Source organism: Ambystoma mexicanum, chromosome 4p (assembly GCF_040938575.1).
Source record: "Ambystoma mexicanum isolate Mex_15411 chromosome 4p, UKY_AmexF1_1, whole genome shotgun sequence".
NCBI classification, from domain to species: Eukaryota; Metazoa; Chordata; class Amphibia; order Caudata; family Ambystomatidae; genus Ambystoma; species Ambystoma mexicanum.
This window is the reverse complement of record NC_090927.1, coordinates 25,209,548-25,497,905: the sequence shown is the minus strand read 5'-3', so window position 1 is coordinate 25,497,905 and position 288,358 is coordinate 25,209,548. Positions and strand designations below refer to the sequence as shown.

The 288,358-nt window shown below is 46.2% G+C and overlaps 1 protein-coding gene across 1 annotated transcript; it reads left to right on the top strand.

Moving 5' to 3' along the window:
• Nucleotides 1-120,690: 120,690 nt before the first annotated feature.
• Nucleotides 120,691-224,398, top strand: LOC138452700 (olfactory receptor 2G3-like). The gene is made up of 3 exons (XM_069605047.1): nt 120,691-120,766; nt 144,665-144,906; nt 223,448-224,398. Exons 1-3 carry the CDS (start codon nt 120,691-120,693, stop codon nt 224,396-224,398), a joined length of 1,269 nt encoding a protein of 422 aa, XP_069461148.1.
• The last annotated feature ends 63,960 nt before the right edge of the window (nt 224,399-288,358 follow it).

The following is a 288,358-nucleotide window of genomic DNA, read 5'->3' as shown; positions in this document are numbered from 1 at the left end:
TTCATTCTTGTGACTCTGATCGATACTCGTCTTCACTCACCGATGTACTTTTTTCTGTGTAACCTGTCAGTTTTGGATCTCTGCTATTCATCGGTTAGTGGCCCTACCTCATTGCGGGGACTGTTGGTAAATAGCATTACAATTTCCTATTCTCAATGCATTGCACAAATGTACTTGGCCCTATCCTTGGGTCAAACGGAATGTTTCCTTCTGGCAGTGATTGCGTTGGATCGCTATGTTGCTATCTGCCACCCTTTACGTTATCACGAGATTCTGAACACTAGAGTCTGTATCAAGCTTGCCATCGCCACTTGGATGTTTGGATTCGTTTACTCTTTATCCTCTCTGATTGTCCTTCCACTGGTGGATTTCTGTGGACATAACGTCATTGACCACACATACTGTGAAGCAGAAGCTGTGGCACAATTATTCTGCTTAAAATTCCATTTCATTGACATCATGACACCTGTTTTGGCTTTTGTCAGTCTTGTGTCCCCAATTTCTTTGATCCTTTTCACCTATTTTCAGATCATTGCCACCATCCTGAGAATGCCAACGGCTGAAAGCAGGCACAGGGCTTTCGCTACCTGTGGGTCTCACCTCGTGGTTGTTACTCTGTTCTACGGAACACTCATGGGGAATTACTTTATGCCTAAGTCAAGGGACCCATCAGAGGAGCACAAAGCAATATCAATATTTTACTCCCTGGGGGTTCCAGCTCTAAACCCCCTCATTTATACCCTGAGGAACAAGGAGGTGCACAGGTCTATAAAGAAACTTTATAAGCTGACAAAGTCCTAGGAAATGTTCAATTGATCTCTATCACACCTTTTCTGGGCAACCGCCTGGAAAGTCGGGCCATCTACCAGCTTACTAAACACACTGAATCTATTGGTTGCCTCCATGACCATCAGTTTGGCTTCAGAGCAGCCAGAGGCACGGAAACTGCTCTCCTGAACACACATGAAGACCTGCTCTCTAATTTTGACTCCAACCTTCCTTCTGTCCTCATCCTCCTTGACCTTTCCTCTGCTTTCGACACAGTCAAACACACCATCCTGATCAAGCGTCTCTGTGAGAATGTGGGCATCATGGATCAGGCTTTGGCCTGGAAGACCTCCTTCCTCATGGATTGGCCCTCCCAGGTCCATCTTCGTTCCTTTCTCTCCATCACCACTCTCTCCACGTGTGGTGTTCCCCAAGCCTCAAACCTTGCACACTGGCTCTTCAATGTCTACTTGGCCCCTTTGGCTCACCAAATCTCCACCTTCTACCCTAACTTTCAGTTTATGCAGATGACACTCAGCTCTCTTTGAGGGACCCTTCAGCTTCCTCTACTCCCTCGCTCATTCCTGAGAACCTATCCAAGATTCAGGATTGGGGCTCATCCAATGATCTCTGCTTCAATGCCTGTAAGACGGAGATCCTTCTCATTGAGACCCCTGCTCCCACTTTCCCTCTTTCTCTGGCTGCCCTCCTTTGGCCCTCTTCCCTCACCTTTCACTGAGGCAAAAAAAACTGTCATTTTCAACTCCACTCTCTCATCTTCTCTCCTCACATCACAGACATTGCCGAGAAGTCCCACCACCAGCTGTACCTCCTCAGAGGTATTCTTCCTTTTCTAACTTTCCCCCAGAAACTAACTGTCTCCAGAGCCCTGGTTCTCTCTAGGCTGGACTACTGCAACAGCCTCTTCCTCAGTCTTCCCTCCTCTTCTCTCCACTTGTCCATAAAGCCCACAGATATTAGCTCTCCAGTACTGACAACCTCTCCACTGGCTCCCGGTGGATGCAAGGATCAAGTTCAAGACCCTCTGCATTGTCCACAAGGCTTTCTGGTGCCGGGGACTGCACTAAATCCAACTCTATGTTCCAAAATAATTTTCTTCTCGAACCCTTTGCTCAGTTACCTCCAACTGAATGAGGGTCAGATGCTTCTCCAGGCAGATAGTGGGGGGGTAGATCTCTCTGCTCTGCAGGTGCCTCCCTCTGGAGCAGCCTCCCTGCATCTCTCAAACCTGAGCCAGATCACCTGAAGTTCTGGATGCAGCTCAAGACCTTACTTTTCTCCTCTGCTTTATCTCTCTCCCTCCCCTGCTGACCAACCTGCCTGCTGCAACGAGAAACCAAAGGGTGCTTCACTTGCTAATCCCGGGAATCTCCCTCTGAGGTGGCCAGGACATGGCCATCGCCTTTGGATCCAGACACTGGGGGTGGACCAATGCAGGAGGATCACCTGGGTGAAGGATCCTTGGGGAGTGGGGGTGAGGCAAATGATGGTATCCCCCACTTTTCTTTGCCCATACACCGTCTGATATCATAAGATTCTCTGACTTTCCAGTACCCCCCTTTGTACACAAACATTAAGCTGAGATAGAGGAGACCTGAGAGGAAAAAGGCTAACACTCAAATACCTCATTGGACATGTCCTGTTAATAAGGTCAGGCAATATCAGGCACTTGACTTTAATTACATACATCTGATACCCATTAGCTCCCCCCACACGGATAAAAGGCAGAACATTGAGACACACCCTGAGCAAGGTGAGATATGAGAATGAGCAGATCTTCCAGGGAGAAGGCAAACCCAATAGAGCAAGAAGACCGATGGAGTGACCAGAGAGAGCGGTAGAAAAACCCTAAAGATCTCTGCAGGAGGTTGTTGCCTGCAAGCAACTGTGAAGGATATGCAACGAAAGCCTGTTCCCAGAGGAAGGCTGCATTGTGTTTCAAGGAAGACAACAACCCTCCCAGGTTAAAGGCAGAGTTGGGGAGGCGAGGCCAAGCCTGTTTTGTCAACTTTGACTCCTAAAGCAAAGCTGCAAGGAAAGGAAAACGAATATGAGATGGCGAAAGACATGAAAGGGCGGGTTGTGTCAAGGAAAGATTGAAGCCGTAACAGTGGATCTCACTCTTGAAGGTTGCGCGTTTGCTGATTAGACACGAAAAAAAGTGAAACAATAGCACATTTTAAACTAGCTGATAACTTTGAAGCCAGTGATACAGAGTAACAGAGTTGTCCGGCGGAAAGAAACAGCAAATTCGAACGTCTCTGCGAAATGCTTGTTGTCACATTAGAAAGCAACAAAGTGAATGAACTCTGAAATGCGCCATGGCCAAGATTAATTCCAGTGAAAGGGGAAGTTAAAAGGTGAATGCTTTAAAGAGAAAGATTTCTTTGAACTTTCCTAATTGTGTTGTGAACCTACCAAGAGCAAGAGACACTGGTCTAGACAACAAAAGGGAGAGCTGAAGTGAAAGTCGAAGTGGTCCTGCAGAGGTCTGTGAAAAAACCTTGCACACTCGAAAGTCTTCGACATAAGTGAAAGGTCAGAGCCTAACTGAGGGAGGGAGACTTGGAATGTGAAATAAGTTAGGGGAAGGAAACCCCTGACAAACGTGAATTAAGCTTGGGGAAGTAAACCCTACGAACTGTGAATTGAAAGGTCAGAGCCTGATTGAGACTATGTTGAACCAAAAACAAGTGACTTTAACATGGAAGGCCAGGCTGGTCCCGACTCAAATTTTTAACTGCCTTTTGAAAAACTGAGCCAGAGTGTGTCTTCCATTCTATGTGTGCCGACTTACTCTTTGCTGTCCAACATTGGGAGCAGAGCTGACTCAGCCACCTTGATCATTTCGCAGTTCGTGTGGATTCCGAAGCACTTGACACTAACCCCAAAATGTCACTGCTTACATCAGTTAAGACTGTCGAATGCATGTTCGCAGTAGGCTGATTAGTTTGACTTCTCAGGACACAAACCATAAAATTAGACGCGTCATCGGTCGTGGAAACAAAAAGTTAATATCTGTTGGTATCAGGCCTACCGTAATGGGGTCTGTGCCACATCCTTACTTTTGAGGATACTGACCACACTCTGCTTTCTTCATACACATAACAGAGCCAATGGCTCAGGCGCTACTCCCACCGACTCCCTGTGCACCACAGCTGACCACTTAATACTCCACTTGAATCTGCGCTGTGCTATGCACTGAAATGGCTGTTTTATGCAGTTCCTCAGTAGTGGGTGAAGTAAGGACCACCTCCAGTAATAGAAAGTGTAGAATTTTAACCAAAGTAACCACAGTTGACCACTTAGTACTCCACTTGACTACGCAATTGTCTATAGGTATACTGTTCACAAGTCCAAAATGCATCAAGAAGTGCAGCTGTACCTCTAGCATGATCAGCAATGTGAAGCATTTGGTTGCAGTTCCCATTTGTGGCAACAGGCACCATGACATCCCTGTTATAACACAGAGAGAAATGAGTGAGTATCTTAACAGGTTTTCTGGCTCCCTGAGCCATGTTAGCTACTTTAAATATCTCTGCAACACATTTCCACATTTTGTGTTTACACATTACACCCCTTCTTCTAACAATCTACTCATCCTTCCATCTCTGCAACTCTTCACCTCTTGCCATTGGTTGTTGATGATAATGGCCCCTTTTAAACTGAACTGGGCTGTGAGTACAGCAAACATTCTTCTTCTCTTTACAATCTGTAGGTGAACATTCTTCGTCAACAGGTAAAATAGATGCTGTGACTGATTGCCCTGAAAACTGCCCTCGGACCCTGCACAAAGCCTCTGCTAACTCGATTTCATCTGGGATAAAAACACTGTAGAGACACCGGATGCATGTGGAATGAGGGTGCAGGTGGAGCAAAATCCTTCAGCTCTCTCTCTCCCCACTCTCCTCATATGGCTATACCATACATTATCTGATGCAAAACCATATACATCTACCATCAGGTCTAAATTTACTCTGTCCTCATTATCCAGTAAATCAGCGTCAACATTCCTTTGCGACCTCAATAGTACGTCATCAAATTCTATAATGCTAGATACATTTAGACCATTGACACCCATGCTGTTTGCCATCTTTGAACATGATGACAAGAGAAACGAGAAAGACATATGAATGGTCATTCTAATATACATTGTAAATTCAGAAATTCTTTTTATTCTTGAAAAATAACAATTACTGGTATTCATTCACCTCCCCTTTTCTACCGTAATGAACTGTAAATCCTTAGGGCATACTTAACTTTGAGCCTGCTAAAGTGCCGGTGGAGAGTGGCTGGTATCCCTTCGTACATCACTGATGTGAACCCAGCTCTTGCTTCCCCCAACTTTCACAGCAGTTGGAGTTGCGAACATCATACGATTGGGCCCATGTAAATACTGTTCATTCCAGTTTTGCACAAAGGAGTGGATGAAAACCTACTCTCCAGGGATTAGTTGTTGCTAGTGCAAATCATTGGATTCTTTGCCGCTTCTTCCTGTAGACTGTTGATGAGAAGACACAACCTGTGCATATATAATTCTGACACTGTTGGTTAAGTCTTTACTGTACTCCCTAAACTCATAACCCAAGACTTATGCTGAGTAATGTGAATCTGATGCTGTGGGTGCTGGTGAGAGTGGTGTGTGTAACCTACGCCCTATCACAATCTCATGAGGGGTAAGATGGTCCTCTTTTCCTGGCCTATTTCTTTAATAAAACAGAACAATTTGGAGGCAATAGTGCCAATTTATATGCAAATCACTACATATTATCATTAATTGAGATTTAAGAACACCATTTAGCTTTTCAACTAGACTGTTGGCCTGAGGGTGGCTCACCGAACACAGCTTATTCTTAGTCCCTAAGAGTGAAGTAATCTCTGTGAATAGGGCCTTAAAGAAATGGGTCCCATTGAAGGAACTTTATGACCTTACACATTTCCCATTGGGGAAATACCTCCCTAACTAAAATTGTTGCTGCACACTTAGCATCATGGTTTATACCAAAAATTATTACACCTCTTGAGCATGTCCGCAAAATCTATGTAGAGCTCTTGGAATGGCCCAAAAGGGCCTAGGCAAAACTCCTCTTATTGTCCTCATGGTAGAAATTCCTTGCAAACTGTACAATTACCTACAAATCTACTAACCTGTTCTTGGAGTTTTGGTATGAACCATTCCTCCTGGAACTCTGCCACTGAGAAGTATGCAACGAGTAATGGAGTTTCTCTAGAGTTACAAGATGCAGCTCTATAGGCATTACTACCTTCCCCGTAAGATCCTGACTCCACAGCAAATCTGCTGGAAAGAGGGTACATCCTCTCTTTGCCCACAGTTCCTGTTGCTCCCGAGGTGCTTTTCCTTCTATTTCTATCATTTGAAGCAAAGGTACTGAAGTGTCTGGAACTGGCAACTGTACCTGCAGAGACACAGTTTCCATTTTCTGGGAATCTAGGAATGGCATATATGTGACTTCACACGCCTCCCTGCCTACGGCGTCATTTCCAAGTACTTTTGAGTTAGAACAATTGATATACGAAGCACATTTAACAATCCCTATCTCTTGGATAGTTTTAGCTCCACGATTAATCTGGACAACAGTGCAGCAGGCGGGATAGGGGTCCCGTCAGATCTTATAAACCTTCTTCTCTGCCACCTTGACAAGCCTGAATGCACAGTGGAGGTTACATACTCAGAGTCAGAATAAATAGTGACTGCCTTTCCCTTAATGCAAAGGCAACTGTTTCTTCAGTCTAACTTGGTATTCCTCATCCAGCAGGCCCTCAACAGCTGCACCTGTATCCCTCTCGCCAGTATCTTGATTGATTGTCGAGGACATGTCAATAAAAAGAACCTCACCTCCCTCCAAAGTACCCTCCTTAACACTCATCCTCTCTTCCTCTTCTTCCTCATACATTGCACAACTGTGGACTGTTAGGCAGAATCACTGCAGTACCCTTTGGGAACACTACAGGTAATTAGGACTACAAGTATAAGCACAATTCTTTGGTACAAGCCTGTACTACACAGTAAAGTGGTAGCGATGGCTGATCTCAAGAGTTTAAGTGAGCAGTAGAACAGCAGAACAAGTTACACAAATGACTAACCAATACAGTGATTCAAGTAAACACTTACTCAAGGTTTCTTAGTAAAAGAATATACATTCATTTACTCAATCATTTATAAAACATTACAATAGCACAAACATCTCACTATCACACACTAATATACCACAAACACCCAACCGGTAAGTAATTGAACAAGTTTAGCTCAAAAATGAAGTGTGAGCAAAACGGCACTTCAGATACTTAAGAAGGGAGGGAAAAGACAAGGTTATAAGTATAGACAGCCCAAATACATTCATAGGCAGGGCAAAGGGTTTCAGTTAAATACAACCAGCAATTCTTCTCAATAGGCCTGGGCCAAAGTCAATGGTTCAGAGTCTCTTGTCTAGGATAGCACATGTCTGGTATGTAAGTCTTTGCCACAGATTTTTAAAGGATTTGGCTAGGTGAAAAGTTTGACGAATGTTCAGGGAAAGACAAGACTTCGTTGTTTCACGCACTTTCTCGATGGCCGAAAAGATTTCCGGACTGCGTTTGCACAGTACCTTTTAAATGAAAAAAGCTGTAGCTGAGGCAGTTGTTCCTGGCAGTTCAAGCAGATCTCGCTGTTCCTGAGCTTCAGTCATGGGGACGAGAAGGAGGACGTCGGGAGCTTCCTGCACTGTCCAGGGAAGAGGCCAACAGCTGTAGCAAGATGTCGGTTTAAGGTGTGATTGCCTTAAAGTCCCCCTGGTTTGCTTCCCTCTTGCTATCCGGTTTTCAACAGCACACTGAAGAAAATTCGACCAGAATAGGACGGTGTCCAGGTGGCTTGCGAGTTGGTTGTTCCCACCAAACTCAAGGGAAGAAATTAACCTTGAAGGGCTTCTCTGTCGTCAGAGTTCCATGCAATTCGGACCTGCAGCAGGGCTTCACCAGTCATCCAGGAGTTGCAGCAGTCCTTTTCCTTACTCTCCTCTTCGTTTCTTTTGTGCCAGTAGTCGACTCTCCTTTCCAAGTCCCAGAGACCCTTTTAAACAGTTTTCCCCCCATTCATTCAGCCTGGCTGTCACTCACCCAGCAGGGTGGCTGTCCTTGCCGGACAGCCAGCTGGCCAATCACACCCGAGTGCATTCAGGTCTTCTAGGAGACTAAGCACAGGGAGTTTCAGGTACCTCCCTCACATCCTGTCCACCCCAGACAGTCTGGCACCAGAGGGGGGCTTAAGTACAGAAGCCCACCAAAGGGCAAGGAACAAAGGGACCAAACCAGGTTTGGTGCACAGAGACAAACACAAGAGGGACTTTCCCTAAAAGAAATTGTGAAAAAAGATGACCTGAGTCTGTATTTACAGATAGGTCTGGGGCGCCATATTGAAAAACATGGCTACCCCTGATTTTGAGCTACCGTTGTTAGCATTCACGAAAAATCATGGTAGTTGATCTAAACCACTGCCACCAGTCGTTTAAAATAGGAAAAGGTAACATGTTACTGTTACATGAGTGCTTTGACTTAGGGGAAGCTAAGCAACCCATCCAGCACTCTATAGTAAGATAGGGTTTGCTGGGTCAGTACATTTAAAGAGACAAGGAAAGTCTATTTAACTTTACATGCCCTGGGAGACAGTAGTCAGTTTCAGGGAAGGTATTTAAACATTGGGGAGTCTGAAAGACATGTCTGTGCCACTGCACTGAAGGTTCTGTGTGACAAACAGAAAAAGATGATGCCATGGAGTTTGCTTCAAATTCTCCATTACCAAAGAACACAAACGTAAAACACACACAAAATACATGGAAGAGTGGGAAAAAAAGGCTCACACACTTCCCAGGTAAAAAAAATCAAGTCCTAGAAATCCAGCAAAGTTCCTGGGGGTCTCAAAAGGTAAGGGACATTAGCACATTTGGAGAATTCTTCCTAACATGGACAATATAATCAGGTTTCACTGGCTTGGCTACAAATATCGCAGGATTGACTAGGTGACATTATATGGGGTGGATGGATGCATTCAATAGAATAACCTCATACCCTGCAAATCTTTGCGAGGGAAACTGGACATGCAGGAGCCTGGGATTGAGTTCAGGATTGGCCAGGTGACTAGTGTGCAGAGCGATATGGGAAATTAGCAGAGGGGAGCAAGAGAGAAAGCAGAAGCAAAAAGGAGGGCCTTGAGGTGCTTCCGGAACCAGAGGTGGTGTCATATCCTCTGTCATGTCCAATCGCTCACCTGCTACTGTTCCCAGTTCCCACATGCACTCCCAACGGCAGCGACAGCAGCAGCGGCACAGCCGCAGAGGTCTCCCGGCTGGTGGATCAGTGTCCTTATGCCCCTTTCCACGCTGGCAGTTGCCATGGTGACTTCTTCATGCTCCCCGCGTGAAACAAGGGCGTAGGGAAACCCACGCGTCACATGCCCGGAAAACGCCCGCAACACCAACACCAATCCCTGCTGTGTTGCGTTCCACGTGACATGTAGCTGTGGTCGCGTGACCGCGTCACATGACCATGCTCGTATTGAAAAAGGGCGAGCAAACGCAGAAACATTGCTTCACAGCTTCTTCACGGAGAACTGCTTGGCGTTTGGATTACTCTTGTTATTTACGTACTACCTTGATCACGGAACATTTGCTTGGACTGTCTTTGGATTTCCCTACCTGGATTTTGGCATGCTCTCTGATCATCTGGACTTTTGACCATTGGCTTGGATATTGGACTTGGTACGTGGATTTCCCTGCATACACTTCTGTCTTTTGGCTCCTGACCTCGGATTGTGTTTTGGATTGATCACAGATTATGTTCTTGTTCCATACCTAACTCGGGTGTCTCCCAGAGTGCCATCAAAACACCTCAGCCTGCTGCTGCTGTCACCATACTACCTGCCTATGCCTAAAACTTCCCACCTGCCCACTATAGGTAAGCCACTGTTACATTGTCACTACTGTCCTTCCCATTGTTGTCAATTATCATTGCTTAAACTTAACCCTTCATTGCCTTACAGTGGTCAGGGGGTTCTTCCGGCGTTCCTGGTTCCAGGCTGACGACACTCTACACCTGTGGCCTCAAAGATTGCCTGAGTAGTGTTTTTACTCTTACTCGTGCGGTACTTGGGGACTGAGGTATTATTTATCTACACGACCATCAAGTCAGAACAGGTGGTTCTGCTCAAGTTTGAGAGAGGCAAGATACTGCTCCAGAGGGAGAACCCAGCCAAGGAAAGAGATATACCCCACATTCTCTACTTGGAAAAGCGTCTGACCCTCAGAGAATTGAAGGTGAATGAGCGGAGTGCTCAAGAAGGGAGATGTTTAAGAAGAGAATTTTTGAGGTAGTATAGTCCCTGTGCCAGAAAGCCTAATGGTTGAAGACTTTTGAATTGTAAAAGCTGCTACCGCTAAAGCTTGCTCACAAGGGAACTGTCCCTGTATCATTGGGTCGAAGAGTCCACTATAGTGTGCTAAATGTTTAAGCTCTAGTGATGTTCACTGGGCAGGACCACTGTCATCACCTGCCCATATGAGTGAGAAAACAGATCATATGGTTTCTTGTAATACGGGCTCACTAAGACTTGAGCATTTGCTGATCATGGCCTTGAGTTCCCGAAAGCAACTCACCATCTCCTCAGGCCATTCTAGTGGACCCTTTGCCTTTTGCGCTCCATTAAGCTCCTGCAGTAAGGGCCTTGTGTAATTAGAGTAGTCCAAAAATCTTCTGCATTTATTTTACCTTGACTGACTGGGGCGTATTCTCAACTGCAGTGTCTCTCTTTGGCATTACCTTCCTTCCTGCGGGCAACTTCACGTTCCCCAAATATACTACCTCTGTCTTGCAATATTGCAATTATTCTTTGTGCACTTTGTATCCTTTCTCTGCCAGCAGGGTGATGAGCGTTATTGAGTCTCCTCGGCAATGCTCTTCTTAAGTGCTGCAGACTAGTAAGTCGTCCACGTACTGAATTACTGTACTGGACACATGTAACCTCCCCAAATCCATTTGAACCACCCTGTTGAAAACACTTGGAGATTCACAGTACCCCCGGGGCAACCATGTGTGCTTGTATCTCTGACCACGATATGTAAACACAGTGAGGTACTGAGAATTGGGCTGTAAGGGGACACAGAAAAATGAATTGTTCTAATCAATCACCATGAAGTGGGTCGACCCAGTAGGGATATTACAGAGAATGGTAGCAGGATTCGGTAACGCCGGGATCTTTGCCTCAACAATATTACTGTGAGGGCTCAAAACCTGGGACATCCTCCAAATGGACCCCTTTGCTTTCTTTACACGGTAGATGGCCATGATACATGGGGACACAGAAGGTGGAGTTATGCCTTGCTTCATCAAAACCATGATGGCCTCATAAATCTCTTCATCTGCTTCTCTAGACATGGGATACGGCTTAACCTGTGCTAATATCGCATCAAGGTTCAATTTTATCCGCACCGCTCCAACACTATTTAACAGCCCCACATCTGGAGGATTGCTAGTCCATAAATGGTCCGGCACTTTCGCCAAATTCTCCTTCCAATATGGTGATGTATTTCTAAAAATGAGGATCGTCTGTGGGGATCTATGTGATTACTGCACTGAGTTTACGTTGCCATCCGAAAATATAAACCCTTTCTCATAATTCCCTATAGCTCTTAGATATTTAACCGCTTCTCTAACTTCCAACGCTTGTGCCTAGAAACTAAGATACTATACAGATTTTCCAATATCTCCTTATCGTAGGTCCCCTCATTAGGCCAAGTATTTAGAATTTTACCCATGCTATCCGCATCCATTCCTGATGGTACTTTCAAATCTTCAAATTATAGCCAGGAAATACCTGACACAAATGATTCAGTGGAGTTTCCATAATCCAACCAAATTTAACCTAAACAATTCCATTACAAATTTAATGATTTAAAAACCTGTGCCACACAATTTCAATCCAAGAAACCCCCTTTATTTTCCCCTTCCCAGTTTCATAGTCCCCCCTCAATCACTCACCTTGCTCACTTTTACCACAATTACCTCACTTAGCTATTCACTTAAATTACATTTCTCACTCATACACAAAAGACAGCATCTTTATCCAAAAAACACAGACCAGCTAATATCTCTGACATATCTCTTTCACGCAAGCATAGAAGGAATGCAACACACTGCCTACAGGAAGATTCCCTTCACTACTTTGACTAACCAAGAAAAGCGAGGTGAGGGCTCTGTCTTCACAGTCAATACAAAATGAAGGGTGCCAAGGGTGTACTTCAGGAAGGAATCTATGGCTGGACTTACCATAAGATGCCACCTCACCCTTAGGTCAGGGCTCCAGCCAACCAGACAAGCAAACTGAAGGGTATCAGGACAAACCTCACAATGGACGTGCTGGTGAGGATACCACCTTGCACCTCTAAAATGCCAAACTCGGAAAACAATATATACAAAGGACTTCTAACATAAGACAGTTCACTCACTCCTTCAAAGTATTCACCCTTTCAAACCCTGTAACCTTCTCTAACACCACACACACACTGCGATTCTACCCTTGCCAGACCAAAGAAAATACCCTCTTTTCACCTTATTTCCCTCTTCCTTTACCTGCCAAAAGTGCACTCATGTGAACCTGAAGCGCTCCGAAAGCGCCCGAAGTGGTGCTCCTTCAATTCTCACTGCACAGCTGGACCACTTTACCCCACCTCTGGGGTACAGACATGCCTCTAGCCGATGCGGTGCCTGTGGACCATTCCTTTCATTGTGCACAAAGGATTGGTCCCCACAGGGAAGCGCTACACCCAAGTTGTGTGGACAGGAGACCCCCAATATCTCAGAAGGCCTGGGTCCCACCCAGGGATGCCAAATATGTGGATGGGCCTGTAATCGCCTTAACCCACAGCAGGCCCACCACTTAAGTATCAAGTGCACATTTGTAAGGAAAGCAAGTTTATTGGACAATCAGCTGGGATGGGCTAGATGATGCCATAGAGTCAAACTAACCTGAGTCTCCCTGAACCACAAACACACTTCACATTATATCATCCCCCAAAACATGATTGGACAAACCTATACATAAGAAATCAATTCTTCTCTGATTCCCATGTTCTCAGTCGTCACATTTATCTACCATAATCTGCTCATGTTTGTAGCACACTCCTTTTGTGGATTTGCCTGTGTTGGTCATGACATCATAACGAAGTTTTACATTTAAACACAAACATAACAGATTACAAGTTCTAGCTGGCCTGTGACCGACCTTCTAACTCCAGACTTGATTGCACATGTTTTGTAAGGCCACTGCAAACAATATGGTTAGTGGGTGAATGAATACATTTCCTTTGAACTGGTGATAACTATCTCTTCAACCCAGACTTGCAGGCATCCTTGTTTCACTATAATCTAAATGACTACCAATTCAACACGCATGACCTCCGGACACAATCTGAGAAAACAATCAAAACCCATAAAGTAGCGTCACCTCTGCCCTTAGGTGTGTCTTCACCCCAGGGTTATTACTCAGTATCTAAGGTTGGAAATGGGTTTAACATCACTGAAAGGCATGGCCTTGCGAGCACGAGGTGGTTCTATTTGAAAGCTATTTCCACTTTATCATGTAAATTGCTTAGCTTGGCTGGTACTAACTTTGATAGCGAAAAGTCACTTCAGGGTAATAGCTACAAACAATTAAATGAGTCCCTTTTTGCCGATATAAACTGGTATCATGACAAGAAGCGATCAATGCCATTTATAAACTTAATAAAATCATTCATACAAAAAATGAACAGATGGGACTGGACCCAGAATTACATCCATTTGTCCACCCTGAAGGGGTATGAAGCTGTATCCCATGTAATCCATAGATACAGAAAGCCCCAACACTATTTTTTGCTATGCCCAGACCAGGAGGTGCGTCAATTTATGCTAAGGCTACGGATTAATCAGCTTGAGGTACTGGCAGTCGTTCGACCACGGCTGGGCATTTTACCAAAGGATAGGTGCTGTCGTATCTGTGAGATGCGGGAACACCCAGAAACTACTAGACACGTTTTAACAATGTGCCCCCGATTGGGCCCACTGTACATGTGTATATTGGGAAAGTTGGTAAGCAATTACGACACCATCAAGGGGGAGTCCTTTTGGGATTATTGTCTAAATTGGGACTCAATTGGGACTCAGTTGGCACTATATAGGGTCTGGATTAGAGTTAAAAGTTTATTACCAAACCAGCCAGCTGCAGCGGAACTTAGAGTGGCCCCTTAGAAATTGGCCCTTATGCTTGGTGCTTAGTGTTTAGTGCTTAGTGTTTAGCGCTACGTGTCAGGTACTCCGTGTTTATGGCTTGTATATGATGTATATGAAGCGAGGCACACATTATTTATTTATGTATTGTACCTGGATTTCTATGTTTAAATGTATTACTCAGCCATGAAAACAGATGGCTAAATTCCCCTGGATTTTTTTATTTTTATTTAAAATGATTTAGTTTATTACAAACTTTTAATTTAGTTATTTACAGTTTAAGAATAGAGAAAGAAAAAAAGAGAAAAAACGAAAGAACAGAAAAAAATAAAAATAAAAAAATAAAAAACAGTTCCTTGGTTTCACTCTGCAAGTAACTAAAATAGATAGACAATCATTTTTCATGTTTACTATTTACGTCATCTAATATCCAGATTTAGAACGTGTTCTAAAAATTTCACAATTGTGAAAATTAGTTTTTTTTCGCGGCCATTCAGTATTAATGACCAACGGGAATCTTCATCCAGCTGCTGGGCTTATATATTGAAATGATTGCCAAAGATGTGTCTCTGTTCCATGAGGTCTGGGCAGACCATTACTAAATCGTGAATTGTCTCTGGAACCTCGCTGTTTTTGCAGAAGCGGCAGTATCTTTTGCTATTCAGTATTTTACGTATCATCGCTAGTTTGTCTCTTGTGGGTAGATTGTTTAGTCGTATCTTCATGTAAATGGCTCGGACCATAGAGTCAGGAAATAGATCCAAGTATTTTGGGATTTCATTAAGTGCTCATATATCCGAGTGGCATTGGAGGTTTCTGGAGTATAGAGTTTTAGTATGACAAGTTCTAATCCAGTCATTCTTTGCCAGTTTGAGTTTTGCATGCTGTGGTCTATACATGAGTGTGTCAACTGAAATGTCCTCAGCTTTTAGCTGTTGAAGTAGATGGTCTTGTCATGCCTGTAAGACTGTATTGTGCATGGCACAATGATTGAATTTCAAGATTGCTATGGCTGGTATATCGTCATTTATCAGCAGTTTTCTTAGCAGATCAAATTGTTTCCATCATACTATTGACGCGATTGCGTCGCGATTTCATATAGGATTCTGTCCATTGGAAATGCATCTGGCAATCTTAATAACTTCCTCCAGAAGGTTCTCTCGAGTTTAGTCCAGTTCTTTGGTTGGGAATGTATCATTGCATCACTGCCATATGTTATTACCGGGACAACCCTCTGCCTGTAGAAGGTTATAATAGGCTTAAATGAAAATGTGCCATATTTTCGATGGAGGATACAACCTTGTCTGGCTAGTAGTTCAGTTTTTCTTTCAAGAGTGTCAAACCAAGATTTTTCTAGTTTCGTCTGGTTCAGCATGATGCCTAGGTATTTAAAGTTTGATATTTCTTCGAGGCAAGTTTCATCAATGATCAGATTCAGCTATCTTTTCTTCTTAAATGGAAGATTAACTAAAGCCATGACTTTGGTCTTTGTAGTATTTATACGCAGGTCGTTGGGCTTCATGTAGTTACCCATGAGATGTAGGCTTTGCTGTAGGCCTGATATGGTTTAATCAAAAGGATAATGTCATCGGCATAGCATAGTGCTGGAATTGGAACAGAGTTCAATTTTGGAGGATTCAGTGTCTGGTCATGTAGGTATACTTCGCAATCCGCTGTGTATAAGTTGTATAAAGTGGCTGCAAGGGGGCAGCCTTCTTTCAAGCCTTTGGTTGTACTTATCACAGGGGTGGTAATACCAGCTTTTGATAATCTCACAGTAATTGTGGTATTGGAATAAAGCAGTTTTATTGGCTCTAGAATCTCTGTAGGACATTTCCACGTTGTTAATTTTTGCCATAATCTTGTTCTCGATATTGAATCGAAGGCCATGTGTAGATCTAAAAATGCCACATAGATCGGTGTTTTTTTGTTGATGGCTTCGTTCTTAATCAGATTCATGATAAGGAGATTTACGTTGGTACCAACGTTAGACATAAAGCCAGTCTGTCTTGGGGAAAATCGTTTAGTTTTCGTGGCCCATTGCTTTAGATGTTTCAGAAGTATTGTTGCAAAGATCTTACCTAACAGGTCTAACAATGCAATTGGTCTGAAATTTTGAGGAATATCACGAGCACCTTGCTTATAGATTGGAGCGATAATCGCTGTTCTCCAGGATGGTGGGATTTTGTTCAACTTATTAATGATTTCTAGCAGCTATATCATGAAGAGAACCCATAAGTCAGCATTTTGTTTTAAAGCTGCGTTTGACAGGCCGTCTGGTCCCGGGGCTCGTGAGGTGTTTAATTTATGGAATATGGAAGGTAGGTCTTCTTTCTCATAACAGATCTTCCAATTTTTAGTCGAAGGCTGTTGGAGCTCTGACGTAGAAGGGACAGAAGTATTATATATACTTGAAAAGTGAACTATCCAAGCTTGTTCAGTCACGTTTGCTGTCATAAGTTGTCCATTGTTACAGTTATTATTTAGAAGATTCCAGAGCTGTCTTGGATTGTTGTTCCTGTGGGCCTTCATGATAAGTTCTGCATCATTTTGCAACAAAATTGCCTGATGTGATTTCTTCCAGTTTACATAGGCTTGTTTGATTTTTTTCTTCTGTACACTGAATGATATACCACTTGTTGGTTTTAGATTGCGGATATTCTTTCGCATTCCTTTTTTTTTCTCAGCAAGTGCAGAGTCGTATTGATGAGTATGATTCTTCACAACATTCTTTGTTGGATGAAAATTCACCTGGATAATAAATAGCAAGCTCACATGCACTTAAAAAGATTGCATCTCCTGTCTGCAATACTGCCAAGTCGAAACAACCCAGCCTGGCTGCATTGGACCATCTCATAATGTTGCAGCTACACTTTGCCTTCCACCAGCCTCCAAACCTGGAAAATCGATTTTCCCAGTCACACAGAGTTCACCTTGCAACCCCTGACTGCAGAACGTGCCCAAACTATGAAAAATACACACCATACAGAAAAAAGCACACAGCATACAGATTTGTACATTCCCCATGTACCACAAACTGTCATCAACATATATCCCTTGGCACTCCTGTATGTATTTCAGTGAATGCATTTTTTTTTTAACTATTGCATCCTCTTCACTGTGGTTTGTTCATGACCAATCTCCTTTCTCAGTGGTAGAGCTCTCGCCCTCACTGAGAACCAAATGAACACTGGATCTATCATGGTGTTAAACCCCCACATCCCCACAAATGAGCAGCTCGTTTTTTAAGTGTTTAAGAAGGAAACTACTTCTGAGCACAACGAGAATTGATATTGGTTAGGGGCAGTTTCTGAGCATATTGTCACATCGATCTAGCCTATTCTACCATTGTCTGCCTGCAGACGCCATTCCATTCCTCTATGCACGTGTCATATTTTAAGGGCTATTGATGCTCGATATAGCATCCCCACACCTGCTTTTTTCGTGGGACCCGAGGATCACAGGATGCCTGGAATTCTCTACATCTAATAGTGTGTTCGTCACCCATTTTATATTTGGTTTTCTGTATGAAAAGAATATCAAGCCATGATATCTTGAACTCCCTTAGTGCCATCGACCTTTTATGTGGGGAATTAGGGCCTTTCATGTTCAGAGACCAAATTAGCATTCCATTAATATATAGGTCATGTTGTGTAGCATTTTGTCCCCTGGACTACTCATTTGCTTGGTATACATTTCTGTGCCACCCAGAGTTCTACCCCCAATCCCAACCTCTCCAATGTGTCCCAATGTCCCTTCTGGTGTACATATATCGAGTACTACATCCTCCATTGAATACCACCAATCACTTTGTTCCAACTTTCCCCCTGGCCAGATCCCCCCCAAAATCTCCCTCAGGAGAATTTCCTCCCCAATATAGAGATGGACTATTAAACTTAAAGCCAACAAGAGGAAACTCCTTGAACACCGATTCCACAACATTTTTCTATCAGTGTAGATTCTGAATCCTCTATCCTTTCATGACAGTAGTCTTACTTAGGAGGGAAGGATGAATTAACAGATCACTTCCTCAACCCCACATTATACTGGAACCAATAACTCAAAGAGAACCAACATGTTACTACATATTATAACTGCCTGGGAACTCAGCTAACGTTAACTTAACATATGGAGGAGGTCCAATCAATCCTGATGGAATGTTAAACCTGCAGAATGTTCTCGAACCTGTGGAGTGTCCTCTTCTCGGTTGTGTCTTCAAAGTCTTTCCTTCCTCATCTGATTTCTGATTTCTGAAACTCTTCTCCCAAGTCTGAGCCACAATCACCTGCAGATATGTTTCTCAGGATTGTGACCTGATATTACTCACCTTTGGATTCAAGATTCAACAAAAAGGGGAAGCTCCATTGATATCTGACATCCCTCTCTTGTAACCATTGTGTCAGAGGGTATCAATCTTTTCTTTAGGTTAGGGTCATAGCTGACAGGTCCTGGTAAATACAAATCCTCGAATCCTTGAATTCTATTTGCCCTCTTTCTCTGGATTTCTCGACAATGTCCATTTTTTGTTATGGAGTTGACATTAGGCCATTTGGGCACCCCCCCCCCATCTCAATGGATTCCATCAAATGAGATTGCTGGTGGAAGGGTTCATCAAAAAGACCATTGGTGAGTTCTTGTACATGCTTTTCCAGTGCCACAGTGGATTCTCCCTTTGTCTCTTTTAGGCCCATGATGAGTATATTCAAACACCTCTCTCGATTCTCCAGGGCATCGATTTTAGTAGTTTGACCCATTTCTCTCTGTTCCAGTTCTAGAAAGTGGCCTTCATATTTCCGGTCTCTGAGGTCAACAGATTGGTGGTTATTTTCTAGGGCTTCCTACAGACAGTGCTGTGGTGATAACGCTCTTCATTGACCTAATGTCACCCAACAGCAAGCAAATGTCCGCTTTAGTAGATGATTCCTGGTCTGCACCCAGGAGGTCCATGATTTCCGCTTCTTGGTGCATTGCAGCAGTATTTGGCACCTAGTGGTAAGTCTGCAATAAAGACACTGTATGAGGGCCCAGCGTGCTCACATCGTCTGGGGTTCTCAGTGAGTTAATGTGATTTAACTTGCGCTCCTGAGACAATCCTAAACTGTTTCAACCCAGATACAGGCTTGTCAGGTTTGGTGACACTTCTTTCAATGTCCATGCTCCCCTGCCGTGGAATGCTCTACCAGGTTCCATATGATCAGCGGCACTCTCAGCATCTTTAAAAACCTGTTTAACCACCACCTTTTCAATGTGAAGCCTGACTGAATTGGCAGCTTACCCCGCACCTTCCTCCCTCTGCTTTGACCCTCTTCATCATGTCTCTGTTTTTATGTTTCATTTTGTGCGCCTTCGGGCCTATGGGCAAGTGGTGCTGTCTGAAAATAAAATAATAATAATAATAATAATAATAATAATAATAATAATAATAATAATAACCAACCAGCCGGTATTTGTCTGATCTCTCCAATCTCTGCTTCGTTATCGCTGGTTTTCGCCTATTTTCCTCCCAGGCCATTCTCTGAGTGTGACCGGATAGCTGTACATCTATCTCTGTAATTTGGCCAGAAGGCCCCACCTCTACTACTTTCAAAAGCCCTTTGGATTGCCCTTACCCTTGCCCTTACCCGGTTGCATCAGACTCTTCTGTTATTGCGGTGCTTGTTTTGTGATGTCTCTTTGGGTGTAAGATGTCTCTCTGCTGCTGAGTCTGCGTCTATGATTACACTGCCAGGTTAACAGTGGATTTCTTGTTCTTTTGCCTATGCAAGATCGTCCAGCAGGAGGGACAGAGAACACGCTTACTTTTTCACAGACAACTAATCCACCAAATGACACACGAGCCACGAGACACTGAGTTGCAGTCTGTACAAACAGTTGTAGAGAGCTAGAGAGCTAGCAACAATGTTTCAAAGTGCACCCTGCTTCCTAATGAAGTTTACCCACTTCTCCTCTGTATGCGCTTCACCCATGGGTACCTGACAGTGTCTCTGTGAGTTCAAGTGCAGGTATTGTAGGGCCTGTGTCTTTGACTACAATACGTATATCCGACCATTGTTACGAGGAATTAGGGAAGCACAGACAGGCAAAAATACAATAACGTGGACAGATAAAATGGCAGGCTTTGAATAAATAAAACAGGTGGTTTGCATAGCACCTGTATTAGTGATTCCTGTTTATAATGAGGAGGTTTTTTTATTCTTGCATTCAAATGGGGAAGTTCTTGCACAGAAGACGACTTTAGGGCACAAACCATTGGCATATTATACTGGGATTTTAGACCCAGTAATGAGAGGACGTTATCCTTGCAAACGATTTGCTGGCGGCTGCTGCTGCTTTTGTGAGTGAAAAAGTTTCAAGTATTTCCATGGGCTGTTCAATGACTCTATACATCGAGCATGCCCTGTTTGCCATCTTAGAGAAACCCAAAAGCACGTTGACCACGCAAAGAGCGTCTGGATACAAAGTGATTATTTCAAATCCAATGATCAAAATAGTTAGGTGAGGGATAGTGAACACTGCCACATGCATAGCGGAACCAGTAGAAGAAGGTGAACTTTGCATGACTGCACAGAATATTCTCAATTTTATGACAATATTCCCTGTTTTACAGAAAACGTTCTTTGACAGGTTTTCAGAAATTGGTCAGGTAACTGGCATCTGGGATCGTCAGTGATACGATTGAATGCTGAATTCGAGGTAGTGGCAAGTGCAAGATTTCCTTCGCATCTCAGCACAGGCTGCAGAATTAGTGGGTTTTATTGCTGCACTTGAGAAAAATAAGGATCAGGAAGCAATGGTGTCCAGTGACTCCACCTATGTGACGTCAACCATACACACAGGATTGTCACGTTGGAAGAGAAGGGGCTACCTCCATGCAGATGGCACTCCAGTGCAACATGCATCTCCATTGGACAGACTTATTAAGGCACTATAACTCCCAGTGGCTATCGCAATAGTTAAGTGCGCAGCCTAAACAAAAAGGGCAGACTTGATTTCTCACAGAAATGAAGCCGCAGACTTAGAGGCCAAAAGAGTTGCCTATTCTCCTGAAATTTCAAGTTTTGAAATGAAATATGTTAATAGAGTGTCAGATATTAGTATGCTAGGGAGAGAAGGTTTTAACATGTTGTCTTTTGCTCAGTTGATTTAACTGCAAGGCGGAGCCCTACTGGAAGAACAAGATTTGTGGAAATAGAGGGGTGTTCTTTATCCCCCACCAAAGCCATATGGAGGCAAGGTAGTTCCGAAAGACAGTGATGCATCTAGCATTAATGAAAATTACGTTAGATCACTACCCTGTGCATATGACAAGAGAGAGTCTTGCTGCCATGATTGCAGACGATTCGTTCTCATCAAACCTGTTAGAGCACTTTGCAAAATTTATTGTGTGCTGCAGTGTGTGCCAGTAATTCACAGAAAGGCAAAACCTGCAAACAGTGGGAGGAGCAATACCACATGCACACGGTCCCTTTTACATAGATTATGTGGCTATGTTAGAGACATGCAATGGATATAGGTATCTATTAGTGATACTGGTCCATGCACACACTCCGATGCTACATGCACAGCAAAATTGATACTGCAGAGTGAAGCTTGTGGGTAGTGGTACGATCCGATAATGGGCCACACTTTGTAAATGAGTTCTTCAAACAGGTAAGTATTTTTTCGGGCAGTAAGCATATGTTTTTATCTGCCTATCATTCACAGGTGAACGGGTTTTGTGAGATGCACAATGGGCATCTAAAGGCGAGAATAGATTAAATCAGAATGTCATTGAAATAGGGATGACTATATTGCCTATCACTTGCATTGTTGCCTTGAAAAATCATCCTGGCTCAGATCACCATTTGACTCAACATGAGTTGGTGACTTGAAGCCATATGAAAGTACCCCTTGCTCTCCCCACTACATTAAAGAGCAATGCACATAGTGTAGCAATGACACTAGGCGATGACAAGTATAACCGCTCGCGTTTCTTTTTTTCTCAACAGATCAAACATCGAGGGCGGGGTCGAAGAAGAACGAAGACAGCAAAATCACTGATCCAAGTATGTTGTTAATGCAGCCTAGTTCTTACCCAGGGGACCAGGTGCTTGTTAAGAGTTTCGTTCATACCTGGCATAAGCCCCATTTTGATGGACCACATTTAGTAGAGGAGGTTTCTCCCACTTCCAATAGGGTACCAGGGAAAAGAGCATGGCTGCACCTAAGTGATGTGAAGATCTACAAAGGTGAGACAGTGGCACCTCCAACACCCGCTGACAGTAAAGCAAGAGAGGAATGTTCAGCAACTGCTGACAGTGAAGCAAGAGAAGAAAGTTCTGCAATCACAAACGGTGAAAGAAGAGAAATGGTTCCACATATGATGACCATATCGGCTACTAAGAGCCAACAGGAGCAACTAAAATAAGGACAAATATCGAACTGTGTGCATAAGACATAACCAAGCAAAAAGGGAACTGAGAACAGTTTTTCCTGGTCTTTAAAGGACTGTTTTCTGATTTAAAATTGAAGCACAAAGTATTTTGAAAAATTAACCTTGGCATAAAGCACCTTATTAATGACCCCTGAAGTAATTCATATGTTATATCGCTCTATTTTCATGTACATACTTTGTTCTTACCCAGCCTTGATAAGAAGAGATATATTGTAACCTTCTTCGGAAATCCCCAGTATAGTGAAATTATTTGACGCATCATCATTGCCATATTATTGCTGTTTTTTCAATAAGAGTGATGATAAACGTAAAAGGTGAATTATTAAAAGGAATGGGACTATTCCAATACATTAGGGCACTACTAAAGAGAAGGACAACCACTCAACAAGAGGTAGGGGGGCCTCCTAACATGATGGTGATACTTGTTAAAAACACAATATTTTAATGTGCTGCCTTTATTTCTTAATGCTCATTATGTTTCATGGCATATTGTTTTATTATGCAAATGAGGAATCCCAAAATGAGCCAGATATTATCCCCATGAAAAGCAGAAGTGCTATTTTGTCTGATGTTGCAGGGGGTATGTTTCATCTTAAAAGGGCTTCTGGAGAAGATCACGAAAGTATAAATACATACCTTGATTAAAGAATAACATGTGGTACCAGCACATGAAGGAGGTGGGAGGAGAACGTCAGATGAGAACTGTTCTGTATGTTCTCTCATCCCTTGTGCCATGAGCACAGACTGAACATTCATAGCAAGAGAAATATCTTCACATGATGCAAAGTGTCTCGGCGACCTGACAAGAGCAAAATTCAAATGAAAATGGTCGACCCTGTGGTGGAAGTCAAAGAACGCATTTCCATTTGAAGATGCATACATAAAGACACACAACATGGAAAAGGGTCCAGAATTGAAGAGCAATATGCTTTTATACTCACTTAATGGGTTGACTGGATAAATAGTAGTTAGGCAGAATCACATGCAGTACCCTTTGGGAACACTATACACAATTAAGACTAGAAGTGTAAGTACAATTTCACCTTTGGTACAAGCCTGTACTACACAGTAATGTGGTAGCAGTGGCTGAGCAGCCAGACTTATCTCAAGAGTAAAGTGAGCAGTACAAGAGGTTACACAAAGGACTAGCAATCACAGTGTTTCAAACAAACAGTTACTGAAGGTTTCTTGGTAAAATAAATATACATTTATTTACACAGTCAGTTGGAAAACATTCCACTAGCAAGAGCAGTTCAATATCACAAACTAATATACTAAAATACACAACCAATCCGTTCCTGAACAAGTATTGAAGTATTTTAAAAAGGGCTAAAAAGACAAGGTTAAGAAGAATCAAAGCACACATTATTTCAGAGGTAGGGCAACTATTTCAGTTCACTACAACCAGCAATTCAATTCAATAGGCCTGGTCCAAAGTCAATTGTTCAGAGTCTTGGATGAGAGAGAGAACCGTTCTGGTGGTAAACGGTTAAGTCTTTGCCATGGTTTTTAGAAGTAGTTGGTCAGATGAAAAGTTATATGTCAGTTTAGGGAAGGACAAGCCTTCACATTTGGGAAAGTTTCACAAACTTTCACCGCCACTGAACAGAGTTCTTGACCGCACTTGCACAGTATCTTTTAAATGAAGAAGAGATGTAGCTGAGGCAGTTGTTCCTGGCAGTTACTGCAGATCTCGCTGTTCCTGAGCTTCAGTCGTGGGGACAAGAAGGAGGACGTCAGGTGGTTCCTGCACTGCCCAGGGAAGAGGCCACAAGCTTGGCAAAACATCGGTTTAAGGTGTGAGTGCCTTAAAGTCCCCAAACTGGTATCCTTCTCACTGGCTATATAGTTTTCAACAGTACTATGAAGAAAATTCAACCAGTATAGGGACGATGTCCAGGTGGCTTGCAAGTTGGTTGTTGCCACCAAACTCAAGGGAAGAAGTTAACCTTGAAGGGCTTCTCTGTCGATGGAGTTTCAGGCAATTCGACCTGCAGCAGGGCTTCACCGGTGGACCAGGAGTTGCAGCAGTCATCTTTTGTTCCAGTGACCGACTCTGCTTTCCAAGCCCCAGAGGCCTGCTTTTAAAGAGTTTTCCCCCATTCATTACAGCCTGGCTGTCATTCACACAGCAGGGTGGCTGTTCTTCCCGGACAGCCTGCCAGTGTGCATTCAGGCCTCCTAAGAGACTAAGCACAGGGAGTTTCGGGCACCTCCCTCACATCCTGTCCATCCCAGACACTCAGGCGCCAGAGGAGGGCTTCAGCACTGAAGCCCGCCAAAGGCCAATGATCAAAAGGACCAAACCAGGTTTGGTGCAAAGGGATAAACACAAGAAGGACCTTTCCTAAAAGAGCGGCAAAAAAAGTCGACCGGAGTCTGCTTTTACAGATAGGTCTTGGGCGCCATATTGGAAAACATGGCTGACCCGATTTTTTGCTACCGGTGTTCGTGGTCGGGAAAAATCATGGTAGTTTGTTGAAAACCACTGCCACCAGCCATTTCAAGTAGAAAAGGATAACATTTGACTGTTAAATGAGTGTTTAGAATCAGGGGATGCTAGGCAACCCCTCCTGCACTCTATGGGAAGGTAGTGTGCGCTGGGTCTGTAAATTTAAAGAGACTAGTAAAGTCAATTTAATTTTGCATGCTCTGGGAGACAGTAGTCAGTCCCAGAGAAGGTATTTAAACCTTAGGGAGTCTGAAAGACACCCCTGTGCCACTGCACTAAAGGTGCTGTGGGACACACAAGAAAATGATGATGCCCACGGAGTTGATTTAAAACTCCATATCCAAAGAACACAAAAGTAAAACACACATCAAAATACATGAAAAAGTTGGGAAAAAGGCTCACACTCTTTCCAGGTAAAAATTAAAATCCTAGAAATACAGCAAAGTTGCTGGGGGTCTCAAAAGCTAAGGGCAATTAGAACATTTTTGGGAATTCTCCCTAACACAAGTGAGGGTCATTGAACAGAAAAGATTTTAGTGTGCAGACATGTGAGAAATACCAGGATTGCCAAGGTGCTGGGAAAGACCTCAGGTATTGGTGATGGACAAGTCGCTACTGGAACGGGATGGGAAGCAGGAATGCTGGCATGCAATGCACACTTATTGATGATGGTACCAGTGTAGTACAAGTTGTAAAAGAACAATGCCTTAAGTCATGGGCCAAGTATTCAAAGAGGTTAACATGGGTTGAGGATGAAGCAGGACCTGTGTCCATATTGCCCATGAAGAATGCAACAGTGTTCTTCAGAACAGAGGCAAGGTCAAGGTTGGAGAAAATGTGGGATTGTTCACATAATTAATGTCCCAGGGATGAGAGATGGAACATCAGTCCTGATAGACCTTCTCTGGGCTTGCAGATCCAAAGCGTACATGAAGCTTCAGAAAAATTGGGAGGAACATGTTCTTTGTTGTTAATACATGTTCTTGCATTGGTGGTCCCATAAAGCGACCTACAGATCACAGAGTTTCTGAAAATGGATGCACACCCGAGAAAGAAGAAGTTGTTTAGCTTCACATGACAAAAAAGAGAGAACTACTGTTTGGCAAAATCAGAAGACGCATTTGAGAGTATTCCAGACAAACACAGGCTGTCAGCAAAACAGCAGTGGTACTAACTGCCATATTCATGCCAGAACTCCAAACTGCATTGAAGGCCAAAATGTTACAGATAACCAGATGGGAGCTGTTACTGACAAGCAATGCAACTGTAAAGGGATTCAAATGCGATTAGAGAAGAAGTGAGGGCCATAAATCTGATGACTCTCCAGAACACGTAAATCCTGAACTTAATTAAAGCAATGGAAGGAGGCGTATGTGCCAAAATTGGGCCGTCTTGCAGTACATACCTACTTGCCGGTACATAAGCAATAACTCTGTTGATGACATTGCATGTCAAGATGGAAGAGGAAGCAGGCGATGCTAAAGATGAAGGTTGAGTCACAGCTATGTTCTCATGGATCCCAATATGGCTGGCAGATGCATTCAAGATACTGGGAGCAATATTAGTGTTGCTATTGCTAAGAATTTGCGTCATGAAGATAATAATTGGACAATGTAAGAAGACAGCAAATAAGGCTGTTGGGATGAAGATAATGATCAGATGGGAAGGTACATACGCATGAGCATCTGAGAGAGAAGCCCGTGGCACCACCAGGAATGAAGTTCTACTATCCAAGAGACCATGAGAACTATGCAGGATGTTGGGTGTTTTGTACACTGACTGGGAGATACAGCCACATGTCTTGCAGTGTGGATGAACATATAAGGAAAGCTGGTAACCTGAGGGGGTGACAAAGATATTGATACCAAAGAAACCGCTCTTTGGAGACAAAGTAAAGAAGGATGAGAAGATTGAGAAGATGGAAACATTTGAGGAGGAGGTGGTTGAGGTCTCAACTAGAGGTGGGAATATAGAGGAGGTGCCATTTACATAATCAGTAAGCCCTGCCCTTTCACCGCTGCAACATTGGGACAAGACCAACACCATGTCATGTCTGACACCTGCTATAATGCCACAGCAAATGTTTGTGAGACATTTTCCGCTGAGATAACCATATCGAATGTATCCCTGAATCGATGAAAGAGACATAGGCCTGCAAGAACCACTACATGATGATTTAACAGTAGCCAGGCCAAGTGACGTCATGAAAATCCACCACAAGGATGCACTGGCAGAAGTAGATGATGACATACTGACTTAAAGAAGATAAAGGGACAAAAGGTTTAACTGGTGTACATATGCTGAAACACAAGTAGAAAAGAAGACACATAGGTTTGCTGAAGTAGAAAATAGGATGCAGGCAAAGCTGCCATTTTTAGAGGATGGAAGTCAGCTTGCGTAACTTGTAAGCATGACATTTGGAGGAGAAAGGTTGGAAGCTTCAGGACTGACGAGGCACAGGAATACTTATTTGTTCAAGGCACAGGAAGGACTGTTTGGCTTGGAATCAAAGAAGTCACAGTGAGGACAACTGTGCATCTTCAAAGTGCAGAAGATAGCTCATGTACATACGGCACATTCTTCTTTGATTAGGTATAAGAGAGAACATTGTGAAGGCCAAGTATTGGACAGTTTGAAGATGCAAAAAAGGCATATGAAGATGGAGTGAGCAAGTCTCCAGAGGCTCAAAAGGGTAATGACACCTGAAGTAATTAAGATCAAATAGTGCCAAATTAGGGACAGAGGGCTCGTTTCTCATCAAGGTGTTAAGTAGCTAACAGGTTGCATGATATGATATGGCATTTATAAAGCACCTATACACAAGTGTTTCAAGGCGCGAGATGAGGCAAGGGAAGGGGAATGGAAGCGAAAAGGTTGTATAAAACTTTTCGCTACTTAACACCTATTCTGAAGGTGGTGCATTCTTCCGTAGTCAGAATGAATGTGCCACTTTTGGTGTATGGATGCCGGTTGCTAGGAAGGGCTAAAAACTGACCTAGCAACCAGCACTTTCATTATGTGACATTTTGGCTGAAATTGGTGCCGAAGTACTGCACCAAATTGGTGTTGTTCTTGTGGAGGAGTGTCACAAGAAGCACAGATGTTTGGGTGAACAGACTGTTCATTATGACAGGTTTGTATTTCAAAGCAGTGTGTTGTTTTATTTACAGTGCAACCAACCCATGAGGATAGGAAGGGAGGGAACGTGGCAGGTCCCAGAGTAGTGTGGAGGCTGTACACTTCAAGGAATCTTGCCATGCCATGTGAGAGTGCAATAGGAATTATGTAAGACAGCTGCAACCTTCTTCCTAGGATATGAAGGCCATCCAAAGCCATGTGTGATGTCATTGCGTGTAGTGTGTGCGCACAGTAGCTGTTTTCAATAATGTAGAGTGCCAAGTGGGCTGGATGAATTGGCTTTGTATGTGGCAATGACACGGTAGGACGGCTTTCGGTGCACTATATGTCTGTAGGAATGTGTAATTCTTGTCATTGAGTGGTAATCGGCAGAAGGTCTTGTGCAGCCTCATTTCCACATGCTGCAAGCACACCCTATGTTTCTTTTGCATAGTTCTAACGTGCACACTTGTAGTTCTATGTAGTTGCATCCAATAATGTGCCATGCAACCAAGCAACTGTTGGTTTGCACCCCTTTTGTATCCTGCCAAGGCATAGCACAAAGGGATAGACCACTTGGAAATCTGCCTTGGTTCCAGGTAGCACTTCTGCTGCATGTGTTGAGTTAGTGTTGCTTTTGTAAAAATGTGAGTAACCCCCCTTGAAATGCACCATCACACAAGTGTTATGTCTTATGTTTTATGTGTAGGTGCAAAGACCCCATTGCCTGCAAGTGGCAAGACACCCTACAGTGTTCATCATTGCAGTGATCACAGTGTAGTGGCTGGTGAGGACCGATGGCAGGTGCAGTGGCTGCCTATTTTTCAGTTCGACGTAGGCATGCCACCAATGAAGGGCAGCAAGCAGTAAATCCATCTATGGACAACATCCAACCTCATATTATTTGCCTGTACTGGCTGGATGCTGCTGCAATTTTATACTTGGTAGAACTGATGAAGGGGGACTTGGAAGCTGCCACTAATAAGACCACAGACATCCCACCTGTTGGGAAAGTGCTTGCACTTCTTCATGTCTGTGCAAGTGGGTCATACCAGGGCACTGTAACTGTCGCTACCAGCTGTTTGTAAAATATTGAATGTAGTCCTACCGGCACTATTGCAACATGTGTTCAAATGCATTGCTTTCCCACATACTGCAGCAGAGTTGGCCAGTGTGAAGTGTGGGTTCTTTGCAGTATTCGGCTTTCCAAATGTTGTTGGGGCAATTTTTTGCAAAGAAAAAGAAAATGTTCAGAAACAGGAAAATGCACTACAACCTCAACATTCAGATGACTTGCAGTGCAGACTTGTAAATTACTCATTGCTATGCCAATTTTCCTGGTACTCCTTTTTCTGTACATGTAGCAAGTCAGTGAGTGTTTCTAGGCATAATGTCTTTGCCTTTGCAGCAGCTGCACGGCCTCCTTTAAGGTGTTCATGATTTGGGCATTTTCCTTCAAAACTTCAGATTTTATTTCTGCTCTCTTGGCAACTGCGATTGCTACACGATCAACAGATGATACAGTCTACCCATATCACCCTGTATGTCATTCAAGGCCCCCGCCACAGTTATCATGTCGGCATGTGCTGCAGAATTCCCTTTCCTGGGAGTACCCAGTCCGCTTTTTAAGTAACCACACATTTGCTGCAGTGCAGAGGCCTGCTTTTCAGTGCAGGCGAGTAAACACCCATCATCGTGTAGGCCCTGGCCACTTGTTTAACCATTGGCCTCCTCCACTGGTGTATGGTTGGGGAGGATGTCTTCGGACACTGATTGCTCCATGGGTGATTCTGTGCATTGTTGTCATCCTCATAGTACTCATACAGTAGAATCTATGTATCCTCCTTTTGTTCCTGTGACAATGTCACATGTTTCTCTTCTGGAGGGATTCTTTTCACTGACTGTATCGACCTCCACTCACACGTTGCCTGCAAATGAGGCCACTACACAAATGAAGATAAGAAAACAGATCTTAGAGTCAGGCCTCATTGCACCATTGCCATCCCAAAGACACATTGTTAACAATTGTAATCAGCTGCAAATACTTGGATGTGAGGTGGACCTTGCAGGAATGAACTGGTATGCCTAAAGAAATGTATACTCACCAATCGGCTGCTTTTAATTATGCTATTGTTGTATCTCATACTATTTAGAGGTATTCTGAGGCGTGCCTATTATGTGGAAGGACAGGTCCAAATGTACTAATCCATATGTGAAATTATATGTAGACATGTCCCTTAAACAATCCCCCAGTCGAATAGGTTTTTTCATTTATTCGCAATGTAGGGTGACATCATAGCTGACGCACTGCAGGGTATACAGCCCTCAGTTGAGGTAAAGTTCTTCGAGAATGTGGGGTCTTTGTAGGATATTTGCCAGGTTTCCCTATTTCATTTGTAACTGATAATAAAAACAGTATCTCTTTGCCATCATCCCTGAGCATGACTGATTATTTGGGCCCAATGTTATTTCTGTGGTAATTCCATCTAGCTTCAAATTGCCCTCCATGTACTACAGGGTACACCATTGATGCTCATCAGCACTTTAGAAGTCAATCTCTGTCTATTGGGCCGCAGTTATTTCTGGGACTTCTGCACTTTGTTTCCTGTGCACATGGCGGCCTACAGATATTTTACTTTCGAAGTGCTCTTTGAAGTTGTGTTCGTGAGAATTCTCCAGAATGGCTAATTTCCCTTACCTGCTGAGTCCCTCAACAGCTTTGCTCGATGCCTACGATACATTTATTTCACCTGGTAAGAGTGAGAGCCCTTTTTCCCACTCTTACATGTGTTTTGCTGTGTGTGTTTAACAATTATGTGTCCGTAGACTATGGAGCTTCACCTACTCCATAGGCATCATCTTTTAACTGTGTGTTACACAGCACCTTTAGTGCAGTGACACAGGGTTGTTTTTTTCAGACTACCCACTTTAAACTCCATTTTCTGGGACTGACTACTGTCTCCCAGAACAAGTAAAGTTGCCATTGACTTTATTAGTCTTTTTAAAATCAAAGGCCCAGTACCAACTATCTTACATAGAGTTCTGGAAAGGGTTAATAGTTATCCCTTTTTGTCTGTTTCTCATAGAACATTATTTTGATCCACTTTCTTTAAGATGTGGCTGGTGGCAGTGGTATCTACCCTATTTCTTCTACTGCTGTCTATTTAAATAGCCTTGGTACTGTTTTAGGCTAAGTTAGTAGCCTCAAACTTAAATCCGCTGGACCCCATTTACTTTTATGTGGTTCCAGCTGGGTTTATTCACCATTTCTTTTTGTAAAGGTCTTTCTCCTGTTTTTCTCTGCGCGCCAAACCAGGTTTGATTCCTTTGTTTGCCGTCCTTTGGCGGGCTTCTGCACAGAATCCCTCCTTAAGCGCCTGAATATCTGAGAGGGACAGGATGTGAGGGAGGGGTTTGAGGCTCCCTGCACAGGGTCTCCTTAGAGACCCATGTTGCACCCTGTATGATTGGCTGTGGTGACTGTCCCGCCGGTACAGCCACCCTGCTGTGTGATTGACAGCCAGGTTGTGTGAATGGGGGAAAACTGCATAAAAAGCAGTTCTCTGGGACTGAGAAGGCAGAGTCGCCACTGGATCGTGAGATGCTGACAGAAGAGGACCTCTACCATGACTGGACCTCCCAGTGAAGCCCTGTTGCGGGTCTGAATCTCCAAACTTCGATGACAGGGCAGATCTGCAAGGAATCTTCTCCCCTTGAGCTGGTGGGACCAACCAGTTCGCCAAACTACATGCCAGGCCTCGCTCCTCTGTTCAAATTTGCTGTGCACATCTACAGTGAACCAGATAGCCAGGAGGACCGAACCCTGCTTGGGTTTAAAGGAGCGCACCTTTTATTCGTTGCTTTGCTCTGCTGCAGTGCAGGACCCTCCAGTCTTCCTACTTCATCTCAGACCGTCAGTCGCTTCAGGAATCATGAGCCTGCAGGACCTGCCAGGAACTTCTGCTCAGCTACAGCCTTCTTCTTCATTCAAGGTACTGTTCTAACCCGGCTGTTCGTTCTGTCTGACTGAAGTGAAAGTGTTTGAAATCTTTCACCAATCCGAGGGCTTGTCCTTCTCTATTCTTTTAAGTAACTTTTCTTCTGACCAACTTCGTTCCCAACTCTTGGCAAAGACTTAACGGCGAACTACCATGAACTGTGTGATCCTCTGCAAAGACTCTGGTCCATTGACTTTGGCTCAGGCCTCTTGATTTGATTTCCTCACTGTAGTAGTCTTCTCTAGATTGCCCTGCTTACTTACTTGTTGGTGCTGCTTATTTTTTGTCTAACCTTCTCTTTCCCTCCCTTTTAAATTGCTGGAGTACCATTTTGCTCACACTTCATTTTGAGCTTAACTTGTCCAGAATCTATTGGGTGGTGTGTAGTATATTAAGAGTGTGATTGTTCTACTGCTTTCCATAAGTGAATTGCTTTACAACTGATGTGTAAATAAATGTATATTCTTTTACTCAGAAACCTTGAGTCAGTGTTTGTTTGAACCATGGTAATTGCTGTCCTTTGTGTAACTATTGGTACTGCTCACTTTACTCTTGAGATAAGTCTGGCTGCTCAGCCATCACTACAACTTTACTGTGTAGTACGGGCTTGTACCAAAGGTGAATTTGTACTTGCACTTGTAGTCTTAATTGTGTGTGATATTATCAAATGGTACTACATATGATTCTGTCTAACACTGCTGTACAGCGGTGAGGATCATGTATAGTGATTACACTTACAGTGCTGCTATTACCTTGGATCAACTAACCACAAGGCTGTACATCACTAAAAAGCAATTTTAATCATGTCTGATATGGAAAGCTACAGTCGGGAGATCCTCCTTAGTTATACTGTGGATTATCTGACAGATCTGTGTAGAAATAGGAATCTCTCTGTCAAAGGCAAAAAGTCAGATTGATTGAAAGGTTGTTAGAGAAACAAAGTCTGGGGATTGGGTCTGAAATACCTAACCCCTCAGCAAATGTGGAAAATGATGAGGATGATATTGTGTCTGTTATTATGGATGAGGCAGATGTGTCTCACAATATAGGCATTACTGCTCCTATACCTGCTCAGCAACCTCAACCTTTATCCACTGGGACAACAGAAAAGATGAGGCTTGAATTGGAATTTAAACGTATTAATGCTCAAACTGAACAAAAACATCAAGAACTGAAACTGAGAGAAATGGATTTGAATCATGCCTTATAAATGAAAAAGTTGTTTTTGGAAAATGCTTCTCTCCCAGAGTCTTCTAGGTCTTTCAGTCCTAAGCGACCCGTATGCCTAAAGAAATTGTTGGAATGCATGAGGCTAAGCTTGATATTTTGGATTGGTTGGCAATGTTTGAATGTAACCATGGGATTCAAGACATTACAGGCAATCAGTTGCTTCCTTGGCTCTTATCTAGGCTACCCACTGTTGCATCTGATGTTGTGATGGAGTTGGGGGAGGTGGATAGGATGGATTATGAGTGTGTGAACCTAGCTTTAATTGCTAGATTTGGTGAGACCCCTTCCAGTACCTTAAGAGGTTTAGGACCCTCAAAAACATGATGGTACCTCTCCTGAGCTCAGACAGCACTTGGCTGATTCTAAGGAAATAGATCCAAAGAAGTTAGCTAAGGCTGCTGACTTGTGGGTTGCTAACAGGGCTACTCACAAGGATTCAAGGGGCAACTTAAAAGAAGGATGAGGGAAAGCAGCCAAAGCAAGATAACAAGGAGAATTCTAATACCTCCAATCCAAAAGAGGTCCTACAAACAGCAACATAAGGTTAAGCCACCTGGGAAACCAAATCAGGCTGGTGTACCATCTGGACCCAAACCAGATGGAGGTCAGAACAAACCCCCATTCATCAAAACATTTGGGAAATGTTATGTTTGTTGGTCAACTGACCATGTGAAATGGGATCCCAGATGTAAGGGTAAAACTTCAGGGTCCACTCTGTCTATTTAGATATCTATAATTTCATCTCAGATAATACTAAAGAGTTTTATAAAGCTAGTGTTCTTGTGAATGGTCAGGAGACCCCTGCCATCAGAGACACTGGAGCCAGCATAATTGTGGTTGATGAAAACATTTTCAAGGTGGAGGATGTTGCTAAGTCACCCAAATGCCTCACCAGGTTAGATGGAGGCCCTGTGCAAATGCTTCCCCAGTTACCAGCTCTCATCCAGTGTAATGACATGACTGTCAAGATGCCTGCTAGTGTGCAGAGTGAAGTGCCTGGGAGAGTCCTGTTGGGTAATGACCTAAGAACTCTTGGAGTTGTGTCTTGTACCCCCAGGCCTTCCAGTAAAAGGAGACAGGAGTTCACTATGCTTGCAAGGGTGAGGACCCTGAAAGGCTCTCCAGAGGATTTGTAGAGGAACCTATCACTGCCAGTCCACAGGAGTTGCTCACTGCTATTTCTTGAAACAAGAGGCAATGGGAAAACCCAAGACCTCCAAGAAAAAGACAGATAGCATCCCTGTGCTACCAACAAGGACATCCCCAAGATTGTCCAAAGTCACACCTGTAACTCCTCCACCTGCTGCGGCAGAGTGTGAGGTACAACCCTGTGTTGTTGATCCAGTTTCTGAAGAGTCAGATCTGGAATAAGACATTGAGATCTGGACCCTGATCTGCAGTCTTTACTGGCAGAAGACGGACCCAACGGGGCAGCCTTCAGAGGAGGACAAAGAGAGTGTCCTACTCTTCAAGGTCTTCGCCTACAGGCAGCTTCTCAGCTCAATGGGCAAGAGCCTGGGAAGCACAGGTTGCACTGGGAAGATGGCCTCTTCTACAGTGAACCGACTGAGTCTATCGTTGGGGACTGCAAAACACGTGTAGTGCCCCTAGCAAACAGACTCCAGTTCATACAGTTGGCCCATGAGATACCTTTGGCTGGTCATTTGAGTTTCAAAAAGACCAAGGAAAGGCTCTCCCTATACTTCTACTGGCCTAAAATGGGTTCAGAAGTTGACAAATTATGTAGGAGCTGTCACACTTGCCAAACCTCTGGCAAGAGTGGAGCCAAGAATGTGGCACCTCAGGTGCCTCTCGCAGTGGTGGGAGTTCATTTTAAGAGGGTGGGCATCGACATTGTTGGTCCCCTTGATCCTCCTACATCTTCAGGGAACAGCTTTATCCTGGTTGTAGTAGACCATGCTACTAGGTACCCTGAAGCAATACCTATGAGGACTGTTACGGCTCAGGCTCTGGCTAAGGCTCTACTTGGTATTTTTACCAGAGCAGGGTTTCCTAAGGAAGGACTACATGCAAGCCATGTGGAAAAACTGTGATGTCACTTACAAGTTCTCTACAAAACCTACCATCCACAAACAAATGGACTGAAAGTGGGACCTTCTACTGCCATGCCTTCTCTTTGCTTATAGAGAAGTCCCTTAGGAGCGAGTTGGTTACAGTCCATTTGAACTTCTCTATGACCATCTAGTCAGAGGTCCATTGGCCCTGATTAAGGATGGGTTGGAGTGTGCTCCTTCCCCAAGCCAGAGTGACTGACTATGTGATAGGTCTACGGAAGAGAATGTCACACATGATGGCAGAAGCTAGTGATAACTTAAAAGCAGGATAGGCTCTGGTCAAATATTGGCATGACCAGAAGGCCAGCATGGTTGAGTTTACTCAAGACCAGCTTGTACTAGTTATGGTGCCAACAAGGCAGAGGGCCTTGCAGGACAAATGGATAGGACCCTTCAAGGTTGTGGGCAAACTAGGAGAGGTGAACTATCTGGTGGACTCAGGCAAATCTAAGGAGGCTCCCAGAGTCTTTCACACCAACCATTTGAAGGCATATGTCTCGAGACAAGAAGTTGGAGCTTTTCTTTTAGCTTCAGCTCAAGAGGAGGAGGAGAGTGAACCTCTACCTGACCTCCTCAGAGGCCCACATTTGTATGAGAACATAGAATGAGTCAATCTCTGTTCTAATCTGACAACTGAACACCAGGAGTAGTGCAAGGTTCTGCTAGCTCAGTTTGCCTCCCTGTTTTCACTTTCACCCGGTTTGACCCCTTGGGGCCAGCATGATATTCTCACTGGTGACTGTTTACCTGCAGAAAGCAGAGGTTACAGAATGTCAGAACATGTGAGATCCCACATTAAAGAAGATGTCAACAAGATGCTTGATCTCGAGGTTATAGAGCCCTCTAAAAGTCAATAAAGTCAATGGTCTAGTCCAGTCGTTCTAGTACCAAAGGAAGAATCCAAGGAGTTGAGATTCTGTGTGGACTATAGAGCTCTAAATGCAGTCACTAAGACTGATGTACATCTCTTGCCAAGAACAGATGAACTGGTGGATAAACTTGGTGCAGCCAAGTACCTCAGTACATTTCATCTGACGTCAGGCTATTGTTAAATAGCCCTGACAGACCATGACAAGGAGAAAACTGCATTCTCAACCCCTGCAGGCCTCTACCAATTTAAGGTCATGCCTTTTGGATTAAAGAATGCACCTGCTACATTCCAAAGGATGGTCAATCAAGTTCTGAATGGGATGGAGGACTTCTGCATGGCATACTTTAATGATATTGCAGTCCTACTTAGAAAGAACATGTTGATCACTTAGGACAGTGGTCTTCAAACTTTTTGACCCCGAGCCCCCCTAAGAAAAATTTCTCCGGCCCAGGCCCCCCCTATAAACATGGACTCCAAAATTGTACTTGGTTGCAAATGGTTATCGCGCGCTGGAGTAGAATGGTGCCCCTAACGAAGCAGTGAATGCCAAACATCACGTTGTTTCAAAATCATTGCTTGCAATGATTCAAATCAGATTAGAGGACAAATATTTGTGAACAAAGCATTCTGATTTTACTATAATACAGAGGACTCGACTAAAAATAGTGTTGGATATTTATTTCACACAAACGAAAACACCCAATATTGCTGTCCTGTAGTAACATTTGCTATGCAAGTGCTGTAACAATTTGTTTCTCAAGTACAACAACGTACTGTTAATGCTGTCACTTGCAAGTTGGGCAGTGGCATACTGGAGAACTAGTGTGAAGGGTGGGCCTGCCTTTCACCAGCCAGCCTGTCAATATTGGGTTCAATTTTTCCAATAGCCAACCGCAGGCTTTCTTCCACCTCCAGCTTTGACCGATATTTTGTCTTTAGGGCTGGAAGTGCAGAGAACCCAATTTCGCACAGGTATGAGGTGCTGAAAGGTAACAGTACATTGACTGCACATTTCGATAAAGTTGGAAACTCTGCAGACACATGTTGCCAAAATGCACTCAAAGACAATTTTCTGAATTGGCTCTCTAGTAGGCGGTCACTTTGGAGCTCCATTAGTTCCTCCTGGAGTTGTATTGGGAGATGGGCTCCTACGTCAGCTAGGAAAGGCTGAACCACCCAGTCATTCATGTTGCAATTGTCGTCAGGAAAGTACTTTTCGAGAGTGGTTCTGAGAGCATTTAAATGGTTTCCAATTACTTCAGAAACACATGAAATATCATACTCCGTCTCCTCAAGAGCATCTTCTAATAATGGGAACGCATCAGCTAGGCCAATATCAACCCTCCTCCTCCAAAGCTCCAGCTTCTTCTTGAATGCCGATATTTTTGCATTCATGGCAAATGATGTGGTTTCTGTGCCTTGCAGGGAGAGGTTTATAAAAGTTAGCTTTTCAAAGATGTCGCCAAGGTAAGCCAAGAGTATAAGCCAGCGTGGATCACACAGAGGCTCTGCTTTTGTGTGGTCTAACTCCAGGAGAAAGTGTCTCACTTCGTTTCTGAGTTCATAGATGCGATTTAAAACCTTTCCCCTGGATAGCCACCTGAGCTCTGTGTGAAACCGCAAAGCATCATGGTCAGCTCCCATTTCTGCACATAAGGTGGCAAACAGACGGGCTCTTGTGGGGTGCATCTTAATAAAATTTACGATATTTACAACAGAAGTCAAAACCTGTGTCAGTTCATGCCCCATATTGTGCACAGCCAAAGCTTCTCGGTGTATCATGCAGTGTGTCCACACAATATGTGAAACTACTGACAATACTTTTGCTTTTAGCCCAGCTCTAGCACCACACATTGAAGGAGCACCATCCGTACAAATACCAACACACGCCCCCCACTTTAGGCAGTTGGAACCTAGGAAGTTGTTTAAAATTTCAAAGAGTTCAGGTGCAGTTGCTCTGCCCTTAATTTGCTAACAAAACAAGAAGTCCTCCAACATCTCCTTTCCGTGGCAGTACACGTGAGAATCAAGTGAGCTTCTTTTGTCAGTGGCCTCATCCAACTGTACGGCGAACTGGCTGTCTTTCAAGCACGATATCAATTCTGTGCTGATATCAGAGGACAGGTCAGCAACACGGCGGGAAATTGTTGTGTCTGACATAGGGATACTTTTGCATTTCTCTGCTGCACTTTCACCAAGCATTACCCGGTTGACAGCGAGAATGGTTGGGAGAATCACTTTCTCAGCATCTGTAAAAGGCTTCTTGTTTCTGTCAAGAAAGTACGCAATGTGGTAAAATGCTTTCAAAGCATTTGCAGGTACAGATGCCACACTTTTAACAGTCTCCTTTTGCTTTTTCATGCCTTGCAGCTGCCGTACAAAGAAATCCCTGGTCTTTTTTGCTAAATCGGCATGTTTGGTTTCCAAATGCCGCCTTAATTTTGTTGGCTTCAGGCTGTCATTTGCTAATGTAGCACCACAAATCACACACTGCGGCTTCACTTCCCCAGCGACTGTGATGCATGTGAACCCAAATTCCAAATAAGAGTAATCATATTTCCGTGTTTTTGCATTTCTTTTGTCTGTTCCCACCTCTCCTTATGCTTTACGTTTCAGATCCCTACCATCTTTGGGCACTAGAAAACGATCCATTGAGAAAAGGAGCCTGAACCTGTCGAAACATTGCAAACGGTTTCAAAAAAGTAAAAATGCGCCCCAAAAAAAGCATAAACATGGCAAACACCACACGCAAAGAGTTAAACTGAGCCATGTGAAAAGGTTGGGGTTGGTGGGAAACACCCCATGCAAAAAAGGGTAAGAACTATGGGGCGGGGAAAAAAGGAGAGGAGATTTAAAAAAAGCAAAAATTCAACAAAAAACGGTCTAAAAAGCTTGGGAGTAGGAGAGGGAAGCCCCACACAAAAATGAGTCAGAAACACTGGTTGGATTAAAATACATTGGTACAAGCCTCAGAAGAATTACTATTCAGATCATGCAGGCCTAGCTCTAATTCCTTTTTGTAGTCTGGCCCCGGACTAGGTTGCAGGTGTAACCTTGCACAGGGTGGATATAAAACATCAGCATATGTACTCATCCAATGGCACACAGGGAAAATAAATCCTTAACTCCGTGACTGGGGCAAGAGCTTCACTGGGTTTTTCTTGCCGGAACACAGATGGTTTGGTTGATAGACTGACGCCTGGAGCAATGCTGCTGCAATGAAAACAGAACAAGGATAAATGGGTCTTCCTGAGACTTCAAATTAGGATTAGATGAGCAGGAGCTAAACCCAGCTCTTGGGTAAAATGCATCAGAGATAGGTACAGCCCCAGAAATATATAGGGTTTAAATCCCTGATTCAAATACATGACCCGCATGGCGTTCCCACCCCTACCTACTCTCAAATGGCACTGGCACCTACCAGGGAAATACGAAGATCGGATGACGGGCAGGAAGGATCTGTCAAAGTATGGGAAGGCGAAGGTCTTCTGGCGCAAGTGCTGCAGGTCTCGGGGGAGGACAGAAGGTGTTAGAGCAGAGGTGGGGAGGCATCACTGTTAAAGACAGGCTTTCAACATGCAACCACAACACCGGCAGATCCGAGGAGTGACTAGTAAACAGTATATGTTGGTAGCAAGACAATGAAGGTGCTTCTGTGAGAAGCAGATCTAGCACTGTGCTGCTTCCATTGACAGCTGTGCAGAGAGGGGCAATGGCCAGTTGGGAATAGCATTGCAGCTCAGAGCAATACATGAAAAGGTCCCTGTGTATAGCGTAGGCTCCTGCCATCGACATATTAAAAATTAAATGACTGTCACATACAGCATGTAACCGATTGAGAGGCGAGGGTAACACAGGCAGAGGCGAGGATAACACAGGCAGAGGCGAGAGCAGAGCAGTTCCAGTCCCCCGCTTTCCTCCATGGGAGTAATTTTAGGGGGGACAGGGGTGTATGTTCCCCCCAACTTTCATGGCACACTATTTTAACCCCTTTAATTTAGCTGGGGAAACTTTTCAGCAGATGTCATGTCCCCCCCAACATTTTCAGCAAAGTTACTCCACTGCTTGCCTCCTCTCCTCAATGCCCCCTAATGTGGGGGCCGCAGAGGGAGAGGGGTGCAGGGAGGACCGGTGCTGTATTAATAACGCAGCTCCCCCATGGCAGATTGCTGGGCACAACACCGGCAGAGCAGTTCCAGTCCCCCGCTTGCCTCCATGGGCGTAATTTTAGGGGGGACAGGGGTGTTTGTCCCCCCCAACTTTCATGGCACACCATTTTATCCCTATTCATTTGCCTGGGGAAACTTTTCAGCAGATGTCATGTCCCCTCCCCAACATTTAATAGTGACTACTAGATCATGCAAGCTGAATCTAATGTGAAATGTGTACGCACCTCCAGTGAAACCAGCTGCCACTGACCTTCAAATCATATTGCTGCAGTTTAATTGCTGTGCGCAACTTGCATACGCTTGAGAAGATCCTCTGGAACCCTGTGTTTGCACAACGTGTCCCATGTAGTGCCTCAGTACATTATTTGACTACTCCTTGACCGGCCACCACACCCCCCCCTCTCCCTCTCCCTCTCCCCAAACCCCCTCTGTGCAATGGCCCAGGACTAGCTCGCCCACTGCTAGTGGTATTAAACATTTTTTTCTACCATGTCTATTCCGTCCTTTTATAATGAGGGCCTGAACAATTGAACAGGAGAGGTAAGTGACCCCTTTTTTTACAACGCGGCTCCCCTGTGGCAATCTGCCACGGGGGAGCTGCGTTAACAACACAGTACCGGTCCCCCTTTGCCCCTCTCCCTCTGCGAGCCCCACATTAGGGGGCATGAAGGAGAGGAGGCTGCCCTGCCGTTTTTTTTTTACAACACGGCTCCCCCTTGGCAGATTGCTGGAGCCCAGCAATCAGCCATGGGGGAGCCACGTTATTAATACAGCGCCGGCAGAGCAGTTTTGGTCCCCCGCTCGCCTCCTATCCTCCATGCCCCCTATGTGGAGGTCGCAGAGGGAGAGGGGCAAAGGGGGGACCGGTACTGTATTAATAATGCGGCTCCTCCGTGGCAGATTGCCACGGGGGAGCCGCGTTGTGAAAAAAAGGGGTCACTTACCTAACACGGGCGGCGGCAGCAGGAGCAAGGAATACAGGACACCACAACACAGCCTGGACGCGCGATCCAAATGCAGGAAAGGGTGCGTCCAGGCTGCGTTTATTTCCTGTTTCATGGTCACTCCCCCACCACATCGCACTGGCTGAGCATGTGCATGGGAGCCAGTGGCTCCCCATTACGCATGCTCAGTTCAGAGCAGCTGGAAAAAAAAAGAAAAAAAAAAGAAAAGCGTTACTCTTTCTTCTTCTGCCAGGCATCACGCGCCCCTGAAGGGGGACGCGCCCCACAGATTGAAGACCTCTGACTTAGGATATGTTTTGCAGGCTCTTGAGCAGGCCCATCTGACCATAAAGGCAAGCAAGTGTCAAATTGGTCAGAGAAAAGTGGTCTACCTTGGTCATTAAGTAGGAGGAGGTGAAATAAGGCCATTTCCTAGCAAAGTACAAGCTGTACAAAACTGGGCCACCCCTACTACTCAAACCCAGGTGAGAGCCTTCGTAGGTCTCACTGGGTACTACAGGAATTTTGTTGAGAACTATGGGTCCATAGCTTCTCCTTTGCCTCTCCAAAATTCCCTAAAAAGGTTAGATGGAATGAGGAGTGCACTCAAGCCTTTGAAAACCTGAAGAAAGTCCTTTATCAAGCTCCAGTCTTAAGAGCTCCTGATTGCCACCAACCCTTCATTGTGCAGACAGATGCATCCAATACAGGTATAGGTGCAGTCCTTAGTCAACTGGATAAGAAAGGTAGTGAGCACCCCATTTGCTTCATCAGTAAGAAACTGAAGAAACCAGAAACAAGGTGGGCAACCATTGAGCATGAGTGTTTTGCCATTGTGTGCTCTCTGAGGAAGTTTAGAACATACTTGTATGGATCCACTTTTGTGATTGAGACTGACCACCAACCCTTGAGATGGTTAATGCAAATGAAAGGGGAGAACCCAACACTTTTAAAATGGTGAATTTTACCATTGAGCACAGGTCAGGATGTCACCACCAAAATGCTGATGGTCTCTCTAGGATGTTTATAACCGACTAGAGTGAAAATATTCATCCAGGAGTGGATTAAATTCTCCTGTCCCCTAGTCTGGGTGGGGGGGGGGTGGCGAGTCTTAGGGAGAATTCTCCAGAATTGCTAATTTCCCTTACCTACTCTTTGCTGGATTTCTAGGATTTTTCTTTTTTTCACCTGGTAAGGGTGTGAGCCTTTTTTCCCACTCTTACATGTGTTTTGCTGTGTCTGTTTAACATGTTTGTGTTTATAGACTATGGAGTCTCACCTACTCCATAGGCATCATCTTGTTACTGTGTGTTACACAGCACCTTCAGTGCAGTGACACAGGGTTGTCTTTGTTAGGGAGAGTTCTCTGTTTAGGCTGAATTTCCTAACCTAGTGAGTCCCCCAGCAGCTTTGCTGGATTTTTGGGGTTTAATGTTTTCTCCTGCCAAGAGTGAGACTATTTTACCCTCACTCTTGGACATGATTTGAGTGTGTTCCTTTGACTCTAGATGTGTTTAATGGGCTATGGGGTCTTTTACTCCATAGGGCTTCATGTGTTTTTGTGATGTGTGTTACACAGCACCCTCAGTGCATTAACACAGGGGTGTCATAGTCAGCCCCAGTATAGACTCCATACCCTGGGGCTGACTACTGTCTCCCAGGGCATGTAAAGTCACCATTGACTTTACTAGTCTTGAATTCTGAACAGAACCAGTACAAACCATCATATTGTGGACGTACTGGCTGGGGCAATTCGATTGCCCCGGGGTCTGTTAGTCGAGGGGGCACGTCTCCGTCCCTCCTGATCGAGTTTTGGCTGGTGGCAGTGGATACTACTTTTTATATTCAACCGCAAATATTTCTCTATGGGATTTTCCCATTGTTCGAGGCTACTATCTTTATTTATTTCATTACGATAGCCTCGAACATACCGCCGGTTTATTTAATTAATATTAATTCTCCGGTTGGTATTTTTTGCCAAAACTTGATTCTAAAATGGCGTTTGTGTTCTCTTCTGTGACTCCAACCCAAGTTGAGCCCTTTGTTCCACTTTTTTGGTGGGCTTCTCCTCAGAAGCCCTCCAAAGTTGTGCCACTCTGTCTGAGGTACTTAGGAGGGGTGGAGGGGGATTAAGGCACCCTGGACTGAGTTGCCTAGGCAACTCAAGTCGCACTCCATCCTGATTGGCCCAAGTGGTGAGCCGGCCGGCTCACCACTTAGCATGATTGAGTGACAGCTAGGCTGAGTGAATGGGGGTTTTCTGCATAAAAGCAGGGCTTTGGGGACTGGAACTTCAGAAGTCACCACAGGACCTAAGAATCTGACGAGGGAGAAGCTGAGCCGACCTGCTACGACGACACCACCGGTGGAGCCCTGCTGAACCGTCTCACCACTTTTCCCAACGACAGAGGAGATCTCCCGCCGGAGAGTCTTCTTCCTTTGACTGGTGGGGATAACCAGTTTCACCGTTTTTTCATCTTCCCGATGCATCTCGTGGCCGCCTTGCCTGTGCCAAGCACCCCGGCAACCGGAATACCACGTTTTACCACGACCGCGAAATAAAGGGTAATACCTTTAACCAGAAAACTCCGCGGCTGGTTTCTCCCCTGGCAGTGCAACGACCTTCATCTTTCCTCCAAGTCGAGATCTTCTCTTCCTCTGGACGACGCCGAGACTTGCACCCGCTGCCAGGAACAACTGCCACCGCTGGAGGATCCTTCCCACTTAAGGTACTGTGTTCCGCCTGGCTTCCCTTGCCACCGACTGTACGGGGTAGATTTAGCCTCCAGCTTTCGAACCTGGGTTAGCCTGGGACACCCTGGCTAAACTTTTCTGAGCCTCTCTAAACTCTTTTCGAACTCTCTGCAAGACTTTCAAAGCCTAGTGTAACTGTGTGATCTTGGGCGCATTTGTGCTCTGCTTTCTCTAAGAGTGGACCCAGCCTATGGACTTTGGCTCACCAGTGACTTTTGCTCTTCTGCCTTGTTAAAAGTGTTCCTAAATCTTAGAGTGGTGTGTCTTCACATATTCTTCCTTTTCCCCCCCTTTTTCATGAACTTATTGGAGTGCCATCTATAGTTAAGCGCTCACCTCTGTCTGGAAATAAGTGGTGTTAACTAAGACTTGTCTGATAAGGAATAAGGGTTGTATATATCATAATAGTAACTGTGTTTAGAGTGTTTTACAAATAAGAGTGCTGGAGTGTTTCAAACAGTGTGTGTTTAAATAAAGAATTATATACTTTGATACCAAAGCTCTGGTCAGTGTTTGCTTGTGCTATTGTATCTGAGTGCCTATTGTGTATACTTTGCATACTGCCTAACTCTTCTTGAGAGAAGTCTGACTGCTCAGCCACAGCTACCAGGTAAATCTGGGTGGTACAGACTGCTACCAAGTGGGTTTACTGCTAACACCTGTAGTCCTAAATCTTTTGCAGTGTTCCCAAAGGGAACTGCACAGGTTTCTGCCTAACAGTCTTTTTCAGACTTCCCACTTTAAACTCCATTTTCTGGGACTGACTACTGTCTCCCAGAACATGCAAAGTTGCCATTGACTTTATTAGTCTTTTTAAATTCACAGACCCAGTGCAAACTATCTTACATAGAGTTCTGGAAAGGGTTAATAGTTATCCCTCCTTGTCTGTTTCTCATGGAACATTATTTCATTGCCCTTTCTTTAAGATTTGGCTGGTGGCAGTGGTATTTACCCTAATTTTTCTACCACGGTCTATTTAAATAGCCTTGGTACTGTTTTAGGCTAAGTTAGTAGCCTCAAACTTAAATCCGCTGGACCCCATTTACTTTTATTTGGTTCTGGCTGGGTTTATTTGCCATTTCTTTTTGTGAAGGTCTTTCTCATGTTTTACTCTGCGCGCCAAACCAGGTTTGGTTCCTTTGTTCACCGTGCTTTGGCGGGCTTCTGCACAGAAGGCCTCCTTAGGCACCTGAATGTCTGAGAGGGACAGGATGTGAGGGAGGGGTTTGAGGCTCCCTGCACGTATGATTTGCTGTGGTGATCATCCTGCCGGGACAGCCACCCTGCTGTGTGATTGACAGCCAGGCTGTGTGAATGGGGGAAAACTGCATAAAAAGCAGGTCTCTGGGACTGAGAAGGCAGAGTCGCCACTGGATGGAGAGAACCGAAGAGAAGCTGACAGAAGAGGTCCTCGATCACGACTGAACCTCTCGGTGAAACCCTTCTGCGGGTCCGAATCTCCAAACTTCAATGACAGGGAAGATCTGCAAGGAATCTACTCCCCTTGAGCTGGTGGGACCAACCAGTTTACCAAACTGCAAGCCAGGCCTCCCTCCTCTGATTGAATTTGCTGTGCACAGCTACGGTGAGGACCGGACCCTGCTTGGGTTTTAAGGAGCGCACCTTTTATTTGCTGCTTTGCTCTGCTGCTGGTTTCTTCCCAGGGCAGTGCAGGACCCTCCAGTCTTCCTACTTCGTGTCAGTCCGACAGTCTCTTCAGGAACCGTGAGCCTGCATGACCTGCCAGGAAGTTCTGCCTCAGCTACAGCCATCTTCTTCAATCTAAGCTACTGTTCTAACCCGGTTGTTCGTTGGTTAGAATGGCTTACATTGGTGGCTCAAGTTTGGTCATACAGACTTTGTGTGTCTTAGCATTTTTGATATTTGCGTCGAGGGTAGAACCAAAAATAAGTGCGATTACTTGGTACATTGGCCTACCTTGGTAGAGCCAGTGTGGATATGATTTATTTCTGTGGCATGTCATTGTCTATGAGATCCTGGTCCTTATATGGTAATACTGGCATATATTGGATTCAGAATGCATAGACAAAGTTTCTACAATGGCATATGTTATGGGGTACTGCATAAAGAAAATGGGTTCAAAAATGGTCCTGTGCACTTTTTTTTCATGTGCTACCATACAAAATCGATTGAAAACTGTGTGGCTGTTTCCCACAATATTCGTATGAAGTGCTGTAAAATGCACCCTTTTCACACACTATTTAAAATAATGTTATCATCCCATCGCTCCTGCATATTAGACAAATACATTTACACCCCTCCAGCTCAAAAACTCTCCACCTGCTTCTGGCCACAGGTACGGCGAGTAATCCATGACTAGTCACCTGTGTAGCCGTGCCATACTGCCTGGGAATCGCATGGACACTAGAGATTTGATGAAGGCGGTGGTCTGTATCACCTAGGTAGGCTGAACACAATTGTGCATGCCTTGAAGTGGTGCTGTGAAACACCTGCCCCCTACCTTTGCTACTTTGGGTTACTGGGTGACTGGATTCCAGAGTTCCACACACGCTCACACACATCGGCATACACTCGACTAGGGCAACATTCTGTGCATAGTTTCTCCTAGAGCTCCACACCACGGAGAGAGTAGAGAGGTAAAACTATTGTATGTATTTGCATTTTTTAACTTTCTGATAGGCAATTTAAATCAGTTATTCCCAGACTGATTAATACATGTGCTTGAAAAATTGCCTATTTGTGCACTTATAAATACTTACTATAGTGTAACTGTGTGTGTGCCCCTCCCTAGGCCCTCATATTTCAGCTTTGCTTTTTCATCATCGTGTGGCAGGCGCTGTCCTTGTAGGGAACAGTCGACTCCAATTATCTGTTGTTGAAAAATGCAAACTGCACATAACAAAGCAGCTTAGACACCAATGAGGTGAGTCTCAAGGGAACTTCTGGGCGCAATCTCAGGAGCTTTTCATTTCTGATTATGTCCCAACACTCAGCCTACATTTTGAGACTTGGAGATTAGATCTCAGAGGTTCCCCAATCCCACCTCAGGGTGTGACGGAGGGGGCACCATGGAGAGTTGTGTCACAAAGTAGGTCTCTTGAGGGAATCCTATTGTATTGAAAAGCAGAAGTTTGTCAGTGTTGGGAGCAGAAAGGCATTTATCCCAGACATGGAGGGCTGTGTGGTTTTGTGCCACACAGTGTAGATCACGAGAGATTTACAGCATCCCACCCTGGTAAGGAGCACTGCATGGGTGCCTGCCACAGAGTGTAAATACTGAGAGCAATTGGGCATCCCTCCCTGGCATGGAGTGCTGCATGGGTGCCTGCCACAGAGTGTAAATCCTGAGGGCAATAGGGCAGTCTGCCCCGGCATGGAGTGCTGCATGGGTGCCTGCTACAGAGTGTAAATACTGAGAGCAATAGGGAATCCCTGCCTGGCATGGAGTGCTGCAAGGGTGCCTGTCACAGAGTGTAAATCCTGAGAGCAATACGGCAGTCTTCACTGGCATGGAGTGCTGTTTGTGTGCCTGCCACAGAGTGTAAATACTGAGAGCAATAGGGAACCCTGCCTCGCATGGAGTGCTGCATTGTGTATGCCACAGAGTGTAAATCCTGAGAGAAATAGTGCATCTCTCCCCGGCATGCAGTGCTGCTTGTGTGCCTGCCACAGAGTTTAAATACTGAGAGCAATGGGGAATCCCTGCCTGGCATGGAGTGCTGTGTTGTGTATGCCACAGAGTGTAAATCCTGAGAGCAATAGGGTATCCCTCCCTGTCTTGAAGTGCTTTGTGGGTGTCTGCACAGAGTGTCAGTGTTGAGAGCAGAAGGACATTTCTCGCTGACATGGAGTGTTGTGTGGTTTTCTGCCACAGAGTGTGGATCCTGAGAGCAACACCGCATCCCGCCCTGTTAAGGAGTGCTGCATGGGCACGTGCCACAGAGTGTAAATACCAAGAGCAATACAGCATCCCACCCTGGCATGGAATGCTGCATTTGTCTGCCAGAGAGCGTAAATCCTGAGAGCAATAGTGCATCCCTCCTTGGCATGGAGTGATGCATGGGTTCCTGCCACAGAGTGTAAATACCGGGAGCAATAGGGAATCCCTGCCTGGCATGGAGTGCTGCTTGTGGGCTTGCCACAGAGTCTAAATACTGAGAGCAATTGGGAATCCCACCCTGGCATGGAGTGCTGCATGGGTGCCTGCACAGAGTGTAAATACAGAGAGCAATAGGGCATCCCTCCCTGGCATGGAGTGCAGCGTGTGTCTGCCAGAGAGTGTAAGTACTGCATGCAGAAGTGTCCACAGTAGAGTGTGTTTACTAAGTGTTGAAGTGCATCCCTCCATGGCATAAGGCACTGCCTGGGTGGCTGTGCTGGAGAGCTGGTGCTGAGAGCAGATCAGCACAACACCTTCCTTTTGACCTTGCATGGTGCCAGAAGAGGTGGCTTGAAGATCTTTACCCTGACCCCGGGCAGACTGGCAGAGTCTGTGAGAGAGGAGGTTAGTGTGGTGTGCTTATACAGATAAGGTACGTGTGACCTATGGCATCCGGCAGAAGGTGGACTGCTCCATTTAGAGGAGGTGTAGCCAGAGGGTCAATGTCACCAGCAATAGGTCTTCTACAGGGGGATACACCCCTGCTACTCTTGGTCATTACTCCCCCTCCTTATTGGCCTTGTATGGGGGATACGCCTACCCATCATTCCCTCATGACATAAACTCTTTCACCTTAACCCCCTTCTTTGCGGCAGAAAGGGAGTTCTAACACTGTGATTTTACCAACAGCATTTACATGTTAGAAGTTTGATCCAATGGGAACAAGCTGGACAGAGTACCACTTAATCAATGACTGACGTGTATGTATTTTAATCTTTGCACATTGATGTTATAAATGTATTTTACAGGGTGTTGTGTTTTTAATTGCTTTACCCTTCACTCACCTTGGAGACAACCTGCATCCACTAAGGAGCCTTTTATCTGTTTCCTGTTAAGCTTCAATGACCTCTTCTCTCATTACCCTGCCTTGTCCTTGGTGTGTTTTACTCATGTGCACTATGCATTTCAGTCTCCACTTGCCTTCTTTGGATCTATCCCTGTCACAGTGGATGCCCCCTGTTGCACTGGGTGCAGATCCTGCTCCCTCTGGGTCTCTTGCCTGTCATGCTGACCACAATGCCTGGCCTACCCTCTCTGGATCTGTCTCTTTCTGCCAGCTTGTCCTCACTAGATCCCTACCTCCCACACTGGGTCCAGTGCCTGGCCTCATTGGATCTGTCTCTTTCACACTCTGTGCAGAATTTCACCTCTCTAGATTCCTACCTGTCACTCTGGGTCCAGGGCCTGGTCTAACTGGATCAGTCTGTGTCCCACTCCATGCAGAGCGGGACCCCTCTAGATCTCTACCTGTCACTCTGGGTCTGGATCTGTCTCTTTCAAACTCCATGCAGAGATTGACCTCTCTAGATCTCTATCTGCCACTCTGGGTCCAGGGCCTGGCCTCACTGGATCTGTCTCTTTCACACTCCATGCAGAATTCAACCTCTCTAGATCTCTACCTGTCACTCTGGGTCTAGAGCCTGGCCTCTCTGGATCTGCATTGTTCACACTTCATGCAGAGCTTCACCTCTCTAGATCCCTATCTGTCCTCTGGGTCCAGGGTCTGGCCTCACTGGATCAGTCTCTGTCCGACTCCATGCAGAGCTTGACCTCTCTAGGTCTCTATCTGCCACTCTTGGTCCAGGTCCTGGCCTCAAAGGGCTGTTTTGTTTTTCTGGGTGTGCTGTGGGTCCTTTCAGACACAAAGTCACCTACAGGACTGCAGCACCTGTCTCCCCAGGTGTGCTGTGGTTTCCTTTGAACTGAGGTCATCGACAGGGGTGTATCTTCTATTTGGCTGGGTCTGGTGCAGTGCATGTTAGAGTTGGAGGAGAGGCCATGTAACAAAACTTAGAAGAGCTCTTCATTGGTTACCTATCAAAGCAAGGACTACGTTTTGCTGGCTGGTTATAGTGCATAAATGCCTCCAGGACACGGGTCCTACTTATCTGAGCAAAGTACTGCCTATTAAAGCTAATGCCAGAACACTCAGATCCAATAATACACAGCAGCTCACGGAGCCGCGATGCTTGCTCTCTCAAGTAAAGAAGGGAGCTTTCTCTGCTGCTGCCCCTATGGCTGGAATGCTCTCCCAGAGGTTATTTTTAAGTGCCACCTTTCATCAGGCAAAGAAGCGAAGGGGCAGGTGGACAGAGGAGGATGTTCAGTAGGCCTTTAATTTAAGGTGTGTCACAGTGTTTCTCATGCTCCTTGACCGCACCATTGAAAGCACTTCAAAATTGCTCACGCCTGCCGATTGTTTCATTGCTGTACAAACATAGTACTGTGACCCTCGAAAGGTAAGGGTCAATAGCGTTCCGTATGGCCTGTGAGGCAGCTGCTGGTATCCTATGCCCCACAGGAGTAGCCTGTGTGGTGGCAAGAGCAGTCTAGTAAGATGGGGTAGATGCCATCAGAACAGCCGTTCTCAGAGCACCCGAGTGGATGGATCTGGTGTGACGGCGCGTAGGAGTACAAGCCAGGTTTTCTGCGACTGAGTATGAACCCACACTCAGTGCATCTCACCCTGGCAGCCAAGCCTTTGGTACACCTCCAACAGTGGTAAAAAACAGCCACACCAAGGACTCACTAAGGGCGCTGGAGGTAGGCACTCGTCTACCTCATCTTGCTCTTCCTCTTCATCGTCTTCTGCACCTCCACACCTGTTCCCCTCTCCAGGCCCCCCAGATGGTGATAGAGGTAGTGGTGGCTGGGGAGGAGGAGGAAAGGCCATGACAGATACCATTTGAGCAAGTTTTGCTAAGCAGCTGCTCTGATGTCCGCTCTCCTGGATTCCAAGATTTTGAATGACTGAAAGTAATTGATGGGTCTGCAGACTGCCGAGACGAAAATAGGCCTGTTGTTTTATGTATATGTGTTTGTTAATTGAAGGGTACCATATTTTCTGTTGTCCCCTGTGCTTCTGGGCTTTGTGAATGCTACCTGCTGTCCGTGGACTTTCGTATTGTCCACGGACTGTAGGGCTGCTACATTGGGGGTTAGTATAATATAAGGAACTTGTAGCAAATTGAGAGTGCACTGGAGAGAACCTACGATATTCACTGAAAAAACTTTGTTAAAGGGACATTATGGTAAAGTTACACCAATAAAAACCTATCATATTGAATGAAAAAACATTAAAGGTACGTTATGGTTACAAGTACAACCAAAAAACACAGAAAAACATCAGAAATTCACCAGTTATGGTAAGCCAAGCAACCATAACTTGCGCCACCACCCCTGAAAGAATCCTCACAAAATGTTGAAGAAAATGTATATGGCCCTGTCAGATTGATTCTGCACAGTTTGGTGAGGTTTTCTGCAGGGGGGGCAAAGTTATAGGGTGGGGACCCAAAATGTGTGGTTTTTCTCATAGACCCAATGGAAAGAAATGTTGCTCACGCCTACAACCCCTACCACTGGCTGGATTTTCACCAAATTTGCAGCAGGAGCAGTGGCTTGGTCCCGAAGGCATGCTTTTGTAAATTTGGTGTAAATCTGTCCAGTATTTATCTTTAAAAACAGCCAAAAAGTAGGTAACAAAGAATTAGTGATATCTGGGTTTGGTCCGCAGACTCATTTCCCTGTTTGGTCAGTGGATTTGCTTGGAGGGTGATGTGATGTCTGCAGACATCTAATGAGCCCACCGATTGGATGGTGAAAAGCGTAAAATGCGTCATATTTTCCGAAACGCCCACCACGTTAGATCAGCTGACATCGGCCTGTGATCACGGATATGGCGGTGGGGAAAAAGACTGGAAAACACATTTGTGGTTATTCAGTGGTGGAAAGAGGGTCTGGGAAGTGGTGGGGCAGTGGAAAAATGATGATATGGAGCTATTTTTATAAGTGGGAAAAGGGTTTGCAGATGCTGCTGAGTTCACTGACAATTTCGCTGTCCACAGACATCATTTGAATTGGGAGGGGGTTCTGGGCGAGTTTTGTTATTTGTAGATGTATTGTATGTACTTGATATATGGTTTAATTATGTTGTGGGGGTTGTGGCCAGTGGGTGGATTATAGGGGGCATGGTGTCTATAGTAATTAGAGGTACTGTAGGGGGCGTATATATTATTTGTAATATGGTTGTTGTGGCCAGATTCTTGGGGGCATGGCAGTATGGGAGTATACATTATTTGTAATATGGTGGTTGCCCTGAGGCGGAAAGGGCTGATCACTTGGTGATGTTTTGCTGTGGCGAGTGCTAAGGAACAAGGAGGAGAAACACGGAAAAACAACCTACAGAATTTACAGAAAGGGAACAGAGGTGCGTGTGCCTTTAACCACCATCCAGCCAGCTGGGTCAGCTGACTAGTGACTACTGTCAGTTGACTATTTTAGGCTGCCTCTGTTGCCCTTGTAGTGTGGAGCCCTGAGGTGGAAAGGGCTGAGGACTTGGTGCTGTTTTGCTGTTTGGCGAGTGGGCGAGCCGTGCCGATGTCGGCAGTACCATCTCCAGCACTGAGGACGCGTGCTCAGAAGCGACGAGACTGTACAGGTGGAACGCTTGACGCTGTAGCCCTACAGCGTCCTCAAACTACACATACAGTAAGCCGCTACTTTTCATGTACTTCAGCTGTGGAGGATTCCGACCTAGAGTCTGTTTCACACCTAAATAGTGATGTTGTAACTGAGGCTCCCATTGATGGTGCCTTTAAAGGCCATGTGTATTTGTCGGAGGCTCTCTGTCCGGCCCGCGGCGTTGCCATGGTGAACGGCGGTGAGGCAGCCACTGCCGCCGAACGTGTCATTGCAGAGCCTGACGAGACCTCGGCATTGCCCAACTCCTTAGAAGCAATCCCGATTGATAATCGTGAAACAAACCCTCAGAACCCACCCCCGCTAATTGTTCAAATAACATTCTCCCACTTCCCGACTCTGCAGCCAGTGTCTTGAGAGTCTCGGTCGAGGGCGGGGGGCGGAGCCCATCGCAGGATGACGGGAGAGGCATGGTTGCTTCTCTGAGAGCGACAGTCAGCGGCCCCGTAATTGAGGAGGTGGCCCCTTGCGGTGTGCATGCGCTGTTCTTGGGAAGCGTGATCACGCATGGTGAGGGTGGTAAACCCCCAGAGATGCACTGTGTGGCCGCGTCTGCGGACTCTCACCTGATTGAACCTATGCAACACTTGTGTGCTTGTGGGCCACCCACATGTAGCATAACAGACACTGAGGACCCGATCAGCGCGAGTTTGCCGATGAGTGTGGTAAGCAAAGCGCCTATTTAGGCTCTCAATGTCAATGACAACGTGCTCTGTCCGCCCAGCCTTAGCCTAGAGGCAAAATGTTGCGAGCCTACATTTGGAGGCGATGAGGCATTTTGTTTTCAGGATGTCAACATAACGGAACCGCACTTAGGCGAAACAAGAAACCCGGCAAGAAGGGACTCTCTGGACGTTGTTAACAATGTATTATAGAACCTAGTGCTTATGAATAAAGCATGTTCGAACGAACAGCCTAAAGGACATAGGCCACCTGTTGAGTCCCAGGTCAAAACATCTTTAAAACGAAAAAACCCCCAATTAATGTCAGCCAATGAGGATATATGGCCAAAATCTGCTATAAACGTGCAAAAACACACAAACACTCGCCCAATGGGGAGTCTTGGCACAACTTATCTGGCATCCACCTGACCTCCCAAAAAAGGCTCACATTTGCAAAGAGATAAGAGACGGATGATGCAGATGAGTTGTCCTACAACGCGGCTTTATTGTACAAGGACACCTCGGACTCATCCCTGATGGAACGCCCATTTCCTAAAATTCGGCGTGACAAGGATCGTTTTCAGAGTAAGGCGCCCAAGCAACAAGCGCAAGCTTTTAGAGCAGAAGCGCCTTCTATGTTGCCCTCGACTGAGCTCCAAGCCCTCCTAATGTCATCCTCGGTGATCTCTCTAGCCCCATTCATGAAATTGTATGAGAACATACATGAAGCGACTAAAGATTTGACGACCGTTGTGGCTATGATGAACTCTAAATTGATTCAGCTCGAAAAAACATGCAATCGCTCTTATACTGAGCAACATGAGGGAATCAAAAGATTGGACACAGCTTTCAACCTACTAAGTGAGGACAGAAAAAGCGCTGAGGTCGCCCGTGAGGCACTTGCATTATTTAAACATGACGTAATACAATCGTCCTTGTCAAGACAACGAGGCAACACCAAAACTGACAGAGCCTCAGCAACCGGCAACACAAGAGCTCAAGGCGAGCATGAGCAAAATAAGTCACAACAACGCCAGCAAGCCCAAGTTGGTGTATCTAGTCCACTGGAAATTCAACATTTTGAGACGACAACTCCGATCTGTCCTCCGCTAGAGGACACCATGGCCCTACCTGACGTGAGGAGGGAAAACGCTGCTCCATTGGTTCCAGCAAGCAAGGACATGCAGCCACCGACCAAGACCGGACCTGGAACACCTGTAATTTCTGTCAGCTCAAACATCGCGGACATGTCATTTCATACGGCTTTTGAACATGCCAGAGGTAACGCTAATCAAGCCCATCATGACATTCAAACAGCATCGACCTCAGGAGCCAGCTAACAATCAGAAGTGGTCTCAAGAGAAGAGCCACTACCTCCTATAGCGGGGCAGCCAAATGTATATTCAATTTTCATCGGTGGGTCCCAAAACCCAAGTATTTCAGAGAAAGTGTAACTTAAAGCACAACAAGCTGTTAGGAAAAATATTAAGAAATTAAAGAACCAAAAGGCGAGGAAAAATAACACACTAAATGGAGCTCGGAAGTTCTTGTGGAACATTAAAATTGTCCAATAGTGTCTACTGACACTAACAAACCAACCACGGATCCTGCACCGATTAACAACAAAAATCAAACGCAAGGTGACCTCTTAAATTCAACATACTTAAAGTATCCTCAAGCTAAGGTAACAACACCATTGAATGATCTACCGGCTGAGCTCCTAGACCTGTCAACATATGATGCTCCGGCATATGTGGATCTCGATGAATCAACACATTTTTGTAAAAGCACAAAAAACTTGGGGAAGCAGACAACTTTGGTGCCCAACCAAAGCAAGGATTTGAACGTACAGCTGGAAGCCAAAATAGTTTTAGATAAGCCTGACTCAAGCCAACCCCAAATTGACAAGGAGTCCCACAGAAACCCCACAACAGAATACGAGTCATATGAAAGAACTTGTTACATCATCGAAGAAGCGAACTCTAACCAAGCACAGCCATCCACTCTCACTTAGCCTGGCGTTTATGACAATGCATGAGAAGATAACGCAGTGTATAGCTAACCTTCAAGCAACCAGACCGGAGAGGCCATGGTCTAACTCCTGTAAAACTGCTAAATTTGTAAACATAAATGGCCCACACGGGCAGTTGATTACATCCGCCAGTACTGAGTTATCTGACAACAAACGAACGAAGGTGCAAGGACTTGATGCGGAAAGACGCTTTCAAAAACCTAAAGTAACCTTGTTGAAGCCAGTCCCTAACAAGAGCATTGTCCATAAGCTAAAAATCGAGAGTTTGGAGTCTAACGATAACTTGACTTTAAATCGAGAAAACCTAATCAAAGTACTCCATTTTGTACCAAGCCTATGGGACATAACCTCAAACGACTTAAAAATCGTGGAGTTTCCCGAAAAAGGGAAGAACGACAAGGTGGTGCTCCACTTAACCTCATCGTTAATTGCAGCAACTATACTGGAGGCCAAGGTAGTGTTGTTTTCATTGGGGTTTTATGTCTACAATTTTACAGCGCCCGAGCTGTCACACACTGCTAACAATGGAATCTTGGCTTTCCAAAGGGCTGTGACCATGAAACCATCACTGGCGCTGGAACCATATTGAGGTCCTATGGGGATGGACTCACAAGTTGACCGAAATTGTGAAAAACTACAGTCTCCCCCCAACGTCGCCTCAATCACCTATGAGTGATTATGTAGGTGTACTCTATGGTCAAAACGCTCAAATAAGAATCACAATAAAAAGGAATGGAATCTCTGTTGGCAGCAATGAGGCGGGGATAAAAACCTCAACTCCCCCCCGACAATCAATGAGTGGCAATGGTTGGCAGGGGCTTTAAATACGATATCCAAGCAATAACGCAGGGAAGTCGAGGCCTCACAAGTGTGCAGCTTAGCCTCTTGGAACAAACGAGGCTTCACAGACTTGTTTAATTCAAATTGGTTAGACGGTCTCCACATCACGTGCCTGCAAGAAACATGGTTAAGTGACATGCCGGTAACATCTTTGAGGTCGCACTAAATCCGGCAATAAAATCACAAAAAGGGCTCCCAATAGCGGGTATGATAACAATGGTTAGAAGATCCTCGGGCTGGCAGATCCTAAACTCTGTCAATCATTCTCCTTACATCCAAGAGACTTCCATTGAAAGGTCGGCCCCACTTGAGCACAGGCCTGATCAGATTACAATACTGAACTTCTATTGGAACCATCTAAGAGCGGGAAAGCTAGATTACATTGACCAGATATCAGCTCTACTTGACTGTCGGTTGGAAGCCCTAGGGTGGGCAAAGATAATCCTCTGTGGTGATTTAAACATCAACCTTTTCAAGCCTTCAAAATCAGAGCAAAATACATTGGCACAGGCTTGGTCAAATGAAATGAGTCTATGAAACTTCCAAATGCTGAACGGAAGCACTCGGGATGATATACCACCCACACCCACATGGCACCGTGCTGATTCATCTTCAACCGTAGACTACATGTTTGTGTCTGAAGCTCTACACCCAAGGATAAACTTGTTGAAAGTCTGTAAAACACCAAACAGCGATCATGATATGTTGCTTATGAAACTTGCAATGACAGCACATGCTCAACTTCCAACGTGGGCTCATAGAATCCTGGTCGAATCTAACAGAGTACGCTTAAGATTAGATAAGAGTGAAGTTAACATCTTGACTAACCAGTACTGTCAACTCAGTACAAATCTCGAATATGACCAGCTATTGACGCAATTCAAAACAATAATAAAGGTCGGCCTAAAACATTTGAACATGGTTCGGGCACGCTACTTTGATCACTACTTTGATCTCGAGATCCTCAAACAAAAACGCAGGATGCGGGCTGCACTTAGGAGAACCCAGCTTTTAGATGTCGACGCTCGTAAACTGGCAAAAAAGGCGGTGAAGCAAAGATATAAGAACTGGCTAAAGCTGCACAAGCATGCCTTGCTACAAAACGACGCAGAACAAATGTTAGCAACACTAAAGAACAAAAACACAAGGGATTTTTTGAGCCTTATTAACAACTCACAAGCTCCTCAAACAGCTCTGCAGTCATGCATGGTTTCAGAATCACCCAAGTGACCCAGTAGAAGTATATCCCAAACCGTGGACCTTGACCTTCCTGAAAGATGACATTGTATCAATAATCAAGAACGCAAAAAGTTTGCGAGCCCCAGGCCCGGACGGCCTCACTCATTTTACCATCAAACAGCATCCAGACTCAGGGGCAGTTTTATGTGTAGCCTTATTCGACAGAATAACCAAATGCTGCCGAACTCCAAAATCCTGGAAGTCTGCAATTATCGTCCCACTATTTAAGAAGGGGGACCGAACATGCCCAGTAGCATTGTTGGACGTATTAGGGAAAATCTACGCCACAATGTTGCAACAAAAACTGGTGGCCTGGGCAGTCAAATCAAATCATGTAGACAAAAGGCAATCTGGGTTTGTAAAACAGGTGGGATGCTCGCTAAACTTGCTACTATTGAATTTGATCAAAATAGAGGCTATACAATCAAATACGAAGATCTATCTGGCCTTCATTGACTTTTCGTATGCGTTCAACACCTTCGACAGGTCACTCTTGTGGTTCAAGCTCCAAAGCTGGGGATGCCCAGCGGATCTAATAGCCGCTATTCGAGAACTTCACACTGAAACTTCAATAAAAATTTGGCTAGATCGATCAGGAACATTGTTTGCACCAATTAAAACCTTTAAAGGTGTAAAACAAGGCTGTCCCTTAGCTGTTGCAATATTCAGCTTGTTCATATCGGGTATAGGTCTATCAATCAACTAAGTAAACTCATTCCCACCAAAAGTAGCTAACTCACACCTAAGCTGGCTTTTGTATGCCAACGACTTGGTCCTGATGGACGTAACCCCTGTCGGCCTACAAAGAAAACTGAATGCTGTCTGCCAATGTGTTGCATCCAACCAACTCTTGACAAACACAAAAAAATGCACAATTCTTGTGCTCAAGAACTTGAAGGATCAAAGTGTGAAAAAAACAAGAAAACTGAAATGGTTTCTGGGTCAGGACCTAATCCAGACATCCCAGAGTGTAAAATACCTTGGAATGTTAATAAACTCATCCATCAATGATGGTCCATGGATTGCTGAAACCCAAAGGAAATGCAGACAACTGGCGAGTCAAGCCGTTTATGCAAAAGAAATTCGGGAAATTTTCAATAAAACCATTGTTGGCTTTTTATCAACAAAAAGTAATCCCAGTTTTGCTATACGGCGCTGAAAACGCATTGGGCTGCTCCCATGAAATATGGTCGTCACTAGAGAACTGTTTCTGGTCTAAGGCACTGGGTCTCCCAAAGGGAATCATGACAGAGTGTGTGAGGTATAAACTGTTGCTCATATCGCTCCACGCTAGAATATGATGGAGCTTGTTGGGTTTGTTTCGCAAAACTCGACACCGCGAGCAAATACCACAATTTGTCATTTTTCATTGTCCGACAGCGGCGAACAGGAGCATGGTGTCATTGTGGATCAAGAGATGCAAAGGGATCCTGAAAGAACACAGAATCAGCCTGGATATACTTCACGACAATCCAAATGCTGCTAAACTAACAATCTGGCGTGCTGACTGGGATTAAACCTGTACACAACGAGCCGCCGCAAAAATGATGAGTGAGGTGCCTCTTGAAACTCGGGCATTTAATATGCCACAACGCTATATTGAGCTGTTTCCAGATCCTCAAGCATGAAGGTTGTTTATGATGTTGGGTCTTAACACATTCAAAACTAAGGAACGGCTGTGCGCATGGAAATGTAACAAAATTTTAAACCCAACGTGCAGGTTTTGTACTCAAGACAAGGAAACCCTTAAGCATTTAGTGCTATTTTGCACTAAGCTCCGATCAGAAAGAACAATCCACTTGAGACCTTGGAGCTTAAATCACCCCTCCCTCTGTGCAGATGACTGGTGGGCCTACAAGTTTCAGGGTTCTGACATGAAACTGTTACTGCCACTGACCCGCTTTTTAATGATAATAGAAAATCGTTTAAACTTGCCTTTAGTTGACGGGCAATGAAGGTAGTGATTGGGTCATAAAAAATTCAGACGGAGGGGCTTCTTAGGAGAGTGTATACAGCAAAACTGTTTTGTTATGTATATTGTCTGTAACATTTTAAAGGTTTGTGATAAACCGATAAAATAAAATAAAAAATATGGTGGTTGTGGTCAGTGGCCAGATTGTTGGGGCTACGGCCACTAGCCATAACCATTATAGTAATATGTGTATAATAATTAGAGGTACTGTAGGGGGAGTATATAGTATTTGTAATATGGTGGTTTTGAACAGTGGCCAGATTATAGTAATATGTGTATAGTAATTATAAGTACTGTAGGGGGAGTATACAGTATTTGTAATATGGTGGTTTTGAACAGTGGCCAGATTATAGTAATATGTGTATAGTAATTATAAGTACTGTAGGGGGAGTATACAGTATTTGTAATATGGTGGTTTTGAACAGTGGCCAGATTATAGTAATATGTGTATAGTAATTATAAGTACTGTAGGGGGAGTATACAGTATTTGTAATATGGTGGTTTTGAACAGTGGCCAGATTATAGTAATATGTGTATAGTAATTATAAGTACTGTAGGGGAAGTATACAGTATTTGTAATATGGTGGTTTTGAACAGTGGCCAGATTATAGTGATATGTGTATAGTAATTATAAGTACTGTAGGGGGAGTATACAGTATTTATAATATGGTGGTTTTGAACAGTGGCCAGATTATAGTAATATGTGTATAGTAATTATAAGTACTGTAGGGGGAGTATACAGTATTTGTAATATGGTGGTTTTGAACAGTGGCCAGATTATAGTAATATGTGTATAGTAATTATAAGTACTGTAGGGGGAGTATACAGTATTTGTAATATGGTGGTTTTGAACAGTGGCCAGATTATAGTAATATGTGTATAGTAATTATAAGTACTGTAGGGGGAGTATACAGTATTTGTAATATGGTGGTTTTGAACAGTGGCCAGATTATAGTAATATGTGTATAGTAATTATAAGTACTGTAGGGGGAGTATACAGTATTTGTAATATGGTGGTTTTGAACAGTGGCCAGATTATAGTAATATGTGTATAGTAATTATAAGTACTGTAGGGGGAATATACAGTATTTTGAACAGTGGCCAGATTATAGTAATATGTGTATAGTAATTATAAGTACTGTAGGGGGAATATACAGTATTTGTAATATGGTGGAATAATACAATTGAAGCAGATATGATTGCAGTACAATTGAGGGTAGAGCTTATCAAATGTGTATTTGTATCATTGTAAAGATAACAAATACAATTACATTTGGTAGTGTTACTGAAGTATTGGCCACACCAGAAGTGGATTTTTTAAGTATAATTTATTTAAGTACAATCAAAGGCCCACTGGCTCTCTACATGACACAACTATAACTGTCCACCAAAACAATTCTAAATCTGCATCTTACACTAACATTCTGTATTCCATGTTATGGGATACATGTTCCATCCACTCCCACATAAAGCAGCGGTGAATAGAACAATACAGTGGAGCTTTACATACATGAAGATATTACACACCTCCCTTCTTTCCGTGAACACTAAAATTTAAATAAATGAAGGAACTAAACTAAATAACACTTAGGTACACATTTTGAAAACTGCAGAACAAACCTATGTACAATGAAACACAATTGAAAACATCCCAAATGAGCGCACATAACAAACCAAATCAGCTGATTAAGACATTTTTATAAACAGTAATCAATTAACGTAGTCCTTCAGATATGAAGGCCTCTTACAAACCCATTTGATTCTATTCTCTGGCTGACTTCCATTGTTCACATTGTCACTTGCACCAATCCTATCATTTCTATGCACTTTGTCCTTTGTGGAGCTGCTCTTTGAACATTTGCACACTCTATTCACGTTCCATACTCTTCCATCAGATACTCTCACAGCACCATGAAACCTCTCCACTACCTGTGTGACCGCTGACCATTTTGCGCCACCTGTGGTGGACACAGGGTGCTTTACTCTAACCCAATCACCTGGTTTTATCTCACACACTTTCACTGCCTTCCTTATGTCAAAACACTTCTTAATGGTCAATTGCCTATGCATAATCTTCTTCTCAACTTCCTTAAAATCAGTCTCCTTTTTGCAGGCTCTTCCTAACCTGGAGGGACACACTCTCGTGTTCGGTTTCTCCCTCTGAGTATCTCAAACTGAGAAATCCCTGTAGAGGAATGCAGCATAAATCTATGCACTACAATAGTATCTTCAACAGCCTTCTTCCATTCAGATTCACTCTCTAATGCACCCCTACTGCTGTTCTTAATTAATGACTTTGTTGAATCTTTCCAATGTTCCATTGGTTTGAGGATGATATATAGAACTGGTTTTGTGTTCTGCACCATTTTCTCTGAGAAACTCTTGCATTTCCTGTGATACTAATTGCACACCATTGTCAGTTATGATTACAGTAGGATAACCTTCTCTTTTGTAGCCCTTATCTAAAAACAGAATAATATCTTTAGAACAAATGTTTTGTACCTATTTAACTTGCACCCATCTTGACAACATGTCAATTAGTACCATACAATATTTTAATACACCATTGCTTCTCACAGGCCCCACAATGTCCAAACCTACCCTTTCCCATGGTATGAATGGTATAGATATCACTGTCATGGGCTCCTGTCTGGCAATGTAACCTTTTGCCGAATCATCACAATTACAGAATCCCCTTATCAATCTTTCTACTTCCAAATCCATGCCAGGCCACCAATAATCCTGCCTAACCAGCTGTTTAGTTTTCGTCATCCCTTGATGTCCCTCATGTGCTATTTCCAATATCTTGCCTCTTACAGCCGTGGGTGGGTACAACTTGTCACCCCTCAATGCTAAATTGTTGTTCAAACAAAATTCATCATACACTTGTCTGACTGCCTCTGCCAAAACATCTTTCCTAATCTCATTACTTTTCTGCCTGTATCAATTCCTCCTCAGAAACCACTTCCTGGCTGACATTCAATACCTCCTCACCATCATCATCATTTTCATAATCATCCACACAAATTGTCAACCTTGATAAATAATCAGCACATGTATTCTTTACTCCAGGAACATATTCCATATCCCATTTGTATTCCTGTAAACTTGCCACCCATTTTCTGATTCTTGCCGACACCTTATCCAAACCCTTGGTGGTTAAAATATCCCTGAGAGGTTTGTGATCAGTTCTCACCACAAATTTTGTCCCCCACAGGAATGACCAGAACTTCTCAATAGCCCATTTCACTGCTAACAACTCCTTTTCAATAGTAGAATAATTTTACTCTGCCACTTTTAGCACTCTGGATGCAAAAGCAATGGGGTATTCAATTCCCTTTTCAATTTGAGATAAAACAGCACCCAACCCGTGATTGCTTGCATGAGTGGTGAGGATACTCCTTTTGTTAGGATCGAATGACCTCAAAACCGGTACACAATTGAGATCCTTCTTTATCACATTAAATTCATTTTCACATTCATCATCCCAAACAAATTCCTGATGTGAAAACTCTTATTTGCCAGATCTGGAATGAATGTTGCAAAATATTCTGCCATGCCCAAAAATGATATAACCTTATCCTTGGTGTCAGGGCTGGGGAAACTTACAATGGTGTTAACCAAATCTACCTTGGGTTTTATGCCCTTGTCAGAAATGTCATGTTCCAAATACTGTATATTTGATCTGTTGAATTTACATTTCTCCTTTTTGAGAGTTAGACCAGCATTTAGAAAAACATCCAAAACTTTACACATTCTACTATCATGCTCACTTTGATCTTTTCCATATACTAAAACATCATCCTGTGCTCATTATTTTAGCATTTTTTACAGTTGCTAACATTTCCGTTATATCTGGTAGAGGGTGTCTATCTGGAATGATGCACTTATTCACCGATCTGAGATCAATGCACAACCTGAGATTTCCATTGGGTTTGTGTACAATTACCAAATTACACAATTCTGAAGACTCTACTCTCTCAATAACACCTTGTTTTTCGATTTTTTTCCACTTCCTCCTTCACCTTATTTTGTATTGCCAATGGAACAGGTCTGACTTTGTGCACTACAGGAACAGATTCACTTTTCATGCAAATTTTATGCCAAAAATCCTTCAAACTGGGGAGTTAAGCGATCACTTGGGTCGAGGAGTCTGACGCCCCTGGCGGTGCCCAATGGAGACATATTTGTTGTGGGGAACAAGAGAAGGGACAAGTCGCTGTGAGTTGGAGGGCGGGCAGTGTGGGTGGGGGAGGGTGGAGAGGGGAAGTTTGGAGCTGAGGGGGAAGGTGACAGAAGCCAGTGGGGGAATGTTGGGCGTTTAAAATTGAAAATGATTCACATCTCATGGTAGCGGCACATTTAATGCCAAACTCAAGACACATAAATATAATGACAATCAAGGTAATTAGCTAGAACATGCGGGGCCTGAATAAACTGCGCACGGCCCACAAGTTAATTCAATTCTGTGAACGACACGTAGCCAAGGTGTTCCTACTGCAAGAAATGCAACTAGTGAGTGGTGCGAATGAGGGTGTCGCCAGGTCATAGGGAGCATGCAGACACTACACCTCATACTCTACGTACTCTGCTGGGGTTAAGACACTGGTGCACAAGTCACTGGATTTTCCACATGTCCAAGGCAATAGTTTGATCCAAATAGTAGATTTGTTATTGAGTCTGGTTGTCTGGGCACCATGATAGTCACATTTGTTAACGTCTACGGACCCAATGTGGACTATCCCAGATTTTTTGAGTTGCTGGTGAGCAAATGCCAAGGGTTCATTCACACTTGCCTTGTCTGGGCTGGAGATTTCAATATAGTGCTGTTCCCGATAAAATATAGATCAGCAGAGGAGGACCGCCCATGATCCAAGGCAGCAGTGGAAGTACTGGGGGTATGCAGGACCTTCAGTTAGGAGATGTGTGGAGGTTGATGCACCTAGAGGAAAGGGAGTACTCATTCCACTCGTCAGTCCATGGCACTCATTATTGGACAAATTAACAAGGGGGTCCTGTGAGTCCCTCTGCCAGACATTAGTCCTGGTTACGAGAGACTTATCCAGAGTCTTTAGCTCACTATCTTTCACAGAGTAGAAATATCCCAAACATAACAGTCTTTGTCCTGCCCTGGGGCAGTCCAGCACCGAAATGCTAGGCAATTCTCCCCTGAACAAGAGTACCAACAGCAACCCCCGACATGTGTTTCGGTCTGGTTGGACCTCATCAGTAGGGTGGAGCTGTGCCTCTCTAAGAATAGTGAGCAAGGGGTCCACGTCTGGATTCCCTTAGTAATTTAGGGTAAGACCCAAAGTTACTTAAATATGGAAATTAACAAGGGGGGACCTGAGAGTCCCTCTGCCAGACATTAGTCCTGGTTACGAGAGACTTAACCAGAGTCTTTAGCTCACTATCTTTCACAGAGAAGAAATATCCCAAACATATCAGTCTTTGTCCTGCCCTGGGGCAGTCTGGCACTGAAATGCTAAGCAATTCTCCTCTGACCAAGAATACCAACAGCAACCCCAGACATGTGTTTCGGTCTGGTTGGACCTCATCAGTAGGGTGGAGCTGTGCCTCTCTAAGAATAGTGAGCAAGGGGTCCACGTCTGGATTCCCTTAGTAACTTAGGGTAAGACCCAAAGTTACTTAAATATGCAAATTAGCAAGGGGGGTCCTGGGAGTCCCTCGGTCAGACATTAGTCCTTGTTATGAGAGACTTACCCAGAGTCTTTAGTTCACTATCTTTCACTGAGAAGAAATATCCCAAACACTCATGACTGGACTCCATATGGTCCGGTACAATGTTGGTTCATAGGATGTCCGAATGCATACTTCTCCCCAGAACATTATTGGATCACTCCTCGGTCCTCTGGTCGGTGAGCCCGGATGGGGAAAGGGCGCAGCAGCCAAGATGGTCATGATCCTTAAACTATTATATATGTTCCATAATATCCCTGCAAGGTCGGGGGTGTGGTTCGTTGTTCTTGGCATCCCAGCTGTACTTTGCCTCTAAATGGATGTCAGGAGCCCAGGCCTCTTCTCATGTTCACATTGAAAAATGCTCAGCTCGCCCGTTCTCTCTCCAGGGGGTCCTGATGTCCTGCAGGGTAGAAGATAAATGCAAATTTGACCCTGTGGCATGCACGCTCCATGCATGGGAGAGGGCCCTAAAAAGACTGAGAGTAGATGTTCCCTTTGACTCAGGCATTCAGTTCCTGAATGTGGAAATTATAGCACTAACCTGTGACAAAGCCATTATCCGTGAGTCGCGGGGTGCAGGGATAAACGGTATGGAGGATACGCATCTAAATGATTCCTTTGTTAGCCAGGAACTCTTTATGGAAAGGATGGGGGTCCTCAACATAGCTTACAGAATCTAAGAATGAGAGTAGCCTTCATGGAGTAGTTCCCAGTGTTCCCGGATTGGCCACCCACTACCGCACTCCTGAGATACATCATGAACTCGCCGGGCTGTAGAGAGGTGGTCTCTGCACTATACACGCAAATTCAACATGATAGACCACAAGTACAATTAAAGTGCAGACAGCAATGGGAGGAGGATGCTGGGACCCCATTCTCAGATAAGCACTAGGCGGTGATGTTCAAAAATATGCTTAAGGGGGCTTTCAACACACGTTTACAGTTGATTCAACTAAAAACTCTACACCGTGCATATATGTCACTGGACCGTATTCACCGGTTCGACAGAATGAGGATAGCCCGCTGCCAGTGCTGTGGCCACGACCCTGCTGAATTCGTACATATGATGTGGGCATTCACCAAGCTGCAACCATTGTGGGAGGGAGTGGTGGAGTGTTGCTCTGCAATTCTGGGACAGGCCATTGCCTGTGAATTTCTACACTGTATGCATAGGAGGGCCCCGGATCTCCCTAGGCGGAACCAAAAATTGATTATGACCTGCATGATACTCGCCAGGTGATGTATCCTATTGCAATGGACCAGTTCATCCCCTCCCGGGGATAAAGTTGTGGCTTAGGGTCTTAACGTGGCATAGTGACAAAGATAAGGAAATGGGAGCCTATGTTGGCAGCAAAACAGACCGAAAAAAATGTGGGGCCTCCTCATTGCCTACTTATTATCCCGAAACCCTGATTCAGCAGAGTGAACAGAATGTGCCTGAGGAGCACCTGCGCTTGAAGTAAACCTTATACACGTGCACATTTTGGTGAACTGCCCCCTTGAGTCAACAGAACAATGTGTCATCACTGGGCCAATCACACAAGAGTGCAACTTGAGTTGCTGAGGCAGCTCAGTCCAGGGTGCCTAAACCCCCCTCCCACACATCATGTAGACCCAGACAGAGTGGCACCACTTTTGGTGGCTTCTGTGCAGAAGCCCGCCAAAAGTGGAACAAAGGCTCGACTTGGTTTGGAGTTACAGAGGCGAACACAAACGCCATTTTAAAACCGAGTCCTGGCAAAAAGACCCAACCGGGGAATAAATATTAAATAAATAACCCAGCGGTATCTTTAACATTGCACCAAAAAAAGTGGTGCATTTAAAATGAATGGGAAAATCCCATAGGAAATATTTTTTTTTATTTATTTATTTATTTTTTTATTATTTTTATTGGGTTATGTTGCAACCCTTTAAAAAAGAACAAACACAAGCCAAGCCTTAACATTCATCTCGAACCAGTGCCAGCCCTCATCTCACCATCTATTTCCCATAACATGGGCTCGGGTATGGATCTCAGAGCGACCCAACGATCGAATCCACCGAGACATCGTGTAGATGATCTTTTATAATACGAAGGAAAGAAACCAGTGCATATAGCATTGCTCTGTTTGATCCATCAAACAGGGCTCTCCACCAATCATCTCGGGTGAGGAACTGAAAGTTCATTGTTATTGGGCTAAAGATGTTAACTCTTTTAGACTCAAACTCGGGGCACATTAGGATTAGATGTTTCAGAGTTTCTTTGGAGTTGGCGCAGAAACGACAAGTAAGGTCCAAGTCCGGGGATTGTGACCAGTAGCAGAGGCGTTCTTTAGTTGTCATAGCATTCAGTCTAAAGTGGAGATAAAAGGCCCGAGCCCACTGGTCCGGAAAACAAGCCAAATACGGAGGTACACATCCATATGCCCTTGCCTCGGCCGGCGCTTCGCGCATGGACCTCGATTTGGCTCGTTTATCACAGGTCTGAATCCAGTCGTTTCTTCAGATCTTTAGTTTTGCAGCATCTGGATTTTCGAGCAGCAGTTGTATCGTGGTATCGTACGTGTTAAGCATATCATGGCATAGCTTGTTCCATTGAAATGCAATTGTAGGGGCCTTGGCAGACTGTAAGTTGTGTAAAATGTCCATCTGGGGCAATGTGCTCTTCATGTTTAATTTCCTGAAACCCCTTAGAAGGTTCCAAGCAACTCTCGCTTGCATAGATATGTATCCAAGATCATATCTAATGCACACTGTGGCGGTGCCTTTGGGAAGATGGAGAACCCTAGACCAAAAGATGTTTTCTAAGGAATTCCACAAATATTAAATAAATAACCCAGTGGTATCTTTAACATTGCACCAAAAAAAGTGGTGCATTTAAAATGAATGGGAAAATCCCATAGGAAATATTCCGGGGGAATATTTCACGTGGCAACCACTGCCACCAGCCAGAAACTCGATGAGGGGGGACTGCACAGTGCACAGTGTAACACACTTACCAAAAACACATGAAACCCTATGGTGTAAAAGACCCCATAGCCCATACAACACATTACAAAGTCAAAGGATATCTCAAATCATGTCTAAGAGTGGGAGAAAAAGAGTCTCACTCTTAGCAGGAGAAAAAAATAAACCCCAAAAATCCAGCAAAGCTGCTGGGGGACCAACTAGGTTTGGGAAATTAGCCTTAACAGAGAATTCTCCCTAACAGTCAACTGAAGAAGTTGATGAGCAGAGTGATGTGGATTTTCCCCACTGCCAAGGTGGTTTTCTCATGCATACCACCAAGAGGAGTATGGTACCATGCCAGTTTAAATTGTCCGCAGCCAGACTTGGGAAGGCATCTAATAAACAGAAGCATGTGTGAATTTATGTCTGCTAACAGGATGTTCTCCACCCAGTATGAGATCATAACTTTGCCAACTATTCAATAGTTCCTTGGAAATGGCATTTCTTTGACCATCATTGTCAATGCTGTTTTGTTTTACACTGTGTAGGAAGCGTTGACCAGAATTCTTTAAAAATGTAAGTAGGAGAAGGCAACAGAAACTGATATAATGAACAAAAATAAAGAAGGTTGTTTGAAAGTATGTTAAAAAGAATAAACAACATTTTAAAAAGGAAATGTTTTCACAGCCACTAACGAAGAAATCCCCCAGGCTGTGTCAAATGTGTTTCCACTCCTCCTGTTCCTAGCACGGTAATTGAGCACAGTGCGCTGTAGTTTCAAGATTACACGTGTCACATCCGGGCCTTTTCAGGATGGCAGGCATGAAAATGGGACTGTGGAGGATAAGGCACTGCTGAATAAGGGCTCTGGTTGTGGTTTATACGTAAAAACTGTGGCAGAAGGTCTATGAGTACAGAGGAATGGTGAAGCTTATGGTTGAAGTGTGCACGGTAAGTGGCAGGCATCCTGGTTGTATGTATGACCTGTATTTGCATCATTAACGTTATAAACATATGTTCAGTGCTGTTTGTGTGCAATATATATGTGAAGTTTGAAGGAAATGGGTTACTGCAGGAAGAAAGTGTGTGAAGTGTGAAAGGTAAGCGGCAGGTGTGTTGTTTCTGTGCATTCAATCAGTGTACTTGGTTTACGTTCGTAAAACACAAACAGTGTTGCGTTTGTGGCGTATTTTAATGAAAGGTCTATATGGGTAAATGAGAATTTTGAAAACATGTACTATTGCTTTGGCACTTGATGGTAGGTGATGGGAGAGAAAACAGTATGTTTTCCAAGAACCTTATGGAGCGTCAGTGGCAGACACTGTGCTCAGAGGCACTTATAACGGACTTGTAAAAGTACTGCACAAAATGTACTCATACCTGTAGTTTGCAGTGATGGGTGCTCATGTGGACGAATATGGATGCAGAAATGGTGGATAGTTTTACTGATTTTTGTACTGGAGGTGCTTTGGAAGCACACAACACTTCAAGTCTGAATGTGTAAAGGTACATATGAAGTGTTGTACTCAACTGACAGTGTAAGATGCGGTCGTCGTGGATGTGATAGGTGGGTGCATGTGTGACTATTGAACAGTAGCTAATGAGGTAGTGCTGCATACAAAGTACTAGAAAGGAAAGATGGACTCCTCTTGCTTCACTGGGGTGCGGCCCTCAAAGTAGTGGGGGAAGCACACGTGCCACATCCTGCCCTTCTCTGCATGCTGGGAATGGGTCTGTGGGAATTATGCAATCAGATGCAGAGGGTGTGGTTTACAGGAATAGGCGGTAACATTTTGTTTATTACTCTGTGCAGTGAGCCTGGCAGAAAGGGAGAAACGTACAGTGTTGCTGGTCGGTGATGGCTTTGTGCTACATCTGCCCAAATATGCCATGTGAAGAGGCTTTCATGGCAATGTCGATGTGGAGGGAGTGGAGGCTTTGTGGTGCAGTGTCAACATGTCTAATTTCGGAATTTTGCTTGCACATTGCAGACACGTCACCACTTCCGCTAGTGCTCATGTTGTGGTTGTGCACTACGCAGCCTTGCACATGTGCTCTGTCAACTGAAGAAGTGAATGAAAGCAGTGGAGCACAGTTTTGCCATTGCCAAGGTGCTTTTCTCATGTATACCCCCAAGAAAAGTATGGGACTCTTCCAATGTGTGCTGTCCCTAGACAGAGGTCGGGAGGTGTCTTATGTAAATGTGTAATTTTATGAGCGTTGCTATGATGTTCTCCTGTGACAATGACATGATTGGTTCTCGAAATGTGCACATTTCCCAATCAAATAGCATTTCTTTCTCCCCCACTGGCAATGCTATTTTATTTTACATTCATTCAGTCATTGTACGAATGTGAGGTGGACAAGCAAACAGAAACTACCAATGAAACGGAAATAATGTTTTGTTTTTTTCAAGCACCTACCAAAAAAAAAAAAAAAAAAAAAAACAGAGGATCTTTTCAGAGCTAACACTACCAAATAAATGCACCATTACAAAATGAATCCACTACTGGTCGAATCTGGTGGGACGCATAGTTTCACGAGATTTAGGGCGGCATCCAGAAGAGGTTGGAAAGAGTGTGAGAGCGGCATTAAGACGGCACAGAGGACACAGAGCAAGTCGTGCTCTGACCGCTCCTTATAGGGGAGATATAAAGAGACTTGTGGGACATTATAAAGTAAACAACCCTGTCCTGTTAATGGCCTGCAGCGTGCAGCGTATGCACTGAAGATGCACCAGTTGCATAGTTTGTACTGTTCATGTTATTGGAGTTAGAAATCCAGAAGGCATGTCAGATTTTATTTACAACACCTACTGTGGTTCACATTTAATTCCCCTCTTCCCCACACAGTACGCAAAGTCTGCGGAGACCACAGTAGTTGCAGGTTTACACGTGGCACATCTGGGAATTTTCTGGATAGTGGCCATGTAAATAGGACTGTGCAGACTAAGGGATTGTGTGATAAGGTTTCTGGGTGTGGTGTGTACGCAATTAATGGTAGGTGTATTTGTGGAGACAAACGTAGAGGCGTACAGATATGAGTGTGTCTTTCAGGAGTCAGACAGTGTGGATATTCGGGGACTTTTAGGTACATACATTGGCCCTCATTACGACCCTGGCGGAAAGTGACTGACCTGACCGCCATAGCGTAAATAGCGTTTCCGCCATCGCACGACGGAGCAAAGTGCGGCCAATTCCGACCCATCGGGCACGAGCACTACGCCATGGCGGAAGTGCAAAGTCCGCGATGGCGGAAATGTCCCCAAAACGCGCCTCACCGCCGTCGTACGGCGCCCTAGGTGCAATTCCGCCACCCATCTTAGCGGTCACCGTAATGAGCGGCAACCGGAAAGTACAGTGACCGTAAACATACGGAAACGGAAGCAAAAACATGGGCCCGGAACGGGAAACAGCACGCCGTACACCTATAAAATCAGAATTCCCACACAACCATTAAAAATACTACCCTGAGACACATCCCAACCCGTCATCCACCCCAGTGAAAGCAAAAGAAATGGGAAAAGTAGCGAAAAAAGCGTGCGACCGCAAGCGGCAGGTCCACTTCTCCCGTGAGGAACTCACCGTGCTAACAGAGACCCTCCAGGAGAATGCTGCCGTCGTCTTCTCCACGCAAATGACCAGGACGGCACTTGCGAACAAGAAGGCCATATGGGCCCTGGTGGCACAGCGGGTAAGTGCGGTGGGGACCGCACCCCGCAACCCACTGCAATGCAGAAAGCGATGGGACGACCTGCGGATACGCGTACGGAGCATACTATCCGCCAATCGCAACATTGCCACAGCTACCGGGGGAGGATCGGAATCACCCATCAAGTTGACCCCCTGGGAAGAAATCTGTGCCTCCACCATTGGAATGGAGAGTATAGAGGGAGTCGGAGGGATGGAGAAAGGAGTGCAGACAACCGAAGAATCCGGTAGGTGGGCCAACTGATACTATGCCAAATCCACAATGTCCAATCATGTGAAGTACCATGTGTCCACATAGTGCAACAGTAACACATGTCCAGGAGAACGTCCACATACATTGGCCTGACAGCGCACTTTAAAACTCACATTAAATACATAAATAATTAAAAACCCTAAAAACACCCCCTACACGTGCAGCAGGCACACCCTAACTGCAGGCTGCAAAACAACTGCATCCTCAATCCACACAAAAATGAAACCACCTCCAAGGCCCCGACCCAAATCACCCTCAGGTACCACCCCAATGCATGTGATACATTGCCATTCCAATTTCCACAGACCCATAAATAACGCTCGCCCTCCTTTACTCCACCACAGGGTCCGATTCAAACGACAAGCTCCAGGACACCCCTACCAGCACACCTGCAAAGAGGGCCAAGACCAACGGCCAAAGACCCTCCACCTCAGCTGCACGCATCAAGACACGGCAGCAGCACAAATCAAGTGGCAGCACACAGGAGGGAACATCAACAGGCACCCCAGCAGCCAGCATGCCCACAACAGCACCACCACAGGTCCCCCCAATGGATGCCACAGAAGGCACTGCCTCTGGTGGCAGCAGCACCATAGGTGACACCCCATTAATGGCAGCATGCTCCGACACAGAAGACGGGGATGTCGAAGTAAGATCCATCCATGACCTGTCTCAATCCCCCTGTTTGTTTCATCCCGTACACCATGAGGATACCACGCAGGGGCACCCACAAGACGACGACTGGCCATCCCCCACAAGCCCTGTGGCAAGGCAACATGAGGTGACCAGCCCCTCTGTGACACCACCGCAAATGGCCATGGCACAGCAGAGGCAACAGTCCCTCGACCAGGTGATCGTGCAACAGCAGCAACTGGCCACGTTCCTCAAGGACCATGCTGATGAATGTGGGGGTACTAAGGCAGCCATAGAAACATCAACTGAGACACTTAGGGCAGAAATGGAGAGAAGCACCGAGAGCCTGAGAGTACAAATGGAGAGAAGCACCGAGAGCCTGAGGGGGGAACTGCATGCGACGTCCAAAGACGTATGTGCTGAACTTGCCGCTGTGCACCGTGTGCTCACTGAGCTCTCACAAACCCTTAGGGACATGCATGGACGTGAGCAGGCAGAGACATCATCCGTTGCAAGTTCCGTCCAGGGCAGCCCCTAACGTAGATCTGGGAGGAACCTGCGCTCCACAGGCAGGGGTGCCCCTGATACCCAGAGAGGGGGCTTGCAATAGCGTCTGCCCACTGACAATGAGCATCTGCGGACACTGGTGTTCGGGGGGGAGGTAGGAGGGTGGAGGGGGTGTGTTGGGCTTACTTGGGTGGCGGGTCGATGGGGTGTGTAACATAATTTCACATATGCTATAAACATTTCACATTCATCCAATGAGATGTGTGGACATTGATCTTTGTGTACGAGGCCTTTTTAGGCGTACAGTCCATATTGTGCATGTTCCAGACACACACAGTGCCACAAGTCCCGTGTCCATGTATCAGCCACCAGGCGTGAGTGCTAGAAGCATGAATCTATGATATTCTGACGAATTTCACGGGCCTCCTGTGCCTCGCGGACTCCTTGAGGTGCTGCCACATCCCCAGCCTCATCATGACCATCTTCAGGTGCTTGCAGTTCTGCGTCAGGGGGCATGGGCACATTTCTACGTACGCACATGTTGTGTAGCATGACACATGCCATGACTATCTTTGCAACCTTCTCATGGCGGTACAGGAGTGCCCCGCCAGACCTGCTGAGGCAGCGGAAACGAGCCTTCAGTAGGCCGAATGCCTGATCTATGACTACACGGGTACGTGAGTGGGCATGGTTGTAGTCCTCCTCAGGCTGGTTCTGTGGGTTCCGGAGTGGTGTAAGGAGCCATCTCTTCAGTGGATACCCGGTATCACCTGTATGTGGACAATAAAGGACGTTTGTGGAATGACATTGCTACGTACGCACCCCCCCCCCTTCCTGCCAGGTCATTGCCGCATCACATACCCCACATTATCATGCATGAAATGAGACTCACCGAGTAGCCAGGATCTGTTCCCTGCTTGTCGCTCCATGTAGCGTGGTATTGTAGAGTTCCTCAAGACCATGGAATCATGGGTTGATCCAGGAAATCGGGCACAACAATGTGTAATGATCCTGTTGGAGTCAGACACCATTTGTACATTAAGAGAATGAAAATGTTTTCGGTTGCGGTACTGGGCCTCCATGGCATGTGGGACGACCAATTCCACATGGGTGCAGTCGATGGCACCAATGCAACCCGGTATGCCGGCAAGTGCATGGAATCCCACTTTTGTGTTCGTAATTTCCTGCTCCGAGCGTGGTAGAGAGATGTAGTCGTCTGCGTGCTTCAGGAGGGCATCGAGCACTTGCAATAGTGTCCGTGAGAACAGTGGCTGTGAAATGCCATGCAACTGTCCGACTGTGTGCTGGTAGGTGCCTGTGGCCAGGAAGTGGAGTACAGACACCACCTTCAGTAGGGGTGGGATGGCGGTAGGGCTATCTATCATGCTGACAAGGTCAGCCTGTGTCATGTCCACAATGGCGGTTATGGTGTCCCGGTCCAAACGGTAGAGGGTGTGGATCTGCTCAGCAGTGAGGTTGAACGGATGAGCTCGGAGGCGTGGGATTGTGGGCTGCCTGCGTGGTGGTAGTGGCTGTGCTGGTGGGCCTTGCTGGCCCTGCCTTGCCCTCCTCCTCCTCCTGCGTCTCCTCTGTGCGGCCGGTTGTTGTAGTAGTTGGTGTTCGTCTTCTTCTTGAAGTTGGAGTACTTGCAGTGCTATCAGGTCCCCCAGGGCCAACATCGCTAGTCCTGCCGGTAGCATTTTGGAGCGGGTGTGGTTGTGGGAGGGGGTTGGGTGTGCAATTTATGTGTTTTCAGGCTGTATAGCCTCCACCTGTGGTGATTCATTCCACCTGTGCCAGCTGCAATCCCCTTTGGGCGAGCACCGTACCGAGGTTCACCGACGGGCGGGCCGTCCCATTTGTGAGTGAAGCCAGTTGCCATTTACACACACTGCCGCACTACATGGATGGATTTGTGATTTCATGCGGTCACAGATGCCTTTTCGACGTGATGTTGCGAATGAGGAATTCGAAGGACAGCGCTTTCGGTTTTCAGCTAGCGGCGAGGAGACGCCCACAGGTCTGACTGCAAGTATAACGTTCTATTGTTTAATGTCCTTGGGACAGGGGCCATGGCGAGTATGCTATGATTGATATGAATAGTATGGGATGCGCAATAGCGTAGTGGACAAAAAGGCAGGACGTTCCCAAATACATGTTACTTCACAACACTAGAATTCCGGGCTGGAGAATAGTGGATTTTGCAGACTGCATTACGCACAGACTCAATGGAAGTTTCAAATGTGATGTGAGTAAATAATCAGGCGTTTTCATACCGGGATGAGGGAATGATGTATGGATGCATGGACAGATGATTTGTTGGAGAGTTTGCCATGTACAGCGCTTTTTGGAATCTATCCGCCTCCCCTGCGCTATGTCATGCAGAGCTGCCATAGTGGGACCATCGTCTTTCTGCCCTTGTTGAACCCTCCCTGTCTAGACGCGCCTTCAGGCACTTGTGTCTATGCACGTTACTAATCCCATCTGATGGATTCTGTCTTCACAGACGCATGCACACAAACACTCGTTTGTAATGCTGTTTTCACCTCGATTTTTATGGTTGTGATTCGCAAGTGATTTTTGGGTGGGTATATTCCTTTTGAGTGGGCTAGCATGCATATGGCTGTAGATTTAGTGTGATCATTGAAGTGAGTTATACAATTGTAGTTCTGATGCCCATACTATTCTTTTTCATTTCATTTGGGTGACAGGTATCTCCTCCCCTTTTGCCGCTGCCATCTGTACGCCACTCCTGCAGATGGCTTTTACTCCCGACACCTGCTGCTTCGTGTCAATCAGTGGAGCACCATTACGATCTTATGGGACGATCGCCAATGGGCCACATGCCCTTACGCAGTGCTAGTGGCTAGGAGCAACATATCGTCCTTTCTGCTGGACTAGTGCCTACCTGATGGGACGGCCCTGCGGTTCTAGGCGCTTCCGTGTTGCCTTTTTGGACGTGAGTGTAGCCCCTGTGTACCATGAAGGAACAGGGCGTCACACAAGGAGTAGCTGGTCATTTCTTGCGGGTGCAGCCCACAATACTGGAATGTATTTAGGAGTTCATGATCTAATGGCTGTATGGCCCTTGGTGGTTTTGTGGTGCATTAAATGTCTATTCTGTTTTTGTTTGTCTCATTTTTCTGGTCATGTTGCTGTACTTGGACCTTCAAATGCCTGTGCTGCATCAGTGCGGCAATGGTGCCATGGCAGATATGGATGCCCACTCACAAGGCACTTGGAGCCCCTGGATTCATTTGTTTGTTGGCATGCATGGGTGACTTGTTCATTTCACTGGTTGCATAGTGTGACTTCATTGCACCTACGAGGAGTTGTGCAATGTGGCCAGGGAGTGGTGTACGGGCACTCAGTAGGGCCGTTTACGGTTGATTCGCGATGCCGTACTTCTCACCATGGCGGAATGGTACTTTCCGCCATGCTTGATGGCGTTAGGTACATGTCCCCTAGGGTCGGAATTCGCGTACCGTTGCGCCATGGTGGTAATTACGGTTTGGCATGGCGCGCGTGCGCGTACTTGGTGCAGTTAGCGTTGGCGTTCGCTACGGTGTCGCTAATGGCATCGTACTTTACGGTGACGGGTCGTAATCGCACCGAGCGCTATTCGATGGCGGTATTGCATTTCCACCATCGTTTTTCGATTTCCGCCAGGGTCGTAATGAGGGCCATTGAAAGTGAATGGAAAACACTGTGTATAGGCAGCTGCTTTTGGAATGCAGTTGTGCAGTGGTATGTGGAGTAAGTGGAATAAAGTGGCTGAGTGTGGTTCCTCTTTCTGACACTTTGGTGACAAAGGAATATCCAGCCATTACTATTTGTCATTGTGGAGTGAAACGTTTAGGACATGTTAACACATTTTCTCTGCAGTTAGCAATGAAGGAGACACTTGGCCAGGTTATGCGTATGTTTGTAAAGTGCTGTATACTTTTTTGAAGCTGTACGTAGACATGGATGTGGCTGCGTTCTTCTTGATTTGGTCTGCAGATATAGAAAGCGAGAAATAATCTCACGAAGGCTATTAGTGCCTTTTTTGGACATGTGACCATGTCCTACTGGCACAATGGAAATATTACCTTTCATAGCACGAGGATTTTTTGCACCAATGACGTTTTTGAGACTAATCCTAGAAATTAGGTTTGTTTGCTACCTATCCAAAATGCATTGGTGCTGTTCGAGAAAGTATAGCACCCATTTTTCCAGTAGGTTATGCGCCCTTCAACTCTTATAAACACACACAAACACAAGAAGAAGCCTCTTGATACAGCCAGCTCTTTATATCCAACCTGACTGCAATGTTTTTCACAGAGCCACACCTCCCATTATGTGCTGCACAATGTGCACGGCACGGCAGCCTGCATCCTTTCTTTGGCAATTCCATTTTTTACCTGTAAAAGCATGTTTTTTATAATTTTGTCTTTTTGTCCATTATTTTGTATGTGTCTTGGTCTTGTAACACAGGACAGAGAATTACACGAAAGAAAGGGAGGGTACGGAAGGGCCACCACCTACAAGGTTAACATAGGGTAATTGCAGAGAGAGGAAGATGTTGGATGGCCTTCCCTTAAGTAGGCGGCAGTAATTGTCATGCTCCCAGACTGATCATTTCCCAAGCACTTCCAGGTTGGTCCCTCGTGCACAGAAGCGCATCGCAGCACATGCACAATACAGTGCCCTTTCACAGGTAATCGTCTGATGCGCAGGATATGGCCTGTGCTTAAGGGCTGTGCTTCCTTACAGGAGTGTCCCTGGTGTTGGTAGTACCACATGCAGAGAATTGTTGTGAGGAAAGTAACATGCTGCATTGTTGGAAGATTAGTAACGTTCGCCGTACTGCCTTCTGTTTCGCTTTTTGTTGCAGTCGCATAGAATCTGGTCACTTGATGGTACGCCATTGGCCGAAGCACCAGCATGTACGGACATGAGTAAATTCTGCACTCCAAGGAGAAATGCAGCTCCATTACATCGACAAAAACATAATCATTGAGGCAGACCCACGCAGCCACAGTGCGTTTGCCAACACTGATGATATTGATTGAGATCCGAAGGTTCTGCTGTTTAGTTACTTGTCCTTACATTTAGTTGTATGGGAGTAACCAACCAGCAACAGCGATGCCCTTTTGCAACTTGACTACACACTGTGCCACTTGTACTGAAATCCACTCTCTAACTGCATACATGGCAGACGAGAACTTGAAAGTTTACCTGATGGTGCTTGGTGTGGAGACTCTTTGTCTGTTTCACGGGTCATGGAAGGGCCAGCAGCACATTACTCAAAGTAATGGGCCATTTAACATGCCGACCGTACATTGCAGGATGCTCTTCCTTCCTCACACTGTGTCTCAGGTAGCCAGTCGTGCTGCAGACATAATTTGGTAGGTTTGTTCAAGAAAATACGTAGGCGTTATGACTGCTTTAAATGTGGCAGTGTACCACATGTATCGGTAGGGTTGCTGACAGGGCCGGTGTTAGCAGGAAACAGAGGCTGAAATTTGTATTCCCATAGCTGTGCAACGGACAGACATGCGCTCCCACCAATAATTAAAAGTGCAGTACAAGATGCAGACATGCAGCCAGTGCAGGAGCTCTATGCATATATGCATTGTGATTGGACATATGTCGGGCAGGTGCAGTCTGCATAGGAAACCTGTATTTTGCTTACATGCTGACATCACGGCCAGTATTGTGTGCTACGGGCTTACCATGCAATTTCAACACAAAAGGAGAGGCCACGGACACACTCCCCAACATTTTTCATGTACATTTGTAATGTGTACGATACTTACACCCTATTAGGAAAGGGAATGGGTAGGACAAATAAATACATACAGAAGGGAATTTTGGATTTTAACCACTTTGTCATCAGGGGAGGCAAGCATTGGGGTGTCATCATTACATCTCTGCTCACAGAGATATTGCTGGGGAGGGTGCACCAGAAAATGGGGAAGGGGTAGACGTGCAGGTAGGGCAGTGATATTGTATTTCTCCAATACTATGTCCTTGTACAACATCTTTTAAGGGGGTTACATTGTTTACCAATTGTTGTATTTTGACCTCCAGGCTCTATAAGTTGCCTTTCAAAACCAGACTCTTTGTTTAACCTGAACCTGTATCTTCCACTGCATATATGCCTGCCAATCTGTAACTAAGAGCCCTCCTGGCACCTGTCTGTAATCCTAAGTTTGCGTATCCTCTGTAACAGCGCCTCGATGCCTTATGGGCTGCAAGCGCGCTTACCAAATGCAAATAAATAAATAAAAAGCGTTTCCTTCTTGTCCTGTGGCCTTGTGCTGTTGTGGAAGAGGTGACACTTCTGCTGCATTGCTTTCATTAACACTCTGTTCTGTTATAGATAAAATGCTCTCTTAGGTGTACATGTAGCACTACATATTAACTCTTTTACTTTTTTGAGAGTGGTACGTAGCAATGGCGTTACTAACTTCACTGATTTCATCACCAGGGAAATTATTTTCCAGCCATTTTAGGGTGGTTTGCATTGCTGCATACAAAAAAAAATGTTCTTCACTGCTGTACACTGCACAAGCTGTGCAATTGTAGAATTGTCAGTGTATTTACCGCATTGCAGTGGCGTTATGCTCTCAATACTTTGCAGTCCTTACTCCATTTCCTTCTTCCTTTCCATCTGAAGCTGCTTTGTGTTAATATTGTTGGACGTAAATGTTACTTCACCGATAGGTTTTTACTAGCACAACTTAACCATAACATCCCTTTAACAACGTTTTTTCACTGATATTGAATACACTCAGTGTTATAAATATCTGGGTGTTGAAATGTCCGAATGTAAAGGCTATGGTGAACTGATCGCCTGTAGGAAATCAAAATCTAAGGACATCACACTGATGGTACGTATATTTCTATATCATCATGTGGGCTATTCATTAGTTGGTATACTATCTTTACCGGCAATGGTTTTGCCCAGCTGTCCTATATGGTCTTGAGATGCTTGAAATACAATATCTTCAATGGCTAAATGTTCTTGAAAGATACTTTTGGAGAGGCGTTCTCCGCCTCCCTCCATCAACCTTCGTAAAATATATCCACCTAGAATTGGGCCTTTTATCCCTGACAGCTATGGCCATAGAACGGAGAGGTGAGCTTTTCTTGAAAGCAAAAACTTCACCAATCTGTCCCATATTGAGTAGGTTGTGTGCCAATTATTGTCTTATTCATGGATCCACAAAAGAATGTGGGTTCATGAAGTTGATCCGCTAACTCTACCATGACTTGAATTGTGCTCCTAACTTCCAACGCTGCTCATAACAAAGCTGAAAGGTGCCTTTTGTCTGGGCCTTAATAAGTGGGACTGGGTTAAAAACTATGACCATCTTCAATCTCTTCGTAGTCATGATCAAGCCACATTGGTTTGCCACAGATTCATGAAACCCCAACGACATCTTATCCGCTGTCCAGATCCCGAACTGCGAAGATTTAGATTGCTCATTCGCACCAACCAACTACCTATTAGATCTCTTCGAGGTGGCCAATGGAAAATCGCCAGAGAAGATAGGTTTTGTAGAATGTGAGAGATCCAGCCCCATTGTGAGACGGCGAGGCATGTGATGACTGAATGCCCAACCATGGGACACATTTATATGACACTTTTAGGACCATATATCCATGACCACAATTCAATGAAACAGTTCTGGTCTTATTGGCTGAACTCTGAATGTGAAAGACTCCAAATTGCAGTTTACAAAGTATGCTGTAATATCAGGATCAAACTCAGCGATGGTCATTGAATGGCTGCTGGGATTGTGCTTCTTCCAAAGATAACTCTATCCTCAACATATACTGTCTGAAAGCACTTTTCAATGTTGCTAGTTTGCTCAGGTTCTCGAGCCATCGCTCCAAATAGTTTGAATTTGTAAAATTCTGTTTTAATACAAAGTTTGTATGTACTAAGTATAATCGTATGTGTGATATGCATGTTTTTAATGTAATGTATGATTGAAAACATAATATGTTGACTCATCGTAATGCTTGTTTGAAATAGTTATGTATATTTATGAATTGATTTTAATTGATTTATTAAAGTTCATTTATGAACTAAATACAAATAATAATTAAATAAATACCTAAAATAAATACCTCGCTGTAGAAGACAGCTAGTGAGTATATATGGTAATGGTGAGGTACGTTTAGTTAGAGAGGTTGTTATTTATAAATGTTGGAGGAGTTGGGGAAAAAGAGTTAATAAAGTTGTGTTAACGATAGTCCAGTGAAGTATGTTAACAATGTTGTGAGAAAATGGGCACAAATTGGTGTAAGAAAAAGGTGCATGTGTAGGTTACTTTAGTGCTGTTGAGTGCTGTGTTTGGGAGCAATGTATTTGTAATTTGTTAAAGTATTTTCAAAGAATAGGGACGCTGTGGCCTAGTGGTAATGCAATGGCGTATTGTTGTTGCAGCAGTGTTTGGTGTCTTATAGTAGAGGTTGGGAAAGAAGAGAACTTTATATGTAAGGTAATAAATAAATAAACAAACAAACAAACAAACAAAGGTAAAGTGCTGAATACAGATACTTTGGCAGTGTACACATGTGTAAGCAGGTTGAGAATGGCGGGTTTGTAAGGGTTGTAATGAGTGACGTTGGAAAGTGTGACTTTCATATGGAATGGAAAATACTGACCGTTTAAAAAATCTTTTTAGGAACATTTTTATGAAAGTAAACAAAAAATGCATATGTGCATTTATAGCAGAACAGTGTTTAACTATTGTAAATGAAAGTAGATGTTAAGGATTTGTAGAACATGTTTAAGGAGCACTTGGTGTGTGGGAGTTTAATATGTTGGCATATTGATAACAATGAGACCAATGATTTCTCCATTACTCAATGGTTTTCCAGAGACTTTGCCCACCATGATATTAAGGAGGTGGATTCAAGTTCTTCTAAAAGCAAGAGTTTTTGAATGCCCAGAAGTAGTCCTCCCTTTGGTCGTCCCCGAACGCCATGTGTTGGCTTATTACAGAGACACTGCCATTCACCGATATAGACAAGGTTTGTGAGCCATGTCTCCTGCAAAGCCACCAGTAAATATTGGTTGATGTTGGACATCAAGCCCTCACCCTCGTAGGGATGTGAATTACCCCCAGTGTTTCAAACAAATCATCCGGGTCGTGGTCCCTGGGCTAGGAAGTCATTTTCCCGTGTTGGCCAACAAGGCTTGCCAACCAGGACCAACGTGCCTCTTCCCCCCCTAGGGCAACATCAGACTCTGTGCCTGGTGGCAAGCTAGGGTCACAGATCAGATCACAACTTGGATGATTTCACCACAAAGCAAAGGTTTCGGGTGGTTACTCAAGTGCATGGCTGTCTGACAGGATCTCTCTTTCCATATTCAACATCAAGAGCGAGACATTCCTAGCCCAGACGATTCAACCATTCAGCATTATGATATATTTTGAACTAAGGAAAAAAACAGAATTCGGAACTGTGGAATGTCTCCCGTCCATGTAGTAACCGGGACCACCCTGCTTAGTTTCAAAGTGAGGAAGCATCCTGTAGAGGAATGGCTGGGCTTCCCTATTAGTTGCCCAATTTGTACCAGCAGAAAACTAGTCCAGGAAGGATATATTTAGCCATGAAGCAAAGGGCACTGTTGTTTATTAACAAATAAACATAACAGGAATCACACTAGACAAACATGGTTTCATCCGGTGCTCTAAGTTTCTAAGCATGTGTCACCCGGTTTTATTCCAGTGTGATGTCATGACTCTAACAGTCCACCCAAAACCTATTAGACAATCAGATTCGGCAATTGTGTATGACTATTTATAGCAACTATAGGGGTTATAGATCTAATTAGCTTGCCATATGTGTGGGCTTTTCTTAGGATCACCTTGATTCCCCCATCTACAATGTTGCAGGTTTGTGCAAACACCATTGGCCTGTGCAACAAATTATACTCCCATGAAACTGTGAATTTTGATTGGACAGCATCTGTCCCCAAAGGCCTGGGACCCGGACAATTCTCAGGTCAAATGCACCTCTTCAAGGTAATGAGAATGCACATGGAGGCGCAATGTGCTCCCAAATGTCGCTATCCCCTGGTCACATAAGCCTAGGAGAGTGCGAGCAGTTACAACCTGTGTGCAACACTTGTAACTTCTTCTGTCTGGTTAATTTGGAACAGGTCTTCTTCTTCTGTGTTGAGACCACAAAATGGAGCACTCTACATGCAAATTCTGAGGATTTTAGTCTGAATTTCTGCTAATGGCTCGCTTATCTTGGCAGCTGGAATTTTTCTGCTTTCACCTTGTCCTTGGCTGGGTATCCTGTTTCTGCTTGAGCTGCGGCAATCATGTCAGCTTGTCTGTGTTTCTCGAATATTCTCTCTCCTCTCTTATCTGTCTCTGAGGCCTACAGTTTACATAGAGCCCCTTATGGTGTCCTTATTTTAGTGGCAGTCAGGCATGTGCAAGCTAAATACACAAATGATGTGCATCTTGCAGTTACGGATCAGCAAATATCATGAATATAGAAGTATATACGATACGTGCGTTCGTCCTGGTACCTAGATGAGTCATAAGCATGTACTTCGTGCTATATGCAATACACTAATGTATGTTGGTGTAGCTTCCTGAATGGATGATTATGTGCTTTGTGTATAAATGCGGCTATGTCATGATATTAGTGATGATGTCATCTGCTCTCTGATGTTCAAGTCAGTTGACCTGATCAATCAATGTCATTTTCATGTTATCCAAAACATTGATTGGACATGGTCTGAATGGTTGTCTAAGTGAGTACCATTTCTCACCCCTGCGATATTCGATGACAACAGTACAGAACTTGGAAAAAAGGTGCATCTATCTCTTCACTGTCTTCTCGTGGAAAGTCATTCCGAGGGCATGAGAGTCAGGTTTGATTCCATGGGCCTCATTACGACCCAGGTGGTAAGTTACCGCCTGGGTTGTACCCTTACCAACATGGTGTAAACTACGTTTACACCATGGTGGATGGCGGATTTAACGCCCCATTCCAAGGTGAGTGGGGCGTTAAATCCCCATTTCCCATTTTACCCTTCCCCATTCCCATTTTTGCCCCATAGGGCATAATGGGAGTGGGGAAGGCGCTAATTACGCCACCGTAAATTACGGTGGTGTAATTAGCACCATGGTCCCTTAGCGCCATGGATTTTAACGCTGCAAAAAGCAGGCGTTAAACTCACCATGGTGCAAAGGGACCTCAGAATCAGGCGTTAAGGGTCGGCACCGTTTACGGCGCCGTTAACCCCTTAACGCCTGATTCATAATGAGGCCCCATGTCTACAATCGGCCCCTCAAGCATTGTTGCTCTAAGTGGTCTTGTAACATAGGCACATTTATTAGGTAACATGGCCTGAGGGGACTGGACCCTTTCTCGCTTTGAAAGTAGGCAGAGTCGGTCCTGGTTACTGCATGGATGGAAAACTCACTGTAGCTGTAATAAAATATATATATTTTTTTAATTATGTCTAAAAGATTGCAGGCTTTGAGAACTCTCAATGTTTTAGGCATGAGCCATATTGGTAGAGAAACAGTCAAATATTTACAATCACCAGTAAACAAAACACAGAATAGAAGAAAAGACATAAATAAAACAATTTACAATTATCAGATTAAATTCCACAGGAAGCACGATTAAAACTCATCATAAATAACAAATCACATGTTATAGAAATACAGGTTACAAAATCATCTATTAAAACAGCCCATATGCTAGAGGAGTATATCATTTCCAGAGCTTACCCGGGAATCACGATAGCGCCTTGATCCTCCTTAGCCAGGCTCGGTGAAGGCTCTCATTCCAATACCCTCTTCCTAGTTCCTTTATCTTCCCTGTCTCCCAATGATCTCCATCCTCCCTCCTACTCCCACTACTCCCTTCGCTCTCTCCCCTTTTTCCGTCCCCTCCCCTCCATTCTTCTTCTTCCTCAAATGCAAATTGTTCCACGTGCTGTTTTTCTGGTTTGTCTCATATTCACTGTTATTGCTTCTATGTTATATGTTTAATGTTCCTCACATGTTGTTAAACTGTACTTTGGATTAAAAAGCTATAAAACAATAAAACACAAATACAAAATACAAATGTTGTAAGAACAATTGAAGTATGAGTAGTGGTGTTTGGGAGATTAGAAGGAAAAGGGCAAAAATGGGTGTAAGAAAAGGTGCACATGTAGGTTACTTTAGTGCTGTTGATTTTAAAGAAAGAAGTGCTGTGTTTGGAAGCAATGTATTTATAAGTGTTTACAAAGAATAGGGACGCTGTGGCCTAGTGGTAATGCGATGGTGGATTGTTGTTACAGCAGTGTTTGGTGTCTTATAGTAGAGGTTGGGAAAGAAGAGTACTCTATATGTAAGATAATAAATAAATAAACAAACAAACAAACAAACAAAGGTTGGAGTTCTTCGATGGAGTCTTCTTTCGCACACTTCGGGTCTTGTATAACCCTGTGCGTAGATCCTCGGGTTCCAGCGTGCGTTCAGCGTCCCGTCTCCTGGGAACGTTCAGATGTCCGGGGAAAGTCAAGGAAACGGCGAAGAGTGCACTAGGGGAACGAGTGCACAGAGATCCGGGATGCAATAGAGGGCACAAAAGAGGAGGACTGAAGGAGGAGGAATTTAGGGGGACCGGGAACCAGGAATCAAAGGATATGCAAAAGCGAACTACGGCAGCACACGTCTAGCCACGGCATTTGGTAGTGTTGAGACGTGCAGGGCCGCGGGGGGGTGTCCGTTTTATAGACCATAGTGCGTACGGCGTGGAACTGGTAAACAGCGCTCCGCATTTGGCGGCCATTTTGGGAGTACTGCTGAGTGCAAGCCCCTATGGGTCAGGGACCACGAAGTCCAGAAAGGACGCGTCCGATGGTTCTGACATAATAGACAATCAGATTGGGCAATTGTGTAAGACTACATATAGCAACTATAGTGGTTCATGATCTAATTAGTTTGCCGTATCTGGGGGCTTTTCCTAGGATCACCTTGTTTCCCCCATCTACAATGTTGCAGGTTTATCGAAACACCATTGACCCGTGCAAAAAATGATACTCCCCAGAAAATGTAAATTTTGATTGCACGGCACCTGTCACCAGAGAACTCTCAGGCCAAATGCACCTCTTCAAGGTAATGAGAAAGCACACAGAGGCACAATGTGCTCCCAATGTGCTCCCAAATGTTGCTATACCCTAGTCACCTAAGCCTATGAGAGTGTGGCCAGTTACAACCTGTCGGCAAGACTTGTAACTTCTTCTGTCTGGTTACTTGGGAACAAGTCTTCTTCTTCTGGGTCTTGTGTGTTGAGCTTTCTCCATCCGAATGATGATGATTTTAGTCTCAATTTCTGCTAATGGCTCGCTTATCTTGGCAGCTGGAATTTCCCTGCTTTCACCTTGTCCTTGGCTTGGTGTCCCGTTTTCGCTCAACCTTCGGCAATCATGTCAGCTTTTCTGTGTTTCTAGAATATTCCCTCTCCTCTCTTCCTTATGTCATTAGCAGTCAGGCATGTGCAAGCTAAATACACAAGTTTCAAATATCAATATAGAAATATATATGTGTGCTCGTCCTGAGTCATAAGCATGTGCTTAGTGCCTATATACAATAAACTAGTGTATGTTCATGTAGATTCATGAATGGACGACTATGTGCTTTCTACATAAGTGAGGCTATGTCATGATATTAGTGATGATGTCATCTGCTCTCTGATGTTCTAGTTAGTCGACCTGATCGATCAATGTCATTTCCATGTCATCCAAACCATTGATGGGGTATGGTCTGTATGGTTGTCTGAGTGAATACCACTTCTTGCCCCTGCGATACATTTATGACAATGGTACAGGGCTTTGTGTGGAAAGTCATGCAGAGGGCATGAGGGTCAGGTTTAATCCCATGTCTATAATCCGGCCTCCTCAGGCCTTGTTGCTCTAAGTTGTCTTGTAAAGTGGGCTCATTTATTAGGCAACATGGCCTGAGGGGGCTGGCCCCTTCCTCGCTTTGAAACTACGCAGTGTCGGTCCTGGTTACTGCATGGATGGGAAACGCACTGTAGCTGTAAAAATATATATATTTTTATTATGTATAAAAGATTGCAGGCTTTGAGAACTCACAATGTTTTTAGGCAATGCACATTGAAATTAAATGATTTGCTGAGGATCACACACTTTGGTTAAGAAGTGTGCTACAAGCCCATTGTTTTATGGCTGGTCTCATGGTGACTGTTGTTATCCATCGCACAACCCCAACTAACCGCATTTAAGCAGCACAGAAAAGGGAAAAGAATGACCAGCTGCAGGAATAACATATGGCCAGGTGCTTTTACCCCTTAGAGCTGCTACTCTTGAATATACGTACAGTAAGTGAACATATATGTACAAATGTAGTTCAATTGACCTTTTCCTTAGAAGAAAGTGCACAAAAAAGTAATGAACAGCATAACGATAACCTGAGAGATGAAATGTTAAATGAAATAGCATTCACTGAAAAAACGTTGTTAAAGGAACAATATGGTAAAGGTGAAGCTGTGCTACTAAAAACCTATTAAATTCAGTGAATGAATGTTGTTAAAGGGACATCATGGTTCAGTTGCCACAAGAAAAACCTCCCAAATTCAGTGCAAAAACTTTTTTGAAGGGACATTATAGTTACTTTGCACTAACAACAACCTATCCTTACAATGGTTAGAAGTAAAACCAAATAAACGCAGAAATTCGCCAGTTATGGAAAGCTAAGCAACCATAACTCGCGCCACCACTGTGCACTTCAAAAACTAACACTCATGACATCAAAGAGCAAACTTGCAGCAGTGATGTGACCCAAATGCAGTGCTCCGCAATGCACTGCTAGGACGTCAACAGTACCCCAAGTGGCCACATCTCTGCACACTACAATCACAGCTTGCAAACTGGGCTGGCAAACGGGCATAGGCACACTGCGCCACAAAGCATTCACTCCTTTGAGACCAAAATTGTCATCAACACCTCTACCCTGGGCATATCTCTGCAGATCACCAAAAAAGGAATCACTCACGATCAACACTTTGACTATCTGCATCTCTGCCATCATCACGGTACACAGCAATGAAAAAAAAGTATTACAGCCCCTTCCTGTTATGCACACCCTCAACAGCTGATTGGATAATCCCCACTGTCCCATTTCCATGCCAAGCATACTGAGAAGGGAAGGATGTGGCACGTGCGATTCCCCAACTACTGCAGTATCTTCTGCCCCCGTAAAGCTGGGGCAGTCCTTCTTCCCTTTCCACCACTCTCTTGCAGAACTCCCTCATTGATACTGTGAAGCAGTCACACGCAGATCCACCAATCACATCCAAGACCTCTGCATCTGTTCAACACTCCATATTTACCGTTAAACACTCAGAGTACAAGTCTCCTCTGATTCAAAAGCACCTCCAGTAAAAAGTACTGTAAAACTCTCCAAGATTTCTACATCCAGATTCATCCACATCTCCATCCATCAACACAAACTACAGGTATCAATATTTGTATACAGTACATTTGCTACTCTGGTATGAGTGCCTCTCAACAGAGTACCTGCCAATGAACCTCCATAACGTACTCAAAAAGCACACTGTCATTTCTCCCATCACCTACCATCAAATGCCACCTACAATGGTTTGTGCTTTCAAAGTTTTCATGTACCCATATCAGCCATTGTAATGTCCAAACGGGTACTCTCTTTTATACTGGTGTCAATGTTATGACCTTTTCCCCCACTAACACATCTCCTATGGAATTCGAAGTAATTCTCACAGAGAAGGATCACTGAATGTATCCTACCAAAGAAAACAAAGTATATACATTGCATGCATAACATCAGGGTGCCTGCTACTTATCATGTACACTTCACAGAATGCACCATTACTTAAAAACCAAACGAATGTATGTGTGCCTTGAGAACAGTACCATTTATAAATGTGGATAAATAAATCAAACAAATGAAATGATTGCTCCACTCAATGTAGCAAGCATATATTTGCAGAAAAGTTAATGCATTGCACACACAAAAACATTCTCCTTTCTAATGTGTACATCTTTTCAAACCTTTTTCTCACACTTCAACAACTAGGACCAATCCATTTGCAAACTAAATAGTCCTACTCCAATACAGACACTTGCTAAAGTGCACATCATACGGCACACTTACAAATAAACCACTTACCCCTTACCAACAATGCTGATGCTCCCAAGTCACCATTCATATACAAAGCCATCAAATTACACGTACACACTAAGGGCCTCATTACACGGAAGGCGGTAATGGTTAACGGCCACCGTTAATGGTAACGGTGACCGTTAACCATTACCGCCTTACTACGAGGTCCCTTAGCGGGTAGGTGCTTTAACGCCTGCTTTTTGCAGGCGTTAAAAACCAACCCGCTAAGGGACCTCGGAGCTAATTACGGCACCGCAAAATTGCGGTGCCGTAATTAGCGCCTTCCCCATTCCCATAGAGCCCTATGGGGCAGAAATGGGAATGGGGAAGGGCAATGGCGGAAGGGGGATTTACCGCCCCACCAACCTTGGAATGGGGCGGTAAATCCCCTTTCCGCCAAGGCGGTGCCGGTAATTTACCGGCATGGTCCAGGGTGCTAATAGCACCCTGGATCACCGCCTTCCGTGTAATGAGGCCCTAAGTCTTCCTGCCAAGACATTCCCCTACTCTTTTAAATAATGTATTCTACAAATGCAATCACTATGCCTTTAACAAGCATATTTTCTTACTATCTTCTTTGACAGTTGCACTAACCACCTCTTTCCTGAAAGCTAGTGGCGTGTCAACTTAAAAATACAACCTAGAATAAGCCTACTCTCAACAGCCAACAAAGTAAATGCAATACTGTTGTACTGTTTTACCTCTTACTGAGACAGTGCAGTGTTCTTGTATTGTAAAATACACAATTCCATCAACCCACCGTATTTGCTTCATTCTTACTCATTACATCTCAACAGTTTCTCACTTTATATTGTCATCTTGCTGCCATTATAGTAACCCCTGGATAGCAATATAGCATTCCCAACCTACAGTAACAGACCATTACACAATCACACACCTCTATTTATATTCCTACCCTCATATTCATCAAGTCATGCACAGTGCACACATATACATTACAAAATCTGCACACCCACACTTTCCTTTTTTTTCCAACAGCCACTACAGAATGCCTACCAAATATCAACTCCGTAGAAAACAACGCAGAAATAGACCAGATCAACCTAAAATAATACAAAATAGCCATCAACCTCTAGCAGAATCTGTACAGAAAGTTCAAACACAACAGCTAAGACAGTAACTAACGAAAGCACCTACCAACAAGCAAACTTTCACTCCTCTTTCAAAATGTAGAAATAAAAATAAATGTACGAAAAAGATTGCAACTATCACTACTGCTAACTGAGCATGTACACATGGTAACGTAGCCACAAGGAAGCATTCCAAAAAAATAATTTTACAAAAAGTGTTCCACCACAGAGTCCTCCAGAACATTATAAATACAGGGGTGAAATCGTGCTCAACCCTTAAAACTTATTGCAGAAAAATAATCCTGGAAGCTCTTGTATACAGTTCAATGGTCCTCAAAAAGAACTTCTTTATATTCATTTTAAACAGAATGAAACCACTAACAAAATTAATTAGTTAACTGCAACCAGTTCATTGCAACAAACGCAATATCAGCATAGATACCTTTGGCAACATCTGTACTGGTGAGTGGAGTCACACCACCAACACAGAGCCATACTTCAATGAAGAAGCAAACAAACCAAATTGCCATACATAGCAGTGGGTGAGGGTATGAAAAGGTATCAATACCATAATGGAAGAAGAAACACTGCTTTCACAAATATCCCCATCAAACTTAGAATCAACTCTCCATTCCACCAAACCAATATGCCCCATCTACAAATGGCCATGCACATCAATCTGTAACGTTCGCCAAAACTCTATCAAATCTATGCAACACTTCCTCAATCACTATGTGAAAGCCAACGACAAAGGGAAAATGAAAATACTACAAACTATGGACTACTGTCCAGTGCGCAAATACGCAGGGCTACGAGGACATTCCTTAGCCAGTATTTCTGGACATGCTTGTCCAGAATATCAAAATGTTAGCAACACACCATTCTACTGTAAGAAATTTCATTCACAAACTGTACTATGCAAAAAGCCCAGCTTCAGCACTGGAGCATTTGGATGACATTCTCCTACCCGGTACAGCCAAACAGCTGCTGGAACAAATAGACCACACCCAAAGCAAATATTTTGGAACTGAAGAGCACTTACAAATCTCAGTACATTCAGAAAACAGTAGCGACAACCTTGCAGATGGGCACTTTCTATTTCACACATACAAAAAATAAATACACAAGTTCAAAAGCACATCTGCGGAAGTACCAAACCAAGTATGTGGGTGTTGCTGCAGAACATTTTATGCAAAGAGCACAAAAACTATAGACATAATGTACATAATATAAGAAAATGAAGAATCCCAATGGTTCCAATTAGCAGAAAACAAATACAAAATAATGAACACTTCTATACTGTGCACATACTACACTGCAAAACATAACAATAACCAAATACCTGCACAGGCTGTCAGTAATAATTTGTAAATATTCCCACTGCCACACACACTACAACGCCATAATTTGTATGAGAGCTTTATAATTGAAACAGTGCACCCATTTCAAGCAATAATACGACTGCAACCAAAAACTGCAAAATTGCCTCCCACTGAATTACTAAGAGGCATTCATGGCAAAGTAGTTTATTTACCATTAGCTCTCAAAGAAAATGTAAACACTCTATGAGTGCAATAGCCAATAGAACAACCTTTGATTATCCTGGTGAATGGTGTACCTACAAAAGACAAAATAAATTGGCAGCAACTAGTAGACTTAAGCAAGGTTAGGAAAGCCTTGCAATATTTTACAGACAACAACGAATACTACAAAGAAATAAACATTGAAGAAAACCTAAGAGAAACCAACGTAATAATTTAGGCCCCCACAACAACTGGCCAATTTGAACTTCTAGATCCTTTTGCAGCCTCCAATATTTTAGATCCCTATACAATTCACTCACTGCACTCCAAAGACACTATGGACGATGTACTAGAAACATATCAAATGCAGCAAGCAAAAGGATCGCCAACCAGTACATGGGAAAAAGTGTAGAAGCACGTGCCTTTCCTCTACTCTTTCTGACTAGAAAAGGTGGAAGATATGATGAACGATGCACACAAATAACAGCATCAGAATATCGCTATTTATGAATGTATTCTGGGGAACCTAGATTCAGACAAAACATGCAATACATATTTCACCTCCTCTTTGAAAGTGAACTAGCAGCCTATGTTAAGGAGTTGCACAAACATTGAAAACAGGTTCCCATTTTATAAATATGTCTGCTACACAGCTACTTCAAAAGGTGCAAGACAAAGGGCCTCATTCCAAGCGAGCCGGTACAGAAACAACGGCGGCGGTAAATCCGGCACCACCATTGTTTCCGGACCGGCTGATTCCGAGTCCTGCAGGCGGGAGGTGTCACTCCTGCGAGGTCTGCCCTGGCGGCATTAACATCCCCTGCCTGTAGGCAGACATGGAAACACTGGTTCAGTCATAGACCGATCCAGTGTTTCCATGGTCCCCATCCCCCATGGGAATGGGGATTTACAGAATTCTGCCTCCAGAATTACCGAGGCACTTGGGTCACCGGTGATTCCGGCAATCACGGAGGCAGAATGGTATTACGGGTCAAGTGCCAGCCTGCCAGTTTTTCTGGTACGGCTACCGCCGGACTTGTAATGAGGCCCAAAGACAAAGTTTTCCAGTCAAGTATTACAAATCTCTTGGCAACGTGGTACGAAAAAATACTGATTCCAACGACACACAGATGTACGGTGTATGCTACTCAACCTTGGCCCAACCACATGGTTTGTCACTTTAAGTTGTGCAGAGTATGCATGGGAAGACCTGAACACTTTCCTATGCATAGCAAACAAAACCAAAACAGGTATAGACTTGAAAACACTAGCAGAACTCTGCTCTCTTGATCCTGTAAATGTATCAAGGTAATTCAATCATCGCTTTATTGCCATGCTGCACTTCATTTGTAATAAACCACTCCCTCCCCTCTGAGAAGAGGAACACTTCTTTTGGAGGAAAGAATATCAAGCCAGAGAAGCACCACATAGCCACATGTTTGCGTGGATTAAAAATGCTCCTAAATTTGGTCAGGACATTGATGCAACTGTTTTGCAGTTCATTCACAAATATGTAATTTGCGAATTCCTGCAGAAAGTACACATAGTGACCTACATGGACACATTTTGCAGTTTCAAAGACACAAGTGTGGCAAGTATTGTTGGTGCAAATATAAAAACAAAGGCAAATTCTACACCAAATGCTGCTTTGGTTTCCCTAGACCAGTTTCAGCAACAGGGCATTAAACAGCTTCATGTCTTCGGTTAGACACAGTGTGAAAGACAAATCTCGTAAGAACACATACTGCATAAAAAGAACCAAAGCATCAAAGTACATCAATGATTACAATGCAATCATTGCCCTCCTATGGAATGAAAAATGTAGATGTACAGTACATTTCAGACAATTGCCTACTTAACCAAAGCAGAGAAACCAGAGCTCAAAGACCTCTGGACTGATACATCATCTGACAAAACACTGTCACAGAAATTGTATAGCTTTGGCATAAAAATGCTCTCCCATAGAGAATGTGGCTGCTACAAAGCAGCAGACTGTTAAACTGGCACCGATTTATATGGGAAATCTGAAGACATAGGACCTCATTACATGGAAGACGGTAGGGGATTACTGGCACCGGTAAGAGCACCGGTGCCGGTAATCCCCACTGCCCTACTACGAGGTCCCTCAGCGGGTCCTGTCCTTAACGTGTGGTCAGACCACACATTAAGGACAGGACCCGCTGAGGGACTTCAGTGCAAATAACAGTACCGCAAATTGCGGTACCGTTATTTGCTCCTTCCCCATTCCCATTGAGCCCTATGGGGGCTCAAATGGGAATGGGGAATGGTTTCCGGAATGGGGACTTACCAGTCCTGCAAAGGTCGGAGTAGGCTGGTAAGTCCCTATTCCGGGAACCCGGCCTCCAATGGCGGTAAGGGGGTAGCCATGGTGCCAATAGCGCCATGGCTTCCGCCTTCCGTGTAATGAGGCCATAGTGTGGCTAAGCCTTAGTCCTGTTTCATCCAGAAAAACAGTTCAGAAATCATACAAAGACATAGAAATGCTAAAAACAATCCCAATTGCCAAGACATTTTGAGAAAGAACTTATGGACACATACTACCCAAACAGGAGTATTACTTTAGAAACCATGTGCTATACCACCTTGCACAAAACTTCTCATACAAAAATAACAGATTGAGAAAAAAGGTCAATACAGAGTCGAAAGTTGTGAAGGCAGCCTGGTGAAACTTACCAAACACAGCCTGGTTAATCATATGAAGCTGTCATTGAAAACTCCTCAACACAAAGAACTGTACTACATGGCTTTACTGCAACTTTCTAAACCATGGAGAAAAGAAGATGTATTAGACACCCACGCCTCCCATGAAGATGCTTTCAATTCAATTGAAAGTACCATAACAGATATAAACTTTACGCAGTACAAAAACATATTGGACAATGAACACCAACAAGAGGAAGAACTTCAAGCACAACTAAATGTACATACTCCTGAGAGCAGTGAACCTTCTGTGACAGAAAGCCAAGAACCACTAGGACAGCCACTCATAGCAAATGAGACAGAATTAGCCATGACAAATGTAGAGAACACCAAGTGACAGTATGAGCAATCTGCAGAAGTGTTTTCTCTACTAAATCACAACCAAACAATGAGCAGCATACTATTTTCCTAGAAGTAAGTAAAGAAATTGAACATGATATATAGCACAAAACTAAAACTTGTACCTGTGAACATTACAAACCTGTACTGCTATATGTAAGTGGTGAAGCTGGTTCCGGCAAAACATTCTTAATAAAAATGATCAATTGAACTGCCCCCACAGGTTAATCTGACTACAACATAGGTGATGTCACTTTACACCGATGGCTACTCCTTCCAGTAGAACACTACAACAAATTAGACTACTAAAAACTTTCAACAGAGGCTGCTATGGAGATATGCAGAGTTTTGAAACAAATGAAAATACTCGTAATAGATGAGGTGAGCATGGTCTCCAACCTAAGATTGCAAGAGGTCCTCAAAACAGACTACGAAGAACTCTTTGGAGGGAAACATGTGATTGTTTTCGGAGATCTCCTTCAGTTAACACCAGTGAATGGTGAACCTCATTTTAAAACCTTAGGACACAAACTGTGCAGTAAAACTCTTGAAGCATGGGGAATGTAAATCTCTGGCAAAATTTCCAATACAGAGAACTTAGTCAAAACATGTGTCAGTCTGCAGACCTCACCTACACCAATTTGTTTTAAAACATTTGGATTGGTCTACTATTGAATGAAGTGCAGTCTACCCTAAATACTAGACACATCTATGAGCTGTATGGCCATAACACATAATTAGCACACAAACATGTTGTCATGATGCCTACCTCCAAGGAGCCAGGTCCGACCCAGCAACCCCGGAGGCAGGCATCATTTCCCCCAGGGGAGTGCCAGCGGGCCCAAGCTAGGGCCCTTGGGACGCAGTCCTGGCGCCTTAGGCGCCAGGCTCATGTTGGACCCCTGTCCTGGCGCCTTAGGCGCCAGGCTCATAAAGCTAGACATGTGTTCAAGTGTTTTAATGTGCACTTACCTGATGCAGACCATGCTGCCACATCCAGGCCCTCTCGAGGCCTGAATGGAACTACTTTACCTGTGGGATTACTTTCCACCCGGGTGTGGTCGGGGAAGGATACATACCTGATCGGAGGAAGGATACACTTTTGGAACTTCTTCCAAAGCTATTCAAACCACACCCGATCAGCAACTCACGCTTCGCGTTGTTCTGCTCCTCGCAGATGGACGCTCACCGTGTCAGCTCCTGCATCTGGACTTCAGCCACGCCTGTCAGAATCCTGGGTCACCTGCAATGGGAGACAAGAGACCTTACCAGCTAAATCTGCACCACGGAGACATCACCGACGATCCTGAAAGGGAAGACATTATTTTTAAAAGCATTTCATTACGATCACTGCAGCGCTGCATTTCACTCACCTTTCCTGGGTTCCTCCATCTTCAGCAGCGATCATCCGGATACACAGCCACTTCCCAGAGCCTAGAGAAAAAGACAAGAATAAGAGGTGAGAGAAGGAAGGGAATAAGACTTACCTGTTCGGTCATTCCCATTTCATTTCGGGTCTTGCCGCTTCCAGGTATTTTCCGGATCCCGGCCCCTATGGGGAAAAAAGACAAAGACATTGAATGAGCATATGCAAAGACAGTTCCCGAGCGCTCATCCAGAACTTACCTGCCATTTACTGGAACTGGAACTGCACATTTCACTTCGGGTCGGCGCCATATCTTCGGCATTCCGAACCCCGGCCCCTAAGGGGAAAAAAGACATAAGCATTAGCGCTTGCTGCAAAAAGACAATGAACATTATTATTAAGCTTGGACTTTTGAACTTGCAACTGAACTTTTACAGAGCCTTACTTGAATAGTCAAGCTTAGCTGAACTCCCATCAATCCTCAATCCAGTGAAGTAACTGGGTTTCAACGCGCCCCTGCATCAGAAGCAGGATGGAGAGCTCATCCTTCCTGACCCTAAGGTGAGACTTCACGGGGAATCGTGGAAGGGTATCGTGGAGGGTTGGAAGAGAGTGGGAGGCTTGAGCATAACTCAGTCAGAAGGTAATACTCCCTTTTCACGCACAGGGGAATATTCCTGCAAGCCAGAGAAGCCAGAGTAGAGGGCCCTTCTTGTCCATCTTCAGAGTCCTGCGCTTCACCATTGAAGAAGCATCAGCACTCGAAGCCAGACCTGCGCCTCCGTAGGAATCAGGTGAGCATTACAGAACGCGAAGCCTACCCACATTTTCCCACACGGGCGCTATGGGGACTTCCGAGACTGACCAGCTGGCCCAGCTTTTGGGGGAATTACGGGCGGAGGTGCACTCAGCCCGCCAGGAGACTAACGCTCTCAAAAGAGAACTGATCTTATCCAAGGAAAGAACAGATGACCTAGCCAAAAGGTTATTACAGGCCCAGGCAGGGCACTCTCCTTTACCTAATTCCAGGGACATTTCCACATCAATGGGTTTCAGTAACCCGGTACAAATTAATCTACCTGGACACATGCCTTTGGCCCCGCCTGAACGTTTTGCGGGGGATCCCAAGAAATATGCCGTCTTTATGAACCAATGTCGTTTACACTTTCTATGCAGACCCGGAGCCTTCCCTAACGACCAGACCAAGGTAGCCTTTATACTATCTTACCTCAGTGGCAGTGCTGCCGATTGGTCTATTCCATTGGTAAATCAGGATGATCCCATTCTCCAGAATTTTCAGGGCTTCCAGGCCAGCATGGAAAGATTGTTCGCTCGACACTCTCAAGGACAGGCCCTTGATAACGAACTGCTATCCTTACGACAAGGTAATCAGGATCTTCTGTCCTACATAGCCACCTTTAACAGACTGGTTGTGGAAACTGGATGGCCAGAAAGCAAAAGGATCACATTGTTTCATCGAGGCCTGCGCGGAGAGCTTAAGGATGTTCTAGCTCAGATAGTAAACCCACCCCAGGTGTGCACAGACTACATTGACTTGGTGGTTCAACTTGATCACAGACTTCAAAATAGAAAAGCAGATCAGTTCAAGTATGAAAACCGAGCACCGATCAAAACCCACGCTAACTCCAAGAGTACCGACGTATCTGAACCTATGCAAATCGGTGGTGTTAAAGGACCATTAACGCAGAGAGAACGAGAGAGAAGGCGGCAAATGAAACTCTGTCTGTATTGCGAGACTTCCGGTCACTTTCTTCGAAATCGTCCAGTTAAACCACTTAAGAAGGTGGTTGGAGCTACTGATAACGAATTAGTGACACCTGATTCGGGAAACGACCTAGCCTGGCAAGCGTAGGGGTCCGCTTGCCGAGCTTGAAAACTAACTCTTTGACCTCGCATTTTGTCATGCCAATGGTGCTCGTGGACCCAAAACAGCCTCAGCAGTTGCATGCTATAAAAGCATACATCGACAGTGGAGCTATTGGAAATTACATAGACCGTGAATTGGCTTCCAGGATTAAGCTTCCTCTCCGCCCGAAAGTAACCCAAGATGTCATTACTACAGTAGATGGAACCGAAATAGCCTCAGGGCCTGTAACGCATTCCACTGTTGAAGTGACACTGGTGGGTCAGGATGGACATCGGGAAGCAATCGTGTTTGATGTGATCAAGGCCCCACAATTTCAAGTAATTCTTGGAATTCCATGGTTAGAAACACATAATCCCAGAATTGACTGGCGAGCAAAGAAGATACGTTTTCCTGATTGTGAACCAACTTGTTATCCAAGAAATCCAGCTATGGGTCTACCCTCAGCAACTTCCACCCCTGTACAGCTACCGTCAGAATACCAAGAATTCAAGACGTTTTTCAGAAAGAACAGGCTAACACGTTACCTCCCTATCGGTCTTATGATTGCCAAATCGATCTGGTACCCAATGCTCAACTACCTTGTAGTAGGATTTATGCTCTTACGGAACCTGAGAACCTGCATTTGCGTCAGTATTTAGATCAGTACCTAGCCAATGGTTTTATTCACCCGTCGAAGTCTCCTGTCTCTTCAGCTCTGTTCTTTGTGCCGAAAAAAGAAGGCGACCTTAGAACGTGTATAGACTATCGCGCCCTAAATCAAATAACGATTAAGAATCGTTATCCTCTGCCCTTGATGCCTGAGCTTATCGACCAGGTGAAAGACGCTTGTGTGTACACCAAGTTAGATCTCCGAGGAGCTTATCACCTGGTGCGCATAAAAGAAGGCGACGAATGGAAGACTGCATTCCGCACCAAGTTTGGGCTCTTCGAATATCAGGTGATGCCCTTCGGTTTGTGCAATGCACCTGCCGCCTTTCAGTACTTTATGAATGATGTTCTTCGGGAACATATCGATGTCTGTGTCATTGTTTACATTGACGACATCCTGGTGTACTCTTCTTCAGAATCTGATCACAGAAAACATGTTAGGGCAGTTCTTGAGAAACTGCGCCAGCACAGACTATTTGCAAAACTCGAAAAATGCGTTTTTCATACCACAGAAGTTGAGTTTCTCGGATTCATCCTGACACCTCAAGGAGTCCGAATGGACTCGCGAAAGGTGGACGCCATCCTCAAATGGCCTTCTCCAAGCTCGGTGAAGGGAGTTCAGAGCATGCTCGGCTTTGCCAATTTCTATCGAAGATTCATCCCGGAATTTTCCCGAACAGTTCAACCCATCACTGCTCTCCTAAAGAAAAACAAACGCTTCGAATGGACTCTTGAGGCCGAACAAGCCTTCCAGGACCTGAAAACCAAATTCACCTCTGCACCTGTATTGAAGCACCCGCACCCAGATCTCCCGTACATGGTGGAAACCGATGCATCCAGTTCGGCCATGGGAGCTGTCCTGTTGCAAAGAGACCCAAAAACTAACCAACTACACCCAGTGGCCTTTTGGTCCAGAAAATGTTCTCCTCCTGAAATCAACTACGCAATTACCGACAAAGAGTTACTGGCCATCAAATCTGCTTTCAAGGCTTGGCGTCACTACCTTCTCGGGGCAAGACACACCATCACCGTAATTACGGACCACAGAAACTTACAGTATTTAAAAACGGCCAAAGCTCAAACTTCATGACAACTCCGCTGGGCTCTATTCTTTGCGGAATTTGATTTTGTAATTACCTATCGCCCTGGCTGCAAGAATGGAAAAGCGGACGCCTTATCCCGGATTGGCATGGAAGAACCTAATTCGAGCTTAGAACCTGTGCCCATCATACCTGAGCAAAGAATCTTAGGCTTAACCTCATTGCACACTATTGATGACATCCAAACGCAAGTAAAACAACTTCTAGACTCTTCGACCTTACTGGAATGGAGTCAGAAGGGTCCTCATTACACCGTTAAGGATGACTTACCCTACTTCCAGGAGCGGTTGTTTCTGCCAAGTAAAGAATTGCAAGAACTTGTTATTGCCCATCATCATGAATCTTTAATGGAAGGACATCCTGGTATCGGTAAAACGGAGGAAAAAATTAAACGTCACTTCTGGTGGCCTTCTTGGAGAAAAGACATAAAGTCTTTTGTTCTGTCTTGCGGAATTTGCACCCAAAACAAGGCTCAAAAGAAAAGGCCAGCCGGCCTACTTCTACCCTTGGATATTCCACCGGCGCCATGGCACACCCTGTCAATGGACTTTATAACAGACCTGCCTCCTTGTGCTGGTTACAACACAATCCTTGTAATTGTGGACCTATTCACCAAAATGGCACACTTTATCCCTTTAAAGGGTTTGCCTTCTGCTTCCACCTTGGCCAAGGAATTCCTGGAGAATGTAGTTCGCACACATGGTTTCCCTTCCATATTAGTCTCGGATCGTGGAAGTCAATTTATCTCCCATTTTTGGAAGAAGTGTTGCCAACTAGCACAAATAGATGTGCGGTTATCCACCAGCCACCACCCCCAGACCGACGGACAAACCGAGAGAACCAATCAGACTCTCGAGCAATATCTTCGGTGCATGTTACACCAATCCAAGTTAAATTGGAAAGACATCCTTTGGACTGCAGAATATGCATACAACAATTCAGTGCATTCTGGAACCGGACAAACCCCCTTTTATACTTTGTATGGTCACCATCCTCGGACCTCTGACCTAGATCCACCTCTGACCCTGGAAATGCCCGCAGTAAATCATCTGCATTCCACAATAACCCGAGCCTTCAAAGAAGCTGCAACTCATTTACAGCAAGCCAAGAAAAAGTATAAAGAAAATGCAGATTAGCACCGGAGTAAATCTCCGCCTTACCAAGTAGGAGACCAGGTATGGCTAGCAACTAAACACTTATCCCTCAAAGGCCCGCGAACCTTCAATCCCAGATTCATAGGACCTTATCCCATCAAGGCTATAATCAACCCAGTGGCCTTTAAACTGGATCTACCGTCCAACATGCGTATACATCCAGTTTTTCATGCATCACTTTTGAAGCCCGTACAACCAGGAACCCGATTGTCCAAGCCTCCAGATCCAGTTCAAACTGAAGGGGAATTAGAATTCGAAGTTAAAGACATTTTAGACTCCAAGGTAGTTAAGTCGAAACTCTTCTATCTTGTTGACTGGAAGGGATATGGACCTCAGGAGAGATCGTGGGAGCCTAGTAACCATGTCCACGCACCTCGATTAGCACAAAGGTTTCACCGGAGATTTCCGAACAAGCCAAAACCCCCGGAGGGAAGAACCTTGGGAGGGGCCTTAAGGGGGGGTACTGTCATGATGCCTACCTCCAAGGAGCCAGGTCCGACCCAGCAACCCCAGAGGCAGGCATCATTTCCCCCAGAGGAGCGCCAGCGGGCCCAAGCTGGGGCCCTTGGGATGCAGTCCTGGCACCTTAGGCACCAGGCTCATGTTGGACCCCTGTCCTGGCGCCTTAGGCGCCAGGCTCATAAAGCTAGACATGTGTTCAAGTGTTTTAATGTGCACTTACCTGATGCAGACCATGCTGCCACATCCAGGCCCTCTTGAGGCCAGAATGGAACTACTTTACCTGTGGGATTACTTTCCACCCGGGTGTGGTCGGGGAAGGATACATACCTGATCGGAGGAAGGATACACTTTTGGAACTTCTTCCAAAGCTATTTAAACCACACCCGATCAGCAACTCACGCTTCGCGTTGTTCTGCTCCTCGCAGCTGGACGCTCACCGTGTCAGCTCCTGCATCTGGACTTCAGCCATGCCTGTCAGAATCCTGGGTCACCTGCAAAGGGAGACAAGAGACCTTACCAGCTAAATCTGCACCACGGAGACATCACCGACGATCCTGAAAGGGAAGACATTATTTTTAAAAGCATTTCGTTACGATCGCTGCAGCGCTGCATTTCACTCACCTTTCCTGTGTTTCTCCATCTTCAGCAGCGATCATCGGATACACAGCCACTTCCCAGAGCCTAGAGAAAAAGACAAGAATAAGAGGTGAGAGAAGGAAGGGAATAAGACTTACCTGTTGGGTCATTCCCATTTCATTTCGGGTCTTGCCGCTTCCAGGCATTTTCCGGACCCCGGCCACTATGGGGAAAAAAGACAAAGACATTGAATGAGCATATGCAAAGACAGTTCCCGAGCGCTCATCCAGAACTAACCTGCCGTTTACTGGAACTGGAACTGCACGTTTCACTTCGGGTCGGCGCCATATCTCCGGCATTCCGAACCCCGGCCCCTAAGGGGAAAAAAGAAATAAGCATTAGCGCTTGCTGCAAAAAGACAATGAACATTATTATTAAGCTTGAACTTTTGAACTTGCAACTGAACTTTTACAGAGCCTTACCTGAATAGTCAAGCTTACCTGAACTCCCATCAATCCTCAATCCAGTGAAGTAACTGGGTTTCAACGCGCCCCTGCATCAGAAGCAGGATGGAGAGCTCATCCTTCCTGACCCTAAGGTGAGACTTCACGGGGAATCGTGGAAGGGTATCGTGGAGGGTTGGAAGAGAGTGGGAGGCTTGAGCATAACTCAGTCAGAAGGTAATACTCCCTTTTCACGCACAGGGGAATATTCCTGCAAGCCGGAGAAGCCAGAGTAGAGGGCCCTTCTTGTCCATCTTCAGAGTCCTGCGCTTCACCATTGAAGAAGCATCAGCACTCGAAGCCAGACCGGCGCCTCCGTGGGAATCAGGTGAGCGTTACACATGTCAACTGTATGTCCTTAATGCCAACTCTAGCAAGATGTGGACAATTCAATGAAACAATGCTTAAAAAAGAAATGCAACCACTAGTGCAAATTTACTCCACAGACAAACTGGACGTACACGGTATGACAATACCCATGTGGGAACAAGCCATATCACGACTAAGTACCTTAGAAAATGCTATCTCCAACACAGCTGGTATGGAGACATTTTTTAAATTGTGTTTAAACTGTAGAGTAATGCTAAAGCTTAACCTTGATGTAGAGCAAGGTTTAGTTAATGGAGCACTTGATACAGTTTTTGGCTTACAGACATACCCACGTGACAACAGCATTTAGTTTGTCAACAACCACTTTGACAAACTGTCTGAAGTTAAAAAGATAGGAAGTTCAACAGCTCTATTGCTTCTTTTCAAAGACATGTAAGTACGCAGAGAACAGCTTTCTCTGTCACTACCGTATGAAGTGACTAGTCATAAATCACAAGGTCTAACCTTAGATCAAGCATTAATTGATATTGCCAGCACAGTATTTAAAGGAGGCATGAGTTACATAGCACTGTCATGCCTACATACACTTGAAGGACTATTTCTAGTCAATTTTGATGCAAGTAAAGTCAGCACTGACGTTCCGTGCATCGTAGAGTACAATAGACAATGTGTGCTGTTCACACCCCATCTCAAAATGTACCCTGCTCCTCAAAAACACAAACATTGTAAAAGAAATTGAATGCAATCAGAAATGATAAATCATCTCCCAACAAACCAAGTGAAATCAGCGCATACTCCATCACCTTCCAAAAACACTAAAAAGTGGAGTGGAACATACAATACATACCCAACTGCACACACAAAGAAAATTACCTCTTCAAACAAACCACGCACACCTACATCAAGGTACCCAGACACAGCACAATCTGGTCCATTCATAATGTCCAATACAACTGCTGTTAAATGGTATGCAAATGCAGCAATCAATGCTCTATTCCAAATGCCAGCAATTGTTGAAAACATTTATTTAAACAGCTCACACCATTTGTGTTTACAAATGCTAGTCCTTCACAGAAATGCAACAAACAATCCTCAAAACCCCTACAGTGCCTCAGGGATAAAGCAGGAATTGGACTACTGTGCTGGAATGGTGGGATTCACTATAAGCACACCAGAAGATCCACAGGAATTTCTTATGTACTTACTACAAGTACTGGAGAGAAAAAACATACCCATAAATGAAATCTTCCAGATTTCCTCCATGTGGAAACATACATGCACTCTCTGCAACCATATCATTCAGGAACACGTCCCTAACAAGCGCTTTGTCTATGTATCTATGACAAACTGTGAATCCATTCCATTTCAGCAACTCGTACAAAATGCAAACCATAGCCTATTGTGTAGTACTTCCAATTCCGATAATCGTTCCACATTGCATATACAATCACATAGCCGACACGTAATATTAATGCTTTTAAGGTACAATGCAGATGGAACCAAAGACAACTGCAAGCGTACTACCTTTACAAATGGACAGGTATCACTTGGCAAGAAAACCTTCACTACAAATTACCACACAGGCGACACACTCACTGCAGGTCACTATATGGCATACACTTGAAAGCAATGTGCATGATTTGAGTGCAGTGATACTTTTGTTAATCTAAAGCAGAGATTAACAGCAAATCTTGCAAATGCCTACTTAATATTCTTGAAAGCAAAATATACTCACTGATGCACAGAAGTAGAATAACCTACTCCCCAACACCCACCAGTACATACAGAATTGCACACCCAAAAAATCACCTTCTGCTCTGTGGAACTGGAACAACTTTGCATACAGCAACTAGCCAACAAATACATCACTGTACCTTCTGTACAATTTTTTCCCCAATGTTTACAGGCAGAAAAACATTATGGGGCTGATTCATGGAATTAATTGCGTGTAGAAATGCTGACTTGCACGTGAAAACATCTGAAAACGCGCAGAAGTGCCTGTTATTGAATTCATGGAACACAATGCGCGAGGCTTACCGGTGACAGACGGCAAATCCATGCGGTCAAACAAGTCTTAGCACCACTACTTATGCCTTGCGCAAAACTCCAAGTGAAGGGGTGTACCGCCATGCACAGTCACTAAAAAAGTGGCCAAAACAGGTGGAATGGGGAACAACAAGCGTAAATGTGGCTGTTACGAGGGAAGTACCACAGAAAAATACTTGCAACGCCCACAAGCGTGCTAACCACACATATTCATGGAATCGAACAGGGCACACCCGTGCATGGAAAGAGACGTGCAAACCCGGAAACACATCCGCCACGTGAAAGCTGGCATAAGCGTCACTGTGCACCAAAACCAATGTATAAAAGTGCGCACACAAAATAATTGCGCATATACAGCTACGATGAATGTACCATTTATCGCATCAGTGATCGTGCGACACCGCAGGAGGAGGAGGATAGCCAGGGCCTGCATTTTATTATGCAGGACCAGCCTTTTTGCGATGCCCAATGACACGTCTATGGCAGGTATAGGTTACCACCTCATATCATCTTAGACCTGGACACTGAGTCAGAGGATGACCTTATACCACCCACCTTGTGCTCCTAAGCACTGAGCCCCTTGGAGCAGGTGCTCAATGTACTGCATTTTTTGGCCACTGGGTAATTTCAGTGGACAACTGCAATAGTTGGGGGCGTTTTGCAGCCCATGCAGTCACGCTGCCTACACCAGGTGTTGGCAAACATGACTGCATGCCCCTCTGTCGCAGGCACATATACATGCCCAGAACACACGCAGAAAGGCAGGCTGTGGTCAAGGATTTTTATGGGGTGGCACACTTCACCAAAGTGCTTGGTGCCATTGATTGCACCCATGTGGCCCTACGTCCACCTAGGGCCACAGGGCACATCCATCACAATCGCAATCACTGGAATTCCATCAAGGTGCAGGTTGTATGTGATGCCAAGGGAATCATTAGCTCTGTATATGCCAACTATCCAGGGTCCACCCATTATAGTTTCATATTCAGAATGTCACTCCTACACCGGGCCCTGGAAGCTGGGAGGCATGGCAACACATGGATCATTGGTGAATATAAATGGCTGTGCACATTCCTTCATGTCAGGCAAAGACGACTAGACAAAGCCAACTAATGACAACCATTCTCACCTCCCCAAGGGACAGTGCCTACTCTTTAAGCACCTACATGATGACACCAATACGGAACCCCACCACACCACCCAAGGTAAGATACAACGCAGCCCATATTGCAACTAAGGCCATAGTGGAGAACACATTCAGACTGCTAAAGTCACGCTTCTGCTCCCCTGACCACTCTTGTGGACAGCTACTATATGCACCATCAGTAGTGTGCAGGATCATTGTGGGAGCATGTGTCCTGCACAATGTTGCAACATGGCGTGGTGTACCGGTGGACATGGTGGTGCCCCCACATCCCCAACCACATGTATGCCCGCTGAGCATGGGAGGGGAAAGGACATGTGGCGAGGCAGCCCATACCCAGCTTGTGGCGCAATTGTTCACCTAAAATCCAACCCCTGCGGTGTGCACACAGGACTGGCACATTCCATTTGACAATCGATGATGACAAAGGGACAATCAACTGTCCCAACCTTACCACCATGAGAATGTGTCCTTGGAAGTGCTACATTGTGTGAATCCCTAGCTACTTAAACTAAGCCAATTTTGTGTGAATAAAAGGCACACATTGAAGATGAAGTATGCCAGGAATCCCATTCAAAAGTACACATATAAATGCTGGAATGTCGCCTAAACCCTCCCACACTTGATGTCACCCGGTTGCCACACCATACCATGGCATGCAATGTCAAAAGTGACAAATAAATGCCCAACACATACCACTACTGTCACAAAGTGCATTCCGATGAATGGAACTAGGTCAGAAATAACTCCCTCTCACACATCAAAATAAAATTGTACACCGGAACATCCATTGTCCAGCATAACATATCAGACAGTGACCAAAAAAAAACCTCCATGGGTTCATGGCCTGCACGGCATGCATAGAGTGGGAGAGCTGTTGATGCTGTTGTCACCCACTGGTGTAGCATTAGAAGGTGTGCGTGGTAAGGGAGGCTGACCACGTATAGCCCTGGTCTGCTCCTCAGTGGCAGCGACCATGTTGGCCTGATAGGTGTGATTCTGCAGCATGATGGTCCCGAGGTCTGCATGCAGCACCTCACGGGATGTACGGAACTCTGCTTGCAAGACTTCACGGGTTGCACGTAGTTTGACAGAGACGTTGTGCGTCAACTGCTCCATCTGCTGTTCTGCCCGTCTACTGCAGGATAACTCAAGTGCACCCAGAGTAGATCTGAGGGAGGTATTCTCTTCTCTCAGGGCAGCCCTGCGGGCTTCAGCCTCTGCAGCCATCTGTCTTTCGGGGGGAGAATGGAATTGCTACCCTATCCATGCCCTGAGCCAACATATCACATGATGCCCCCTGTTGCTATGCAACAGCACACATGGCTTGCACCCACACAGTATTCCCGGGTGGCACACGGCCACCGCATTGCCGGACCCCACACTTGCCGGACCCAAGGATGCATGGCACTTGCTGCGCTGGTGCTTCCTGTGGCTGCAGGACTGCATTCCTCCCTTGATCAGCTGCCCCAGGAACAGGAGCCAATACTGTGGAGCATGACCCTGCTGCCGTAACCACCACAGACAGACATACCAACACTGACTGATCCCATTAGGGGTCTATCCTCCTGCGGGTGTTTGGGACAGAACAGCACCCACAGTACAATCACTCACCTGCGACAGCAATGAGGGTTCCATGTCCGTTTCAGCACCAGAGGCTTACTCAGACACACCCCTGGCCAGGAAGGTCTGTAGCACGAATGGATTCCCTCGGGCTACCATACCACGCCCTCCACTGGTGCATGGTTGTGGCTCAGAATACATTTCCTCCTCAACCATCTCCTCCTCCTCCATGTCCTCCTCCACTGCATTGAGTGCCTCATCACCTGCACAAATTCAAAAAAAGGCATTAATACACATGTAAATAGCATAGGCCACACACATAGGTATCACAATGTTGTCAGCCAACACATGAACCTGCCATGTCACACATGGCACAAACTCAGGCACGCACGCAGTGTCAATGTAAGGGAAGGGTAGCATGAAAGCAGACATAGATGTGTGTCAAAGGGCAAAATAACACATGTACTGCATGGTGCATAGCACCTGCTTCGCACACAAGCATGTGACTGGCATAGTCATTCCACAAACATGACTGATGCTAATACACAGATGGCACGTAGCATAGCCATGCCAGAGCTGTCAACCAGCCTCAGATGGAAGTTCAATACTACTGTCTATGAGCCATGTACAATGCATGTCATATGACATTACATGGAAATCACAATTTGAAAACACACATGTGTCATAGGGTGCAACAACGCTAGGGTGGTGCAATACAGTGAAGGCAGGCACACTGATTGCATAATGCTAGGTCACATTGACATCACACAAGTGAATAGGCATGTTGAATGGGAGAACAGGGCTTAAAAGTGTGAGGGTGCAGTGCAGTACATGGGGACACCCTCAACTATGAATAAAAACACGGAACCAGTAATTTAAATGTTGTGGCCTGATGGCAGTGTAAGGGTAAGTGCAGTCATCATGTGTAAAGTGTTGGTAGTGGGCTGTGGGGATACAGTAACTCCCCCCAAGTGCATGGTAGGCTGGGAGGCAGTACATGGGTTAAAATGGTGGCTCAGAGGACCATGTTGTAACTCACAGTGTAGGCAGGTGACAAGGGAATTCTCTCAGTCATCTGGGACTACAGCAGGGGAGAGGAGGACAGAAAGCACAACACATGAGGAAGCATCAGAAGTGCATCCAGACCCAGCTACACCTCCAGTTACATAGAGGCAGGGAGGCTGTACCAGAGGGAGGCCCCAGCTCAACACAGATGATAACTACAAACAAATTGCCATGAGGAGCAACTGACCCTGAGGGAGTATGAAAGGGATGATCAAACACCACGAGAAGGAAGTAAATAATGGAGATGGAGTTGAAGGAATTGCTGGCCCAGGTCCCATAGGGCCTTGCTGAGAATTCACAGGGTTCACAAATGAACACTCGTAGCCACTGTGAGCCTGTGGCATCAATACAGTCCTAGGGAGATAACTGGCACCAAGCTTAAAGGTCCTTTCAACACAGTCAAGGTCTGGCAGGGTTGGTGAGGGAAGAGTGTAGAATTACAGAAATCCTGGTAAAGCCTGTTGCAGTAGTCCACGATAGGAATTACAAGTCTTCTGGAGACAGTGAGCTGCTCTCGGGGAAGGAGGGGAAAGGAAGGATGCCTCTGAGCAGGAGCAGCTGACAGGGTGACCTCTCAGAGACATCAGACATGTGACGACAGAAGGCAAGTTTCGCCTTCCTTCCAGGGAGCATTAGCTCCATCTGACCACTGCAGGAGCAGTAGCGAGGCCAGGAAGAGGAAATATCCATTATAGCACACACGCGGTAAGCAAACTGCTAAATATGCCTGAATACCGTTGATTGTACTTTCCTCCGTGCAACATAGCTATTTAAAGCTTGGATAGTCATCAGCAGGATCGCATCAATTGCACTCGTCTTTATTGCTTCACAAACCGAAAACGCTGTGTGAAACCCTTTTTCTGCATTTGCTCACCATGAGGAGTGTATGCTCCAAGATGGCCGCTCAGGGGCCTGATGCTCGACTACCACCAGCCAATAAACTATCCATTTGCTGCTAGGCTCGGATTGGTCACTGGTGCTTCCTTAAACACCAATCCAGCGCCGGCAGGCGTAAGCTGGCCCACCACCCCAAGGCCCAGGAACCAAGGCTGCTTTCCTGTCCTCAGCTTGTCACCAGCCTGCACACCGACGCCGTTCGCCAGGAATACTGCCCAACAGTTGTTGCCCTCATTTATAAGGAAGGTAACACTATCTCCTAACAGCCGCAAACATCTATGCCAGCCTTTTTAGCTGCAAGCCAGCTATCCTACTATGCATGCAAAGTTTGCCTTCAATGTATAGCACAAGCTACGCAACCCGCCACACATCTGCTGCTGTAAAACACTATTCTTTATGTTTTGCAGTCCCCCACGGTGTCCATGACTATTTGGGACATAGAATCATCTTATTCAGTCCCTGCACATTGAATGTGTGCCACGCATCACGCCCACACAAAACACTCTGTGTCCCCAACTGCTCTTTGTCCTTTGTTTGTGCTGCCCGCTGTCCATTGGAAAGAGAACTTAATCTCTGACTCAGATCATGCCCGCGCACTGTGCCCTACTACATTGGAACAGGCACGAGGATTCATATACATGTGCACATGTTGACTGAATGCCATTATGTCTTTGCCCAATGCTTTACTATGAACTGCTATGTGATTAAACTGTTCACCCATGTCCCTTTAGAGCTGCTATCATATGCTTATAACCATGAATGTTCACTTTGTGTAACAGAGGATTCCATAATTCCATTGTGAGCTCTGCCCTCTTGAATGCTCAACACAGGCATTATTTGATCTATGCATCTAACTGTGAGCCCTGCATTGATTGCTAGCCCTGTGCATTATCTGACTCTAACATCTAATTGTGAGCCCTGCATTGATTGCTAGCCCTGTGCATTATCTGACTCTAACATCTAATTGTGAGCCATGCATTGATTTCTAGCCCTGTGCATTATCTGACTCTAACATCTAATTGTGAGCCATGCATTGATTGCTAGCCCTGTGCATTATCTGACTCTAACATCTAATTGTGAGCCTTGCATTGATTGCTAGCCCTGTGCATTATCTGACTCTAACATCTAATTGTGAGCCATGCATTGATTGCTAGCCCTGTGCATTATCTGACTCTAACATCTAATTGTGAGCCATGCATTGATTGCTAGCCCTGTGCATTATCTGACTCTAACATCTAATTGTGAGCCATGCATTGATTGCTAGCCCTGTGCATTATCTGACTCTAACATCTAATTGTGAGCCCTGCATTGATTTCTAGCCCTGTGCATTATCTGACTCTAACATCTAATCGTGAGCCCTGCATTGATTTCTAGCCCTGTGCATTATCTGACTCTAACATCTAATTGTGATCCCTGCATTGATTGCTAGCCCTGTGCATTATCTGACTCTAACATCTAATTGTGAGCCTTGCATTGATTGCTAGCCCTGTGCATTATCTGACTCTAACATCTAATTGTGAGCCTTGCATTGATTGCTAGCCCTGTGCATTATCTGACTCTAACATCTAACTGTGAGCCTTGCATTGATTGCTAGCCCTGTGCATTATCTGACTCTAACATCTAACTGTGAGCCTTGCATTGATTGCTAGCCCTGTGCATTATCTGACTCTAACATCTAATTGTGATCCCTGCATTGATTGCTAGCCCTGTGCATTATCTGACTCTAGCATCTAATTGTGATCCCTGCATTGATTGCTAGCCCTGTGCATTATCTGACTCTAACATCTAATCGTGAGCCTTGCATTGATTGCTAGCCCTGTGCATTATCTGACTCTAACATCTAATTGTGAGCCCTGCATTGATTGCTAGCTCTGTGCATTATCTAACTCTAACATCTAATCGTGAGCCCTGCATTGATTTCTAGCCCTGTGCATTATCTGACTCTAACATCTAATTGTGAGCCCTGCATTGATTGCTAGCCCTGTGCATTATCTGACTCTAACATCTAATTGTGAGCCCTGCATTGATTTCTAGCCCTGTGCATTATCTGACTCTAACATCTAATCGTGAGCCCTGCATTGATTTCTAGCCCTGTGCATTATCTGACTCTAACATCTAATTGTGATCCCTGCATTGATTTCTAGCCCTGTGCATTATCTGACTCTAACATCTAATTGTGATCCCTGCATTGATTGCTAGCCCTGTGCATTATCTGACTCTAACATCTAATTGTGAGCCTTGCATTGATTGCTAGCCCTGTGCATTATCTGACTCTAACATCTAATTGTGAGCCTTGCATTGATTGCTAGCCCTGTGCATTATCTGACTCTAACATCTAACTGTGAGCCTTGCATTGATTGCTAGCCCTGTGCATTATCTGACTCTAACATCTAACTGTGAGCCTTGCATTGATTGCTAGCCCTGTGCATTATCTGACTCTAACATCTAATTGTGATCCCTGCATTGATTGCTAGCCCTGTGCATTATCTGACTCTAGCATCTAATTGTGATCCCTGCATTGATTGCTAGCCCTGTGCATTATCTGACTCTAACATCTAATCGTGAGCCTTGCATTGATTGCTAGCCCTGTGCATTATCTGACTCTAACATCTAATTGTGAGCCCTGCATTGATTGCTAGCTCTGTGCATTATCTGACTCTAACATCTAATCGTGAGCCCTGCATTGATTTCTAGTCCTGTGCATTATCTGACTCTAACATCTAATTGTGAGCCCTGCTTTGATTGCTAGCCCTGTGCATTATCTGACTCTAGCATCTAACTGTGAGCCTTGCATTGATTGCTAGCTCTGTGCATTATCTGACTCTAACATCTAATTGTGAGCCTTGCATTGATTGCTAGCCCTGTGCATTATCTGACTCTAACATCTAATTGTGAGCCTTGCATTGATTGCTAGCCCTGTGCATTATCTGACTCTAACATCTAACTGTGAGCCTTGCATTGATTGCTAGCCCTGTGCATTATCTGACTCTAACATCTAATTGTGAGCCTTGCATTGATTGCTAGCTCTGTGCATTATCTGACTCTAACATCTAATTGTGAGCCCTGCTTTGATTGCTAGCCCTGTGCATTATCTGACTCTAACATCTAATTGTGAGCCCTGCATTGATTGCTAGCCCTGTGCATTATCTGACTCTAACATCTAATTGTGAGCCCTGCATTGATTGCTAGCCCTGTGCATTATCTGACTCTAACATCTAATTGTGAGCCCTGCTTTGATTGCTAGCCCTGTGCATTATCTGACTCTAGCATCTAACTGTGAGCCTTGCATTGATTGCTAGCCCTGTGCATTATCTGACTCTAACATCTAATCGTGAGCCCTGCATTGATTTCTAGCCCTGTGCATTATCTGACTCTAACATCTAATCGTGAGCCTTGCATTGATTGCTAGCCCTGTGCATTATCTGACTCTAACATCTAATTGTGAGCCCTGCATTGATTGCTAGCCCTGTGCATTATCTGACTCTAACATCTAATTGTGAGCCCTGCATTGATTGCTAGCCCTGTGCATTATCTGACTCTAACATCTAATTGTGAGCCCTGCATTGATTGCTAGCCCTGTGCATTATCTGACTCTAACATCTAATTGTGAGCCATGCATTGATTTCTAGCCCTGTGCATTATCTGACTCTAACATCTAATTGTGAGCCCTGCTTTGATTGCTAGCCCTGTGCATTATCTGACTCTAACATCTAATTGTGAGCCCTGCATTGATTGCTAGCCCTGTGCATTATCTGACTCTAACATCTAATTGTGAGCCCTGCTTTGATTGCTAGCCCTGTGCATTATATGACTCTAACATCTAATCGTGAGCCCTGCATTGATTTCTAGCCCTGTGCATTATCTGACTCTAACATCTAATCGTGAGCCTTGCATTGATTGCTAGCCCTGTGCATTATCTGACTCTAACATCTAACTGTGAGCCCTGCATTGATTGCTTGCCCTGTGCATTATCTGACTCTAACATCTAATTGTGATCCCTGCATTGATTGCTAGCCCTGTGCATTATCTGACTCTAACATCTAATTGTGAGCCTTGCATTGATTGCTAGCTCTGTGCATTATCTGACTCTAACATCTAATCGTGAGCCCTGCATTGATTTCTAGCCCTGTGCATTATCTGACTCTAACATCTAATTGTGAGCCCTGCTTTGATTGCTAGCCCTGTGCATTATCTGACTGTAACATCTAATTGTGAGCCCTGCATTGATTGCTAGCCCTGTGCATTATCTGACTCTAACATCTAATCGTGAGCCCTGCATTGATTTCTAGCCCTGTGCATTATCTGACTCTAACATCTAATCGTGAGCCCTGCTTTGATTGCTAGCCCTGTGCATTATCTGACTCTAGCATCTAACTGTGAGCTCTGCATTTGATTGTTAGCCCTGCCCTGTGCATTACCTGACTCTAGAATCTAATTGTGAGCCCTACATTTGATTGTTAGCCCTGCCCTGTGCATTACCTGACTCTAGCATCTAATTGTGAGCCCTGCATTGATTGCTAGCCCTGCCCTGTGCATTATCTGACTCTAGCATCTAATTGTGAGCCCCGCTATTGATTGCCAGCCTTTGTGTAGCACCCGACTCATGCATCCAACTGTGAACCCTGCATTTGATTGCCAGCCCTGTGCATTATCAGACTTATGCATATTACTGCTACACTGGTACACTGACCATTTGCTAGCCTCCCCACACACACATTATGTATATGCCAGCTACCTATACAGTCCTACTAAGGACTATCCTACACCTACTCACTACTATAGACCTTAACATGCCTCTGACTCTGCCCCTCTTAGCACCTGCAACATCCCCCAACAATACCACTAATCTAAACATCCTGATCACCAGACCTTGCAACCTCTCCCAAAGAAACCTCCAACTTCGCGCCAGACTCCCAAAAATGTACGAACCCCCAGCCAAATCCTTACACCCCCCTCCTAATAAGTCATCTAGATTTCTAAGAGGCCCTCAGCCTAATACCAAACCTTCATTGCATAAAACCACTAATACTCAGCACCCACTCCAGCTCAATAGCCGACTTACTCGAGGCCCCACCACCCACGCTAGGCACCACCATAATACCCAGGCATCACTCATTGAGACCACACTGTCCAGTATAAGAGGAGCCCTAATAAATGCCCGGTCCATGGTGGCACATGCCATAGAAATAGCCGACTTAATCGCAACTGAAAGAATGGACTTCATCGCTATCACGGAATCCTGGCTCCAGCCAGCAGCCGGCCCAGCGATTATGTTAGCCATTCCGGAGGACTACACACTCCTAAGAATAGACCGCACTACCTCCCAAGGTGGTGGCTAAGTCATATTTTCTAAAAATAGCTTAGCATTGAGACTCATCTATATCTATCCACCTTATCTATAGACCCCCAGGCCCCCTAGTCTCCTTCAAAGAGGATCTCACTAGCATCCTTTCAGACAACCTAAAAAATGCCTCACCAAGCCTCCTCTTAGGAGAATTTGATCTTGGCCACAAAGACCCTTCAGATCCCAATGCCACACAGATTCCATTGAGGAACTGGGATTTACCCAAAAGGTAACAGGCACCACATATACTAAAGGAAGAACACTTGACTGGATAGCAGAGCACAATTGCCAAACTTCTGTCACTGCCATAACACCACTGCCCTGGTCCGACCACCATCTGATCTGGCTTCTCCCTAGAAGCCAAAGCATCCCACCATGCCAGCAACTTAGCCCCAGCCATTCCCAGCAGGAACAAAAAGAACATCACAGCCAATAAACTCATCCCTCTTATCCTCCCTACCTTGAATTCCCTTCCTGCCTCCACAGACCCATTTGACGAGTACAACAAAGTAATGTTATCTGCCCTAGACACCATAGCACCACTGAAAATTAGAGCAAACAGAAAAAAAACATGTCAACACATGGTTTTCGCCCCACCTAAAATCCATCAGACTTGAGAAACGGAAAAGCGAACAAATTTGGAGACAAGACCCATCTGATGCTAATAAAAACAACCTCACAAAACTAGCCTCCATGTACAAAAAAGAAATAATCCCTGCTAAGCAAGAATCTTACAACCTGCGCATTACCCAAGACAACTCCAATACTAAAGAATTGTTCACAATTCTTAAAGAAATAGAAACACCAATCCAAGCCCCTGACACGTTCCTTAAGGACAAAAACTGGTGAACCAGTATTCAGAGCGCCCTAGTTAATAAAATAATGACCCTACAGGCAGAAATCCCTAATAAAAAAGATTCCCTCTATGTGCTTCCCATTGCAACAATATCACTGCTCCTCTGCCACCGAACACCCCACCTCCTGCCCCTTCTGGATTGCCTACACCCCTCTTCAATTTCAAGGAAGTATCCGTTCTTGAAGTCAAAAAAGTCATCCTAACTCTCAAACCATCTAATTGCCACGGTGACCCCTGCCCAGCTCAAATTATAAAGGATGCGGCACAGGACCTCTCCCCATTCATAACTAAGCTTATAAATGCTTTATTCTCTACTGGCACCATTCCCAACAACTTGAAACAGTCTTGGGTCCTCCCACTCCTAAAAAACAAACTCTTGACCCGTCCATTCCCACTAACTATCAGCCCATCACCACAGTACTGTTCCTGTTGAAGATCCTAGATAAGTTGGCGTACCTCCAAATCCAGCAATATTTGGAATACAACCACCTTCTAGGAGTACGTCAGTCAGGTTTTAGACCTCAACGCGGAATGGAAACCACGCTGATTGACCTTAAAGCAAATACAGACACCCTGAGAGACAATGGCAACACAGCACTTCTAATGCTACTTGACCTCTCAGCGGCGTTTGACCTGGTTGACCACAAGTCTCTCTGCCAACACCTAGACTCTGCTACCCACTTCTCACAAGAAGCCATAGGTTGGATCCAATCCTTCTTAGACAATAGAACCATGCGTGTCTTTGCACCCTCAGCAGCTGCGGACCCTATACATATTACCTGCGGTGTGCCCCAGAGCTCATGCGTTTCGCCCACCCTGTACAACATCTTTGCGAAGCCCCTTTTTGATGAGCTAGACGGTCTGGGTATCACCTACACTAATTATGCAGATGATACACAGATCCTCATCCCGTTGACGGGGGAATATGACAAGGATTTGGCCTTTGCGAATAGAGTGTTCCTCATCATCCAGGCATGGATGGCTGCTCACGGTCTATGCCTGAATGATGACAAAACAGAACTCCTCATTGTTGGCACCACAGCAAATCTTAACAAATTGGGCCATCTCTACTCTAATTTCATGATAGACAACAATAACATAAAAGTAGCCAAGGAAGATACAATTCTTGGTTTCTACCTAGACTCTACTCTCACTTTAAAAAAACAAGTAAATTCTACACCTGTAAGCTAATCAGAGCAGCTAAGCCATTCCTCATGCCTAATAATTGCATTACTTTAGCAAGAGCTCTGGTCTTATCTAAATTGGATTATTTCAATGCCCTTTACATAGGGAGTAATAAATACATTACCAACAAGATCCAGATCTTACAAAACAACGCTCTGAGAGCAGCTCATAGCATTCCGCAGAAAGCCCACATATCTGACCTCAGAAGATCCAATAACTGGCTTTCCATAAAAGACAAAATCTTCCTTCAATCGGCCTCCTTGATTTATAAATGCCTACACAAGGCTGCCCCACTGTTCCTTACCACCAGATTCTTGAGACAATCCACTCACCGCCCTTCTAGAACAGCTACTGCCAACTTACTTCAAATGCCTAGATGTAAACGTATGAAGACAGGTGGCAGTAGCTTCCCGGTACAAAGCTGCCCAAAAATGGAATTCACTCCCACCCCCTTCAAGGGAAGATATGCCCTACCTACACTTTCGATCCAACCTTATCCACTGGATCAAGGAACATGATATCTGACTCCTCACTACTCTGTGATCATACTGCTGTTCGCTTTTACTGTATAATAACTGCTGTCTGATGTTCCCCTCCACTACATGTTCTTCTGTATGTTAACCTCAGCAATGCTTTTAATATATTGTAATGTAATGCACAGCACTGCAACCTATGCTGAACAATCCTCTTTTGCTTCCTGCGCCCTAAAACCCCTTGGTCTGGCATGCATTATAAATAAATAAACAAACAAACAAACAAATAAGCAAGTGTTGAATGGAAGATCATCACAGGCTATCCGCGACCACAGGTTGGAGCAGGAATAGGACCAAGCGAGGCTGGAGACAGTGTCATGGAAGGAGGGAGCAGGTGTGGTGATGAGGATTGTCTCTGTGTGCAGCACATGGTTTGTATGCCGTCTGCATAACAACAAGCACGTATCAGTCCAACATCACATGGTTCACACATGGCAGTCATGTCAATGTAGTCTGAACTGGCAGACAATCAGAACACATCACCTATGCAACATACACATTGCCTGGACACCCACGCATCACCACTCACCGGACATTGCCTCATACATTGGCAGGTCTCCCATGCCTTGGATCTTCTCCACTGCAATGAAATCACTAGTGATCTCCTCATGTCCAGTCACCAGAGTAGAGGCATACTTGGCAGCCAGTTTATCTTTTGCTCAACGTCGGAAGTCATTCCAACGCTTCAAGACATCACCATCTGTGCATCTCTCATAGCCCAAGGCACTAATACAGTCCGCAAGGCACTGCCAGTGGGCCGTACGCTGAGAAGGCTTATGTACGCTCCCTGCCTGCACCAGCATGTCATGACCGTGTTCCAACACATAGCCCATGAGCATGTCCAGTTCCTGATCACAGAAACTCCTCTTTCTCGACGTGTGGGACTCCTGTGCTGTGTCTGGGGTCTCAGCCTGTACCGCTATAGCATGCTTCTGCTTCTTGTGAGGTGGTGCAGATCCTGAGTGGCTTGTACCACTCGGGTCAGTAGGGGATGGAGTAGTGGTGGACTGGACTATGGCATCAGCCACTAATGTAACAACAGAAGGTCGGCTTGCAGGTATTGGTACCTGTGTGCTGTTGCCAGGACCCTGTGCCGCACGTGTCTTGGCCTTAGTGACAAAGGAATTGGCCCCTGAGTAACATTGGGCCAGTACCAATCCAGTCCTGGCTGGGTGACCCTGAGCCAGCGTGGCAGTTACTACAGCTGCCCCTGAAGCTTCCTGACCCTGGCCGGTGTGGACAGCAGATGACACTGCTGCTCTGGATCCCAAGGTGCTGGTGCCAGGAGCTTACACAGCACGTGTCTTGGCCTTCCGGACATGGAAATCAGCCATTGAGTCACTCTGTCCCTGGGCCGTGATCACCACAGTCCTGGCTGGGTGACCCTGAGCCAGGGTGGTGGTTGACCCAGCTGCCCCTGCAGCTTCTACACCCTGGCAGCTCTGGACAGCAGATGACACTGCTGGTCCAGGACCCCAGGTGCTGGGGGCATGAGCATCAGCTGCTTCTCCCCGACCCTGTTGGGTGGGGGGGATAGCTCTCCCTGCACAGCCCTGGACACCTCGGACACCTTGCCCACCTCGCCCACCTCATCCACCTTGGCCACCTCAGCCACCTGAGCCACGTTGGCCACCTCTGTCAGGTCGCCCACCTTTTCCTCCCTTCCCACTTGTTGCCCTCCCAGTCATGGCACTGATGGACTAGTGCAATGGGAGGTGCAGCTAACAATTGTCCTAGTCATTTGGAGTGAGGGGGCAGGGTACATGATGTAAAACGTACCACTGTGCTCCAGCAAGGCTCTGTGTGACCCCTGGCAAAAAAATAATGGGTCGCGCAACGCTCAGGCACCCCAAAAACAAAAATCAATGTGTACACTACCCCTCGGTAGCCCATGTGTGAAGAAAAAAACATCCTGCAGTACGCTGTGGTACCCAGCAACACAAAAAATGCATATGCGAGTTACACGTAGGGTACCATGACCTCGAAATGGGGTACGCGACACACAGGGGCAACCACAGTATGAAAAATGTGTGCACGACTAACCATCTGCCTCATAGAATGAAAAGAAACACGCACGCGTGTGCGCGTAGGCAACTCCCTTGCCAAAACAAGAAGTATGCACTGCCACAGTAGTGAACTATTTGTGTGTGACCCCTCCAAACTATGAAGTTCATGCATCTGTCCCACGAAAAGCACATACATTGCACTGTTGTCCTATGCAGACCTTTAACCCGATACTGAATGGCAATGCCCAACGTCCAGCTGTGTCACGTAACTTACACGCTTAGGGCCTTTCCTCTGATTCTGCGCTAATGCGCTGTTTCCGCATGTGCAGAGTCACTCTGTTTCTGGCTGGCCACGCAAAGAACACGGAAGACCCACGCTCCTGCCTACCAGCCAATTTATCCACCTCCAACTGCCCCGAGCAGCCTCCTACAAGCCATCTGCTGCTGCCTGACCGCTCTGTGTGCCTGCTGCCCACGTGACCTGCATTCTTGTGCATGCTCTGAAGCCATTGCCAGTGATCCTGTCATTGTGACCACCTCTGCTGATCCTGAAGACTCCTGACTGCCATACCATTGCTCCAGAGCCCAGCCCCAGGACCACCTTGACCCCCCCTACCTGTCTCGGGGGTTGCCATGTCCGAACCAACACCATCTGAGGCAAGTGGCAACCCCCGGCAGAGAGGCAGAGGGCTGTCAGCTTCTCTTCAACAGAAGTTGGCACCATGGTAGAGCAAGTCCTGGGGCATTATGATGCCCTCTTCCCTGGATCATCGCAAGTCGGCAATGAAGGACGGGGGAAGATCTGGGCGGACATTGTGGGTTGAATCAATGCAGAAGGGGTGGCACCCCGCAACTACCAACATGTCCATAAGCGCAGGGAGGACTTCAAGTCCAGGACCCTCAACAAGGCCCGGCACCTCCACAAGGCTGGGGCTGACCAAGTGGGGTCCTGGGGCTGGTTGACCACCGACAAAATGAGGGTCCTGGAGAGCTTCTATCCAGCACTGCACACCCAGGTCATGGAGATGGAGCTCCGTCTGGAGTCGACTGGTAAGTGTCCATGTGTTCTTGTCCATCATAGTGCATGTGCATGTTGACGTGTAGTTGGTGTCTGTGTGGAAATGCATGATGCGTGCATGCATGTCACAATGTGCACAAGTTTGCATCTCTGTGTGTGGATTGTGTCATGCCAGAGGTGTGACACATATGCATTCGGCAACATCATGGACATGCATGGTGTACATGTGCATGTGTATGAGAAGTGAGTGTGTGAGTGGCAAACACTCCATGATGTCTGTGACTTTTTGCTTTTCCATGTGTGATTGCCTCATGCTGCCAATTTGACCTCGAGTGCTCTCTGACGTGATGGCTCCATGGCCTGCTTCATGACTGTCAGGTGCTGTGTGTGAGTGAGATGTGTATGTGCCATGATGTGTGTGAGGTGCATGCACAATTTGGAGGTTCTGGCAGTGCCTTGTCAAAGGATGTGAATGCCTTATGTTAATGACAGACATGATTGTGCATGTGTGTGAATGGCACTTCCCTGTGTGTAGTGGACGGTGATGATGGTTGTGACCTTTGACAGTGCCGCTGATGTACTTTTGCATTGTGACAAACACACATATGTCCAGTACCCTGATGTATGTGTTCTGTGTTTCCCTATCCACAGAGACGATGGAAGAAGAGGGCGGAGAAGGCGCTGTTTAGCACCGCAGCAGGGATGCCTCCACCGAGCATACTCCCAGGCACTGTCATCTTCTGGGAGCGAGTTTACTGGTGCAGCGTCTGAGTCAACGGCTGCAGCTGCTGAGGGTAGGTCCAAGAGTGTGAAGGTGGTGGAGGACTACTCAGCAGTGGGAGGGACAGGTGAGCCTGCACAGGGGCAAGACACTGTGAAAGAAAGTGGGGAGGCATCCAGGTTGACGGGGGAGGGAGAGGAGGAGGAGGCCACATCAGCCCAGCCCATAGGGCACACTGGGGGTGATGACGTATGCTTGACTGCTGCAGTCCAGGGTCAGGGGCTGGAGGCAGTGCAGGTCGCTGTGGAGGGGCCTGTGCCTTATCCTATCCCTGGTACTGCAACTGCAGCAGTATGCACCTGTGGTCATGCCCAATTCTGTACCGGTCCACAGGTGGTGGTCGCTTCCACACAGACGGAAAGACAATGCCTGTGGATGTCTCCATTCGATACAGGGTGGAACCTATGCTAGCCGGTATCATGGGGTGGGTAGACTCTGTTCATGATGATGTGTAGGCTTCCAATCGGGCTCTTGCATGTCATCATGAGGAAGTCTGCCATCTCGTGAACTGGCTGGCACATTTCCATGGGTGCATGGACTAGCCACTTATCTGACCCCCTTCTTGTCTGCTTCCTCTGTGCACCAGTCGTCCTCCCTGCTGTCTTCTGGCCCAGATACCACCAGGGCCCCCTGTGCCACTGTCTTAACCCTGGCAGACAGTCTGGTGGAGACCACATCCCTGCCTGGATCGGGAGTGGACGGAGGATCAGCAGATGTGGACACCACGGAGATCCATCCGACAACAGGACATGTGGCAAGGGTGGAGGAGCAGGCAACATGCAGTAGGGCACATCCACGACAGCCCCGGAGGTGCAGGCATCAGGATTTTCGGTGGCAGCAGGCTCAACATCAGAGGTGACAAGTCTCGGGCTATCAACATCAGAGGGGCAGGTATCGGCCATCAGGCAGGAGGGAAACGTGGACCTTACAACAAGGATGTCTTCCTTGTTGGGGCGAATTGGACAGCAGATCAGAGCACAGCAGCAGCGGGCACAGGGGGCACGACGCACCATCACCAGGGTGGAGAACAACCTGCGTTGGGCGGTGAGGCGGGTTTGAGTTCCTCGAGGAGTCTCACAGGGAGTTTGAAAGGAGCATGTTGGAGTCCCAGCAGGCCCTCGAGGGGAGAGCACAGGCCCGCCTAGGAGAAATCGACGCAGAGTTCGATGATGTCCTGGCCGAAACTCTTGAGGGAAATGGTGAGTCGAAGGACTAGCCACTGCCTTTGTCTATAGTTATTTAGGTGTAGGTTTCATTTGTTTATTCCCTTTTTTTGGAGTTCATGGACTTTGCTCCACATCTTGTACATAGTTCTTCCTTCATGGAGTTCTGATGGATGCTCATAAATGCTTTGGGATCATGGACCCTGGATCTTTGTATATAGTTGGATATTTCTTTTATAAAAATTGTTTTCATCCCATTGTTTTAGGAAAGAGGCTTTCACTTTGCATTTGATTCATGATGATTTTACTGGTTGTATTTTTCAGAGCGTGACTTTTATACATGTTCATTAATATATTTGTATACGTTCAAATCCAAGTGGTGTCTGCTTTCAATGGTTTGGTGCATGTTTTACTCTCCCTTGACTCTGTTACATGTCCCTGCTGTTGAACAATGGTGTTAATATTTCTGCAAACATGCATGCATGTGTGATTTTGGGATTCCCATACCATGGGGCATGTACTGAGGAGCAGGACCAATGGATTGGTGTTGAGGTGCACCGTGGGGGTGCAGCGTGTGGTGGTATTTTAGTGGGCATATGCTACATGATTGAATGTTGGGCCAATGTGTTGGGGGGTGTTAGGGAGAAATCTCCAGAATGGCTAATTTCACTTACCTACTCCCTCAGCAGCTTTGCTGGATTTCTAGGACTTTTTTTCCACCTGGTAAGAGTGTGAGCCTTTTTTCCCACTGTTAAATGTGTTTTGCTGTGTGTTTTACATTTTGTGTTCATAGACTATGGAGTCTCACCTACTCCATAGGCATCATCTTTTTACTGTGTGTCACACAGCACCTTTAGTGCAGTGACACAGGGTTGTCTTTTTACATAGAGTACTGGAGAGAGTTAATAGTTATCACTTTTTGTCTGTCTCTCATGGAACATTATTTCATTCCCCTTTCTTTAGGATTTGGCTGGTGACAGTGGTATCTAACCTATTTTTCCTACAGTGGTCTATGTAAATAGCTTTGGTACTGTTTTAGGCTAAGTTAGTAGCCTTGAACTTAAATACGCTGGACCCCATTTACTTTTATTAGGTTCCAGCTGGGTTTATTCACCATTTCTGTTTGTAAAGGTCTTTGTCGTGTTTTACTCTGCATGCCAAACCAGGTGTGATTCCTTTGCTCGCCGTCATTTGGTGGGCTTCTCCACAGAAGCCTCCTTAGGTGCCTGAATGTCTGAGGGAGACAGGATGTGAGTGAGGGTTTTGAGACTCCCTGCACAGGGTCTCCTTGGAGACCCATGTCATACTCTGTATGATTGGCTGTGGTGACTTTCCCGCCAGGAGAGCCACCCTGCTGTGTGATTGACAGCCAGGCTGTGTGAATGGCAGTAAACTGCATAAAAAGCAGGTCTCTGGGACTGAGAAGGTGGTGTCACCACTGGATCGAGAGAACCAAAGAGAAGCTGAGGGAAGAGGACCACTACCATGACTGAACCTCTCGGTAAAGCCCTGCTGCGGGTCCGGATCTCCAAACTTCGATGACAGAGAAAATCTGCAAGGAATATTCTTCCCTTGAGCTGGTGGGACCAACCAGTTTGCCAAACTCCAAGCCAGGCCTCCCTCCTCTGGTCGAATTTGTTGTGCACAGCTACAGTGAACCGGATAGCCAGGAGGACTGGGCCCTGCTTGGGTTTTAAGGAGTGCACCTTTTATTCATCGCTTTGCTCTGCTGCTGGTTTCTTCCCTGGGCAGTGCAGGACCCCCCAGTCTTCCTCCTTCGTGTCAGTCCGACAGTCGCTTCAGGAACCGTGAGCCTGCAGGATCTTCCAGGAACGTCTGCCTCAGCTACAGCATTCTTCTGCTCTAAAGGTACTGTGCAAACCCGGTTGTTTGTTCTGTACAACCATGGTGAAAGTGTTTGAAATCTTTTGCCAATCCGAGGGCTTGTCCTTCTCTACTCTTTTAAGTAACTTTTCTTCCGACCAACTTCATTTCGATCTCTTGGCAAAGACTTAACCGCGAACTACGCTGAACTGTGTGATTCTCTGCAAAGACTCAGAACCATAGACATTGGTCCAGGCCTATTGAATTGAATCCTCATTGTAGCAAGTCTTTTCTAGATTGCCCTGCCTACTTACTTGTTGGTGCTGCTTAATTGTGAATAACCTTGTCTTTCTCTCCCTTTTAAATTACTGGAGTGTCATTTTACTCACACTTCATTTTGAGCTAAATTTGTCCAGAATTCATTGAGTGTTGTGTGGTGTATTAAGATTGTGATTTTCTGCTGCTTTACTTTAGTGATCTGTTTTACAAATCATGTGTAAATAAATGTATATTCTTTTACTCAGAAACCTTGAGTCAGTGTTTGCTTGAACCATGGTAATTACTGTCCTTTGTGTATACTGCTCACTTTACTCTTGAGATAAGTCTGGCTGCTCAGCGATCGCAACCATTTTACTGTGTAGTACAGGCTTGTACCAAAGGTGAATTTGTACTGCCACTTGTAGTCTTAATTGTGTGAGGTGTTCCCAAAGGGTACTGCATCTGATTCTGCCTAACACTGTGTACAGTGGTGAGGATCAAGTATAGTGATTACACTTAGTGTGCTGCTATTACCTTGGATCAACTAACCACAAGGCTAAACATCACTAAAAAGCAATTTTAATCATGTCTGATATGGAAAGCTACAGTCAGGACCCCCTCCTTATTTACACTGTTGATTATCTGAAAAATCTATGTGGAGATAGGAATCTCTCTGTTAAAGGCAAAAAGTCTGAATTAATTGAAAGGTTGTTAGAGAAACAAAGTCTGGAGAGTGGGTCTGAAATACCTACCCCCCAGCAAATGTGGCAAATGATGAGAATGATAATGTGTTTGTTATTATGGATGAGTGGATACCTGGTCGGAAGCAGCTGTGTGTTCTCGTGTCTGTGCTTGTGATACATTCTACAGTGTGGCTTGACTTGGTGGTTCTTTGCCCCTAGGTTCTTTCCTCTAGTGTGTACGAGGAACACAAGTGTGTATGAGGAACGAGCCGTGGGCCGCGGGCTAGAAAGAAATGCCTCAGTGCTTGGACGTCTGAATCCTGGACCCTGGACCCCTGAGCCCCCTGTCACCCCCTGTGACCTCTCGAGAAGGGGAGTGCTTGGCGGAACTTGCGGAACTTGCGGAACTTGCGGAACTTGCGGAACTTGTGGCTGGACACTGCTGGGCACTACCAGACTCTGCCATTGGCGCTGCCTATTTACTGCCTACCCAGCTGAGCGGCAAAGTTTTACATGCACTCCGAGTGAAGCGGTGAGGCAGTTAGCTGCAGAGTTACACAGTGAGTGGGGTGCCAGTGAGAAACTGCGGGGCACAAGAAGCCTTACCATTGTGTTCCCGTGACTCATTAATCTCGTGGCGGTGACTCAGGGGTTACCTTTGATTAATATTTATCACGGTGCACATTTAAATATATCCTACAAAATTGGTGCACACATAGTCTGGGCAACAGCAAAACTACCTGTGTCTTCTTAAGTGATCTGCTGTACCCCATGATCACTAGCTCTGTGCTCTGACTCAGCTGAGCATTGGTGAAGTCCGGCAGAGTCTAGGGCTGATACTGTTTCCTGCTGATTGGTCCTGGGGAGGGGCACACACCGAGGAAGCACCGTAGAAGCACTGCTTTGCTGAGGCGTTCGGTGCAAAGTGCTTCCTCTGATCTATCCTTTTTTACACTCTTTTTGTCTATGTGCAGGGCCTTATATTTATTTCTTTACTCCTGTTGTGTACTCTGATTTGTTTGGCTGCTGCCACAGTATGGCAGACAAAAGAGTAAGAATGTACACTCTTCGTATGGACATGCCATGCTCTGCATGATTGCGTGCATTGTGCGATTCTCCAAATGCAGAAGGACTACCTCATACTCCAAAGTCCTCCCGTCTATTCACCAAAGGCTGCCACTTGGACAAATGAGCTGGTAGAAAATGCAGCCGCTCTAATACTCCTGCTGGTGATATTCACGATTTTCGGTTTGAAATCTCGCGCCCCTCTCGACCTTTGGCACAGATGCCGCCTTTAATGAACTTAAGTGTCTCTAATGCTGAAGCGCAGCCAATACTCATTAATCAAGAATGCATTGTTACAGATCCTCCTTTAATGAGTTGATGTCAATATCGGACTCGAATGTTAATAGTAAGGCTGACAAATTGCTTTGTAACATTTCGCTTTCTGACACTATGATTCTACAAAATACAGGAAATGTTGTTCCTTTGCTAAATGAGCATGAAAGTGTTATTCAAAATGTTGATGATGCTGTTATAGATCTACACTCATCAAATTCCTGCTTCTCGGCCAGGGAAGATGCCCATGACCTCTCTAAATCTCCCGTATTATTTCAGAAAGTAAGTCCTTCAGAATCAGACATCTCAATCTCTTTTATTCCGCCTACCTCAAGAAGGCCGCCTCTGGAAATTTCTGCCGTAATGTCTGGCTCATTATCAAAGAAATCTCCTAATATCACTCTCAAAGTCATGAACATAGCTTTGATGTCCCTGGCTAAATTATTTGAATCTCTTGATGGCAAAGTAAATTCCATTGCAAACAGTCTCATGGAAACTGCCATTTGGCAGAAGTCAATCACAGATTCCTCAACGGCAGGCACTTGATGGCAGAGACGCCTCCCTGATAACAATGCTGATCCCCAAGGCTACTCCCTTGGTTAAAACGGTAAACAAATTTTCTCGAATCCAGTCTGAGATGTGTTCCTCTGATAAGGCTACTCAACGTTTCATGGTTTTGGTTCCTTTTGTTGATGGCATAATTCGAGAGATACCGACTAAGGTTGCACCGGGAGTACCGTTGTCCACTCCGGTGGTTGTCACTGACTCAACAGTAGTAAACATTGAACAACCTCTTAAGGAGGCCGACACCATTTTTTCTAAAAAATCTAAAAAAGCTTCGATGAACGTATCCAATCCTGGGTCGGAACATAACTTGAAACAGAAAAAAAAAAGAAAATTCTAAAGGAGTGGGGTCCAATGCTCCGACGAAACAATTCTTCAAATCAATTACCAAGCCAGCCAGATGCTCAATGATAGCCTCTAGTGCCATAACAAAAAAATATTCTAATTTGGCACAAGAAAAGAACATTTCAAAAAATGGGTCCATAAACATTCAGCCGATCCCAACGCATTCCCCATTGGATGACCTGGTTCAGGCTGTTGAAGAACTTGAAGTAGGTCCTGAGGATCTGCCTCTTGAGGTACATGCCTTACTGCCACATAAGGTAGCAGCTTTGAATAGCTCTAAAACCTCAGACTTGATGCATAACACGCAAGAGCTAAGGAAAGCTGTCGATGATTACATGTGCCAATTTAATCATGCGCTAGCTGTGATTCATCCATTGACACAGCCTGCACTAGCTAGACCGAAAATGCCTTTGTAGGGGTGTCAAGTTGAATCCAGACAAGGGATGGCTCCTCCTATAGATGATAAGAATAATATAGCTGTGGAGAGCATGCCATTAATATCCAAATTTCTCCCTATTTCAAGTGAATACACAGGATAATATCCGGTCCTCTATGAAAGATTGGTTAATATCTTTAACTATGGAACAGAAGGCCCTTAAGACCTCGATGAAATCTCTTCTCCAAGGCTCTGACTCTGATCCCTTAATCTCTTTAGATCGGAAGTCGAGTGCCAAGTGTGTTACATTTAAAATTCCAGCAGAGGCCAAGAAATCAAACCCCTCTTTCGAAGAATCTCAGGGTAGAAAGGAGGCCTCAGAACCAATAAGCGATAAAAACAAAAAGCCTCTGCAACCTTATTCAATATTCATAAGCTGTCGTGGTGGCTCATACCCGGTATTCATTATGAATAGAAAGAGCATTATGGCGTTATTCTCTGATATTCCAGCACTGGAAGATATTGCATAGAGACATTGAGCAGGTGGAATTTCCTGTTAGAAAGGATTGAACAGTGTCCTGTCTTTGGATAAGATAACGTGCTATTCTTAATATCATTTGGTCAGCAAGATCATCCCTTTTTGAGCTTGGCTTTAGATTAACGCCTACTTTTAGTGAAATCCCTCTAATCAAGGTCTCACAGCAGCCTGAAAAAGTTGAATGTTCAGGAACTTGTCCCCCAGGTATAACACACGATAATGTGCCTATTGTTAACAAATGTTGCTGTTGCCATAATCTGTAACTAGGTCCAGATGAGCATTGCCCCCTGACATATAAAATAGCTTTTTTGTGCTGGAACACCAGGGGCCACAAACATTTATTAAATAATGCAAATTGTATCCTAATGAACTATGATTTACTTCTTCTACAAGAAACTTGACAATTGTCTGCTCCATCCTGGGACAATCATCAAGTCTATTTGGTACCGGCATTGAATGGTCAAAGAGGTCTAGCAACCATTTTCAATATTGCTTCCATGTCCAGTCTAGAAGTTCTTCATTCACCAAACTCATTTATGAATGTACTGTGATTCTGATTCAGTCAATTAAATGTGCAGTTATAAATGTATACTGGAATCCCGTGGCGATCTCAACCTCTTCCTTTTTCAAGGACCTCAATTAATTCACTCATGGAAAAGATTGCAGTTATTTTTGATATTTCACTCATTATTCTAGTTGGTGATTTGAACATTCATTTAATTGAGCCGTCCAACAAGAAGAACTCTGAACGGGCCACTTTCTGGCTTCATTTTATAGAATCATGGGATCTGATCATGTTGAATGGAGCTTTTAAAAGTGACACTCCTCCTTCCCATATGTGGTCAAGTGGGTCACATAAGGCTATTTTTGATTATGTATATGTTGATAGAGCTCTATTTGATCAGATCTCTGGGTTTTCCATCCTCCCCTCCTCATTTAGTGACCATTCAATGTTATCCGCCAAAATGGTGATCCACGCTCAACGTAAACCACAGTTTCGGCAGCGACACTTGGGAGTCCTGGCCATAAATGCCCCGCCCAATAGACTGCGTTGGATCATTCTCTCGTTGGAGGCATTCAACCAAGATCTAGTGGAGGACCATCACCTGCTCTTAGAGCAGGGGTTTAATACCCTGGAATATTGCCACAAAATTTACTTATTTGCCTCTTTGGCCGTTGCCAAAGGCAATTTATCCAATAAAGACCATCCAACCCATGTTTTTGACCAATCTATTAGACTCAGGAAGTCTCTCTTTCGCAGACAAAAAAGGCAGATTCTGCTTCCTCCAGCTCACTATCGTGAACCATGCCTACGCAAGTTGAAGACTTCCTATACTCTCAGTCCTGAATTCATTGCTCTAGAAAAGATGAGGCTTGAATTGAAATTCAAATGTATAAATGTTCAAACTGAAAAAAAACATCAAGAACTTAAGCTCAGAGAAATGGAGCTGAATCATGCCTTAGAAATGAAAAGGTTGTCTTTGGAAAATGCTTCTCTCCCAGAGACCATGTACACCTAAAAGAAATTGTTGGTATGTATGAGGCTAAGCTTGATATTTTGGATTGGTTGGCAATGTTTGAATATAACCATGGGATTCAAGACATTACAGGGAATCAGTTGCTTCCTTGGTTCTTCTCTATACTACCCATTGTTGCATCTGATGTTGTGATGGAGTTGGGGGAGGTGGATAGGATGGATTATGAGTGTGTGAAGCTAGCTTTAATTGCTAGATTTCAGAAGACCCCTTCCCAGTACCTTAAGAGGGTTAGGACCCTAAAAAAGCATGATGGTACCCCTTGGGCTACCTGGGTATGTGAACTTAGATGTTTGGGTAAAGGGTTACAGAGTGAACACTTATGAATGTATGAGAAATCTTGTTATGTTGGAGCCAATTTATGATGCCTGCTCTCCTGAGCTCACACAGCACTTGGCTAATTTTAAGCAGATAGATCCCAAGAAGTTAGCTAAGGCTGCTGACCTGTGGGTTGCCAACAGGGCTACTCACTAGGATTCTGGGGCAACTCAGAAGAAGGATGAGGGAAAGCAGCCAAAGAAAGATAACGAGGAGAATTCTAATACCGCCAATCAAAAAGAGGGCCCCAAACAGCAACATAAGGGTAAACCACAAGGGAAACCGAATCAGGTTTCCAGCTAGTGTACCATCTGGACCCAAAACAGATGGAGGTTGGAACACGCCCCCAGTCATCAAAACATTTGGGAAATATTTTTGTGGGTCAACGGACCATGTGAAAGAGGATCCCAGATTTAATGGTAAACCTTCAGCGGTCCACACTGTCTCCTTAGCCTCCTCCCCAGAGGAAGAGGTACCTATGGCAAGTGAAAACTTTCACCTACTGACTGATGAACCCATGAGAGTCTCAGATCGTGTTTCATTAGTGTCCCTGGGCTTGTGGGATTGTGGGAACAACAGAATTTAGATGTCTATAATTCCATCCCAGATAATAGTAAAGAGTATTTATAAAGATAGTGTTCTAGCACCCCCAGGCCTCCCAGTAAAAGGAAACAGTAGCTCACTAGGCCTGCAAGGGAGAGGACCTTAAGAGGCTCTCCAGAGGAGTTGATAGAAGAAAATATCACTCCCATTCCACAGGACTTACTAACTGCTATTTCAGGAAAGAAAGAGGCAAAGGGGAAACCCAAGACCTCCAAGAAGAAAGCAAATAGCACCCCTGTGCTTCCAACAAGGATATCCCCAAGATTGTCCAAAGTCACACCTGTGACTCCTCCACCTGCTGAGGCTGAGTGTAAGGTACAACCCTGTGTGGTTGATCCAGTCTCTGAAGAGTCAGTTCTGGAAGAAGACATAACTTTAGTTGGAGATCTGGACCCTGTTGACCATCCTGAGCTGCAGTCTTTACTGGCAGAAGGTGGACCCAACAGGGCAGACTTCAGCAGAGGACAAAGAGAGTGTCCTAATCTTGAAGGTCTTCGACTACAGCCAGCTACTCAGCTCGATGGGCAAGAACTTGGGAAGCATAGGTTGCACTCGGAAGATGGCCTCTTCTACAGTGAACCGACAGAGTCTATCCCTGGGAACTGCAGAGTGCCCCTAGAAAACAGACTCCCGTTCCTATAGTTGGCCCACGAGATACCTTTGGCTTGTCATTTGTGTTTCAAAAAGACCAAGGAAAGGCTCTCGTTATACTTCTACTGGCCTAAAATGGGTTCAGAAGTTAACAGATTCTGTAGGAGCTGTCACACTTGCAAAACCTCTGGCAAGCGTAGAGCCAAGCATGTGGCACCCTTGGTGCCTCTCCCAGTGGTGGGAGTCCCTTTTGAGATGGTAGACTATCCCCTTGACCCTCCCACATCTTCAGGAAACAGGTTTATCCTGTTTGTAGTAGACCATGCTACTAGGTATCCTGAAGCAATACCTACGAGGACTGTTATGGCTCAGGCTGTGGCTAAGGCTCTACTTGGTATTTTTACCAGAGTAGGGTTTCCTAAGGAAGTGATATCTGACAGTGGATGCTATTTATGTCCCACTACATGCAAGCCATGTGGAAAAATTATGGTGTCACTTACAAGTTCTCTACAAACTACCATCCGCAGACAAATGGACTGGTAGAGAGGTTTAATCGTAATATGAAGTGCATGATAGGTGCTTTAGAGAACCCCTTAAAAGAAACTGAGACCTTCTAGTGCCATGCCTTCTCTTTGCTTATAGAGAAGTCCCTCAGGAGGGAGTTGATACAGTCCCTTTGAACTTCTCTATGGCCATCCAGTCAGAGGTCCATTGGCCCTGGTCAATAAGGGGTTGGAGAGTGCTCCTCCGCCCAAGCCAGTCAGAGTGACTGATTATGTGATAGGTCTCCAGAGGAGAATGTCACACATGATGGCAGAAGCTAGTGATAACTTAAAAGCAGATCAGGCTCTGGTCAAACATTGGCATGACCAGATGGCCAACATGGTTGAGTTTACTCAAGACCAGCTTGTACTAGTTATGGTGCCAACAAGGCAGAGGGCCTTGCAGGACAAATGGATATGACCCTTCAAGGTAGTGGGCAAACTTGGAGAGGTGACCTATCTGGTGGATTTAGGCAGACCTAAGGAGGCTCCCAGAGTCTTTCACACCAATCGTTTGAAGGCATATGTCTCAAGACCAGAAGTGGGAGCTTTGCTTCTAGCTTCAGCTCAAGAGGAGGAGGAGAGTGAACCTCTACCTGACCTTCTCAGAGGCAAACCTTTGGATGCGAACATAGAAGGAGTTCATCTCTCTTCTAATCTGACATCTGAACAACAGGTTGAGTACACATTTCTTTAAAATCAGTTTGCCTCCCTGTTTTCACTTTCACAGGCATGCCCCCTTGGGGCCAGCATGATATTCTCACTGGTGACTGTTTACCTGTGAAAAGTAGGGGTTACAGAATGTCAGAACATGTAAGATCCCACATAAAGGAAGAGGTCAACATGATGCTTGATCTCGGGGTTATAGAGCCATTTACAAGTCCATGGTCTAGTCCAGTTGTTCTTGTACCAAAGGCAGGATCCAAGGAGTTGAGATTCTGTGTGGACTATAGAGCTCTAAATGCAGTCACTAAGACTGATGCTCATCGTTTACCAAGGACAGAGGAACTGGTGGATAAACTTGGTGCAGCCAAGTACCTAAGTACATTTGATCTGACATCAGGCTATTGGCAAATAGCCCTGACAAACCATGTCAAGGAGCAAACTGCATTTTCAACCCCAGCCAGACTCTACCAGTTTAAGAATATACCTTTTGGATTACAGAATGCACCTGCTACATTCCAAAGGATGGTCAATCGAGTTCTGAATGGGATGGAGGACAGCTGCATGGCATACTTTGATGACATGGCAGCGTCCAGCCGTAGTTGGAAAGAACATATTGATTAGTTAATATATGTTTTGCAGGCTCTTGAGCAGGCCCATCTGACCATAAAGGCAAGCAAATGTCAAATTGGTCAGAGCAAAATAGTCTACCTTGGTCATGAGGTAGGAGGAGGTGAAATAAGGCCATTGCCTAGCAAAGTACAAGCTGTACAAAACTGGGCCACCCCTACTACTCAAATCCAAGTGAGAGACTTCCTAGGTCTGAATGGGTACTATGGGAATTTCATTAAGAACTATGGGTCCATAGCTTATCCTTTGAATGCAGTCTCCTCTCCAAATTCCCTAAAAAGGTTAGATGGAATGAGGAGTGCACTCAAGCCTTTGAAAACCTGAAGTAAGCCCTTTGTCAAGCTCCAGTCCTAAGAGCTCCTGATTATCACCAACCCTTCATTGTGCAGACAGATGCCTCCAATCCAGGTATAGGTGCAGGCCATAGTCAACTAGATGAGAAAGGTAGTGAGTACCCCATTTGCTTCATCAGTAGGAAACTGAAGGAACCAGAAACAAGGTGGGCAACCATAGAGCGTGAATGTTTTGCCATTGTTTGGTCTCTGAAGAAGTTTAGACCATACTAGTTTTGTGATTCAGACAACAGTCCACCAGCCCATGAGATGGATAATGCAAATGAAAGGGGAAAACTCAAAACTACAAAGATGTTCAATCTGCCTGCAAGGGTTTGATTTCACCATTGAGCACAGGTCAAGATGTCACCACCAAAATGCTGATGGTCTCTCTAGGATGTTTTTAACAAAAAGGAGTGGATTAAATCCTCCTGTCCCTTAGTCTGGGGAGAGGGGGGGCAGTGTTAGGAAGAATTCTCCAGAATGGCTAATTTCTCTTACCTACTGAGTCCCTCAGCAGCTTTGCTGGATTTCTAGGATTTTGTTTTTCACCTGGTAAGAGTGTAAGTCTTTTTTCCCACTCTTACGTGTGTTTTGCTGTGTTTTTTACATTTTGTGTTCATAGACTATGGAGTCTCACCTATTCCATAGGCATCATCTTTTTACTGTTTGTCACACACCTTTAGTGCAGTGACACAGGGTTGTCTTTTTCAGAACTACAAAATAACGACGTACCTGCTCTAACATGTTATGTTTTCTTTTACCACAGAGATTGAAACAACTCCTACAAAACTCCTACATTGGATATACCATACACAAAAACGGCATAGGCCCGCAACAATAGAAACAGTAAGTCTAAAATTATTGGTGTCATACTACTTTATAATCTGCAAATTGTAATCTGTGCACATATTTCAGCAATCCACATACCAATATCACAATGTTCAATGCATAGCTATATTATTCTGTGCTGCTTGTACCGACAGCCTACACTCTTGACTGCATACCCTACAGTCCACGGCCTCCAGCCATGCACTCAATACTGTAGATCCTGGCCACAACCACCATAGCATACTACAAGCATGCATGCAAACATATACCCACTTACCACAAACCAGAAACATAACACAGCCACTTTAGTTCACAAATGATTCCAGTACGTCCACTCAATGGACAAACTCTTTGCTGAATGCCCTCTTTACCCAATCCTCTAATGACTGGCCACAATCAATACATTATAGTACAGTAACCTACCGAATAATCTGCACAGTCACCACAACCCAAATACGAAATGCATCCATATCTCATACATAACTGTCCTAGACTCGGTAAGATTTGGCTCCTCGCATGTAACTGGCATCGTTTACCCATTAGTTCACGTTTCTTCTTATGTACACCATTTGACTGGAATGGGTAGAACACACAATAGAGTGGACCACATGGTGCAGACCTCGGTAAACATATTTGAAAGTCTGCTATAGGCCTTAACATTTTAAACTTCTCCTTTACTCTTTTAGCATGTAATGCAAACACAATTTGAAAACCAGACCCTACTTACAATCTTTTGAAGAGTTGTAAAGTAATTTATTGTGTTTAGTGGATGAGGGTGCCAAATATGTCCGTGCCCAAAGATGGTAAACTGCTTAACATATCTCTGCCACCGATGTATACTCAGCCGTCTCACACACACTATCCCAACATACACCGTTGATTCGTAATACACTGCACATATATTTATAACAAAGGGGTCGTAACAGTGGAATTGTATTTTTTATCATCCGTCCAATCAATGCACCATGTTTAAGCTACCATCATTTCTCCATGCACCTCATACTAACTTATACATAACCACAATACTCACATTGCAAAATGCATGACAAAATTCTAACAATTTCCAGGCTCAATGATTTTTTTACTCGCATTGTGCCCAGAAATCGAAACCCACCATGCCTCTCTTGCAACAAGACAAACGCTTATTATAAAATGGCCTTGACCGCTACGCATGAATTGCTGCAAGGACAGACATTGCACGAAATTAAGAAAAAAAGCAAAGATAACTTACGCCACAGTAACAGCGGACATTTACCGCTAAGGTAGTCTGCAACTGTTCAATACGGTGTACAGAGGAATTTCCCGTCTTCAAAGTCTAACCATGGATTTTGGAGAAATTATGTAAGTAGAAGTTTACTTTGTTCATGTGCACTGTACTGGGTTTTTTAACAGTAGTGTTGTATGCATTGTTACAGAGCCATCTCTCTGAGATTCAACCTAAGTGAGTGCTATGATTGTTGGTCATTTGGTTCACATCGAACTCCAGCCCATTCTAACCTATACCTAGAGCAGAACACTGCAATGAAAGCAACTCCTGCTCTCAAATAGGAGACTGTGTGTTTGATTGTGTGCGTAAAGATTGGCAGCATTGTCCTTATAATTAACTTTCGAACACTTCAGAGTTATATGCTACCTTATTATATTTAAATAAATAACATCCAGAGGTGCATATAACACTCACCCGGCAGACAAACGGCGACAGTTGTTGTTGTACTGTGGAATATCTTGCCAAAACAGATCATGCATTGTCCTGCAATGGTAGCGGTTCCCCAGGAACATTTTTTTGTTTTGAAAGTTTCTTTGGGCTCACACAGCGGGGACGTGGTGTGGGTCTGACAACACTCACTGGCACTGAAATAATTAGCAAAAAGAAAAATAATCAAATGCGGGGGTGTTGGCAACGTTTGAAAGACAAAGCACATGAGTGTAGCCATGTAAGGAGAGTGACACTTACAAAACAGACAGCAAGCCTTTGGGTGAACACCCGACGCAAGTCAATAACACGCATTAGCTCCATGGAGACAACCAACTCGACTGTTCATGTATGCATGTGCGAAAGAATGCGCACCATCCAGTTTACGTATAGAAGCAAAAATCTTTTGTAGTACTGCTTAATGTGTCTACATTTCCATATACAGCTATAGAAATGATAAGGAAGTCCCTGCAATATCAGAATGTACCCACCAAAGTTCAAAATGAAGGAGTATTGGGCACGAAGCACTATAGCCATTGTTGCCCTGGCTTTACCTTTTTTTGATACTTTCATTAACACGTGCGTTGCTGCAGTTTACAATTCAACTTGCACATTCATATAAGGGCCCCATATAAAAGGTTTGTTGAAGTTGCTGTCAGTTATGCACCCCAACTGTTCCACTCTCACCTATAAAGGGGGTGTTACTGGGACCATATAAATAGCCGCCTGCATTCTATATGCCCATCCTGGAAGGCGTTCTATGTGCCCAGTCTTGCTTTGATGCCCTGTGGCCAACCTAGACCGTACTCGTTTAGGCACAACCTGCAGTACCTCCTACTTGGGCTGCACACTCTAGCTCGTGTTTGTTATACCTAACCTGGCCAGCGCTATATATGTCCTTTGTTACCTGGGTATTTGTATTTGCCCAGCCTCAACTCAAATCAGTCTTGTTTAGCTTCTAGGAGTACATATTATTTCACAGCAAAAGTTGCACACTGAATTGCTTTTATGGACTCTCAAATTTGTTCCATCAACCATGATCAGATTGATGATTTGCCCAGAATTACACACTTTGTTTAAGTAGAAAAAGCATGAGTGACCACATAACTTCACAGATATACTTCATATCAGTGTGTGCTAATGGTTGGGAGGCAAACGGTAAATAATTGGTTTTCTAGCAAATCATATAATACAGTAATTTGACAGTATATACATTGTTGTATACATTGGTATAAAAACAGGTGAAGCAAAACAATGTGGTTATGCATTCATTTTGGGCTGCTGGATAGAGGTTTTCCCGTGTAAAGATAGAGAATCCTATAGTGTAGTATATGAATGGACATTTTATTAATAATATGTAACAGCACTATACTGTGTGCACACTCCTTTAATTGCATCTGTGATGTTTAATAATATTTCACGAGTATGGGGTAAGGACACTGGCACCTGTAATAAAGTCAATGGTACATAAAGAAAGGGCACCTTTGAGCATTTGACCGCACTTATGTCCACCCACCCTAAGCTCCACCTCCATGTTCTGCCCACCTAGGGCCCTTTGCCACATGCTTCTCACTGAGCCCTTGGCCTTTAATCTGCCACTGATACCTTCTACCTTACTGCCCATGTCACACCTTCCATATGCCAGCAGATGGATTCTGAAACAAGCACTTCAAGATTACCATAAGCGGTGTGTTTTCGCTCATTGTGATCTGGGACGATCGCTATAGCCCTATATGTCCATTTGCATTTCCGGCAATTAGAAGCAACATGCAAACATTCATGTTGTAAGAAACAACAGAAACAAGAACATACTCCTTTTCAAATCCATAAAAAAACATTTGTTTTTGTGAGGCACAGCTCCACCTCACTGATGATGCCCAACACGGCTGAAACACGTGTATGGGGTTGCTGTTGGTACTCTTGTTCAGAGGACAATTGCCATAGCATTTCGGTGCTGGACTGCCCATGTGGGCGGGACAAAGACTGATATGCAAATGGAAATTTCCCATCTGTGAAAGGTACAGTGAGTTAAAGTGTGGCTGTGGACTCTAGAGTGGGTACCTTCCCATAGAACAGGCAATTGTTGCCATGTTCGTTCCCATAGAGTGATGCCCATGACTATTTTTTGATTGTTTAAGGGACTTAGATTTAGTCACCCTAAGTTTCCTAGGGTCATCCAGATGTGTACCCCTTGCTTACTCTGCTCAGAGGGGCACAGCTCCACCTCATTAATGAGGCCCAACAAGGATGAAACAAGTGTATGGGGTTGATGTTGATACTATTGTTCAGAAGGGTATTGCCATAGCATTTCGGTGCTGGACTGCCCATGTGGGCGGGACAAAGACTGATATGCAAATGAGAATTTCCCATCTGTGAAAGGTACAGTGAGTTAAAGTGTGGCTGTGGACTCTAGAGTGGGTACCTTCCCATAGAACAGGCAATTGTTGCCATGTTCGTTCCCATAGAGTGATGCCCATGACTATTTTTTGATTGTTTAAGGGACTTAGGTTTAGTCACCCTAAATTTCCTAGGGTCATCCAGATGTGTACCCCTTGCTTACTCTGCTCAGAGAGGCACAGCTCCACCTCATTGATGAGGTCCAACAAGGCTGAAACACATGTATGGGGTTGCTGTTGTTACTCTTGCTCAGAGGGGAATTGCAATAGCATTTCGGTGCTGGAATCCTCATGTGGGCGGGACGAAGACTGATATGCAAATGGGTATTTCCCGTCTGCGAAAGGTAAAGTGAGCTAAAGTGTGGCTGCGGACTCTCGAGTGGGTACCTTCCCAAATAACAGGTCAATGGGGCGTGTTAGTTCTCGCAGAGGGGCACCTATGGACTATTTTTTGATGGCTTAGTTATCTTGTGTCCTCAACCCATGATGCTAGGTGCTGCTGGATCACCTTCACACAGATTTTTCCCGTGGCATCCAGCAACAAAATGGGTTGGTAATTGCTGGGGTCTGCCCTGACCCCCTTCTTGAATATCGGGACTATCACTGCTGATGTCCAAGTCTCGGGAACCCAGTCTTGGGAAATGATTGCTTTAAATAGCCTTGTGAGCACTGGGGCCCAGACAGTTATTTCACACTTATACTGGTCGACAGGGACTCTGTCTGGCTTAGGTGCCTTTCCCTCCTTCTCTGCACCAATGGCCCGAGCAACTTCTTCGACTGAGAAGATTAGCTTCTTAGCAGGATCTATTCGCAAGGATATAGCTATGGAAGAAGCACTCAAAGGGGACATCTGGACAGCTCTGGGTCAGTAACTATACAGGTTCTCAAAATGGGTGTGCCTCCTAATCGGATTTATACTTTTCGGTATAATGACATCACCCTTTAAGTCAGAGTCGGTGTTCAACCTCCAGAAGCCTATGCTGTTTTTCACCTCTGTACACTCTTGGATGGCTAGCCATTGGTCCTGTATGTACCGGGCCTTTTTGGCACCTAAAAGTGACTTACAGGAACTTCGCATTGCTTGGAGAAGGGCCCTGTCCAGCACTCTCCCCCCTTTCATATATGCATTTTGGGTCCTCTTGGCTAATGAACAGTCCCAGTCAAACCAGGCAATCCGCTTCTTGGCCCCTTGCCTAATTCGGTTTACTGGGGCAGATAACAGCTGCCTCATTCATTCCTGGATTGCTACGAAACTCAAGCATATGTGTTTGGAGGAGGTGCAAATGAGTTTAATTTGTCGCAGGATTTTACCATAAAATGTTTGTCCCGCTAGTTCCAGTTTTAGATTCAACCATTTTATTGAGCGTTATGCATTGTCATGAACTGTAATAACCGTACCTCTGTCCACCGTCCACGGGCAAGCTTCAGCGGGATTTTTAAGGGAAAGTATCATTGGTCTATGATCGCTTTCCAATCGATCCAGGACCTCAAAGCCCACAACCCTATGCTGGCCTTTACCCAAGACCAGGACATAGTCAATTCGAGATGAGCCTTAAGGGCCACAATGGGTGAGTTTTGCTGGTGGATCGGTTACAAACTGTCCATTACAGCACCTCAGGCCGAGATTATGACGGCTTCTAACTACTTCCAGGGTCTCTGTGTGCGGCCCCCCCAGTGGGAGTCGCCCTTACATCACGAATAGCCCAGGGCTCATCTTCATCATCCCAGAGACCTTCCAGTGATCTGGGGAGTTCCAATGAGGTATTAAAATCTCCAAGGATCATGATGAAAGTAGGACCCTTGTTGGAAGGCCCCAAGCAGTCTACTATATCACACAAAGCCAGTACTGCATTAGTGGGTGTGCTGAACTTCAGCCTTTTGTAAACAATAAAAACAAATGCGGTTTCCTTATTAGGTAAGGCCAATTCCACCAGTAATAAATCTTCGGAGTTAGTGGGTATCTGTCATGATGCCTAACCCCGGAGCACCAGGCCAGACCCAGCACCTCCGGGAGCAGGCATCATGCCCCCGGGTAAAAGCCCAGCGGCCGGCCCCTTATAGGGACCTCTTTGGACCCTGTCCTGGAGCCTTTGGCACCAGGCTCATGTTGGACATCAGTCCTGGCGCCATAGGCGCCAGGCTCATAAAGGAAAGTGTTTGGTGCACTTACCTGATGCAGACCATGCTGCATACTCACCTGATGCAGACCATACTGCATGAAGACCCAAGCCAAATGAGGCTTAGAAGGGACTATTTTACTGAAGGGACTATTTTGTTACTTGGGTGGGGCTGTGGAAGAATACTTACCTAGGACTTCTTCCAAGGCTATTTAAGCCACGCCCGGACAGCCACACGTGCTTCGCGTTGTTCTGCATCCCAGCAGCTGAACGCTCACCGTGTCTGCTCCTGCACCTGGACTTCAGCCACGCCCGCCTCGAACCTGGAACACCTGTAAGGAAAGAAGAGAAGAAAAGGTGAAAACCAAGAACTTATTCAAACTTCTTACCTTCATCCGGAATCTTCACGCCAGCATTCTTGAAGAAAGACTTCCATTTAAAAGCATTGCGTTGCTCGCTGCGGCACCGCGCTTCACTCACCTGTCCTCGAGACATCTCCCGGCTCCATCGCGGCTGTCAGCACTGGTCGCCACATCTCTGCATCTAGGGGAGAGAAGAAGAGACAAAAGGTGAGCAGAGGGAACAATGGAGGAAAGCCAAATTTTCAGCCATAATAATTACCGGCTTTTCTTGGTGAACCATTCCACATTTCGGGTCGGCACCGCTTCGTTGGCAGGTACTGCACCCCGGCCCCTATGGGGAAAGGACAAAAGACATTACTGGGGAATTATAAAGACATTTAGAGGGGTCGCCCTCATCACTGACTAACCTGATTTTACCATCAGCAATTTAACCCCTCAACGCATCGCCTTTGTTCTGCACCTGAAATAAAGGACAGATCACAGGTTAGGAAGACAACATAAAAAGAGGCTCACACTTGAACTTTTGAATCTTTATACTTACGGCATATCGCTCAGACAAGTCAAGTGGATTTTGCCAGCGCCATTCTGAAAACCAGTGAAGTAACTGGAAAAACGCGCGCCCCTGCACCAGAAGCAGGATGGAGAGTTCATCCTTCCAAACCATAAGGTGAGCTTAAACCGGGGGTTTTGGAAGAAGTCAGAGAAGAACGAAGGTGGTTAGGGGGGAGCAAGCACACTATTCTGCAGACAGTTAATCCCCTTTCTCATCTGCAGAAGGATATTCCTACGGGCCAGACAAGCAAGATTTGGGGGTCCTGTTCAATCGGTGGTCCGAGTTCTGCGCATCACGCTTGAAGAGGCCACAGCAACCCAGACTAGACCAGAGCCTCCGTGATAGACATTATTCTAACTTAAAGTTGATATGTTGCAATAATGTGTTATAAAAACTACCCAGTGGTAAATCTTGGGAAACGTAGTACTAACAACCTTTTAATATAAAATAATGCTCAAATTCTATGTTGTGTTGGAACATTGGTTGAACATTCTCGATCATCTGTATGTGGAGTCATCAAAGATTGTATCACTGGTAGACACACTACATTTCCCATGATTCCCAATTACTCATCAAAGAACAGCATAGAGTCATTTGATGAGATACCACCTGAACATAAATTGTTCAGTAAAGCATCAATGTGTTTTATATCCCTACTTGCTCTACTTGCCCCTGGCTTACAAACAGCTGAAAATGCCAAGTGGTTGCAGATACGCAGATGGGAGTTAGTGCAAACACTCAATGCCACTGCAAAGTGGCTCAATGCAGTTAAGGAGGAGCTGAGAGCTGTGAGATTGATGTCTCTCCAAAATAGGTAGGTCCTCAACCTCCTCACTGCCATGGAGGGGTATGTGCATAAATATGATCAAGTTGCTGTACCTTTACACCAGCACACAATGAGCCAAATGTGAGGTTGACAGAAGCTATAACGTCCTTGCAGGACTTATACGCAAACATGGTGCAGGAGACTGAGAAAACTGAAGATAAGGTTTGGTTTGAGTACTTGTTCTCAGGGGTTCCCACCTGGATAGGTAATGCATTTAAAATACTAGTGGCAATATTAGTATTGGTACTGACTGGCCTCAGTGTCCTGCAATATATCATGAGTCAATATAGAAGAGCAGGGAAGAAAATAGTGGAGAAACACATGTTGAAAATTGTGATGGTCAGGGATAGCATGGTATATGTTCACACTCAAACAGATGAACAAACCCACATGCACAGTATATAGAGGCCAATTGGGCACCCTGGTACAAAATATGAACACCCATTAGATCCTGAATGCTATACGCAACACTGGGTGTATTGTGAAGGATAGTTGTTTATGAAATGTAGCCTAGAAGAATATGTGGAACAGGGAGGTGACTCAAGGGGGGTCCATAGGATTTGGATCCCTAAATTTGGATATGAGATGATGAAGGAAAATGGTTATTAGGTCAATAAATTGACCAGAGGGGGAGGTTAATAGTGCAGATTAGATCAGCACCAGGTTTGGTCTACTGGTGAACAAAGGTACGAGCTGAGATGTGACCTGTAATCGTTAGTTTAACCGTTAGTAGTAATGTAACCATCATAAAGAATAGAATAGTTTGTGCCACACAATTAGGGTATGAAGTAGGGTGATCTTACAAGAGATGGGAAAGGTTGCCAAACACACAGATAGGGTATAGGTGGGCATAGGTTGAAGAATACATTGACAGGGAATCAACTGTGGCATCATGCAGTGTATAAGACTTGAAGAACATTAACATGGTGTAGAAAAAGCCAAAGTACCGCCCTCTATTTACTGTCATCATTTAGAAAAACAGTGTAGGGCCTCCATTCTGAAATACTGAATTTCGAAACTAAAATTGCTCTGCACACAATTTCATGCTTCACAGTGTTTAGTCAGAAACCCAGGCATGAAGGTCAGGGCAGTCAAAATCATACTAGATAACGTTGCTCAGAAGCACACAGTATGCAAGTATACAGTTAATTTGCTTCTATTGGTAACAGCAAGAAAGCACAGATAGCTTTGATCTCCAGGTGTAAATAGCTACCATGCCAAACAATTTCCTAATGAATAAATGCATAGTGTTCTCATTGGTTTCTGAATGTGCACATGGGGCAGGATAGCACATTATTCAATAAATAGATGAAAATGAGTTCTGAACAGTGGACTTTTACCATGGGATCGGGACAGGTATTGTTTATTCCAGGCTCAGCTAAATAGTGCACCTGCTACTCCCTTTGTACAACAAGACAGAGGGATGGTATGCCAAGGTCACAAACAAAATGGCCTATAAGGCCTCAAGACTGGGAACGAGAAAGAAGTGACTTTTTCAAATTGAATTATAACTGTCTGTTCTTCTCTCCTTCCTTACAACACACCCTGACACCACATTAAAGTGTCCAAGGTCAGATGAGCAATTGTTAGCCAATCAGGACCTTGTCCACCATGTTGGCTAGTGTAGTAGAATGCCAACCAATTATATGATAGAACGATATGTACAATTTTTAGTAGGACAAGCTTAGGAGGAGCTTTGAGTTATGGAATACCCAATACAAGTAGCCTTCACCTTTGGAATGTATAGGTGTTATATCTCACTACCCAATAGAATGAGTTAATAAATGTATTTTTCTTATCATTATACATGATGTCATTTGGGATGTGTATTTGGCTTAAAGCCTATGTTCTATATTCCAATGTTGAGAATGCTATTGTGTGTTTTTTACCCGATCGTTCACGTTTGAATAAAGCTGGGTATTTTCATGCACTTGCTGTTACTCCATTTCTTGAGTTCTTTTTGTTATTGGTTATCGATAATTGATTGAGACCACCTTTACACCAATGATAAATTAATGTGTTACTCTTATTTTGGTTAATCTCAACTGAATATTTTATGTTTTTGCAGATACTGTAAAAACCCTTATGGAAGGCAGAAATCAAACCCAGATTGCCACGTTCATCCTCAAAGGATTCTTCTATCATCCAAAGACCAAGACAGTGGTGTTTGTGCTGCTTCTGATAGTCTATCTGGTCACCTTGATTGCAAACAGCCTTTTCATCCTTGTGGCTCTGGTCGATACTCGTCTTCACTCACCGATGTACTTTTTTCTATGTAACCTGTCAGTTTTGGATCTCTGCTATTCATCGGTTAGTGGCCCTACCTCATTGCAGGGACTTTTGGTAAATAGCATTACAATTTCCTATTCTCAATGCATTGCACAAATGTACTTGGCCCTATCCTTGGGTCAAACGGAATGTTTCCTTCTGGCAGTGATTGCGTTGGATCGCTATGTTGCTATCTGCCACCCCTTACGTTATCACGAGATTATGAACACTAGAGTCTGTATCAAGCTTGCCATTGCCACTTGGATGTCTGGATTTCTCTACTCTTTATCCTCTGTGATCGTCCTTCCACTGGTGGATTTCTGTGGACATAACATCATTGACCACACATACTGTGAAGCAGAAGCTGTGGCACAATTATTCTGCTTAAAATTCCATTTCATTGACATCATGACACCTGTTTTGGCTTTTGTCAGTCTTGTGTCCCCAATTTCTTTGATCCTTTTCACCTATTTTCAGATCATTGCCACCATCTTGAGGATGCCGACGGCTGAAAGCAGGCACCAGGCGTTCGCTACCTGTGGGTCTCACCTCGTGGTTGTTACTCTATTCTTTGGAACAGTCATGGGGAATTATTTTATGCCTAAGTCAAGGGTCTCATCAGAGGAACACAAAGCAATATCAATATTTTACTCCCTCGGGGTTCCAGCTCTAAACCCCCTCATTTATACACTGAGGAACAAGCAGGTGCACGGGTCCATGAAGAAACTTTATAATCTGACCAAGTCCTAGGAAATGTTCAAAACGCAAATCTGACCCTGTGTTACAGAGTCTCTTACCCGGAAGGAAGGGGTGTTGTATGGAAGGATCAGGCTGCACTTTCAGTCCTAGAAGAGTCTCGAAAAGAAAGGGAACTGCCAGATGCCATCTCTTCATGCTATTTGACTAAGCCAGAGATCCTGACACTCTGCTTGGAAAGTCGGTAGCAACATGCAAAGTCTCATTGCATTTCTTTCCCTCTGTCAGGGACATGATGACTGATGCAAAACACACAGTAGTTCAGTCTCTCTTGAGACTCGAAAAATCAAAGCAAAAATATTGAGGCTAATTTGACAAAAATGCCCTTCCCATAAGCACCTACTACCAATTGCCTCTCAGATTCCATCAATAGCACACACTTTATTGCCATGGCTTTTTCGGCAGCATTATTATCAGACAATGAACACACTTTAGTGTATTGGTCTAGCGTTATCAACTCTAAGACAGAGCATATAACTCTATGGATATTTCTGTCTTTTTCTTTGACCAGCATCTCTCGGGGGTGACTTGATATTGATATTTTATTTCTATTGCACTCGTACACAAGTGTTTCAGAGCGTGACAAGGGAAGGGAGGGAACAGGGGAGAACAAAGCAGTGATATTACTAGGCCCAGTGACAATGAGAACGCTCAAGTGCATGGGAGAGGGGGAGGGGAGTGCACTGAAGGGGGAGAAGTGGAAAGTGCGAAGCAATGGAGAAACAGATAAATAACACTAAATAAATAAATAATATAGGCAACACACAGAGGTAGTGCAGCCAGCAATTTGCAAGTGCTAGGTTTAAGGCAGCAGACAGGGTAGGTCTGATAAGTGCAGGATGAAAAAGGGGGGCTATATGGGTACAGATACAGATCCCAGTGCAAATGGTGGGCCATAGGTAGTACGGGAGGGTCACAGGATGTGCAGGTACCTGAGCCCGGAGGACAGAGGGTGGCCAGGTGCACGGTGCCAAGAGAGAACAGATCGTCAGGGGAGAGGAGGAGGGAAGGCAGAAGAAAAGAGGAAGGTCTTGAGGTGCTTCCGGAACCGGCGATGATTCTCCTCAAGTTTTAGAGTGGCAGGGAGGCTGTTCCAGAGGGAGACCCTAGCCGAAGACAGCAATCTATCCCCAGCTCATGTCTTTAAAAAACAACTGACCCTGAGAGTGTTAGAGGTAGAGGAGCGAAGAGCTTCAGAGGGGAGGTATTTGCGGAGGGATAGTGAAGGTATTTTGGACCCAGGCCCCAGAAAGACTTGTGGACAATGCAGAGGGTTTTGAATTTAATCCTTGCATCCACTGGGAGCCAATGGAGAGATTTCAGAGCTGGAGAGATACGATCCCAGCTTGAGGCCAAGGACAAGTCTTGCAGTCCTGTTTTGGATTATTTGCAGAGGGCAGAGAATAGAGGCAGGTAGATTTAGAAAGAGGTTGTTACAATAGTCCAAGCTAGAGAGAACCAAAGCCTGGGGCACCATGAACTTCTGGGGGAAGGAGAGGAAAGACAGAGTACCTCTGAGGAGGTGCAGTAAGAAGTTTGACTTTTTAGAGACCTCATAGATGTGGATAGACAAGGAAAGGGCGGAGTCAAAGATGACCCGAGGTTCTTAGCCTCGTAGGTGTGGGTAGGAGGAGGGCCAAGAGAGGCCGGCCATAGAGTGAGGGGAAAGGATGGTGATGGTGAGCCGATGAGGAGGATCTCCGTCCTGCTGGCATTCAGACAAAGATCATTGGCGGCACACCAATCTTGAATGGCAGTTAGGACACCAGAGATGAGAGATGGAGAGGAGGTGGCCAAGGACAGCCTGAAAATGAGTTGAGTATCGTCAGCGTAGCACTGGGAATTTGAGCAGAAGATGGCAATGCAGTGGGCGAGAGTTGCCAGGTATTGTTTGAAAAGCCAGGGCGAGAGGTTAGACCCCTGGGGAACCCACAGGGAGAGAGGAAGATAGATGATAGGAAGGACCCAAGTTGGACCTGAGAGGGTCAATAAGAGAGGAAAGAGGTCAGCCAGGCCAGAGCCTGATCAGTGATACCCAGGTTTTCATGGAGATGGTTGAGCAGGATGGTACGGTTGACCGTGTCAAAGGCAAAAGAGAGATCGAGGAGGATGAGGACAGACGGAATGTTAGAGTCAAGATTGGAGAGCATATCTTCATGGATGTTCAGGAGAGCAGTTTCCCTGCTTCTGGTAGCTCTGAATCCAGACTGGTGATCACGGAGACAGCTAACAGGTTAAGCTGAGAGATGGCCAACTTTTCCAGGAGTTTTCCCAGAAAGGTAGTAATGGAAATGGGGCGATAGCTCAACAAGAAGGATCAGCTGTGGGTTTCTTGAGAAGAGGGTGCACAAAGGAGTGCTTCAGATGGTAGGGGAAGTATCCTGAGGCAAAGGAGTGGTTGCAAAAATCAGCAAGGGCCGGAGAGAGGGTGTCAATGTGGTCCTTGATGGTTTTAGAGGAACAGGGATGAACCTGTTTTGACAAGACTTTCATAGATCGGACTTGTCTAGCGACCTTGTCAGGGAAGAAAAGAGGAAAGGAGGAGATGGATGGTGGAGGGGTGGCTAAACGAAGGTCAGCAAGCACAGATGGAGAGGAGAGGAGAGAGGTGGGGGTGGAGAGGGTAGACCGGATGTCCTTTTTTTTTCAATGAAGTGAGAGGCAAGGGCATGGCAAAGAGCCTGGGAGGCAACAGGAGGGGTAGAGACTGCAGCAGGATTGGCCAGCTCCTTGTAGATGTTAAAGAATGTGGCCGAGTTGTGAGATGCCGCATAGACATGAGCTTGGTGAGGACAGAGAGTCTGTATTGCCTTTGTAGCAGGCGACAGGCCAGTTTGTCAGAGGATGACAAGAAGACCTCCATTTCCCCTCAGCTGCCCTAAACTTACATTTTACATTATGTAGCCAGGTCAGAGTCATACCAGGGTTTGCAATTGGCTTTGGACTTCAAACGAATCCTCATGGAAGGGGCAAGAGAATTAAGAGTATCCGAAATTGAAGAGTAGAGCAGAGACATGGCTGTGTCAGGATGTGAGGGGGGGGTGTGGCGGCAAAAGCCTCAACTGACAAACTGAGCCAGATGTCCGAGAAGATGTCCGAGAAGGTAGGTGGCAGTGTTGGGGTAGGCTTGGCTTGGGGGGAAGAGAGGGAGAGATGAGAGGAGAGGAGGGAGTGATCGCTCCAAGAGAGAGGAGTGGTCAGAGGGATGGAGAGGAGGAGGTCAGAGGAGATCAAGACATTGAGTGTGTGCCCTGCAGAGTAAGTCGGGCCAGAGGGGAGGATGGACAGGGGAGAGGGAGTTGCATAGGCCACGGAAGAGTACAGAGGTGGAAAAAGGTGAGTCTAAATGTATATTGAGGTCACTGAGGAGGAGGAGTTGAGTGGTAGAGGCCAGGAGGGAGGAGGAGAGGTCCGCCCACTCAGAGAGAAAAGAGGTGATTTGACCAGGAGGCTGGTAGATGGTAGCCACAGGAAGAGAATGGGTAGGCGAGAGAGAGAGCCACAGACAAAGCCAGGGAACAATCCCTTAAGTGTTCATTTGTTATAGTTCCTAGAAAATCAACTGATAAAATCACTCCCAAGCCTCAATAAATGTGAAAACCTCAGTGATGTTCCAGTAAACCATACAAATGTGGTCCACAATGATGCCATTTACTTACTGTGGATGGACTAAGAGTTGCCAGTGAGCACAGGAGTGGAACTGATGAAGCTGATTGTTTCAACTCAGTATACTATCAACCCACATAAATTGAAGGGTACCACAAAATCAGTGGTACATGAAAATAGGCACTAATTCCACCAGCAGAATTAGTGCTGATGGAATTAGCACCAGTTTCCTGCTGTAATTCCTGACCCAAACACACTTTGCAGCACTGTGCTGCCGCTAATTGGGACATGCATCACCTCCTGCTCTGTCACAGGTTTTGACACTCTCCTCCTTGATGGCTACAATATCCTTTCCGAGCCCAGAACCATCCCACATGGAGGGGGAGTAGCTCTGATATTTCTGGAGTGGGTCCCTGCTTCTGTCATTCCTGCACAGGCCTACTCCACCTCTGCATACCTAATATTCAGTCTCTCTGTCTCTCATGGCCTCTCTCTGACTGTGGCCACAATCTACAGGCCAGGTTGCCCTCTTCCTCTCAGAGTGGGTGATCTCTCCTCGCCGTTATAGTCTCTCTCACCATTCTGCCTTCTGGTCTGATGCACTTTGCCGGACATACCTTGGATGTTCTCATCTCCTCAGACATCCCCCCTCTCTAACCCCCTAACCACTCCTCTCTCTCTTGGATTGACCATGATCTGCTCTCCTCTCACCTGAAACTCTCTGTTCCCCAGGCAAATCTCACAACAGCACTGCCACCTACCTTCTCAGTCATTCGTCCCATGAAGCGTATGTCAGTGGATGCCTTTGCATCTACTTTGTCTGCTCCACCTACTCCTGCGGCTGAATCACACCCTGACACAGCCCTCTCTAACCTGCATCTTTCTATCTCCAACACTCTTGACATCCTCGGCCCTGTCATGAGAATTTGTCTGAAGCCTACCTCCAAGTGCGACTTTTGGTATGACTCTGACCTTGCCACCCTGAAATGAAAGTGCAGGGTGACTGAGAGGAAGTGGATGGATTCAGGTGCATCATCTGAAAAATCTGGCCTGCCGCCTGCTCAAAAGGCAATACAGACTCTCTGTCCCCTTCAAGAAGAGAGTCCACATTCAAGCCTGCATCTCTGCGGCCTCTAGCAACACAGGTAAACTGTTTAGAATCTGCAAGGAGCTGGCCAATCATTCTGCATTCTCTACCTCTCCTGTTGCCTCCCATGCCCTCTGTATGTCTCTGGCCTCCCACTTCACTACTAAAACTCAGGAAATCCTCTCCTCATGCTCCCCTTCCCCCCCGCTATCTCCCTTGGCCCCCTAGGGCGTCTCTCCGTCTTCTCCTCCTTTCGCCTCTTTCTCTCTCACTATACCTGATGATGTTTCAAGACAAGCCCAATCTATGAAGGTATCATTCAAAAAGGTGCTCCCCTGCTCCTCCGGAACCATCAAGGACCACATTTACACCATCACTCCAGCCTTGGCCTATTTCTGCAATTACTCTTTTACCACAAGATCTTTCTCTTCTCTTCTCAAGCACTCCCTTGTGCACCTCCTCCTAAAAATGCCTTCTGCCGATACTACACGTCCGGCTAAGTATCACCCGAACTCTATCACCCCTTTTATGGGCAACCTCCTGGAAAGTCAGGCCATCTACCAGCTTACTAATCACAGTGAATCTGTTGGTTGCCTCCATGACCATCAGTTTGGCTTCAGAGCAGCCAGAGGCATGGGAACTGCTCTCCTGACCTGTTCTCTAATTTTGACTCCAACCTTCCTTCTGTCCTCATCCTCCTTGACCTTTCCTCTGCTTTTGACGCAGTCAATCACACCATCCTGATCAACCATCTCTCTCTCCATGTGTGGCGTTCCCCAAGCCTCAAACCTTGCACACTGGCTCTTCAATGTCTACTTGGCCCCTTTGGCCCTCCAAATTTCCACCTTCTACCCTAACTTTCAGTGTTATGCAGATGACACTCAGCTCTCTATCAGGCTCCCTTCAGCTTCCTCTACTGCCTCACTCATTCCTGACTATCTATCCATGATTCAGGATTGGGGCACCTCCAATGATCTCTGTTTCAATGCCTATAAAAAGTAGATCCTTCTCATTGGGATTCCTGCTCCCGCTTTCCCTCTCTTGCTCTGGCTGCCCTCCTTCAGCCCTCTTTCCTCATCTTCCTTTTGAGGCAAAAAAACCTGTCTGTTTCGACTTCACTCTGTCATCTTCTCTCCTCACATCACAGACATTGCCAAGAAGTCCCACTACCAGCTGCACCTTCTCAGAGGTATTCTTCCTTTTCTAACTTTCCTCCAGAAACTCAATATCTCGGGAGCCCTGGTTCACTCTAGGCTGGACTACCACAACAGCCTCTTCCTCAGTCTTCCCTCCTCTTCTCTCCACCCTCTGCAATTAACCAGAACAAGACTGCAAGACTTGTCCTTGGCCTCAAGCCCAGAGACCATAGCTCTCCTGTGCTGACACCTCTTCACTGGGTCCCAGTTGTGGCAAGGATCAAGTTCAAGACCCTCTGCATTGTCCACAAGGCTTTCTGGGGCCAGGGACTGCACTAAATACAACTCTCTGTTCCACAATAACTTTGTTCTCGAACCCTTTGCTCAGTTACCTACAACTGAATGAGGGTCATATGCTTCTCCAGGCCGAACGTGGGGGGGTAGATCTCGCTGCTCTGCAGGTGCCTCCCTCTGGAACAGCCTCCCTGAATCTCTCAAACCTGAGCCAGATCACCTGAAGTTCTGGAAGCAGCTCAAGACCTTAGTTTTCTCCTCTGCTTACTCTCCTCCCTCCCCTGCTGACCAACCTGCCTGCTGCAATGAGAAACCAAAGGGTGCCTCACTTGCTAGTCCCGGGAATCTCCCTCTTAGCAGGCTAGGACATGGTTATTGCCTTTGGATCCAGACACTGGGGGTGGACCAGTGCAAGAGGATCACCTGGGTGAGGGATCTTTGGGGAGTGGAGATGAGGCAAACAATGGTATCCCACACTTTTCCGTGCCGTTATCCCGTCCGATAGTATAAGATTCTCTGGCATTCCAATTTCCCCCCTTTGTATACAAACACCGGGCCCAGATAGAAGAGGCCTGAGTGGAAAAAAAGCTAACACTCAGATACCTCATCGGACATGTCCCGTTTATAAGGTCAGGCAATGTCAGGCACTTGACCTTAATTACATACATCTGATACCCATTAGCTCCCCCCAAACGGATAAAAGGCAGAACATTGAGGCACACTCTGAGGAAGGTGAGACACAAGAAGGAGCAGATATTCCAGGGTGAAGGCAAGCCCAATAGAGTAGGATGACCGATTGAGCGACCAGAGTGAGAGGTAGAAAAACCCTAAAGATCTCTGCAGGAGGTTGTTGCCTCCAAGCAACTGTGAAGGATACACAAAGAAAGCCTGTTCCCAGAAGAAGGCTGCATTGTGTTTCAAGGAAGCCAGCAAACCTCCCGGGTTAACGCCAGAGTTGGGGAGTCGAGGCCAAGCCTGTGGTATCAACTTTGACTCCTGAAGCAAAGCTGCAAGGAAAGGAAAAAGAATGTACCCAATCGGTGAGTTGGCAAAAAACATGAAAGGCCGGTTTGTGCCAAGCAAAGATTGAAGCTGCAACAGTGGATCTCACTATAGAAGGTTGCACGTTTGCTGATGAGACGCAAAATAAAGTGAAACAATAGCACATTTTATACTAGCTTATAACTTTGGAGCCAGTGATAAGTGTAACAGAGTTGTCTGGTGGAAAGAAAGATCCCATTCGAAAGTCTCTGCGAAATGCGTGATGTCACATTAGAAAGCAACAAAGTGAATGAACTCTGAAATGTGCCATTATCATTAATTCCAACGAAAGGGGAAGTTAAAAGGTGAATGCTTTAAAGAGAAAGATTTCTTTGAACTTTCCTAATTGTGTTGTGAAACTAGCAAGACCAAGATACACTGGTCTAGATAACGAAAGGGAGAGCGGAAATGAAAGTCAAAGTGGTCCTGCAGAGGTCTGTGAAAAAACCTTGCACACTCAAAAGTCTTCAACATAAGCAAAAGGTTATAGCCTGACTGAGGGAGACTTGGAATGTGAAATAAGTTAGGGGAAGGAAACCCCTGACAAACTTGAATTAAGCTTGGGGAAGGAAACCCTGTGAATTGAAAGGTCAGGGCCTGATTGAGAGAGACCTATGTTGATCCAAAAACAAGTGACTTTAACATGGAAGGCCAAGCTGGCCGTGACTCACATTTTTAACTGCCTTTTGATAAACTGAGTAGAGTGTGTCCTCCTTTCCATGTGTGCTGCCTTACTCTGTCCTGTCCAGCATTGGGAGGAGAGCTGACTCAGCCACCCTGATCATTTATGTCATAACACTGACTTTCCTTTGCATACATATTCCCCTTTACACATTTCTGTAAAAGAGATAGGGCCGGCATTAGGTTTTTTAGTATAGGCCATTTGACAAAGATTGTCTAGGACTGTTTTTTCTTTGGTTTCTCATGGTAGAAACTACTCCCATCATAGCTATAGGGCAAAGTAGGATTTTTTAAAACGCCAATTATTTAACACCGTTTTTTGAAACTTGTAGCTCTTGTGTCAGAGTCATACTTGTGATACCTTACCTCACCTGCACTACCCTCTGGGTCCCACAGGATATCAGGCCCCTCCTTGATTACTCTCCCCTGCACTGCCTTCGGACCAACTGTAACCTCTACAGTCCCCTGCCTCCTGGCACTTACCCAAAGCCTCGCTGACCTAGCTGCACTTAGATCATTGCTGCCCTGATTGCACTTACCTCCTCCCCTCACCCTTGAACTCCCCCCTCTCCTGCACCTTGCACTGTTGCACTTGCACGATTTGAATTTCTCAAGGCCTAGTAAGATTGTTTGTCTTGTCCTCCCCTACTCTTCCCTCCCTTGTCTGATCATGCCTAGAAGCACTTGTGTACAGGCGCGTTATAAATGCAATATCATATCATATGATATCACTCTTTGATCAGCCCTGCCCTACCATACTACTGTTTAAAAAATCTGAATCCATGTTTTCCTTATTGTTACCTGCAGCAGATACAGTCAGTAACAACTTTTCATCTGATACCTCTTTTCCCGCCTCACCACAATCATAGGTTCATCAAAACCTGTTGCATTATGTAAAGGGATTGATGTCCAATCAATAGGGCTTTAAGCCTTAGTGGGCGCTGCATTCATAGTGTGAGTAGGCCCTACCCCTTTTTGACCAACTAAGGGACTCACATTGGGGTAAGAATGCCCATTGAGGACTTGACTTGCAGTTGTGAAAAATCCCTCCCACAAATGTATTTTTGCACACAGGTCCTTTAGTACCAAACAGACCTCACGCATTTCAAAGTTAAGGATATCGTAGCCCCTATAAATGGAACTCAACAAACAAGATAACACTGGAACTGGCATTGCGTCCACAATTTGCTACACTGACCTATTACAAGCATGATTAGAACTTAAACCATTTTCCTAAATTTTATGAGATGCTGCCTGTATAGGGTCATTTAGGGAGCATGGTGAGGATATAGCTTCTAGAATCCTGATTTAACCCATCCAAGCAATTCATGTTACCCCAAATTGTACTTTCTGAACTTATTTCAATTACTGATCCCATGTCTGTTTGAACATCAGAGCGGTGTAGCAACACCTCAGTAATGTCATCTAGTCCATGCAAATTATTTGATTTGAAGTCTAAATATAGCTGCACCCGCTTGCCTAGTTCATGGGAAATCACAGGCAGTAATATTGAGACATCAGAAACCATGTTGGCATGGCCTTCAATGCTCAGATCTTCGATGTCTATATCATGAATCCCTCTATCCTCAGCCCCCACTGCAACCGGTTCTCCTTGAGTGAAGAGAGGACCCCTTATCAGACCTACCCATCCTGCTGCCTTAAACCCAGCACTTGCCACTTGCTGGCTGCACTCCCATTGTTGGTTGCCTTTGTATTTATTAATTTATTATTATTTATGTTTTTTCCTCCTCGCTCCACACTCTCCTTTTATTCCCCCTTCCATGCACTTCTCCCCCTCCCTCTAACATGCACTTGCGTGTTCCCAATGTCACTGGGCCTAGTGAGATTGTTGTTTTTGTTCTCCCCTGTTCCCCTTCGCTGCCTTGTCGCGCTCTGAAACGCTTGTGTATGAGCGCAATATAAATAAAATATCAATATCAAAGTTCGAACCCTGCCTTTATAAATAAACTCCCATCTATCGGTCCACGCGGCCACATCCTTTGCAAGTAGCATCCTATGGAGCAATAGTTCTGCATTAGCTTCATAGCACTGGCTAAGAGGGTTCACCACATCAGCCCCAACCGGATCTGTCCCCGGTTGTTCACTGCATCGCTAGATTCTTCGAGCTGTATGCATACAGTTAGTTTGTTTTTCTCTGTATCACTGTGATGGGCGTTGTTTAAGTATCTTGGTAGAATATTCGAGTATAATGCCTCTTTATAATGCACCAATAAAACATCCCTAATATTAGAGTAGCAACTTTTCATATATCCCAATCTATCAGGGGTGTGGGAGTCGTCCGATTTTCTAACTGACGCTTGTCCACCAGATACATTTTATGGGTGTGTTCCATTATTGACCATCGAGCAAGCTGGTGAATAGCGGTAAGGCTATGCCTATGAGCGATCGTATAACCCCCCGGATTGAGAGAGACCACTTTTCTTTTAGCCCTTAACGATATTTGCTTATTGCACAGTTTCTTGATGACCATCTTTTTCTTTTTCATCACACTTATTTGACGGTGTGTTAGGGTGACATGTTCCTTTAAAGTGTTCTGAGCAAACTCTGCAATAGCGGCCACCAAGTCTTTGGAGTCTGCAGCTAAAATGGCCTTGTGTTTTTGAGGGGTGGTATGTACAAGCATTTTCAACAGCGCAATGTTTCTTTGTATTGTGTGTTAACATGGTGAAGGCGCAACCATGTACTGAGGCGATTTTGCGCTTAATGTTGTTTTTTAGATGTCTTTCTCTGGATATAAACAGCATGCACCTACGGTGGAAAGATATCAGTGTTCAATCTATAATCCTCAAGAGTGATTGTTTTTAAATAAACCAGGAGATATCCATAGGGCTTACATGTCGCGTCTTCAAAAGCTTCCATGAAAAAATGCATTTTGGTCAGATTCATCTGGTGGGTTATCACTGCAAATTACTGTTTATCCTGGGGGTTTTTGAATAACACTATATAGGTAGCGTTTAGTGTTATCGTTCTGTTACTCTGCCCACATGTTAAATATTTTTTGCACAATGTAACACACGCTCAGATTGCTGTGATGGGAATACTGATTAAAGGCTTTTTCTTTTTCGGCATTCATCAAATGATCTACAATAATCATATTCAACATGCTTGGCGGTAATAAATGATAGCCGCTGAGACTCTCGGGCATACCTTCTACAAAAAGTGTTTGTACTGCTGTTTCAGGTTGTTGTAAAGGGTTGCCAGCATATGTAAAACCAAATAATATTTTTGGGGGCACGTGTGATCACAGTGTGGGATTTCCTAAAGGTTTTTGACAAAATACCTCTTGCCACAGCTGAAAGGGCACATGTGAAGTGGAGTTGTAGCCTCATATCCATAATGACAAATACTTGCACATTAGTGTAGTATGCGCAGATATCCAAGTACAAACCTCTCTGAGAATTTTAATCACATCGAATGGCGCGCCTTTCAAGCTTCTATATCAAGTTGATATAACAAACATAACTATGTATGCGCACTTCTACCCGTCGTTTAAGCTCTATGTCAAAAATGATAAATGAATTGTCATTCTTTACCTAGTACAAAGCTGTAAATAAACATGATATACATCTTGAAAACTGTATAAAACATGTACAATATATATCACACACAACATAGCTTTAGAAGTTATAACGAATCATTCAGCATATAGCGCCCCAGCCCAGCACAGTGTAAAACACACTGTTTTAGCATTTGCCAGACATTCCACTGCACCAGTTTCAGAAATAAGAGAAGAATATGGTGGTGTTGGAGCCACGGGGCCCCTTTGGATGAATCAAATGAACAACTCCATGTTGCAGGACCCCAGACACTCCTCAGGCCTGATGGGTGAACCAGAAACAACTTTGATCCTAGGGGCTTCCAGACATTCCTTAGGGCCCTCACAGAATGAATCAAAAACAAAGACATTCCATCAATGAACCAAAAACATCTGTGATCGTAGAGGCCCCTAGACATTCCTTGGGCCCTTACAATCAACTGCCAAGATGACCCATCCTTGGGGCATTTAAAACATTCATGATTTGTTGATCCCAAGAGAACCACGTGGGCCTGTTGATGAATTCACAAGAGAACTCTGTGGCATATACCCCCCAAATTCATTGTGCTTTACCGCTGTAACAACACTGTCGGACCCCATCCATGGGTCATTGAAACATTCCAAGTGTGCTATTGCATGCAGAAAAGACCCTGTGACAGCACCCTCAAAAGCCCCAGTAGAAACAGGTTGCATCATTCCATTCAGCTGGGGACATCCAAGATGTGTTGAACCATCTGCAAAAGCCCCCTCCCTGCTCCATCCTGCCATTCATGCATTGCTGAATCACTTGCTTTGCAATTCACACCCAGAGATTGAGATGCCTGTGCCATCTGGGTGTTGTAGGCCATTTCTATAAACACAGATAAAGATAGAATCAGAACCAGAATATAAGATCATGAGTCTCAGCGGCATTAAAAATGTCAACTGCTTGTGTGATCTGTGACACATTTAGAAACCAGACATTCTTTTATAAAAGGTGCTGTTATATTTTAAAATCATGACACACAGTTATGAAAACAACATAGTAGCAACTATGTAACCATGGGCTGTGTGCCAGTTCCCAATGCCTCATGTCGCTTGTTTGCATAGTCCGAGACCAGCATTTAAAAAGATTAATTACATAAAACCACACGGCTTGTCATATTATTGTGCGTACCGTCAGCACTGTATGTGGCACTAGACCCTAGCCCCAAGGTTTTCATTTTACCCAAAGAATGTCCCTGATGCTGGAAACTTCGTAAACCAGCTCGACATTTAAAAAAGTGTAATTTCCTAAAAGCCAATGTGTCAAAGTAAAACAACATAAAATGCGGCTTCCAGAATGACCTTATCGCACCATCGCACCAGGCATATTCCAGAGACAATTTTTCCATTTGCAGGCACACTCTAACTTAAATATATAAAACTGTGTGCTGGCAGTTAATCGGGCCTGCAGATAAAAAATACACACAATTTGTTTTAAAAGCTCTATTTGATCCGTTAAATAAAAATGCACAGTGGTAGATTCTAGAACAAACTTTAATTTAAACTGCCTTACATACTGCCCTGCCCATAGAAAAACGCCTGTATTTTTCTTATCCTGCATATTAAATCGCCAGTCTAAAACACTTGTAAAGCAACAAACATAAAATGCATATTGCGGAAATACAGGCTGCCAGTTAAACCTCCCTGCAGCTTAGGAATAAGCATGTTTTGTTTTAAAATATCTGTTCGCAGCCATTCAATAAAGATTCGAGAACAAACTTTAAATAAACTGCCTTACATATTGCCCTGCCCATAGAAAAGCGCCTGTATTTTTCTTATCCTACATATTATACAGCTGGTCTAAAACACTTGGAACTACAGCATCTCAAACGCATATCTGCGCCTTGAGCCTCTTCATAGCGCTAGAAATACTCTTCTCTAACTTTCAATATTTTACACTTTTGAAATATAGCTCCCTGGTCAGAAAAACAGTTATTTAGAGTTACAAGCCTGTACATAAAGTCTAAGCACATTTGGTTTCAAATTATATGTGTTGTAAAGTGACCTTCTGTACACTTTAGCTGGTTCAACACTTATGATTTAATTTGAAGTTACTTAAGCTGTTACAATATAAACACCTTGAGGACACCACTGGGTCCCATCATCCATGCTGGCTTAGCTTCAACTGATAGTAAGTAGAACCTTGACATACACTCACAGGACAACATTCCACACTAGCACTCCAACATTCTCTCAGCTCATGAATACACAGACAAGCACTATACAACATATCTCCTTCCCATACAACCAACACACACACACACACACAACTGGACATTACAACACATCTCCCTTTCATATTACACACATATACACCCTCTCACAACAACATGGCACATTTGAAGAGGGTGTGATACCCCTCTTACCAACTGGGAATTTACTATTCCACCTCCGATAGATGGCGGCAGGCACGATCTCCCCACCTCAACTTTTTGAGTCATGACCCCTATTACCACCAGGAAACACTCCTTCTGCTAATGGATGCCAACAGGCGTGACCTAACCATCACTTATTCAAGGCATGAGCCCTCTTACCAACTGGGAAATTACTATTCTTCCTCTGATAAATGGCGGTAGGCATGACCTCTCCATCACACCTTTTTGGAGGCATAACCCCCTTTTCCCACCAGGAAACACTCCTTCTGCTAATGGATGCCAACAGGCGTGACCTTGCCATCACTGTTTGAGGCGTGATCTCTAACACCACATTTGGGAAACTACTTCTCCCTCAACTCTTAGATGGTTGCAGGCGGGATCTCCCCATCACACCTTCTTCAGGGCATGAGCCATCATATTGAGCGCTTAGTGCTCATCTTGGCTCCCAGGGTCCCTTCCTTTATGGGGCAGGCACGACCTCCCTGTTTCCTCATCGCAAAGGCACAACCTCAGCGTCATTGTTTGCGGGTACACGACTTTCCATATTCAGAGTATGTAGCATCAGACAGACGCTGGAGTGCTAGCAGCTGTGCACTTTAACGAAGGATGAAACACAGAATTGTATTTTTTGATTGAAATAAGTCAAATTTAAAAATGTATGACATGGTTTAAGAAATGCCACTGTGTTGGCTAGAATTGGTCATGCATGTAAGGTATGAATGCTAGTGGCACATGTCCCAAGTTTTCTGAAAATCCTCAAAAAGCTGCACCTTACTTACTGACATCTTTCAATGAAGGCTCAAACCACACGTGCACACATCCTTCCAAAGTTTCAACTTCTCATCTTGCTTTAGCATACCTCTTGCTCCAGGCTACTAACATTATATTACTTTAAACAGCCCTTCTTCTTTTAAAAGGATAGGTGACGCATTTCAGGCTTCTGCTTTATGCCCGCATTCCATGTAATATAAGATCGCACGTCAGCATCACAGCCAGACTGTTCCTTATTAGAGTTGCTGTATGGTGCTGCGCCATTCTCCCAGCACCATTGTGAGCTAAACCTTCTTACTTCATGTGCCGGCAAGTCATTTTTAATTGTTCACAGGCCAACAAGGATCTGCCCCTCTTCGGCTGCTGGAATCTTCACAATGTACCTCTGTTTTCTTATCTTACCATTATCCAGAGAAGGACTCCTCTACATCCGGATACCGTCCTTGTATAGTGAGTATGCACGGTGACATAGAAGGAACTTCAACCTTGTAACCATTGCATCGATCACGCGAAGGGTTCATTTTTCTGAAACAAACTTACATCAAGCGTAATCCCCCCCCGTGCGTCTGGCACGAGCTTTCATTCCACAGCCCTTCTGTGCTGTGTGGCTTTGAGGACAGGGAGGATCGTCTTTCTTTTCACCGCTGACTCTCTCAGCGGAGCACTGACGGCAACACTCTTCATAGAGACTCGGATGGATTCTGATCCCCTGCACCCCTACCGTCCTTCACCTATGCCAGCCCCTGTCACACCCACAGCAAGCATCTTAGAAAGCGACCCTCACTCCGAGGCACCAAATACCGGAGGGGTTTTACATATGCAGCATTTCTACTCTACACATAGCCTTGCCTCACAGCAAAGATGCTTCGTCTCAGGCTGCATCATGCTGGCCTTCAATATACTCTGCTCTTCCACTCTACTGCTTCTTAGGGCTGTGCTTAACTCCTTGCTGCCCTGTATACCCAGGTGGAACTTATTCTTCTTTTATCAACTTTGGAGCTGCACCAAGTTCTTGCTTCTCCAAACCTTTAACAACTGTGGCTTGACTTCATCTGGGGTTATGTTCCCCTCCCCTTATTCCTGCCTCTAGGTTCTGCGCAGGACCTCTTAAGCTCACACACTATTCTATTCCCTGGTTACAGTACAGGGACTTTACTTCATTACTCTTCCCCTTTGGATGCTGCGCTGGGATTCGCAAACTTCTCTCTAGGGCTTGGGGCTTATGCGTCTTTTAACTTCCCCGTTTCGCTGTTTCCACCCCTTAGTTGGGCTTTTCCTCACCTTATTTTTTTCTGCCCTGGGTGATGGGACTTACTTCCTTTTTGGGGGGCAGTGGTTCCTCTTCCTTTCTGCTCTCCCCCCCCTCAGCAGACTGCTTCTTTTTCTTCTTGGTTGCAGATTATAAGTGTCCTCATCGCCAATGTAGTAAAGTGACCTTCTGTACACTTTAGCTGGTTCAACACTTATGCTGGTTTAGCTTCAACTGATAGTGAGTAGAACCTTGACATACACTCACAGGACAACATTCCAACACAGACAAGCACTATATACAATATCTCCTTCCCTTACAACCAACACACACAACTGTACATTACAACAATATGTTTGCCCCATTTTCAAATAAAAATACACAGGACTAGAATCTACCACATACACTTTTAAAATGGTTTTCACATCTTGTTTAAAATATTGTACAATTTTTAAAACATTGCTATTTATGTACAAGCTTGCAGTAAATACATAGAATCAACTGTGATATTTCAAAATCATTACATGTACTCAGACTCAAATACAGGTAAACAAAACTCCTACCTCTCTCTTCTTTGGGATCGATGGTTCGGTTACCTTTTGGAGCAATGGGAAAATACCTAGAAACTGGTCCACCATCCGGCTTCGGAGAGTCCGACAGTGGTGGAGCCTCCAGGGAAAAACCCCTTATGGGGAAAAAACCCTGTGGAGGGCTGCTAGAGAGAGTAGTTTCCTGAGGACTGCTCCCTGACAGTGTTTCCGGTGGAGAATAATCAGCTCCTTAGGTTGAACTTCCCAATCTCCTCCAAACTCTATAAGTGCTTGGCACAAGTAGACATAGAGAGGAATTAATGACACAAAGGATAGATGTTACAGACACAAAGAGAGGATAAAAGGCTTACCCTAGGAACACCTAAATCAGGCCCGGAAGACCAGAGCGTTAAGTTCCTGGATGGCAGTTTTGGAGAAAACAGGGGGAATAGTTGCAAAGCCTAACAAAGTGTAAAGAATGAAAATTAGACGTAGTCTTTCCCCTCCCAATCCTGATCTTGTTAACTGAGAAGGAAAGTAACTTAGCTCACCTCCTGAAGGAGATTCTGGAGAGACTGACCCCCTGCTAGTACTGGGGAGAAGTAGGTAGCGTAATGGCCCCTGTAAAGAGATGAATGAATCCTTAAGAAAGAAGATTGTGATAAATGGAAAAATACTGGGTAAATCAAAGGAAATGCCACTGAAGGAAATCTGACTTCTATATAAAAGATTGTACCAAGACCTGCTTTCTAGAATCCTTGGAAGAAGGATCGTCTTGTAAAGACAGGGACTCCTCAGATTCCACTGAAAGCAGAAAAGAAGGCGTAGGATCTAAGCCGCGATCGGATGATTGCCTAAAGCGAACGGTAACGGTGTTTCAATAATAAGTAGGAGCAGAGAAACAGACACAGGATAACCACTTAGCTGTATGAGGAAAGAAGTGGAAAGGCTGCAGGTACGAGTGCGTACTTAGATCTGCGAAGCGCGGCTGGACTCTGTAAAGAGAGTAGCAATGCGCCGATGTGCAGGTGTTGGATACAGAAGTACTGCTCACCAGTCTGGGGGCATGTCTACAGCCTCTTCCTCATGTGGCCCAACGGCTATACCGTAACTTTCCGCAATGGGATTCTCCATGTTGGATGAGTAGAATGGACGCCGTACATCTCGTCCATTGTCCCAAGGTTCGTGTATTCCACGAACCTTCACATCAACACACTTTTTAAAAGTAGAATGCTTCTTTCGTCACCGGACTTTAAATGTCCGGGGGTCTTCATTTCCAGCTGTGGCTTGCAATTGTCCCGAAATCCGCAGGCAGAAATTCTCTTTCAGGTTTCCACGCCTCCACCCCTCCCGCTTATGAGAACAGTCCCCAAACCCCCATCTGGCCTATGATAATATTTCCTGTGCAGGCTGCTCGGCCCTTGGAATGGTCCATCAATGGTGAATAATTTACCATGAATGGCCTGAATAACTACTGATTACACACCTGCAGGATAGCTTTCAGTTGATTACAATAGCCTCTGGGAATTGTGACTTTACAATGAATGGGGCCATGCAGATACAGTCAAACCGGGCACATGGTGGCGCGTGATAGCCTCTGGGTTTCATTGTACATTTGGATCATTCTGATGTGGCTTCATTTCACTTGTAATAAACAGAGAAACCGAAATATTTGAGTAGGAGCTCTGGGCCTCGTGCGTGTGTCCTCATCTGTGATTCCTCTGCGCTGGTGACTTATGCAGCTCCATAAAGCCCTGCTGTGGCTGTGTTGCTGGATGTTGCATGCTTGGGCCTGTATTGCTGGAACACTGCTTTCTGCAGACCAGGGAGAGTGGTAGAATCCAGTGTCCTGGCATGTTGCATGCTTGAGCCTGTATTGCTGGAACACTGCTTTCTGCACAACAGGGAGAATGGTAGAATCCAGTGTCCCGGCATGTTGCATGCTTGGGCCTGTATTGCTGGAACACTGCTTTCTGCACAACAGGGAGAATGGTAGAATCCAGTGTCCCGGCATGTTGCATGCTTGGGCCTGTGTTGCTGGAACACTGCTTTCTGCACAACAGGGAGAATGGTAGAATCCAGTGTCCCAGCATGTTGCATGCTTGGGCCTGTGTTGCTGGAACACTGCTTTCTGCACAACAGGGAGAATGGTAGAATCCAGTGTCCCAGCATGTTGCATGCTTGGGCCTGTGTTGCTGGAACACTGCTTTCTGCACACCGGGGAGAATGGTAGAATCCAGTGTCACAGCATGTTGCATGCTTGGGCCTGTATTGCTGGAACACTGCTTTCTGCACAACAGGGAGAATGGTAGAATCCAGTGTCCCAGCATGTTGCATGCTTGGGCCTGTTTTGCTGGAACACTGCTTTCTGCACAACAGGGAAAATGGTAGAATCCAGTGTCCCAGCATGTTGCATGCTTGGGCCTGTGTTGCTGGAACACTGCTTTCTGCACACCAGGGAGAATGTGTTTCTGGAACACTGCTTTCTGCACACCAGGGAGAATGGTAGAATCTAGTGTCCCAGCATGTAAACTAACTGATGCTCGTACATGCTCATGAAGAGGTTAGCGAGAGCTAGAGCCTATTTAATGCCCATCGCAATTCCTCTTCTTAGATGGTAATTAGTATTTCTTTAAGCATTTGAACAAAATGCTAATGTGAGGCAGAGTCATTCCTAAATACATAGGGCCTCATTACACGGATGGCGGTGGACCAAGGTGCTATTAGTAAAATACCGGCACCGCCTTGGAGGAAATGGGAATTACCGCCCTATTCCAAGGTTGGTGGGGCGGTAATTCCCCCTTCCCCCATTGACTTTCCCCATTCCCATTTTTGCCCCATAGGGCATAATGGGAATGGGGAAGGTGCTAATTACGGCAATGCAAATTGCGGTACCGTAATTAGCTCCCTGGTCCCTTTGCGGGTTGGTTTTTAACGCCTGCAAAAAGCAGGCATTAAAGTCTCCAACCCGCAAAGGGACCTCGTAGTAAGGCGTTAAGGGTTAACGGTCACCGGTACCATTAACGGTGACTGTTAACCCTTACCGCCGTCCGTGTAATGAGGCCCATAGTCTATTGTTTGAACTGCTGCTTTGTGTTCAATTATGGTGTATAAGGGTCTCACGTCCAATGTGGCCAAGAGATATGTTGGTTGCCAGGTGATTCCTTCAATTATCCGAATCGTGTGAGTGGTGTCCTTGTTGTATGGTTTTAGCCCAAGGACTTTAGGTCTTAATATTTGATCAATGTATTCCGAGAGTCTTTCAGTGGCCCATCCCAGGCCACTTACTATCGGTCTTGGCACCTCTTGAAGTTGGACCCTCATTTAGCCGAATACATTCAAGATCAACAAAGCCTAATTTTCAGGAAAGCCAAGACCATCAAAATTAATTTGAGACCATCATTACTCCCTGAGATACCAAGTATAATCAAGGAAAATTGGCTACATCAGGAAGTGCCAGGATTCTGGAACACCACATTTTTCAGAGACGCTAGGGGCACGCAAATTTCAAAACAGCAGAACATAATTGTAAATCAAAATACGGGAACATATCTCTGCAATTGGGAGCCAATATGCAGCATTACCTCTGGCTGCAAATTGGCAACAAACACACCAGATGGACATGAAACACGACCTCAGATTTATTGGGCTTCAAAAGGTGAACGTTGCCAGAAGAGGAGGCAATATAGAAACTTTACTGAGGCAAGCAGAAGCACGCCTAATATGTAAATTTAGAACAACAGAATTTGGACTAAATTGTGATAATGAGTTGGTTATTTTTTTGTAAATGTATACAGACTATGGGCCTCATTACGACCCTGGCGGTACGGAGTGAACGGCACTGTAAAAGGTGCCGGCGCCGTTCACTCCGTCCCACCGCATTACGAGTTCCCTTCGCGGGACACGGTAAGCATGCCTGGAAAAACCAGGCGTGCTTACCGGGTCCCGCGAGGGGAAGAGGGAGTAAACCACGGGCCATCTCATAATGGCCCGTTGTTTGTTTCCTCTCCCATTCCCATTCAGCCCTATGGGCTATGGGGGCTGAAATGGGAATATGGAAGGACCGTGTTCGGGTCCTTGGAGGGAGGAATAACCGGGCCATCCGAACTCGGAATGGCCCGGTAAGTCCTCATTCTGAGGACCCGGACCCCGACTCGATTTCGGCGGCAGCCATGCCACCAATAGCGGCATGGTTATCGCCGAACTCGTAATGAAGGCCTATATCATTGTGTATGTTTATCTAAATAATTGGTGAATGCATGTCTGCAATAGGACGAGTGCACCGAAATGATCATTTTGACTGTAATTATTTTAATTGGCTATAGCCACATTGGAACCATACCCAAAATAATATACCAATAACTTATGACATCCAGATACATCATGTGACTTAGTGCACATGGGTAATAAGGTTCCAATCAGTCCTAATTTTCAGTCACTATTTAGAATTGTTCAACCGGCTTGAGTGATTGCCTTAAACAATTGAGCAGTATTTTCCCTACTCATTATTTTTAACCTGTACCTTGGACAAAAAGACCAATTGGCAAGGGGCATATGACATCAGGGCATCCGTTCTATGTATCTCCCAGAGAATCATTGTGCACATTTTCATTTTTTTAACATTTTCACTTATTTTTACTTCAAACCAGTCAATTTATATTATTAAGTCTTAATATCTCCTAACCGCTTATTCACTCTTAATACTTCTTCCAGCTAGAAAGGCGACACAGCTCCTCAGGTACAAGACATTTCAGGTTGTATTAATTGCCCATTTGTGACCCATTAGATTCCTAATATTAGCTAGACCTGTAATTAACCAAACATCAAGTATCTCTCACTAATTCCGATCCCCGATGTGTGGGTCACCTAGGTTTGCATTGGATTCCTGATTCGGATTCTCAAAATATGGCCGCCATCAACAAACAGCAAGAGAAACAGTAGAAGAACTGGCAAGATCCCCATAACAACCAGTATAAACGTATGCACGTTACTTGATTCGCGTTTTCACCATTCGAGCTGACGCCAGAGACCTGGGCGCAGTACTTTTGAGGTACGCCCCTGAGGTTTGACAGGGAATGCTGCTGGATGTGGCCACTATATGGGACCGCCGTCTAATAGAGACTCGCACTAACACTTCCCTTTTTCGAATAGATCAGTCAGTAACAAAAGTCAGGCAAGACAGCTAAGTCAGGCAAGACAGCTAAGTCTGGCAATGACAGCTAAGTCAGGCAAGACAGCTAAGTCAGGCAAGACAGCTAAGTCTGGCAAGACCCTTACCGGTACCGGTAATCCCTTAGCGCCATGGTCGTAATGAGGCCCAATGTGTGAAAACCTGGCACAAACTAGTGTATTTCAAAGCAGTGTGCCTATTCTTGCACTGCAGCCAACCCATGAGTGTAGGAAGGGTGAGAAAGTGGCAGGCCCCAAAGTAGTGTGGAGGCTGTACACTTCAAGGGATCTTGGCATGCCATGCGATTCGTGCAATATGGAGAACGATCACAGTGCAATAGCAGTCGTGTAAGACAGCTGAGACCTTCTTCCTAGGATATGAAGGCCATCCTAAGCCATGTGTGATCTCATTGTGTGTGGTGTGTGCGCACAGTAGCTGTTTTCAATAATGTACAGCGCCACGTAGCTTTGACAAATTGGCTTTGTATGTGGCAATGACACAGTAGGACGGCTTTCTGTGCACTATATGTCTGTAGGAATGTGCAATTCTTTTCAGCGGGTGGTAATCGGCAGAAGTTCTTTGCAACCTCATTTCCACATGCTGCAAGCACACCCTTTATTTATTTTGCATGGTTCTACAGTGCACACTTGTAGTTCTATGTAGCTGTATCCAATAATGTGCCATGCAACCAAGCACCTGTTGGGTTGCACCCCTTTTGTATCCTGCCAAGGCATAGCACAAAGGGATAGACCACTTGGAAATCTGCCTTGGTTCCAGGTAGCACTTCTGCTGAATGTGTTGAGTTAGTGTTGCTTTTGTAAAAATGTGAGTAACCCCCCTTGAAATGCATCATCACACAAGTGTTATGTCTTATGTTTTATGTGTAGGTGCAAAGACCCCATTGCCTGCAAGTGGCAAGACACCCTACAGTGTTCATCATTGCAGTGATCACAGTGTAGTGGCTGGTGAGGACCGATGGCAGGTGCAGTAGCTGCCTATTTGTCAGATGGACGTAGGCATGCCACCAATGAAGGGCAGCGAGCAGGTAATCCATCTGTGGACAACATACAACCTCAAGTGCGACAGGAGAGGCAACGAAGGAGACGGCGAAATAAAGAACGTATATATTGAACCCGGGGGAATTTGTTTAACATGTCACCGGAACACATGATTCGCCTGTACAGGCTGGATGCTGCTGCAATGTTACACTTGGTAGAACTGATGAAGGGGGACTGGGAAGCTGCCACTAATAAGACCACAGACATCCCACCTTTTGGGAAAGTTCTTGCCATTCTTAATTTCTGTGCAAGTGGGTCATACCAGGGCACTGTAGCTATAGCAGCAGGGCTGTCATAACCAGCTGCTTGTAAAATATTAAATGTGGTCCTACCAGCAATATTGCAACACGTGTTCAAATGCATTGCTTTCCCACATACTGCAGCAGAGTTGGCCAGTGTGAAGTGTGGGTTCTTTACAGTATCAGGCTTTCCAAACGTTGTCGGGGAAATTGATTGCACACATGTCTGCATAGTACCACCCCGTGCAAGGGAGAATATGTTCAGAAACAGAAGAATTCACCACTCCCTTAACATTCAGAGGACTTGCAGTGCGGCCTTGCAAATTATTCTTTGCTATGCCAATTTTCCTGGTTCTGCACATGATGCACACATTTTAAGCAGCAGCAACATGCTTGTGGTGATGTGTAGCCTGTCTGCAGACAGAAGCCGGCTGCTTGGGGATGGAGCATACCCTTTAAAGCCGTGGCTCATGAGCCCAATTTTGTATCCACTCAGTGCAGCAGAACAACAATATAATGCCACACACATCAAAACAAGGAATGCAATCGAACATTCTTTTGGACTTTTGAAAAGTCGTTTTACGTATTTACAGGTGTCTGGGACCTTATGTGCGCGCCTGAGAAAGTATGGACACTTATTGTGCTGTGCTGCATGATAGGGGGTTGGCTGAGTTTGGCACTTATGGGCCACCAAGGCAAGACCCCATAACCTCTCCTCTCTCCGGGAATTACAGGGCCTTAATCCGGTGCCACACAACACCTATAAAGAAATGCAGCTGTGGGGTCTGCCATGATAAGACACGGTAACCCTCGCAATTGCTTCTGCCATGGTCACTGTGCAATGCTCCAGTGCCCCACCTGCACATTTTAATAAATAATGCAGCTGTGGGGGCTGCCAGGGCAAGCCTGACTGATAATAATTTGCTTGGCAGCAGAGCATTGTCCTCGCAGACCTCATATTGTTGACACAGGGTTGAGATTTCCTATCGCTGGTCATTCTGCTCTTCTGTCATCTTTTTTCCTCTATCGCCACTTCTGAAACTGGGCTCCTGCTGTCTCGAGCTCACCCTACCTGCCGATCCAATTCCTTCTTCACTTATATCCCTCTTTAGTCTCTTACTGAACCTCTCTTTTTAATATTTCTCTGCTTTCCTCAACTTTTCCTACTTCATTTAAGCATGATTCTATTTTTCATATTCTGAAAAAGCCCTCTTTGGACTCGTCTCGTCTTTCTAACTCTCGGCCTATATCTCTTCTTCTTTATCTCTTAAAAGCTCTTTGAGCATTTGGTTTATACACAGGTTTCCTGGTCTTTAGTCTGGTTTTCCTTTATTCCACTCCACTAAAACTGCCCGTCTTTCTGTCTGTGACTCGTTACTTTTGGCCGGTAGACAAAACAATTATCTCTTTTAGTGTTACTGGACGTGTCTGCTGCGTTCAATACCGTTGATCATGTGCTGCTTTTGTCTTCTATTTTCTCATTTGGATTTTCTGGTTCTGTTCTTGATTGGTTTCATTCATATTTATCTGATCGCACTTATTTAGTGACCTGCGCTGGCAATTCTTCTGTGTCTACCCCTTCTTACATGGGGTTCCCAAGGCCTGGTCTTTGCCCCTTTCTTTTTTCTCTTTACACTTCCCCTCTTGCGGCTATAATCTCATCTTTTGGAATGTCTCACCATTTCTATGCTGATGACAGTCAACTTTTTCTATCTTTTTCGTCTTTCACTCCTGCCATCCATGATACTATGTCATCTTGCCTTATAGCTATTAAATCATCCTTGGGTGACCACTATCTTGTCTTGAACGCCTCTACGACGGCAGTTCTTTTCTTTCCTGCTACCACTATCTCCCCACTATCTCCCCACCTTCTTCAGCTGTTTCTATTTGTTTTCCTCCTTCTTTGATACCTATTTCATTGTCCTCCTGGAATCTGGGTCTTTATCTTGAGTCTGATTTTTCATTCTCTTATATTTCTTTACTGTCACGCTCTTGTCGCTTTCATCTTTTTCATATTCGTACTGTTAGTCCCTTTCTTACTTTCAGCGCTGCTAAATCGTCATTAGATTGTGTCCATGCTGGTGGGCTTTCAATCTATATCTTGGCTAAATTGACCTGGAATGACAGCAATCGGCCAAGTCAATGACAGCATTTATTTTCTGTCTTTTAAGAACAGTGGGAATCAGCATCTTGGGGTTGGTCAATTCTTTTTACAACAACAAAATTGTGCAAGGTTTGATAAGACTTGTATCACTGTTAATCGATATGTATTGCCTGTGAGGTGAATGGTGATCAGCCTGACCTCCTATTATTGTTGGGGTGATTTTAACCTTCGTCTTGGGACTGGTGAGTGCCTGCTTACATTTATCGATGTGGAAAGGGACTTCTCTGTTCCAAAGCCAATCTTAGCTGATTTAGTCATTCACGTCAGATAACACCCTATTCCTATGGGGGAGACTTCCCTAAATGGGGGTTCAAAACCGTTAATGGTCGGTATAATTCAGGTAGGGCTGGGAGCTATACGCTGGGCAATGGAAGGCGTCTCAGTATCATTGAATATGTGTTAGTCCTGATGAGGTGGTATCACTGCATGCAGGGTTTTTATGTCCCTAGGAAGTCAGAAAGTGATCATAACCCTGTACTTCTTACCTGGTCCTCCAAATGGTGTGTTCAGAGACTGATTTGGTGGAATGCTAGGAAGGGCAGCCTACTGAGTACTAAAGTTGTTGTTTAAACAACAACAGACCTGTTCACATGCCTGAACCCCCATCATGCAGACCTAACAGTTAATGGCCATGCCTCTGCTGATTCTAACCGGATCTGCAACACCATATTTAGAATCACAAAATCAGTTAGGGACAAGAATGCTCGTATGCTGAGATTGTGACTGTCAGATAACTGTAAGGTTGAAAAAAGATCTCTCTCGTTGGTGCGTAAGTGGCTAACAATCGATATTGAAGAGGTTCTGCTTAGGTGTCAAGAATATAAGTTGGCTCTGTCAGGAAGGAGGGCAGAGTTTACCAACAAGAACGCGGAAGCTCTATGCGAAGCTGCAGCAAAGTCTGTCTCTAAAGCTTTTTGAAATATAGTGCCAAAGAATGCAGATGCGCAGGACACAGGGTGTTTACTGACTCCTGAAGTTCACATTACAGCCGAGGACTGGGTTAAACATTGTAAAGAGTTATCCACCAATAAAGGTATTACACAAAGTAAGAGCAATGGCAACAGTAACACCAGTTACTAGGCAGATCATAACACTTATGATTAATTTACCATTGATGCACAGTCACTGTGCATAAAAGGAAAAGCAAATATGATAAGTGTTATTATGTGATTAGAATGTACTACATTTGTGGTGTCAGTCTCTAAATACTTTCCTATTGTGGCATGGCATTTTTTACTTGGCATCAAGGTCAAAACCAACATAATACGCATAAGTACCTGGCTACACTGTCCTACATTGAATGTAGGCCAGTCGAGCCAGGACACAACATTTATGTTTGCTTTACTCTTGAAGCACATTTACTGCGTATCAAGGGAAAAGCAAACATTATAAGTTGTATTATGTGGCTAGACTGTCCTACATTAGTGGCACCTGTTTGCATATACTTTCTTTTTGCAGCATAGCTTTTTTACCTGGCCTCATGTAAAGCAAACATGCTAAGCTACATGAAGTGGTTAGTTTAGCCTCTACTGATGTCAGTGTGAATTTACCTCTTAGTGTGGCATAGCACTTGTGACAAGTTGTTAGAATGGCTTACATTGGTGGCTCAAGTCTGGCCATACATTCTTTGTGTGTCTTGGCATTTTTGTACTTTGCATCAAGGGTAAAACTAAAAATAAGTATGAATACTTAGTACACTGGACTATCTTGGTAGAGCCAGTCTGGATATCCTTTATTTAAGTGGCATTGCATTTTTTACGAGATCCTGGTCCTTATATGGTAATACTGGCATGTATTGTATTCAGAACGTATAGACACAGTTTCTATACTGGCATTTGTTGTGGGGAAAGGCATTATGAAAATGTGGTGGAAAATGGTCCTGTGCACTGTTTTTTGATGTGCTACCATACAAAATTGATTGAAAACTATGTGGCTTTTTGGCTTACTGCACAAAAGCCCAGACTCATTTAAAAGTGGAAAAGGTTGCTTTAATGTGACAGGCCAAAGCTTATAATTAAACGCTTACCTGGCTCCTTGGCCTTACAAACTAAAGAAATATTTTAAACAACCAATTAAATAATTAAACATTTTCAATTTTTCCCCAACAATTAAATAATTAAATAAAGCCATTTCCTCCCTAACTATTCCTTGGACCCTACCGTCTCCTTACCCCTTTTCCAGGCGTCCCGCTTTCTCCCCGGGGCCATGCCCCTCCAGGCTCAATACCTGTTCCCCCGTGGTGGCCCGCTTGTGCAAACAGCGCCACCCCATCCTTTCCCGTGTCATTCCCCCATTGTGATTCCCTCCCCCCACATCAAAAGGGGCCATGCCCCCGGAGCCCAGAACCACTTCAATACCCCTCAGACTCCCCTCTACACCAATCTCCCCCTTCCTAAGACCTGCAGCCAGACTGACCTGCCACATCAGCAACAGAAATTTACATCACAACTTCACTAATGCCCCGACCTGTCACACGAAACTACCAACCCAAGACTCCTTAACAGACCAAAAAACCCCATAAAAACGTGACCTGGCCCATAAAAAAAACCCTGCAGAAACCCCAAGTACCATGGCCCCCCCCTTTTATAAAACTCGACCCCTGCCTTAACCAAAATGAAGGGTTGGGAGGGCAGGACAATCATCAAGTCCAACCGTCGCCTGCCTCCCGAACCTTCCCTGCCCTTAAATACCCTAAGGAGGCGCTCTGCCCCCCACGGCCACTCGCTGGCCGTGTGCAGCGCCAAAAACCTCCCCGGGGGGAAACGCTTTGCATTCCCCCTGGGCCCCCCTTTTGGCTTACTGCACAAAAGCCCAGACTCATTTAAAAGTGGAAAAGGTCGCTTGAATGTGACAGGCCAAAGCTTACAATTAAACACTTACCTGGCTCCATGGCCTTACAAACTAAAGAAATATTTTAAACAACCAATTAAATAATTAAACATTTTCCATTTTTCCCCAACAATTAAATAATTAAATAAAGCCATTTCCTCCCTAACTATCCCTTGAACCCTACCATCTCCTTACCCCTTTTCCAGGCGTTCCGCTTTCTCCCCGGGGCCATGCCCCTCCAGGCTCAATACCTGTTCCCCCGTGGTGGCCCGCTTGTGCAAACAGCGCCACCCCATCCTTTCCCGTGTCATTCCCCCATTGTGCTTCCCTCCCCCCACATCAAAAGGGGCCATGCCCCCGGCACCAGAAAAACCCTCCCCCGAGGAGTTCTTTCTGCCTCATCCCCCCCACCAATTTTCCTACCTCCAAGTCCTCAACCATTCTCCAAACCAAGAGCTCCAGTCCGCCAGATAATGATTGCTCCCCAAACCGGAAAGTTTACCCATCCTCTCTAAATCTCATCAATCCTTTCTAAACCATCTCCTTACGGTCCAAAACCTGTACAGATACCGATGCACAACATTCTACCATCTCTCTGTTTAACCCCTTCCTTGCCCGCTCTATCGGACCCTCATTTTTCGCTCCCCTCCCAACTCTCTGTGGCAAACACTTAGTCCCCCCCTACAGTTGCTTGAGGCCACACTTGTCAGACCCCTAACAAAAAACTTGTTTTATTTTCCTAAGAAGGGCCACACCCGTATCTCTTACCAGATCCTTTTCCCCACCAAGACTAATCCCCCCCCAACTGGAGGCCTATAGTTTTCCCCCAACCCCGCCAACATAGGAAGCGACTGATCCCAGCCCATCCCCCCAAACCCGGACCATCTTACCACAACATCTTATAGTTGCACACCAGTTGCCTGACAACAACCCTTTTCTCAGCTTCTTTCCCCACCCACTTAACCTTAGAATGTCCCAAAACCAGATTTTTGACATATGACCGTACCTCCTGGCCGCATCTGAAAAAGCATCTGAAAAAGAAATTACAAAATCACTTACAAATCAACAACATCCTAATGAATGCTGCTACCTACTGAAAAATTGTTATAACAACATTCCATCTAACCCGGTCCCTGGCATACCCTTTGTATCTCCCTTACTCCCAACGTCCCAACCTATTCACCTACTCCTCTGAATAGCCCAGCCTGCTAGCTTCAGCTGCTGCACCCCTCCTAAAAGAATGAGTTACCAACCTCCTAACCTTTCCCGCACCACTAGTAACCCCTTCCTCAGTACCCTATCCTTTCTGGCCATCTCCTTAACCCTCTCCGGAAACCCCCAAGGTCCTCTCCTACCTGTCCCCCTATATTTCACCCCCTTCACCTAACCTTTCCACAATACACCTGAACCCACTTAGCCCACCCTTTTTCCCCTAAACTATTACCCTCTTGCTCACCCTTGCCCCCCCACCTTCCATCACCTTATTCATTTGGCCCTGCGTTGCCCCCCCCTGCACCGGGGGCCCACGTGCACCCCCTTCCATGCAGGCCCTTTACTTTCTTACACCCCTTGCCACTGCACCAGGGGCCAACCTGCACCCCCGTCCCTGCAGTCCCTTCCATATAACTAATCTTCAAGCTCCTTGCGACCATTACCCCTGTTTCCCACCTGCACCAGGGGCCCTAGTGCACACCCGTCCATGCAGGCCCCTTTTCTGCCTTACTCCTCTCCACTGCTGCACCAGGGGCCAAACCTGCGCCCCCGTCCATGCAGACCATTCCACATAAATTCCTCTTCCAGCACCTTGCTTTGTTGCTTCACTTTTTTCCCCCAGCTGCACCAGGGGCCCTAGTGCACCCCGTCCATGCAGCCCCATCACATCACTTCCCCCTGCTGCACCAGAGGCGCTCCCGCACCTCCGTCCATGCAGCCTGAAGCTTTCTCACCTTGTCGTGTGGCAAGCGTGAGGGCTTCGCCACCGTCAACCATGCCCTCCAAACGACGGCCACCACCCCTTAACCATTTCCACAGTTACACCCCCCTGCGGCCCTCCCCTACCTTCGATTCTTCCTCCTCACCCCTCTCCTACCCCCTTTAAACCACCCCAAAAGCCTTCATCAAACCTTGTGCCCCCCCTCCTTATCTGATAAACTGAGCCCGACCTACCAGCACACCCCAATTCACCTGGTATGCGGTCCTTCCCCCCCACCTCCTTGCCCCGCTCCTCACCCTGACCCACTGTCCCCTGCCTGAAAACAATCCGTAACCAGATGCCGACCCGCACACCTGCTGCACTCGTGTTTAACTTTGCACATCCACCTCGTGCATCCTCCTTTATTGAACGCCCAACATGCTGTCGAGGGCTGTCCTCTGCCTCCTCCCCCGCCTCCTCATGGGCAGGGCGACCAAGAAAGGGCTGGAAAGGCATAGGCAGCCCACTTGCTGTGTGCAAGGTCGGAGAAGGCCTCGTTGGAGCCATCCATTGCAGCCAAAGATCCATGTCTATCTCCCCCCAGACCGCCTGACTGTCCTCCGCCATTCTCGCTCTGAATTCCTCATCATACCTTACCCAGGCAAAACCCCCAAAACTTGTGAAAGCCTTCCTAATGACGTCCATGTATTTAAGCAGGGCCACGCAACGCTACGGGAATTTTTCACAATAAACACTGGCATAAATGATAAATGACGACGTCCAATTCTCAATAGTCACCGGGACCCTTGGGCGCGAAGCCAGTTCCCTCTCTTCTTCTTTAGACCCCTCCTTCACTCACACTTCCTTATGGAGCAATTTAAAAACATCTACAAATTCCCCTGCCTGAATCTTCTCCCTGGTCGCTGCCATTAAGTGCGCCCCCAACGGTTTTGTTATCCCCATGTATGGCAATTTTTTCTCCTTGCCTTTCACTTCAACCTCCTTTCCTTTTTCAGCTTGCACCTCGAGCACCAATGGCTCCACCACCTTGTCCGTTTGGACCTCCACTGAGCAAACGCTCTTCTCAACCCCCAAGGATCCAATGGCCTGCACACCAACTTCTTTCCCTATCCCTTGCAAACCAGCCCCTTCCTTTCCCGTCACCCCCCTTCTGACCTCTCTCTGCCATGCAGCGGACCATTCCCTTTCCCGCTCACCTCTTTCCACGCCGGCCGTCTGCGGTCTGGCGTCCACACCGATGCTCCTCATCTCTCTTAGAGGGCTCCTGCTGCGGGGACAAAACATGTCAGCAGACTCACCCAGCCAATAGTTCCCCTGACCTCTTGCCCCCCGACCACCCTGCACCTGCTTTCCCAGATCCCACCTCAAACTTCTTCTCTCCTCCCCCTTTCCCTTACCGCCCTATAACCTTCTACCTCCTATTGCCCCACATAATCCTCCAACCCCACTTCATCGCCCCTTAAATACCATTGCGGATGCGAGCTCATGCCCAAGTTCAGTTGATCTTCCTCTTGCGAGCCCGGGGCGTCCACCCCGCCACTCCTTTGACATCTTCTCGGCGTGGCCGCGGAAACCCCTGCCTGGTCCTCTTCTCTCGGGCGAGGCGGTCCATCCTCCACCCTGGATCCTCATCGCTAGGGGGCGTGCTGCACCCTCTAGGCTCTCCTTCTGGTGACTGAGGAGGGGCCGTTCTAAAACCCTCTACCTCCACCTGACCAGCGGGGGCTGCGCCGCGCCCTCCGCCCTCACTCCTCCTACACGGGGGGGCCGTTCCGCGCCCCACTCTAACCTCCTCAATTGATGGGGACCTCTCCCACCTTCTCCCACCTGCACTCTTCTGCAGGTATTTACCCCCTCCTCCCCTCTGCCCTGTCCCCCCCTTCTGCCCTCCCTCGCTGGCCCTACTCTTGTTCCTTTGAGCCACCTCCTTTTGAGCACACCCACCTTCCCTAGGGCTATCCTTCACTCCCTCCCTCAATGGCTGCCCCCCCGAAATCATTTCTCCCCCGGACACCCTCCTGTCTATCTCCCTTCTCAACTTCCTGCCCCTGGATTCCCACACCTCCCCTCTCCCCGCCGCAGGGGTGCAAGCCACCACTGCCGCGAGAGCCCATCTGCCGCTGCTCTACGCTGCGGCAAACCGCCACTTATCTCCTCCTCCCCCGTGACCTCTCCACCAGTGACCTCCCCCACTGCCCCCTCCAACTGGGCCCTAGATGCCCTACTAATTATTTCCAAGGCCTCCCTCAGAGCCTTAGCATCCACCAGACCCTTCTTGTGGCTCCCTGGCCCACCATACTGCACTACCAATCTGGTTGTGCACTACAATATATGTAACCCCTTGAAAATGTACCTAGCAAAACCTAAGCCCCCAAGCCAAAACTACCCGTGGACCTATACCCCAATTGAACAGCTAACCTTGAACCTAGTAAATCAGCACTTCACCACACCCAAACGCTAATATGACTTCCCCAATAAAGTGCTCCAAATTATTATTAATTAATGGACAATTTCTCTTTTTTTTTATTTCCCTATAATTACCCCCTAAAATTACAGGCCACGCCCCTGCAACCCCCTAACCCCTTGACCTGGCAATAATGTGCCACCAGCCACAGAAAGCCCCCCCAAAACCAGAGGCCCAACTAACAGGGGCCGAGATGCGCCTGTGTCACACTGCCCCCTGGCGGCGTGTAAGCCCAACCGCACCTAAAAACAACAAATGGACGCGGCCCCTTTAATGGGAGCACACTGCCCCCTCCGTCACGCGATGGCCACCGCGCGCAGCCTTCCTCCCTCACAGAGGAAACCACACGGGCCTGGGAGCTCCCCTCTCACAAAAACCCGTGTGCGGGATGGCACAGAACACAAATGCCAGCTGAACCTGCCCTCACTTCCAACGGCCCGCGTTCCCCTGCACCCTACCTAAACCAGCCCACTCCCTGCAGCACCGGCCGCAAATGCCACGTCACGATGCCGTGACTGGAAGAAAAAACCCCTACGCCTGCACATGGACCACAGGAACCAGAGCCTGACAAGTAAGAGGGGGTACCTTACCTACGGTACCCCCGGCTATAACAACAATTCTGAAATTAAAAGATTTTTTTTTATATATATGTAACTAACTATGACTAACCTCCCCCAACTTCTAAAACCCTGTCCCTCTCACATACGCTAACCTGCCGCACCGAAGGCCCAGCTACTCAGGGAAGGCTCGGGAGCAGGTGACAGGACTGACAATCATCAAGTCCAACCTTCGCCTGCCTCCCGAACCTTCCCTGCCCTTAAATACCTTAAGGAGGCGCTCTGCCCCCCACGGCCACTCGCTGGCCGTTTGCAGCACCAAAAACCTCCCCGGGGGGAAACTCTTTGCGTTCCCCCCGGGGCCCCACTTCTGACAATTTTCATAGGAAGTGCTGTGAAATGCACCATTTTCACCCATTATTTAAAAAATGTTCTTAGGGAGGGAAGGTTCCCTCGATGCACCCCATCACTCCTACATATTCAACAAATACATTTACACCCCTGAAGCTCAAACATTTTCCAGCCCTGCTGGGCACAGGTACAGGTACGCCCACTAATGCATGACTCGTCACCCGTGTAGCCGTGCCATACTGCCTGGGAATCGCATGGACACTAGATTCTTAAGAAGGTCTTGTTACCTGTGAGTGAGAGATTTGATGAAGGCGGTGGTCTGTATCACCTAGGTAGGCTGAACGCTATTGCGCATGCCCTGAATTGGTGCTGTGAAACTGCTGCCCCCTACCTTTGCTACTTTGGGTTGCTAATTGGGTTGCGTGGCGACTGGTTTCCTGGGTTCCACACACATTAACGCATATCACCATGCACTCGACTTCGGCAACATTCTGTGCATAGTTTTTCCTCGAGCTCCACACCACAGAGAGAGTGGAGAGGTAAAGCTATTGTATTTATTTGCGTTTTTCAACTTTCTGATAGGCAAATTAAAGCACTTATTCCCAGATCGATTAATACATTTTCCTGAAATATTGCCTATTTGTGCACTTATAAATACTTACTATAGTGTAACTGTGTGTGTGCCCCTACCTAGGCCCTTTTATTTCAGCTTTGCTTTTTCATCATCGTGTGACAGGCGCTGTCCTTGTAGGGAGCAGTCAACTCCAATTATCTGTTGTTGAAAAATGCAAACTCGACATAACAAAGCAGCTCAGACACCAATGAGGTGAGTCTGTAGGGAGCGTCTGGGCGCTATCGCAGGAGCTTTTCATTTCTGAATGTGTCCCTACGTTTTGAGACTTGGAGATTAGATCTCAGAGGTCCCCAAATCCCACCTCAGGGTCTGTCGGAGAGGGCACCATGGAGAGTTGTGTCAAAAAGTAGGTCTCTTGAGGGAATCCTGGTGTATTGAAAAGCAGAGGTTTTTCAGTGCTGAGAGCAGAAGGGCATCATGCCCTGGCATGAAGTGCTGTGTGGGTGTCTGCACAGAGTGTCAGTGTTGGGAGCAGAAGGGCATTTCTCCCTGACATGGAGTTCTGTGTGGTTTTCTGCCACAGAGTGTAGATCCTGAGAGCAATACCGCATCCCACCCTGGTAAGGAGCGCTGCATGGGTTCCTGCCACAGAGTGTAAATACCGAGAGCAATAGGGAATGCCTCCCTGGCATGGAGGGCTGCATGGTGTATGCCACAGCATGTAACTACTGAGAGCAATAGGGAATCCCTCCCTGGCATGGAGTGCTGAATGGGGTTCTGCCACAGAGTGTAAATACTGAGAGCAATAGGGAATCCCTCACTGGCATGGAGTGCTCCTTGTGTGCCTGCCACAGAGTGTAAATACTGAGAACAATAGGGAATCCCTCCCTGTAATAGAGTGCTCCGTGTGTGCCTGCCATAGAGTGTAAATACTGATAGCAATAGGGAATTCCTCCCTGGCATGGAGTGCTGCGTGTGTGACTGCCACAGAGTGTAATTACTGAGAGCAATAGGGAATTCCTCCATGGCGTGAATGGCTCCGTGTGTGCCTGCCACAGAGTGTAAATACTGAGAGCAATAGGGAATCCCTCCCTGGAATGTAGTGCAGCTTGTGTGCCTGCCACAGAGTGTAAATACTAAGAGCAATAGGGAATAACTCCCTGGCATGGAGTGCCCCTTGTGTGAGTGCCACAGAGTGTAAATACTGAGAGCAATAGGGAATCCCTCCCTGGAATGCAGTGCAGCATGTGTGACTGCCAGAGAGTGTAAATACTGAGAGCAATAGGGAATACCTTCCTGGCATGGAGTGCGCCGTGTGTGGTGCCACAGAGTGTAAATACTGACAGCAATAGGGAATTCCTCCCTGGCATGGAGTGCTCCGTGTGTGCCTGCCACAGAGTGTAAATACTGAGAGCAAATGGGAATCCCTCTCTGGCATGGAGTTCTGCGTGTGTGCCTGCCAGAGAGTGTAAATACTGATTGCATAGGGAATCCCTCCCTGGAATGCAGTGCAGCATGTGTGACTGCCAGAGAGTGTAAATACTGACAGCAATAGCGAATCCCTCCCTGGCATGGAGAGCTCCGTGTGTGCCTGCCACAGAGTGTAAATACTGAGAGCAATAGGGAATCCCTCCCTGGAATGCAGTGCAGCGTGTGTGACTGCCAGAGAGTGTAAATACTGAGAGCAATAGGGAATGCCTCCCTGGCATGGAGTGCTGCATGGTGTATGCCACAGCATGTAAATACTGAGAGCAATAGGGAATCCCTCCCTGGCATGGAGTGCTGAATGGGGGTCTGCCACAGAGTGTAAATACTGAGAGCAATAGGGAATCCCTCACTGGCATGGAGTGCTCGTTGTGTGCCTGCCACAGAGTGTAAATACTGAGAACAATAGGGAATCCCTCCCTGTCATGGAGTGTTCCGTGTGTGCCTGCCACAGAGTGTAAATACTGAGAGCAATATGAAATTCCTCCCTGGCATGAAGTGCTGCGTGTGTGCCTGCCAGAGAGTGTAAATACTGAGAGCAAAAGGGAATCCCTCTCTGGCATAGAGTTCTTCGTGTGTGCCTGCCAGAGAGTGTAAACGCTTAGAGCATAGGGAATCCCTCCCTGGCATGGAGTGCTGCTTGTGTGGCTGCCACAGAGTGTAAATACTGAGAGCAATAGGGAATTCCACCATGGCGTGAAGTGCAGCGTGTGTGACTACCACAGAGTGTAATTACTGAGAGCAATAGGGAATTCCTCCATGGCGTGAAGTGCTTCGTGTGTGCCTGCCACAGATTGTAAATACTGAGAGCAATAGGGAATCCCTCCCTGGAATGCAGTGCAGCATGTGTGACTGCCAGAGTGTGTAAATACTGAGAGCAATAGGGAATACCTCCCTGGCATGGAGTGCTCCGTGTGTGGTGCCACAGAGTGCAAATACTGACAGCAATAGGGAATTCCTCCATGGCATGGAGTGCTCCGTGTGTGCCTGCCACAGAGTGTAAATACTGAAAGCAAAAGGGAATCCTTCTCTGGCATGGAATTCTGCGTGTGTGCCTGCCAGAGAGTGTAAACACTGATTGCATAGGGAATCCCTCCCTGGCATGGAGTGCTTCTTGTGTGGCTGCCACAGAGTGTAAATACTGAGAGCAATAGGGAATTCCTTGATGGCGTGAAGTGCTGCTTGTGTGCCCACCACAGAGTGTAAATACTGAGAGCAATAGGGAATCCCTCCCTGGCATGGAGTGCTCCGTGTGTGCCTGCCACAGAGTGTAAATACTGACAGCAATAGGGAATCCCTCCCTGGCATGGACTGCTCCGTGTGTGCCTGCCACAGAGTGTAAATACTGAGAGCAATAGGGAATTCCTCCCTGGAATGTAGTGCAGTTTGTGTGCCTGCCACAGAGTGTAAATACTGAGAGCAATAGGGAATACCTCTCTGGAATGGAGTGGCCCTTGTGTGAGTGCCAGAGAGTGTAAATACTGAGAGCAATAGGGAATACCTCCCTGGCATGGAGTGCCCCTTGTGTGAATGCCACAGAGTGTAAATACTGAGAGCAATAGGGAATCCCTCGCTGGAATGCAGTGCAGCATGTGTGACTGCCAGAGAGTGTAAATACTAACAGCAATAGGGGATCCCTCCCTGGCATGGAGTGCTCTGTGTGTGACTGCCACAGAGTGTAAATACTGAGAGCAATAGGGGATCCCTCCAGGAATGCAGTGCAGCGTGTGTGATTTGCAGAGAGTATAAATACTGAGAGCAATAGGGAATACCTCCCTGGCATGAAGTGCTCCGTGTGTGCCTGCCACAGAGTGTAAATACTAAGAGCAATAGGGAATTCCTCCCTGGCATGGAGTGCTCCGTGTGTGCCTGCCACAGAGTGTAAATACTAAGTGCAATAGGGAATTCCTCCCTGGCATGGAGTGCTCCGTGTGTGCCTGCCACAGAGTGTAAATACTGAAAGCAATAGGGAATCCCTCCCTGGAATGTAGTGCAGCTTGTGTGCCTGCCACAGAGTGTAAATACTGAGAGCAACAGGGAATACCTCCCTGGCATGGAGTGACCCTTGTGTGAGTGCCACAGAGTGTAAATACTGAGAGCAATAGGGAATCCCTCCCTGGAGTTCAGTGCAGCATGTGTGACTGCCAGAGATTGTAAATACTGACAACAATAGGGATTACCTCCCAGGCATGGAGTGCTCTGTGTGTGCCTGCCACAGAGTGTAAATACTGAGAGCAATAGGGAATCCCTCCCTGGAATGCAGTGCAGCGTGTGTGACTGCCAGAGAGTGTAAATACTGAGAGCAATAGGGAATACCTGCCTGGCATGAAGTGCTCCTTGTGTGCCTGCCACAGAGTGTAAATACTAAGAGCAATAGGGAATTCCTCCCTGGCATGGAGTGCTCCGTGTGTGCCTGCTACAGAGTGTAAATACTGGGAGCAAAAGAGAATCCCTCTCTGGCATGGAGTTCTGCGTGTGCGCCTGCCAGAGAGTGTAAACACTGAGAGCATAGGGAATCCCTCCCTGGCATGGGGTGCCGCTTGTGTGGCTGCCACAGAGTGTAAATACTGAAAGCAATAGGGAATTCCTCCATGGCGTGAAGTACTGCTTGTGTGCCCGTCACAGAGTGTAAATACTGAGAGCAATAGGGAATCCCTCCCTGGCATGGAGTGCTCCATGTGTGCCTGCCACAGAGTGTAAATACTGAGAGCAATAGGGAATCCCTCCCTGGAATGCAGTACAGCATGTGTGACTGCCAGAGAGTGTAAATACTGACAGCAATAGGGAATCCATCCCTGGCATGGAGTGCTCCGTGTGTGCCTGCCACAGAGTGTAAATACTGAGAGCAATAGCGAATCCCTCCCTGGAATGCAGTGCATCGTGTGTGACTGCCAGAGAGTATAAATACTGAGAGCAATAGGGAACACGTCCCTGGCATGGAGTGCTGCTTGTGTGCCTGCCAGAGAGTGTAAATACCTAAAGCAATAGGACATCCCGCCCTGGGATGGAATGCAGCGTGTGTCTGCCAGAGAGTGAAAGTGCTGCATTCAGAAGTTTCCATAGTAGATTGTGATTACTAAGTGTTGAAGTGCATCCCTCCATGGCATAAGGCACTGCCTGTGTGGCTGCCAGGAGCGGAAGTGCTGAGAGCAGATCAGCACAGCACCTTCCCGTTGACCTTGCACGGTGGCAGAGGAAGTGGCCTGAAGATCTTTACCCTGAACTTGGGCAGACTGGCAGAGTCTGTGACAGTGGAGGTGCTGCGCGGAGGTTAGTGTGATGTGTTTATACAGATAAGGGACATTTGACCTATGGCATCAGGCAGAAGGTGGATTGCTCCATTTAGAGGAGGTGTAGCCAGAGTGTCAATGTCACCAGCAATAGGTGATTTTCACGGGGATCCACCTTTGCTTCTCTTGGTCACTACACCCCCTCATTATTAACCTTGTATGTGATACACCTGCACTACTGTTAACCAACATCCCCTCATGACGTAAACCCTTTCCCCTTAACCCCCTGCTTTACGGCAGTAATGGAGTTCTAACACTGCGTTTTTACCAGTGGCATTTACATGTTAGCATTATGATCTAATGGGAACAAGCTGGACAAATGACCGTTTAAACAATGACTGACATCAATGTAGTTCAATGTTAGCATATTGATGTTATAAATGTCTTTTACAGGGGGTTTGGTTTTTAATTGCTTTTTTAATTTATTTTTTATTGGTTTATACAATCCTTTAAAAACAAAATTCCATTTTTACATTCCCTCTCTTACCCAATCAATATACATTTCATAGTTTGAGGATTACATCATTCCATCTTTCTGGATGTTTTTGTGTCACTTCCAGCTCACAACTATTCTCTGCCAACAGATCTCGTATATCTTTCAGTAAGCATGTTAGGACAAATGTTAATTTCCGATCAGTCCCATCAAACATTATCTGCCACCAGTCCTCAGTACTCAGCATTTGCTGTTTTACGAGTAAAGGTCCCAGGTCTCTTGTCCTTAAGGTTTGTAACTTTCTGCAGAACAATTTAAGATGTTTCAATCTTTCTTCATCTATGCCACAAAATCTGCAGACTTGTTTTGTCTCCATATAATTTGACCAAGTACTTAGTCTGTCTTTAGTTTGAAATACATTAAGCCGAAAGCGCATATACAGCGATCTTTGTCGCTGACCAGGAAAGAGCATCACATAAGCTTGAAATTCCCTATAATATCTTGCTTCACTAGGATCATCTTTCATGAGCCTGCAACTCCTCCTTTGCGTTTCCGTTATGTCCCAATCAGCTCTCCATAGTTTGTTTTGTTGCTAGATTTGGATTATCATGCAATGTGGCGATATTGATATCATACTCCTTGAGCACTTCTTCACATCAGTTATTCCACATAATGAGCATGTTGTTAGGATTGCCAGAGCCAGGGTTTTGCAGAATTTGAAACTGTGGAGGGCTCTCTTTTAATGTTGTTTTTCGGAATAGCGACGAAAGATTCCAACATATTCTTGCGTGGATTGATATTAAAGATAATTCATAACACACGCAGGCTGTTGCATTTCCTTTCGGCAACTGAAGTACTTTGACCCAAAATATGTTTTCAACTGTCGACCAAAGCTCATTTGAGCATCCAAAAGCATTATCGGCTTCAAAAATGAGAGATAGAACTACTTTTTGTTGGTAGAACTTGATTACAGGTCTTAAGGAGAACTTCCCATATTTTTTATTCAAGATGAGCGCTTGGGAAGCAAGCTGCATTTACTCTTGGCAGTTTCAGCCCAAGGACCATCATTGATGTTTGCACTGATTTGCATGCCGAGATACCTGGTATTGGACACTGTGTTCAATTTTTCTTTTTCTAGGGTCCATACAAATGTTTTGCCATTAGTCTTATTAATTGCTTGGAGATTTTTGAGGGAGAGTATATCACACTTCTTTTTCATTGATATGTAGGCCATTGTTTCTGGCATATGCTTCAACTGCATCTTACTTCCGATGAAGACCGATTGGAGTTACATCGAACAGGATTAGCTCGTCCGCATACAATAGCCAACTCAGATATGAATTGTTAATATTTGGTGGAAAAAGAAAATACTCCATCTATTGCTTCACTGATATCGGAGAGGAACAGATTAAAGATAATTGCTGCTAAAGGGCATCCTTGTTTCACACCCCGAAAAGTGTTAATCCCAGCCGACAAAGTGCCATTTTGGTCAAGTCAGATTTTGATATTAGTATCCTTATGTAGCTCCATATAGCAGCTAACAGGCTCGGGGGACAGTTCCAATTTTTCAACTTGCTCCAAAGTTTTTCACGATCGATGCAATCAAATGTATATGAAAAGTCTATGAGTGCGAAGTATACTTTGGTCCTAGATCTTAACGCCTCCGTTTTAAACTGACTCTGTTCGATTCCACTTTGTATGTTTCCATTCAATGTGGCTCTTGCTCCCAGGGATGATTAACTTAATCTTTACCATATCATGGTCACTGTGAGCCATAGCAATCACCTGTGAACTTTTTACACATGTATGAATACCTTCCAACACATAGGTGTAATCAATCGTGGATTTGTGCTCAGCTCTTCTCCAAGTTGGGGCAGCTGGTATATCACCACTCATGTTACTGTTTAAGATGTATAACTTTCTTAATTCCATCTCTAAACTCCACTGTTCCATTAGGTGCACAACGTAACGCAAGTCGTTCTTTATCTTAAGTTGTCTACTTACACAGACGATGTTTAAATCCCTGCACATAATGATATCAGGCCAGCTGACTGCCTTGTATATCTCATCCAACACCAAAGTCACCTGATCTATAAAGGTACTAGTGCCAGCTCCTGAGTGGTGCCAATACAAATGTATGACATTAAGTGGTCGATTCATGGAACAAACGTGCGCCGAAAATCCCAGCGCAAGTAGGCGCAAGGGGGCGCAAGCGTGAGAAATCAAGCGCACCGCACGCGTGCGATACAAGGAAGGTGCTGCACTAGTTTTCTGCTGGTCGTGCGCCAAATCCATACATGTCGCACACGGGCACACATGTCATCAAACGGCGTGTGCTATGCGCACAGCAAAAGCGCACATAGCGCGGCGCACACAACAAATGTGGGCAGAACAGTAGGCGTAACACGCGGAATGGGGAACAACGCGTGAAAAAGAAGGCGTAACTGGGGAAGTACTGCAGGGAACTACACGTAACGCCCACACGCACGCAAACAACCCGTATTCATGGATTCGAATACGGGAAACCCGCGCACGGCAAAAGACGCGCACAGGCGTCAACGCGTCCGCCACACGAAGGCAGGCAGAAGCATCCCCGTGCACAGTATAAAAGTGCGCGCAAACAACAAACACGTATATACAGCTACGATGAATGCCATTTGTCGCAGCACTGATCGTGGGACACCGCAGGAGGAGGAGAATAGCCAGGGCACGCATTTTCTCACCACGGACAAGCCTTTTTTGGGATGCCTGACGACCAGGTCTATGGCAGGTATAGGTTTCCACTCCACATCATCCTAGACCTGGTCAGGGAGTGGGAAGATGACCTTACATCCCCCACCCTTTGCTCCCAAGCATTGAACCCCTTGGAGAAGGTGCTCAATGTCCTGCATTTTTTGGCCACTGGATCATTTCAGCAGACCACTGCCATAGTGGGGGGGGTCTCACAGGCCACGCAGTCACGCTGCCTACACCAGGTCTTGGCAATCATGACAGCGCGCCCCTCAGTCTGCAGGCACATATACATGCCCAGAACACCCGCAGAAAGGAAGGCCGTGGTCCTGGATTTTTACAGGGTGGCACACTTCCCCAAAGTGCTCGGTACCATAGATTGCACCCATGTGGCCCTACATCCACCTAGGGCCACTGAGCACATCTACCGAAACCGCAAGCACTGGCATTCCATCAACGTACAGGTGGTATGCGATGCAAAGGGAATCATCACCTCTGTCTATGCAAACTACCCTGGCTCCACCCATGACAGTTTCATATACAGAATGTCCGCCCTGAGCCGGGCCCTGGAAGCTGGGCAGCATGGCGACACATGGCTCCTAGGTGAGTACAAATGCCTGTGCACATGCATGCATGTTACACATAGACAAAAACTCAAACCCTAATAATCCTAACTATTATCACCTCCCCAGGGGACAGTGCCTACCCTCTGAGCAACCACATGATGACGCCAATCCGGAACCCCACCACACCACCCCAGGTAAGATACAACGCGGCCCATATTGCAACCAGGGCCAAAGTGGAGCGCATATTCGGAGTGCTCAAGTCACGCTTCCGCTCCCTTGACCGCTCTGGCGGGCAGCTACTCTATGCACCCCCAGTAGTGTGCAGGATCATTGTGGCGGCATGTGTCCTGCACAATGTTTCAACACGGCAGGGCGTTCCGGTGGACATGGTGGTGCCCCCACATCTCCAACCACAGGCACAGGCACTGCCCATGGGAGGGGATAGGGCACGTGGCAAGGAAGCCTGGACCCATCTTGTGGCCACATTTTTCACCTAAACTTCCACCCCTGTGGAGTGCACACAGGCCTGGCACATACCAGGTGACAATCGATGATGACAAAGAGACAGTCAACTGTCACAACCCTACCACCCTGAGATTGTTGCCATGGAAGTGCCACATTGTGTGCATCCCTAGCTACTTAAAGACAAGCTATCCTGTGTGACCAAAAGGCACACATATGATATATGATATGATATGATATGGCATTTGTAACGCGCCTATACAGAAGTGTTGCAAGGCGCAACGAGGCAGGAAGGGGGGACAAGGGAAGACAGACAGCGATCCTACTAGGCCAGGTGTCATTTAGATCGCGCAAGTGCAGGGGTAGGTGGAAGGGAAAAGTGCAAGGGGAAGGGGAGGGGGGGTTCAGTACAGGGTAATTAGAATAAAAAATAAATAAATAGGCCAGCTGGTGGCAAGTGCAAAGGTAAGTGCAGACAAGTGCTGGGAAGGGGGGGCTGTAGGGATACAGAGACAGTCCCGCAGTGCAGGGGTTGCCAGGGAGGCAGTGCAAGTGGAGGGTGGCTGGGCCAGGGACCGAGGTCGGTGAGAGTGGCCCAGTTTCAGATTCAGTGCAGTTTCAGTGAAGAAATTAGCAAGAGAGAGGGAGAGAGAAAGCAGAAGCAAAGAGGAAGGTATTGAGGTGCTTCCTGAAGTGGAGATGGTTCTCCTCAAGTTACAGGGAGGCAGGAAGGCCGTTCCAGAGGGAGGCCCCTGCCGCGGAGAGAGATCTACCCCCAGCTCGTTGCTTTGAGAAGCGGCTGACCCTGACATGCAAGGTGTGAATCACAGACACCTGCAAAACAGGCCATGACCATCACTGTTATGTCACTCAAACCCTCCCGAACCACAACATGACATGGCAAGCAATAGCCATACACCAACACAGTACCAATAAGGTACACATTGCCATGTGAAAAATGTAAATTGGCATCAGACAATGATGCCTGACATGGAATCAGATGAAATGACTGACCAACAACCTCCCACTCAAAATAAGTCATTCCCAAATGCATCACAAAAGTAGTAGCCGCAACATAACAAATAATGCCTGTCTACATGCACATTGTGCATTGCAAAATCAACACTGCAGCTTCTGTGTTCTGTGTCCAACTCCTGCAACCCACTGCTCAGCGCACAGCACAGGGAACAGACATTGTGTGTGATGCACACCCTGAGCATCACATCTAAGCGACAAACCACATCAAAAAGCAAAATAGGCATGTACAGGATCCATAATTGGTCACAGAACATGTGCTGCAGGGACACAGTGGGCAGCAGAAGGCAAACAGAGTGTACATGTGGATATTGAAGGGTGGTTGTACATGTGGTGCATAATAGTGCGAGTGTGTGGGTCAGCAAGGACATGCACTCAACATATGCATGCGCAATCAATTGACCATTAGTGTCCTCGACACATCACAACTGAACATTCACCATGTGTACACCCCAGCATGTCAAACCAACTATCCCCTCACACCTGAAAGGTAAACACAACACATGAACATGCATTGATCAGCAGAACACATCATGTACATAGGATACCACAATTACAATGTCAGGGTTCACATCACACTGCAGGGCAAGGCAACTATCAACAACAAAACACCCCCCCCCCCTCACAAATGACCATGACCCACTGAACAACTGCACCTGGGTCATGGAGCCTTCAACCCTCAATTTCACCTGGCCACAGGATCACCATTCCCCTTCGTCACCATCTCCCACCTTGTGTGTCAAAAGTTGCCAGCACCCTCAGAGTCCACCTTAATTTGCAAAGACACAAAATCCAAGGCAGAAAAACGAACCAGAACAGCCTCCAGTAGATGACTTGAAGTAGCAGTACCTCACAAAGTCCAAGTACTACCACAATGATGTAACAACCAAGGTAGCACAGTAAAACAATGTCACAACAGGATGTGAACCATGTGTGGTACATAACATAGAATGATGCACCACGAACGGATGTGTACTGTCACAGCTCCCGTGTACAGGCGCAGGAGTGGCACAAAACAACCAATCCCACCGTGGCCTGGGTGCCTGCAGGGTCAAACTCACACAGGCCTCTGAGAACTTGGTGGGGAAGGAGGGTCAGGGATATGCAGTCGGGACAGCCGTTGGCACACTGGATAACTGGAATGAGGGGCAGGAGAGGGGAGTATGAATGACACGTGAAAGTAGGGAATGCTCTAGAATGGAGTACTTGCATTAACACATACACAATCATAACAAACTTGTACATCATTGTCATGGCCTTCTGGAGGCCAGGCGCAGGAGTGGCACGAACCAACCACCCCCTCTAGGGTTTTGGCGCCTGCAAGTTCGGGGCTTACATAGGCATCCGCAACCCCAGCGGGGAAAGAGGGTTAGGGAACGTTGGTTGGATAGGCACGGGAAGCAGGAACACCGGGTAGAGGGTACAGGGTTTAGAATTGGATAGGACTCAGGGTGATTATGGAGAAAAAAAACATACCAAATTGAATTACACATTCATCCATGCAACAGTGCACCCCCCAGCAAGCCTATGTAGAGCAGTTTGAAAGAAAAACAACAAGACACTCAGCTCTCGTTTTGAGTGCTGGCCTCCTGCCTGCGCACTCTCAGGTCCGGTTACAGGAGCACTTCAATGCTGCAAAGAGAGCCACAGTTAATAATCTGTGCGTGCCCATAACACACAAACACACCACCAAATATGCCCCATAGCAACAAACTACTCTACAAACATACAATCTGGTGTGGATGCTTTGTACCCATACGTAACATTCCCCCTGTGATCGTTCATACACAGTCAATGCAGTAAGTCAGGCGCCGGTGGGTGCGTGGCAAATGGAACACCAATGTGTCACGATTCACACAACATGCAATGTTCCCTGGGTAAGCAGACATACGCATATAGCAGGGTACGACTTCAGAAAAGGTCGTGTCCCACCATGACCGTAAACAAATAGGCAGTGCATGTTTCAAAATGTACATGGAAATGAAATGCACTGCACCCGAGTCAGTTCCTTGCTGTATGTCCCTGTGAGCTGCTCCTTTCCATGTCTCAGAAGGCAGAATGGGTGATACAAGTGCCTCAATGGCCCATGGTGGACCGGAGGGTATGTGCCACTGCCCCTGCAGGTGCCCCAGACAACCTTACAATCAACTAGCCATCAGTCCACCAACACATCTGAGCTGTATTGTGTGCTTCAACACCAATATTCGTCCAAGCTCACCATCAGTGCTGCTACTAAGCCTGCATGTGCAACTGGCCTGGTGGAAGCTTTGCTGTGTTGTGGCCCCCCTGTGCTGCTCACCTTGCCTGGAGTCCCTTGAAACACATCAGCAGTTCTAGGATATATGTCTGCAATCCCTGTGCCTCTGCTTGCGCACACAAGTGCATGTGGGTACCAACAAACATGTCCAGAATCCAGACGTCCAATGGGCCATGTCTGCTGGCAAAGATGGTCTGGAGGCTCATCCCCCTGCAGAAAGGGCATGCAACACATGATTAATGCTTTAGAGTCATCTGTGTGTGTCTCTTCAGGCATCTCATTACTGGACCAGGTCAGAGACGTACATCAGAAATCACACCATCAGTCCGTCTTTCACATCCAAAGTGTTGAACACACTATCTACGGCATGAATTGCAACAAGCACGTGTGCAGTAAAGATAAGAAAGATACTACACAATGCATAGCAATGAATGTACACATTAATCATGAAACACCCCATCTAGCAAAAGCAGAACAGTGGTCAATAACACCGCAATCATCCCCACTAGGGGTGTTAACACAAGTTACACAGCACCAGACATGCCACAGATATGACAGTCCAAAGCCCTTGTGTAATAGGCTGTTACACCGAACCATCCTTGCAAGCCCATGGATAAGGGAGGCAGGAGTGGCATATGTGAGTCAAGGACCGCAAGCGGCAAACACATATACAAGACAAGCCTGAAGGGCCCAGCTGGAACAGACAGTGGATGCTTTCAAAAGCCAGAAAGCACTGCACCGTCACATGAAAGCACAATAGACAAGCAATTTTAAACTATATTAACTAATTACACTAACTATGAAAAACCTACATTACCTAATTAAACTAAATATCAAACAGAAACTTAACTAACTAAACTAAAAGAAAAATAAAAAATAGCCACATACGACCCGGGGGGGAGGGGAGACACCCAGGAGGGGGGAGGTACAGGGTGCTGCTCAACACCCACATGCAATGATGCTGAGCCAAAAGAAAAACCTCCATGGGCTCAACGCCTGCACAGCCCGACCTATGTGGGAGATAGATGGTTGTCCGAGTCTGGCTCATCCTGGAAAGGAGGACGTGGCAGAGTAGCCTGGCCACGCCTAGCCGCAGCTTGCACCTCGACAGCAGCAAGTCTGCCAGACGGTTGAGCCTGGTTCTGTGTGGCGATGTGACGTAGGTCTGCATGCAGAACCTCACGTGATACACGTGCTTCCTCTTGCAAGGTAGCACGTGTAACACAGAGTTCCTCCTGCAAGGCCTGGCTGTACAACCGCTGTACCTCCCGGCAAGCCTGTAGCTCAGCCGAGATGGTACGCTCAAGCTGTGCAAACCTCTCCTCTGCCCGCTGCCTCTGGGACATCAGAAGGACACCCAGAGTGGATTTGAGGGAAGCATACTCCTTCCTCAGAGCATCCATGTGCGCCTCTGTGTGAGCAGCAATTGCTTGACAAAGAGACGACATTTCAGCCTGGCTTGGCCTGTCTGAAGCCGCCATGCCCAGCCTGAGCGAGCGGGCCGTGGACCGTGCCGCCTGCTGCTGGAGAAGCACCTGCCTAGCAGGGGGGAGCACAGATTGGGCCACAAGCTCCATGCTCTCAGATATGTTCTCCATTGCTGCCCCTTGCCGTTCTGATTTGGCAGTCATGTCCTGCTCCCACTCAGTATACTGTGGTTGCGCGCGGCGACTGCATTGCTGGGCTTGACCCCTGCGGGACCCAAGGACCGGGTGTCCTCGCTGTGTTGGCACTGCCCGCGGCTGCACGACTACATGCCCCTGTCGACGTGATGTCCCAGGCACATCAGTGACTGGTGTGGAGGGTGACCCTGCGTCCTGATCCACCACGGGCGGAGGAACCAAGACTGTCTGACCCCTCAGTGCAGGTGTCGCGGACAGAGGAGTGTCCACATCAGAATCACTCACCCCTGACACATGGACTTGATGCTCATCCAACTCGACATGGACGTCAGAGTCGTCATCAGGGCTGGACTCATAGGCAGCCAGAGACAAGATGCACTGTAGCACTTGGGGGTTTTCGTGGCCTACCACCCCCCGACCCGCACTTGTGCCGGGTTGATATGGTGGTAACAACCCTGTGTCTGGCATGACAACACCATCCTCCGCCTCCATTGCATCATCACCTGATGCATGTCAGAAGCACACAACACACACACACATCGACAACAAACACATCAGGCAGACATGTGACACACAAAATAGAACCTGGCATGCATGCTGGGTCAACTTTGAATTGCTTCTGTGATCAGACCTGTTGAAAGGTGGCAGTTTGCATAGAAGTGGGTCTATGCAGTGCAGCAAATGTGTATGTCACTCACTACCTACATGTACAAGGACTCCATGGTGTGTGTCCGGAAATGTGAAGGCAGTGCAAGGTCAAATTCAGGCATCACGTGCACTGTGCATTCAATGGGTAGCAAATCTACAAGCAAAGCACTCCTCCACCCAAGTACAAAAGCAGGGATGCCTAGCATGGTATCAAAAGGCTGACCATAGACCTGTGTATTGACAGGCAGTGTTGACTGGCATCAACAGCTTAATGTGATTCAAGTGACAACGCTGCAAATGATGATGGGACAGTAAGCAGGACACATGATGAAAACTCTGGAGGCCGCCCACGTGTGAAGAAGACACTACAACAGTCGGACAGAGTCATTGGCCATTAAACAGGCTGAGGCCTGTGACCCACACAGATTGTCAGACCCTAAACATGTGTGCAATGCAGTACTGAGCCACATTTGACATGCGAAAGCTGATGAGATGCCATGCAATGTATGTCACCCAGGACTTGTATTACAGTGATCATCCAGTCAAGGACACATAGGGGCATGCGTGTAATGCACATGGAGCATGAATGGGCACTCATGTCCCTGCGGGGAATCTGACCTATGCACAGTACAAGTGAGATACCCTGCATCAAGTACTAAGGCTGTACCACACAGCATATGTCTGGCAGATTGTACGCTGGAAGTTAGCATGTACACCGGACGCATGAACAGGAAAGTACACAATGGCAAGATTGAAGCAGACCAGTGCAAAGGTGGAACTGGGGTGCAGAGTGGCGGAGGAGGGGCAAGGGAGCATGCCTACATGGAGTACCCGCATGCAGGCAGAGGACTCATGCACGTCAGTCATGCTATGACATTGTGCCTGGGCTGAGAGAAGGTCACCCCACGCCACATGCAGAAGGGCCAGTGAGCTGGAACATGGACCGGAGGGGTATACTGGTAACCAGCATGTGAGTTTGGTGCAATAGTGGTGATGCGGACAGTCCCTGTCTGCTCCACATGTCCACCATCCAGCAGAGCAGACATGCATCACGGAAGCATAGCATTACTTGCGGATCAGAACCATGTACACGTCACATGTAATGGCAATCATGCAATCATGCTTACGCGCTAGGGGCCTTTCCTCAAATCACACGCTGATGTGCACATTTTTCACGTGCCAAATCACTCCGTATCAAGCTGGCCACGCGTTCACACACAGAAGACCACGCTCCTGCCCAAAAAGCCGAATCACTGCCCCCCAGAGCCCCGAGCACGCTCCCACCTGCCATCTGCTGCTGCCTGACTGCCTGCTGCCCACGTGCCCTGCTATTTGCTGCCTGCACATCAGCCAGGGGTGCAGTTGCTGTGACCACCCCTGCTGGAAAAGAAGACTCCCGACTGGGATACCATCGCTCCACAGCCCAGCCCCAGGACCCAGTTGCCCACCCACTCCTGCCTCTGGGGTTGCCATGTCGGGCACTACACCATCTGGCACCACTGGCAACCCCCAGCCAGAGAGGCAGAGGGCCACCAGCTTCACTGCCACCGAAGTTGGTGTCCTGGTGGAGCATGTCCTTGGGCATTATGATGCCCTCTTCGGAACATCACGCGCCAACAAGGAAGGACGGGAGAGGATCTGGGACGACGTAGTGGTTGCCATCAACGTGGAGGGGGTGGCAACCCGCGACATCAAGCACGTCAATAAGCGCTGCAAGGACTTCAGGTCCAGGACCCTCCACAAGGCCCGGCGCCTCGCAGAGGGGGGCCGGGCACGCCTGAGTGCCTTCCAATGAGGGCCCTGGAACACGTAGGCCCATCGCTCCACGCCCAGATCCTTGGGAGGCAGACCCATCTGGAGTTGAGCTGTGAGTGGCCAAGCATTGCTGTGTGAGACAGGGCATGTTGCAGTGTGCTGGTAGTCTGATGCTTGCCTGTATGTGTGACATAGTCCATGTATGGATGTGTGTGTGTGCAGGGACATCATGGTCATGCATGTGAGACCAGTTATGTGTGAGCCACATGGTTGGTGCATGTGTTTTAAAGCAACATGGGGAGCTCTATGTGGAATGCACACATGAATGCATGGCTGTCTCTGTTCCTGGACATGGAGGGGGGGTGAGGAATGGGTGCTGATGTCATGTACATGTATGGTGCACATGTGTGTGTGTGTGCCTGAGAAGTGTGTGTGTTACTTTGAAATGCCGTGGATGCATGTGACTTTGAAGGCAACATCTTGGTTTACAGGGGCCCTTCTACATGGATGTTGATGTTGATTGCATGCGCCCGGACTGTTTCTGCATGTGTGTTGTGTGCATTCACCCATGTGTTGTGGAATGACAGGATGGAAGTGACATTTGACAGTGCACTCATGTGTTATTGCTTCCTGTCTAGGGTATTTTGTACTGTGCCCTGATGCTTGTGGTCTATGTCTCCCTCTACGCAGCGTCAAGTGAAGAAGAGGGCGGAGACGGCGCTGTGGAGCCAAGCGGCGGGGATGCCTCCACTGGGCGGCGACGCAAGGCCCAGCCACCCTCCCAGGAATTACCATCAACCGGGAGCGAGGGGGCTGGTGCTGCGTCTGCCTCAACGGCTGTGGCGGAAGGGCCGGGTGAGCCCCCACAGGGGCTTCCAATGGCAGAAGACAGTGTGGAGACATCCAGGTTGGTGGTCTCCACAGAGGAGGAGGAGCCCGCTACTGAGCTGCACATGGGGCCTGGTGGGGGTAGTACCACTGGTGCAAGTGGTGCAGTCCAGGGCCAGGGTCAGGAGGCAGCACAGGTCACCGCGGAGGGGCCTGTGCATGTCGCTGTCCTTGACCCTGTGACTGCACCATCATGCCCCAGCAGGGAGGCCCCGTCCCAGGCCCGTCCGCAGGTAGGGGAGAGTGCCCTATCACCTGCCTCTCCACTACCTGCAGACGAGGGGTCCCACGACCGTATGGGATCCGTCCTGGTGGGGGTTGCGTTGCGCACGCGTGTCATTTGTGATGACGTGCGTTCTTCCTGGGAGGAGAACGCACGCCATCACGAAGAGCAGCGTCATGACGTGGCACTGCTGGGAGGGGCCCTGGTCGGAGGGTTCCTACATGTGACGCGCACTCTGGCGGACCTCTCCTCCTCTGTGGGGGCTATGCGCCAGTCGTTCTCCACATCGTCTTCCAGCCCAGATTCCACCAGGGCCCCCTGTGGACCTGGCCTGACCAACAAAGCCAGCTTGGTGGGATTCCATCCCTGCCACAGTCGGGAGTTGGCAGTCCAGCAGGGGTGGACACCACAACTGGAGACCAGCAGATGGAGGATGTGCAGGCACCATCGGAGAGGGCAAATGGACAGCAGCAGCAGCAGCAGGAGCAGGCTGTAGGTGGGAGCAATGATGGCTCTGGGCCATCAACATCGGAGGGGCAGGCATCGGCCGGAGGGCAGGAGGACCCTGGACGGGAAGTGTCTTCCGTGTGGCAACGGTTGGGCCATGCGATAGATGCTGAGCGGCAGCGGGTAGAAGAGGCACGGCTCACGATGGTCAGGGCGGAGAACTCCATGCGTAGGGCCCTGAGGCGGGCCGAGTGCCTTGAGGCCATTCGCAGGGACCTGGAGTTTCAGATGTCATCGTCCCTGCGAACCCTCGGGGCCATGGAAGAGGACCGCCTCTGGGACATCGAGCAGAAGTTCGATGATGCCCTGGCCCGGGACATCAACATGTGAGCCGTTGGACTTGCCCGCTGCCCTTGTAAATAGTTGGATAGTATTAGGTTTCCTTTGTTTTTTTCTTTATTTTGGACCTTTAGGACAATGGACCACATTTTTGTATATAGTTTTTTTTATTAGGTAGGAGTTTTTGATAGGTTTCATTTCTTCAGTTGGGATCATGGACCCTGGATTGTTCATCTGTATATAGTTCACTGTTGGATTCTACTTTTTAGTTTGGATTTCCCCATGGAGCAATGGTTTTCACTTTTGTTTTGCCCTTGGATTTCATTTTTGGAACTGTGACTTTGGACACCTTTCCTTTGGATTATGATTTGTTGTTTTTCATTATTTTACAGACATACAGCTTTTCTTTTTAATTTCCATTGTCGTTTGTTTGATTTTAATTCCATTCATTTTGCTTTTAATACATTTTTTTCATCCAACTTCGATGTGTGGTATTATCTCATTGCTTTCATGCATGTCATGATATGGGTTTTGACATTCACTGACACCCATTGTGTGTATGTGAAGGACATGTGTTCATTTACATACTTGACATTGGGGTTGTATCATGTAATTGGCATTTCTATGTGGGTGGATGCAATACTTGGGTGGGTCTTTGGCATGTGGAGGCTGCCCATAAGGGCCAGGGATCGAGATTGTGATGACGTGTTGCCTGGGGACATGTTTCGGGCCCTGTTGGCAGGTGCCCCGCACTGCTGGGGGGTGGGGGTGCAAGGGGACATTAGTGGGACATGAGTGGGTGCCTGCTGGCAGGTGCCCCACACTGCTGGGGGGTGGGTGTGCAAGGGGACATGAGTGGGGGCCTGCTGGCAGGTGCCCCTCAGTGCTGGGGGGTGGGGGTGCAAGGGGACATGAGTGGGGGCCTGCTGGCAGGTGCACCTCAGTGCTGGGGGTTGGGGGTGCAAAGGGACATGAGTGGGGGCCTGCTGGCAGGTGTCCCTCAGTGCTGGGGGCGCAAGGGGACATGAGTGGGGGCCTGTTGGCAGGTGCCCCACACTGCTGGGGGGTGGGTGTGCAAGGGGACATGAGTGGGGGCCTGCTGGCAGGTGCCCTGCACTGCTGGGGGGTGGGGGTGCAGGGGGACATGAGTGGGGGCCTGCTGGCAGGTGCCCCTCACTGCTGGGGGGTGGGTGTGCAAAGGGACATGAGTGGGGCCCTGCTGGCAGGTGCCCTGCACTGCTGGGGGGTGGGGGTGCAGGGGGACATGAGTGGGACATGAGTGGGGGCCTGCTGGGGGGGCAAGGGGACATGAGTGGGGGCCTGCAGGCAGGTGCCCCTGACTGCTGGGGGGTGGGGGTGCTGGGGGACATGAGTGGAGGCCTGCAGACAGGTGCCCCGCACTGATGGGGGGTGTGGGTGCAAGGGGGTAATGCGTTGGTGATCACTAGTGCAAGGTGACATGTGGCTTGGCTGGGGGAGCATGCCCATGGTTGTTGGGCTGCCTGCGGGACATGCCCAGGGGTGCAGGGTAGTCCCCTGTGGTGTGGTCTGCCTGCAGGGGCCGTGGAGGGTGTAGAGGAAACACCTGGGAGGACCCACACTGCCAATTCACGTGTAGGAATCCCCTGCACCCCCAAAATACACGTACCCCACTCGCACAGGGCCTATCGCGTGTGGAACTTCCCGCGCACCCCAGAAATACACGAACTCTGCTGAAATCGTGTGGTAAACTTTCCCCCACCCCAGAAATACACGTACCCTGCTGCAATCGCGTGTGGAACTTCCCACGCACCCCAGAAATACACGTACCCTACTGAAATTGTGTGTTAATCTTCCCGCGCACCACAGAAATACACGTACCCTGCTGCAATCGCGTGTGGAACTTCCTGCGCACCCCAGAAATACACGTACCCTGCTGAAATCGCGTGTTAAACTTGACCGCACCCCAGAAATACACGTACCCTGCTGAAATTGCGTGTTAAACTTGCCCGCACCCCAGAAATACACGTACCCTGCTGCAATCGCGTGTGGAACGTCCCGCGCACCTCAGAAATACACGTACCCTGCTGAAATTGCGTGTTAAACTTGCCCGCATCCCAGAAATACACGTACCCTGCTGAAATCGCGTGTTAAACTTGCCCGCACCCCAGAAATACACGTACCCTGCTGAAATTGCATGTTAAACTTGCCCGCACCCCAGAAATACACGTACCCTGCTGCAATCGCGTGTGGAACTTCCCGCCCACCCCAGAAATACACGTACCCTTCTGCAATCGCGTGTTGAACTTCCCGCGCACCCCATAAATACACGTACCCTGCTGAAATGGCGTGTTAAACTTGCCCGCACCCCAGAAATACACGTACCCTGCTGCAATCGCGTGTGGAACTTCCAGCGCACCCCAGAAATACACGTACTCTGCTGAAAACGCGTGTTAAACTTGCCCGCACCCCAGGAATACACGTACCCTGCTGCAATCGCGTGTGGGACTTGCCGCGCACCCCAGAAATACACGTACCCTGCTGAAATTGCGTGTTAGACTTCCCCGCACCCCAGGTATACCCGTACCCTGGTGAAATTGCGGGTGAAACATCCCGCGAACCCCAGCAATACACGTTCCCCGCTTGCCGTGTGCTGTGTGGCGGCCCTGTATACTAGTCCAGGGTTAGCGCAGCCCTTTGCGCTGGATTTGGGATTTTGATGGCTTTTCCTTGCGCGAGGGGCGTTCTTGGGGGCGTTACTGGAGCTGCTGCAGGGTCGCTGCACCACTGTGCGCCGCGGCTGCTTTTGGTGGCTGAAATCCATGAATAAGCTGTGCGCCGAAATGGATTTTGGCGCATGCGGCTGGCGCAGACTATCGCACACGCACACTGTGCGCCAGCCGCGTGAGCCACTTGTGCTCTTAATTCTATGAATTACCCCCATAGTGTTTCAATTCTCACATTGTAGATGGTTGACCTTGTGTGTGTTGTTACCTGTATGTATAGAGATAAGTTCTTAGTTTCCATAATCTTGTATCCAGTGTTTTTTTTTACTAAGGTTAACAGACCCGCCATAGGTCTACCTTTAAGATTTTTTATAGCTGGATTTATGGCAACTTCAAATCCCTCTGAAATGGGGCACTCGGACATCCAAGTTTCCTGTAAACATGCTAGGTCTAATCCAACCAGCCATTTTGTTTGGAACAAGTGCGAGAACCCTCTGGTATTCCAGGACCTAAATGAATATGTAGATTGTGCTTCAAAGTCCTGGCATTAATATCGTGCTTTTGTGTTTAAGGCCTCAGCCAGCCAATGCCACTCACTTGTCATTCCCATATTTTTGTGTGCTTCTGATCCCTCAGTAATGTTTATTTCCTCACTCTTTGCACCTTTTATAGTTATTTTAATTTGTTCTCTGTGCTGAGTCATTGGTTCTTTTTCTTCTTCTACATTTGGTTGACACTCCACTATCTTTCTAATTGCCTTACGCCCAGGCATTCTTTGCCTTGCACATTCCAGGATGTTATAGGTAATCTCTGGCTTCTTTGTATTAGAGATGGAATTGGGGGAGGTGGATAGGATGGATTATGAGTGTGAGAAGTTAGTTTTAATTGCTAGATTTGGGAAGACCCCTTCCCAGCATGATGGTACCCCTTGAGCTACCTGGGTATGTGAATGTTTGAAAAACTTAGATGGTTGGGTTAAGGGTTACAGAGTAAACACTTATGAAGGTATGAGGAATCTTGTCATGTTGGAGTCAATTTATGATGCCTGCTCTCCTGAGCTCAGACAGCACTTGTCTGATTCTAAAGAGATAGATCCAAAGAAGCAAGCTAAGGCTGCTGACCTGTGGGCTGCCAACAGGACTACTCACTACTAAAGCAGCCAAAGAAAGATAACAAGGAGAATTCAAATACCTCCAATCCAAAAGAGGGCCACAAACAGCAACATAAGGGTAAACCACAGGGAAAACCAAATCAGGCTAGTCTAACATCTGGACCCAAACGAGATGGAGGTCAGAACAAACCCCCATTCATCAAGACATTTGGGAAACGTTATGTTTGTGGGTCAACTGGACATGTGAAGGGCTATCCCAGATGTAAGGGTAAACCTTCAGGGATCCACACTGTCTCCTTAGCCTTCTCCCCAGAGGAAGAAGTACCTATGGCAAGTGGAAACTTTCACCTACTGGCTGATGAACCCATGAGAGTCTCAGCTAGTGTTTTTTTTAGTGTCCATGGGCTTGTGGGAACAACAGAATTTAGATGTCTATAATTCCATCCCAGATAATACTAAAGAGTATTATAAAGATAGTGTCCTTGTGAATGGCCAGGAGACTCCTGCCATCAGACACACTGGAACCAGCATAACTATGGTGGATGAATCATTTTTCAAGGTGTAGGATGCTGCAAAGGCCCCCAAATGCCTCACCAAGTTAACTGGAGGCCCTGTGCAAATGCTTCCCCAGTTACCAGCTCTCATCCAGAGTAATGATGTGACTGTCAAAATACCTGTTAGTGTGCAGAGTGAAGTGCCTGGGAGAGTTCTGTTGGGTAATGACCTGAAAACTCTTTTAGTTGTGTCAAGCATCCCCAGACCTCCCAGTAAGAAGAGACAGGAGATCATTAGGCCTGCAAGGGAGAGAACCTTGAGAGGATCTCCAGGGGAGCTGATAGAGGAAACTATCACTCCCACTCCACAGGAGTTGCTCACTGTTATTTCTAGGAAGAATGAGGCAAAGGGGAAACCCAAAACCTCAAGGAAAAAGTCAGACAGCACCCCTGTGCTACCAACAAGGACATCCCCAAGATTGTCCAAGATCACTCCTGTGATCCCTCCACCTGCTGAGGCAGAGTGTGAGGTGCAACCTTATGTGGTTGAGCCAGTTTATGAAGAATCAGATCTGGAGTAAGGCACTGTCTTAGTTGGTAATCTGGACCCTGTTGACCATCCTGAGCTGCAGTCTTTACTGGCAGAAGGTGGGTCCAACAGGGCAGACTTCAGCAGAGGACAGAGAGATTGTCCTACTCTTGAGGGTCTTCGACAACAGGCTGCTAACCAACTTGATGGGCAAGAAGTTGGAAATCACAGGTTAAGCTGGGACGATGGCCTCTTCTACAGTGAACCCACTGAGTCTATCTCTGGGGACTGCAAAATAATTGTATTGCCCCTTGCCAACAGACTCCAGTTCCTACAGTCGGCCCATGACATACCTTTGGCCGGTTACTTGAGTTTCAAAAATACCAAGGAAAGGCTCTCCTTATACTTCTACTGGCCTAAAATGGGTTCAGAGTTTGACACATTCTGTAGGAGCTGTCACACTTGCCAAACCTCTGGCAAGAGTGGAGCCGAGAATGTGGCACCCCAGGTGCCTCTCCCAGTGGTGGGAGTCCCTTTTGGGAGGGGGGCATCGACATTGTTGGTCCCCTTGACCCTCCCACATCTTTGGTGAACCGTTTTATCCTGGTTGTAGTAAACCATGCCACAAGATACCCAGAAGCTATACCTATGAGAACTGTTACGGCTCAGGCTGTGGCTAAGGCTTTACTTGGTATTTTTACCAGAGTAGGGTTTCCTAGGGAAGTGATATACGACAGGGGATCCAATTTTATGTCCCACTACATGCAAGCCATGTGGAAAAACTGTGGTATCACTTACAAGTTCTCTACAGACTACCATCCACAGACAAATGGACTGGTAGAGAGATTTAACCGTACTATGAAGAGCATGATATGTGCTTTAGAGGAACCCCTTAAAAAGAAGTGGGACCTTCTACCGCCATGCCTTCTATTTGCTTATAGGGAAGTCCCTCAGGAGGGAGTTGGTTACAGTCCCTTTGAACTTCTCTATGGCCATCCAGTCAGAGGTCCCTTGGCCCTGATTAAGGAGGGGTTGGAGAGTGTTCCTTCCCCCAAGCCAGTCAGAGTAACTGACTATGTGATAGGACTCCAGAGGAGAATGTCACACATGATGGCAGAAGCTAGTGATATCTTGAAAGCAGGTCAGGCTCTGGTCAAACATTGGCTTGACCATAAGGCCAACATGGTTGAGTTTACTCAAGACCAGCTTGTGTTATTTATGGTGCCAACAAGGCAGAGGGCCTTGCAGGACAAATAGATAGGACCCTTCAAGGTTGAGGGCAAACTTGGAGAGGTGAACTATTTGGTGGATTTAGGCAGACCTAAGGAGGCTCCCAGAGTCTTTCACACCAGCCGTTTGAACGCATATGTCTCGAGACCAGAAGTGGGAGCTTTGCTTCTAGCTTCAGCTCAAGAGGAGGAGGAGAGTGAACCTCTACCTGACCTCCTCAGAGGCCAACCTTTGGATGAGAAAATAGAACGAGTCAATCTCTCTTCTCAACTGACTTCTGAACAACAGGAGGAGTGCAAAGTACTGTTAAATCAGTTTGACTCCCTGTTTTCACTTTCACCAGGCTTGACCCCTTGGGGCAGCATGATATTCTATCTGGTGACTGTCTACCTGTCAAAAGCAGGGGGTACAGAATGTCAGAACATGTAAGAGCCCACATCAAAGGAGAGGTCAACAAGATGCTTGATCTCAGGGTTATAGAGCCATCTACAAGTCCATGGTCTAGTCCAGTTGTTCTAGTACCAAAAGCAGGATCCAAGGAGTGAGAGATTCTGTGTGGACTATAGAGCTCTAAATGCAGTCACTAAGACTGATGCCCATCCTTTGCCAAGGACAGATGAACTGGTGGATAGACTTGGTTCAGCCAAGTACCTCAGTACATTTGATCTGACATCAGGCTATTGGCAAATGGCCCTGAAAGACCATCCCAAGGAGAAAACTGCATTTTCCACCGCAGCAGGCCTCTACCAGTTTAAGGTTATGCTGTTGGACTAAAGAATGCACCTGCTACATTCCAAAGTGTGGCTAATCAAGTTCTGAATGGGATGGAGGACTTCTGCATTGCATACTTGGATGACATTGCAGTGTGCAGCCCTACATGGAAAGAATATATTGATCACTTAGGATATGTTTTGCAGGCTCTTGAGCAGGCCCATCTGACCATAAAGGCAAGTAAATGTTAAATTGGCCAGAGCAAAGTGGTCTACCTTGGTCATGAGGTAGGAGGAGGTGAAATAAGGCCATTGCCTAGCAAAGTACAAGCTGTACAGAACTGGGCCACCCCTACTACTCAGACCCAGGTGATAGCCTTCCTAGGCCTCACTGGGTACTAGAGAAATTTCATAGAGAACTATGGGACCATGGCTTCTCCCTTGAATGTGATCCCCTCGCCAAAATTCCCTAAAAAGTTTAGATGGAATGAGGAGTGCACTCAAGCTTTTGAAAGCCCTTTGTCAAGCTCCAGTCCTAAGAGCTCCTGATTATAACAAACCCTTCATTGTGCAGACAGATGCCTCCAATACAGGTATAGGTGCAGTCCTACGTCAACTGGATGAGAAAGGTAGGTAGCACCCCATTTGCATTATCAGTAGGAAACTGAAGGAACCAGAAACAAGGTGGGAAACCATAGAGCATGAGTGTTTGCCATTGTGTGGTATCTGAAGAGGTTTAGGCCATACTTGTATGGATCTACTTTTGTGATTCAGACCGACCACCAACTCTTGAGATGGCTAATGCAAATGAAAGGGGAAAACACAAAACTTCTGAGATGGTCAATCTGCCTGCAAGGGTTTGATTTCACCATTGAGCACAGAGCAGGACGTCACCACCAAAATGCTGATGGTCTGTCTAGCATGTTTTTAACTGACTACAGGTAGAGATTCATCCAGGAGTGGATTCAATCCTCCTGTCCCTTAGTCTGGGGGATGGGGGGACAAGTGTTAGGGGGAATTCTCCAATATGGCTAATTTCCCTGACCTACTGAGTCCCTCAGCACCTTTGCTGGATTTCTAGGATTTATTTTTTTCACCTGGTAAGAGTGTGAGCCTTTTTGCCCACTCTTACATGAGTTTCGCTGTGTGTGTTTTACATTTTTGTGTTCATAGATTGTGGAGCCTCACCAACTCCACAGGCATCATCTTTTTACTGTGTGTTACACAGCACCTTCAGTGCAGTGACACAGGGTTGTCTTTTAGACTTCCCAACTCAGACCCCTTTTTCTGGGACTCACTACTATGTCCCAGAACATATAAAGTTACCATTAACTTTATTAGCCTCTGTAAAACCACAGACCCAGTACAAACCATCTTACATGGAGTACTGGAAAGGTTTAATACGCATCCCTTTTTGTCTGTTTCTCTTGGAGCATTGCTTCGCTCCCTTTTCATCAAGACTTTGTTGGTGGCAGTGGTAACTACCATATTGTTCCTACCGTGGTTATCTTAAATAACCTTGGTATTGATTTAGGCTATCTTGGTAGCCTCAAACTTAAACCCGCTAGACCATATATTTTTTATTACGGTTCCGGCTGGGTTTATTAACCATTTCTTTTTGAAAATGTCTTTCTCGTGTTTTACTTTGCGCACCAAATCAGGTTTGATTGCTTTTTTCATCGTCTTTTCACGGGATTCTACACAGAAGCCCTCCTTAAGCAACTATATGTCTGGGGGGACAGGATGTGAGGGAGGGGTTTAGGACTCCCTGCACAGGGCCTCCTTGGAGACCCATGTCGCACACTGAAATGATTGGCTGTGGTGACTGTCCCGGCGGGACAGCCACCTTGCTGTGTGATTGACAGCCAGGCTGTGTGAATGAGGGAAAACTGCATAAAAAGCATGTCTCTGGGTCTGGAAAGGCAGAGTCACGACTGGAACGAAAGAACAGACAGCTGATGGAAGAGGACCCCTACCATGACTGAACCACCCGGTAAAGCCCTGCTGAAGGTACGAATCCTCAAACTCCAACGACAGAGAAGATCCACAAGGAATCTTCTTCCCCTGAGCTGGTGGGACCAACCTGTTCACCCAAACTGCAATCCAGGACTCCCTCCTGGATTGCAGTTTGGGTGAACAGGTCAAATTCGCTGTACAGAGCTACAGTGGGCCGGATAGACAGGAAGGTCAGACCCTGCTTGGGTTTTAAGGAGCACACCTTTTATTCGTTGCTTTGCTCTGCTGCTGGTTTCTTCCCTGGGTTGTGCAGGACCCTCCAGTCTTCCTACTTCGTGTCAGTCCGACAGTCACTTCAGGAACTGTGAGCCTGCAGGATCTGCCAGGAACGTCCGCCTCAGCTACAGCTTCTTCTCCACTGAAAGGTACTGTTCAACTCCGGTTGTTTGTTTCGTTCAGCCACAGTGAAAGTGCGTGAAATCTTTCTCCAATCTGAGGGCTTGTCCTTCTCTACTCTTTAACCTAACTTTTCTGCCGACCAACTTCGTCCGGAACTCTTGGCAAAGACTTAACCACGAACTACCCTGAACTGTGTGATCTTGAGCAAAAGACTTGTGTCCTATTGACTTTGGCCCTAAGCCTTTTTGATTTAATTCCGTCACTGTAGTTCCTCTTTCTAGATTGCTCTGCATACTTACCTGTTGGTGCTGTTCAATTTCTGCCTAACTTTGTCTTTCCCTCCCTTTTAAATTTCTGGAGTGCCATTTTGCTCCAACTTCATTTTGTGAGCTTAACTTGTCTGTAACCTATTGGAAGTGGTGTGGTGTATTAAGAGTTTGATTTTTAAACTGATTTACTTTAGTGAAATGTTATACAACTGATGTGTAAATAAATGTATATTCTTTTACTCAGAAACCTTGAGTCAGTGTTTGTTTGAATCATAGTAATTGCTGTCCTTTGTGTAACTATTGATACTGCTCACTTGCTCTTGAGATAAGCCTGGCTGCTCAGCCATCGCTAACACTTTTACTGTGTAGTACAGGCTTGTACCAAAGGTGAATTTGTACTGTCACTTGTAGTCTTAATTGTGTGTGGTGTTCCCAAAGGGTACTGCATATAATTATGCCTAACATGTCTCTTTCACACTCCGTGCAGAATTTCATCTCTCTACATCCCTACCTGTCCCTCTGAGTCCAGGGCCTGTCCTCACTGGATCTGTCTCGTTCAAAGTCTGTGCAGAGCTTGACCTCTCGAGATCTGTACATGTCACTCTGGGTCCAGGACTTGGCCTCACTGGATCTGTCTCGTTCACACTCTGTGCAGAGCTTGACCTCTCTAGATCTGTACCTGTCACTCTGGGTCCAGGTCATGACCTCACTGGATCTGTCTCTTTCACACTCCGTTCAGAATTTCAACTCTTAGGATTCCTACCGCTCAATCTGGGTGCAAGGCCTGGCCTCATTGGATCTGTCTCGTTCACACACCATGCATAATTTCACCTCTCTAGATCCATACCTGTCACTCTGGGTCCAGGGCTTTCACACTCTGTGCAGAGCTTCAGCTCTCTAGATTCCTACCTGTCACTCTGTGTCCAGGGCATGGCCTCCCTCGATCTATTTCGTTCACACTCAGCGCAGAGCTTGAGCTCTCTAGATCTCTACCTGCCACTCTGGTTCCAGGGCCTGTCCTCACTGGATTTGGCTTTTTCACATTCCATGTAGAGCTTGACCTCTCTAGATCTCCACCTGTCACTCTGGGTCCATGGCCCGCCTCACTGGATCGGTCTCTTTCACACTCCATGCAGAGCTTGACCTCTCTAGATCCCTACCTGTCACTCTGGGTCCATGGCCTAGCCTCACTCAATCGGTCTCTTTCACACTCCATGCAGAATTGCACCTCCCTAGATCCCTACCTGTCCCTTTGGGTCCAGGGCCTGGCCTCACTGGATCTGTCTCGTTCACACTCCATGCATAATTTCACCTCTCTAGATCCCTACCTGTTCCCCTGGGTCCAGGGTCTGGCCTCACTGGATTTGTCTCATTCACACTCTGTGCAGACCTTGATTGCTCTAGATCTGTACATGTCACTCTGGGTCCGGGGTCTGGCCTCACTGGATCTCTCTCTTTCACACTTTGTGCAGAATTTCACCTCTCTAGATCCCTACTTGTCACCCTGGGTCTGGGGCGTGGCCTCACTGTGTCTTCCCTATTGAACTTGCTACAAAGCTTGGCCTCCATTCTTTTCCACTTGTGTTTGTGTTCACCTGTTTTTATCTTGCGTTGCAGTCTAGAGGTCCATACCTTGTTAATCTCTGTCTGCTTTGTTGAACACCTGCATGGCTATGTTTCCTGCATGACTGTTTGTGCTCTGCGTCCTTTCAGATGTGAAGTCATCTGCAGGGCTGCTTTGTTTTTCTGGGTGTGCTGTGGATCCTTTCAGATGAGAGGTCTTCTGCAGAGCTGCGTTACCTGTAGGTCTGGATGTGCTGTGGATCCTTTCAGATGTGAAGTCTTCTGAAGATCTGCGTTACCTGTCGGTATGGGTGTGCTGTGGATTCTTTCTCATGTGAGGTCTTATGAAGAGTGCATTTACTGAAGGTCTGTGTGTTGCTGTGGGTCCTTTCTGAAGTGTAGTCTTCTGCAGATCTGCATTACCTGTCAGTCTGGGAGTGCTCTGGGTCCTTTCTGATGTAAAGTATTCTGCAGAGCTGAGTTACCTGTCGTTCTGGGTGCGCTGTGGATCCTGTCAGATGTGAGTTCTTCTGCAGATGGCATTATCGGTAGGCCTGGGTGTGCTGTGGATCCTTTCTGAAGTGAAGTCTTCTGCAGAACTACATTACCTGGAGGTCTTGGTGCTGCTCTGGGTCCTTTCATTTGTCAAGTCTTCTGCAGAAACCTATTCACTAGACAGTCTCATCAAATAACCCATTGGGCCTCATTACAACCCAGGCGGTAAGTTACCGCCTGGGTCGTACCTTTACCACCATGGCGTAACCTATGTTTACGCCATGGTGGTTGGCGGATTTACCGCCCCATTCCAAGGTGAGTGGGGCGGTAAATCCCCATTTCCCATTTTACCCTTCCCCATTCCCATTTTTGCCCCATAGGGCATAATGGGAGTGGGGAAGGTGCTAATTACGCCACCGTAAATTACGGTGGTGTAATTAGCACCATGGTCCCTTAGCGCCATGGATTTTAACACCTGCAAAAAGCAGGCGTTAAACTCACCATGTCGCTAAGGGACCTCGGAATCAGGCGTTAAGGATCGGCAGCGTTTACGGCGCCGTTAACCCCTTAATGCCTGACTCGTAATGAGGCCCATTATAACAAAGTTAGTTGGGTAGTATGCACTGTTTTAAATTAACCACTCATCCAAAGATCCCCTTGTACCATGAGCGTGTATTCAAAAAGTGCATATATCCTATATGTGTATTCAAAAGGTGCGAACATCAACCGATTGGGGCACGAGCATATGTTTCACCTTAATGTGGGCTTTCTCAAGGCATAAAGACCTTCCATTTCTCATCCAAAACTTGGGCTGCATTTAGTTCCCAGTGTGGGGTCTTTGATATACACAAAATTAAGATGATCTGAAATATTATTGTGTAGCTCTAGTTCTAATTGTAAGAGATGCCATTGTTTTTGTACTTTTTCCAAAGTGTTTGGTTATCATGTATGTGTGATCATTCTAACCTTATCTCTGTTGGGGTACATTTTCTGTTATTTTAGTGCCAATAGATCAGTTCATTTTTTATCCTTGATTTTCTCACTGGCTTCTGTAACAAACTGCATATCATCCTTGCATATCCTTGGATATCCTCAAGCTAAGAATGTGTCTCGTATAAGCTCACATTCTTTTGGGAACACCGTTTGCTTTTATCAAGTGTAAATTATAATCCGAACAAATTATCATTCAAATAACTACCGTGGTTGTCTAGTCCCGTTTCACTTCTATTCCAAATAACCAAAATATCATTGATATAACATAGTCATTTGATTGACGTTGTGGACAGATCTGGGTGATTACTGGCATGTCAGTGCTGTAATTCCCCCCAAACCTGATCGGCCATTGTGGGTGTGAAGCAAGTCCCCATGGCTATACCCCTGATTTATCAATACACCTTATCATTAAAGAGAAATACATTATGTTTCCGGACAAATTCTAGAAGTTCCTTTAACATTTCTGCATGTAAGTAGTAGGATGGTGAGACATTTTGATAAATGTGGTCAAATGTTTTTAGGGCCAAGTCATGTTCAATGGATGTGCATAGTGCATTAATGTCCATAGTGGCCAGTATATAGTTATGTTTCCAGGATATGCATTGCGTCGCAAATATAGGCCTCCAATTTATATACTTCTGGCTGTAATGTCAATGTCAATGTATTTGGACGTGAGACAGCAGCTGGCAAAACCATGAGCAAATCAACACACAGATCTAATCTTTGAATTAGATATGAGTATAGCTATTCATAGCCCTACTAAACTACACCGGGCGGAAGATACTGATCCAGAGGAACCTGAAATTAAGGAAAAGTTATGAATATCCTTTAACGATAGCACAAAGGAGAAAACATCTCTAACGAGATAACATTTTTAGATCTATGCTAACGCTTCGACATAATTAAGATATATTATCTGAGCGAAATAAGGACATGTTAGCTTGACTCATACATACACATGGTCTTCTTCCAGGACTACAATTAAAGAACCAGTTATGGAATAATGTGAAGGCAAGTGCACAATATTGGGAGTAACTACAATTCCCAATAGGTATAATCCTTTGACCTCCTTAAAACATTCTAAAATCATTATGAAAGTTCTTTGGGTGAAATAAATAGTAAAAAGACAATATATATGATCTTTTTTTAGAAGCATTTATACAAGCTGTTTACAGGCAAATGGGTCCAATATACAGCAACTATAGACATCTCTTCATTTTGTCTAAACATGAGGATTGCAATATTGTTATAGGTGGGCCAGTTTTTATCTACCTAGACAATTTGAGTCATTCAAAACCTATAGCCATGATTGTAATCTAATCCTCTTTGTCTCCCTTTACTCTCTCCCCTCTCCCAAATGTAGATATCAATATGGCCAGTGACTTATTGTGAACACACTTTGACTGACAAAACAAGAGAAGAATACTTAATGGAAATTCTCAGTGGAGCTCAAAAGAATGTACATAAGGATATATATAATTGGTATCAATATGAAAATATTGATGAATGTATATATGTGAAATCATAGGGTATATGTCACATCTGTGTACATAACAACTTTGGATGAGAATTGGCAGGTCTTCATGCCTTGAGAAAGCCTACATTTGGGTGAAACATATGCACATAGCCCAATGGGTTGGTGTTGGCACTTTTTAAATAAATATATAGGATGTATGCACTTATTGAATAAACACTCATGGTACAAGGGTTTGTTTGGATTAGTGTTCTGTTTGTGTGGGTGTGCTGTAGTCACTGCCAGGGGTGCAGTCTCTGCAGAACATTGTTTTCTGCATCTCTGGGTGTGTTGATGTTACTGCCAGAGGTGCAGTGTTCTGCAGAGCATTATTTTCTGTTGCTCTGGGTGTGCTGTGGTTACTGCCAGAGGTGCAGTCTTCTTTGGAGTATTGTTTTCTGTATCTCTGGGTGTGCTGATATTACTGCCAGAGGTGAGATCTTTTGCAGAGCATTGTTTTCTGTATCTCTGGGTGTGCTGTGGTTACTGCCAGAGGTGCGGTCTTCTTTGGAGTATTGTTTTCTGTATCTCTGGGTGTGCTGATGTTACTGCCAGAGGTGAGATCTTTTGCAGAGCATTGTTTTCTGTATCTCTGGGTGTGCTGTGGTTACTGCCAAGGGTGCAGTCTTTTACAAAGTATTGTTTTCTGTATATCTGGGTGTGCTGTAGTCACTGCCAGGGGTGCAGTCTTCTTCAGAGCATTATTTTATGTTCTCCAGGTGCCCTGTGGTTGCTTCCAGAGGTGAAAACCGATGCAGGTCATTGTTTCCTGTATCTCTGGGTGTGCTGTGTTTACTGCCAGGTGTGCAGTCTTCTGAAGATCATTGTCTCCTATATCTATAGGTGTGCTGTAGTCACTGCCAGGGGCACAGTCTTCTTCAGAGCATTATTTTATGTTCTCCGGGTGCCCTGTGGTTACTACTAGAGGTGAAACCCTCTGCACATCATTGCCTCCTGTATCTCTGGGTGTGCTGTGGTCACTGCCAGATGTGAGGTCTTCTGCAGAGCTGCATTACCTGTAGGCCTAGGTGTGCTGTGGTTACTGCCAGAGGTGAGGCCCTCTGCAGAGCTGCGTTACCTGTAGGCCTAGGTGTGCTGTGGACACTGCCAGAGGTGAAGTCTTCTGCAGAGCTGCATTACCTATAGAACTAGGTGTGCTGTGGTTACTGCCAGAGGTGAGGTCCTCTGCAGAGCTGCGTTACCTGTAGGCCTAGGTGTGCAGTGTTTACTGCCAGGCGTGAAGTCTTCTGAAGAGCTGTGTTACCTGTAGGCCTAGGGGTGCTGTGGTCACTGCCAGAGGTGAAGTCTTCTGCAGAGCTGCATTACCTATAGGACTAGGTGTGCTGTGGTTACTGCCAGAGGTGAGGTCCTCTGCAGAGCTGCGTTACCTGTAGGCCTAGCTGTTCTGTTGTCACTGCCAGATGTGAAGTCTTCTGCAGAGCTGCGTTACCTGTAGGACTAGGAGTGCTGTGGTTAATGTCAGACATGTGTCTATACAGGAATCTAGCACATAATTTGTAACACATAAAACACAAGGTTTGATTCCAATACACTCTTTTTTTAGTGCATGTTTTCTTTATTAGATCTAATCTGATAAATAGGTGATCAAACCAAATCGAAAACTGACCTACTAACATAAACTTGGCTCCTATGCCGACATCTCTTCTGCTGTGGCTGGCTCCATGTCATTATAAATGCTCTTTCTTTCATTGGCAGTGAATAAATAGACAAGCAAAACGTAGTCTAACGTGCAGCTGAAAAGTTGCCAAAGTTTCATTTCTGTTGTGATAAACATTATGATTAAGGGAGGTGTGAATGGATTCTGGTTGCCTAGTTTAGGGTAAGGCTAGGGGTCATTGTTATAGTTTATGTCTTGGGGAGAGTAAGGGGAGAGTAAGGGGAGAGTAAGGGTCAGAGTAGTTGTTGAGTTAGGGGTTATGGTAAAAATACATTAGTTAACAGTAAGAGTTTGGGTTAGAGTTGGGAAGGGCTCCTTACTTGGGGTAGGATATGGCTTAGAATTAAACAACCCGGTTAGGGTGGAGTAAGGGTTAGGGTAAGTGCCAGAGATGGGTTTAGAGTAATGCTACGGTTAGCAATTGAGCAAGGATTTGGGTTTTGGTAAGGGCTATTGGTTTTGTGGAAGCCTGGTGATGGTGTTGGCACTAGAGTCATATTTCAATTTATTTATGTGGTGTTTTGTTCCAAGTCACATGCAATTAATACAACACTTGAACATTGCTTGTATAGAAGGACTACATTTTGCTGCTGACTTCTGTCTACATAGGAACACGTTTCCTTGGCAGAATTGTCATGCAGAACCCTTTGGTACACCTTTTGTGCACTTAATGTATATAAAAAAAAAAACAATATAAAATCTGTCCAATGTTTAATTGGGAGTGGAAATACCACCTTGAAGTTGCTGGCCCTTCTGTTGGATGAGGCACTGGGCCTCATCACGAGTTTGAGTGGTATCCCAGCGGTAAACCCACTGGAACACCATCCAATGAAATTACAGTTACTGCCACTTGGTCTGGCGGTATTGCTGCTGGGTTACAAGTGGCGGTGGTGGTGTAAGCCCCAATTTTTTGAGTGTATTGGAATCAATGGGGGGAATTATTGGTGCAATTACTACCGCAGTAATTGTGCGGTAGTAATTCTGCAGAAAATGGGTCGAAAGATTTACCTCCAGCTCAGAACTGGAGGTGATTCCTCCAACTTTCCCCCAAACTTGTAATTAGGCGGTGCGGTATTGCGGCATTAACACTATTACCACCCCATTTAAACTGCACCGCCCAACTCGTGATGAGGCACACTTTGTTTCAATTTAGGGCCAACTTTTGTCTCCCAAGTGTCCCTTCTCATGCACTGGGGGGGTGAGATGACAGGCCTGACAGTGATAGGTTCATAGCCTTGCTCTCATGCCCTACAGGAGGTCTTTATTGTTATTTATTCCAAATCTGACAATACATTGGACTTGTGTCTCTTTTACTCAGAGAGGCCCAATATGCAAATTTCAGCTCTGGGATTTGAAGAAAAAATCTAACCTTCTAGTTCTCCCAATCAACCATTGCTTAAGAAGCATCTTTAAACACATCTGAAATGTTTTTGCACACTTGTGCTTATTGAGTGTGTGGGTAAGTGCAAAAATATATTTGCCTTTGGGCAAATACAGAGTAAGAATTCTTGGCATGTACAACTCAGTCTATATGCCGAATGTGCATGTGAAGAGCATGTGGGGAAATGATTGTGGAATGCACACCTTATTCTGGAAGAGATGCTGTCCTTCATGTGCACCCTCTTCTAGCTCTTACACCCTTGCCTTGACCTACACTGTCCTAGACGAGGCAAAGGAGAAATCCCCAAGTAGGCAGTGCTCATGCAAAGCATGAGGGTTTCTTTTATTTTGTTTACATTCCTCCTCCCCACCTGTTGCACCCTTCTTACAAGAATCTTACAAATGTGGGGCTTAGTTTAATTTTGCAGCTTTAGTACAAAGTCTTGGTTGAGCAATTCTTTAGTCTTGACATTGGGCCTCATTACAAGTGTGGTGGTCTGGAAATGAGGGTGCCGGTAGCAATGTATCAGCACCCTTTCCGGACCGCCAGACTACGAGTCTGCCGAGAGGGGCTTAAACTACCAGCAGGTCTGACCTACCGGTGGTTTTATTTATAAAGCAATTCTAGATGTGTGGGAAGCGCCTTGCGTCAGTGGATGTGAGCGACTCTTTATTAAAGTCAGGACTAATCCCGAATTCCCTGTGAATATGATTCTGATTTATAGACCTCCCTCCATCATGAAGGATTCCCACAGCAATTCAGAAAACTTCTTCTAGAACTTAAACCAAATAATAGGGTTATCCTTCTGGAGGACCTGTGGCTGGACGAAGAAAATAGAAGTGGGGGCAGAAAATCTCGCATTCTCCCTAAGTAAGTAATTTAGGTTTTGTGCAGGTGATCAGAGAACCAACTCACTCCAAGGGTAACACCCTGGACTGGGTTGTGGTGCACTACATTAATATTATCTCAATATCCCCATGTCCTTGGTCCGATCACTGCTTTATTCAGATGAATGTCTTATGTAAGCAACACATAAGGAACATGTTGCTAGTAAAATGCATGCAAACTTCAAGAAAAATGAAGAGACTCTCACTTGAGGCTATAGAGGATTGGCTTGCACCTTTAGTTGCAAAGGTGGAGAGCAGGAGTAGCTCTGATGAGATTGGTGAAGCCGTACAGGAGACAATGCATAAGGCAGTCAATACCCTAGCACCACTGAATGGCAATCATTGGTTCACACCCGATCTCCAAAAGTTAAAATCCAAGAAAAATACATGTTTTTCTTACGCTAGCACTCGAGAGATGAGAAGGATCGGGGAGGTTATGACAGAGCATTTAAAGGTTTTATAGCTGCTATTATAGATGCTAGAAAAGTATGTTTGACCTCAGAATGTGGGAAGCACAGCATGACACTAAGGAGCTGCTCAAGAATTTGAAGGAATAGGAAGTTCCATGTCTAGGCTCTTGGGAAGGTCCCATACACAATGCTGAGTGGTGCTCCTCTGTTCAGGATGCCATGTTTGATAAAGTGGATAGAATAAAAGAAAATATTGCCGCTAAGAGGCTAGCAGAAGACTGTCTGCTCACCCCAGCTTGAAGTGTGATTTCTAAAATAGGGGAACCCAAATTAAATTTCCATCCAGTTACTCAGACTGAACTATTACACATCATTGATTAACTGAAACCCACAAATTGTATGGGGGTCCATGTCCAGCAGAAATGTTTAAAGTTTGCTCCCCAACAATGATAGGAATCTTGACCCGATTTGTTAATGCATCATTTGCAGAAAGTCACGTTCCGGTTCACCTAAAAAATGCTTGGGTTTGCCCTTTGCTGAAAAAGACTGGCCTCTGCCCCACTGATCCATCTAGTTATGTGCCCTTTTAATTGAAGATTGTAGATTGTGTTGCCTACATCCAGTTTTTACAGTATTTTAACAATCATAAGGTGCTACATAACAGGCAATCAGGTTTGAGACAGGGTCATGGCACAGAGACAGCATTGCTAGACCTTAGGTCAAATCCCTGGTTCCATCCCCGGTTCTTCGCTTAGAAACCTATGGGTATTAAACGCGTCATAACTGACATATTATATCATATCTCCTAAATGGTAAAACAGCTGTCCTCATGTTGCTGGATCTATCCGCCGCCTTCGACCTGGTGGATCACACATTGCTTCTCACCAGGTTGAAGGAGGTGGCGGCATTCTCGGATGCAGCTGTAGCATGGATAGATTCCTTTCTTGGAAATAGACTATGCAGGGTTTGTAGTGTTCTAGCTGAATCAGAACCACAAGTCTTGAGTTCAGAGTCCCTCATGGAGCGTGCTTGTCGCCCTCCCTAAACAGTGTCTTCACCCTCCTCCTTTTTGAGCTCTTCGATAAAAAAGGTATAGAATTCACAAACTACGCGGATGACACTCAGTGTGTCATCCTACTCTCCGGTGATCATGATCAGGACACCAAAAGGATGAATGACGTGTATGACATGATTCACTCTTGGATGGTGGAGGATGGTCTCACCTTAAACAAAGAGAAGACTGATAAACTATAAACTAAACTAAACTGAACTCATGGTAGTGGGGACAGCAAAAACAATGTAATGCATGGGGAAAACTATAAGTCGTTTAAGGTGGCTGGCGGCGATCTGGTAACAAAAACTAAGGTTAAGACCCTGGGAATTTACTTGGACCAACAGTTAAACAAGTGAGCAGTTTATTATCAATCTCAGAATACGATATGAAGCTGCTTAATCAAGGTCTGCCCGATATGTCAAGGGCAAACAGCGAGGTGATAGCTAGAGCTATTCTTGGGTCTAAGTTTGACTATTTCAGCAGCCTATTGGCAGACATTAATAGGGCAGACAATGCTAGATTCCAGGTCATACAAACAGCTCTGTTAGAGCAACTGCTGCACTGAGGAGAGGCCATGTAACAAAACTTAGAAGATATCTTCATTGGTTACCTATCGAAGCAAGGACTACGTTTCGCTGGCTGGTTATAGTGCATAAATGCCTCCAGGACACGGGTCCTACTTATCTGAGCAAAGTACCTCCTATTAAAGCTAATGCCAGAACACTCAGATCCAATAATACACAGCAGCTCACAGAGCCGCGGTGCTTGCTCTCTCAAGTAAAGAAGGGGGCTTTCTGTGCTGCTGCCCCTGTGGCTGGAATACTTTCCCAGTGGAACTTAGAAATACAGGTATTATTGAGAATTTAAAAAAGAAACTGAAGATGTTGCTCTTCAACTAATCTGAGAACCACTATGGCTCTTGTCGCTGCTCCTCTCCATTCTGTTTCCGATAGGCCTTTGTGTTCATTTTGTGTTGTGCCCATAAGCCTCCGGGTCCATAAGTTGTGCAGTATACATTTTTTAAAATAAAGTACAGTAAATGTTTTGGCCCCTAGCGGCAGGCTTTTCACTGAAGCACTGGCACTATTAGCAACGGTGCTGGTGCCTCAGTGAACCCATTCCAAAGGAATCCTGTGGGTCTCCACAGGAATGGGGATTTACAGTTTCCGCTGACTGACATCACGTGCTCTTGGGACTTGTAATATCCACCGGGATCTCTGGCAGCGGCAACAGTGTTACGAGTTCTGCAGCAACCCGCACGTAGCAACGGTGGGTTACTGCCGACTTAGTCATGAGGCCCATTGTGTTCTATATATCAATAGTTTATAAATACTTTTTTGTACTTTTTTTAGGGGTGGGTTTACCATGTGGCTCCTTTATGATGTAGAATGCACAGCATGTTAAGGTTTTGGAATATAAGTGCTGCCAAGAGGCACCTATTGAAACCAGAAATGAATTCTATGAGTAACAAGTTGCAGGACATGCTCAGATGGATACATCAACCACAGTGCATTGGGACATGTCTGCACCCTCTTTATACTGATGCAGTGAATGCATTGATGGCTGTCAACACAATGAGATAGGCTTCCTGCTGTCCTTCAGATTTTGCAAGTGCAAAGTATTTTTGAAGAGAACAGAAGTTAAATTCCATTGAATGAATTGCAGTTCAAATCCAGCAACACACATATTTACTCCACTTCCATAACTCTATACTGCCACTGCTCACTGTGCCACTCGGCGGCTGCTCCTTTTGGGATCCTGCCCCTGAGCATGGCCCACCACTTGGCCACTCCCCTCTGACACCATCCAGCTGGGCCTGTAACCAAGGCCCTGTAACCAAGAGGCACCATTCACCCCTCAAGTGATTCTAGAACAACAGTACCGGTCAATCATCCCGATCCAACAATAAAGGACTCACCACATCACAAATGAGCCCGGCACGGGAGAGATGAACTATCTCGCTAGATGTTTAAAGCGGGAGGGGCTAGAGGTTTAGTAGACGTGCATATTCAGACTGGCAAGAGGAATTGATTAGCAGAGTAACCAATGGAAGGGGGAGGAAAATCACAGATAGGGAAGCCAGGGTATTCAAATGCTGTGATGCCAAAACGAGTCAGGGGTGTTTGGAGTGGAGGTAAACCGACAGAGCAGGTGGATAAAGGACGCAGGAGTAGATCAATGCGGATATTGTGTTGGTGCTTGGCTTGTTGCAGGTCATGTGTTGGTAGTGTAAGAGAGTGGTACCTGATTGGAAGAGAGATGATGTTAGTGAGTGAGTGTTTGGTGCATTGTTTAAGAGGAGACAGGAATAGGAGGAGTGACTGAGAGTGTGAAATATGTGCATTACAGTAGAATACCATAGAGGCAGGAGGGAAGAGTGGAGTGTTGAGAGGAGAGTTGAGTGAGTAGAGTGGAGACAGGAGAGGAGAGTGGAGAGGGAAGAGCAGAGTAGAGAGGGGAGGTGAGACGGGGAGGATATAGGAGAGGAAAGTAAAGTGGAGAGGGGAGAGGAGAATGGAGAGGGCTGATTTGAGTAGAGAGGGCAGTGGAAGTAGAACAGAGAAGAGAGAGGAGCGCAGAAGAGTATTCATTGGAGGGACAGAAGAGAGAGGGAGAAGATGACTGGAGGGAGTGAGATAGAATGAGAGACAGGGAGACAGAGATGAGTAGCACATAGGTAGTAGTACGATCAGTGAGAGGAGGAAAGAAAGCAGTTGAGGGAGAGAGCGTGTATCTGAGTGTCTGACATTGGCAAGTTTGAAACACCATTTCCCATTGAGAAACATGTTGGGCCAAGGCACTCCTGGAGGAGCTATTGAGGGAGCCAGATAGATAAGGCATTTTGCATGTAGGCCCTCATTTACAGTCAGCATTAGATAGCAGGTGTTTCTGATTTCGAGATTGGAAACATGGGGGTTAGGGACAACTAGGTTAGGGTAGAGGGAGCCCCCTGGAGGTTGCGAGAGATAAGCCCATTAGAGTTTCTGGCCTGCATCCTGACCAGAATAAAATGTACATTTTTGCTATTTTAAAACATTAAAACGAGCTATCAAAGCCATTTGTGACTGCCATAAAACAGAGATTTCCAATTTGGCCTTGTTATCCTGCTTTATTTTGTAACAATATGTAATTTATTTTACAATAAACTATGACTCCCTGAGTCCTTTGTGATGTTGCTCCTTCCAGTGTCACTTTCCACTACTGACTACTGCCCATGTGCATCTTCCATGTGGAGTCATTTAAATTTCATTAAATATATCATTTTAGTATGTATATGTTCGTCCTTATTTTGCTCTATATTTGGTAGCCTAGCCTGATAAAGTGTTCAGGCTTCATAACTAACAATGTATTTCCCATTTGTGAATGTATATGTCCGTTAGTTAGACAAATTCTATTATGTAATTTATCTTGAATTTACATTTGTGTGGCTAAATTATTATCAATATCAATAGCATGCTTGCAGTTTAGAATAAAGAGCCATTTAGTAATCAGCCTGTGCAATACCCACACATTCCTCACAAGGCCCCAAGCTCTGCAACGTTACTTTCAGATTAGCTTCAAAAGGCCATGGATTTGGGGTTATAGAAGGTAAAATACTGGCATTTGTTTTTGTGTTGTTTTTATAATATAGTAACAGGTGGGCCCATTAAACATCCAATGCATTGTTAAAAGAAATGAATAATGGGACTGTATATTCTTGCTCTACAAAAGTGTTGACTTCTGCATACACAGCACCTTACAGTTCAAACTAAGTTGACAATTCACTTAGAAGTGGTAGGAGTTTCTGTGACATTTCATTAGTTTTAATTCTGATCATGTGTTTGGGTCACCACGCCGCTATTTGCGGCATGGCTGCCTCCAAACTCGTTCCGATTCCGCCCTGGTGAATGGAGCAATTACGGTCCATTCCAAGGTTGGCGGGACCGTAATTCACCATTCACCAGGACCCTTCCCCATTCCCATTTGAGCCCCCATAGGGCTCAATGGGAATGGGGAAGGCGCTAATAACGGTACCGTAAATTACGGTACCGTTATTAGCTCTAAAGTCCCTTTGCGTGTCCCGTCCTTAACGCCTGCTAAAAGCAGGCGTTAAGGAAGGACCCGCAAAGGGAACTCGTAGGAGGGCGGTAAGGGTTTAACGGCACCAGTCTCATTACCGGTGACCGTTAACCCTTACCGCCCTACTCGGAATGAGGCCCTATGTCTGTCAATATCTACTATGCTTACGCCATGGTTTATTGAACATATTCTAACATGATTAATGGCTTACTATTCTGTCATTTTCCTTATGGAACACTCAAACTCAAGTTTATCATGTTCTCTTTTACCTGGCAACAAACGTGCAGAAACTGCTTAAAATCACATTATTGAATGCTCTTTAAAAACTACAAACATACCATATTTTCCTTGGAGAATAATTAGCAGCGCATTTTGGTGTTGCTTGGTTTTGCCTAACATGCATTACTGGTGAAATATTCTTCTAAGTGTGTATTATTTACTGGCGAGCACTGCATTCCATCCTTACGGCGTGCATGACCATTCCTGCTGCCACCCTTCTGACCAGAATGCACCTCATGATATGAGATGTGAGCATGGCTATGCTAAGCCCAGGCAAAAAAGAAACACCAAGAGGGCTCCCACTGTAGGTATGTGGGTTAATGTATCTAGAGATGCCATGACCTCAGTTTCTTCAATGACTTTTTATTGTAAACATGTGCTATCTGCATCACCAGTGGTTTTGCTAGGAATCGTCTATCTCATGCTGTTGAACTTGTATTGTTATTAGTATTTAAAAGGTTGAATTGGCACCTACTGAACTAATAATAGTGTTGTTAGTAGTGTAGGGGAAATCAAACTCTGCACTTGAATCTTGGGTGAGGTTAGTTCAGATTTAATAGCAGCACTGCGGGCAGAACACAGAAATGGACAGTACACAATGCACAAACAATCACAAGCTGTGTTGCCCCTTCCAACATACAACATATTATATAGGTGTTTAAACACAGTGGTGCCCAAGTTGCTTCTGTGCGTAATTTGACAGTGGGGACCTGGTACGTTTTCAGCCAGGCATAGCCAGGTACCCGCCGCCAGATTTTCATAATTCGAGGTATACATGCTGTGAGATTTTTGTGTGTACAGTCACAGATTCAGTCCGACTGCACAGATAGGTCTCTAGCCACCATGACAACATGCTAGGCACTACCAAAGAAACATCATTACTGAGACATTTAGGGAGCTGCATGAAATCTATCTGGATATTAAGACGAGGACTTTCTGTTACCGGGTTTGTGGAAGGTAAGACTTGTACAGCTTTTCCCACAGTGTTGGCCAAACACACCAAACAGTTATTAAAATAGTTCTGGGCCACCATGGGAACGTATGGTGCAAGCAAGTCTTGGTTAACCACTATGATGATGGCACAACATCTGGAATAGGCCACAAATCATGCAAGATAAGGAATAATCAGTCAAAGCGTGTCTGGATACAATTTACAACTCTTCTTGGACCAACGATCCAGTTCAAACTCTGGAAGCAAACAACAGCTGCCTCAAATGATGTTCAAGTGTCACAATCAATGTTTTAATACACATTTCATTTCCCTATTTAAATCATCCTGTTCTAATGTGCAGGTTGAAAAGTAATGCAGTTGATCCTACTTGCCTCTATTTTACCTCAAATTCCCCCAACATCTTGGCCTTTTCCATGTCATTCTTGATGCATCTTTGGTGCATGTCCAAATCAATCCAAGATGCTGTCAGCTCTGAAGCTCTAGACATGCTCCTTCTACCAAATTTCCTTTAGCAAAAATAAAACAATTGATAATATTGTATTCTGTCCTTGAACCCTTGCAAATATTATCAATACAAGATCTCTTTTTGGAATGTAAAAAGCACATTGCAGTGTATCCAGCTGCTAGTGGACTAATGAAAACTGTTTTGCTCTATGCACTTGAATTGTAGACATCCTCAGCCTCAGTTGTGTTTTGGACATTTATTCAGGTAACATAATATGTCATCCATAAAACTCCTTCACCATTACATATAAGTACTCAAAAAGTAAAGAGAATACTTATAGGGTTCTCATCGGGCTAAACAACAATAGCGAGGAAAGACTTCAAGATGTTGTCGGCCTCTTGTGTGCATATAATGTCAGAACCCTACTATGCTGTTATCTTGAGCAGCTCCTTGCCCGAATGATTCGCAAGTGCTATCCATCCACTTCTTGTAAGTATCTTGTAAGTATCTGAGGAGAAGAGGATTCTAAGGGTCATGACTTACTAGGTTACTCGTGACAAAGAAGGTTGCATTTATTTACACTTTCCCTCGAGTAATTGTAGCCCCTTATTATTCATTACGCACATTTTTATTAACAATGAGCACATGGCTGCCCTCCTGAGTAGGTGTGCCTTTACTCTTACTGTGAATCCTATATCTTCTATAGTTCTCTTCAATAAATGTATATTGAGAGACAACTGATAATCGGCACTATGCTTTCCTGGGTGCACCTCATGCTCGCCCACTGATAAATGAGTGAATATTCTTATTTTGGTGAGTCTCTACTGAATGTTTTTTTTTTTGCAGATAATATCAAGGAAACCCATGGAAGCCGGAAACAAAACTCAGGTTACCAAGTTCATCCTCCTAGGATTCTCCTATCATCAACAATCTAAGACTGCGCTGTTTGCACTGCTTTTGATAGTCTACCTGGTCGCGCAGATAGCAAACAGCCTTTTCATCCTCATGACTCTGCTTGATGCTGGTCTTCACGCACCCATGTACTTCTTTCTTTGCAACCTGTCAGTTCTGGATCTCTGCTATGCATCAGTTAGTGGCCCCACATCATTGGAGGGGCTTCTGGTAAATACAACCACAATTACCTATTCTCGATGCATAACACAAATGTACATGGCCTTGGCATTGTTTGAAACGGAGTGTTTCTTTCTGTCAGTGATGGCGTGGGATCGCTACACGGCTATCTGTAAACCATTACATTACCACAAGATTATGAACCATAGAGTCTGCATCAAGGTGGCCGTCATCACGTGGACTGGTGGATTTCTTTATGCTGTATCGTCTCTGATCATTCTTCCACTGGTGGATTTCTGTGGGCATAACATCATTGACCACACCTTCTGTGAAATAGAAGCTGTAGCACACTTATTTTGTATGAAATTCCATTTCATTGACATTTTATTTCCTTGTGTGGCTTTTGTTGGTCTTGTGTTCCCACTTTCTTTGATCCTTTTCACCTACTTTCGAATCATCTCCACTATTTTGAAAATGCCGACAGCGGAGAGCAGGCACCGGACGTTTGCTACCTGTGGATCTCACCTGGTGGTTGTGACTCTCTTCTACGGAACAGCCATGGGGATTTACTTGAGGCCCAAGTCAAGTGTGTCATCGGAGGAGAACAAAGCAGCATCACTATTTTATTCCCTGGGGGTCACAGCACTTAATCCCTTCATCTATACCCTGAGGAACAAGGAGGTACACAGGTCCATGAGGAAACTTTATAAGCTGACCAAGTCCTAGAATAAAATCAGAAAATATATTTGGAATAGTTTCGGACCAGAGAGAGGCAGTGCTGTGAGAAATCTGCATTTGGCAACAAAACTGACCAACCTTGAAGTATCCAGATAAGATTTCTGTGTCACTGTGTGCATGGTAACGCCTTCCACTCTTGCATTTGGACCGAGCACATGGTTATGAGACTCTGGAAATTTGGTAATAACCTACTTACATCCCCGAGCAAAATATCTGGACAGGAAATGTCTCAATTGTGTTTAAAAATTTCAAACAGAAATATTGAGACCTATTTTGGAAAGATCTGATGGGGTCTTCAGACTTAATTGACTTGTTTTGGCAGATGGTATTCTCTTGAGTATTACTGTCGGGTGACAATCACAACCTCCCATATATGTCATCAGCTTATGCCTCTAGGACAGTGTGAGTGACCTCTATACATATTTCTACTGCTAGCAGCTGCCTTGACCTCCATCTCCCATTGAACAACCTGTCTGACCGTCCTTTGTAATATACTCTGGAACACTCAATGTTAAGACGGATTTCTGAACTCTGTCCTGGTGGCGCAGAAGTTCAGAAGGCCAACCTAATTACTTGGAACAGGGTAACCTCTGGACGAGCCAGACCAATCAAGGTAGCGATCGCGGCGGACAAGACTAGGTCTCAAGAGGGGTGAGGGTGACTGAAAGCCCGCAAAGAGCACACAAAGCAAGAGCTCTTACAAACTACTCCAAACAGTTGTTATATCAAAAATATATATACATTTATTTTACGGCCTTTAAAATAATGACCGCAGCGAGAAAATCACAATATCACAATATTAAGCCAACACATACCATATCAACACAATATATATACAAATACGACAGTCGCAAGCATTATATGCACGAAATGTGTAGTCCGCCTGAAAGGGAAGGAAAACAGGCAGTGCGATAATGCTTTAGACTCAGTTCGCCTTCAGAGGCACCTAACTAGATGAAAGTCTGAGCCCTGCGAAGTGTGGAGCCTTGTGCTCAAAGTACCTGCACACGCTGGTGCCAACGGGCAAAAGGAGAAGCTCTTCGGAGGAAGTCAGGCAGTTCGGGTTAGTGCACAACAGAAGAAGAACAGGTTCCGCGACTCAAGCGCAGCCTCCACAGCGAGCAGAAGCAGAGCGCGAGTACGGAAAAAAGGGTGCTGTTTTTACACAGCGGGGAAAAGCAATGGGCTACTGCAGGAGGGCGACCAGATCCTAGCTATACTACTCACCGGTCCCCGATGCAAGCAGACCCAGGCTTCTCCACGTTAGTTTCAGCAGCTGGCAGGTTCAGAAGAGTCGGGAATGCCTCGTCGTCGTGTAGAGCAAAAAGACGTCCCAATCGAAGAAACCTGCACAGTTTTGTCACCACCGCAGGGCAACGGAGCGGCCGTGTGTATCCGAGCCAAATGTACACTCCTCCCTTCAGACTTGGGAACGCCAAGTGTACGAAGCGTGGGAGAGTGACAAGGACTCGAAATACAACACAACCTGGCGGCGGTTACAGAGCAGGACTCCCTTGTAAGCTGGTCAGTCAACTGGATGGCCCAGAGACACTTCCGAAGGCTTACTTGGCAGGAGATGATGAAGTCGCCGGGAATAGCTGTTCCTGCTATTCCAAAGGTCGAAGCACCAGTACAGGCCTTCTGGTTCGATCAAAGGAGGAAAGGGTTTCACAGGACGACAGCAGTGCAAAGGAGGAGTCCTTCAGCGGGTCACCAGCGATTCCTCGGTCCAGCCTCTTGGTTGCAGGATACTTGGCTCCTGTATTCCTTCGTTCGTGAGAACTCAGGAGATCGACATGGTAGTGGTGTTTCCAGCCCCCTCTTATCCACGGTTCCCTTCGCGCCAAAACGGAGGGGAGCCAATGGGAGATCCGCTCATCAACACACATACCATACGTGGACCAATCACGGACCACAGTGGTCCCAGGCATTCACACCACCCTAGACTCTCTGGCACCCAGGATGTGTATTGGGACCAGACATCCCAGCCCACACCCTGGAGGCACACAAACGACATGTAGAAGCCCGCGAAAGCAACCACGTTTCGCGGGAAACTACATGCCCAAATAAGGAAGGCCCCGGGTCGCTCGACCTGGGGAAGGTGAAGGGAGCAAGACGGTCAGTGGACAGGACAAAGGAGCCTCGTGGTCTGGCCATTTTGGGAGCCAGGACACCATTTTGGGTTCAGTGCGAAAAATGCGCTCAGAACGCCAAAAGGAGCTCAAAATAAACAAAACGATCGCTGCCACCATTCCAGTCCCTGAATGACTTGCACCGATCAAATACCATCCTAAAAAGAGTATCTAGGGCCCGTAGAAGGCTAGAGACCCAAGAGAGCTGTAACTTAGCTTACAGTGCCCTCTTGTGTCATGTTGCGCTAAAGCCGCATCACGATAAAAGAAACTACGGGAAACAGCGTTCCCCGGTACTGACTGTCTTAAGGGCATGTCAGTTTCCCCGTAAGAAAGGAGCGAAAGCCCAGAGGAGTGCCGCAGAAGGCTGCACTTCTCTGGCAAAGTCAAGAACAAGGTGAAAACAACAGCAAAAAGTTTAGGGGTTGCCACATGGAAGGAAAATGACCTACAATTACGAAATCTTTCCTAACACTCGCCCCTCCCAGACTATGGACAGGGGGAACTAATCCACCCCTGGATGAGTCTCTTGTTCAGGTCGGTTAAACATTCTGGACAACCCATCAGCATTGCTATGTTGGACACCTGGCCTATGCTCAATAGTGAAGTCGAAGCCTTGTAGACTTATGGACCACCTAAGCAACTTTGGATTCTCCCCCTTCATGTTCATTAGCCACTTTAACGGCTTATGGTCAGTTTGCACAGTGAAGTGGGTCCCATAGAGGTAGGGCCTCAGCTTCCTTAGGGCCCACACAACAGAGAAACATTCTTTCTCTACCGTGGACCATCTGAGCTCTCTGTCCTTAAGCTGGCGACTAATAAAACCGATAGGGTGTTCCTTACCCTTCTCATCTACTTGTGATAGTACAGCTCCTATCCCAGTGTCAGAGGCGTCCGTCTGCACGATAAAAGGTCTTTGATAATCAGGGGCCCTAAGGACAGGGGCCTGGCACAAGGAGTCTTTTAAGCCATTGAAGGCCTTCTCACACTCGTCGGTCCAAGTTACCTTCTTGGGTTTCTTCGGAGTTGTGAGGGCAGTCAGAGGAGCAGCTATGGTGCCATGGTCTGCCACAAAATTGCTGTAATACCCCGTGAGTCCTAAGAAGGCTCTCACTTGGGTTTGCGTAGTGGGGGTAGGCCAGTCTTGTACTGCTTGTACTTTACTGGGTAGAGGCTGTATCCTCCCTCCACCTACTTCATGTCCAAGGTAAACCACTGAGCCTTGTCCATTTTGGTGAGGGGCCACTCGGACTCCCTCAAAAGAGCTAACTGAAGGACTGCTTGGGAACAGGTCGGGGAGAGGTTCAGACTCCTCTTCCTCAACGTCTGAAGCCAATAGCAGTGCTGCGATTTCGACGCTTGGGACGAAAGCCTTCAGCCTATTCACGTGAAACACTTTTAGAGCCTGTCCAGGCCTTCCAAGGTCCACTGAATAGTTAACCTCACCCAGGGGCTCCACCACTGGGTAAGGGCCTGACCATTTGTCCTGTAAAGCTCGAGGCCTTATGGGATTCATGATCAGGACTTGCTGACCAAGTGTAAAGTTGATGAGGGAAGCTTTCTGGTCGTACCAATGTTTCACCAGCGCTTGCCCTGCCTTCAATTTATCACTAGCCAAGCCCACCAGAAGTACCATCCGTTTTCTGAGCCCTAGCACATAATCAACTACATTGGTAGTACCAGGGGGAGTGGGCATCTCCCATCCCTCTTTGACAATGGCTAAGGGTCCCCGTACGGGATGACCGAACAGAAGTTCGAAGGGGCTGAAGCCAACACCCTCCTGTGGTACCTCTCGGTAGGCAAACAGTAAGCATGAAACAAGAAGATCCCATTTTCTTCTCTGAGGCTCCTCCAGAGCCCCAATCACGCTCTTTAAAGTCCTGTTGAAACGCCCCCCCAGACCATTGATCTGGGGGTGGTATGCAGAAGAGAACCTGTAGGTGACCCCACATTCTTTCCACATAGCCTGCCTATACTTCGACATAAAGTTGCTGCCATGATCCGACACAACTTCTTTAGGGAAGCCAACCCTAGTAAATATGCCGAGTAAAGCTCTTGCAACTGACTTGGCAGTTACAGTCTTCAATGGGATGGCCTCAGGATACCTGGTTGCATGGTCGACCAGCACCAGGATAAACCTATTGCCCGAGGATGTTTGCGGGTCAAGGGGACCAACGATGTCGATCCCTACCCTTTCAAATGGTACCCCCACAACTGGGAGCGGTACCAACGGAGCTTGGATTGTCGCGCCAACCTTATCAGACAACTGGCAGGAGGCGCAACTCCTGCAGTGACTTTCAACTTGCACCCCCATCTTGGGCCAGTAGAAGTGCATGGATAACCTTTGCTTGGTCCTCTTCATACCAAGGTGACCAGCAAGGGGAACTTCATGCGCCAACTGCAGGAGGAAGGGCCTAACAGCAAGGGGAACCACCAACCTCCTATGGTCTCCTTCTGTAGACTCTGTGGGCTCACTATACAGGAGTCCACCTTCCCAATAAATCCTATGATTCCCAGGAGGTTCACCCTCAAGCTGGGAGCAGGCCTGTCTCCTTAGGCCTTCCAGAGATGGGCACTCACGTTGGCCTTTACTGAATTCGTCCCTATCAGGACCTCCTTCAACTTACAAGTCTTTTAGTTCAGGATGATCGTTGGGGTCGAATACTTCAGGCATCGCCACCTCCTCGTCAGGCCCGGGCGATTGACCAACTTCCTCGACCGCAGTGGTAGGCGAGCTCGGGGGAATATTCTCTTTCCCTCGTTTTGACTTGTAGACTCCTTTCGCCTTGGGTTTCCCCTTCGGCTGGGGCGGCGTATTGGACTTGGCCAATGCTGCCCGTGCTTGAGACCGTGTGTAGGGTCTTTCGGCAGTGTCTCCTACGAGCCCTAAAGCTCTGAGATCATTACCCAACTAGACCTTTCCCGGGACGTTTCTCTGAATGCTCACTGGAATCCTGACTGCTGTACCATTTAAAGTAAGATTTACAGGTATTACTGGAAACATACGGAGGGGGCCGTCAGCCAACTTAGTGGGCATCAGAGTAGCTCTGGCAACTTCCTCTGAGTCTACCAAGGTAGAATCCACTACAGTGCGACTGCACCCACTATCCCTAAGAGCTGGAGTATCCACTCCATTGATCAGCACACTGTCTTTAAAGTAGTGCTTGGTATTATCCGGAATCCTAGCATAAACCTCTGCGACTTTAGGCTCCCAGGAACCCAGGGACACTAAAACTACCTCAGCCTCTATTCCGCTGGGAAATGAGTCTGAGAAGAAGGATGCTCCTGTAATCTCTTCTTCCTCGTAGGAGGAGAAGGCCAGATTAGCGGAGTGGACCCCCAAAGGTCTAACCTTACACCGGGGATCCCCCTTCACATGGTCAGTTGCTCCACAAGAAAAACAAGCCCCAGTGGGTCTGTTTACGTAGGGAGGCTTATTGTAACCAGAGTTCTGTTTCGGAGGCTGACCTCCACTACCCTGTGAGTTCTCTTTTGTCTTACCCTTGTTTTTCTTTTTGTGGCCCTTATGGGAAGAAGATTTAGCAGATTCCCCACCCTCCATATCTTTGGACTTTTTCCCTTCCTCCTGCTTAGCAGGATGAGTTTTGTCCTTATGGGACACTCGATGTGACACCCATAAGTCTGCTGCAAAGGCCAGCTTCTTAGGATCTATCTCGTTCGAATCGGCCAAATGCTGCTTAAGCTCCGGGGAAGAAGAAGCAAAAATGTGTTCCAGCATGACAAGATTTATCATGCCTTCGAAGGTAGAAACCTTATAACCTTCGACCCAGCCAGTTAAGTTTTTCAAAGATTCAGCGACATAAGATACCCAAGTACCACCTTCCTTTTTCTTATACTCTCAAAAACGCTTTAAATATTGGGCCGGAGTCTTCCCAAACTTTAAAATGAGAGTTTGCTCTAACATTGCGAAATCAGCTCGCTCAGCCTTCGACATTTCCATAATGGCACTACAGCCAGAATGGGGCAGTCTACTGAGTAACCACGCAATCTTATCAGCATTGTCAACTTCTTGAACCTCGCATGCATACTCAAACGCATTCAGCCAGTCCATAATGTCATTCCTTTCTTCATACACACTGAGCAGATCTTTCGGAAACCGTGGATGAGAGGAAGCCCCAGACCCATGTCCAGGACCCTTGGACCCATTTGCAACCTGAAGCTTGGCCAGTTCCAACTGGTGATCCCTGTCTTTCTGTTTTTCTGCCTGTTCGATTTTTAGTTTGGCTATGCTGAATTCAAGCTCCTGCTGCCTAAACCGCAGCTCTTGCTTCTTGAATTCAAGCATAGCCTCCCCATCAGCACTGGCAGAGGAAACATTAGACATCTCGTCCTCCCTGTCCTCGTGGTCGCGATGGATCAGTGCGGCGGCAGAACTGTCGGTTCTACCAGTGAGAGCAGCCCCACCACCTTCCGCACTGTCCTCAGAAGTTATAGCGTCAAGCTGCGCTTCTTGCCACGCCACGATTCTTTGGATCATTTCCAATTTCGTGCCTTGAGAGGAAACACCTCTCTCCGCACACATCTTTTTCAGCGTTTCTGATTTGGAAGCATTTAAAGTTAACAAGGTATTTGTTTCCATACTGTTTGATAGGACTATGGCCTTTTTAAAGTTATACTACAACAATTCACTACGTGTACTGGTTGGAATAACCTGAAATGCCTTAGTTCGTGTGCAACACTGGATACCTTCAGTCGTATCCTACCGCTGTACACCAATATGTTAAGACGGATTTCTGAACTCTGTCCTGGTGGCGCAGAAGTTCAGAAGGCCAACCTAATTACTTGGAACAGGGTAACCTCTGGACGAGCCAGACCAATCAAGGTAGCGATCGCGGCGGTCAAGACTAGGTCGCAAGAGGGGTGAGGGTGACTGAAAGCCCGCAATGAGCACACAAAGCAAGAGCGCTTACAAACTACTCCAAACAGTTGTTATATCAAAAATATATATACATTTATTTTATGGCCTGTAAAATAATGACCGCAGCGAGAAAATCACAATATCACAATATTAAGCCAACACATACCATATCAACACAATATATATACACATACGACAGTCGCAAGCGTTATATGCACGAAATGTGTAGTCCGCCTGAAAGGGAAGGAAAACAGGCAGTGCGATAATGCTTTAGACTCAGTTCGCCTTCAGAGGCACCTAACTAGATGGAAGTCCGAGCCCTGCGAAGAGTGGAGCCTTGTGTTCAAAGTACCTGCACACCTGGTGCCAACGGGCAAAAGGAGAAGCTCTTCGGAGGAAGTCAGGCAGTTCGGGTTAGTGCACAACAGAAGAAGAACAGGTTCCGCGACTCAAGCGCAGCCTCCACAGCGAGCAGAAGCAGAGCGCGAGTACGGACAAAAGGGTGCTGTTTTTACACAGCGGGGAAAAGCAATGGGCTACTGCAGGAGGGCGACCAGATCCTAGCTATACTACTCACCGGTCCCCGATGCAAGCAGACCCAGGCTTCTCCACGTTAGTTTCAGCAGCTGGCAGGTTCAGAAGAGTCGGGAATGCCTCGTCGTCGTGTAGAGCAAAAAGACGTCCCAATCGAAGAAACCTGCACAGTTTTGTCACCACCGCAGGGCAACGGAGCGGCCGTGTGTATCCGAGCCAAATGTACACTCCTCCCTTCAGACTTGGGAACGCCAAGTGTACGAAGCGTGGGAGAGTGACAAGGACTCGAAATACAACACAACCTGGCGGCGGTTACAGAGCAGGACTCCCTTGTAAGCTGGTCAGTCAACTGGATGGCCCAGAGACACTTCTGAAGGCTTACTTGGCAGGAGATGATGAAGTCGCCGGGAATAGCTGTTCCTGCTATTCCAAAGGTCGAAGCACTAGTACAGGCCTTCTGGTTTGATCAAAGGAGGAAAGGGTTTCACAGGATGACAGCAGTGCAAAGGAGGAGTCCTTCAGTGGGTCACCAGCGATTCCTCGGTCCAGCCTCTTGGTTGCAGGATACTTGGCTCCTGTATTCCTTCGTTCGTGAGAACTCAGGAGATCGACATGGTAGTGGTGTTTCCAGCCCCCTCTTATCCACGGTTCCCTTCGCGCCAAAACGGAGGGGAGCCAATGGGAGATCCGCTCATCAACACACATACCATACGTGGACCAATCACGGACCACGGTGGTCCCCGGCATTCACACCACCCTAGACTCTCTGGCACCCAGGATGTGTATTGGCACCAGACATCCCAGCCCACACCCTGGAGGCACACAAACGACATGTAGAAGCCCGCGAAAGCAACCACGTTTCGCGGGAAAGGACATGCCCAAATAAGGAAGGCCCCGGGTCGCTCGACCTGGGGAAGGTGAAGGGAGCAAGACGGTCAGTGGACAGGACAAAGGAGCCTCGTGGTCTGGCCATTTTTGGAGCCAGGCCACCATTTTGGGTTCAGTGCCAAAAATGCGCTCAGAACGCCAAAAGGAGCACAAAATAAACAAAACGATCGCTGCCACCATTCCAGTCCCTGAATGACTTGCACCGATCAAATACCATCCTAAAAAGAGTATCTAGGGCCCGTAGAAGGCTAGAGACCCAAGAGAGCTGTAACTTAGCTTACAGTGCCCTCTTGTGTCATGTTGCGCTAAAGCCGCAACACGATAAAATAAACTACGGGAAACAGCATTCCCCGGTACTGACTGTCTTAAGGGCATGTCAGTTTCCCCATAAGAAAAGGAGCGAAAGCCCAGAGAAGTGCGGCAGAAGGCTGCACTTCTCTGGCAAAGTCAAGAACAAGGTGAAAACAACAGCAAAAAGTTTAGGGGTTGCCACATGGAAGGAAAATTACCTACAATTACGAAATCTTTCCTAACACTCAACTGCTACACCCCCACTGGAGCCTGGTGCAAGAGACATGTTTACTATCATAAGTGAAGATGTCTGTGAACCTCAGTTGCCAGGTTGATCGGAAGGGGAATTGATGAGTGTCTGAATATATACAATCTACTGCAGCCCCTGGTGGGTTCAATTTAAGAAATTGCTCAGAAACACATGTGAAATTCACACATTGAGGGCATTGTACATGGAGGACTTTAGAGAAATACAAAAAGTGAGGGTATTTATTGAATGTCCCTCTTAGGTGAACCTATTTCATTTAGAGAGGATCGGCATGTATGAACCAGGCTCGGGCAATGTAGTCTCTTATTTCATAGAGGTACCAGATCCATCAATGAGAATTTGCTCTAAACTTCCAAGGTTGGTAAGTGATTCTAAGAGTACTAGGATTTGAAGGTGTGTCTATCGACATCTGTATGTTGGGCTTGGTCCAGTTTATTTGAGCAAAAGAATTGTGCTCTGACTTTATCACAATTTTAAATGTAGATGGTCTTAGGCATGATGTAGGTCTTAGGCAGAATGATGGTCTCAGGCAGGATGATGGTCTCAGGTAGAATGATGTCTAAGGCAGGATGATGGTCTTAGGCAGGATGTAGGTCATAGGCAGGATGTAGGTCTTAGGAAGGAAAATGGTCTTACCCTTAGGATGATGGTCTCAGGCAGCGTGGTAGTGTCATCAAAGATTATGGTCTTAGATAGTGTTAGGTCAATAGACCCTTTTTAAAAAAAAAAAAGACAAAAAGACTGCTTTGTGACCGCACAGAGCAGTCTTTCTAAATTGATCTGTCAGCCCCTGCAACACACACGATTGCGTGCAGGGGCTGACCGGTACGCTAGGACCCGGAAGCGGTTTTGACCAGGAACGGGTATGTGTTTGTGTGTGTGTATGTGTTTGTGTGTGTGCTGGGTGTACGTGTGTCTGTTTTGTTTGTGTGAGGGAGGGGGGTTCTCGGGATGACACCCCCCTCTTTGGAGTAAAACCGGGGAGAGAGGGAGAGGGTGGGGATGGGTGGCATTGGGGAGCATAGAAATGTGTTTATTTTTTTTAATTCATTGTTATGGTTGGAAAACAACCTTTTAATAAATTAGAAAACATTTAGTTACAATTTTGCATACAATACTGTTGAATAAACAAAAGAATAGAAAAAATAAAATAGACATAAAATAAACAGAGGTACAAATAGTCCCATAAAACATATACTTATCTAAAAATATTCTGTCTGGAACAATTATGTTTTAACATAAAATACACACAATGATTCTTGCTTAAATCTAATCATCTAGGGTAAAAGTAAACACAGGATAAAAGAAGGTATCGTTTCTACTTTACAATAATGTGAATTTAGCTTTCTCTCTCTCTATAAATTAGTAATCACTTGTCAATTTCTATGAAGATTATGAATCTCGCAATGGCTATTTGTAGCATTGGCAAAATGGTATGAAAGAGTTTGCTCCACAATTTGTCTGATGTCAAATCTCTGTAGCATTCAAAGTGTGCCTTGAATAACACATTGCGCTGATGTACCAACTTTGGACATTCATTTAATAAATGCTGTAAAGTTTCACTTTGATCTTGAATGCAGCAGAAACAACAGAAGTTCTCACATTCCAAAATGTGATGTCGCCGAGCTTAAGGTTTAACCTATAACGCAAAAAATGTGTCAATATTTTGGAATCGGAAATTTAAGTAACTAGGACTCAGTAGTCCGAAATGTCTTCTCTGTGAAAGTATTGTCTTTAAAGACGCAATATGTCTTATAGGTTTCCAGAGTGCATATCCAGTCTGATTACCATAGCTTTAATCTGCATTTGTTTGGATTCAAAATGAGTAAGTCTTCTGAGATTCTGGCTGTATTCATCACAGTGATCACATGTTTCCTCCATTGTTGGGGAAAACCTTCATTTGAGTTAAGCATTCATTTTGATATTTTAGCCAACAAAGATTTGAATGCCATAAGAAACTCCCTATAGAGATTAAGAATTGTCCATGAGTATAGTGCATATACTGATGGTAAGCCTAGTTCAAATCTTAAAATGCGCATGGGCTGACTTTTGGGAAGACTCAGAGCACGCTTTCAAAAGAGGCCTTCAATTTTTGTCCAATAGTACATAGTTTTGCACAGTTTAGTTTCTGAGCGTACAAAATGATTGCTGTGACTTTCCTCATGTAAAATATAACCAATGATGAGCAAGAAAATTTACTGAACCTTGCTTGTAATATCAGAGCGTGAGAAGTCGCTCTTCGGATTTTGGCTTTTAGATCCATGAGGTATCGTTGATCTAATATGTGATTATTAATGTTAATTGCAAGATATTTATATTGCTGTAAAACATCGACATAACTCCCATTTAAGCGCCATTTGGTGCTCTGTATCTTCTTAGTCCCCTTCAGGATACAACATAGAATTTAGGTCTTTTCTATGTTTATTTGGAGTTAGTTGGTTTCAGCATCTGTTTCCAATGCAGTTAGCAGACTCTGAAGGCCCCTTGGGGTCCTGGATAACAAAACAAGGTCATCCACGTATAGAAGCCACGCTATCGGTGATGTACCTAGCCAAGGAGGGTCAGATTGTACCTCTGCAAAAATGTTTCTCATGTCAGCTATGTAGTAATTAAATAGCATGGACGCTAATATGCATCCTTGTTGTAGGCCAGAGTGTGTAAGTATAGGGGCCGGAAGTTGGCCTTTCATCATCACCCTTATTCGAATAGAGGTGTTTTGATGATGTTGTGTAACTAAGGCTAACGGAGATTGCGGGCATGCTGCTCTGGCCAGTTTGGATAGTAATAATGGCCTACTCTCAGAATCAAAAGCCGATTTGAAGTCAACATAAGCCATTTATATGGCCTGTTTGATGTGATGAATTTGTTGTTGAACTGCTCTTATGATGGTTAGATGAATTGCTGGACCAAGTCCTGGAATAAACCCTGTTTGGTGGGGGTCATTTAGATTGTTCTGAGCAATCCACCGGTTGAGCTCTCGCAAGATGACTCTAGAAAAGAGTTTACCCGGCACATCCAGCAGTGCAATGGGGCGATAAGTGCCAGGACATTGCCGATTGCCTCTCTTAAATATCAGAACTATCGTAGATTTACGCCACAATGCTGGTATTACTTGGGATTCAATAATCTTCCCATGAATTTGATTTAATATTAATACCCATGATTCAGGTTTGGCCTTAAGTATAGAATTAGACAGTCCATCTGGGCCCGGTGCTGTAGAGTTCGATAGTTTGGATATATAAAATATAATATCTGCAAGATCAAACTCTAGTAACCGCTTGGTCTTGGACATATAAAGGATGAACCCATGTCTGCTCAGATACAGCATTAATCTGCAGAGAAAGCTAAATGTGTTGGAAGTAAACGCCAGATAGCTCCTGAGATCTTAGAGGGAAGAGCCTGTAGCATATTCTCTCCATCCTGTTAATAGATATACAACTTTCTGGATTTTACCCAGTTCTTATATTTCATTTTCAATTATTTAATTTGCAAATGTCGTTCTGGTGGAGAGCGATTTTTAAGACTCCTAATTGCTTCATGAAGACATTTTTGATGTTTAAGATGAGGATCAAAAGGATGTTTGTGTTTAAACATGTGCTTGGGCGACCTTGGTTGTGCCTATGTAAAGAGTTGCAGTGCTGCAACATATTGGCCATCAGAATTTATTGTGACAGGATTTCCAGCTACTCCGTTTCTTAAGCAATGGTAAAGATCATGAAGTTGTTCTAAAGACCATCTCAATCTATTTCGCCCTGAGGATACTGCTAGCCTGAAATTCAGATGTTCGTCTTGGTGAGATTAATCTGCTGACTTCCATGTACACAACACAGTCAACTGATGATGGTCACTAACGTGCTGTTTTCGTACAATGAAATGATCTATACATGAAAACGTGAGGCGATCAGTATATATGTAGTCAATGATGGCTTTTTGATTGGAACAACGCCAGGTGGAATTAGCAGGGGAGTCACCCTCAAGCGCACCATTGAGCATTAACAATTGTCTGTTGCTCATAAGATTAGTCTACCTTCGCCCTGCTATAGTATCGTGATGAATTTCAGATGATAGATTGTGTATATTCAGATCGCCTATAATAAATGTTGCTGTGATTGTTGTGCCAAATGCACTTTTGTCAAGCAGACATTCCTTGCCCGCTATGAAGGAGTCTTCAGAGATGCTGGCATTATTCCAGTATATATTTACTAGAGCTATTATATGAGTGTTAAAGATATTGCGAACAAGCTGAGTGAACTGATTGGGGTTCAGCCCATTTGGTCATACAAAGACCAGATGAGATTTTAGAGACAATGAGTAGAGCCGCCATGGGTCTTCCTTTGGACTGGTGCATGGCTGGTATAGTTAGAAAACTAAAATCATTCCAAATAGGTGTTTCCATAAACCATGTTTCTTGCAGGGCTATAATATCAAAATGACTAAGATCAAGAGACTCATTGTTCATTAAATGGCTCTGGCCACTTTTCCCAGCTAAGCAGTCTCGAGGTCTGTTCATTAGGGATTTTTAATGGTTACAAAATGGGCTTGAATCATGAGCCATCATTTCTCTTATTAGAAGAGAGATGCCCTTCACACCGTTCATAAATTGGTCTTTGCATGGAAGTCGTTTTGAGGTTCAATTCAGAATCTACTTGATTAGGGTAACTGCAGTATTCACGCTGATTTCTAGAACCAGAAAGAATTTCTTCAGTTGATTCGTAAGCATGGGTAAAACCCAGGTCAAAGAGAGACCGCCTTGCTTGCCAAATCAAATTGAGGACTACACCAGATTGGATCCATATCCTAACCGAAGAGAGATTTGATTTGTGTAGAAACTCAACTTGATTAATGTCACTAGAAGAAAAATCTTCTAAACCTCGGAATGTCAGCGAAAATGTTTAATATAGATGTTCTATTTCGATCACAGGTGTCAAATGGATTATATCTACATTGCATTATTAGGGTATGAAAATGTGAAGTAGAACTCCGTCCATTATTACATTTGGTGTTATTGTGCAATATCATTGTTCTATGGTAATTTTTATCAATAGGTTGTATAAGTTGTGCTTGTGCACAAGTAGGTGGCTGAACAATGTGCATAGATTGTGAGGCATTGGGTTTTAGAGCAGGTGTAAATTTATGAATGTAATGGAGCATCGATCTCTCTACTTGTAACATTCTTTGCTCCAAAGTTAAGAGTGCTGCCTCCTGAGATCGGGTTTCATGTGGATGAAATTCATCACCATATTGCACTTTTCTCTGATTTTGCATTGTTTCTGTGGAATGAGCTTTTGTATTATTAATCTCATTGAGCAGGTCATCCAGGGGCTCATGAACCACTGGAACCACCGCCAAATGATTTCTAATTCCTTTGGTGGTTTTATTGAGTCTTACAATATTTGAGTATTTTTTGGTTATGGACACTGTGATATCCATTATACGTTTTCTTGGCTTAGCCAATTTTTAAAGAAATTGTTTGGTAGTGGCCTCATTAGACGGCACTGTAATTTTTAGATTTTTACTGTTCTTCTGTTTATTCAACTGTGACGAAATGTTGGCCATAGTTTGAAGAGGTTTGCAAAAAATTGTAATATCCTCTTTGCTTTTAGTTTCATGTGGTTTAACTTTCCCCTAACCACTTGTTCTGCTATTTTTCTCCTGCAGATATGTAGGTATTTGTCTATTTGTGGTTTTAGTCAGTCTACTGTATTCGTGAGACAGGTAACCAGCACCACTTTTTCAACAACAGCGATTTTCACTGGTATGTTACCGAAGTCGCTTACATCGGAACAGACTCTCGATATGGAATCTATGCCATTCAAAGCGATGGAGCTGTGAGTCTGCGCCATGGAGTCATTTCTCTTTAGGGGACATGAATTTATTATTTGTTTGCCAGAAATACTCGAACCCGTGGACATTCATTGGATGCAATCATTGTTGTTTTGATATGAGTCATCAGCGTTGTGCTCATTTCCATCTGCTGATACAATATCTTCTCTAATAGACTGGTTTGCCAGCTGAGTCTACTGTTGAATGTCTCATAAAGGTCCGGCAAGGAAGAGAGAGCTAAATTCATATCCGTTAACATAGGTGGAAGTAAGATAAACATGGATGGTTCAAGATTGTAAATTTTAGAGGGATTAGGAGTGGGAGGTATTGTCAAAGTGATGGGCTGTGAAAAGGATATTGATAGGGCAGAAGAGTTTTTTGAAGTGTTAACAAACATTTCTGGTGACTGTGATAGATTTGAGCAGTTAAATCATGTCGAGATGTGCCTCTCTAGTTATAGACACACTGTGAGTTGGTAACGGCAAACACATGGGGTGTGAGTTGATTTGGTGCTAGGAGTTTAGGGTCTCTAAATGGCGAGCCAGAGTTTTTAGCCTTAGTGGGTGAATCTATATTCGCTAAGTCCTACGTGACTGCTACAAAAATGTCGGCAGTATGATTGGGGGCAACAATCTTAGACGGGCACAGATGATTCTGTTCAGTGCGTAACCTCCCGTTGCCACTGATTCACCAGTTGGTTGTTCTAAATCTATAATTGCAGGGATGTATTCCATAGTGCCGTCGCTAAGATAAGGTAGCAACGTTGTGATGTTTGTCTCTACAGTTAGACTTGCTTTTGTGGTCTCAACCGGATAAAAGCGCCTAATGTCAACTGACATTGATTGAGCTCTCGCTCGGGTCAGAGGAAATGTGATTATTTCCATTTTTGTAGTCCACCTAAAAGCAGCTGGAATAAAAGGGTCTTTTGGTTAGGCAACGAGGATGATGGTCTCAAGCAGGATGATGGTCTCAGGCAGGATGATGGTCTTAGGCAGGATGATGGTGTCAGGCAGGATGATGGTCTCGGCAGGATGATGTTCTTAGGCAGGATGATGGTCTTAGGCAGGCTGATGGTCTCAGGCAGAATGATGGCCAAGGGTCGGATGATAGTCTTAGGCAGGATGATGACTAAGGCAGAATGGTGGTCTTAGCCATGATGATGGTCTTAGACATAATGATGGTCTCCAACAGGATAATAGTTTCGGGCAGGATGATGGATTAGGCAGGATGATGGTCTCAGGCAGGAAGATGGCCTCAGGCAGGATGATGGTCTCAGGCAGGATGATGGTCTCAGGCAGGATGATGGTCTCAGGCAGGATGATGGTCTCAGGCAGGATGAAACTCTTAGGCAGGATGATGGTATCAGGCAGGATGATGGCCTCAGGCAGGATGATGGTCTCAGGCAGGATGATGGTTTCAGGCAGGATGATGGTCTCAGGCAGGATGATGGTGTCAGGCAGGATGATGGTCTTAGGCAGGATGATGGTCTCAGGCAGGATGATGGTCTCGGCAGGATGATGGTGTCAGGCAGGATGATGGTCTTAGGCAGGATGATGGTTTTAGGGAGGATGATGGTCTTAGGCAGGATGATGGTTTTAGGGAGGATAATGTTCTCAGGAAGGATGATGGCCTCAGGAAGGATAAAGGTCTTTCGCAGGATGATGGCCTTAGGCAGGATAATGGTCTTTGACAGGATGATGGTCTCGGGCAGGATGATGTTCTTAGGCAGGATGATGGTATTATATAGGATGATAGGCTTAGGCAGGATGATAGGCTTAGGCAGGACGATGGTCTCAGGAAGGACGATGGTCTCAGAGAGGATGATGATCTCAGGCAGGATGATGGTCTCAGGCAGGATGATGTTTTAGGCAGAATGGTGGTCTTAGCCATGATGATGGTCTCTGGCAGGATGATAGTCTCGGGCAGGAGGATGGTCTTAGGCAGGATGATGGTCTCAGGCAGGATGATGGTGTCAGGCAGGAGGATGGTCTTAGGCAGGATGATGGTCTTAGGCAGGATGATGGTCTCAGGCAGGATGATGTCTTACGCCAGATGATGGTCTTAGGCACAATGATGATCTTATGTAGGATGATAGGCTTAGACAGGATGATAGGCTTAGGCAGGATGATAGGCTTAGGCAGGGTGATAGGCTTAGCAGGATGATGATCTCCGGAAGGCCGATGGTCTCAGAGAGGATGATAGTCTCAGGCAGTGTAAGTGATTTCAATCCGGCACACACCCAATTCAACGCCTAGCATGTAGTGCACAACTGAAATCCTTATTTATTTTTGTCTAAAAGTTCTTTATTCTGAACAATATAACACTCATATCACGCCTTTCTCCTGGAACCCCAACGGTCACACTGAACCAGGAATCAGGCTGGTTTGCAAAGGTAAATATTTATCTATGTATTTAAAATGTAATCACAATATGTGATGTAACACTGAATAATCTCTTTAATACACGAGGAGTAAATAGTGAGCAAAACAATTCAGCACAGAAAATAATACTTTTGTGTGGGTTCAGATCAGATAACACTGTGGTTAGAGGATCCCCCTGGACACCCCTAAACCCCCAATAGGCAATGTAAATAGATAGGAGGGGAGAGCAGGTATTCAGGAATGGGCGAATTCAACTGAATATCAATCCCACTTTCCCACTTTCAAACACAAGAGAAAACAGAATTGACTGTCAAGCTGTTAGAATGGCTTTTCAAGTTATCTATAGAATGGGCTGGGCAAAAACACCAAATATGGTCAATATTGCTGAAATTGTTATAAATTCTTATGAGAGCCACTTTGCACAGATGCACACAAACACAAGCAATGATTTAATCCAAGGAAAACAGTTGAAATCTTAAAATTCAAGTCAGAAGCAATTAAAAGCTGTTTTACACATGTAAAAATTTCCAAAAACAAAAATTTGCGGCAAACTTTTCACTGCGCGATAATCGAGATAGCGGGATAATCGCATTGATTTGGAAGGCGCATTTAGGTGCGATGGAAAGATATGGATGAGCGCTACAAGCAGGAGTTGACATTTTGTTTCTATCACAAAACTGAGGGAGTAACAGACGTATTAGTAGAGGTCATTTTTTGAGATAGGCGCAAGAATGGAAAACAGAAATGCGCTTTTAAAAATGACAAAATAGTTTTTTACACTAGAGAATGACTATGAACAAAACGAATACCACACAGGAACACAGTCACTTCATCAGGGTGACTGACTGCTAAGGAAACTCGCTTTCTTCAGATGAGAAAAAATCAGTGCAGAGATAGTTTTAACAATACTAGTTCTGGAGGAAGGATAGGATGGTTTGGAGAGAGGTTTCAGACAATGCAAAGATACTCCTAAATACAGGTTCTGAATAGAAGATAGGATGGGTCTAAGATACGGATACGACTCTGCAAAGTACATATACATGTGACACAATTCTTCCTATTATACTCACTGGATAACTTTTTAAATGGGACCATCAGGATTCTGGTCAGGGTATTGGATCTGGTTTAGGCAAGACAGCTTGGCACAACAGACTGGGCAGGGTCAGCAAGGCGTTCTGGTCACAGCACGGCACAGGACTGGATCGGATCTGCCCTTATTGGTTCTGAGGATTTTTCAAATTAGCAGGCAAGCAGTAACAGCACACCCGTCTGTATTATGATGCTTCCCCTTAGGTTTGTGGGGTTCTCTGCTAGAATTTGAGGCCTAGAGGAGAATGGTTCAGCAATGCAATAGGCCTTTTGCTTTGCCAAGTTTCTGGAGTCTGGAGCAAGGAAGATGTAGAGTTCAGCAGCACGGTGCTCCGCCAGCATCAGGATAGTGAGTGAATCTGTCTGTCCTTCTGAGTCGTGAGCTGTCTCTATATATGCTGTCTATATATAAGCTGTCTATATATAAGCTGGTTCAATAAAGGGGGTGTGTGGGCCGGTTTAGCCTAAGCTTGCCCCTTTGAAAGGTGATAGGGTCAGAGTCTACTCTCTTCCTTGATAGGAGGAGAGAAACAGAGTGTCATCTTTATGGTGTCATTTTATGAGGCTGAGAATCCACCCCTAGCCCCTGGAACACAACATCAACTTTTGGCAAAATACATATTTACACATGTGCAACCTCTCTAAAAATCAAATATACATATTTTACATGGTTGCCAGACATTTGGTCAAAAAAATGTGGTTGAAAGCCAAATGGTCGAATTTTTTTTATTTTTATTTTCTCCCCTTTTTTTTCAGGGGGGTCTCCCCAACCCCCTATTTTTTCTAAAAAACCCTTTTTTCCCTAAACGAAAACCAAAAAAATACATATATAAATAAAAATAAAAATTCAACCATTTGGTTTTCGACCAAATGACGTTGACCATTTGTCTTTCGACCAATTTACAGTCGACCACTTGTCTGGACAGCATTTTACATAGCAGCTATTCCTCAATACCCCATAGCTTTGGGATCTTGGCTCCACTTTCAACATAATTTTGCCCTTTTCGTTATAACATAATGTCCAATGTTTAAGCACATTTCTACAAGTGTGCATGTTTAACATGGGAATGAGTGTATAAAATGTCACAGTTCCAGCGGAAATACATTTTGTGTAAAATCACATTTCTTGCCATTGCTGTCCAGAACATGTCACATAGTTCTGCCACCTCTTCACCCGTGCAGCCAGAAATTGCATTAACAACTTTGTTATTTTTATATTTTTCACAATTTTAAATAGTAAGTTATCAATCTTTTTAAAACATGTTCTTTGTCCTTCTTAAGCAAAACATGTTTTTTTGGCTCCACCCCTTGGTCTGTCCCTGGAAGCCCAGAAGCCATCCCCCATGTTTGTTCCTTGCAGAGGCCATTTACGACCATCGTCACACTTCGAATTTCCTAAGCTGCAGCTTGCTATTGTTCCTTTTCCCACTGTAGACCATGTTCTTTCCTACCCTATAATTAACACTTCTCTGTGATTTCCTGCTGGGGGAAAGACCTTCCCTCTGTGAGAAAACCTGTTTTTCAAGTTCTGCAGCTTCAGCCAGGTTTAAATTAATTGTTAAATTCTTCTTAACACAAAACAAACGTGTTATATCAAATAACAAATCAAATTCTCATTCAACATTTTAAACCTGTGGGATCAAAACAAATATCATATGGGTCACTATCAGTAACAGGCCTCTTATATTGCAAACATTTTTACTTTCAGTTTATACATGTTAAAGTTAAATCAGGCAGGCCCCTGACAGCTGTCATCACAGCAGCCCTCTGACAGACAGATCCAAAGGCAGGCCACCTTTGCTGTGGAAATCTCTTTATGCTCTCAGCCTTTGAGGACATTGTAAGTTCACAATGATTCTTAAACTAAGTGAATAGTAGCACCCAGCAAGAATTTTGAATATTTGAAAGGTGTTCTGTACCGGCATTCTGGAGTTTGAGTAACAAAGAAAAGGTGATTTAAAGCAATATGGGAGTTTCATTTAGCAAAGCACTGCTTTTTCCTTCTGCACTCCACATTCAATTGTTGTGGAGCATAGTAACACATTTCAGTAGTGACTCTGTTCCACCACTGACAACATGTGTGGCAAGTTGGGCAGCCATCTTTTTGTGCCTTGAAAAGAGTAATTTTCAGGGGTTTTGGTGCACAGAAGGGTTTTGCAGACATTTTGCTGTTTCTGGCACATCATAACAGAGTGATGCAGCATAGCAGAGCAAAAGTGGGTCAATACATCCCACAGTAGGATAATAGTTTCAGGCAGGAGGATGGTCTTAGGCAGGATGGTGGTCTCAGGCAGGATGATGTCTTACGCCGGATGATGGTTTTACGCCGGATGATAGTCTTAGGCAGGATGATGGTCTCAGGCAGGATGATGGTCTCAGGCAGGATGATGGTCTCAGGCAGGATGATGGTCTCAGGCAGGATGATGGTCTTAGGCAGGATGATGGTCTCAGGCAGGATGATGGTCTCAGGCAGGATGATGGTCTCAGGCAGGATGATGGTTTTAGGCAGGATGATGGTTTTAGGCAGGATGATGGTCTTAGGCAGGATGATGGTCTTAGGCAGGATGTAGGTCTTAGGCAGGATGTAGGTCTTAATTAGGATATAGGTCTTAGGCAGGATGATGGTGTCAGGCAGGATGATGGCCTCAGGCAGGATGATGGTCTCAGGCAGGATGATGGTTTTAGGCAGGATGATGGTCTCAGGCAGGATGATGGTCTCAGGCAGGATGATGGTCTCAGGCAGGATGATGGTATTAAGCAGAATGATGGTGTCAGGCAGAATGATGGTCTTTGGCAGGATGATGGTATTAAGCAGAATGATGGTGTCAGGCAGGATGATGGTCTCAGGCAGGATGATGGTCTCCGGCAGGATGATGGTATCAGGCAGGATGATGGTCTCAGGCAGGATGATGGTCTCAGGCAGGATGATGGTCTCCGGCAGGATGATGGTATCAGGCAGGATGATGGTCTCAGGCAGGATGTAGGTCTTTGGCAGGATGATGGTATTAGGCAGAATGATGGTGTCAGGCAGGATGATGGTTTTAGGCAGGATGATGGTCTTAGGCAGGATGATGGTGTCAGGCAGGATGATGGTCTCAGGAAGGATGATGGTTTTAGGCAGAATGATGGTCTCCGGCAGGATGATGGTATTAAGCAGAATGATGGTGTCAGGCAGGATGATGGTCTCAGGAAGGATGATGGTCTTAGGCAGAATGATGGTCTCCGGCAGGATGATGGTATCAGGCAGGATGATGGTCTCAGGCAGGATGTAGGTCTTTGGCAGGATGATGGTATTAGGCAGAATGATGGTCACGGGTAGGATGATAGTCTCAGGCAGGATGATGGTCTCAGGCAGGATGATGGTCTCCGCCAGGATGATGGTCTCAGGCAGGATGAGGTCTAAGGCAGGATGAGGTCTAAGGCAGAATGATGGTCTCAGGAGGGATGATGGTATCAGACAGGATGATGGTCTCAGGCAGGATGATGGTCTTTGGCAGGATGATAGTCTTAGGCAGGATGATGGTCTATGGCAGGATGATGGTCTCCGCCAGGATGATAGTCTTAGGCAGGATGAGGTCTAAGGCAGAATGATGGTCTCCGGCAGGATGATGGTGTCAGGTGGGATGATGGTCTCAGGCAGGATGTAGGTCTTAGGCAGGATGATGGTCTCAGGCAGGATGATGGTCTCAGGCAGGATGATGGTCTCCGCCAGGATGATAGTCTTAGGCAGGATGAGGTCTAAGGCAGAATGATGGTCTCAGGAGGGATGATGGTATCAGGCAGGATGATGGTCTCAGGCAGGATGATGGTCTTTGGCAGGATGATGGTATTAGGCAGAATGATGGTGTCAGGCAGGATGATGGTCTCAGGAAGGGTGATGGTCTTAGGCAGAATGATGGTCTCCGGCAGGATGATGGTCTCAGGCAGGATGATGGTCTCAGGCAGGATGATGGTCTCAGGCAGGATGTAGGTCTTTGGCAGGATGATGGTATTAGGCAGAATGATGGTCACGGGTAGGATGATAGTCTTAGGCAGGATGATGGTCTATGGCAGGATGATGGTATTAGGCAGAATGATGGTCATGGGTAGGATGATAATCTTAGGCAGGATTATGTCTAAGGAAGAATGATGGTCTTAGCCATGATGGTCACCAACAGGATGATGCTCTTTGGCAGGATGATGGATTTAGCCATGATGATGGTCTCCGCCAGGATGATAGTCTTAGGCAGGATGAGGTCTAAGGCAGAATGATGGTCTCAGGAGGGATGATGGTATCAGACAGGATGATGGTCTCAGGCAGGATGATGCTCTTTGGCAGGATGATGGATTCAGCCATGATGATGGTCTCCGCCAGGATGATAGTCTTAGGCAGGATGAGGTCTAAGGCAGAATGATAGTCTTAACCACGATGATGGTTCTCGGACAGGATGATAGTCCCAGGCACGATGATGGTTTTAGCCATGAAGATAATCTCAGGCAGAGTAATAGTATTGGGCAGGATGGTGTAAAAGTCTAGAAAGGGTTGTTGGACTCCTGAGGTAGCTGAACCAATGTCTGCAGTATGTGCATTTAGCCCAAAATGGATTAAAGCTGCTACGAACGGGAAGTCCAACACACAACCACATTTTGGCCACCAACAGCAATGTAGATTAAAGCAATCCCCAGTAAGCGCTTACCATAAGAAATGATAATGCTATTCAGCCTAATGTTTGACCAACTTTTAATGTTTACAAACATATGTATGCTGGTGTGCTCATGTTGTTAGTAATCTGCAATATGTGCCTTTATACCTATTGTTCAAATCTGGTGGTTAACCACATCATTCATATAGATACTGCCGACTACATGGCCACGCGTTTCGCCCTCATGGGCTTTATCAAGGCTATGTCTGATATTCAAGTCTGGCTATTAGCCACCAATCATTCAAATACATACTGCGCCCATATCAATTGCTCATATGTGAAGAATGTGTTTAGGAAAAACTAAACGGTAAAGAGAGGAACATTGGTTGCAAATGACTCGTCAACGCCTAGAAGCTAGATGCCTGGCCCTTTCACGTAATAAAGTTATTTTTACTTAAGACGGTTTCTGTATGCTACTCCATATTCAATGGTGCATATGTGCATATATTGTAGATTTCCAATAAATGGAACTATATTCATCTGAGAAAGAAGGAATACGAGTTAGAATTTGTGAGTGAATAAATACTAGTGTGTTTACTCTCTTGTGATTTTTTAGTCTTTCTATTGTTCCTATTTTCTTAAATATTATTCAGTATCAAGTCCTTAGGGACAATAATAAAGTATATAAGAACCCAATTGATTGGTGTATTGTAAAATATAAATATATCTAACCACCCTCATGATCTTTACTTATATAATGGGGATATTCCCAATTGCAAAGAGTCCTGCTCGGGTGACGTGCCACGTGTAATATGTGCCGTCATTTTGAAAAGCTGTTTGTGTAGTCCTACTGATGTCATTATGCATTAGGCGTGTAATATGGGCACCGCTGATAATATTAGTTGGCTGGGGATCTCGTGATACCGCGGTCGCACAGTACACACTCAGAGTCTATCTGTGAAAATGTTTATATGTGTAATTGTTATGCCATTAAGAAGTATTGAACATGTAAAGGAACATGTACATCTTAAACAAGATTACTCTTGAATGTAATATATGTTCAGATTTGCATTACTAACTAGTCACATTGTTTGAGAGCAATTACAATCACACTAATATATACTTGATCATTTAATTGTCAGTGAAAGAAAAAATATTTACCAAAAAATTAAATGTATACCTAGTATTGTTTTTGATATGCACTATTCCAAGATCCTCTTAATTGATAAAAATAAAAGTTAACCAAACATTGCAGGCATAATACAAACCTATGGCAAAACACTCATTATCTTATCGGTTGGGCTAATAAAATCAAATGAGCTGTCACTGGTAGGACCCTTAAATTGTGTCTGCCCAATATTAAGATATTTTATAAAAATGTGAGGCTCCATCTCTGTGCCAGCTAACACAAATGTCAACGTGGGTGTGTATCTGATGTGTTAATACAAATAAAAATCCTCTGATCGCAGTGTGCTGTGCCACTTTCAATTATATTATGCAGTTAGAAGTTGAGCATATAGTTTTCCGTGGGCCTCGCACACAGACTTGCCTGCCTCACATTTGATATCCTGCTGCCCGACAATGCTGAACTTCTGCTATGTCCTTGGAACTTCGGAACTCCACCTGCCTGCTCTTCAGATAAGTTCACTGCCTGTACTTTGCTGATCATCCTTTGTTACTCAGACTTCTTCTCTGCTCACTCCAGAGCTTGTGCACAGGACTAGAGATGCTCTGCTGATCATAGCGCACCACCCCGGTCGTTAGTGCGTCCTCCTGCCTTCAGGAACTAGATCCCACTAACCCATTCACTTAACCTCCCTCCTCCATTTTCATTTTCCTTTGGCTGGATTAACTGGGCCTTCCTTCTCTTCTGGTCTCCTTCCTGTCCACGATTCCGGTAAGACTACAGTATAACCTCTATGTTAAATAACCTTGCTGCCCCATCAAAGGTATCTTATTCCTACTACCATTTTTCCCTAGAAGTCCCTGGCCTACCAGAATACACCACCTCACACCCGCTTTCCTGGACACATTGCTGACATTGTGCCTAGGATGTAATGCCCAAGACAAGAGGTTAGATTCTCTCTCCTGATTTTGAATACCTCATGTTTTCTGTTCATGTTCCTGACTCCTGCCTTTTTATAGAAAGAAACCTACTTAGAAGGCCTATGTAAAGTTCAATTAGTAATCCCCAAAACCCATGGTAAGATCGTGTTAGATATTGAACATTCTCATTTGACAGGGGGACATTTAGGACAATCTAAGACCCAAGCTCACATCACTGGGAAATTCTACAGGCCTGGTATCCACGCGGACATTAAGAACTTCATGCAGACATGAGAAATATGGGAAAAAACTAGTGCACATATTCCCCTTAGCTGCCCTTCTAAATCCCTTACCAATCATAGAAGTCCTTTTTCCCCAAATATGAATGGATATCATTGGGCCTTTGGAAACCTCTAGACTGGATAATAAATATGCCCTTGTAATCTTTGATTACGCTACCTGATACCCAGAGGCATTCCCCATGTGGAACAATACAACCCAACAGATCTTAAAACATCTTCTACCATTCTTTTCAGGGTTGGTTTCCCCAAGGACATTCTAACAGATCAGGGATCCAATTTTATGAGCAAATTGATGAGTGAAGTCGAGGAATTACTACGTAGATCCACCTTAAGAACCTCAGTTTACCATCCACAAATGGACGGATTGGTTGAGAGATTTAATAAAACCTTTAAGATGATTTTGAGAAAATGAGTAGGACAGGATGGAAAAGACTGGTATAGCATCATCCCCTGGGCCCTGTTTGCCGTAAGAAAGAACACTGGTTTCTCTCGTTTTGAACTACTTTACTGTAGAGAACCAAGAGATATCTTAGGCATGCTTCGAGGGACCTGAGAAGAAAGGGAAGAGGCACCTATTCCCCTTTCACAAACGGCTACCCAATTACAAGAGCATATGAACTTTGCTTGAAATCTAGTCTACACTCACAAGGAAAAATCTTAAGCCCAACAAAAGTCCACCTATAACAAGAAAGTAGATTTGAGATCATTTTCATTAGGACAAAAGGTATTATTCCTCTTACCTACCTCTGAAAAAAAAACTTGTCTCAAAGTGTCATGGGCCATGTGAGGTACTAGAGCAAACCGTGACCTTTACCTATAAAATAGCCCAACCTAATAAGAAGAAATAAAAACACCTTTACCATGGAAATCTCTTAAAGAAGTGGAAAGAAAATCCTTCCACTGCATTAAACTCAATATTGTCTTGTTTGATACTGGAGGAGATAGACAATTCAGAGCTAATTCCCCAAGAACCATCTAGACAAAAGCAAGAAGATTTAAACAACCAGGTCATGGCATTCCCCAATGTATTCTGCGAAAAAAAACAGGGCAATTACATGGTACTTATATTCTTTCTAGCGGTACTCCTTCGCGGAGACTGGTATTTTCTGCCTCAGAACTGTCTGACTCTTGGTGCATGAATAGAAACGCATAGATAATGTGCTGAGGAATATTGCTAGAATATTTAGACTGAATATGGACTTGTCATAACATGTCATAATTGTCATGATTGTCAATCACCGAACCCTAGCCTAAAAGATACATTATGAGTGGTTTGAATTGCCTTCTAAAGATTGCATGTTATGTATAAATATAGTTGCTTGAGCGTTACTCTCTCTCTTGCATCTCAAGAGGTCTGGGTTCACACGTTGCGAGACGTTAGACCCCAGTCGGCTGACTGAGAATACTTTGAAATAAACCAGACTTGTTTGGAAAGGCGAACCTCGTGTCTGTCGTGTCACTAGCATATGGTGATGGTGCCTTAGTTTCCACATGAGGGGTCTTTCACGGCCTAGCAATTAAACTTCCCCACATGGATAAAAGGCAGAGGACGAGAGAACACTCTGTTCGAGGCAATGCACATGAAGGAACAGCAGTTTTGAGTTGGCAGAACTACAAGGGGAGAAAGACAGGAAACGAAGAAGGGTTTGAAAGTCTTAAATTTTGATATCAAGACGATCCAAGCCCGATCGAGGGAGATCCATGGTCTGAGCCTGAACGAGGGAGACCAAGAGTAAACATAAGGGGTCCAATTCTGAAGGAGGGTGGCTCATGATAAATACTGAAAGCGAGAACTTGTGCATGTGACGGTCATGATAGAAATGGAACTTTGACATGTGTTTGTTACGACAGGCCCTCTGCAGTAAGAGACTGTTATTGGAAAAGAGATTTCGGCAGAAAGGCCTGGTTTGAACTTTATCCTTGTGGCAGCGAAGCAAGAGTGTGTGTGTATCTCCAACGTGCCGCATCACCCTGTGCTGAAAGCATGAGCAAGGGGAGCCAACTGCTCAATCATCCAGAAATATTATTTCTTGAACACTTTTCTTTGTTGCTTACATTATTGTCCCACACACTTTTGTATTTAGAAGTAAGGATTGGCAATCGGTTTATTAGTATGGGCCCTTCTATTTTGACAGAGACCCCACTACGACTGCGTTCTTATTATTTGATGGTCGTAGCTTGCTCCCATTCTTAGATTTAGGTTTAGATAGGCGTTCAACCAACCCACTGAAGTTCAATAAACCCCCTTGAACTGAAATCACATGTGTCTGTCTTCACTGTTTGATGCCATGCGTTCCTTACACTTACGAGAGCCAGCGAAAGTAAAGCTAGAGAATAAAGCGCGCAAAGACCTAAAAGCAGCAATACCAAAGACATGGGAAGAAATGGGCAGGGCAAACAGGCAGGGGGCCATGCCCCATGGTAGATGCAGAAACCTGAGCAGCAGGAGAGATACTATTGAAATTGCACAAGGTGATAATACAGGATGTAAAAGTAGAAACAGAAGAACTAGAGCTGCAGGATGTAGATTAAGTGTCAAACGAAACAGGATGTGAGATTGAGCAAAAGGAAGATGAGCAAAATTGGGAAATGGAAGAGGACCGGTAAGAAAGAAATCCATGGGAAAGACAATTAAGACCTCACCCCAAAACCATAGCAGTGGTCAGAGGGAAGAAGAAGGATAGAACACATCATAGCTTCAAACGGGGAAGGCAGTTCCCATTGATACAGAAAATAGAGGGTAGATCGCAATATGCGCCATGGCCACATATGGAAAAGAATAATTTGATTATGATACTACCGCCTCTTACAGGAGGAGCTGGTAAATGGATAAACTCGTTAGAAAATCATACGCTGGGGGCCACCCTAGCGATTGGGGACATGGAAAGCATCTTAGGCAGAATAATAGGAGATCAGACAAACACAATATGGGAGCAAGCAGGCTACACAGGAGTCTGATTAGAGAGAGATGTGCACAAAAGTGCTCCACTTAATAATTGCTGAGCCCGTGTATGGGATGCATTGAGGAGGGCATACCCCGATAGACCTGATATAGCTGCTATAATGTCACACACAATGAAACTTGATGGATACCCTGCATTGAATATTCAGTCTATTCAAGACATGTGGAGAGAAGAGACGGGAAATGTGGGAACAGATCATACCATTATTCTACCATGTACTAAGGAAGGGCTTACCCACTGAAGTGCAAACAGAGCTAGATAGAATTGTAGGTATGGAAGCAAGGGCTGAGGAGAAATACGGGCACACATTTTTGCAAGCGCAAAGGTGACAGGGCGGCTGAAGAGAAAGTGCAGGAAGCAGAAACAAAACTAGTACAGAAGAAACTAGCGCTAGTTAGTATGGAGGGAGCAGTAGTGACAAGTCCCTCAACCAAGCAAAAGCAGTCAGGACCATCCCAATACTGGGCAAAAGCACATGACAATAACAATAGACGAGGCAGGGGTCCAAAGTCCAAGAAGGAACTCACAAAAGGGACTAGGGGAGGATTTGGAGGAGGTTTATTTAGGGGATCATGTTGGATGTGCGGGAAGAAAGGACACATGTCTGAAGACTGTCACAATAGATATTATGCACACAAGACAGCACAGGGATGTTATGCCCCACAGCGGGCTGCAGCCACTATGCCAATGTACATTCCTGGCTCTGCACAGCCCCATACTACAGTCCAAGTACAAATGATCATCCCCACACAGGGACTGCCCATTCAGTATCTTACACCAAATACACAAAATACAGTTCAGAATGATGCACAGCAAGCTCCAGCACAAGCAACTTCAGTACCATGGGAACAGAATGCCCTACCACGGTGAACACTTACACACTACACTGGAGCCAGCATTATAAGCAACAATACTTACTCTCTGCCAGGATCCAACACCTATACACAATAGGACAGCCCACAGCAAGTTTTGATGTGCCCAGTTCTCTCAACCACTCCAAATGCACAGAAGGAACCCAAAGTAGGGGTGAGGATAGGAAATAGAATGTTTACTTACATAATAGACAGAGGAGCTACCTGATCTTGCATAAGGAAAGGACAGTTGCCATTGACAGACAAGACAACAGCACAGAGACTCATGTTTTTTCTAGAGCAATTGTAAGGGTTCCTTTCACAGACAATTTATCCCTTACTATAGGCACACTAGAAATAGTCACACCATTATTATACAGTACCAACACACCAGTGAACCTATTAGAAAGGGATCTCCTTAAGAAACCCAATATGACCATCTAATTCACAGACAAAGGAATTGTGTGTTCAGCACCAGACATGCATTACAACTGAATAGCCTCAGTAATGCAAGCACTCTGCAGCACCAACAATATTCAAGCATAATCATTACATGAGGCACTATTCACATGTGCAGTCACCATTCTGATAGGTTGGTTACCAGGAATGAAGAACGTGATATTTTGCCTGCCAGCAGAATTCCTATTCAGATCAGCAGTACCACATGAGGAAGCCCCAGGAACCATTTCCACACTACACACTAATGCTGTTATCACGAGGAAAGACGCATTCATTGTAACAGGCACAGATGAGGAAGGGATGGAGTGTAGAAGTGTGCTATGCACAAACCCTATACTAACATTGAGAGAAATTATTTGCAAACCTGGACACTGATAGGGAGTTAGTCTTTGAGATCGGAATAACCAAATCAAATCTAGGCATGCGTGTTTACTCTGAATCTACATATTTGTGAATATTCTGCACCTAGCCCCAGTGTCCTCACTTTTTTGGTTATTTTAAAGCCAGCTACTTGCACATTTATTGAATCATTGCTCTCATTCTACCCTAGATAGCCACTTCTATCCACTCACATTATTACCAATATAGTAGTCTTACCCTATCTGCAACAGCCTCCGTGACACTACCTTACCCATTCCTCTGCGCATTCGCACTTGCAACCTACCTTAAATGCCACACTCTCCATCAGCTAGCCACCCCAAGTGCAAATCATGTATCTGCCTCTGATTTACACCGTCGTATTGAGGCCTATCCTATACATATTTAGTATACCAGACTTTATCATGCCACATACCTTGCCTCTATCAGCGCATGTGAATCTCCATCACAAACCTCCTAATTTTAATGACTTGATCACAAGACCCTGTAGTCCCCTCCAAAGAAACCTCAAACCTCACGCCAGACTCCCCAAAATCTATGAGCCCCTAGCCAAAACCCTACATCCTCATGCTAATAACTCTACCAGAAACTTAAAAGGCCCCCAGCCTAACACCAAAGACTCCTCTAATAAAGCCACTAACTAGAGACCACTACACCCACCCAAGGCACCAACACAGCACCCAGGCATTACCTGTGGAATCCACACAAACTGGTATAAAAGGAGCCCCAATAAATGCCCGTTCTATGGTGGCCCATGCTACAGAAATAGCCTATCTAATCCTAACAGAAAAAATTGACTTCCTCGCCATCACTGAATCCTGGCTTCATTCAGCAGCTGGCCTAGCGATCATGTTAGCCATCCCTGAGGACTACACCCTTCTAAGACTATATCACACCACCTGCAAAGGCAAAGGCCTTGCCATAATTGCAAAAGTAGCCTAGCATTGAGACTCACCTCTCCACATAATGTAGACTCATTCGAATCCCTCACTTCCAAGTTGACTATCTCTGACACCCAGACCCTATTTATTCACCTCATATACAGACCCCCTGGTCCACTAGGATCTCACCAATATCCTATCTGATAACATTAAAAACTCCTCAGTATGTCTCCTCTTAGGAGACCTCAACCTTGGTTTCAAAGACCCCTCAGATCTTAAGGCTACACTGATTAACGATTCCCTTGAGGAATTAGACTTCACCCAAAATATTAACAGGTGCAGCCCACATGAAAGGCGGGCCCCTCGATTGCATAGCTGATCTCCTTCTCCTTAGAGGCTACATATCGCCCACTTACCAACAGCATAGCCCCTGCCATCCCCACTAGAAAAAAAACATTACAGTTGAACAACACTCTCCTGATTCTTCCTACCCTGAACTCTCTTCCTGCTCTCACAGACCCATACGTGTTTGTAGAAGAATACAACAAAGTAATGCTTTCTGCTCCAGATGCCATAGCACCATTGAAAATCAGAAAGAGCAAACCACAAAAACATGTGAATACATGGTTCACTCCCCATCTGAAAGCAATCCGACTAGTGAAACACAAAAGCGAACAAACTTGGAGACTTGAACCATCCGACATAAATAAAAACAACCTCAGCAAACTAGCCTCCCTCTATAAAAAAGAAATTATCCTTGGCAAATAAGCGTCATATAACCTGCGTAACACTCAAGCTAAATCAAACACCAAGGATTTGTTCACATTCCTTAAAGAGATAGAAGCTCCTATCCAATCCCCAGACACCTGTCTTAAGGACAGAAGCTGGTGTAGCAGCAGACAGAGCGTCCTATCTAACAAGATAACGACCCTCCAGGCAAAGATCAACAATAAAAAAAGAAATGCTCCTCCTTGCCGCTAATACTAATAATATCTCTGCACCTTTGTCACCCTCGCCTCCCTTTACCTTGCCTCACACTCCTCCGCCCACCCCACCCACACCCCACTTCAGCTTCAAGAAAGTATCCATCCTTGAAGTGGAAAATGTCATCCTTCCCCTCAAACCATCCAACTGCAATGGCGATCCCTGCCCAGCACAAATTGTAAAAGATGCGGCAATCGACCTCTCCCCATTCATTGCCAAGCTTATAAACGCCTCCTTCTCCACCGGCACCATTCTCAGTAACCTGAAGCAGTCTTGGGTCCTCCCACTTCTAAAAAAACAAACACTTGACCCGTCAATACCCACCAACTATCGCCCCATCACCACAGTCCCATTTCAACTCAAAATCTTAGATAAGGTGGTGTACCTCCAAACAATATCTGGAATACAATCATCTGTTAGGAGTACGTCAGTCAGGTTTTAGATCACAATATGGAATGGAAACTGCGCTTATCGACCTTAAAGCACAAATAGATGCCCTGAGAGACAATGGTAAATCAGCACTATTACTGCTGCTTGATCTCTCAGCGGCATTCGATCTGGTAGACCATAAGATTCTCTGCAACCACTTGGACTCTGCCGCACACTTCTCACAAGAAGATATAGGTTGGATTCAATCCTTCTTTGACAACAGAACAATGTGTGTTTTCTCACCCCTAGCAGCTGCTGACCCCTTATCTATCACCTGTGGTGTGCCCCAGGGCTCCTGCATCTCGCCCACTCTGTACAACATCTTCGTGAAACCCCTTTTTTGATGATTTAGATGGCCTGGGTATCACCTACACTAATTATGCTGATGGTACACAGATCCTCATCCCGTTGACAGGAGATTACAACAAGGATTTGGCCTTTGTGAGAAGAGTGTACCTCATCATCCAGGCATGGATGGCATCTCATGGTCAAAGCTTGAATGATGACAAAGCGGAACTCCTCATTCTCGGCACCCCCGTTAACCTTAACAAACTAGGCCATATTTACTCTAACTTGAAAATAGACAATAATAACATCATAGTAGCCAAGGAGGTCAAAACCCTTGGATTGTATATAGATTCCACACTAACCTTCAAAAAACAAGTTACCTCCATGGCCGCAACTACAGCCTATACCTGCAAGCTAATCAGAGCAGCCAAGCCTTTCCTCTCATCTCAAAACTGCATTACCCTAGCAAGAGCCCTTGTTTTATCCACACTGGATTACTGTAATGTCTTATATGTAGGAAGCAACAAATACATCACAACAAGATCCAGATTTTACAAAATAATTCCCTGAGAGCAGCCCTAAGTATTCCCAAGAAAGCCCATATGTCTGACCTAAGAAGATCCAATAACTGGCTCTCCACAAAAGACATAATTCTCCTCAAAACAGCCTCCCTGACACACAAATGCCTTCACCATGCAGCCCCACAATACCTCATTGCCAGATTCTCGAGACAATCCTCCAACCGTCCTTCAAGAACAGCCAATAGCAACCTCCTACTAGTGCCCAGATTTAAACGTACGAAGACTGGCGGAAATAGCTTCCCGGTCAAAGCTGCCCAATACTGGAACTCTCTCCCACCTACCTTAAGGGAATACCTACCCTAACTATGCTTTAGATCCAACCTTATCCATTGGATCAAGGAAAATTATACCTGACACTTTACTACACTTTACTACACATAGATTACATAACTTGCCCCATTTGTGCATTCTGTATATATTCCAAGTGCTACTGCATATAACTGCTCCAAGATGTTTTTGCTATAGTGTGTAACTTGCCTGTTTTATGCCGTCACCCTGTCTACCTTGCCCACCTACAAGTGATGTACAAAATGTATTATATAAAATGTATGACTTTATTTCACATCAATGTAACCGAAGCTGAACAACCCTCTTTATGCCTCTTGCGCCCTGATACCCTGGGGTCTTGAGCGTACTATAAATATTAAAACAAACAAACAAACTTGTCATTTAGTAATACAACATAGAGCAGTCCCCAAACAATAATGACTGCTACGACACCACTTTCACAGCTACACGAAGATTTAGCACAGGTGCCAAGTCGGCTGTGGACAAGAAACCCACGTGACATAGGTCGACTAACCAGCATAGGGGCAAAATAATCCAAAAAAAAAATCAAAGTCATACCAGGTGCCATACTCTATAGAGTGAAGCAGTATCCACTGTACAAAGAAGCAGAGGAGGGAATTTACAATACAATCAAAGCATTACTGGACCAAGGTATCATAGTAATCCTCACACAACAATCATCACAGAAACACAAACCCTTGGCATTCTATAGTGGTCTCCTTAACCCAATGATGCAAGGACAGTTTCCATGCTAGCCTGCATTGGCTGCAGCAGTTTATGCAGTACAGACTTCCGTCACCATAGTTATGGACTATCCACTCACATTTTTTACGTTGAGAATGCATTATTTGCCATTCTAGAGAGTAACAAGTCCACACTCACCAGACAGAGAGCAAGTCAGTACGAGATGATTCTGACAAATCCAGCCATCACCATAGTGAGGTGCCACACCATTAACCCAGTAACCTACATTGCCAAACCAGTTGAACCCCAAGACAAAGTCCATGATTGAGCAGTAGGGAAATATGTGAAAGACCAAGAAGAGGAATTTGGTGCGCAGCGAGATGGGAAACACGTGAGTCTCTCCGGCTCCCGTGGCCGCACCACACATCCTGAAGAAAACGCCTGATTTCTGACTAAATTAGGTCCCAGAACACTCCTGTCGGGTGCCGGACACCCTCGTGCACAAGCTGGGAAGAAAGCAGCTCAAACCGCGACCGAATCCCCGAGTTAGAGCTCGAAGAACTTTCCACGAGCACCAAACCAGCCCGCCTTCAAGATGGCCGCCGCCAGACACTGAAGCCGGGAAGCGGAGCTCCACTGAAGCGGTGCCCTGCTCGCCGCCTGTTCACTTGTGTCGGTGGAGGAGGAGTGCGGCCCCCCTGGGAAGGCTCCGGCAGCGCTCTGATATGTGTGCGGACCTTGGCGCACCTGTGCGCCTCTGTCGTGGTGAGACGCCCTCGGCGCCGCAAAGGAGAGCCGTGCACCCTCCCAAACAGCGTCGCGGGAGGGGCGGATGGTGACAGAGAGACTGAACGAGGCCTGTGAGTCGTGTCTCGGAGGACCTGCGATGGGCGGCTGCGGCATTGTGAACTAGAGCCCGCCAACAGCCTGGTCTCACAGGAGCCTGGAGGAGAGCGACGCACACGCCGTCCGACGAGCGGGGCCTGCTGACAAGACACCACCCAGGGGAGGCCTGCGGCGGCTGAGCACCACACGCAAACAGCGGACACGCTATTGGAGGTAGGAGGACACGCGAACTGCACCGCCCAAATAGGCCCACCCCAGAAGTGAGCGGGCCGGTCCTCGGAGGAGGCCGTGAGGCCGCGGAGCCACCCGGCTGCCATACCACCCACACTGACGCTGGCTGAGGCCCTACCTGAGGACCTACCTCTATGGGACCCACTTCACTGTGCAAACTGACCATAAGCCGTTAAAGTGGCTAATGAACATGAAGGGGGAGAATCCAAAGTTGCTTAGGTGGTCCATAAGTCTACAAGGCTTCGACTTCACTATTGAGCATAGGCCAGGTGTCCAACATAGCAATGCTGATGGGTTGTCCAGAATGTTTAACCGACCTGAACAAGAGACTCATCCAGGGGTGGATTAGTTCCCCCTGTCCATAGTCTGGGAGGGGCGAGTGTTAGGAAAGATTTCGTAATTGTAGGTCATTTTCCTTCCATGTGGCAACCCCTAAACTTTTTGCTGTTGTTTTTCACCTTGTTCTTGACTTTGCCAGAGAAGTGCAGCCTTGTGCCGCACTCCTCTGGGCTTTCGCTCTTTTCTTACGGGGAAACTGACATGCCCTTAAGACAGTCAGTACCGGGGAACGCTGTTTCCCGTAGTTTCTTTTAACATGTTGCGGCTTTAGTGCAACATGACACAAGAGGGCACTGTAAGCTAAGTTACAGCTCTCTTGGGTCTCTAGCCTTCTACAGGCCCTAGATACTCGTTTAGGATTGTATTTGATCGGTGCAAGTCATTCAGGGACGGGAATGGTGGCAGCGATCGTTTCTTTGTATTTTGAGCTCCTTTTGGCATTCTAAGCGCGTTTTCTGCGCTTCACCCAAAATGGTGGCCTGGCTCCCAAAATGGCCAGACCACGAGGCTCCTTTGTCCTGTCCGCTGACCGTCTTGCTCCCTTCACCTTCCCCAGGTAGAGCCGACCCGGGGCCTTCCTTATTTGGGCATGTACTTTCCCGCGAAACGTGGTTGCTTTCGCGGGCTTCTACATGTCTTTTGTGTGCCTCCAGGGTGTGGGCTGGGATGTCTGGTCCCAATACCCATCCTGGGTGCCAGAGAGTCTAGGTTGGTGGGAATGCCTGGGACCACTGTGGTCCGTGATTGGTCCACGAATGGTGTGTGTGTTGATGAGCGGATCTCCTATTGGCTCCCCTCCGTTTTGGCGCGAAGGGAACCGTGGATAAGAGGGGGCTGGAAACACCACTACCACGTCGATCTCCTGAGTTCTCACGAACGAAGGAATACAGGAGCCAAGTATCCTGCAACCAAGAGGCTGGACCGAGGAACCGCTGGTGACCCGCTGAAGGACTCCTCCTTTGCACTGCTGTCGTCCTGTGAAACCCTTTCCTCCTTTGATTGAACCAGAAGGCCTGTACTGGTGCTTTGACCTTTGGAATAGCAGGAACAGCTATTCTCGGCGACTTCATCATCTCCTGCCAGTAAGCATTCGGAAGCGTCTCTGGGCCATCCAGTTGACTGACCAGCTTACACGGGAGTCCTGCTCTGTAACCGCCGCCAGGTTGTGTTGTATTTCGAGTCCTGGTCACTCTCACACGCTTCGTACACTTGGCGTTCCCAAGTCTGAAGTGAGTAGTGTACATTTGTCTCGGATACACACAGCCGCTCCGTTGCCCTGCTGTGGTGACAAAACTGTGCAGGTTTCTTCGATTGGGACGTCTTTTTTCTCTACACGACGACAAGGCATTCCCGGCTCTTCTGAACCTGCCAGCTGCTGAAACTAACGTGGAGAAGCCTGGGTCTGCTTGCATCGGGGACCGGTGAGTAGTATAGCTAGGATCTGGTCGCCCTCCTGCAGTAGTCCATTGCTTTTCCCCGCTGTGTAAAAACAGCACCCTTTTGTCCGTACTCGCGCTCTGCTTCTGCTCACTGTGGAGGCTGCGCTTGAGTCGCGGAACCTGTTCTTCTTCTGTTGTGCACTAACCCGAACTGCCTGACTTCCTCCGAAGAGCTTCTCCTTTTGCCCGTTGGCACCAGCGTGTGCAGGTACTTTGAGCACAAGGCTCCACTCTTCGCAGGGCTCGGACTTCCATCTAGTTAGGTGCCTCTGAAGGCGAACTGAGTCTAAAGTATTATCGCACTGCCTGTTTTCCTTCCCTTGCAGGTGGACTACACATTTCGTGCCTCTAGTGCTTGAGACTGTCGTATTTGTATATATATTGTGTTGATATGGTATGTGTTGGCTTAATATTGTGATATTGTGATTTTCTCGCTACGGTCATTATTTTAAAGGCCTTAAAATAAATGTGTATATATTTTTGATATAACAACTGTTTGGAGTAGTTTGTAAGCGCTCTTGCTTTGTGTGCTCATTGCGGGCTTTCAGTCACCCTCACCCCTCTTGAGACCTAGTCTTGACCGCCGCGATCGCTACCTTGATTGGTCTGGCTCGTCCAGAGGTTACCCTGTTCCAAGTAATTAGGTTGGCCTTCTGAACTTCTGCGCCACCAGGACAGAGTTCAGAAATCCGTCTTAACAGGAAGGTCGCACCCATAACTGGAGGATTGCAGCCCCACACGCAGTGGCTATGAAGCGGTAGCACACCACCCAAACAAAGGCCACTCGACCCAGAGAGAGCCCCCCATAGGGTGTGGGCCCTGCACGCACCGCTCCAACTCCCAGGGCAGCAGGAAGAAAAGACCGAGGCCAGGGACTAAGTGCTGCAGGCCAACTGTGAGGCAATCAGACCCAAAGTAGAAAGGCTCACTGCTGCCGAATAAGACCAGGGGGGTCACGACCGGACCATATTCCGCAGAGGCCTCCAAACGCAATCCCAGAGCCAACAGCCCAAGAATGGGTGGACAAAACACACCGATATCCAGCCGCCACAAGAGGATCACCACGCAAAGACCACAGCCGCAAGGTGCAACAGGAACCATGGGAAAAGAGAAATCCAGAAAGCAGCCCACTTAAAGCAGAATGGATCAATACACCATTCCCCCACTGCAGGCCCCCGACTTACACGCGCCATCCCCAGAAGATGCAGAATCAGAACATATAATCTCCCTGAAGGACGTAATGACCGCCATTGCAGATTCCTGCACATCAATGGAACAAAAAATGGACGGGATCAGCATGGATGTGTCCCTCCTCAGGCACGACCTTCAAAAACTGACGGCCCGCACCGGGGAGGCCGAACATCGTATATCCAACACTGAGTATAGAATGAACACCGTGCCACAACAGCTCCAAAATGTCACATCTAAACTGAAGGTGCTGGAGGACAGAATTGAAGACGGAGAGAGTAGATCCAGACGCAACAATGTGCGCATTCTCGGCATACCCGAGAGAGCCGAAGGTCCCTGCATGGAGCTCTTTTTGGAGCAATGGTTGACCGACCTGTATGAGCCGGACGCCTTCTCCAAGTTCTTCTCCATAGAAAGGGCACACAGAGTACCCACAGGCAGACCTCAACCCGGCGCGCCTCCATGCACGATAATCGCAAAGTTTCTGAACTACAGGGACCGTGATGCCCTACTACAGTATGCGTGTGCGAAAGGCACTGTCACATTTAACAGCTCCAAAGTTGCCTTCTTTCCCGACTACACCAGGGACGTCCAAAAGGCGAGACAATCCTTCGATCATCTCAACAAACAGCTGCAAACAATGGGAGTGAAGTATGGCCTGCTCTTCCAGGCGCAACTCAAGATATATCATAAAGGGACAACGGTCCACTTTAACGACCCCAAGGAGGCCTGGCGATGGGCTGAACAAAACATAGACGGAGACTGGTCCGTCCCCCGTGACGTCGGACGGAGGAACCGTAGGTCTCCACCAGACCAACAGCAAGTGGCCCAAGATCCACCGGAAGACATGGGGGGCTGACCACAGCCCCAATATTAGCCAGATGCCTGAAGCCCCGTGAGGTTACCCAGGTAGAGACACAGAACCTTTTGTTTACACACACATACGTAACACCAGGCAACACACACATACCTGATACGACCGCGGTACGCCCCAAAACCGCAACACGAAGAGAGCCCCCCCGGGGCTGAATCGAACCCCATGTACATTATGCGTAACTCTCCCCCTCCGGGCATACCTCGCGAGGAGGGCTTTTATCCCCTGGGTTGTTAAGAAGGGGGAAACCACCCGTACTGAAAGTCAAACTAAACGCATATAAGGCATTCAGTTGATGCTGAGGGGAAAATTCCCTCCATCCCCCGAGGAGTGAAACAAATCCCACGTGTTGCACACGGGCAGTTTCCCACAGGGACCTCCTCTAGAGGAGCAGCATCTGCCCCCTTGGGCTTCATCTAGGGGAAAGTCACTTTCACTTGAAAGTAAGTTTGGTACATGTTAAGTGTCCGGTTGACACCATAGAGCTGTTGTTTGGGTGACCGCTGCTTCTAGTTGGGAGGAGTATAGGGTGGGGGGTTAGGGGTTTGTTAAGGACAGCTTCAGGCGGGACCAATCAAACTCATAAGGGAATATGGCTGGAATGGATGTCGGGGTCCCATGGGCAGGGCTCCAATGGGTGTATATCGCCGCCGGAGACACTGAGGGCTAATATCATTAAACGCTCATATGGCAGAGGACAACAGTAAGGCGGATGCCCTCAGAACACTAAGACATGTCTTGGAACGTAAATGGCCTGGGCAATGCCATCAAGCGCCGTCTGGTGCGCTAATTCCTGAATAGACGGAGGGCCGATATAGTGTTCCTATCCGAGACACACCTCGCAGGCACAGAATGTACCCTATTCAGACATACGAACTATAAGTTAGCACTCCATTCCTGCTTCACGATGGGTGCAGGAGGCGTCATGATCCTGGTACAAAAAAACCTCCCCCTCCACCTCCACACGGTGACCCATGATACAGGTGGCAGATACATATATACGACGGGTGAGCTGTGGGGACAATCCGTGGCACTAGTAGCAATTTATGCACCACCAACCCTACTAGAGCCACTACTCACCGACATCACCCCGCTAATCGCCAATGATACATCTGACTACATGGTACTAGGCGGTGACTTTAATGAAGTCATGAACGTAACCCTGGATAGATCACATATATGTAACAGAAACCCGAACGTCCCCACCAGACTGGCCACATTCACTAACGCATTCGGCCTTTGCGATGTGTGGAGAGAACTACACCCAGACACTAGAGCGTACTCCTTCCACTCCGGGGCACATGCCTCGCTCTCCAGATTGGATTATTTTTTCACCCCCGCTACCGACCTACACAGGGCACAGGAAATAAGCATGCTATCTAGAGGTATTTCTGACCATTCTCCCATTGAAATGGTACTCACCACATCCCGGAAAATCCCACCACCGTGCTGGCGCCTGAACAGCTATCATCTGGGTTACCCTGAGCTGGTCGACAGACTACAGGAAACTACTAATACTTACTTTGAGCTAAACACACAGGCGGAAGCGAACCCTGAAACGCTGTGGGAAGCCTATAAAACGGTCCTAAGAGGCGAGCTGATCTCGTGGACGGCGGCCCAAAAGAGGCAGCATATGCACAAGATCCTTGAAGCAGAGACACAAGCCAAACAGGCAGAGGAGAGGCACATAAACGAAAATACGCCAGCCTCCAACCGGGAGTTGCTATTAGCACAAAAAAGATTGCAAAGTATTGCGATGGATAACGCTAGACAAGCACACACTGCAATGAGAGCAAGGATCTATGACACAGGCGACAAGGCCGGCAAGATGTTGGCATGGCTGGAAAGGAAGGAGCAGGGACGCAACCATGTCCGAAGACTTGAACCAAAAGGATCAAATGCAGGAGTAACAGACCAGGAAATAACCCAAGGCTTTGCGGAATACCATGCCGAGTTATACGGCGAACCCACAACTCCGATGGACGCTACGATCATGGACCACATTGAAATCCCTACCCTAAATGAAGCCCAGCGGCAACAACTGGAGCGAGAGATCATGGAGGAAGAGATCCTAGGTGCCATCTATGGTCTCCAGTCTGGTAAGACCCCTGGCCCAAATGGCTTCCCGGTGGAGATATGGCGTAAGGCAGGCGCTAACGTGATAGCCCCCCAGTTGCTGAAAATGTACCTCCACGCACGAGAAAAGGACACTCTCCCCCCAGACCAACGAGAAGCAACAATAGTAGTGATACCCAAGCCGGACAAGCCCCCAGAAAGATGCAGCTCATACAGGCCCATCTCGCTCATTAACTCGGAAACTAAGATACTCGCAAAACTGCTAGCGGATCGGCTACAGAAGGTAATTCCTGTCCTAATACACCCGGACCAATGCGGCTTTATGCCACAAAGATCAACCCGCATGAACCTCTGCAGGCTATTTTCAGCGTTGGAAAGGGCAAACAACATACAGGGTCCACTAGCCCTGTTAGCAATCGACTTTGAAAAGGCCTTTGATTCGGTGAGATGGGAAGCTGTCTGGACCATGATGCACCGCATGGGCTTCGGTGAAACCTTCATGAGCTGGGTGCGACTGCTGTATGAATCCCCGGTTGCTAGGACCAGGGTCAATGGCTGGAGATCAGAACTGTTCAGGCTGGGAAGAGGCACAAGGCAGGGCTGTCCACTATCGGCCATGATCTTCGCCATCGCCGTCGAATCCCTGGCGATCCTACTGCGAAACACTCAAACCTGGGAGGGCTTCCGATGGTCCGAGACCTGGGAAGACCGAATATCTCTTTATGCAGATGATCTTCTCATCTACCTAAAGGACCCGATAGCCTCCTGCCCCAAGGTCGTGCAACTACTGAGGCAATATGAGGTATTTTGCGGACTACGCGTGAACTGGTCCAAATCCATCCTTTTTCCTATAGGAGGCACTCCAGTGGCAGGCCTAGCTCCGGGCCCTTACCAGATCGAGAAGGAGAAGTTCAAATACTTGGGAATACATATTACAACGCAACTCACGGAATACACAGTGCTGAACCTCTCCCCCCTGATAACGAGATTCGCAGAGGACACCCGCCATTGGATATCCTTACCACTTACACTGCTTGGTAGGGCAGATCTGTTCAAAATGATTGCCCTTCCCAAATTCCTATACATCCTGCAAAACGCGCCTTTGTACATCCATCATCAGGACTTTCGCAAAATTGAATGCATCCTCCGGAAACTGCTATGGAAAGGAGGACACCCAAGAATTGCCCTTGCCACTCTTCAGAGGTCTATCTGGGAGGGATCGGGTTGCCCAGACTGCAATCATACTACTGGGCTGCCCAAATGGAGGTGTTGAATGATATGCTCCACGGCGACGGGAGCCTGCCACACATCAGGGGCTTCCACTGTAACGCCATGGCGAAACCAATAGAGCACCTCTACAGAGACCTGGACAGACCTCCGAAACCAGACATGATATCTCACATAATGAGAATCTGGAAGGAAGCGTCACGATACTTGGGCTGGGGAGGGAAAATAACTCTGACCCAACCGTTGTGGAACAACTGCAACCTGCCCGAAAAACGGAAGCTGCCAAGATGGCCCAGATGGACCCAACGAGGAATCTCCAATGTCAGAGACGCAATGCATGAGGATAACCTGGCAACATTCGAAATTCTGCAAGAGAAATTCTCCCTGCCAGACACAGAAAGTTTCCACCATATGCAACTAGTCCATGCCTGGACGGCCCAGCGACAATCCATACAAGATCTGCCAGAAAGCTCTCCACTAGAGCGCAACATAGTCCAAGACCGAGTGGAGCGGAAGGTTACCTCCACAATGTACAACGTAATAACCTCATTTGCGACACCAGAGTTATCCAGTCTGAAAGCAAAGTGGGAAGGTGACATGGGCCAGCTTCTGCCAGAAGACTGGGTGGAGGCCCTGATGTATCAAGGCTCCGACTGGTCCAGCTGAAGATACTGCACCGCACCTATTACCCAAGAGTGGCCCTCTTCCGTTGGGGCAGGGCCTCGGATGCAAGATGTCTGCGCTGCAAGCAAGAGGAAGGTACATTTTTTCATATACTGTGGGACTGTGATAACATCCAGCAGCTATGGCAGAAATGCTGCGACAAGCTGTCCAGAGTTCTGGGTAAACAGATACAGAGGTGCCCGAAGCAACTGCTTTTGGGGATCTCCGGTGAATCTGACCTCTCCCGTTATGAGAAACTGTTATGGTCCACTGCAATGGCAGTCCTCAGGTGGAACATTGCTCAGTTGTGGGGGTCAGAGCGCACACCCAGCTATGACCAATGGGTTACGGATGTGGACATATGTGCAGTAATGGAGCATCATGTGTACAAAGCGAGGGGTTGCCCGCAAAAAGCCGAAAAAATTTGGAAAAGATGGGAGGAGGATGATTGAGATTCAGGGGCAAGTACTGTAGCCACTGAGACTGTAGGAGGCCCACCAGAGGGGAATACCGACTCTGTTAAACGCACCCTGTGACACGAGGACTTCCGATGTCGATTCCAACGGACTGTCGCACCATGGTCCCTGAAGCTGCGTTGTTGTTGTTGATGTTATTGTTTTTCTTGTTCACCTCGCTCCCTCCATGCTTTCCCTCCCTCCTCCCCCATCCCCTCCTCTCCCCGTCCCCCCACCCCCCCTCTTTTCCCCTCCCCATGTCCCCTTCCCGGAACGCAGAGAGGTGTATGTAATGCTGTTTTAATGTAAAAATCAATAAAATCTTTGATAAAAAAAAAATAAGAGGAATTTGGGATAGTGATGCAGCAGAGATTACCTTCACATTACTCTGGAAACACAGAAGAACTCATAGCACTCATTGAAGTATTAGAAATCTCAGCATACAAAGATGTCACCATATACACTGATTTGGCATACATGTCATCTACTGTATACCCAGGTTTATCGTGATGGAAAAGGAGAGGTTACAGACGAGCAATTGGTCCCCAGTCCAGCATGCAATTAATTTTGTTAGTAAGACTAATTGAAGCATTGAAAGGTCCTGTACACATAGCCCTAGAAAAGTGTACAATGCACTCCATAGGAACAGACTTGGTGTCACACAAAAATGTCGCTGCAGATGCAGTCACAAAAAAAGCAGCTTATATGCCCTTTATAGAAGAAAACAAAATACCTGTTACCACAGCCCAGAAAAGAGGGTCTCCAGAAGTATACAGTGCATTATCAAAGGAACATATGATTGAATTTCAGGAAAGTTCCCCAGCAGATGTATTGACCTAAGTGAGGACTCTAGTTTGTGGCAAACCTGCCCAAACAAGTTGACAAATTCATGGCCAACTGCACTAAATGTCAATTATTTCATCCAGGACACACACTCAAGACATTGAATGCAACATTGTCCTGACCCCACATGGCCATTCAACGAACTCCACATATATTACATAGATATGGAGAACTGATGCAACACATACAAGTATGTACTAGTGTCAGTGTGCCCATACTCTCATGTGTCAATACAGATGCTAAATCTGCTGGTAGGTTTTTAGTGAGGCAAGTAGTACCTCGATGGGGTATCTGTGAGACTTTGAGTTCGAATAATGGTCCCCACTTTGTGAATACATTCCTGGAAGAGGTCACTCGACTGTTAGGAATTAGGCACAACCTTTGCACTGCATACCACCCGCAGAGAGAGAAATAGAGATTGTGTGACACCCTCAGAAATAGCTGGCCACTGCCTGCACCTGGCTCTATAAAGCTTAGGAAATCCGCCTAGCAAAGACCACCACCTCACATGCCACAAGGCTGTAACAGGAAGGAGGATGTTTTCCCCAGCAGAACCTTCATGAACAGGGTCAGATGCATATAGCAGCTTTTTAAGGAGAGGAATTAAATGTTCATCTTAAGAATATGTCAACCTGCGCAAAGGTAATTTCTTTACAGATAAACGTCAGAAATAATACAAGGGCCCCAACGGATCAACAAGGTGCCACAACAGAGGAACCTCTTCAGCTACACGTGATGACAAGGTCTACGCAAGGGAGCACGTTTGCAAATGGAGTAAATTGAAGTTCCCAGGTCCCCACGAGGTGGAGCACTCAACCCCAACAGCTGCTAAACTCAAGGATTGTCGTGCCTGAGTGCACTTGACCAACTTGCACAAGGACCCAAGCACAGCATCTCAAGTCTGATGAACAACTGTCTCCAATATCAGAACCAGAAATGAAAATTTAGTATACCAAGTGACTATTAAAACAAGTAAAGAATGAAATTGAAGCCCTTCGGGCACAGCAGAACAAGTGCTAAATTCATTATGGAGTAACCTCAAGAAAATAGGCATAGAAATGTGAAAAATGTATTGATAGAGATATGTTGTTTCTTTTTCTCTCTCCTTCTTTCAATCCTTTTAACACAGCTGCTAAGATTGTGACTTAGAAGTGCTAAAACCAATAATACAAAGCTAGAAAAAATGTATTCGCATTTAGAAAAAACCTCCTGATTAGACATAGAAGAAAAGTGAATAACGAAGCAAGTAGCATGTTAGATGAACATCATTCAGAAGGAAAAAATATGCGGTGTAACCTCATGAAAGAATTCACTAGGGCCCTGGTAAATGAATCATGTTATATATGCGGTTTAATCCCACATGTGGTTGGCACCTCCAGACTGTTCTTATCACTGCAGGTCGTGCTGACTTTACACAGTGCTTGGCACATTTAGTAACCTGTAAAGTCCGGGGCCAATTCTAGGCCACACATTGTATATAAAAATGGAAAACAGATCAAAAGAATAATGTGAAACGATGGGAAAGGGAGAGGGTGCCAGGTGTCCAGGAAAGTCATTAGCAGTCCTAGAAGGTGCACAGTTTGGAACAAGTAGTGGGTTAGGGGAAATCAGTATTCAATACTGAGGGACTAATGGGATTTACAGAAGCAGAAATAAAACATACAGATTAACTATGTAGAGATATGTTGGCATTACATGTAAATACACTGACAGGTTTGCATCAACATGAACAACATGTAAAAGTACAGAAACTCACTCGATCTTCATTTTGTTTCAGAGGCTGAGGAAGCGTGCCCATTGGCAGCAATCAAAACTGCAACCGGACCTTTCAGATGCCAGAATTAAACAAAGGCACATCCACCATAATGGATTTGTGATGTCATCTTTGATATTCCTGAGTGTTAGGCTTAGCAGTGCACGGTGGTGGCGCGAGTTATGGTTGCTTAGCTTACCATAACTGGTGAATTTCAAGGGTTTTTCGGTTTTACTTGGAACCATAACGTTCCTTTGACAAAGTTTTTTCACTGAATTTCATAGGTTTTTAGTAGCGCAACTTTACCATAACGTCCCTTTAACAAAGTTTTTTCACTGAATTTCATAGGTTTTTAGTAGCGCAACTTAACCATAACGTTCCTTTAACAAAGTTTTTTCATTGAATTTCATAGGTTTTTATTAGTGCAACTTAACCATAACGTCCCTGTAACATTTTTTTTCTACTAAATTTTAAAGGTTTTTATTAGTGCAACGTGACCATAACATCCTTTTCAATAGTTGAAGACCACTTACATCTTATGTCCTCAAAGTGGGAATGCCGGGTGGTGAAAAAAACAAAAATAGTTTCCTTCCTACGCCGGGACGCCTGCGGCGTCTCGGTGTAGGAAGGAAAATCTTTTACCAAGATGGCCACCATGGAAAGGGAAGGCAGGGTGTATAAAGAACACAACGGCCCATGAGCGGGGTTGGGGGGGCACAGGGGAGACACATGGGCATGAGCGGGGGGTGAGAGGGAACAGGGTACTAACGGGGCATGAGCAGGGGGTGAGGGGGAAAAGGAAGGAAACACAGGGCATGAGCGGTGGTGGGGAGAACACGAGAGAGACACGGGGCATGAGCAGCGGGTGGGGAGGAACATGAGGGAGCCACGGGGTATGAGCATGGGGTGGGGAGGAACACGAGGGAGACACAGGGCATGAGCGGGGGGTACAGGGCACATATGGGACATGAGCGGGGGTGGGGAGGAAAGGAGAGAGACAAGGGGCATGAGCGGGTAGTGGGGGGAACACGAGGGAGAAACGGAGCATGAGCGGGAGGTGGGGGGCCACAGGAGACAGACACGGGGCATGAGCAGGGGTCAACAGGAGAGAGACATGGGGCATGAGCGGGGGGTGGGGAGAACAGGAGACAGACACGGGGCATGATCAGGGGGGGTGCGGAGAACAGGAGACAGACACGGGGCATGAGCGGGGGATGGGGGGAACAGGAGACAGATACGGGGCATGAGCGGGGGTGGGGAGAACAGGAGACAGACACGGGGAATGAGCGGGGGTGGGGGGCAACAGGAGACAGACACGGGGCATGAGCAGGGGGCATGGGGGCAACAGGAGAGAGACACGGGGCATGAGCGTGGAGTGCGGGAATGCAGGAGACAGACACGGGGCATGGGTGGGGGCAACAGGAGACAGACACGGGGCATGAGTGGGGGGTGGGGGGAACAGGAGACAGACACGGGGCAGGAGCTGAACAGAAGACAGACAGGGGCATGAGCAGGGGAGTCGGGGGCAACAGGAAAGAGACACGGGGCATGAGCGTGGGGTGGGGGGGTACAGGAGACAGACACTGGGCATGAGCGGGGGGTGGGGGGCAACAGGAGAGAGACACGGGACATGAGTGGGTGGGGGGAACAGGAGACAGACACGGGGCATGAGCAGGGGTCAACAGGAGAGAGACAAGGGGCATGAGCGGGGGGTGGGGAGAACAGGAGACAGACACGGGGCATGAGCAGGGGGGTGGGGAGAACAGGAGACAGACACGGGGCATGAGCAGGGGATGGGGGAACAGGAGACAGATACGGGGCATGAGCGGGGGTGGGGAGAACAGGAGACAGACACGGGGAATGAGCGGGGGTGGGGGGCAACAGGAGACAGACACGGGGCATGAGCAGGGGGTGTGGGGGGCAACAGGAGAGAGACACGGGGCATGAGCGTGGAGTGCGGGTATGCAGGAGACAGACATGGGGCATGGGTGGGGGCAACAGGAGACAGACACGGGGCATGAGCGGGGGGTGGGGGGAACAGGAGACAGACACGGGGCAGGAGCGGACCAGAAGACAGACACGGGGCATGAGCAGGGGAGTCGGGGGCAACAGGAAAGAGACACGGGGCATGAGCGTGGGGTGGGGGGTACAGGAGACAGACACGGAGCATGAGCGGGGGGGTGACGGGCAACAGGAGAGAGACACGGGACATGAGTGGGTGGGGGGAAAAGGAGACAGACATGGGGCATGAGTGGGGGGCAACAGGAGACAGACACAGGGCATGAGCGGGGGGTGGGGGGTACAGGAGACAGATACGGGGCATGAGCGGGGGCTGGGGGGCAACAGGAGAGGGACACGGTGTAACGCTCACCTGATTCCCGTAGAGGCGCCGGTCTTGACTGGGCGTATACCGTATCTTCAAGGTGATGTGTAACACACGGCTGGCTCTTTGGGCTGGACCTCTGTGCACTGTATGTCTGACTCGAAGGGTAAGATGTCTGCAGATAGAAAATATGGGATTAAGGAACTGGGTTATTGAATGTCTCTCTCTTCTTCCCTTTCTCTTCTCCTGTAGAACCCCAAAGGTTAACGCTCTCACCTTAGGTAAGTGAACGCCGTGCTCTCCATCTGCCTCGGGGCAGGGTGCTGTAACCAGTTTCTTCACTGGATAAGGGGAGCAGGCCTCTTGACTTCAGAGGACTGCTGTCCGTCGTTTACTGCACGAACGGTAAGTTTCGAGTAATTCTAATGTCTTTAAAGTCTTTAGTAATGATGTTTCTTGTTTTGCAGGGTTCCGGCAATGGCGGATGACGGGCTGAAGTGAGTTGAAGATGGAGCCCGTGTGATGAATAGAAGCGCCTGGAAGCACGTAAGTAAGCGCTTGTTGCCTGCTTCACGATGCGCTCTAACTGTCTTTTTATTTTGCAGGTACAAGTTCGGAGCGGCTGCAGGGTGCCGGAATACCCACTGGGTTAGATGTGGAAAGGAGTAATGGCACGTGAGTATTAAAGTTCCCCAATGTCTTTAAACGCACCTTGTTTTGTCTTTCAGATGCGGGATGCAGCGCCGAAGGCCTCCGGAGCGTGCGAAGAGTTGGTAAGCTTTTGTCTTTCACATGCCGGAATGCAGTGTGAAGACCTCCGGAGCGCACGAAGAGTAGGTAAGCCTTTGTCTTTCAGATGCCGGAATGCAGCGCGAGGCATTGGTGACAGCCGATGGACTAGGTAAGTGAAGAGCTGTCACTGAAGACCGTAATGCTAACCTGTTCTTTCTTGTCTTTATAGGTGTTGCTGAAGACTGGATTCAGGATGGTAAGCCTTTTTCCTTAGGCCCAGGATCAGATGCAGAAGACACGATGAGCGTTCTGCTGCAGAAGATGCAGAATAACGCAAAGCAAGATTCATCCATCGGGTGTGGTTTAAATAGCCTCCTGTAGTGCTTAGGGGTCTCCTTCCACAGCCACGCCTAGGTGAGAAAAGAGTTCCTGCTTTCCAGAAGAGTTCCAGTGTTCTGAATCTAGGGAGTGGCTCCTGCCCCACCCAACAGGAAAAGTAGTTCCAAACAGAAGAGGATCAGAGGCTCAACTGGCAGGCAAGTAAGCAGCATGGTCTGCTGCAGGTAAGTCCACCCAAGCATTATGAGCCCGGCGCTTCCAGCGCTGGGACTGGGCATATTTATGAGCCTGGTGCCACTGGCGCCAGGACTGGGTCCAAAAGGTCCCAATTGGGACTGGTTGGCACTCGGAACCTGGGTTATGGATCTGCTTCCAAGGGAGTTGGGAAAACCCTGACCTTTTGGAAGCAGAGATCATGACAGTACCCCCCCTCAAGCCCCCTCCCAAACCGGGCTTCTCCGGTGGTTTTGGCTTGTCAGGAAATGTTCGGTGAAATCTTTTGATTAGGCGAGGAGCGTGGACATATTCAGCAGGTTCCCAGGATCTCTCTTGGGGGCCGTAGCCTTTCCAGTCAATTAGGTAAAATAGTTTAGATTTGGAGATCTTGGAGTCCAGAATGCTTTTGACTTCAAACTCGAGTTCTCCATCAACTAGGATAGGTTTTGGAGATTTAGTTAGTCGGGTTTGAGGTTGTACGGGTTTTAATAGAGAGACGTGGAAGACCGGATGTATCTTCATGTGCTGGGGCAAGTCCAACTTGACCGCTACTGGGTTTACTATGGTAGTGATGGAATAGGGACCAAGGTATCTTGGGTTGAATGTGCGTGGCCCTTTTAGAGGTAGATATTTGGTGGATAACCAGACTTGATCCCCTACTTGATATTGAGGGGCTTCCTTCCGATGTTGATCTGCTCCTTTCTTGTATTGTTCTTTAGCCTTTTGAAGGTGAGAAACAGCTTCCTTAAAGGCTTGGGTGATTGTACAATGCAGGTAGTCTACTGCTGGTGTTTCAAGATCTTGGAGGGGATCCAACTCCCAGGTTCGAGGGTGACTGCCGTACAAAAGAAAAAACGGGGTTTTCCCAGTTCCTGAATGGACAGAGTTATTGTAGGCATATTCGGCTATCCAAAGGATGTCTTTCCAAGTTTTTTCAGTTTGTTGCAGCATGCAGCAAAAATACTGTTCCAGAGTTTGATTGGTCCTCTCGGTTTGTCCGTCGGTCTGAGGGTGGTGACTGGTCGATAGTCTGATATCAATTTGAGCCGACCGACAGCAACTTCGCCAAAAATGAGAAATAAATTGACTACCTCGATCCGAAATTAGAACCGAAGGAAAACCGTGCAGTCGGACGATGTTTTCGAGAAATTCACGGGCCAGATTTGCTGCTGTTGGCAAGCCTTTGAGCGGAATGAAATGCGCCATCTTGGAGAATAAGTCCACGATTACTAGAATCGTAGTGTATCCGGAGCATGGAGGTAGATTGGTGATGAAGTCCATAGAAAGCGTATGCCAAGGGCGAGGTGGGATGTCAATAGGGCGTAAGAGGCCTGCTGGTCTTTCCTTTTGACTCTTGTTTTGGGCGCATACTCCACAGGACATTATAAAGTCTCTGATATCTTTTTTCCAAGACGGCCACCAGAAGTAGCACTTGATCTTTTCTGAGGTCTTGGCCATACCGGGATGTCCTTCCATTAAAGAATCGTGATAACAAGAGATTACTTTTTTCTGTAAATCTGTGCTGGGTAGGTATAATCGTTCTTGGAAATACAATAAGTTGTCCTTTACTGCAAAGTCCTTTCCCTGCAGATGCCAATTCTGTATGTCTGCTGGAGTTACAAGTTGCCTGGCTTTATCCTTAACTTCCTCTATGGATTCTGTGGCGATTACACCCAGAATTCTTTGTTCGGGAATGATTGGTACAGGTTTAGGGTTGATCAAGTGTTCTTCCGCTCCCATCCGAGAAAGGGCATCAGCTTTACCGTTCTTTGTACCAGGTCGATAGGTAATTATGAAGTCAAACTCGGCAAAGAATAATGCCCAACGGAGTTGTCTAGAGGATTGGGCTTTTGCGGTTTTCAAATATTGCAGGTTTCGGTGATCCGTAATCACAGTAACGGTGTGTCGGGCCCCCAGTAGATAATGCCGCCAAGCCTAAAAGGCAGACTTGATAGCCAGAAGTTCCTTGTCAGTAATCGTGTAATTGATTTCAGGAGGCGAGAATTTGCGGGACCAAAATGCCACGGGATGCAACTGATTGGTTACCGGGTCCTTTTGTGATAGAACTGCCCCCATGGCAAGGCTTGAAGCATCAGTTTCCACGATGTAGGGGAGTTCGGGGCGGGGGTGTTTTAAGATTGGTGCAGAGATAAATTTAGTCTTCAAATCCTGGAAAGCTTGTTCCGCCTCGGTAGACCATTCAAAACGTTTGTTTTTCTTTAACAAGGCAGTGATGGGCTGGACTATTCGAGAGAATTCGGGGATAAACCTGCGGTAAAAGTTAGCGAAGCCTAACATGCTTTGCACACCTTTTACGGAGGATGGTGATGGCCATTTGAGAACTGCATCGACCTTCTTTGAATCCATACGCACTCCGCCAGGTGATAATATGAATCCCAAGAATTCAACTTCAGTCACGTTGAAAACACATTTTTCTAACTTAGCGAAAAGTTTGTGTTGACGCAATCCTTCGAGGACCATTTTCACGTGTTTCCGATGTTCAGATTCCGATGAAGAATAAACGAGGATGTCGTCAATGTAAACAACAACACACACATCTATGAGCTCTCTGAGGACATCGTTCATAAAATATTGAAAGGTGGCCGGGGCATTGCAAAGTCCGAAGGGCATGACCTGATATTCAAATAGCCCATACTTGGTGCGGAAGGCCGTCTTCCATTCATCGCCCTCTTTTACTCGTACCAAGTGGTAAGCTCCTCTAAGATCCAGCTTTGTATATATGCATGCTTTTCTGACTTGGTCCAGGAGTTCAGGGATCAAAGGTAACGGATATCTATTCTTAACGGTGATCTGGTTCAGGGAGCGATAATCTATACAAGTTCTAAGGTCTCCTTCCTTTTTTGGAACGAAGAACAAAGCTGAAGAAGCAGGGGACTTGGAAGGACGAATAAACCCATTTGCCAGGTATTGATCCAGGTATTGTCGAAGGTGAAGGTTCTCAGGCTCGGTGAGGGCATAAATTCTACTACAAGGAGGAGTAGATCCAGGTATCAGGTCTATCTGGCAGTCATAAGACCTATGAGGAGGTAGAGAGTTAGCCTGATCCTTCCGGAAAACATCTTGGTATTCTAGGTATTCGGGAGGTAACTGGGGAGTCTCTGAAGAAATTGCTGCCAGTGCAACACCAGGTGGAGGGTGACAAGTAGAGACACATTCTGGAAACTGGACCGTTCTTGCTCGCCAATCGATCAGAGGATTGTGTTTCTCTAACCAAGGTATTCCTAGAATAATCTGAAACTGAGGGGCCTTGATCACATCGAACACGATCTTCTCCTGGTGTCCATCTTGACTTACTAGCGTCACCTCTTGAGTGGTATGCGTTACTGGCCCGGAGGCTATCTCCGTACCATCCACTGTAGTAATGACGTCCTTTACAGCCTTGGGACAAAGAGTTAGATTCATCATCAAAACCATTTCATGATCCACATAATTGCCGATGGCACCGCTGTCGACGTAAGCTTCAATTGCATGTAATCGATCCGGATTATCAGGGCTAATGAGGACCATAGGTATCACGAAATGCGAGGTCACGGAACTGGTTTTCATGCTCGGCAAGAGGACCTCTATTCTTGTCGGGCGAGGTCGTTTCCCTGCTCAGAGTTTGTAACTTTGGTAACTGCAGCTCCTGCTGCCTTCTTGGCAGGTTTCACCGGACAGTCTCGAAGAAAGTGCCCTGAGTTTCCGCAATAGAGGCATAATTGCAACTGTTTTCTCCTTTCCCGCTCCTTTTGTGTTAGAGGACCTTTCAGACCCCCTATTTGCATGGGTTCCCCGGAGTCTACTCCTTTGGAAGGAGTTGGCGGTTTGGAAAATACTCGAGCATCAAACTTGGAACGATCGGCCTTCCTGTTCTGCAGTCTGTGATCTATTTGAACGACTAAGTCTATATAGTCCGAACAATCTTGTGGGGGATTCACTACTTGGGCGAACACATCTTTGAGCTCTCCACGTAGACCTCTATAAAACAGCGTAATCCTTTTGTCCTCAGGCCATTGAGTTTCCACTATCAGTCTGTTGAAAGACGCAATATAAGCCAAAAGGTCTTGATTACCTTGTCGCAACGAAAGAAGCTCATTGTCCAAGGCCTGCCCCTGTGAATGTCTTGCGAACAGTTTTTCCATACTGAGCTGAAAAGCTTGAAAATCATGGAGGACCGGATCATCTTGATTTACTAGAGGGATCGACCAGTCTGCCGCATTGCCACTAAGGTACGAAAGCACGAAAGCTACTTTAGCTTGATCAGTTGGAAAGGCTGCTGGCCGGCATAAGAAATGCAACCGGCACTGATTGATAAATACTGCAAACCTCTTTGGGTCACCAGAAAATCGTTCGGGCGGAGCCAGAGGTGCATTCCCAGGTAGGTTGATCTGCACTGGATTCATAGAGGATGTAGAAGGAAGATTTCCCCCAGATGCGGGTAACGGGGTCTGTCCGGCTTGTGACTGTAGCAATTGTCTAGCGAGATCATCTGTTCGCTCCTTGGAAATAATCAGTTCCCTTCTTAGAGCGTTCGTTTCCTGACGGGCTGCATGCACTTCTGCCCTTAGTTCCCCAAGTAACTGGGCTAGCTGGTCGGTATCCGAGGTATCCATAGCGCCTGGACGGGAGTTTTGTGGTAGGCTTTGCGTTCTGTAACGCTCACCTGATTCCCATAGAGGTGCCGGTCTTGACTGGGCGTATACCGTATCTTCAAAGGTGATGTGTAACACACGGCTGGCTCTTTGGGCTGGACCTCTGTGCACTGTATGTCTGACTCGATGGGTAAGATGTCTGCAGATAGAAAATATGGGATTAAGGAACTGGGTTATTGAATGTCTCTCTCTTCTTCCCTTTCTCTTCTCCTGTAGAACCCCAAAGGTTAACGCTCTCACCTTAGGTAAGTGAATGCCGTGCTCTCCATCTGCCTCGGGGTAGGGTACTGTAACCAGTTTCTTCACTGGATAAGGGGAGCAGGCCTCTTGACTTCAGAGGACTGCTGTCCGTCGTTTACTGCACGAACGGTAAGTTTCGAGTAATTCTAATGTCTTTAAAGTCTTTAGTAATGATGTTTCTTGTTTTGCAGGGTTCCGGCGATGGCGGATGACGGGCTGAAGTGAGTTGAAGATGGAGCCCGTGTGATGAATAGAAGCGCCTGGAAGCACGTAAGTAAGCGCTTGTTGCCTGCTTCACGATGCGCTCTAACTGTCTTTTTATTTTGCAGGTACAAGTTCGGAGCGGCTGCAGGGTGCCGGAATACCCACTGGGTTAGATGTGGAAAGGAGTAATGGCACGTGAGTATTAAAGTTCCCCAATGTCTTTTATGAGCCTGGTGCCACTGGCGCCAGGACTGGGTCCAAAAGGTCCCAATTGGGACTAGTTGGCACTCGGAACCTGGGTTATGGATCTGCTTCCAAGGGAGTTGGGAAAACCCTGACCTTTTGGAAGCAGAGATCATGACACACTGGGCATGAGCGTGGGGTGGGGGGAACAGGAGACAGACACGGGGCATGAGCGGGGGTGGGGGAACAACAGAGACAGACACGGGGCATGAGCAGGGGGTGGGGGGCAACAGGAGACAGACACAGGGCATGAGCGGGGGGTGGGGGGCAACAGGAGACAGACACGGGGCATGCACAGGGGTGGGGGACAACAGGAGACAGACACGGGACATGAGCGGGGGGTGGGGGAAACACGAGGGAGACACGGGGCATGAGCGGGGGGTGGGGAGAACAGGAGACAGACAGGGGGCATGAGCGGGGGGTGGGGGGCAACAGGAGAGAGACACAGGCATGAGCGCGGAGTGGGGGGTACAGGAGACAGACACGGGGCATGGGTGGGAGCAAGAGGAGACAGACATGGGGCATGAGCAGGGGGTGGGGGGAACAGGAGACAGACACAGGGCATGAGCGGGGGGTGGGGGGTACAGAAGACAGACACGGGGCATGAGCGGGGTAGTGGGGGGCAACAGGAGAGAGACATGGGGCATGAGCGGGGGGTGGGGGGGTACAGGAGACAGACACGGGGCATGAGCAGGGGTTGGGGGCAACAGGAGAGAGACACAGGGCATGAGCGGGGGTGGGGGGTCACAGGAGACAGACACGGGGCTTGAGTGGAGGAACAAAAGAGACAGACACGGGGCATGAGCGGGGGGTGGGGGGCAACAGGAGAGAGACACAGGGCAGTAGCGGGGAGTGGGGGGCAACAGGAGACAGACACGGGGCATGAGCGGGGGGTGAGGGCAACAGGAGACAGACACAGGGCATGAGCAGGGGGTGGGGTGGAACAGGAGGCAGACACGGAGCATGAGCGGGGGGTGGGGAGAACAGGAGACAGACACGGGGCATGAGAGGGGGTGGGGGGCAACAGGAGACAGACACGGGGCATGAGCGGGGGGTGGGGGGGCAAAAGGAGAGAGACACGGGACATGAGCGGGTGGGGGGAACCGGAGACAGACACGGGGCATGAGCCGTGGCGGGTACATGAGACAGACATGGGGCATGAGCGGGGGGTGGGGGGCAACAGGAGAGAGATACGGGGTATGAGCAGGGTGGGGGAACAGGAGACAGACACGGGGCATGAGCGGGGGGTGGGGGGAACAACAGAGACAGACACGGGGCATGAGCGGGGGGTGGAGGGCAACAGGAGACAGACATGGGGCATGAGCGGGGGGTGGGGGGCAACAGGAGACAGACACGGGGCATGAGCGGGGCGTGAGGGGCAACAGGAGACAGACACGGGGCATGAGCAGGGGGTGGGGGGCAACAGGAGACAGACACGGGGCATGAGCGGGGGGCAACAGGAGAGACACGGGGCATGAGCGGGGGTGGGGGCAACAGGAGAGACACGGGACATGAGCGGGGGTGGGGGGAACAGGAGACAGACACGGGGCATGAGCGAGGGGTGGGGGGAACAGGAGACAGACACGGGGCATGAGCGGGGGGTGGGGGAACAACAGACACGGGCATGAGCGGGGGGTGGGGAGAACAGACACGGGGCATGAGCGGGGCGGTGGGGGGCAACAGGAGACAGACACGGGGCATGAGCGGGGGGTGGGAGGAACAGGAAAAAGACATGGGGCATGAGCAGGGGTTGGGGAGAAGAGGAGACAAACACGGGGCATGAGCGGGGGGGTGGGGGGCAACAAGAGAGAGACACGGGGCATGAGCATGTGGGGGAACAGGAGACAGACACGGGGCATGAGCGGGTGGGGGGAACAGGAGACAGACACGGGGCATGAGCGGGAGGGGTGGGGGGCACAGGACACAGACATGGGGCATGAGCGGGGGGAACAGGAGACAGACACGGGGCATGAGTGGGGGGAACAGAAGACAGACATGGGGCATGAGCGGGGGGTGGGGGAAGGGAAGAGAGACACATGGGGCATGAGCGAGGGGTGGGAGGGGGAGAGACACAAGGGGCATGGGTGAGGGGAGGGAGAGAGACACACGGGGCATGAGCAGGGGGTGGGGGTAAGGGGAGAGAGACACACAGGGCATGAGCAGGGGGTGGGGGTAAGGGGAGAGAGACACACAGGGCATGAGCGGGGGGTGGGGGGAGGGAGAGAGACATACGCAGCATGAGCGGGGGGTGGGGGGGAGAGAGACGCACATGGCATGACATGGGGCATGAGCGGTTGATAGACACGGGGCAAGAACGGGGGTGGGCAGGAGGATGAAAGACACGGGGCAAGAGTGGGGGTGGGCGGGAGGGAGAAAGACACGGGGCAAGAGCGGGGGTGGGCGGGAGGGAGAAAGACACGGGGCAAGAGCGGGGTGGGCGGGAGGGAGAAAGACACGGGGCAAGAGCGGGGTGGGCGGGAGGAAGAAAGACACGGGGCAAGAGCGGGGGTGGGCAGGAGGGGGAAAGACACGGGGCAAGAGCAGGGTTGGGAGGGAGGGGGAAAGACATGGGGCAAGAGTGGGGGTGGGAGGGGGAAAGACACAGGGCAAGAGCGGGGGTGGGCGGGAGGGCGAAAGAGACATGGGGCAAGAGCGGGGGTGGGCGGGAGTGGGAAAGAGACACAGGGCAAGAGCGGGGGTGGGCGGGAGGGGGAAAGAGACACGGGCCAAGAACAGGGGTGGGCAGGAGTGGGAAAGAGACACGGGGCAAGAGCGGGGGTTGGGCGCGAGGGGGAAAGAGACACGGGGCAAGAGCGGGGGTGGGCAGGAGGGGGAAAGAGACACGGGGCAAGAGCAGGGGTGGGCAGGAGGGGGAAAGAGACACAGGGCAAGAGCGGGGGGGGGGTGGGAGGGGGAAAGACACGGGGCAAGAGCGGGGGTGGGAGGGAGGGGGAAGCCATGGGGTAAGAGCGGGGTGGGAGGGAGAGGGAAAGACACGGGGCAAGAGCAGGGGTGGGCGGGAGGGGGAAAGAGACATGGGGCAAGAGCGGGGGTGGGCGGGAGGGGGAAAGAGACACGGGGCAAGAGCGGGGGTGGGCAGGAGGGGGAAAGAGACACGGGGCAAGAGCGGACTTGGGCGGGAGGGGGAAAGAGACACAGGGCAAGAGCGGGGGTGGGCGGGAGGGGGAAGAGACATGGGGCAAGAGTGGGGGTGGGAGGGAGGGGGAAAGAGACACGGGGCAAGAGCAGGGGTGGGCGGGAGGGGGAAAGAGACACGGGGCAAGAGCGGGGTCGGGCGGGAAGGGGAAAGACACGGGGCAAGAGCGGGGGTGGGCGGGAGGGGGAAAGACACGGGGCAAGAGCGGGGGTAGGCGGGAGGGGGAAAGACACGGGGCAAGAGCGGGGGTGGGCAGGAGGGGGAAAGACACAGGGCAAGAGCGGGAGTGGGCAGGAGGGGGCAAGAGCGGTGGTGGGCTGGAGGGGGAAAGAGACACGGGGCAAGAGCGGGGGTGGGAGGGAGGGGGAAAGAGACACGGGGCAAGAGTGGGGGTGGGTGGGAGGAGGGGGAAAGAGACACAGGGCAAGAGCGGGGGTGGGCAGGAGGGGGAAAGAGACATGGGGCAAGAGCAGGGGTGGGCGGGAGGACGAAAGAGACACGGGGCAAGAGTGGGGGTGGGTGGGAGGGGGAAAGACACACGGGGCAAGAGCAGGGGTGGGGGGGAGGGAGACAGACACACGAGGCATGAGCGGGGGGTGGGGGAAGGAGAGAGAGACACATGGGGCATGAGCGGGGGTTGGGCGGGAGGGGGAGAGACACACAGGGCATGAGCAGGGGTGCAGGGGAGGGAGAGAGACACACAGGACATGAGTGGGGGGTGGGCGGCGGGTGGGGAGAGACACACGGACATGAGCGGGGGTGGGCGGGAGGGGGAGAGACTCATGGGGCATGAGCGGGGGGTGGGCGGCGGGTGGGGAGAGACACACGGACATGAGCGGGGGTGGGGAGAGACACACGAACATGAGCGGGGGGTGGGCGGCAGGTGGTGAGAGACATACGGACATGAGCGGGGGGTGGGCGGCGGGTGGGTCGAGACACACGGACATGAGCGGGCGGCAGGTGGGGAGAAACACACAGACATGAGCAGCGGGTGGTAGAGACACACGGGGGTGGGAGAGACACACGGGGCAAGAGCGAGGGGTGGGCGGTTGGGAGAGACGAGCGGGGCACGAGCGGGGCACGAGCGGGGCATGAGCGGGGGGTGGGCGGGAGGGAGAAAGACACACGGACATGAGCGGGGGGTGGGCGGGAGGGAGAAAGACACACGGACATGAGCGGGGGATAGGCGGGAGGGAGAAAGACACACGGACATGAGCCGGCGGTGGGTGGGAGGGAGAAAGACACACGGACATGAGTGGGGTGTGGGAGGAACAGGAGACGGGCATGAGCGGGGGTGGAGGACTTACTGTGCAGGCGGGATACAAAGCCTCTCATGTGAGGAACAAAGATGGCGGGCATCTCTGAAGCCAGACGCACTGGACGCTTTCACCGCATCCAATAAGAGAGCACGCCAGATGTCCGCGGACATCACACAAGCTGCTTGTCCAATCACCGTCCTGTCCGCGGCGCGAACAGGGAAGTCCGTCCGCGAAGTGAACACAGATATCACTAATTTTTTTCACTTACATTTTTGTCATTATTTTAAAAACTACTGGACGGATTTACACCAAATAAAGCAAAGCACACTTTCGGGACCAAGCCGCCGCTCCTACCGCTAATTTGGTGTAAATCCGTCCAGCAGTTTGGGCTATAGGCGTGAGCAAAGTTTTTTCCCATTATGTCTATGGGTAAAAAAAAAAAGTTTTGGGACCCCCCTATAACTTTGCCCCCCCCGGACGAATCCTCACCAAACTTTGCAAAAAAAATCAGGGTGACCCAAATACTTTTTTTGCAAAGTTTGGTGAGGATTCGTCCAGGGAGAGCGAAGTTATAAGCCACCCAAAAAGTGCTCTTCCTATGGAAACAGCAACTTAACCATAACTACATGGCCACTACCATGGCCATGTAATATAATGTATATATATATAATGTATATATAATGTGGGATTGCGGGGGGTTTCCCCCTGCATATATGTAACAATTGACCTTCACAATTTAGTCAATTGTGCAAAGGTCAATTGTAATTCAAACAATTGTAGTTCTAACAATTTGTATACAAAACATTTTGGGGATGGGCCATTGAGTATAGATCAGGAGAATGGCCGGAGGCCCACACGAGCTGCAGTAGTGAAATATGTGAAAGACCAAGAAGAGGAATTCCAGATAGTGAAGCAGCAGAGATTACCTTCAAATTACTTAGGGCAAGCAGAAGAACTCATAGCACCCATTGAAGTATTAGAAATCTCTGCATACAAAGATGTCACCATAAACACTGATTTGGCATATACGACATCTACAGTACACTCTGGTTTATCATGATGGAAAAGCAGAGGTTACAGACGAGCAATGTATCCCCAGTCCAGCATGCAATTTTGTTAGCAAGACTAATTGAAGCATTGAAAGGTCCTGTACATATAGCCAAAGTAAAGTGTACAATGCACTCCAAAGGAACAGACTTGGTGTAAGACGAAAATGTCGCTGCAGATGCAGTCACAAAAAAAGCAGCTTATATACACTTTCTAGAAGAAAGCAAAATATCTGTTACCACAGCCCAGCAAAGAGGGTTACCAGAAGCATACAGTGCATTATCAAAGGAACATATTATTGAATTTCAGGAAAGTGCCCCAGCAGAGGAAAAATCATTATCGGTAAAAAGGGGATGCATGTTATCCCCAACGAACATCATATGGAGACAAAACAGTCCATGCTAAGTAGTGGTGCTCATAGAGCTATTAATCATCGAGCTAGAACAGCTCGATTTCCCTATGCATTCACCTAAGCAGCACATTGCTATTGACCTAAGTCTGGACTCTAGTTTGTGCCAAACCTGGCTGAACAAGTTGACAAATTTGTGGCCAACTGCACTAAATGTCAAAGATTTCATCCAGGACACACACTCAAGACATTGAAGGCAACATTGCCCCTACCCCAAATGGCCATTCAAAGAACTCCACATAGATTACAAGGATATATAGAACCGATGCAACACATACAGGTATGTACTAGTGTTAGTGTGCTCATACTCCCGTTGGATTGAGGCACGCCCTTATGTCAATACAGATGCTAAACCCGCTGGTAGGTTCTTAGTGAGGTAGTCATTCCCTAGATGGGGTATCTGTGAGACTTTGAGTTTGGATAATGGTCCCCACTTTGTGAATACATTCCTGGAAGAGGTCACTCGACTGTTAGGAATTAGGCACAATCTTTTCACTGCATACCACCTGCAGAGAGAGAAATAGAGTGAGATTGTGTGACACCCTCAAAATGAGCTGGCCACTGCCTGCTCCTGGCCCTATTCAGCTTAAGAAATCAGCCTAACAAAGACCACCACCTCACACGCCACAAGGTGGTAACAGGAAGGAGATGTTTGTCCCAGCAGAACCTTCATGAACAGGGTCAGACGCATATCGCCGCTCCAAATTTTTAGGAGAGGAATTCAATGTCTATCTTAAGAATATGTCAACCTGTGCAAAGGTAATATCTTCACAGATAAACCTCAGAAATAATACAAGGGCCCCAACGGATCACCAAGGCACCACAACAGAGGAACCTCTTCAGCTACAACGTGGTGACAAGGTCTACGCAAAGCAGCACATTCGCAAACGGAGTAAATTGAAGTTCACAGGTGCCAATCAGGTGGAGCACTCAACCACAACAGCTGCGAAACACAAGGATTGTTGTGCCTGGGTGCACTTGACCACCCTGCGTAAGGACACAAGCACAGCACCTCAAGTCTGATGAACAAATGTATCCAATATCGGAACCAGAAATTGAAATTGAGTATGTCAAGTGACTACTAAAACAAGTACAGAATGAAACTGAAGCCCTTCGTGCACAGCAGAAGAAGTGCTACATTCAATATGGAGCAAGCTCAGTAAAATCGGCGTAGAAATGTGGAAAATGTATTGCCAGGGATATGTTGTTTCTATTTCTCTCTCCTTCATAGACATAGAATAAAAGTGAATAATGAAGCAAGTAGCATGTTAGATAAACATCATTCAGAAAGAACAAATACGTGGTGTACCACATGAGGCCCAGGTAAATGACTCATGTTATGTAGGTGGGCTTATCCCACATGTGGTTGGCACCCCCAGACTGTTCTTATCACAGGAAATGCCATTAGCGGCCCAGTGCTTGGTACATTTAGTAACCTGCAAGCTTTGGCGCCAATTCCAGGGACACACATTGTATATAAAAATGGAAAACAGATCAAAAGAATAATGGGAAACGATGGGAAAAGAAGAGGGCACCCAGTGTCCAGGAAAGCCATTAGCAGTCATTGAAGGTGCACAGTTTGTAACAAGAAGTGGATTAAGGGGCAAGCAGTATTAAATACTGAGGGACTAATGGGATTTATAGAAGCAGATATAAAACATTAAGATTAAATATGTAGAGATGTCTGGGCATTGCATGTAAATATGCTGACAAGTTTGCATCAACATGAAGAACATGTAAAAGTACAGAAACTCACTTGATCTTCATATTGTTTCAGAGGCTGAGGAAGCGTGCCCATTGGTAGCAATCAAAACTGCAACCGGACCTTTCAGATGCCAGAATTAAACAAAGGCACATCCACCATAATGGATACACTGTGACAATGTGGGTTTAAGGCCTACTATTATTTGCTGCCATCGTGTAATGGTCTCTGCTCCCTTGTCACCCTACATGCATTGGTAATGGTTATAACTGCAAAGCACGTGCAAATGCCCGGAAAGGAATCACAGTCCCCTGAACAGCCCCCAATGAATAGAGGACACATGGACTCACCTAGGGTGCAAAGAAGAAAAAGGAGTGGATACTTTTCAAAGCAAGCTGATGAAGCACTGACGATGATGCTATCTCAGTATCGCCTGTTCACCGAAACTGAGATCTTCTTCACCCCATTTCTAGCACCTGGAATACAAGTAGCCACCAACTACAACTGATATGTTGGAACTTGATGAAACTTCGGAATGCAACTGGGTATCTACTGAATGCAATTTGCGAGGAGCTTCGAGCACTCAGGCTTGTGGCACTCCAAAACTGGATGGTGCTTGACTTGATTACAGCAATGGAGGGTGGGGTCTGCAGGAAAATTGGGAGGTCTTGCTGTAACTATATTCCTCTCAATGCTGCAGACAACAGGACACTGACGCTTGCCATCAGGCAGATGGCACAGTTAACTGTTAATATGGAACATCATGGATGCCCTGTTGTTTTTTGTTTTTTTGTGCATTTTGTTTCCAATCAACCACCTCCGGGTATTACTGTAGTGCATGTATCATTTAATTATTTACTTGCTGTGTGTCTTGTGAAAATAAAAGAAATGTCCCTGCAGTTATGATGCATAGTAATGCCAAACCTAGTTGGAAAAATGAAAGCAGCCAAACAGATGAACCATCAAAGGTAGGGAAAGCAAGCAGGTACACATCGAGTAGATGCTGTTTCCAGATAATGCAATTTGATCACCACCTCCAGACCCTGATATCTACATTGAGTGTTTTATTGATACCACTTTAGAATGGCCCCCCAGTTATCTGCAATGCACACAATGGGATTATATTGTGTTTGGTTGAGACCTGAGAGATGTAGCAAAAATATGGATACCCAGAGGTGTCTATTAATGGTATAATGTTGGAGGAGAATATTACAAAAGAGAATCTGAAGATTTGTGCAAGCGCGAGTCGCGGATGAGGACCTAGCCGAGATTACTCCCAGCTGCCGCCAAATTACCTGATTATTATCCTCATTTCCTGGAACATTATGTAGCTGTAAAGCTCATTAGTTGGCCAGGGAAGCGGTGGTCTATCGATATGGCCCTCACCCAACAAGAATCGAAGCAGATAAGTGCTGCAACGGTGAAGCGAACCCACCCGGGGTGGGCTGGG

What these genes read in the sequence shown, in the direction of transcription:
- LOC138452700 (XM_069605047.1), top strand. Translation starts at nt 120,691, where the DNA reads ATGAGGGTCCTGGAGAGCTTCTATCCAGCACTGCACACCCAGGTCATG. An exon ending in GCTCCGTCTGGAGTCGACTG is followed by an intron (nt 120,767 to 144,664) that starts GTAAGTGTCCAT and finishes ATGTTTTTGCAG; the next exon opens with ATACTGTAAAAACCCTTATG. An exon ending in TGGATCTCTGCTATTCATCG is followed by an intron (nt 144,907 to 223,447) that starts GTTAGTGGCCCT and finishes TTTTTTTTGCAG; the next exon opens with ATAATATCAAGGAAACCCAT.